This window comes from Mugil cephalus, chromosome 12 (assembly GCF_022458985.1).
Source record: "Mugil cephalus isolate CIBA_MC_2020 chromosome 12, CIBA_Mcephalus_1.1, whole genome shotgun sequence".
Taxonomy (NCBI): Eukaryota; Metazoa; Chordata; class Actinopteri; order Mugiliformes; family Mugilidae; genus Mugil; species Mugil cephalus.
In genome coordinates, this window is record NC_061781.1 from 19349714 (window position 1) to 19588442 (window position 238729).

General features: G+C 42.8%; 15 protein-coding genes and 1 long non-coding RNA gene across 37 annotated transcripts; 5 read left to right on the top strand and 11 right to left on the bottom strand.

Moving 5' to 3' along the window:
• Window positions 1–7923: 7923 nt before the first annotated feature.
• si:dkey-100n23.5 (cyclic AMP receptor-like protein A) lies at window positions 7924–64175 on the bottom strand. The gene is made up of 13 exons (XM_047601516.1): window positions 64008–64175; window positions 60275–60327; window positions 58901–58955; window positions 57856–57912; window positions 57662–57722; window positions 54635–54722; window positions 51884–51973; window positions 51324–51362; window positions 44954–45032; window positions 41637–41684; window positions 36687–36769; window positions 18722–18869; window positions 7924–8549 (listed from the first exon to the last, which is right to left on the bottom strand). Exons 1-13 carry the CDS (start codon window positions 64086–64088, stop codon window positions 8382–8384), a joined length of 1050 nt encoding a protein of 349 aa, XP_047457472.1. The 5' UTR covers window positions 64089–64175; the 3' UTR covers window positions 7924–8381.
• A 1352-nt stretch (window positions 64176–65527) lies between these two features.
• LOC125017857 (mid1-interacting protein 1-B-like) lies at window positions 65528–67167 on the bottom strand. Its single transcript, XM_047601377.1, has one exon. It carries the CDS (start codon window positions 66857–66859, stop codon window positions 66365–66367), a length of 495 nt encoding a protein of 164 aa, XP_047457333.1. The 5' UTR covers window positions 66860–67167; the 3' UTR covers window positions 65528–66364.
• Window positions 67168–76137: 8970 nt separating this feature from the next.
• tspan7b (tetraspanin 7b) lies at window positions 76138–88520 on the bottom strand. Its single transcript, XM_047600749.1, has 8 exons — window positions 88349–88520; window positions 81468–81656; window positions 81079–81153; window positions 80883–80978; window positions 79163–79318; window positions 78883–78966; window positions 78633–78718; window positions 76138–78523 (listed from the first exon to the last, which is right to left on the bottom strand). Exons 1-7 carry the CDS (start codon window positions 88412–88414, stop codon window positions 78650–78652), a joined length of 735 nt encoding a protein of 244 aa, XP_047456705.1. The 5' UTR covers window positions 88415–88520; the 3' UTR covers window positions 76138–78523; window positions 78633–78649.
• Window positions 88521–90611: 2091 nt separating this feature from the next.
• Window positions 90612–100771, bottom strand: katnal1 (katanin p60 subunit A-like 1). The gene is made up of 11 exons (XM_047600053.1): window positions 100468–100771; window positions 99872–100045; window positions 99156–99316; window positions 98307–98469; window positions 98097–98224; window positions 97884–97989; window positions 96193–96351; window positions 95926–96052; window positions 95616–95750; window positions 94799–94925; window positions 90612–92202 (listed from the first exon to the last, which is right to left on the bottom strand). Exons 1-11 carry the CDS (start codon window positions 100471–100473, stop codon window positions 92004–92006), a joined length of 1485 nt encoding a protein of 494 aa, XP_047456009.1. The 5' UTR covers window positions 100474–100771; the 3' UTR covers window positions 90612–92003.
• A 410-nt stretch (window positions 100772–101181) lies between these two features.
• zgc:101559 (Ras-related protein Rab-33B-like) lies at window positions 101182–103604 on the bottom strand. 2 transcript variants are annotated; one of them, XM_047601545.1, is made up of 2 exons: window positions 103202–103604; window positions 101182–102423 (listed from the first exon to the last, which is right to left on the bottom strand). In XM_047601545.1, exons 1-2 carry the CDS (start codon window positions 103457–103459, stop codon window positions 101977–101979), a joined length of 705 nt encoding a protein of 234 aa, XP_047457501.1. In that variant the 5' UTR covers window positions 103460–103604; the 3' UTR covers window positions 101182–101976. The 2 variants fall into 2 exon arrangements, with proteins under 2 accessions (XP_047457501.1, XP_047457502.1); XM_047601546.1 differs by having other exon boundaries at window positions 101182–102417; window positions 103202–103473.
• Window positions 103605–104330: 726 nt separating this feature from the next.
• kbtbd7 (kelch repeat and BTB (POZ) domain containing 7) lies at window positions 104331–108363 on the bottom strand. The gene has a single exon (XM_047601543.1). The coding sequence runs from the start codon at window positions 107791–107793 to the stop codon at window positions 105919–105921; it is 1875 nt and encodes a 624-aa protein (XP_047457499.1). The 5' UTR covers window positions 107794–108363; the 3' UTR covers window positions 104331–105918.
• A 455-nt stretch (window positions 108364–108818) lies between these two features.
• wu:fc50b12 (uncharacterized protein LOC103911624 homolog) lies at window positions 108819–109963 on the bottom strand. The gene is made up of 3 exons (XM_047601547.1): window positions 109807–109963; window positions 109533–109696; window positions 108819–109282 (listed from the first exon to the last, which is right to left on the bottom strand). The coding sequence occupies exons 1-3, from the start codon at window positions 109825–109827 to the stop codon at window positions 109048–109050; spliced, it is 420 nt and encodes a 139-aa protein (XP_047457503.1). The 5' UTR covers window positions 109828–109963; the 3' UTR covers window positions 108819–109047.
• A 725-nt stretch (window positions 109964–110688) lies between these two features.
• On the bottom strand, window positions 110689–119557 carry slain1a (SLAIN motif family, member 1a). 3 transcript variants are annotated; one of them, XM_047600092.1, is made up of 9 exons: window positions 118975–119556; window positions 117286–117422; window positions 115331–115447; window positions 114570–114680; window positions 114200–114349; window positions 112842–113171; window positions 112165–112353; window positions 111718–112051; window positions 110689–111583 (listed from the first exon to the last, which is right to left on the bottom strand). In XM_047600092.1, the coding sequence occupies exons 1-9, from the start codon at window positions 119418–119420 to the stop codon at window positions 111508–111510; spliced, it is 1890 nt and encodes a 629-aa protein (XP_047456048.1). In that variant the 5' UTR covers window positions 119421–119556; the 3' UTR covers window positions 110689–111507. The 3 variants fall into 3 exon arrangements, with proteins under 3 accessions (XP_047456048.1, XP_047456049.1, XP_047456050.1); XM_047600093.1 differs by lacking the exon at window positions 115331–115447 and having other exon boundaries at window positions 118975–119557; XM_047600094.1 differs by lacking the exon at window positions 112165–112353 and having other exon boundaries at window positions 118975–119557.
• A 1482-nt stretch (window positions 119558–121039) lies between these two features.
• scel (sciellin) lies at window positions 121040–129835 on the bottom strand. Its single transcript, XM_047602100.1, has 26 exons — window positions 129690–129835; window positions 128295–128341; window positions 127571–127679; window positions 127323–127385; window positions 127148–127219; window positions 127006–127038; window positions 126842–126883; window positions 126722–126757; window positions 126575–126619; window positions 126411–126485; window positions 126240–126308; window positions 125648–125728; window positions 125484–125552; window positions 125329–125394; window positions 124581–124622; window positions 124407–124475; window positions 124264–124317; window positions 123677–123730; window positions 123547–123588; window positions 123388–123456; window positions 122875–122946; window positions 122708–122761; window positions 122566–122628; window positions 121925–122033; window positions 121593–121695; window positions 121040–121456 (listed from the first exon to the last, which is right to left on the bottom strand). The coding sequence occupies exons 2-26, from the start codon at window positions 128317–128319 to the stop codon at window positions 121440–121442; spliced, it is 1533 nt and encodes a 510-aa protein (XP_047458056.1). The 5' UTR covers window positions 128320–128341; window positions 129690–129835; the 3' UTR covers window positions 121040–121439.
• A 228-nt stretch (window positions 129836–130063) lies between these two features.
• Window positions 130064–132589, top strand: LOC125018290. Its single transcript, XR_007113926.1, has 2 exons — window positions 130064–130215; window positions 132424–132589. It is a non-coding gene; the product is annotated as an uncharacterized LOC125018290 (long non-coding RNA).
• A 1048-nt stretch (window positions 132590–133637) lies between these two features.
• Window positions 133638–191198, top strand: mycbp2 (MYC binding protein 2). Of its 19 annotated transcripts, none has more exons than XM_047600596.1 (85): window positions 133638–134364; window positions 137557–137632; window positions 144132–144347; window positions 145559–145712; window positions 145911–146107; window positions 147131–147373; window positions 147548–147619; window positions 147869–147965; window positions 148078–148151; window positions 149640–149778; window positions 149946–150022; window positions 151083–151287; window positions 151386–151550; window positions 151692–151850; window positions 151949–152153; window positions 152331–152476; window positions 153830–153940; window positions 154304–154408; window positions 156217–156336; window positions 156434–156515; window positions 156740–156857; window positions 156964–157322; window positions 157502–157674; window positions 158050–158175; window positions 158627–158754; window positions 159361–159452; window positions 159534–159668; window positions 159776–159859; window positions 159969–160065; window positions 160157–160349; window positions 160623–160897; window positions 161595–161816; window positions 161923–162114; window positions 163121–163327; window positions 163425–163562; window positions 163682–163860; window positions 163939–164081; window positions 164188–164288; window positions 164386–164604; window positions 164687–164909; window positions 165392–165510; window positions 165641–165728; window positions 165840–165889; window positions 165983–166155; window positions 166264–166408; window positions 166499–166705; window positions 167026–167081; window positions 167203–167318; window positions 167455–167552; window positions 168447–168563; window positions 169200–169340; window positions 170538–170615; window positions 171537–171761; window positions 172745–172877; window positions 172967–173092; window positions 175084–175266; window positions 176744–176848; window positions 178153–179790; window positions 179903–180072; window positions 180174–180421; window positions 180520–180687; window positions 181792–181949; window positions 182046–182245; window positions 182333–182482; window positions 182925–183085; window positions 183190–183346; window positions 183423–183647; window positions 183800–183865; window positions 184058–184297; window positions 184422–184511; window positions 184605–184685; window positions 184779–185045; window positions 185494–185777; window positions 185863–185959; window positions 186069–186188; window positions 186281–186382; window positions 186471–186599; window positions 186714–186846; window positions 187300–187403; window positions 188269–188457; window positions 188553–188660; window positions 188913–189122; window positions 189206–189313; window positions 189463–189628; window positions 189759–191198. In XM_047600596.1, the coding sequence occupies exons 1-85, from the start codon at window positions 134093–134095 to the stop codon at window positions 189872–189874; spliced, it is 14364 nt and encodes a 4787-aa protein (XP_047456552.1). In that variant the 5' UTR covers window positions 133638–134092; the 3' UTR covers window positions 189875–191198. The 19 variants fall into 19 exon arrangements, with proteins under 19 accessions (XP_047456552.1, XP_047456553.1, XP_047456559.1 ...); XM_047600597.1 differs by having other exon boundaries at window positions 182049–182245; XM_047600603.1 differs by having other exon boundaries at window positions 171537–171653.
• Window positions 191199–192143: 945 nt separating this feature from the next.
• On the top strand, window positions 192144–198428 carry fbxl3a (F-box and leucine-rich repeat protein 3a). Its single transcript, XM_047600617.1, has 5 exons — window positions 192144–192440; window positions 193657–194032; window positions 194118–194240; window positions 195799–195970; window positions 196428–198428. Exons 2-5 carry the CDS (start codon window positions 193658–193660, stop codon window positions 197066–197068), a joined length of 1311 nt encoding a protein of 436 aa, XP_047456573.1. The 5' UTR covers window positions 192144–192440; window position 193657; the 3' UTR covers window positions 197069–198428.
• A 548-nt stretch (window positions 198429–198976) lies between these two features.
• cln5 (CLN5 intracellular trafficking protein) lies at window positions 198977–204701 on the bottom strand. Its single transcript, XM_047600618.1, has 4 exons — window positions 204495–204701; window positions 203544–203718; window positions 202872–203097; window positions 198977–201321 (listed from the first exon to the last, which is right to left on the bottom strand). The coding sequence occupies exons 1-4, from the start codon at window positions 204596–204598 to the stop codon at window positions 200834–200836; spliced, it is 993 nt and encodes a 330-aa protein (XP_047456574.1). The 5' UTR covers window positions 204599–204701; the 3' UTR covers window positions 198977–200833.
• A 1252-nt stretch (window positions 204702–205953) lies between these two features.
• Window positions 205954–211475, top strand: zgc:162944 (uncharacterized protein LOC569993 homolog). The gene is made up of 4 exons (XM_047601743.1): window positions 205954–206176; window positions 208591–208762; window positions 208864–209062; window positions 211029–211475. The coding sequence occupies exons 1-4, from the start codon at window positions 205982–205984 to the stop codon at window positions 211222–211224; spliced, it is 762 nt and encodes a 253-aa protein (XP_047457699.1). The 5' UTR covers window positions 205954–205981; the 3' UTR covers window positions 211225–211475.
• A 20-nt stretch (window positions 211476–211495) lies between these two features.
• Window positions 211496–214527, bottom strand: acod1 (aconitate decarboxylase 1). Its single transcript, XM_047601742.1, has 5 exons — window positions 214491–214527; window positions 214138–214299; window positions 213752–213841; window positions 213452–213651; window positions 211496–212562 (listed from the first exon to the last, which is right to left on the bottom strand). Exons 1-5 carry the CDS (start codon window positions 214500–214502, stop codon window positions 211602–211604), a joined length of 1425 nt encoding a protein of 474 aa, XP_047457698.1. The 5' UTR covers window positions 214503–214527; the 3' UTR covers window positions 211496–211601.
• A 2868-nt stretch (window positions 214528–217395) lies between these two features.
• On the top strand, window positions 217396–218903 carry kctd12.1 (potassium channel tetramerisation domain containing 12.1). Its single transcript, XM_047599973.1, has one exon. It carries the CDS (start codon window positions 217489–217491, stop codon window positions 218353–218355), a length of 867 nt encoding a protein of 288 aa, XP_047455929.1. The 5' UTR covers window positions 217396–217488; the 3' UTR covers window positions 218356–218903.
• The last annotated feature ends 19826 nt before the right edge of the window (window positions 218904–238729 follow it).

Here is a 238729-nt window from a genome sequence, read left to right on the forward strand (position 1 = left end):
CAATCCAAGACGCTGCTGCGTCTGCTGAAATAGTTGATGCTGGTTCTGATACAAAGGTACCATAGCGCGGTGTAGATGGGTGAGGGCGCCTGTGCTGGACCATGGAGAAGCGGGATGAACGTGGGCAGGTCTGACTCGTTACATTTTACTTTTGCATCCCCTTTTTAGTCTGTCAAATTTAGCAAGGGGGGAGTTCTTGATCACGAGAAAATAAGTAAACAGCTCCCTTCGGTGTGAACCATATCTTATGTGTTGTCACTGCTGGTGCCTGTGGTAACTTAATGTTTGTTTCGCCGCCTTCTGAGCACGTAAAGGTGCATCTATTTTTGCATATGCTAGAAGATCTGCCATGATTGCAGAGGGACTTCTTGTGTTCAGGGCTCCTGGAGGATTCCTTTTCGCCTCCCTGCACATCCACAAGTGTCTTTGGGTGGTTCATGAGCTTAATTGTACAAATCAGCCAGAGCAGGAGGTGTGGTTAAAAGGGGATGGATGGAAAGGCTCTAAAGCCGCGGACACACTGCACAACTTCCGCAGGCTTTACGGATTTTTGAAAAGACTAGGAGTGCTCACTAACAGACCGGCTCCAGCAGATTTTTTTTTTACACGAGAACCCTTAACAACTGCACCTGATGAGGAATCACAGACTGCACGATTTGTCAAACCGACTGGCGTCAACTGAACGCAGCACATTTTTATGCAAACTGTCGCTAGACCAACAGTTGTGGTATGCAAACATTACACAGGCACTCGCGCTCCTGCCACAACTTTTTCATCACTCTCCCAGTTCGTCTTCTGACGCCATTTCTCGTGTCTCTCTCTCTCTCTCTTTTCTTTTCCATTGACTGTTGGCAACACGTGTTTGCAGTTGGGTTGGTAATCAGTTCACACCACCTGATTGGGTCCAGACTTGGCTCGCAAAAAGGAGAAAAAAAAAAAAATCAAACAAGTTTGAATGACTCCGACTGAGGTCGGGTCGGGTCTGTCACCCTCACGCCACTTGCAGATTTCTGTGCCAACTACCCAAACCCCCAAGTAGTGCAGACCGGTGCAGGTTTTGCCCAACTGTGGGTAAAACCTGGTATCACTTTTTGCTGCACGAGCTCGTGAGATCTCAAAAAAAAAAAAAAAATCCCTCTTTGTCTGTCTTCGCTTTGTGCTGTGGGACTCAAGCCGGGTCGTGGCAACTGGCATGCAACAATGTGCCCTCATGCTACCAGCAAACTGTTGCTCTCCGCAACCAGCGCTTCTTTTGGTTCCCTTTTTTTTTCGTCTGCAAAAATATGCCAACCCTTACTGTATTTCCCCAGGTTGTATACCACCTTTAGCCTTGGCAGTGAGTCACGCTCAACCCCCATTGCACCATATGTCCCCTTTTACTGCTGCTGCCCAGATTTTAGCAGGTAGGATCCAACATGGCAACCCCGTTAGTCTCTCTTGAAACGATCTGTTTGCACTGTTAGAGTAAATGCTGGCCTATAAAGAGATTTCCTGTGCCACTTTTCAGAAGTGTCAGCGGGGAGGTTTTTAAATGCACCGCAGTCCAAATCAGATTTTTGTCTCCCGATGGCCCTGCTTTATTTAATACAGTCCCCAAGAAGACTCTTGGGGAGATAATTCTTAAATGCTGAAAATTACACACCAGGAGTTAAAACAGAATCATGCTGATATCACACGCACCTGTAATCAGGTCAGAGTGGTGTTGGAAACACAGAAGTCACAACACACACGCAGTCTTTCCTCATTTCCTCCCTCCAGCTCTGACTCAGAGGGCGTTGAAGGCAAGCGGCTCTCTCCATCACTCACTAGAAAACTGGATTAGGATGAATATTGCTCTGAGAAACCGCAGGGCAAACCAAATTTCTGGGAGCTCAACACAAAAACACACAGCCATGGCTTCGGAAAAAAAGGGAACACCTTTGCTGGGGAGTCTGAGGGAGAAAGACAAAAACAGGTCTGGAAAGCGAGTGCACGGCTTTTTATGGCTGCGTTTTTATGGCTGTGTGTGAACTTTGTGGTTCGAAAAGCCAGCCCGAGGAACAGCATGTGCCTTTGAGGGCGCTCAGACGGGATAACGGTGACGGGAAAACACGCACAAAACTGCGATCGCATCCGATTAGTGTCATTTTATGTCTCGTCAGGGATTCGCGCATAGGTGTGCGTCTCTTGTAAAAACCAAAACAGCGTGAACGCATACGCGCGCGCACGCGCGCACACACACACACACATAAACACACACACAGGGATGCATCCTGGGGTAGAAAGTGCCGCACCCTGGGAGGTCACAGCGATCCAGCCATCTGCTGCCGCAATCAGAAACTGAAGCAGCGCCCTGAGGAACACGCACACATTTGCACGGCGACTTCACAGCAACACGCGCACCTTCGGCGCATGTTTTTGTCACATATACACATGCCTCACTAGAGAGACACACGCATACAAAGCCGCACAGTCCTGACACACATATCCGAAAGGGCTGAATGCCAAACACACGAGTGAGCGCAACGCACACACACACACGCACACACACACTCAGTCGGCAGGCTCAGATTTCAGGAAGCTCTTTGCACGCAGCTCAGTCCACAGCAGCCGGTACTAATCAGCACAATCCACCTGCAGATCGTTATGGATCGCTTACTGCAACTCACACACAGAAACTTGCCTGAACACTTTCGAGCACACACAAGCTCGGGCATGTGCACGTGTACAGTCAATAGATCTATGCTTGCAACACACACAAACTCACACGCAAAAAAAAAAAGAAAGAAAGAAAGAAAAAAAAACTCAGCGCACACACATTTAACCTCCCTGATTATTGTTTGTTCACCTTAAAAACTAATGCGATCTCATTGTGTATTTATGATAATCAATGGTGACTTTCTGCGACTGTTTTAAATCAATTGTCTAATCTATAATCCAAAGCTCCGGTTCATGCAAGGACTTGAAATTGCACCGACACAGGCTACCGAAATAACAACACAGCACAACTCTCTCCCCGTCGCGCACGGTCCCACGCACACGCGCGCGAGCACGCGCCCACGCACGCGCCGCCTCCCCCTCCCCCCGCAACACCCCCCACCGGTGTTGTAGGGCTAACCGGTTCCCCACAGGCGCGCCACGCTGCGTTAGCGCGGCCTCACCGGGGATAATTACAGCCTGGCGCGGCAGGGCGAGCGTGGCTCCGAGCCAAACACTGCTGCTCGTAAGAGAGCGAGAGAGGGAGAGGGAGAATCCAATAATTGGAGCACTGAGAGACATGAACCTATAGATTAAGCCCTAATCAATAGGCAGCTAAATTCATCGATGCAATCAATCAGTCGGTGCGTGACATAAAATAACCAATGCGATCAGTCACACTTGTCTTATTCCGACCTTGGGGGATCACAAACGGCGGTGATCCCTTTCCAAACGCGCGGGCAGACGCGCTGAGCAGACGCGTCATTTTTTTTTTTTTTTTTTTTTTTTTTAAGAGAATAAAGATGAAAACCTTCAAACGAACCTTATCTGAGAGGAAGGAGAAGCGGTGGCGGCTCTCAGCGCAGCACAAGAAAGATCCCCCGCTCCCCCCTTCTCCTCCCCCCCTTCCCTCATCCTCCCCTCCTTCTCTCTCGTCTGTCGGCCTCTGTCGAGTTCCGCTCATAACCTCGCCACCCACCCTCCCAGTTCCCCGCCTCTCCCTGCTTTCCGCTGCTGGCGGGGAGCGCACACACATAGACGCGCAGGCTCTCGCTACGCTCTCTCTCTCACACACACACACACACAGACACACACACAGAGACGGACGCACACACTCGCTCTCTCTCTCACGCACCCACACATAGACACACGCGAGACACACAGAGGGAAACGCACACACACTTCTTTATAGCTCCGACACGCACCCACAAGCGCGCACAGCCTTGCGCACGCACAGACACACTGCGATGACACACACACACACAGGCAGGCAGCGTCAATAAAAAGCCCAGCGCTGTGAGAGGCCGCCGGCACTCCACTCCCCCCTCCTGCCACTGCGATTAGCGGAGGCTGGCTGGCTGGGGAGAGGCGCCCCTCTGTTATCTGGGGCGGTGGCAGCCTGTGTGTGTGTGTGTGTGTGTGTATGTGTGTGTGCTGAGCGAGAGAGAGAGAGAGCGCGAGGGTAGAGAAAGAGATTAATTTAACTCTTTCGGGGCTGGACCGCAGCGCTTGAAGCGCCGCTCGCTGTTGCTGCTGCTGCTGCTGCTCTCTGCTCAGGCAGCAGCAGCAGCAGCAGCCGAGCTGAAAGAGGCAGTGCGCCGGGAAATGGGGACATTTAACACACGATTCTCGCGTGATAGCTACAAATATAGACAGGGTCACAGCCAACGACGTCCTTAGTGACATTTCTGGAAATTAGTGGGGGTGGGGGGTGGGTTATTGCGCAATTACACACGTGTACACGTGTTGTTTTTTTCGCAGCTTATCCAGATATTTGCGCAGAATATTTGCAAAACACGACTCACACCGTAGGCTAATCAGAGCGGCGGCACATGGAAGGCGTGCGCACAGTAACCGGAGCGGGCTGGGATCGATTATTTAGCGAGGTGTTCCACGGCCTCACGCATGGTAAACGTTTTCAGGGAAGGCGGGGGAACGTCGGACCGCATACATTGGCCAACTGATTAGTAAGATAGCTTTGGGTAACCGTGACTGACCATGTCACCAGTTTGGCGTTTACTGAAAGGAAAGAATGAACACATGGAGATTCGTCATAGGGAAAAAAAACCTCAATGGTTAGACTGATGAACCAAAATAGAATGAGGAATTAGTTTATTTCTTTATTTGTTTAATTGTGTCAAGTTTGGTTGGTGGCTATTGTCAAAAATGAGCTTAGGTCGGCCAGGAGATTTGATCATTTCATTGTTTCTTAAATGATGAACCTGAATGGAAGTTAATGGCTGAATATCACATAAAATAACAAACATTTGTAGAGTATGTATAATAATTTGGGAACATGGACCGGGAGTCACATATGTGCCAGAATTGGTCCAAATTGGCAGATAGATTGGATAAGAATATGGCATCTGTGCATTTAGATGTTTAACAAGATTTGCTAATAGAACAACTACCACACATTATATGGCCTATGCATTATATATATGTTGAGCTGTGAAAACTTGAATTTTCTACAGACCCATGTTTGGTATTTACGGTGCATCGCTGACATCTGAGGGAGGTTTTTGACGAGGTAGCCCGGTTTACTGGTTTGGCTGCTTTTGCCTAGGTCTGATGTTTCCGTGGAGGGTCGCAGGTGGCTGGAGCCAATCCCGTCTCACGCTGGTAAAGAGGTTGGGTACGCGGTTTAACAGGTAACCAGTCCGTCACCTGTACCAAATGAATGGTTTGGTTCTGGAGTGGGGACTTCTGTTCAGTCAGCCTCCCCTGTTATCTTCAAAAGAAATGGGCCCCAAGAGAACCACAGAAGTAATTACAGGATATCTCTCGTGATAGCATATTCCGTGTTTTTGTTATGGTCAGAAAATCATAGGGTACGACCAGAACAAATATATCTAACAAACAAGTTTAGAGCTTCACCGTTGCCCAAAAGAAGGCGTCGGTTCAAGGGCAGTGGAGCATATGTTGAGGTAATCCTACACGGTTAGAGCCCTGCAGAAAATGTGCATTAATCTAAAAAAAATAAGTGTTATTACTCAAGTGTTTTTCAGGTTTCTTTTAGAAAATCTGATAATCACGTTTTGGTCCTATATAGCAAATTTGAAATTCTGATGTAAAGGGGGGGCTGAGCGGCAACTTTTCATTTTATTTTCAAGACGACAGCCTGGCAAGCTGTAATCGCCCCATTAACCTCCTCCAGCCTTATTTTTTTTCCCCCGTAAGCAGCGGGTGAGCTGGGTTTAGGAGGGGTTATACCCTAACCCCACACCCACGCCTGTAAATACAGCCGGGGCTCTAATAAACAGCAGACGGGGCTCCCGGTGGAAGCTGCGCAGAGAAGCGGAGGAGCAGCCACACAAACACCCATCAGGCCTCCCTCGCTCGCTCGCTCTCTCTCTCTCTCTCTTTCTCTCTCTCTCTCTTTCTCTCTCTTTCTCTCTGGCTCCGAGGTGACGGAGCTCCGGCTTGTTTTTCAGCGTCTGGCTGCTGCTGCTGCGCTGTCGCCTCTCCCCTCTCTCCACTTCTCCTCTCTCTCCGTTTCTGTGCGTCACAGCTAGGTCATGGCCGGACTCCAACAATGGCTCCAGTTTCTCGAGCCACATGCACACGCTCAGACACACACACACACACACACACACAGACACACACACACACACACACAAGCACCAGAGGCACACAAACACAGATCTGACAAATGATAGGGTGGCGAGGCGAGGCGAGGCGAGCTAATAGTAGGCAGTGCGCCTGCCGACATGCCCGTGGGCCGCGGGTGTTAAATTGTATCCAATTACGGCGCATGCGACGATATGAGGGGGGAATAATAATTCTTCTTGCGTGACAGCGAGATTCGCTTATTTCACGGGATCTTTATATGAAGGGGGTGCGGGGCTTGAAACGCTCAAGCGTCTGTGGGAGAGCTGTGTGTGTGCGTGTGTGTGTGTGTGCGGAGGAAGAAGTCTGGTTTTCTGGAGGACATGCCGCGCATATTCCATTAATCAAAATCCGGTTAACCATATTTGGAGACAGGCAGGGGGCTAGCAGGGTCCGACCAATAATTAATATCCATTATTTAAGCAGCTATGGTCTGAAGGATGTCTAAAGGCACATTCGTAAACACGCACACACACACACACATGCACATAAACCGGGAAACACTTCTCAGGAGCCAAGGCTCGACAAAGTCGAATGAGGGATGGCATCAATGTGAAAATGAAATAAACACGCCCAGTCTCAGCTTTGTTATGAAATGTCTCTTCTGCTCATTTATTTGATGGAGTGCACAGCCAAGTAAAACCAGCAACAGTGCCAAAAGAAGGTGCAAGGGGGTTGGGCGCACGGCGCGAGCGTGTCGCGTACTGTGGCGGGACTCTGTGAAGTGCAAACTGAAGTTGCACTCTGGTGTCACTGACGCTCAGGGAGGAAAGTTTAAAAAAAAAAAAAAAATAAAAAAACTAGAGGCTAGAAAAGGCCAAGTGTGGGTTCATTAGTTCAACCTGTCAGAGAGGAAGTCGACGGAGCACACCGACGACAATGACACCACATAGGTGTCGAAAAAAACTAAATGGACTCCAGCTGAAAATAAAGTGACTCCATTACCCTCACACACGCACGTCCCCTCACAGTGGACGACAAACAGCCGTGAGATTATGAACCGTCGACGTCTACACCGTGGGTGCCACGTGTGTAATACTTTCCGAGCAGCACTCAACAAGTCTGCGTGTGTGTGTGTGTTCGTCTAACTAGGAGCATCTTAGTTGTTCGCGAGGCTCTGTGGTGTGTTGAATGGGGCTGAGCCCGACTGTCACATGAGAGCAGCAGGTTTGGACCGAGGAGAAGCGTTTTCTTCACACTCCGGTCCAAGGCACGTACAAAAATAAAGTGTACACTTAAATATTTACAGTACATCGATCTGATATAAATACAGTATAGCAAACAAGTGTAGTATTTCATAAAAATTACAAAAACAAACCCTTTGAAGAATGTCACATGTAAAGAGACGGCCATAAAATAAATACTGTCTGAGGAAGGAGACACTGGTGCCTCGGGACTTATTTTCCCCACCGAGTCATCCCACCCTTTCTGTATTTCTACTGTACACCCACCCACCCCACCCCCACCCCCCGTTTATTGGCAGGAAAACTGTTTAGTACCGGGATCAATCTCGGGGTAGATCTAGATGCTTTTACATCTGACACACGGGGTGCTTTTAAAGGCCTGCTTTTCAACTCATCTCCTGCAGAGAAGTGAAAAGGTAATTGCTGCGAATGCTAAAGGCACACCTTGTTATGATTGCCTTTCAGCAGTCCTTTGTGTTTTTTTGTTTTTTTTTTTTTTTCTCTTTCCTCTTTCATATTTTTCCGGCGTGCCAACACGCTACAGAGCACAGGAACCAAGAAGATGGTGCGCGGAGAGGGAAATTGTTTCAAGACCTTTGGGATTCGGCTGGCTCCTAAGAGCGCTCCTTCTTTCTGATAGTAGTGTTGCAGGGAGCCGAAGCTCTGCTCAGTATGTGTGGAGTGTGTGTCTTTAGGATATTAAATAGTAAAGGATGGGGATTAATAATGGAACCTGACAGCTCATCTCCGGCTTCTATCTGCCTGACTGTCCCCCCAATCTTCCCTTCCATTCTCTCCCTACCTCTTTCTTCCTCCCCTTCTCAGTTTCTAATCCGTTTCTCTCTGGCTGCGACCCTCCTCCGTGCTCCTTCCTCCACCTCTTTTGTCTCCCTCCCTGTCTCCTGCTCCCTCTCAGGGCCCTCTGTCTTTCAGGGTCATGTCAGGGGAGTAGAAGAGCACGTTGGTGTCATCGTCGTCGTCATCGCTGAGGTCGACCAGGTCAGCCTGTGTGTAGCGCACCGCCCCGGGGTAGTACTCTCCGATCCGAGTCCTGTCACAAAGCCGCGACTGCAGAGCCAGCTAGAAAGCACACACACACACACACACACACACACACAGTTTTGGTATTAGAACACAACCTTTGTCATCATGTAGAAAGTAGACTAAACCAGTAAGGTTTGAAATGAAACCTCTTCTCCCCACTCGGGCCATTCATCTCTATACCGAGCTGGTGAGAAAACAGGTTGTTAAACCCCACATCGCGATGGCTGCCATTCATTGTGAAACGAGCACGACTAAACTAATTCCCCACGAAACCGCAGACGCTGAGAAATGTTTATGTCCTGAGATGAGGGAGCGGCAACCTGGATAGCACATATCATCAATGCTGGTTTTAATTCCCCTAAAACTGAACAACGGTTGATATCATTTTCCACTTAATTCAATTAAACAGAGCAGCGATACTTAAAGAGGGAATATTACGCAACTTTAACGAGCAACGGGACCACAAATGAGAAAATGTGCATCACCCGAACACCAACTGTTGAAAACAGAAGAAAATAACGGCCCGGTGGAAGTATGTAAATGACATGGTGAACACTCTCTCACAAGAGATAGGCGACCGTGGGTGGGTGATGTGCTTGTGGCGACTCTGTAGATGAGCATTAGCACATTGAACCAGAACAGGAAGCCAGGGGAAAGTGTTGAAAAGTGACGTGAGCTGTCTGCTGCCGCTTGAAGACCAGACACGGTAATGCTTATCGACTTTTGGCACAGGTTGGTTTATGTGTCACTACTATGTTAATGACTGTAGCTAGGCGACTAGGCACGCGGGAGGACGACATCCACATGAATGAACACATGCGCTAAAAGACAGGATGTGGTCCCACCACTCACCCTTGTGGCCACTGTGCTCCCGTGATATTACATCAAAACAATTCCCCTGCAATGACTTATAGCAGGGGTCTTTAACATTTTTCAGGCTAAGGATCCTCAAACTGATGGAGAGATTAAGTAGGGACCCACCTACCTACGATATGTGTTCTATGTTAAACTAGGCTTAGTGCTATTTATACATAGACGTTATTATTCTTATTTTGCATTAAATAGTAAGCTAATAATACATAGGCTCAAATTTCAAACAGTGCAACAGTAGGGTGGCCTTTGTAATGACCATGAACTTACATACCGCTACCTTTAAACAGAGCTAAATAAGAATCAGAATTACTTTATGTAGTAGGGGCAGTAAAATCACCAAAACATTTTGGCCTCAGTAGTTGGCTGATGGGAGCGCTAGCTTCACTGTTAGCTTCTCTTCTGCTAATATTGCAGCGTGTATCTGGGATTTCACCTGGGGACCAAATATAAGCTCTCGGCCAATTGCAGGGAACCTGACAGAGTCGGTGTGTAATACAGCATTGTGATTGGCTCAGCAGCGATGGGGGCGGGGCCTAATGTGTACGGGAGGTTTAGATCGACAGGTCTCGTGTGAAAGACGACCTCGATTTATCTCTTTACTCAAATGTGTTGGATTCGTGTTAATTTGCATTTAAATAAACTTCAAGTTTTGGGGAAAAAATAGATAAAAAATACCTAATCAACCAAAGACTTTGCGACCCCCTTACAGAACCCCCTAGGGGTCGCGGACCCCCTGTTGAAGTACTATGATCTATAACATGTATTAATCCAGAAAATCTGTAAACATTTGCTGAAACTCAGACAACAGCTTTTATCTGCTGTGCAGAACATAACAGCCAGAGCAACATTTACATGTGTTGAAACTGCATAAACTTTTTTTTTTTTTTACATAACTATAACTATAACTGTTGGCACAATTTATGTAAATATGTTTGAGTACATAGTCTCAGAAGAGGTAAGTGACTGTGACTGATGTGAATGTTGAACGGTAAACGGCTGGTGTTTTATGTAGACCTATCGGTCCCCAAAGCACTTTACAAATCACACATTCACATTTACTAACTTGTGCACACACACACACACGATCAAACAACAACTCGGTTCATGTGCTCTGTGGTGCTATGGATGGAGCCCATCCTGCCCCTACTGTGGCTGTGGCGACTCTGTAGGTGAGGATGAACCGGAGAGGGGGACATTGAACGGTGGAGCGGCGCTAGCTGGCTCTGACTGGCTGAAGGCCAGACGTGCTGCTGCATTTGGACCTTTTGCACAGGTTTTCATTGTGCATGCTGGCAGCCCTGCCAGAGGGGAATACTGTACAAAACACAGAATAAATGATCACAGAGAGGGCGGAGGGGTAGGGTTGGGCTGTGGTGGTGGTGGTGGTGGTGGTGGTGGTGGGGGTGGTGGGGGGGGAGGACTCAGCGGCGGTTTAACCAGCTGAGACTCAGCAGAGTAACAAGGCTTTGTCTGCCCCTCTCCTTAATACATGACAGCTGTGATGCACAGTTTCAATGGTTACTGGCCAAAATAGCAAAAAATGACCTGAAATGCTTGAACACAGACACGCGAGGCACACACATAAACACTCCTTTTTTAAATTAACTGGCTATGGGTTGAGATTGCAATGAAGCTGAGACATACAGGGATTTGGGGGCAGCTTTTTCCAGCGTGTGCGCTCCTTCGCATACATACGGCAGAAGAAGTGAGATGTGAGCTCATTGCAGAGCCAAAGGCGGTTCAGCTGTATGGCTAGAATGCAGATCAATATCAGGAAAAGGAGCGAGAGGAAGAGGAGGGGAGAGGGAACGGGAGAGTACACAGGTGGGAGAGAGACGCTACACAAAGGAGGGCAAAAAGAAATAATAATGTAAGAGAGATAAATGCCAGAAATGCTGTAACGGGGAACAAAGGAGACACATATGTAGAGTACAGATGGAGAGATAGAGACAGAGAAAGGAGGAAGAGGAGAGTCAGAGGCTGCAGAAAAAGGAAGAAAAAACAAGAACTACGTAAAGCAGGAGATGCAAGGACAGAAAGCGATAGTAAGTTTCTATGTAACAAATAACCAGGTTAACTGAAGTAACTTGGGTTACATAGGGAATCAAACAGGTGCCTGAAAATTAACAAGTTGCCTTGACTTTTTTTTTCACAAAGTTTAGAGGTTTTCTAATTGTCACCTTTTATTTTATTACAACACAGCGAGGTAACAGAGATCATTTTAATTCATCATGATTAACAAGTGATGGAATTCAAACACTAATGGTTCACAAATGGAGAGATCTGAACACCAGCCTCCACTGCGCTATTCTGCCCCAGTGGCCATTTGTGGTATTGCAATAAATGGATCATTTTGAGCATTGATTGTCTATACTATGAAAACCTATCGTGACGTCACCCACTGGATTCTGAACCTTGAAAATTGGATGTGCTTTACTTTGCCTACACTCAGATACTCCAAATATGGACATGGGGGGAGGTGGGCGGAGCTAAAGCAGCCTGGACGCTGAGGCTAACACTCAAAGCGAGAATGCCCTTAATTATGTAGAAAACAAATGAGTTAGAAACAAAAATCATTCCCCGTACAGTTGTCATGAATGGTGAAATAAACTACTGAGACCAAAATATTTTTTGTACCAGGCTGTAAACATGTTTAATAATGTTGTAAAGTTGGACTTTTTAACATAGAAGTCTATGGTGATTTGCTCCCCACTCGATGAACACTTCCTCATGGGCTTCATCGGTCAGACCTGGAGGTTTCCGCCTGATTTTAACCTGCATGGTTTATACTTCTGCATCAATTTGAAGCTATGGTCACAGCCTTGACCCTATTCAGACCTTACCCAGACGGTAATATAGTCTGAAGTGTACCTCCCCAGAAATGTTGCTACGTGTTGGTCCGCTTGGTGGTAGCGTATTTCCGCTTTAGTATTTCTGGCTGCTTCTCCATCTCCGCAATACCCTGAATCAAGCGGGCCGAGGCACTGTTGCCTCCGACACATACGTCATCACGTTGACACGCATGGCGTCATACTAAAATGACATAGTGCGATGAAGTGCAAGAAAATCACTGCAACTGTGTTGTTGGGTACAACACAGTTGTGAACCCTTAGCTGCTGCCATTGTTGTTGTGATGGGGGGATGTTTGCTTGCTATTGCGCGTTGCGTACTTAACAGTGACCAATCGTTCCATGTCAAAGTCCACCTCTTCAAATCGTGGGTTCGCTTGTGCTCCTACTAGCCATACAATCCAGACAAATCACAGCACGGTTGTCTAGTGTGAGTGCGCCCGTAGAATCAATACAATCTGGCTGAAATTCCACCCAACACAAGTTAAATAAATGCTTGTATCTCCAAACCTCCTCAGTTAACCTTAGCGATTCTTAATTGATCCAAAACAAGCAATTAGAAAACTGCAGAGATGGAGAAGCAGCTTGAAATACTGAAGCGGAAACATGTTACCACCAAACGGACCAATCGCAGCTCTTGTGCTCTGCATCGCTGCAGTGCGTTACTATATTTCTGGGGAGGTCAACTATTAAATGAGGGTCTGCGTTAACGCCAGAGCTTCTACGTCAATTAACAAACAAATTACAGGTTACACTGAGAGAGAGTCCCCCCCCATCATTCAGTGCGTTTACATACACTTGGAAAAAACTAATTATTCCCTTAATCAGACTCTAACTGGAGAACTTAAGTGCATGTAAACACGTTACTCCGACTAAAATCGGAGTTCTCCTAATCCGATTAAGACACCCAGATAATGCGATTGGAATTCAATTTTTTCTCCGGCATATATATATATATATATATATATATATATATATATATATATATATATATATATATATATATATATATATACGCTAATCGGACTACAACAGTACAACACGCGTGCGCATGCTCCACAACCGCAGCGCTGGCGCGTGACCCCGGAACAAAAACATCCAAGAAAGCAGGTCGCAGAAGAAGAATAAGGTAAAAAGAGCTGGTAGAAGAACCGTCTGAGGGATAGCGCCATCTTATCTGCACCAGAAGTATTGCGAAAATTACATACGAGATTAAAAAAGTGTAGCATTGTCCATCTGATTGGGGTTAGGGTTAGGCTTGAACGACTCTTTACCATATGGCGCAATAGGTCAACCGGAAATCAGGCCGTATTAACATGGTATTAACCCGCTGAAAAGACACATATCGCCACCTAGTGTCGCGGAGGAGAACATGTTACCGTCAGTTATTTGATTTTCTCCGTTGCATGTAAACTGGGACGAGGACCGCATTCAGAAAGTCACATTTCGAGCATAGCTTGATTAAGCTGTGCATGTAAATGCTCTGTTTCATCCAAAAGCACCCGATGCAGATGCGAAACAGGAACCTAGTAAAATTGGAGAACAATCTGAATCGAGTATCCAGTTAGTATAACGTACCAACCACACCTGTTAGTAAGAAGTCTGGAGCTACAGGTGCAGAATCTAAGTAGACCAACACCTCGGAAGGATTAACATAGCAAGGTCAGACTGTAACGTTAGCAACGGATCAATTTATTTTTGTCATCCGTACATTAATCAGAATCGTAGAGGATAGCGACCCCGATCTTTATGCAAATTGATTTTCTCCCCCGACTCATAAAAACAAGGGCCGGATCACTAGAGGTCCAATATGGAGATGAGGAATGATTGCAGCCACCAACAACTCTTTCCAAGTACATTTGGCATGTGAGTAGCGCAGGAAGAAGAAGGCTTCTAAAGTAAAAAAAAAAAAAAAAAAAAAAACTAAATAAATAAATAAAAAATCGGAGCCTACCCTTGAAATCATGCAAATGCACCGCAGGCAAACAGCAACACAGTCGGAACGGGAGACAGCCAACGAGAGAGAGCACGAGGAACCAGGGTTAGGAGGGCTGAGGGAGAGGAAGCGGCGGCGGTGGAGGGAGGGGAGGGGGGGGGTCTGTCTGGTGCGAAAGCACAGATTCGTCGCTTTGAGAGAGGAATGTTTTGACGCTGTTACAACCCCCCCCCCCCACACCCCACCTCCTTCTCTCCCTTACCCCTCCTCTCCCCCGCCAATCTCACACCTGATGTGTGGGGGCTGCTGGGAGCCACATGCCAAGATGAATAACAACCGGCTGTTAGTCACGATAGCGCACGAACACACACGCCGCCTGTCTCTCCCTCTCCCTCTCGCTCTCTCCCTCTCCGCCGTTTTCTTTCTCACCTTCTCCCTCTTTCTCTCCGACGCACACAAACAGCATTTTCCCTGTGATTTACGAACACATTGAGATTCCATTTCCCTCCTCTGTCTTTCTGTCTGTCTCTCCACTCACCGCAGTGCAACATTGACATTTGGGTTGAAGGTCATACCACACATTCCACTCTTCCACATTGTGCTCGTGACCCGTTATCAGTGTGGTTGGCGATACGGAGTAGGTGACAGTGTGTGTGTGTGTGTGTGTACGTGTGTGTTTGCGCACACACGAACCAGCGACCACAGAGAATCTTTTCGTGCGCTGTTCAATATCGGCTCTGGCTCGTATCTGCAGATACAGTCAATGTTTGCAGATTGAGACAAATCTGCGGAGAACTGTATTGATTGTGGTGTTTATTGGAATGCAACGAGGTTCGTGGTTAAAATGTACGGGTGTGGGGGGGGGATTTGAGCATGTTTTACAAGTGCTTGTAATTTCATTTACTTTTTTTTTTTTTCTCCTAATTTAATTATTTCCTAGGGGGGGTTATTGGGATTGGAGGGAGCCAACGGGTGGGTTTGGTGCTCACAAATGGGGGCAATCCAATGGGATATGCTCATGTATATTTATTTATTCAAAACTGAATATAATGCATAGGGCTGAAATAAAGAAAACTAAAATAAAGACCCGACAATTTTTTTTTTTTTTTTTAGGTATAGGTGACGTGAGCTGTGACAGAGATTGTGTGAGTCAATGTGGTTAAAGTGAACTGGAACATCAGTCATTTTTTTACTTACTGTTACAATATCAATAGTAATCGAAAAACAATCTCTGCATCTCATAATGTGCTTGACTTTGTTCAAATATGACTTAGGCAATTATGCTATTATTAGTGCCTAACCCTAACGATATACAAAAATGCACAAGCAATGCACTATAATTGTTTTACAAAACAAATCAGCGATATTCAATCACTTAGGAGAGTTTTTAACATTTATTTAAGGGATAAACGGACCAGCAGGATTACTACCAATAAATATTCCGTCAATCACGTTTGAAATTGTTGAACAGCCTCACCCATCTAATGGATCCACTTCAGTTTTAATGGATGAATGGATGAAGCTGTCCACATGAGCTGTGTAATGTATTTGGGTCTTGAAACTTGTATGAGTATGTGTTTAAGTATAATGATTATGTATTGGGCTGTGGCGTGAGGTCCGGAGGCGAATTATGGAAATGAAACTGAATGTGTGTTCTCGGGTTGAGGCGCCAGAAAAAGCTAAATCTAACCAAGTACAATAGAATGAGGCTATGAATCCAGTTTTTTATTTAAAACTGTGTGGTTAGACTGGGGAGACGGGTTGTCAGTGTAGTTTAAATCTGTTTTAAGTTGTGACTGTCACACTTTTGACAACATCGAACGCTCATTTTTTAAATAATAACATCCAGAATTAAACTTTTTTGAGCTTTTTTGGAAACTGAAGTAAAACAACGACTTGAGATGCGTTCATTGTCCTCATGTCTTAAAAACCAAAGGGCATAAATGCACAGCTGAACACAAACTGTAACTACAGTGCCCTGGCAGCCAGACTCGGTTCTTATCAGAATATGGAACTGGTAATGCACCATTTGTATTTCATTACGGGCCATGTTTCATCCAATACAGAGAAAACAAAATACAACTGAATGCAAATGGATGGTCGTACAATTAATCATAACCATTTGTTGGAAATAAAATCAACTCCACGGTGCTCAGATGATGCCTATGAACATGTCGCATCCCCTCTTTGGTCAATCCCTGGATAAAGCCTGGTTTAATTATTTGACTGGGCATAATCAGTTCCCAGGGGAAGGACTTCAGATCAATTCCCCAACAAACATTTTTTTTGGGGGGGGGGGTTTGGGCTGTTCTCCAGGCTGATAGTGCCCTACTTTTTTTTTTTTTTAAGAAATTGCTTTCTAGGCCAGTACCGAGCTGACTGTCGGCTGCATTGGCATTAATCGGACACCTGTTGGTGGCTTCTCCCTTCATATAGGTGAACTGCTTTCTGTGCCAACTTTGCAGGTTCCTGCAGACCAAGTCACAGCTAAGCAGAGAGTAAACTGGGCGTGCAGTTTAGGATCAGTGGTTAACTAACAATCAAGTCACACCTAGGAAAGTGTAGCTTTAACAAACACATCTTTAATCCTTGTCACTCAGTATTAAAATATAGTTCAGTAAGCTTTATTTAATCATTTCTACTGTCTTGTAAGAAAACAAGATGCCCACCTGCCATCTTGAGTAATTTTGGGTTCAATGGTTTGCCCACTGACATTGACCGTCGACCCTGCAATCAACAGACAACCCATTCCACCAGTTTTCTGCCATGAGTACTGTCAAGGGCCAGTGGAGGAAATTTGTGTTGAAGCTCAAGTGCTTGAAAAGTTTGGATAAGTTTGCATAATAGTAAAAAAAAAAAAAAAAAAAAGAAAAAATACTTAAGAGTACTTAACTAAACAAATCTAATCACTAATGTTTCGACCCTGAGCCATTATTTCCCTTCCAAAGGAGCCTGGGAAGGTTAAAAAGAAACAAATATCACTTTTTGCCCTGATTGGATGATACTGATGATTGTTAATAATTGTATATTTCATGTTTTTACAAGGCTACAGGCTAAAGGAAATGAAGCCAGTTTCCAAAAATCATCCCTCATATTATTTATATCAACACTGGTCATATATTGTTAATTATGGAGAAAAAGCCAAATTGCATTTTGTTGAGAGCCCCACAGGCTAGTTAATCAATCTCAATGGCTTGACAATTATTTTACCAGACACTGATATTGGCGACCTTGATATTTCTCCTTTTTGATTCACTTTGTCCTTACTGGTCAGTGTCCTCCTCTAAATATGCTTCAGCTGACAGCCAACACAATCGACGTCCTCTCCTTCACACAGCAGCCAAAGACATAAAATATTCTTGAGGATTTCAGGCATTCATAGACTGGAAAAATAAATCTGCCTTTCAGTCAAAGCACTGAGCTTTATTCACCTTCTGACCCCGAAAGGAGGTAGCAAAAGCACACTGCAGTGTTTTATAAAGCTTCTTTCATATGCAAAATCCATGACTGCATGTTATCTGCTGAAGTAATGGCTTTTTAACTGCGCTAGCCGGCAGAGGTGGGAAAAAATATCGACATGGCAACATATCGCAATATTTTTTTCTTTCCGACACAATATTGATTTTGAATGTCTTAATATAAGATAAAGTCATGTTGTGAACGACTTCCGCACCTCCACCAAAACTTTTTTTGTACAAGTGCAATGAATTGGAAACAGATCATTTGGATTGATATAGTTTTTTTTTGAGTCAATTTATCCAATTAATTATCTCTGTCATCTGATGCACATATAAAATGTGTATTTTAAGTTGCATTTAAAATTTCTTGGTGAACTATGTAGAATATTGCAATAATGTACCGTATCGTGACTCAAGTATCGTGATACGTATCGTATCGTATCGTCAAGTCTTTGCCAATATCTTCCCCTTACGAGCCAGCAACGCTGATCGATCACCTGGTCCATCACAGACTGAATGAAACTTTGATAAGCTGTTCCACATAACTCAACTTAAGCCCCTTTCATATTGCATGACTGCTGCACAGAGCTCAAAAACAGAGCAAAGTTTTGGTCTGCTCCCATAAGATCAGTCTTTCTGTTGGTCTCCCCGAGACAGATCTCTGAAGGGCAGAGATTTTTCTCCATATTTTCAATCAAACAAATCAAATGTGTCTTTACATGATTGTTGATGATTGAAGCGCATGGGTGAGTTAGCCCTACGTAATGTTTGGGAAATCCTGCATGTGCTACTGTGTTTTTATACAGCTTGTATAGCGATATGGCACACTTTTTTTTGACCATGGCAGAGCACAGACAAAACCGTGAGATCCAAGTCAGACCCAGTGTGAAAGAACACCAAGACGGGTCGAGCCAGGTCTGAAAATCCCATGTCAACCTGCTATTTTTGATGTGAAAGCGGTATTTGACTAGTGATGCTGTCAAAGAAGTGTCTCTTTGTGAGGAAGGATTACGGAACCAAGCGTGGAGATATTACCTTGACATTTACTCAATGGAGGGTATAGATGTGTGTGTAAGTTTTCGGTTTCTGTACCTTCATGCCAGTTGGGCTCACTAGGCTCCACCACTCCCTATCCAGGCCAAAGACGAAGGCGTTGGCCAGGCCGTGGAGCGGTGCCGACAGGACGTGCAGCAGGGTTAGGGAGAAGGACGGATCTTGAGGGTAGAAGGCATTATGGAGCCTGGTGGAGGAGATAGAGAGAGTCAGAGAAGTGTTGAGTTCGCCCATAAAAAAAAAAAAAAGAAAGAAAAAAAAAGCTGTAAATAAAGAGACAACCTGCAAGAGAGCGTCAGAGGCGCGGATGGAGTAATTGAAGGAGAAGTCGGAGAAAGACAGCAACAGGGGGAGAAAAGGAAGGGGGGGTGGAAGCGCAAGGTTGATAGAGAGAGTGAAAGAGAGGCAGAGGACAAATGAGTGACAGAGTGAGGGACAGGGTGAGAACGAGAGGTAATGAGAGCAAGTAGCAGAGGCAGAAGAAGAGGGAGGGAGAGAGAGAGAGAGGAAAAGGGGAGGGCGAAAGAGCGAGTGAGCTTTATATCAGCGTTTAAGAGCCCATTAGGCAGCGTGAGACGGCTGGGCTGACACATTCTTGGCTGCCGCTTCGACAGCACGCAGCACTTTACAAGGACAGGGAGATGTGTAGCGCTCAACTCCCTTCCTTCCCTTCTCACCATTTTTTTTTTTTTCCTCATCCGAGTTTCCTGCTTTCTCCTGACCACAATTTGGCCATGAAATCTTCTTTATTCCATGCACGTTCTTTTTATTCCCTACACGTGGCTCAGCCTCCCTCACACATCCCTCCCGTTTCTTTACATTCATCTACCTGGATATCTCATTTTCATCTCAACCCATGAGGGTGATCCTCTTTTCCTTTTCTTTCCAATTTCCCCTCCCCGTGCCCCGCAAACCTCGGGGCCTCGCTCGAAGAAGAGCCTGATATTGTACGGCGAAGCCGAGAACAAATGGCCGCCTCCGAGAATGACGCTGCCCAGCCATTAACCCCGGATTAACCCTGTATTAGCGCTGCTCGCTGGGTTAGCCTGCCGCTAATGTCTTTTATTGATCTATTAGAGAGAGAGAGAGAGAGAGAGAATTAAACCGCACACAGCTCATGGCATTTTCTGCATGTGCGTTGTTGTGTTGTTCCAGGGTTGAGCGAGCAATGTGAACTAAGTGGCCAAGGTGGTTGACCTCTGGGTCGGGTAAGTCACCCCCAGGCTGTCTGCGTCCCGCAGGGAAGGAAGATTTAAAAAAAAAAAAAAAAAAAAAAAAAACTATAACAAGCATTTGAGGAAAAAGAACCGGTGTTGTACTGGGGTTACAAGACGTTACGTGAGATAAGTCATTCATCTCTACTTGACTGACACTTTCTGAGGATTATATGTGTTTCTGTTTATTTAAAATGATAATGATTTGGTGAAATCTTTGGCAATAGCACAGCTACTGTTGGGTTTGAACCCTTTCCCATGTCAATCACTTCTCAACGGCATCGCCAATATTGTGACTCTTGCGCATGACCATGAAGAAAGAAAAGCTCACGCACAGACAATTATACTACGTTTTATTAAATCGAGCAAAAAGGCTCTTCAGTTTCAAGGCACACACACACACCACTGAACCCCTTAACATTGCAGCCTTTTTGCAGAAAAACACCAATTTAGGAAAAACCCAAAGTAAACTGAATGCTGTTCATGAAGAGTTTGGAGCTCATGCATGGTCGTGGTCTCTTTTGAAAGCTAAGACTCTAAAGTTTCTATCACAAAAGTCAGAATCACTCTAAGTGTTTTTTTTTCTTGAGAAATCAAAGTTAAAACAGAGTTAAAAATGAGAAGTTGTTGGGTTCGTCTGAAATTTTTTCGGTATCTTGTGACTTCAGAGGAAACTGAGGACAGAGTTCATCTGGATTACACAAGATTATCAGAGAATAAAGTCTTACCTACTTCCAGTTCAAACTGCATATAAAAATGACCAAAACTGAGTTTATTTTAACCCGTTTTTCTAAGTGTATAATCAGGCCTTTCCAAACTGTGCCATTTGGACACATGGCGAATAAACAATTCAACGTACAGTCATAATCTAGGGCTCCACTGAAAGGTGACACTAAAGAATTATATTTTATAACCATTAGAGTAACTGATATAGAGTTAGTGAAGTAAAATCACATTTTGCATTGTTTCTCATTTGAAATTACGCACAACCTTACAGCTCCAATACAAAGGAATTGGAGAGCCAGTGAACTACACTGTACCGTGGAAATGGCATATCGTTGTTTAGAGCAGTTGATTGGCTACATGAAACTCCAATCATCCACTGAGTTTGCTGCAATTGACTCAGTCTATGGATGAAAAAAGGGGGAAGGGGCTTCTTTCCAATGCTGACTCTCATTGGTCTGGTGAGCGGACATACTGGCTTGCGGATGGTGCATTCAGGTATCAATCAAAAGGCCAGACGTAAAAAAGAGGTGTCTTTTTTTTGATAAATACGAAGATTGCGACGTATCTCCTTCTTCGTTAAGGAAGTTGAAACAGCTCTTTGTGGATTTTTATGGAACTAAAAGTAGTTTTTGGACTGAAAATACGACTGAAATGGAAGTTTGGACCCTTGCAGACCTGGATTATATTATATTATAGATTTTTAGATCGATGTGAGGCTTTTCCGGTGAGTTCATGCTCATTTCTCGTTTTTATTGTTTTGAACAAAATGTGTTGGTTGTGTCGGCTGAATCCTATAGCGGCTTATATAAATTAAATCAGAAAAAAATTATCTTTACGACGACATACAGCATGTAGCATTTGCTCAAACACAACTCGTGGAACAGTGTTTTGTTCAAAAAACTACTGCCGTCCCATATACAACCCAGCGCAACGTTAAGGGGTCAACAACTGGCAACAAAGGCAGATTGTGATGTCGTTGCCTGTGTTTGGAGGAAATATTGCACTAGAACACACCACAACGACTACAACTAAGACTAGCTAGCACATATGAATAAAAACATAACACTTCATACCAGAAAGTGGAAGTTGTCTGTCCTGAATCGTGCTCATCATGGTTTGATCACACCATGGTGAAACTATTTGTGAATCTGAAAGATCAAATTAGATGAACATCAAAAATGAGAAAAGCCTTCTGTGTGTCCTTCTCACTTTCAATCTACTTCACTACAGTCACTTCAGCTTCTCTTCTGGTGAACTGGTTTGCTGAGCTCAACAGCCACTCAGAGAGATCTCTGTGACTGAATCACTCCACTGATGACTCAGTGTCCTGAATTGGTTGGAAAGCCACCAACAGGTGTTAAACTAGTGCCAATGGTGCAGATAAACTAGAAAAACTAGGGTGGTAAATGCCCGATGCTGGCAAGCAGCCAACAGTCAGCTTGGTGGGTTGTGGCCTTTTCAAGTAATTTCCAGAGAAAGCAGTAAACTATTAGTTGCAAAGCCAAACTTCATCACCACAGGTTTCATGTGGTGAAGGACAAAAGAATAAATCGTCATTTGAGCGCGTTGGAGTTGATGGTTATAAATGGTTGTATGACTTTCCAACTGTATGCAGAGGTATTTTTTCACTGTAACCAGACTCATATTCTGATAACAAGGAAGTCAGGACATGTCAGGTAAGGACACTGTAGTCACAGTTGGGAAATATCTTTGGTTGTGCAGTGATACACGTAGGTATTTAAGACACAAGGACAATGAATGCCTGTCCCAAAACAAGCTTCGCTAACAAGGCTTTAACTCCACAGGCACCACTGTAGAAGAAATCTTTAGGAGGTTTAGATCTTGTAATGGGATTTATTGGAATTAGGAGAAACATCAAACATATCTGCCGGATAACCCTGTAAGAGAGTTTCCTTAAATGATAGATAGTTAAAGTACTGGTTAAGTCAACGGATAAATCTAATTTGAACACATTTAAGGACGGTGTAAGAGAAGAAAAGCACCTAGGTGCCATTGACAGGCAAGTAGCAGCGCCGTTATTTCTCATGAGATGGAAGATAAATTTATAAGAATTGTGCTTTCAATTGGAAAAGAAAAAATAAATCCCACCGCTGAGATTACCCGAGATGAACGATCGTTTTAGTCAAGGCCCATTTCCGCAGCCAACTGCAAAATTTGAAGTCAATGAATGACACTGTATCTTTTTGATGTAACTCTTCATTCTCACAAGTTTAAAGAAAGTGTTAAACAAGTAATAAATAAGTAATGGCATATATAGACAATAGATGGCACACTGAGTCTGATTTCCATTAGAAAAGGTATAATGAAAATATTTCATGTTCACTATCAAAGCTGCAACAGTATTTAAATTAAACTTGATTTTGCCCTGTAACCTCATCTTTACTGAAGCCAAAGTGCACACACATGTCCAACACTGCATTTTTATCCCTGCACCAACTCTTCCAGATCTGGATCTAATGTCCAGCTGTAATTTCCCTAATTTCTCCATTAGAATTAAACTTCTGCTCACGACATATACCGTTAAACCTGGATTTAACTAGCACAGCAGATAGGTAGGAGCCTCCTATGGGATAATTACTGCATGGGTGATTATTTTTCAGCTGGCAACGAGTTATGTAACCCCAAATGATGCAATGAGTAGCTTCTTATTTCTTAAAAAACCATGTGGAGAGACACACTCCGTGGCCGTGGAAAAGATTTTAGTCCGTTTGAGAAGGGTCAAATCATTGGCATCTATCAAGATTGAAGCAGAAACTACTAAAATTGGGTTAAAAACTATCCCAAGACATTATTCAAAACTAACTATCCAAGACATTATTAAAAACTGGAAGGATAGTGTGGAAGAAACGCGGTTGGAAAATAAAATCCTGATTGATGGTGATCAGCAATCACTTAAATATTTGGTGAAATCAAATGGAAGAAAACAACAGTAGAACTATTGGCTACGTTTAATGGTGAAAGTAAGAGCATTTCCATGTGTAAAATGTGGAGGGAACTCAAGGGACTGAACAGCTGTGTAGCCTTAGGAAAACCGCTAATCAGTGAGGCTAACCGGGAAAAAAGGCTTCAATTTGCTAGGGAGCATAAAGATTGGACTCTGGAGCAATGGAGGTTTGATGAGTCCTGATTTACTCATCAGACCATGGCCTCAATCAGGGAAAAAAGAGAGGCAAATGAAGTCTGTGTGGGCAGTGCTATGATCTGGAGTTACTGCAGATGCTCAGGTCCAGGCATCATGTGTCCAAAGAATGAGGTCAGCTGACTACCTGAATATACTGGATGACCAGGTTGTTCCATCAATGTATTTTTTTCTTCCCTGATGGCACAGGCATATTCCAAGATGACAATACCAGGATTCATGGGGCTCAAATTGTGAAAGTGTGGTTCAGGGAGCATGAGACATAATTTTCACACATGGATTGGCCACCACAGAGTCCAGACCTGAACCCCACTGAGAATATCTGGGATGGGTTTGCAGAGTGGTCAGACTCTCCCATCATCAACACAAGATCTTCGTGAAGCATTAATGCAACCGAAAATAAATTTTGTTACATAGCAGAAGCTTTTTATCAAAACGACGTCACAGAATGTGTGCTGTAATCAAAGCTAAAGGTAGTCCACTGAAATATTACAGTTTCCAAATGTCGACTGATTGGATGTACTTTTGGAATATTAAGACGTAACGATAGATCTTCATCCAATAGATCACGTCGACAGCTCCTTCAAAAAACGACTTTTTCAATTGGCGAGCGCTGTAGGTGCTAAAATCAGAAACCAAAGGTAGTAATTAAATCTTTAAACGCGAAGACGCAGCAGTAGGAAATATTCTGTTTGCGTTAGCAGCAATCTTTGAGTCCGTCGGCCATCGTCTGGTGTCAGTTTGGTGCGGCGGAAAAGAAATGTTGGAGAAAGACAGCAGATACATTTTATATTGGCCTGCCATCAAGTTACTGGCAGAAATAACGTTAATTAGTGACAGCTTACATGACCTGCTGCCAGGAACTTCTGTCATTTCTACCTGCTAACGCGGCCGCCGAAGCTGGTTAAAAATAAGAAGCTGCTGGGTGAATTTTTTGATATCTTTGCTTAAAAAAAAAAAAGAAAAAAGAAAAAAAAAGAGGAGTGATAACATATTTTAACCTGCATTCGGTAAATTACCCATGCAACGATAGAATCCAAACAAAAGAAGAGGGATGTCATTAACAGTAAATAGAGGTTGTGATATGCTGGTGTGGTTTCATTTGAATTGAAGAGACGACACATGACAGCATATTCATAGAAATTAAATGAGCACAGGTATTGACAAGGTATTGCTGGATGTCTCCCAGAACCTACGCAACGAACGTGAAAATTGTTGCACATCTAAATTCCACGTTATAAAGACGCCTTGTCAAATTAAGCAGGTAGAGAAATAAGCAGTTTCCTCCCATAAAAACCCAGAGTGACTTGCAAGAGAACAGCACAGAAGATGATTATGGAGATTCGTCCACAAATCTGGTTATAATCCTCTCTTATCCTCTTTTGCAGGGTAAGGTTGCAAGGTTTATTTGCCATTAATCTGTCTCCATTCATCATCCAGCAACCATTTCAAAAGTTGTGACAGAAAGAAAACCACAAGTTGGGTTGGCTGGAGTTTGCAGATGAAGCTGTAATGAGAACCTAACAGCAGTCATTCTGGGTACGGGTGTCAACTAAATGTCTAAATGCAGCTTAAAATAAAACCAACAGTGCACCTAGTGGCGCGCAGAGTGGCGTGTCCTGGCGCTTGTCAGAATAAGGACCATTTCAGAGCGACGCTGCCTGTTTTCTGGGTTAGCCTACCGCGGTATCTCCGAGGACCAGACCAGCTGCTGCTCACATTCATTTCACTTCCCATTAAAGGTGAAATAAATCAGGAGTCCCCACACAACCTCCTGAGAGACGCAGGAAACACACACGCACACACGCGCGCGCGCGCAACATGCACACAGAGGAAGTCGGACACACGCGGACACACGTAAACACACATCACAGTCCGTGCATGCGTGAAAAGGTGTCTACATACGGTATAACCTAGGTCACATGCATTGAGGATGTCAGGAGGAGAGGAAATGAAGTGGATGTGTGTGTGTGTGCGTCTGCCTATGTGCGTGAGTGTGTGTGTGCGTGCGTGTGTGTGTGTGTGTGTGTTTCTCTGACAGCGCAGCGGTGAGAGTGAGTGGGTCTGTGTGAAGGGGGGCTATTTCTGGCGTCTCTTTTTTTTTTTTTTTTTTTTTTTTTTTCCTGCTGCCGCAAAGAAACGCGATCGGCGTCCGGGAAACGAGAGCTGGCAGCAAGCAATCATCTGCCTGCCACACACACACACACACACACACACACACACACATCCAGACACACACACACACACACATAAAGACACACACACACACACACAGACAGCACCTCGCAGCGCCGAGCAACACGCGCCATGGCAACGGAACAGCCGCAATTAGAGGCGAAGAGCCTTTCCCCTCCATCGAGGGAGAGACGGAGAGCAAAATGAAAGGAAGAAAGAGAGCAGGCGAGAGGGAGAGAAGGAGAGACAGGAAGGTGGAGGGGGGGAGGGGAGGGGGTGGGTGGAGAGGGGGGGTGAGCAGAGACGAGTGTCAGAGAAACAGCGCTGCACAGGAAGGAGAGAGGGAGAGTGGAAGGGGAAGGGAGAAGACGATAAAGAGGTGAAAATGTGAGGCTGCGGAGGGGAACGAGGGCCGAGAGCGATTGAGGAGGAGGAGGAGGAGGGGGAGGAGGAAGAGGAGGTGGAGGAGGGCAAAGAGGTGAAGGAGTGAGGCTGAACGAAAAAGACTAAAAAGCAGAGAAGGCAGAGGAGAGCCGGGGAGAGGAGGAGGAGGGAGGAGGAGAGACATCCGAAAAGACAGATTGCAAGACACGAGCGAGACAAACAAAAGAGATTACGTGCGAGAGAAGCCGAGATAAGACGGAGGGGGGGAAAAAGGGAAGGCGAGGAGGTTAGATAGAGAGAAGGGAGCTACGGAGAGACGGGTGGAGGCGTGCAGAGAAGGGGGGGGGGGGTCGTTGGTGGTAGGCTGTTTCTCCTGTGTGAGCCGGGCTAATGAAAGATGAATGAGGGAGGCAGTGGTGGGAAGGAGAGTGTGGCTGCGGGCGATGCCTGGCTGAGCCGCTGTGCGTGTGTGTCTGTGTGTGTGTGTGTGTGTGTGTGTGTGTGTGTGTGCGCGGTGTAGTCGAGCGAGTCTCACAACAGGGACGATATTGTGTATACAATATCAGGAGCAAATGGTCAGCAACAATAAACACACACACACGCGGGCCGCTCTCACGGACGGACGTACGTGGCTCCCGGTCTCAGTCTGCTGCCACCTGTAAGCGCGCAGTCAAATCATTAGCGCTCGCGCAACCGTCTCCGGGGGCCGCGCTCACTTATTCAGACCTTCCGTCTATCGCGCCGTCAGTCACTCTTTGAACCCGTCTCTCTCTATCCAGGTATCCCTCCTCCCGCCGCCTCTCCCCCATCTCTTCTAACATGACACTCTATACCGCTTTCCAGCCATCCATTTTCGTCCGCCTCTAATTGTTGTGCCGAAACACTCTGAGAGGTTTTGGCTGGAACGCACTTTAACAGCTCGGACGAGAAACTCCTTCCCGAGGAGCGGAGGAGGGCCAGACAGAGAAGTCATCCTGAACCCAATTGCACTTCCTCCTCTCTGTGACTGACTGCCTCACTTCTTCTTCATTTATTTCTTTTTTTTTTTTTTACCTCCTCCAGACAAATCACATGCTTCACAGTACCCAAACAAGGCCCTCACGCTGCCTGTGGTGTCACTGCTGACAACAAATCTAAACTTTCCTCTGACTAAAAGGGACTGCAGCTACGCCGCACAGCAGGAGGGGATTTGAATCCATAATTAGACACACACACATATATATATATAAATCATTTTAAAAATAATATGACCAGATCTGGTGATGCTCACTGTACAGGAAATTTTCGGGAAGCTTTTAGGTTTTATTTGAAAGCAACTAAAATTAAATTGAAGTCGAATTAGACAAACTCAATTTTAATAACAAAAAAAATAAAAAATAAAAAAAATTGAGGGACAGTCAGAGAGATACAGGAATTAGAAATAGCCCCATCTCATTTAATTATGCCTCATGATAATTTGGCCTTTTATTTAGTTCTGAATTAGTAGAATGCTAATCCTTCAGACATAATCAGATTTTTTTTGGTATTAATTCTCAACAAATTTAAACAAAGTTATGTAATGTATTATACTATAATTGTTTTAAGTACTTATTGCTGCTCGTTCAGTTTTTTATGACCTCCTAAACCTGGTGATTAATTTTCATTTAAGTCATTTAAATCCGACCCGTGGATGCGCTGCTTCGATGTTGGCCGACCCGAGACAGACTTTTCATTGTATGGTGAAAACATGTGATCAGTCATTCAAATGTGCACAGGGCTCTAATGTTTGTGAACTTTTTTTTTCTTCCTTCGTAGGAATGGGGTAACTCTATAAGTATGGACATGTGAATCTTCTTTCCAGTGTAACAGCACCTAAATAAATCATGGTCGTCATTGTGTATGAGTGCGCCTTCGTGCATGTGCACTACAATTGAAACTGGAACATAATCTGCTTTGATCATGAGGTCAACGTGGGGATAACTGCAAAGGGTATGACTCCCATTATACACTTACCCACACATGCATGGTGCAGAAAACACGCGTGCATTTTATTTTTTTTTTGTGTGTGTGTTTGTGTGTGCGCGCGCAAAAATGGGAATATTAGTGAATTTGCACTTAAACGGACGCACGCACACCTGCACGGGACGCGAAGAGGCACAAACACACAGACCCCGGGGGACTAAAGCGGCTAACGTTCACCAACAGAATAAAACCCAAACAAAGAGACATCCTGTTTCCTGGAACACAACACCGCTCAGCCCTCTGTGCTAGGAGCCAGTTAACACACACACACACACACACACACACACTCACACAGACGCGCGCGCATGAAATCTGTTCATCGCACATCGGCGCGTATGTGTTCCCCTGCGTCTGATTCATGTACCTGCATGTGTCTGTGCGTCCGCCGATGCCACTGGCTGCGCCTTGCGAGCGTTTGTGCACGTGCGTTTATCCTTGCGAGCGGCTGTGGCTAGAAATGTGTGCGTGCGTGTGTGTGTGTGCGTGCGTGCGTGCGTGCGTGTGTGTGTATGTGTGCGAGCGAGCCGGAGAGGGAAAGAGAGGAGGGAGGGAGAGCAGATGATAGAGTAGGCTTTAGCGATTCCCTGGAGTGTGAGGCAGCGTTTACGGCACTCTCAGAGCAGCCAGAGTGATGAATATTTAAAGACGTGCCTGAAAGAGCAGAGGGAGGGGGAACAGGGTGTGTGTTTGTGTGGGTGCGTGTGTGTGTGTGTGTTTGTGTTTGCAAGCGCCACTGAATGTGTGCATGCGTGCAAGGTTATCTGGTATCTCCTTTAGTGTTTCGGTGTGTGCGCGCACCATATGCATGCACATAAATGTATGAATCCACATATAAGTGCATGTATGTAGTTTGTGTGTCTGTGCAGGGATATATCCCTCTTTATGGCTTATATGTACAGTCTGTATATAAGGAACATATACAGGTCAACATATATTGTTTTGAATACTGAAACATTATTATTATTAGTATTATTTTATTTTATTTTATTTTTTCCCCGAGGGCTGCAGACGTGCATAAATCCCAGCTGACATCAAGCGAGAGGCTACACAAATCCTGGACCAGTCGCCAGTCCATCACGAGGCTGACACAAAAAGTCGAACAAGCACTCACGGTTACAATGCACAATTAAGAATCACCAATTAACCTAACATGCCGTGGGAGGGAGTTGGAACGGAGAGAAAACTCGCGCAGGGAGGACACGCAAACCGCACGCAGGCAGCCGACAGGTTCAAACGCCGAGCCTTTCTCGCTGTGTGGCATCAGAGGACCATCATGCTTTAATAAGTAATTCCCTTCTTTTTTCAGGGGACCAAAAGTAATTAGACAATTCACTCAGCAGCTGGAAAATCGCATTAGGAGACCATTACCGTGAATCTACAACATGCGGTCCAAGGACCTCTAAATGCAAATGAAAGAGCAGCCGAAGCAACAGTTTGGTACTTTCTGAGAAAACAACACACAGGTGAGTTTGGCCGCATGAAAAAAAAAAGAGGCCTGGATGTTGATGGAAGGCAGTGGCAGTGGATGACTGCAGGATCCCTTCCACGGTGAAGGAAAAAACCCTTTCAACATCCCGCCAGGGGAAGAACACTCTCCAGGAGGTAGGCATAACATTATCCATGTCTACCAAGAACAGAGGACTTTGCAAGAAGGCATATAAACAATCCACCAAAAGATGCAAACCAATTCGTAAGTCCCAATAATTAAAAGGTAGAATCTTAAAAATATCAGAGCATATCTGGAACCGCATCGTTGGTCAGATGAAACAGAGATCAACCGGTGGCAGAACATCGGAAAAAAATATGGAGAAGGCTCAGAATGGCTTTTGAGCCGAAGTATACAGCGTCATCTGTAAAACACAATGTGATGCCATGATCATCCATGTCTTCCAGCGGCCGTTGTAGAAGATTGAAAACTGATGATGTGACAGAATAATTAAGCCAAATTGAACAGCACATTAACAGTACACATGGACAATTACCCAAAACCTACTGTGAAAGAAGCCCAGGAGCTTTTGATGGTAAAGAAGCGGTAAATTGTGCAATGAACAAGTCAGTCGCCTGAACACGATCCGAGGCAGAAAGGGCGCCCACTACAGGCAACTGTAGCAAAGGTTCACAAAGCTTCAAAAAGGAGTAAACAAATTCTTTTGGTCACAGACTTCAGGAAGCCATTATCCTGCCCAAGTATTAAAAATTAACACATTACACTATACTGCGATTACCTTAATTTGCCCAATTGCAAATGGTAGCAACTGCTAATCATTTCATATTTTTGGGAATGAATGGACATGAACCTAGGGCTGGGTGGAATGACCAAAAATGTATATCACGCAATTTTATCACAAAATTCCGACAGTATCACGGCATTTTTATTTTTCCATACATGATCATATGTTCACACCATTTTCTAGTGGTTGAGAGAGGAATTACTGCAGGTGATTGACTAAGGTTGAGTAAATATTGTCACACTAGGTTTGTATGGCACCGCATTAGAACTGCGCTGATGGGGAAATCCGAGGACATTTACAGCGGTTTATATTTTTGCATATTTAAACTGCTATGTCTGTGATGTCAATAGCAGCATGACCGGCTACCGTAATAACTGTGGTCTGTTTTCTCATTCATAAAGTTAAAATTGGGGACGTTTCGTGGACAGCTATAGCTGAGGGACAAGTCATTCACAATGGGGACGTCTGGTCACCCTAAAAATAAAAAAAACAGAGAACAACCGACACTGCACCTTTTCTTGGCACAAGTCCCCTCATTCTGTGGCTTCATTTTTCTGACCTTTCCATTTTTCACCACACCTCACAGTGTGTAATTAGAAGAGCTACACTGAAAATGGTCCGGTCTGAAACAGTGTCTGGTGGCGCAACGTTTCGAATGCTGTGTAGTCAAATATGACGATATATTAAAAATTCATATTCGTAACGCCAAAAAATACCAGTATTCAGTATGAACTTTTATATCACCCTGCCCTACACAAACCCCCATTCTGTGTCAGTGAATGAGTAAGGAATTTACTGCAAATACACACGTTATTGTGTATAAAGACTGCATATCCACTATATTGCTTAATCTATAGTCTTGGTATGTGTTTCCATATCTGGCTTGCCCTATATGTGTACGTGCGTGTGTGTGTGCGCTCCTCACACAGCCCTGTAGGCCAGCTCTCTGTCGCGCTAAATGGGGATAAATAGTGGCGCATCACCGCTGCTCAATGGTAGACAAATGGCTGTGTGCCTCTCGGGTCCCCAGTTACACACCAATCACTGCCCAAGACCCGAAAGCACAAGCGTGCACACAAGCGGTCGGCATGGTCACACATCCACCAGATATCAACCTGGGCCACATGCGGCTGCACTATCGCGCTGGTAATCAGGGTATTCAAAGAGCACGACATCTGACACCGCGGACGTCTCAGATTCGCAAGGCTTTACATCATCTGTGAGTAAATAAGTCAAAAATAAAACGTCAAAACAACAGGAACGTCTAATCTTATGATCAGAGCAGCGATTCTAGGTGATTTCTAAATATCTCGTGTGTGAAATTACACTGAAACAGAACGAACCCTGAACGGTGGCAACCCCCTGGAGTCTGTCGTGCGCCTGCTACAAACGGCAGATCAAAGTGACACAAAAAGGAGGAGAATGGCAGATTTTTGCCTCTTAATCTGGGAAGAAAAATCAATATATATATCTGCAAGCTATCAAGTTCGAAATTTAGTTGAGCAAAGAAGTCGATGCCGCCATTCTCCCGCACGATAAATTGAATGCGAAAGCGATAGATAAATAAAGAAGGCTTGCAAACAAATAAAGATGAGTCTTGGAACCTTGCATGTTCAAGTAAACAAAATACACCACAAAAGATAGCTGGGGTATACAGTGCAAACCACACACCAGCCTACACGTAGACACACACACACACACGGACGCACACATCCATGAGCGCTGAATGCGAGATATTCCGAGACGCGAAGAGGCGAGAAACGGAAGGAAGGCAGTGCAGAAAGAGAGAAGGGGAGGAAGAGCGCATCCTGGGATGCAGAATGCCAAATACAGTGAGATAAGAGTTAATGTATCCCCCCACCCCTCCTCTATCCCTCCCGTTTGGCGCTCTCTCTCTTTCTTCCTCCCTCCATCCATCCCTCCCTCCCTCCCGCCTCCCTCCTCCTCCTCCTCCTCCTCCGCCTCCTCCCCGTTCTCTTTGAGGGATGAATAATAACTGCTGCTCTGAGATTTCCTCCCTCGTTTTTCAAAGCGCAGAACGGAGATGGGGAAGGTCTGCCTGGCCCGGGTTGTGCGTGTGCACACAAAAGCACGGGCGCGTACTGAAGCACACACAGATGCGTGCACACGCTGTCTTGTTCTCGCTGCTCGCCTGGAGCAGGGAAATCAGATCTCCTCTAGAGAAAGGCGGGGAGGGGAGGGGTGGGGAGGTGGTGGGTGGGTGGGTGTGGGGGTGGGGGGGGGGGGGGGAGTTTAGACGCTGTAGGGAGCCCATACAAAAAAAAATCCCCTGCAAGCAAGTATAGGCCTATACACACCACGAAACCCACACGCAGCATCGAGGGAAACCAAGAATAACTAGGAGGATGCGAGCTACCTCCTAAAGCGACAGGGTGAACTCAAGGGTACAGACGCATCGCCGGTTCAAGTCCTGCCGCCGGGGCCGATCTATCCGTGCTGAACGCTTAAAAAAAAAAAAAAGGGAGCGAGGGCATTTCGACAAAGCCTTAAAGGAAAAAAAAAAAAAAAAAAAGGGGGCGGGGGGGATTTGAACGGGTAGGCCGATTCCTCCACGCTTGGTATTTAAAGAGGAAACGGATGCGTGAGGAGAGCAATGAAGCCGCGGCAAAAGACGAGCAGGTCGTTCCGGGAGGAGCGCTCGCACGTCAAGCCGCGACGTGCCGCGGAAATCGGCAGCTAGGTTCCGAGGAGAGGGCTTATTTATGCAAACAAGCGTACAAGCGCGCACAGTAGGAATCTAGACGAGCCTTGTAAACAAACACACACCCACACCATAAAGCACACAGGGGAGGCGATGTGAGAAGCAGACTGTGAAAACTCTAGTCGTGCCCGGGCAGTGCTCACACACACACATGCACACATGCACACGAACACGCACACACACACACACACACACACAAAGCACCGAGAGAGACTGAAGTGGGAGAGGAGCGCGAGGAAGAGAAAGGAGAAAGGGGAGGAGAAGGAGGAGGAGGGATAAGTGCGAAGGTGTGAGTGTCTGGTGCTACTTTTGTGCAGCCAAATGAGGGCAAGTGAATGAGGGGAGTGCGAGAGATGTGTACGGCAAAATGATGGATAATGACTTGTCCATGCGTGTGTGTGCAAGCGCGGGCGAAGAAGAAAAGTAGGAGCGCTTTCCCATTTCAATTCGCAACAGCTGGTGTCGAATTAACACATTTACCAGTGTGCATTTGGAACAGATTAAAATTGCGTGTGGCGTGTGACTGTGCGTGTGTGCGTGTTTGTTGTGTGTGTGTGTGTGTGTGTGTGTGTGTGTGTGTGTGTGTGTGTGTGCGCGCCAGCATTCGTGCGTGTGTGTGCGTTTCCGTGGCGGCAGATGAGGGCCAAAACAAGAGCGTGTTTGTGTGTGGGAGTGTCTGTGTATTAACGCGATGGATCAGGGCAGGGAGAAATGGCACAGAGGGAGAGAGGGGGAGAGAGAGGGGGGAAAGAGAGAGGGAGAGAGGGAGAGAGGGAGAGAAAGAGAGAGCTCTACCCGACGGCTTTAGCTGCTGCCCTGGGCCGTCTCTCTAAGCCCTGTTTAGGAGGCTTTGGAGCTCAGATAGAAATAATCCCCCACTCAGACACACACACACACACACATGCACGCACGCTAGGCATGCACACGAAATAAAAACGCACACACACACACACGCATGCACGCGTGAGAGTGCTCATCGGCGGACGAACACGCACACACTCCAGCTGAGGCGGACAAACAAGAGCGTGCGCTGTGGCGACGAGCGGAGGCTGCACACTGACACAAAAACCAACCACCCACCTACACGCACATGCACGCACACACACACAACACACACACACAACACACACTAAGGCTGTCTGCTGCCGTGCGGAAGCAGAGCACAGCGACATCGGCACGGCACCGTGACAAACACTTTACACACTCCAGCACTCAGCAGAGGGGAGGGAAGGAAGGAGGGAGAGATGGAGAATGAAGGGAGGAGGATATGAGCGGGGGGGGGGGGGGGGGGGGTGGGGGGGGGTGAGTGAGTGAGTAGGGGGTGGGGAGGGGAGGGGAGGGGAGGGGGGAGGCTAACAAATTAATAGGAGCCGGAGATATATACAGCCAGCGCTGCTGAACGGGGGAGGAGGCGGAGGAGGGGGAGGAGGAGGTGGAGGACGACGACGACGAGAGAGCAATTCATTCCCGTTTTCTCCTCGTTCACTCTCTGGAGAAAGGCAGAGCGGAGCCGAGCGAAAGCGTATTTGCTCAAGAGAGGGGGGAGAGGGAGAGGGGGGAAGAGAGAGAGAGAGCGAGAGAGAGAGAGAGAGGGCTTTGTGTGGCTGACGAGAGGAAAAGTGGAGGAGGAAAATGTGGGGGGGAGGGATGGAGGGAGGGAGGGAGGGAGGGGGGGTGGAGGGGTGACATAAAAACACAGAAGCAGCGAGATGGAAAGCCTGAGCGAGGAAGAGTGAAAATAAGGGGGCAATAACAAAGACTTTCGGAGGGTAAGACGGAGAAAGAAAGACAAAATGACATTAAGGGATGGAAGGAAGGAAGAGAGGAGTGATGGGAGGGAGGGAGGGAGGGAAGGGGGAGAGGGGAGGGGAGAGGAGGGCCGTTTGGGGTTAGCACAGGATGCAGTTTGTCATCTTCATCAGCCGACAGCCGGGGCAGGGGAGGGAGGGAGGGAGGTGGGGAGGGGGAGGAGATGAGGGGAGGACGGGAATGGATGGAGAGGTGAACGGGGAGAAGGGAAGGGTAAGAGGGGGGGGACGCGAGGGGGGGTGGGGGATGGGCGGCGTTCGAGCGGAGCCTTTGAAAGACGTTGACCCTGTAATTGACCTGTGTCTCCGCCTACATCGCCGTGGCGACAAGCTGAGCCGCTGCAGCTAATCACTTAGTAACCCTGACCTGTCAATCACGCTGGTTTCGCGTGGTGGTGGAGAGGGGGTAAGGGGTGGAGGGGGGGAGGCAAATGAAAGGAGGAAGGAGACGGTGAGAGGGGGGAGGACGGGAAGGTAGCAATAACAGCGTCGAGGTTATCATTCACTGGACCACCCGCCTCCTCCCGCCAACCCTCAGCCAAAGAAGCCCCGGTTTGATAAAAGCCGGCGAAATGCTCCACAGTTCCATCACATCACACAATCTCCGTTAAAACCCTTTTCACACCGCATGAAAAAAAAAAAAAAAAAAAAAACACGCTGTCCCGGGTCGTCGCGGGTCTTTTCAGCAGTGTGAAAGGGTTGACCTGGCATTTCATCCCGGGTCAAATGACCCTTCAAGCGACCCAGGAATTTTGCGGAACGCGTCGCCCGCTAAATTACCCCCGATGACGTTAATGTACCTGGCTGTCAGGCTGTCATTGTAGAAGCTCCAGGGCTGCGAGAGCTGCTCACTCAGATCGCAAAAACAGAGCAAAGTTTATGGGCCCACTCCCATAAGATCAGTTTCTCTCTTGATCTCCCCAAGACTGAAATCTGATACTTTTCAATCAAACAAATCAAATGTGTAGCTACATGACCTTTAATGGTAGCACATGCGTGAATTAGCCCGACATCATGTGCGGGAAATCGCACCAATCGGGGAATCTTGATGTTTTTATACGCAGCTTGTAGAGATATGGCACACCTTCTTTATCGATCATGGCAGCACTCGGACATTTTCCAGCCTGGGTCGAGTTTGTACAATTTGCGAAAAGGACAAAACTGCAATGCACGAAACAACAATGCTAACATTCGACTTGATGTTGACGTTGCTGACGCAATGACGTATGAGATGGAGAGGGGGGGGAAAAAAATGGCACGTAGCCCTCGCAGTGGGAGGTCAGACCCTGGACTGGCGGCAGTCTGAAAGCCCATTAGCGCCCACCAAAGCGGGTCGATCCTGGTCAGGAAAATCCCACGGCAACGCGCTATTTTCGGTGTGAAAGCGGCATTAGCGTCCGCACGGCTGCAGAGAGAGCAAAGCTTTCCGAGAGTTCAGATAAGACAGAGCGAGAGAGAGAGAGAGAGGAGGACAGGTTGAGGCGGAGCACGCGGTGGTTGACAAGAGATAACATGCAAATGAATCAATTGAGCGTTACGTTTATGTGTCATACAGGTGTGTGTGTTATCCTCGCGTGCGTTACCTGTTGATGAGGGGAAAGATGGACACCAGCAGGTAGACGGAGGGGTACCACTTCAGCGGCTTGATCTCCTCGGCCAGGGAAACCTGCAGGACAGAAAAGCTGACTGCTGACCCGTGCAGGGAAACCGAACGCTCACATTAACACTCTTGCGCTCGTATCTCACACATTCAGAGTCAGCGTCTTAACTGGAGGATCAGAGCACTGAGGCAAACAACAAAGGCCAATTAAAACCTAATAAAATATTAACCTGCTGATAATACGCAATATCCACGCAGTTATGAGACGAAATGGGGATTCCAATTAAACTAGACGCTAATACTTTACAGTAATGTGAAGGGGGTGAATTCAATATCTTGTGGACGGGCAGACGGGCAGAAAGACACAGAGATGTAGCGGCGGCGGCAGCAGCAGCAGAAGCAGCTGAGAGTCGAGGAGGGGGAGAGCCTGGCGGTGGAGAGCTTTTACAAGCCGTTATCTAATTCCCGGGAGAGGAGGACTCTTGCGTCCGGAAGAGGCTGAGAAGCGCGGCCCCTGGATCGATTTTCTGCGCTGTGCTGTTTTTCCCCCCCTCCTCCTCCTCCTCCTCCTCCTCCTCCACCTCCTCCTCCTCCAGGCTAGGACGCAGCAGCCGAGCCAGCGCAAAGCTGCCCCCCCCCCCCACCCACCCCATCCACCCCACACCCCTCCGCTTTCTTTCCTTCCCTCACGCAGCACACACACATATAGTCGGAGCCAAGAGGCAGGCCCACGAGCTCTGGTCTCTACCCCCACATGCTGGAAATTAATTACTCACCAGAAAGACCCCGAGGCGTGCAAGCTCTAACGCAAGCATTTTAAACAATTCAAATGAAAATCCGGTGGTATTTTATCTTATGCATGTGTGTGTGTGTGTGTGTGTGTGTGTGTGTGCAGGAGGAAGAGGGAGGAGTGTGTGTGTGTGTGTGTGTGTGTGCGCACTGAAGAGCCATCGTTCCACCGTGTAACAAATGCTGGCTGCATGTGAGCAACAAAACAGAGGCCGGTCGTATTTCCACATCACTGTCTATAACAGCACAACCCACAGGCAAACACCGAGCTTAGCCCTATTAGCGTCTGTTATTATGGGAAGCTCTGACATCACCGGCCCCCGTCAAGATCTGCCTATTATCATCTCAAGAGTGTGTGTGTGTGTGTGTGTGTGTGTGTAATCGGAGGAATGTCGCGTTAGGAAAGCGGAAAAGACGAGCCCGTAGGATGCTACACGGAAAAAAGGCTTTAGAAAGACGGCACGGAGCCAAGTAATCTCAGATGAAATTTAGGTGAGTCGTAGAGGCAGGCATTTGAGGAATTTCCGTGCGCAAAAGACGGGACGCAGAATAGTGGAAGCGGAGGAGGGGGAGGAGGGAGAGGGGGAGGGGGGGGGGGGGGGTGGGTAAAGTGCCTCGTGTTTTTAATCACAGTCCTCCGGTGTCAGAGGCCCCTACGCTGCTCGGGAAGCAGAGGGGAATGAAACCGTAATTATGTGGAGCGGGCGCAGCAGTCCCAATGTTAATGACACGCGCTAGATTACAGACAGTTATCGGGAGCACGCCCACCCCCCCCCCCCCACCTCCTCCACCACCACCACCACCACCACCACCCACGGCACTCACCCTCGCTCGCGCTCGTCTCGGGAAAAAAGAAAAAAAAAAGCTTACTCTAAAAATAATGGCGTCGGATTTTTCTGAAGGCGCTTCGACGTCAAACCCAAGGACTTTTCAAGGACTTTCTGGGAGAGAAATTATGCATTTTAGACGGCATCTTTAAAGACCTATTCATCATTCACCGCGGCAGCATTAACACAAATATCCACGTGCCTGTCGACGGTCTTGAGACGGTTCACACTTTGGCTTCTTTTTTCTGTGTGCGATTTAGAATCAATCCACTGCGTAATTAATATGTTCATAAGACTTAAATAGCCCCAAGTGGGGGACAAGCTTCAAAAATACCTAATGCAACTCACATTTTTCCACAAAGAGCTCTGTAATATTACATACTAACAACTGAGTGCACCACTTTTCCAAGATTGACTCTCGGGAACCGTCTAGCACCGTCCCCATTGCTCCGAGGCTGTAAATCCGAATCCCAGCGTGGCCCCTTCAGAGCAACTATAAAAACTTCGGATTCCAACTCTGATCAGGCAATGAATTTTACAGATTGTTCTTTTCTAGCATGACCGTAAACTCCGCCGAACGCCCCTTTAAAGCTGAGCCACGCTAACTCCAAATTTATTTTCTCTTTGTTTCTGTTTCTATTTATAATGTTTACCCTCCCTTGTGCTCCTCCGTTCCTTGCAAATTAATTAAAGTTTAAACCCACTTGCACACGCACATTTTGTTTCATACTTTCGATCGCGGCTTTTAAGCCGACACGAGAAAGAGTTGGTGAAACAACTGCAAAATAACGGGCTAATTAGTCAAATACTTTCGCTGGCTAATTTAAAAATAAAAAGAAAGTTTTCAGGGAGAGCTGAGGCCCAGAAGTATCCTGTCACAAAGTACCGCTGAGGAGTACTGGACTGAGGGTTGATCCCGACGAAAGGAGGTAAATGTGCGTTGTCAAAACCACGTGTCCAAATTTTTCTCACAGCTTAGTCAAGTTCTTCTCATACGAAAACATATCCCATAAAACCTGATGAGCAGGGGGCAAGATGGAGCAACGAGCGGACATATCACACCATTGCTCCAAGCAAAGGCCGCGTGGATCGGTAAACAAACACCCTGAAAAGATAGCGGGGAAAAAAAGGCAGCCGACTTGTTTGCTCAGTCGGGTTTTGTTGCCACACGACGGGACCGGGATGTGCAGTTGTGCAAATGTGTTTAAAGGTCTGCACGAGGGACGACTTTAAAAAAAACTCTCTTCCAAATATCCTCTCGTTGACCTATCTTGCCGCAAGGCCAAAATGTGTGTATGTGTGCTCATGCATGGCCGCAAACAAATCGCTCAAGACACACACACACACACGCGCGCGCGCGCACACACTGATGGGTCATGTGACTTACGGCCGTGATAACTGCCAGCACTAGCTGCGCACGTCATCGCTCTAGCCAGATGCACAAACACACGCATACACACACATTCATTCACGGAGAGGGAGGGGGACGGACGGTGCCAGGCTGAGTCATTAAGATAAAAAAAGATCAAGGACTCCGGGAGCTACATACGTGAGCTCAAAACTTGAGGAGTGTGCGTGTGCGTGTGTGTGTGTGTGTGCGCGACACAGAGCGAACATGTGAGGCGCAGGAGGAGGCTGAGACGCGGCGGAGTCGACGGGAATCACCAGAGCCGGCGGTCTTCAGACACCCAGCAGGAATCGTTTTCTCTGGTTTACACCTGCTGCTGCTGCTGCTGCGCACTCGCAGACACACAACTCGCGCAACCGTGAACCAGAGCTCGCCCGGCTTGGCAAGCAAAATCTGGGAGGCTGTTGTTGTTGTTTTTAAAGCATCGCAGTGCGTGCATCAACTCTCATAAATATTCATGTCCATGAACCTGGCTTGCTGCTTTATTCGTGCTGGGTACGAGCACAAGAGTGAGAGAGACGGAGGGAGGGAGGGGGGGGGGGGGTGAGAAAGAGGGAGAAAGACAGGGAAAAGAGAGAGAAAAAAAACAGATGGAAATGAGGAGAGCGACTGGCGAAAGAGAAATGCGAGGAGGGAGAGTGTGATAAAAACCACTGCTGACTTATTTACACTCTGTGCTACACATAGCAATTAGCCCATATGAAGAGCGTCTGAGCCGCTGCCACACATTCATGCACGCACATGACAGTGGCGAGGGTTACGCCGGTTCATCGTGCAGTAATTATCTCTTCCACTTAGGGGCAGCATCTACATAACCTTAACCCTAACCTGCCCTTCCACACCTCACCCTGAGGGCTGGAGATACAAGGACGGAGCAGGGGAGGAGGAGGAGGAGGAGGAGGCAGGGGGGAGAAACAAGGACGAGCAGGGCTGCCGGGGATCGCCGCTATTCAGCAGGGATTTAAACTTTATTCATGCTAATTCACTGACCACCTTTGGGTGAAACGGCCTCTTTTTTAAACTTTGATTTAGTGTTTGAATGCACAGGAAGGTGAGGGTTTAAGAGAACAACTGAACGAGAAACCTCTGTAGCCAGTGAGGTCATATAAGAAATATTCTCTAGAAACAGCACAATCCACAAAACCACTGTGTAATTAATGTTTCTGAGTTTAAGATTTGAAAAAAGGATATTTAAAATAAAAGCAGCAGAGGCTCAGGTGGGGGGTAAAGCTCCTAACATGCTGGATCTTAATGCTACTCGCTTACTTGTTCACATCTCTCACTTGTTTCACCAACACTTCTGTGACATGTCATGTGAACAACTCAGTGAACAACACCACAAACACCAAATTTAACCCCAAATTTAATTTGTGCTGTTTCTCCCATTGCTCTGAGACGACTGGCTGTAAATCCATCTCCCACTGTGGCCCTTCAGAACAACTATAAAAACTCCTGATTCCAACTGCGATCGGACAATGAGTTTGGCAAATCTAGCATGACCCAACACTTATGTGAAAAATCTAGCTAAATGGTCCAGGGTAGTTTTCTGGCAAATTAACTTTCCCTTTCTCCATTTTTCTATTTCCCTACACATCATGTCGTCATTTGACGTCTCTTGGAGTAAAAATAATGTTTATCCTCTCTTGTGCTCTTTTTGTTCCTTGCCAATGAGTTTAAACACACTTAAAAGTGCACACACACACACACACAAATTTATGTAAACATGCACAAGCACACACACACACACACACACAGGAATATGGGCCGGGAGGTCAAATTGCTCCCTGCTGTGTTAGACACCTACCCAGCGTGACGGCGAGGGCTAATCTCGCAGACACTCTAATCCTCACGCTCCCGAGCGTATGCGTGTTTACGTGTGTGTTAAGAAATGCGACGGTCGGAGCATTACCTTACGTCTCTCCCTCTCTGGGTTGAAGGTTCCCAACCACGACTGCATCTGTGCAGAAAAGAGACACAATGGAAAAGAAGGGGTCAGGGGAGGGAAATGCTTGAGGAAAGAATCTGTGGTGATTTCATCACTTCAATCAGATTTTTTTTTTTTTTTTTTTTTTTTTTTCCTGTAGAGGAGTGCCGTCGTGTTTGGAGGTCAGCGCCTGTGCAACAAGCTGGAACAAATTTCACGTTGGCTATCACACCAATGCAAAACCCCTCTGCCTTCCCACCCAGCCCTGCCAAATTGGCCAATTCGCACCAGAGTGCAGAGCTTAGAGGCTGAGTGGAGCACTTAAACAGCTCCCGGCATCTCACAACAACTGATCGGCTTCAGCGCACGCAGTGTGTCGGAGGAGGAAGAAGAAAACAAGGCGAGGGGCCTGGAGAACGGGGGGAGAAAAAATTTTAAAAACAAAAAAAAAAAAAAAGAAGGAGGGAGGAAAAAAAAACATGGCAAATCTGAGATCTCCGGAAAGGACGTGGGAATACTTTTTTGCTCTTCCTCTGTGTACTCTCTCAGGGGAATGCGGGGAAAATGTCAACATACACGTGCCAGAAGACACACACACACACACACACACACACACACACACACACACACACACACACACACACACACACACACACACACAAATCCATGCACAAGAGTCATAATGGTGAGATAGGGAGGGATGGGGGGATGGAGGGCTTGGGTGGGGGGTTTGGGTGGAGGGGGGGATTGTCGGAAGCCAGAAGGTTTACGTAACCCAAGACATCAGACACAAATCTCTGGAGGCCCTATGTGAGCCTCGTGCACAAAAAGGCAGCGTGAACAATATGCACTAACAGCTCTTCTGTTCTGCTATTTATTAACTCAATGTTGCCATGGTTTCTCCGCGCTGACGTGACCGTCATTATAAATCTATGTGTGACCATCATGAGTTTTCCGCAGCCATTTGGTCATTAGGACGAGCTTGTTCCCCAGCAGTCCTGCGCCGTCCGGACGAGCGCCGCTATCCATCAAAATCAACAACACTGATAATAAGTGGCATTATCATTAGGCTTCGGCCAAGTCTCCGGTCTCCTTTTGTTGCAATCTCTTTTTGCCGCGCCACTGAAACGCGTCTAATTTAGCAAGTTAAGTGGTGAGGTGTGGGGCTCAGAGGGAAAGGAGTGGGCATGTACGAATCACATCCATAAAATAAACACACGACCACGCTCCTAGACCTCTCCGTGCAGCCCGAAATGACTCATTAGCTTTCAAATCCCTCTAGTTACGATGAGCTCACACACTCCGCGCTGCTCAAAATAAGCCTGGTGGAAATGGTCTGGGCTCGGTAAACCCACAATCCCCCCCCCAACTGTCCCCTATCCATCTCTGGAAAAAAAAAAAAAAAAAAAAACTTCTCCGTCCAGCTAACATCCCACCTCTCCTCACTCAGCCACTTCGTCTTTATCCTTTTCTCCGCTGCGTCGCCACCTACCCTGCTTTCAAAGCCTTTGAAATTCTTTCAAGTGAGACAGCCTGCAGCTGAAAAGAGATAAGGCTTGAGCTCTTCATAAATATGATAGAGAAAGCAAAACGGCACAGTGAAGACATGGAGGGAGAAAGGAAAAGAGCGGGAGAGAGAAAATGAGTGGGAATAGAGACAGACGTATGCAAAAAATAAAAAAAAGAAGAAGAAGAAAAAAAGAAATAGCTGAAAATAAGGAAGATTGGAAAACAGATACCGAAAGAAGGAGAGATAGCTGAAACTGTGCACTGAATAAGTTATGAGATGCAGGTTGAAAACCAGCTTTATTCATTCATTCTCTTTATCACAGTCATGATAAAGAGCCATGCAGCCTCTTTTCCTTTCTCTGCCCCTCAGCTACCTGCCGCCTGTCATTTTTTTTTTTTCCCTGCAGCCGGGCTATCCGCAAAATCTGCCTCTCTCCGCCGTTCAGTCCGCTGACCCCAAAACAAATGAAGAATTTTAACATTCACGATGACACTTCACAACTGAGTCTGACGCCGCTTCGGCCCCGGATCTTGCTCGCTCTGGTTTTGTACTCGACGGAGCACATCTGAAACAACACACTGTTACGACACCCATCTACCAGCACGTTCCAGCGGCACCACGGCTGCAGCGCTGGGTGTCGTCAAGTCAGGGGAACGGCAGCTATGTGAACTTCAAGGAATGCTGCCTCCGGGCTTCTACTGCACCCTTGCAATAAAAAGCCATGGTGCTAAATCAATTAATTGCCCGTTTACCGAGAACAGTTGATTGACTCGGGTATAAAATGTTAAAAAAAAAAAAGAAAAAAAAAGGGCGAAATATGCAGAGTTACACCCTTCAAACAAGTACAGAATGTCCATTTTGAGCTATGTTGCATAGTTAACAAAGTCCAAGGGAGAAATTTTTAATCACAAAAAAATGAGATGTAGAATACCTGATTCAAGTCAATGGTGGAAATTTTGCTAAATATTTACAGAATATATAAGAAAGTGAATTGGGATTTCTGGCTTTTGTACAAATCAATATATAACCCAAAATATATTTTAAATATTCTAAACTTTCGACTCATCAAAGTCACCTTTGTCTGTTTTAATATGTGAACAGACTTGTGACATTTTTTCTTTCTAAAATGGAAATCAAATATTTTTCAGTGAGTTCTTCCCAATCTTGTTGCAGAAGTTCCCAGAAATGTTTGGTACTTGTAGGTTGCTTTGCTTTCACCCTTTTGTAAAGTTCAACACAAACCAGCTCCACGGGGTTAAAGTCTAGAGACTGGGCCATGATCCACTCCATGTTTTCACGCTTTCCACCTTGTTTTTATCCTGAGGTAGTTCTAAACTTAAACTATTTGTTGTTGGTCCCATCAGAAACGGTTGAAAATATATAAACAGCCACATATCTCAGAAAATGGAAGGTACCGATCTAAGTGAGTGCAACATTGTAACTACAGACTAGGGATACCGCTATCAATCCGATAAAGATCTTTCAATATTCAGTACTCAGTATCGTCCAATCCGATCTTCGTGGAGGCGGTTTTGATTTTGGTTTATGGCAGACCTAAAATAAATAACTACAAAACATCAGAACGATCCCATCCGATCATTTAAAATAAGGCCTGGACCTGTCCAGATACCAACTGGGAAAACTACTGACAAAACAAAATTTCATATTATCGTAAGTTTCAGTCTTGCACATTTTTGTTTATTCTCTTGGCCGAGACCATCCATTCCTCCCCATGCATTTAGATTCCGCTTAGATGTCAATGTCCTCGGCTTAACGTATGCTGAGCACTCACTCTCTTATTGGCCACAAAGATGATCCTGGCGTAGCAGCAGATCATAAGGAAGATGAGGCTGAAAAGAGGCACGTACCATCTGCAAAACACAGACAAAAACCATTAACACAAAAACGCCAAATGAGCAACGTTATTAAAAGACAGTTTCTTTTGTTTTGTGTGTGGTGGTTGTGTCTTAGACGTTCTTGTTATTCTGTTTCTGGAACAAAGAGTTACGGGGTATGACTCTAGGCCAAGGAAAAAATATAGATATCACATGAAATGTATCCAATGAAGAAAATAAGCCCACAGGATTTAATTTAATTTCTAATTCACAAGCACAGTGTCACTTATCCTAACGGAATTCATAACATACTAGGATGTAATAGCATACTAGGTGTCCAATGTGTTGATATTAGGACCTTCCAAACATATTAGACAAAAGAACACAGACACTCATTTAATAAGATTCTCTCTGCAGGACTGTAATTTGAAAGGAGCATTGTAGTAGAATGCGATTTGGTGCAGACCTAGACACAAGACTGAGGTTCAGATTGCTCACACGGAGACTCTCAAAGTAAACTGCACATTTAAAGAATAATTGAAAGGGGTTAGTTGTCTTAATGAATCTGCAGCAAATCATCAAGTGTATGCTACACTTGATTTTTATGACTGGCTGCTCAGCAAACGGATGCACAAGAAGACGACGTGACAAAGACAAGGAAATGATGGACAAGCCAGACTCAACGTTCTATTTATATGCTGACGATGCTGTTGTTTATTGTTTTGCATTTTTTGCTTATCTTCAACATGCATTTGATACAATACAAGAACAATTCTGTGAACTGCAACTTGTACTGACTACGGATAAAACAAACCTTCCGTCTTCATCACTTCAAGTGTGATAAGATCAGCAGTGTCAGGGAACATTTTCACCGAAATGAGTTGGTGTCCACTTTTTAATACCTGGTATCTTTTACAGATGACCAGTTTAAAGTCCAGAATGTCTCAAAAATCAGATTTTATTGGGTTTTTATTATATAAACAAGATTTGTTTGTCTTTTAACCTGTATTTGATTATGGTGACGCGTTGTCAATGAACGCCTCTGCCCATTGTATTGACATGCTGGATAGCGTGTACTTAGTGTGTTTTTATTTACAAATACATTCTTGGCATGATTCCTACATATTTATCTTCTCTTTTAAACTTGAAATGTGGAAAAACCGTCTCTGCTCTAAGGATATAGTACAATTTGTGAGTCATATGGCACGAACTGGAGTGGGAAAGTCAGTTTTAAAGTATTCTGCTCCTACTTCATGGAACAACCAACAGTGTAACCTCAAACTTAAAAACTCTGTATCCTTGAACAAGTTTAGAAAGACGGGGAAATCTGTTGAGTCCAGACTAAATAAAAAATAAAGTTAGTCTTCATAGGTCACATTTTAAAGCGATGGTAGGCGAATACACACTACTGCTGCCTGTTGGTACGAGGAGTTATTTCCTCTCAGGCAGATGCAGAATGTATGTGATAGCTGGACGTTGGCTTTTGCCTTTGCGATGCAATCAAGTGCAACATTTTGTACAGGCAAAGTGAAGTTCCATCCCGTGAGCCTCCATTGATACTAGTTCTTTGATGTTGGTTTGGTGCATCTACACCTTTACAGAACTTTATAGCTCATCATTAAGTTGCCTGGTCAACAGCTTTAAAAATTTGTCTCAGTCTCACTGATCTTGTAGCTTAATTTAATTAAATTAAGTTGCATTGGGATGTTTTTTGCAAAAAAATGTTAGCCCAAAGGTACCAATATACACATTTTTATAAACAAGCTGGTAATATGAAGCAGGTTAAGTCAGATGCAGTATTTCTCTAGAGATGGAAGACACCAAAACAGAGCAACAGAGAGTAAATATTTCACCAGTTACTCTAATAAAAATGTTGCTCCACCGTGAATGAATTATAATCAAGCTGCTGTTTGATAGGATGTTGGCTACATCACCTTAAAATGTGATGATCTGTCAGTAGTCATACACCACTTGCTGAGGTGAGGCCATTTCGATCGCTGACACTGAACAACGTTATTATAAATGGCTGATTGTAGAGGACACTGCAATTACACAGAGTTACACACGGAGCACAGCGCAAAAAAAGACCTGACTGAGCACTTCCGGACGTTACAACGCAGAGTTTCAGTGGTAGACGGAGAACAACAGATAATGTCAGCAAAGTTAAAATACCGGAAACGTGCAGTGTTCCTACAGGATGAGGAGTTGCCAATCAAGGGAGGCGTGTGGGACAATAATATGTTGAGCGTTTCTCAGCGGATGAAAGAGAGCGAGGCGAGCGAGGAAAATGGGGTTGATGGATTTGCTGGAATGGCAGCCTTGTGTTATGCAACCTCTTGGGAGGTGATGTAAGCTCTGAGGAGTTTCAATCTTTCTCTGTAATCATGAAACAGGTCTTTGTCTCACTTTGATAGACAGGTTTCTGGCCACCACTTCTCTGTTCTGCCTCGGTAACTCTCAGCAGTCACAAGCGCGCCGCCGCGACACCCGAGGCCTCCTGAGCACCTGGCACTTGCAAAGTGTACCTACGTGACAAACATATTGGATAGTGTAGAGAGGAAGGCCACCGAGAGTAATTACAGCGCTAATCATGATCCGGGAGAAAAACGCTCAACTGACATTTAAAACAAAAAGGGAAGTCAGAACCTGTCTCTGACATATAAATACACAGACGCACACTTTCAAAAGAAAAACCGATAGAGAATAAATGGCCAACGTGGTGCCCGAAAAGTCCTTGGCATCTTATAGAAGTATCTCAGGAGGCAAATACTAGGTCCTTGGCCTAATTTAAGCTTGCCCAAGCTTGTCTTCCGTGCCTGAGGATTGGAAAAACCTCGCTGAGCATTATCAAATTAAACTTTTTATTGGCAGGGGAATTTGACACGATAGGCATTTATTATTTTTTTTTTTAAGTCCGGGGAAACAGTGAACGCTTTCTTTATCGTTCGTGTGGCTCCACGTCTCGGAGGGAACATCCACACACACAAAGGATGCTGCCTCCCTTTTGAACACGTGTGCGACTGTACTTGTGCGCCCAATCACGTTCGGTAATGCCGTGGGACAATGATGAAAGCGCTTGATGGGAGACCTGCGCGAGCGTCACCTCGGTGTGATTTAATAACCCGTTCTCCGGAATAAACAGCGACCAATTACGCCAGCGCACGTCCCGTTAATGATGGAAAGACGAGCTGGGGGGGGGGGGATGGGCCGGGTGGCGGGTAGGGGAAAGGAGGGGGGGTGGCCTTTTTAACGATAGTGTGGGGGGCTGCGTGGAGGAGAGAATGACGGGCGGCAGCTACAAAGTGCTCTAATTAGCATGATAATGATCTGCCATTAGAGTCCGCTGTGCTCTACAGCTGAGCACTACCCGGAGAGAGAGAGAGAGTGAGAGTGAGAGTGAGCGGCAAGAGGGAGACGGAAAGAGGGAGAGGTTGAAATCGAAGCGGAGAGAGAAGATTCAGAGTGGGCAGCGATGATAAAAGTGACGAGATGAATAGAGGTGAAGATGTAAGGTGGAGGGATGACGTCGGACCGCGGCTCGGGACCAGAAAGACGCTCCGGGTGATTAAAAGGAGGGGAGGGATAAGGTCACGGTGGGAATGAAAGGAACAGCAAAGAGGCTGCACCCAATAGATCGACGAAGGAGGGACGGCTAGAAAGACAGATAACCACGGAGGGGTTTAAGGAGGCAACAGCGAGGAAGAGTGCATAGCCTGAAAGTGGCAGAAAGACAGATCATCACAGACGTGTGCAAATTCAATCACCCTGCCTCAGCCTGGCCCCCCCTATAGCACCGCTCTGAACTGAAGAATGAGGCTTGGACATAAGGAGCCTTAATTGACGCCCTCGGTAGAATAAGAGAGCGTGGCAGGGAGTCATCTATGCAGGCTCGATTGGAGCTGTCAACTTTGACCCACAGGAGCCGGCTGCACGGTAAAAAGATCACGATCTACCTGCTCGACCACTTACCAAGTGACGGACAACCCTTACAGACAGACTGAGACACAAAGACGTGAAGGAGGAGCAGGGTGTGTGGGGTGAAGGTTGAGTCTCACCGGATGCACTAATGTGAAAGTCGAAAGGAATCGACAGCTTCTATAGTGGTTCTGTGAGGCTGTAGCCAGGCTCAACTGTGCTTTACGTTTAATGCCAACGTCAACGCACATTTAAAAAAAACAAATAACTATTGCCTTAATCCGACTTTAACTGGACAACTTAAGTGCATGTAAACACGTTACTCGGACTAAAATCTGAGTTCTCCTTATCAGATGAAGACATCCAGATAATGTGATTGGGAATCGATTTTCTCCGGCATGTATACGCTCAATCAGACTTTTAATTGGACAAGCGTGTGTTGGCGTATGACCCCAGAACAAAAACATCCAAGAAAGCCGGTCGTAGAGGAAGAAGGTAAACGGAGCCGGTAGAAGAACCACCTGAGGGATCGCGCGCAGCTTATTTGCAAATTACATTATGTACGAGATTAAAAAATCTGTACTATGATCCATCTTGTTGTTGTCTGAAATGCAGCATGAACAAGTCCTGTTTATTATATGACGTAACAGGTCAACGGGAAAGGGAGACATATTAACATGGTATTAACCTGCTGACAAGACACATATCGCCACCTAGTGTGGAGGAGGAGAACATGTTCCCGGCAGTTATCGGATTTTCTCCGTTGCATGTAAACTGGGACAAGGAGTGCATGTAAACTGTTCACACTGTTGGCAGGTATGTTTTCCATAATAAAACGTTGGTGGGATAATATTTGTTAATAAGCACTTCAGACACAGACAACTGAGACTGATGCTATTAATTTAGTAGCTATTGGCACATAATTAATTGGATAAATTCACCAACTTTATAACAATTCATTATGAAGAGAACATCAGCGTCTTAAGCTAATTTTATGGCAACGCATTAACGTATTGCAAAGACAGTTTGGTTAAAATCAAACATATACATCATGGGGAAACTGGAGGCAGAGTGAGAATATCGCCATAGGCTTCATCCTCTGGGAACCATGCGAGTTCCTTTACCAAGGAAAAGTTGACATATTTCATTCTTCGACTGATAACGCTGCCGTTCCATAAACGGAAATATCCTGTTATGAGTCCTCAGTTTTTCAACACTGCGTCTCAGCGGTAGGTCTGACTGGGGCCCGTGATACGCGCCGACGGGGACCTCTAAGAGCGGTGACTCAGCTAAGCTTGAGCGCTTCCAATTGCTGACTCAACCCCTGAAACTCTGCACCTCCATCACACAGCGCCGTCCTCTGCTTTTCATTCTCCTTCCTCTTTCATCCCCCTTCACACTCTCCTCCTCCTCCTCCTCCTCCGAACCTCCCCTTCCTCCCCTGTTCTGTCTGCGCGCTTCGCTGAACTCTGATGAAGACACACTACGGGGCGTGGGCAGAGATGAGGACAATCTATTTCTCCGGCTCCTCTCCCCTCCGTCTCGCACAGCTTTGCCGCTCTCCTCCTCCTGCTGAGTAAATCCCCGGCCCTCTAACTGTACCCCGTATGTCTCCCCTCCAACCTTTTCACCTCTAATGCCACAACCTCTGCCCTCCTAAAAGCCGTCGGCAGGCTGTGTATTTGAGCGTGTGTTTTTTTTTTTTTTATCCTTGACGTGCGCTGCCTTGGCCTCTAATCTCTCGCCTGGTTTGATGTAATTAGAGCTAATGAAGATTCCCTGATCCTCTGAGCGGCTCGTCCCCCTGGGCCACGACAGCGTGGAAAACTAGAAAGAGCCAGGGAGCAGAGACGCACTGATAAAAGAGACACGGGCTCGTTTAGCACAGCTGATAGCTATGTGTTGTTCTCCGTGTGTGTGTGTGTGTGTGTGTGTGTGTGTGTTTGTCGGTGTGTGTGCGTGTGCTTATTTGTTTAAAAAGATTGATTCCCTGCTGATGCTGCGAGCAGCAACACGATTACCTTGGCTCATAGCGAAGTGTTGTTGTGTGCATGTGCGTGTGTGTGTGTTTAAGTGTCTGCACCAGGGGATTGGCAGAGCCCTTGCAGACTTAGGGCCAGTTGCAGAAAGCAGTAGACAGGCATAATCCTTCATAGCCGTCCTAAACACTTAAATACACAGTGTAGCAACTCCCCTAAATCTGACAAGGCAGAGGCAGACACACACACACACACCGACGCAAACACACACACTTCTTGGCCTTGCACCAAGAGGGAAAAAACCCCGTAGGCTCCCCTGACATGCAACCCTTCACATTTCCCCGCAGAGACAGCCCTCCTCCTCCCTCCTCCTCCTCCCCATCTCCCCCAGTGGGGGGAAGCTTTGATGGCGGCGCTGAAAGGGTCTACTTACATCCCAAATCTCCAGGCTACGTGATCGTCTGTGATCCAGCTGGGGAAAGAGAGAGAGATAGAGAGAAAGAGAGTGATGAGAGGGTTACAAAGGAAAGGCAGATCGTGAGCGGAAGCGAGACTTGTGTGACTGCAGAGGGGAAGAGCTGTGCAGCTGTAGCTATTAATAAGCCGAGAGTGGAACGAGAGAGCTGAGCCTGGAGATTAAGGCTCTGTCCCAATTCTCATTCCGCTGCCTCCTCTCCTCGGTCTCTTCCCCTTTTCTTCACCCCTTTAACCATCCTCCGAATAAATGACGCCTTTTCTGCTCACCCCAAGAACCTGGAGAGCATGTGGAAGCGTTTTAGCGCGATCGGCTTTGCCGATAATTGCCTATTTTTAATCACACAAACTATTTTGAAGGCAGGACCCTGTCTGGAGCTGCAATGAGGCCAGCGCTGTGGCTTTTTTTTTATTTTTAAAGGAAAGACTTTTGGCAGAAAATACACTGTCACTGGCTGACAAAACAAGAAAAAAAAAAAAATAAATGACACTGCAGCTGGACGGCTTGGCTGTACTCACCACCAGGCTCCCGCGGGGCCGTAGTAACCCTTGAACAGCGGCAGAGAGGCCATGACCAAAGGCACCCCCCATGCCATCAGATGGTACAACCTGATAAAAGGCAGACATTTATTTCATTATAAGCACAGAGAGCGGGCAGCTCTGCCCCTGAGAAAAAAGCCTTATAAATAAATCAATTCTTTTCTTCTTCCCTCCATCCCTTTGTTGGCACTCGCATCGGGGTCATTTTTCAGGTGCAGACAAATGTCTATACAGCCAGACAGCCAATTACTCATGGTAATATCAACCATAATTACCCTAACTGCTGAGGAAAAAAAATGATATTCAGAGGAAAATATGTGCATCAAAACCACCAACAGGATGCAGGTTCTCACTTAGCAGGTCCTTGCGAAATGTAGAATTTGAGCGCGAACAAAATAAATAAATACATAAAATAAGCCGTCTTCTAAAGAGAGAACGTGAAGGAGGCTTGAGAGGAGCATACTGGCCATGTGTGAAAAATGATCCCATCGGTGAGTGCCTTCTGAGGTGTGTGTGTCAGACAGATGAGGTGTGTGCTTTAGTGTCTTGGGCGTCTGTGTGGGAGTCGATACTTTATAGAGCGTACAGCGTTGCCTGGTCAATAGAGTGGAAGTCCTGCCCTGACTTGTTCCAAGTACGGTCAATCGAGCAGCGGTGACACGCTTGACACACACTCGATCCCGCTCGAGCTGAGCACCCCGCACACGCATGCCCACTTTGTCACTCCATCGGGGCGCACTGTACATTCCCCCCCTCGTTCTCCGACTCCCCCCTGTGATAGACAGCGGCGAGGGACGCGGGGGAGAAGGACATGGCCGCTGGTTTAAATAGAAGAGAACAGTAGGTGGTAGAGTGGCGTAGTAAATGAATGGATCCGGGGAGAGTTTGGGTTTAATTCGAATATGGGAGGAGGACGTGTGAGAGTAAGAGGAAAACGAGGGAGGGAGAATAAAGAAAGAAGCAAAGAAGGGAAAGTCTGCGTGGTGGTGGTGGTGGTGGTGGTGGTGGTGGTGGGAAGAGGGAGGGAGGGAGGGAGGGAAACGGTGAAATCAGTGTTGCCGGAGAATGGCGTGACGACCGGTGCGCGGGGGTTGTCAGGAAATCAATGTCGAGAGCTCACAGACCCACAAACGCAGCAGAACGCGCGCTGCAGCGCACACTCGCGGGGCTTTGAGAGGGAGATGACGAGGTCCGGAGCTGCGCGCAACATGGGCTTAATGAGGCACAGCAGGACTGCTATGCGCTCTGCATTTCACACACCCGCATGCACATCCACACATGTGCAGACACGCAGACACACACACGCGCACGCAGACACGCACACATACACGCACACACATACACACGAGCCCGTATAGAAATCTCTCTCGAGGCTCAATCTCATTTCTCACCGCCTCACACTACTACTTTTTTTTCCATCCCCTCTGTCTTCGGGTTCATCACCATCTCTCCTCCCTCAGCGCAAAACAGATTCACTTTGCCAGAAATCTTCCTTCACAAAAACGTACGTGCACGCACGCACACACGCGACACGCGCGCGCGCTTCCTACCCTCTCTTGCATCCACTTCAATCATTCTTAGATCATCCAGCCTCCGTTCTCCATCTCCTATGGCGATTTGTTCATTCATAAACCATCACGCTGTGCCGTCACTGCGTGCGTGTGTGTGCGTGTGTGTGCGCTCGTGCAGGCGCAACACGAAAGGGTGGGTGGTAGGTTGGGTTCGGGGGCCGCGGGGTAATTGTGCATGCATGCAACGCCACACACCCGCCTGCCTAAACACATACAGCTTATCTACGTGAAGTCAATACACGACAGCCCCACACTTGTCTCTGCTTCGCTCTAACCTATTAAAGCGCTGTGTTTTTTTTCCACTCCCCTTGTGTGACCAGCCGAAAAAATACAGACGTATCCTCCTCCCGTTTTACTCCCTCTGGAGGTGTGCAGCTGACAAGGCTGTGAAGCAAGCTGATTTTGGCCTCCTAGCCCGGCCCGTCTCCGCACACATAAAGCCGTCTCCTTGTGAGTTACACCACCATTAAATTGTCTGGCTTATTGCTAATCAATGCAGGAAAACTCCCCATAGGGGGTGGGGGGTGGCGCACCTCCCTTAATGACCAAACCGCTCAAACGTGGGACGGCTTGTGCCCACCTAAACACATCCACGGGATACGACCGTGAACAATCGACTTGACGCGGCAAACACAGTTGCCTCTTATTTTTCCGCCTACAGAGCGCGTACATTTTGTTACACTGCGCGTTTCTATCACAACGCTCCGCGCTAGGCATTGAAAATGCAAAAAAGAATTACACACACACTCACACACGGCCAAATTCACACTTGTGCCGTGGAAGGTGCTCATGGGAGTTTGAGCGACAGAAACATAGAGCCACAAAGCGTGAAAATGGGTGTGCACGGGCACACGCAAACACACTCTTAACGGCTGACGCACACACACACACAGACACACACACACACAAGCACGCACTCCCTTTTCAATTAGAGTGTCGGCTGGCTGGAACAGAAAAGGAGGAGGAGGAGGGGCCTGTCACTGCTCTGTGGGGAGACACATGCTCGTGCAGACCAAACACATACACGCACACACCAAGTAAGAAGCGCCCGAAATAATAATAAAAAATAAATAAATAAAAAATAGATACCACGCCACAGCATAATTTCAAAGCAAGGCACAGAGGTGGATGAATAAACTGAAAACATTTTCATACTTACATCTCGTATCTCTTGGTGCTTACTTCCCTGACCAGGTTGAGATACAGGTTCAGTGTGATGAGGCAAACCCAAGCCAAGGCGCTCCAGTCTGCAGACACACACACACACACACACACACACATAAAAAAAAAACATCAAGGTCAAATTACAACACAGCTCTACCACACAGCAAGCACCTGCAAATGTGTGTCCAAGCATGCACGTATGCATGAGAGCGCGTGTGTGCGTGCATGCACGTGCTGCACTTTTTGATAAATGAAGGCCCATTCTGCAATAATATGAGGGAAACCTGTAGCTTAGGGTGATGGATGAGAGGTGGGAGCTCAAAGGGAGATAATGATGAACTGTGGAAAAGCGGAGGGAGATAACACACACGAGTGGGGGCCGTAGAGGAACGGGGAAAAAAATGGAGGAAAGCGAGGTGAAGGGGATGGAGAGGGTGGGAGGGTTTTTTTTTTTTTTTGTCGAGGAGCGGGCTGGAGAGGGTGTAAAGACAGTGAAAGGAAGAATAAAGAATGGGAAAGGAAGGCGCAGTCAGCAGAGTGGAAAAAATGAGCGTATATTACAGAGACGGGTATGAGTCTTGAAAGTTAACTTCCTCTTTTTCTGCCCCCATGTTCAACCCCTTTCCATTGTGTGTGTGTGTGTGTGTGTGTGTGTGTGTGTGTTGACTGGACAGGCAGGGCCGCTCATCATAATGATGGATTCCCATACTGGGCTTACAAACCACCCACACATGCATACACAAACACACCTCTCGCGTTTAAGGAACCTCGGGGAATAGCTAAGAAAGAAGACGGCCAGCTGTCATTATCACAATAAATCACTATTACTGTCACAGCGAAGCGCGTCTTACGCAACTACAAAGCGGCCGAGGCTTCGCCTTAGCTCGCCGACGCGCGCGCGGCCCGGGCTTCACCACCTGTCCCGCCGCGGCCCCCGCCGCCCTCTTCCCTCCGTTTCAAACGCATTTCATAAAATTTTATTGGTGGGAGTTAAAAGAAGAGCTGTGCGCTACGCTGCTCCCACCGGGGCCCCGGCGCTCTGCAACAGAACAAAGTGCCCGTTCAGCTGGTGTTTATGTACAGCCGTTTGTCCTCAGCGTGAGCATCCTCATGATAAACAGAGGTGACACGCACCAACACGGCAGCACTAACTCACTGCCCATTACCGTGTATCTGTCTGAGTGTGCATCTGTGTGTGTGTGTGTGTGTGTGTGTCTGCCAGCGAGACCAATAAAACGAGCCCGGCGAAGTGTCGTATTAGCAGACAGTCCTAACTAAGAATCCTTATGCTAATTAAGGCTAAAGGAGTTGTAATTGCCACCGATGCCAGCAACCACAATGCAAATACAAGCAAGCACGCACGCAGCCGCTTGATTCACACAGAAATCGTTCACTTCCACTTAAAGACGTAGATGTGCCCGATTATCCAAAATGAAAAGGTGGAAACCCTGCACTGTCATTGGAGGAAAACGATCTCCTTATACCGGAGACGGTGACGAGACGGTGAGGCATCTGGTTTGAGGGCGGTTCACTTGACAGGCGGCGGCTGGCCAATAGCTGCACAGGACGGCGCTCGACTTCTCATCATCGCTACGGGTGTGGTATTCTTAGTATGGGCGTGTGAATACTCCTAAAAAACTGAGCGAGTTTAACTGCTGCGATCCCAGCAAATATATCCTCCTCCTCCTCCATTCTTTTATTGAGAACACTCAGGGACAGGACGAACAGGATGGCAATGAATTTAATAAAATACAGGAAGATATGCGAAACAGTACCGACCCATTGTTTGGGAGAGACTAAACAAAGACTCAGTGTTCAAGGCAACACAATATGCGTTGTCATAAACATAACACACTCCCTTGCAAGTTCATTAGGTACGCTAGTGAAAAGTAAGGAACTAGATCTGCTTACTACAGGTCTGAGGTGCTGTTCAACTGAATTAAACACTAGTCAGGTTTACGTGGAGAGTTTTTTCTCGTTCCGACTGAAGGTTTCACGTCAACTGTTTACATGTGAGGTGATATATTCCCATCTGATGTTTACGCGCACCTCTACTTTTTATCGGAAAGGCCGTTTTACAGACGGGTGACATGCACAGATCTATGGAAACATCACGACTGATCAAAGATGCAGGTCTCTCCTCTGATCAGCAGTAGTTGCCATCGCTTTTACAGTTTTTCTATTAAAGCAAAGGCTTGATTTAGAAAGTTTTATGGGGTCATATCCACTTTTGCTATTGTATTGTTTAGCCTTACAGTAGCCGGCCTTCAAGGTTTTCCGGCAGTTACGAATTTGTTCCACGCTTCAGTCTATCCCGGATTCAATTAATTTTTGATGGACCTTTTTTAAACAGTTTGATATTTCTATTTTTTTTCTGCCGTCTAAGCTTGCGATAAAGCCCAGTTCTTTCAGAGTTGTTATTAAAAAGAAACTCTCCGTGGCGCCGCAGACCAGTCGAGGAAACGTCATTTGAACGTCACTTTGTCTTTACGTCAAGACAGATGCAGATGCTTCATTCAACGTTTACATGACTTTGGATCGGTTTGGGAAAAGAAATATTCTGCCCCCGTGAAACCGAATGAAATTTAATTCGGGTTGGGCCTGTTTATTCCGACTGAGGTGTTTATTTGGTTTTGGTTATTGCTAATCAAACCCATTGTAACCGTAATATTTGGCGTCTTGAGACAATTTGTATAGTTACTGACGCTACATAAATAAAGTTGAGTTGAAAATTGATTTGAACCCAGAGAGGTTTGGTAGCCGTTTGACCAATAGCAAAGATTTAAGAAGAAAAAACATCAGTTTAACATTGCAAAATCTCACTTTTTAGTCCATAACTCCTCTGGAAGCAGCTACCTTGGCGTCAACGCTCATTTCCTTCCCCAAAGCCAAAACAACAAAACGACAAAGAATTTTATTTTCAACAGTAATAGTCAAGCTCTTCATCAGATTTTCTTGGATCTCTGCTTTTCCTTTGTCTCTATTGTGCAAATTGCGCCAGTGAGCAATTAATTAGTCTTACCAAAGTACGTTAGCCACCAGGCTTGGAAGTCACAAAGAGATCCCTCCGGATGGGACTCACCCTGTCGAGGGAAAGAAAAGCGGCAAAGGAAGATTATTTTTTTTCCAGCCCATCCACACAAAAAAAAAATAAATAAATAAATAAAAACCCACTGTGTGCGTGTGTGTCTAATGAAACAGGCAAGGGTGACTCACCATGACATATGCTACGCTGTCGAAGAAGGCGGCTATAGTCAGGCTAAGAATCATCTTCTGTGCGGTGAAAATTTAAAAAAAAAAAAAAAAAAGGAGACATGAAGAAGGATTCTCTAACAAAACATCCCCAGTAAAAATGCCAGTGCATTTATATTCACTTAGAGAGAAGGGCAAATTACAGCTCAAATGATCAGTTCTGAGGCTGACAGCTTGGCATACGCCGTCCCTAGTGACAAGTCAGTGAAAATATCACAGAGGAAAGAAAGAGGCTCCTTATTTCCACTTTGTGCCGACTAAACTCACGGCGTTTTATATGAATTAATGCACTTTTTTTTTTTTTTTTTTTTTTTTTCTTAGAGGGAAGCTGTGATGCACACAAGCTAAACTTTGCCCTTTATCGTTTGGTGTCCAGCAGTGACCCTGCCCGGGCTACAGAGGAGGAGGATGAGGAGGAGGCAGCAAAAGAGAGCACAAGAGGGCCCTGAGTGCACTAAAGACTATTGACTGACAGATAACCTTTGTGAGTGGATGGACAGAAGGAGAGGGTTTATGTGGAGTAAGAGGAGGTGGAGGAAGAGGATGAGGAGGGGGAGGAAGAGCAGGAAGACGAGAGGTCGCTTTCGGCAACCCGGTCCAGAGGTAATAGGATCCATCAGAGCTCCATGTTAAGCTGTCATTTGCTTCAGATTAGGAGGATAAAGTGCAGCGCCGCTAAACCTGACAGACCTGCTGGACCGGCTTCAAAACCACAAAACCATTAACAAACTGCACACTCAGAAAAAAAAAGAAGAAGAAGAGGAGGAAATACAAGAAAGAAAGAAAAAAAATTAAATCCTTTTTAGATAAAAAGAGTGGAGGAAGTGGCTGCAATCGCTATCGCTGAATGACCATAAGTCAATTACCTCCACAATTCATTAATCTGTGCATTTTTAATTGGGTTCAATTATGTCTAAGATTTGCCACGGCTAAGTGAGCACATTTCCGGTGTCGACGAAGCGAACAGAAATGGAAAAGACTTGTACAGTGGAGCGTGGTGCAGATTTACCTGGGCTAAAGAGTGATACCTTCGAAGCAGCCAGATCAGAAATAGCATGAAGACGCTGAGGAGAGAAATGAAAAACAAAAAAACAGGGACATTTACTAATCGCAAGGGCAACAAGTCAGCATTACAGGCCAATAACTGCTTCTACACATCATCACGACTGGAGGTTCTGCACTCTATATATTCTTTAGCTTAGTGGTGGGATCATGAAAGCTTCAGTTTAGGTTTAAAATGAATTAAACCTACAAAAGTAAGACCGGCTCATAAAGCCGTTTAATTTATTTATTTTTTTGGTGCAAATCACAAGTCATATCATTCCAAGCATTTTATATTAACTAGTCTGTACTTCCTAAAGTGATACTTTAAGTGATACATGCAGGGTGTGGGCGAAAAAAAAACAAAATACCGCACCCTCAAAGATCAGACACATGAACAGTTTTATAGACAGTCTCATCACAGTGTTCCCACACAAGGTCAGATTAGATCGTAACGTTCATTTTCAAAATGTTGATAGAGAAAAGGATAATCAAAGTCGTCTAGGTGACGTCTTGTATTATCAGTCATACTCCGATATTACTGAATTTCTAATTACAGGCCGCACTTGTCCTCTTGTACATTGTCAAACAAAGGCTTCGGGGGTTTTATGTGTTTACATATCAGAAACATTGAATTTTGTATACTGCTGAATTTTGCAGCTGAAAAATCAAATGCCCCTACTTTGTTGCAAAAAGATCAATAGCTTTACTGCGTAATCCAGAGGCGGCCATTAAGTTGGCTTTAATAATTAATTCATTTTACTTGAGGATTATTTAACGTGCTGTTATCGAACTATCAAACAAGCTGGGATCAGAAATTTTTGGTTTGATGAATACTTTCTTGGCTGCAGTAAAATATGCTTTTAAAAGTTACTCTCCATTGATTATTCTTAAACTTCGGGTCCAACAAGGGACATCGCTAGAAGCAGATGACCAGATCTGAGGAAATCTTAGGTGAATTAAAAGTTCCTCTTAGTTCACTGAAACTCTTTGAGCTGGAATGGTTTTTAGAATTACTCATTAAACTAAACATCGCTATATTTAGGAGTTCTCCCTAGCTAGGCTAGTTAGTTATAGGATGTTTTGGGGATATTTTGTAGCCCCAAATCTCACTGAGTCCGTCTGGGATTCTGTGAATCGACAGAAATATTTGAAACAGCCTCAAGTCGCAGAAGAGGCTTGAATCAATCTGCCTATTACCCTAAAGAATCAGTTCAGCATTATTTGTAGCGCATGGACATTTGGCAAAATTTCGTATTGTAGTGACGAGTAATAAGAGAATTAAAGGAGAGTTCAGAGAAAGCATCATTTGAAGAAAGACAGAAAGCAAAGGAATATTCACCATCCTACTAAGGAGAAAGTTCCCGTGGCTCGTTTTACTGTTAAAATCACCACCTGTAAATTAGAAACAGTTCATTACACCAAGTTCCAGATCTATTAATCATAAAAATAACATATTATCGTGGTTAGCTGTGCTATGACTGCTCTATGTGTTGTATTTGTTATAGGTAAGGCACTGTGGATACAGGCTGACAACACAATACCGTGCTGTCATCATTGTAATCATAAGCTCCAAAACTACCGGGGTGAAGATACTGTCATTTGCTCAAGCATGTGTTCTGCAGGTTCCTGCACATGCATTTAACATTGTGTGAGAGTTGAAGTAAAGAACGGATAAAAATCCCTACCTGACGAGTACAAACATTTGCAATGCAGCGACAACTAGGACATGTACGACACTCATGAATGTCACAACCACATATATTCGAGCTATTTTAACAGGGCTGTTAAATGACAGCTGAGTGAAATGAAATGCAGGTAGATGCGTTAACAAGGCAGGAACCTGACACTCGACATATTTTGTTAAAACTTGCATGCAACCCGAAACTGATCTCAGGGGTCTCATGTAGAAACAAGAAAGGAAAGTAAAAGAGCGAAGGTATGAAGAGAATGTGTGAGTCGGTTCACGGAGCTTGAGGGAAAATGAAAGGGCCGGCAGTAGCCGTGCATGCAAAACAGAGACGGGCCTCACACTCCTGCGCACAATCAGAGCAGCACAACAACAAGCTTCGATCGGTCTGATGACCTATAGTCACCCCTGTGAAAACACTGCCACGCTAAGTGTTGCTCTACAAAGAAATGACACACATCCACTGCAAAAAGAACAAAACTAAAAAAAAAATAAAAAATTAACAATTCAATCCTTGAATGCACTGAAGGAAATCTGAAATTTTATAGACTTTAATTTATAAAAAGGGAAGGCTTATTCACTCCGAGGCATATCCTCTCTGAGGCCTTTTACATGTTTATTACTGTTTTAATCGCATTTACATTTTAATCATGGCTCCCAACATGGCGCTGCAGGAATGTTAAAAAGGCTCAGACTACGCACTGTGTTGCAAATTGCTTGCTTTTTTTTTTTTTTTGTACCCCTCAGGTTATTTGTGTAATTTTTTGCTTTGCAAAAAACAACCATGTGTGTCATGGTTATCAGTCAATATACAGTGTTATGATGAGTTGAATTCGACCTTACTGACGCCAGAGCATGAGCAGCTCCCGAAAAACTAGACATCACAATGATGCAACACCTCCATTCTTCCCCCAACTTAGTTGAGATGAGAAAATTGGGTCTGAAATACATGTACTTGTCCACGTCTCTCAGTGGCTGGACAAACCTTATTCTCCTTGTCCATTCAGAGATGTCTCTCTTTTCTGCACTGATATGATTTCAGTAAAAGTTCAGCATTTATTAACTCCAACTTGCAACCACACAACTCCACACAACTGATTAGTTGCAGAATGATGCCCACACAACCGCACATTGACAATTTTTCCACGTAGTCATCCCTTGCAGGATTATAAACCAAGTTAATTGGGGTAGAGTTGTTGGATATAAGATATTTTCTGCATACAGACTCTCTAAACAATTCTAGATTGATGAACATCGTGAATAAACACTGATGTTTAGCTGATAAAAAAAAAAAGTTGCATTGTGCATAAGCATTTTTGCAATCATCATTATGAAAACAGATAGTGGATGAATTAATGATAATTTTGTGATCAAAGTTTGACACAAAACTGATATAGCTGAGTAAGCTAAGGTTGTCGCTCTGCATCGAGGTCAGTCAGTCAGACAGGTTATGAAAGACTTTGATTTGTTACTTGCAGTTATGATAATTTGTCAGAAATAGAGCGAAACTGGAACTAGGCAAGACAGCATTACTGCAGCATTCTTCCTCCAACTTAAAAAAACGAAGACAACCTGGAGGCTGATGCTGCTGACACGCAACGATACTCACACTTACACGTTCACTGCACCACAAAACAGACCTGATACTGCCTCCGGTCTCTTATCTGCTCCGTACATGTCAACCTTGATTTAGCAACAAAGTGCAACCAGTCTAAATAGTCTCTAACTAGGTTACTCTGCAGATAATGTGAGTATTGAAAGGTTTATCAATCATCTTTTAAAGAGATAGAGAGGGTGACAATACAAGAGCCACCTGTTTGGCTCTTAGATTGCATTGTGCAAAGGGCTCCTGTTGCTGTGAACATGAACAGCAGCACGATTCAAGATTCTCAAGATTCATGATCCAAGAAGTTTATTGTCATATACACAGCAAATGTTACAATCAGCAATGAGATAAACTTTACTCTAAGCATAAAAATTAATAAATGAAATAAGAAGGGCTATGTACAAAAGTGTAGTCGGAATATAAGGCTCTGTTAGTTGCGCAATGCTGCCACTGTCGTAGGATATTTGGAATGTGCGTTGTACAAGTATAAAAAATTTAACATTGTCAGCAATACGTGCTGATGAATCAATGAGATAATTTGTGCGCATAGTGCAATCAAATGCAACACTGTAAATCATCACATTGGGCTCATGCTACTGTCCAGTAAGTTAACAGCTAAGACGTGGTTGGAGTAGTCTCAACTACAATTCACTACAGCAGAACCAGAGCAGAAATACGAAGGGAATTAGGATGTAAGAAGCAATAGTTTCTGAATAGCCGAGCACCAGAGCCTAAATCTGGATACAAGGAAGAACAGGGAGCGAGGGCAGGGAACAGAAGTGGAGTGATGTGGGGACATCTGAGTAGATTAAACATAGCGGGCATGCATGAGACAAGTACTAGTTTCAAACGAACGAGGTAATGCGCATCTCTGCCTTATATTTAATTAAATCTAAACCTTTGGATGTGTTTTAGGGGCACTATCTTTAACAGAATATGTGTTAATCCATTAAATTATCTGGGTAAAATCAGCAATACTAGCAAACTATAACACTGGGAACGCATGGAAACCTTCACTTAAATGGAAATATTGGCATGAAAGAAATGCAATTATACTACATTTAAATAATTAGTCTATGATATTATGTTGTACAAGATGGGATGTGTATCAACTGCTTTGCTTTAAAGAATAATAACCTGCAAAGGTACCGGTGATCATTGCTATTAAATAAATGTAGCATAAAAATTCATGTTATTTCCCTGAGAACTGCAGTGAAGCAATGGCATAAAAGTTACATGCAGTTACACACTTCATACAGGCTCTATCAACATTATCTTAGTCTCTTTTTTAACATCACAGCTAACATCAAAACTCTTTCCACACGCAGGCTCGAGGATCAACATTAAATTAACATTTAATATTGAGCGCACCTTGTTACATAAAAAATGAATAGGAATAGCTTAAAGACACGAGGCTGGTAATGGCCGTGCCACTTTGCGTTAATCAGCTTTTCAGATACAACAGAAAAACATTAGCTCACCATTAGAAAGTGAGCTCGTAAAGCTAGTTGTGTGAGCTGACGTAACATTAATGTGTGCCAATATAACGTTATTTACAGCTACCACAGCAAACATTTTAGACGACTGGCAACTGTGAGAGTTAAACATCAGTATCCAAACAATATCAGGGCCCCGTTCATCATCTAATCAATCGACAAATCAATAAACAGAAACCTAGTTGGGTACATAATCTATTACTGGCAGCAATAACAGTGTACCGTTATGTAGCTAATTAGCTAAAAGCTAAAACTTTAAATTACACTGACGTTAGCTACTTACGCATCGATAGTCTTCTGAGTGCGTATTAAAAAATACGCAGCGTGAATTGTTGCCAACTGATTCGGAATTGTGTGCTTCCATTTTCAGTGTCACGGCAATTACTACTATTTTTCTTTTCACACAATTTCGCTTCAACGTGTTTTTGTTTTGTTGTAGCTTTTCTTATACTTCCTGTTCCTACAGTGTGCGAAAAGGGACAAAAATGGTCACTCGCCCGACTGACTCGAAAGCCTTGACGTAAGGAAAGAGTTTCGGGGCGTTGCTTTTTAAAAATATGTCGACGAGTCCGTTGTTTATTTACTCAAGATACTAACATATTATATAATTACATAAGTTTAATTATATGTACATTTAATTCACTTCTCAAAAGCACAAAAAAGTCCCATATTTACATCTTTAACTGTAGGAATTTTTACACCCTTAAAACATATTACTATTTGTGCAAAATCCATTGCGAGGACTTGAAACTACACGTAAAGGTGTAAAAAGCAATACAGTTTAGTCAAAGCCTCTGGCATTCCTCCTCCTATGATAAGCTTGTCTTTACCTTTATTTAGAAACAAGGAAGCTCATTAGCTCATCAGTTAAGGGCAGGATGAGGACAGCATTTGCTACATTGCATGTAAACAGTCTGAATCAGAAAAAAGAAAGAATTTTCTAGGTGTGTCTGTTTAGATATGTCTGCAGACAACAGATCCCTTTGATAGATTTCATCTGCGTTTTCAAAAGTTTCACGTTTCTCTGAAAGAAGACAAACAATGTAAAATATTCTTTAAATACAATTAATTATGGTTATTTTAAACTAAAATGGAGCGCATATTTCTTGACTACGGGAATTAAACTTGAATTTCAAGTGGCCTATAGCTCAGCAAACTGTGGTTACACAAGTTAACTAAAATAAACAAGTAACTTGTTTCTGCATGGGTGTCTTCCCACTCAAGTGGAATTTTGACTTTGCTGATGAGGAGTTTGTGCAGGACTTTAGATCTCTGCCATTCTGCATGTTTGCATGAGAGAACAAAGGAGAAAATCAGAGTGGAAAGTGGGTGTGTTGCATTCTGTTGACCTATTGTAACACTGAAACCCCAGCTGTACTCGGTGGCCTTTGAGGCTGTCACTGTCAGTTACTCGGTGAACAATGAAGGGAATCTGTTATTTCTTATTTTCCTTTTTTTTTAACTTTACATGAAACAGCACATGCAGACAGAAGATATAGGACACCTTTGTGCTATCTTAACATAAATGTAAAAATATTCCAAGACGAACTTGTCTCCCCTATACTGCATAATAGGGTATTACTGTTACAAAACTGTACAAATGCAAGAGAAGCTGATTGCATTCCAGTCATAAGATTTCAGAATATATTGTTTATGTCCTAGTGTTTTCTTGTTCCTGGCCATTTTGTCAGTTTATATGGATAACTGACACTTTAAATCTCCAAATATTTTTTTTCCCCAACCACAATATAGAAATTCTGATATAAAACATATGTTATTCTCATGAATACACAACAAATGGAGTACATTTATAGAAAAGTTTATTTTACAAACACATGTTATCAGTATAAAAACGGTGCAGAAGGTGCACAAAAGCACTTGCTAAGTTTGACAGATGGACCTAAACAAAAATAATACCATGATGACAGAAAATGACAATGACAACAACAACAACAATGCATCTCATGGAAACTCTCATTATTCTTCGTGCGGAAGAATTATCAGTTGATTCCAGTTCATTGACCATGTAGGACATTAGGAGATCATAGGCAGCTACAGTAAGCATCTGCCTCCTTCCAGGCATTAGAAAACACAACAAGTGAATGGAGTAATGGTTCTACAGAGAAAGAGAAAAAAAATAACAATCATCCGAACTCACTAACATCATCAGCATCACAGGGGATGCGGAGTCTTTCGTCAGTATTCCCCCACATAGGGGCTGTTCGAATGACAGGTTGTGCCGGGGACATGGTCCACTTCTTTCTCAAGCTTTGAAATAACATTTGGCTCTCAAACATACAGTGTGAAGTAATAAATATGCATTAAATAACGGCTTAAATATGTTTCATTTATGTATCACGTGAGGCATAATGTGTGCAACACTTTGGAGTGCAAATAAAACCCTTAGTGAGTAAGTAGCACACAAATGCTTTCTTCAGGATCAACACATCTACAGTCAGTACCAAAGAGTAGACCAACACCATGTAGGTTTGTAGACAGAGGAGGCTGCCTTCTTCTCTACTATCAAAAAGTTTATCCATAAATGTCATCAGTTGAAAAGGAAACCAGGAACATGGCCTATTGAGAAAAGTCAGTTGAGCTACTGCAGTGAAAAAAAACTGTCTCTCAGTTTCTGTTGGTTTACTGGCCCCAGCCTCCGATGCCAATCTCCTTCTTGTAGCGCTTGGTGAGTGTGTTGGCCTGCTGAGTGAGCTTGGACAGAACATCTTGCAGTCCGGTCAGATGGTACTGGAACTGCTTCTCCAGGTCCTCGTCCTCTTCGTCGTCGTCCTCCTCGGACGACATCGACGCGGAGGAAGACACGGACATGGAGGAGTTTGTGCGTGTCATCTTCATGCCCTCCTTGCGCCTCTCGTCGGCCGCGGCGCACCTGACTCCCCACTCGATGTCCGTGCGGATGGACTTGAGCAGCTGGTAGTAGCTGTACATGTCCCCCTCGTCCACGTCCGACTTCATGGAGCTCATCTCGCTCTCCTCGCCCAGCGGGACGTCCCGCAGCAGGCTGGGCACCATGACGGTCTGGTCCATGTTGTTCACGGCGCCGATGAAGCGGTTCATCGCGTTGAACAGGGAGTTCTTCTGGTTGTTGCTTTCTGCCAGCTGCTGCATCATCATCTTGGCTGGAGATTTGTCAGAAAGCAAAGGAGAAAGATCCGAGTTTCTTGTCTGAGTTCCTCTTTTGTGAGAGTGCCCTGCTTTGTTTCCGGGCTGATCGGCTTAAAGAAGCGGCTGGCTTGTCTGTAAAGCTGGAGCGTGGATTGGCTGTCCGGTGAATCAGGCGAGTTGCGCTGGTGTGCCTGGGCTTTTGGGTGTTCCGGTTCAGCGTTTGAGCTCTTCTCGTTCTTTCCCAGGGAATCTGCGAAGGGGTTTATATAGCTTCTAATACAGGTGGTTTCGCACAACGAAGGCGGTCCTACAACCTGTTTGTCGAGTTCCTCCGAGTGTAACCAGAGACAAATGACCTGAAATAGCACCCAGAGCGGAGCGGGGAGGCATGGCACATTTTTTTTTTTTTCGGCAAGAGGAGTGGCATCAAGTTCGCAAGTTGGATAGCAACAACGAAACATGATGCAAACACACAAGAAAACATACAGGGGAGATACATGTCCCCTGCTCATGCGTTACTGACTGCTGGCAATGTTGTAGCGCACGTGTTTAGACACGGCAGTCTCATCCCAAACTGTATTTACCGTGCAACGTGCTGTCTATGTGATTCGATTTCCGCTCTAAGAAATCTCTCACATTACATCAGCATATCACACATTCTGTTCCGATGAGCAAGTCTGCCGGATACTCAAGGGTGAGGCGCCCGGTGCCGGTGTCATGAATATTCATGAGCTGAGCCATCAGCCCACTGCTCCGAGCTCCGCTGAGGCCAATAATCGTCAGGGTTTATGCGTTTCGGAGGCGGAACAAGTGGACGGTCACCAATGATAGGGCCGCCGGCGCGTCTGTCACACAGAGAAAACAGAAGCCACACGTGGTGTTGTTTCAAGCTTCGGCATAAGTTTTGATGTAAACCATAGACTGGAAGACCACTGGAGTCACTGGCAGTTGCTGTAAATCCCCCCTTAGATGCTCATGGATCTATTTACTGCCATCCTGCCTTTCCACATTATTCAATTAGATGGCCCATATGAAACGTGGCTATGAGCCCAAAGTAGACTCCCTGAAGAGTCCCTAACAATCAAAAGCAAAACAAAAAAAAAAAGTACCTGGGAATGTTTTATGTAATCTTTAACAGTGGATGAGTTGTCTCATAATATTTTCAGTTGAAATATCTTAATCTTAAAACTGTCAAATAACTGCTGCTGATTTAGCCACACCGTTTTTTTTTTTTCATTTTTTTCCCCCCTCATCTAAAAAGAAACTCAAAGCTTGATTTACTCTACGCTTCTGTTCCATTCATTTTTAGGAAACTTCCCAGGACGCCGGCAAGAATTCCGCAAAGTAACAAATGCCACATCAGTGAGTGTCTCCATAAACTATACCCTTGTGGCCACTGTCCAATCATAAGTCAATTATAGTGATAGAATATGTATTGAAAATCTAAAAGAGCAAGTTCACTCTTCATCACTTTCACAGTAGCTGAAATATAACATTGCCTGGTAATGTTCCCTTGGGATAACTTCACACGACTGACGGGATTTTCCGATTACACTTAAGACCAAACTGTTGCGCCAGCCAGTTTCCAGCAGTGCTGGTGGATAGCTGATTTTCCTGTACACTTCAGCTGCGGGGACTCCCTCACCCACCATTCCCCCCTGCAACAGAAATAGCCCTCCATTAGTTGTTCATGCATTAGGTGCACGGGTGGGATGACTCAGTCCGTAATCTGAGCTTTGGGTAAACACTTCTGGTCAAGGTGAATCTGTACAAACATGTTTTTCACTGTACGGCTATCGAAATACAATAAATTATGCCGTGTGCATTAAATTAAAATGTGTCCGAGGTGTCCCACACCAAAGTCTTAAAATAGATCAACTCTGCATTAAGCGGTAGACTCACAGCATATAAAAGAGGGCGGGAAGAGAGGGCTGGCATTGAAACGTGGCCTGACTGATACTACATGCCCAGGAAGAGACACGCAGTATGCGGGCACGGTCTGTTCTCGAAGTTAGCAAATGAATCAGCGCCAAAAAATTGTCGCTCAGCAAGAATGGGGAGGTTGTGAACACGTATGGTAAAACCTGCTGAATGAGTTTCTCTCTCTTTCTCTGCCCCATTCTACTCCTGAGTCTTCTCTTTGTATGTCTCTTGTCTATTTAAATTGTTTCGAACACTGGTGGTACCACAACTCCCTACCCCGAAGCCAGGGGTGGACGAAGTACCAGTATTGGGGTACAATAGCATAATGTGATGATACCCATTAACAGTAGCATGAAGTGATTGATATCAGTGAGAGAAGCAGAAGCAGTAGCCACAATGCTGAATGCAAACTTGCAGCTGGTTAAGGTGGAGCTGAGTCAGACTTCCTTATAGCCCTGGATATTGCAATCGAAAATATATAAAGTAAAAGTCTTATTTTATATAAATTTTCAATTATTGATACGAAAGTGACAAGCAATAAGTTAGCAGTTATAGAAAAGTACAACATCCATGCTAACCCCAGCCCAAACTAACACAAACTTGAAGTATTTACAAGCGGAAGAAACACTCAGGACGTTACCTTAAAAAGTTAAATTGAAATACCACCGTGTAAAAAAATACTCAACTTAAAGACCTCCATTTAAATGTCAAATTTGTCCGTTACGCTCCTTTGCGCATGCTATATAACGTATAAGCAGCATTTTAACATTGCAGACAGTCAAGTTGGAGCTTGTAATTTGCTTTAAATGCTTCTAGTTTTGTGAATGTCAACTCTTAAAGCCTGGACACATCAAACTGATAGACAAGAACTAAATAATAAATACCTCTGTGTACGAGCAGGTGCCAATCGTCCTCATCCAAAAAGAAAAAACAGGAAATCAAGAGTCTTTATTAGCAATGTGAGAACATAACAAAATTTACTCCTGGCTTAAAGGCACACACATAATACACAGACATTTCAATAAATTTTATGAAAAAACTTAGAAAAAAGAAAAATATGTAACAGAAATGTAAATAATGCAGTAATGTACACATCAACTCTGACCTGTTTTCAGATCCAGACTCAAAAACCCATCGGTTTAAAACCGCTTACTCACTCCACCACCCTAAACTCCAACACCGCCCTACCTCACCTTCTTCATTTCCAAAGTTTTAATCATACTGTTTTATTAAACACAGTACATTGTCTTTTCGTTAATGCTTGAATGTTGTTTATTGAATGTTTCTTGTATGTGTGACTGTAGATGCGTTGTATTGTTCTGTTCCTCTGTTCTTTTCTGTGAAGCGTCGTTGGGCGACTTGAAAGGCGCTTCCTAAATAAAATTTATTAATCATTATCATTATTATTAAAAGTGCAACATAGTGCAAGCCCAGAAGAGATTGTGGCCAGATAACTAGAAAGAGACGGAAAGCGCTAGAAGCCATCGTACAAAGATGACTTCATGCTGATCATATCCTACATTTTCTACATTCCAGATGATCATGTCATTGTGAAAATTGAAGTGAAGAACCTCTCTGAACATTAGTTCCTATTCTAGAGGAAAGCATACTAAACAAGTTAAACAGTGAATCAGAGGGACCTGCCCTTCCTCTGATCCAACACGTTAAATTTACTGAAACATTGAAGACACACCACAAAAACTAAGGAGGAGCAGGAGTTTAAAACGGTGCAAAAAAGAAATGCTACTCAGTTGTACTTCAAGTGACAGTTTGAGGATTTCCATTTTGTCGTCTCTGTCAGCACCTATGACAGCGGGCGGTAGTTTCGGGTGTGGTCGTGAACCTCGCTGTCAAAGATCCAAAGAGCGGCCTGTGTGACACGGTCAGTCAGTACAATGTCAACCCCGCCTTTTCTGGCAACAAGACGTCTGGGTGATGGCTTATGTGCCGCTGAATGTGGACGACTTGTCATGTTACATAAGAACGTCTCCACAGACACCTATTACTCAATCCTCTTAATGCAAAGACTTTTATATCATTTCAACAGAGGGTAATAGGCTCCACGATCACTTTGTTGGTTTGTTTTGCAACTGCGACAAACGGAAATCCTCAAGACAACCACTTAAAAAACAATACTGTACAACAACTAATCAGTTAATTTCCACCTCTGGTAGAGGTTTGGTTGCCGTCCTGCTGCTCCTCAATCTCAGATCTGCCTGAGATGCAAAGCTTCACAAACGCAAATTACCTAGTCCAGAGGTGTTCAACGTTTTTCAGGCCAAGGACCCTACATGTGTTCTATATTAAACTCGACCTAGAGCTATTTATAAATATACGTTATTATTCTCATTTTGCATTCAGTATTAAGCTATCCCGCACTCCTTTACTAAAATATGATGGATTCATGTTAATGTGTAGTTAAAGATTTAAATTTGTGGGGGGAAATTAAAAAAAATATATATATATGTGTATAAAAAGTGTCTAATCAACCAACGATTTTGCAACCCCCCCTGCAGTATCTCCGTGGACCCCCTAGGGGTCCCAGACCACCTTTTCAAGACCTACGGTTTAGATTGACTGGTCTAGTGTGGCGCTCTGTGTGAAGGTTCGCTGAATGAGTCAAGTGTGGACTGAAAGATAACCTCAATTTGTCTCTTTACTAAAAACATGTTGGGTTCGTGTTAACGTGCATTTAAACAAATTCAATTTCTTGGGGGGACATTAAAAACATATATACGAAAAATGTCTAATCAACCAAAGACCACGGACATCCGGCGGACCCCCGTTGAAGACCTATGACCTAGTCTTGACCCCACTCTGACGATTAGCCGAGCCCAGATACACTTAGAAGAAGGGGGGGGGAAAGCAGGTCAGCAGAGCAAACGCGCACCACTGCTGAGCAGAGATCAGATAGAAACAGGCGCTGGCTTTGCTTTCTCAACAGAGCTGTCAATCACGGGCCCCACCTCGCCGAGTTCCTCTATTCTCCTGTGAAAGGCCGCTCCACTTGTCAGAGGACGCACTGCGCCTGAATGCAACAACGAAACCCGGATCAGTTCGGGAGGGTTTCTCAATTGTGTGCCATGTCAGAAGCTGAGCATCCACCGATTACGGCGGGTGTCATCATCATCCCAGAGGCTTCAAAGGGTGAAGTAGAAAGTCGGGAGGGAGGGGAGATGGTGGTGGAGGGGGAGCGGTGGTGCACAGCCCTATAGGAACAGGCAGCTTGAGTGGGAAGTCTAGTACTTGTCATCACGACTGCATGTTGCCGAAAACGGAGAGTGAGGCAGGGGTGTGGGAGTTCATGGGGGAATTTGGAGGGTGAAGCGGCAACAGCAATTAGATCAACAACACCAGCGAGAGCAACAACAGCCCGCATCGTGAGCAGTCAGGTGGAGTGGGACAGGCCTGCTGCATGACTTTATAAGGTAGTAAATGAGGCGTCACAGCGGAGTGCAGGAGGGTGTGTGAAGGAAAGCCTAACTAACTCTGCAAGTTTTTTTTTTTTTTTTCAAATGAAATTCATAATAACATCACATTAAAGCAGTCAAAGTAATTCTTGTCATGGATTTAATAAGATTTTTTTAATCTGATTAAACTGTCATTTGAAAACATATTTCTTTTATAACTGAGCCTTGCGCGCCACTTAATGCTACGATTTGAAGCTGCTAATCTTCACTAAAACAAATTATTCTTGTGATGAGGACAACTCGACGAAGCAGACAACTACATACTTTGATAAACTTTGCATCGAAGGCAGATTTGGGAGTGGAGGGAGGCGGGGCAGCAACCAGTCTAGAGTCACAAGTAATAATGTCTGAGTTTAGATTGTTCTGGAAATTTGCACACGGTAGCTACTGCATTCAAAACACAAATCAGTGAATAAATAAACAAATTAACCGTTTAAGACCTGAACATCCGCCTGCACATAAAAAAAAGCTTGCGTATTTGAATTACCGTAAGTCACCGATTAACAGAATTTGAAGTGTGGCTGTACACCGGGAAATTGCGCTTTTTGGGAATATATTTGCCATTACGGTAATGATGACGTACCGCTGTTGTCGCCTGCAAGTTGGGGAGCGACTCAAGACCGGAGAGCCCCAGGAAGAGAGAGTTGTTTTTTGGAGGGATTTGTTGGTAAGAACCTTAAAGTAAAAGTTAGTTATACCCTTGAGGTGTCACGAAGGTCTCCTAGACAAAAGCACAACTTCCCAGTGTTCAGCCACACTTTGAATTTTGTCAACAGAGCAAACCCCTGTGAGTTACGGTTATTCAAATACCTCCTGCTTTAAGGCATCACCAGCAATACGTTCAGACTTTAAAGGGTTAAACAATTCAATTTCGCGATCAGGTTCGGTTCAGGTTTGTTGCAGCTTAAAGGTTAAATCTCTGCGCTGTAAAACATCTCACATACATTTTTGAAGAGTTAACTGATCATTTCTCATTATTTTCAAATTAAAACATCTGTTAGATTCATTAATTTCACGTTTTTAGATAAAGGATAAAGTTTGTCGTGTCAAATAAAGACCTGACTCCAGAGAGGAGCTTTCAAAGGAAGCGTCATTTGGTGGCCACTTTGTTGCAGATTCAATTTAATATTTTAGGTTTCTCAAGTGCAGTTTCTGAAACTCGCAAAGAAAACTAATTTGGAAATGACCCAAATTAAGTTCCCTCACATGTTTAAGGCCTCGCGAATTGACGCAGACCGTTTAGCTGATTATAACTTTAGCACATTTTGGTGGCATGCGAAGGGAAGTCTAAATATGGAGCTGGTGATTGCAATTATGATAAATAAAACAATCCTCATTCATAACAACAGCGCAGTACTTCCTGGTATTTCTTAATAGAAAGAGCACAGTTGTGCAGGTACAAATTCCCTTCCAGCTGCGTGTCTAAATGGAATTTAACAATGGAATTCAAGTCCGGCTGAGTTTAGCTGACATGACATATTTTATGTTTAAACACAATTATGTTTTATGTAACCGCACAAACAGGGTTGACGTTTGGTTGATCGGTTGTTTCTAAGTTTACAATTCTACAAGCAAATGAGAATTTACAACAACATTTTAGATTTAAATGTTGACTAAAAGTTCGAGGCTGTGATTTGTTTGTTTATTGGGTTACCCATCCAGCATTAATGCAGTCCACTATGTGTTTGAACTCTTAAGAGGTGTTGATTGGTTGTTTTGGAGGCCGCAGTCTGTGCTGCTGTTCGGAACTGTACGACAGTGACAGGTGTTTGTGTTTGTGCTTTCTACCGTGACACAAACAGGGTTTCAAGATGTTCAGATGTAGATGTTGAGGGAGATTGACCGACCTCGGTGTTTTTCCTTCAACTACACCCCTGAACCACCGTGCGCAAAAAATAAGGGGGTCAGGTTGCCGTCAACATTTTCAGGAAACACGCAAAGGCATTATATTTATTCTTCCGAGAAGTGAAACTGATAAATGGAAGTGGATTCGCCTTTCCGTGATTGGACTCGCTGCACACGAACGTGTCTGTGCGCTCCGCAGTCCGCTTTTGTGTGTCTGCGTGTGAGTAATAGCGCTTCCCCGGTGAATGCCTCCCTCTAGCCTATAAGCCATTATGTGCAGTCGGGAGGAGGCGGAGGCGAGGGCGAGGCGGTGCGCGGAAGCCAGCGGCACGCACGCTCCATTAGCGGACCCACTGCCGCGCCACTCTGCCGGTAATTTGCGTAACGAGATCGGAGCGAGATCCGTTGGCTGGCGCGGTCTGCCCGACTACAGTAGCTGCCTCTCTCAGCCGTCTTCACACCGCTTTTTCCGGCTTTGTTTCCGATGCAGCCCGCAGCAGCGGAGGAGGACAGGCGGACGGAAAGAGATAGAGGATGTGTGTGCGTTTTTGTGTGTATGTGTGTGCGTTTGGGAGTGTGCGTGCGTTTTTGTGTGTGTGCGTTCGTGTGCGCGCCTGTGTGTGCGTGCGTGCGCACCGCTCCCACAAATGCGGTTTCCCTACAGATTTTCTTTAAAAAAAAAAAAAAAAAAAAAAAAAAAATCGCTCCACAGTTCCGTTTTCCGTCGATACACAAGCGCCATCATGTGGAAGACGATGTAAAAGCACCTTTGTCGTAGAAAATCCCGTGTCTAGAGCAGTGGCATCGCGCTCATTTTAGTTCAGGGACCACGTATAGAACACGATGTTATGTGTATATGTGTTGTATACAAACCCAGTCATTTCTTAAATGTAATTTACGCACTTTGCAAGTTCATATCATATTAGACCTGCTGGTGGACCAGTTTTATTTACATTCTCTCCTTTTTTTTGGTCTACAATGATGTGACAAGCAAATAAATCCAGTTTTATAGGCTATGATTCTGTTTTATGAATATTAACTCTTGTTTTTCTAGTTTGTCATTTTAATGTTTACAAAATCTAACTTCATATGTTGCAGCGTATCATTCTCTTTCTTCCGGTTGCAAGGTTTTAAAATGTCAGTCTCTGCATGTCAGTGTCTAAAAAACAAAGCTAAACCACGGACAACTGGACTGGTTTTCCTGCTCTCAAGCAAGCACTCTGTTCTGAACCACTGGGGGGGTTGGATTTTTAATTGGGAACATCTGTGACTGGTGCACACTTGAAACTCACATGACTAGGGTCTGCTGGTGGGACAATACTCCACCTGCAGTTAGAGGATGCTACAGAGATCTGAAATAAGTCCAGTTTGTTTTTTATTTGTTTTAGATGTTTAGATGACCAAGAGTCTGCGCAGACATAGTCCGGGGCAGTATTTAGTTAATATGTTTCCATTGTATGATGCCTTGAAAACCCGAAACTTGGTCTGATTTATTCAGTTTTTGTTGATGACCTGTGTTGGATGTGAGGTCTGTGTTGAGCTTATATGATATTTTGACCACACTGAGTTTTGCAAAGTGGATCCTCAATCGTTTCTGTATCCTAATTAATTGTGCAGACTGCTTTAATTGAGTCCAATGCTGAGTTTAAAGATATTCCTATCAATAAATACATGTGTCCAGGACTCCACACTACTTACAAAAAGTGCACTGTTTTGCAGTTGGGCAAGTAGGTCTCTGTCTTTATAATCTAAAGAAAAGCTGAAGATCTCAAACACTTCCAGGGACCTTTGTTTTAATTTTGCTTGAGATATAAACCACTAAAGACTTTTACAATTTTATGTTCCTAAATGCGCTTTTCTGTATGATATGACCACTAATCTGATCAATTCTACCAATAATCCTGAAGCTAAATGCATAATTAGTCCCAATTTAAGACTTGTTCCACTCCCTGAAAGAAAAAAAAAAATGTAATTAAATAACAGAAAAGTGGTGATGTAGAAATACACCACCCACAGTTGTAGCTGAAATGAATAGCCTCCAGACAAAACTGTTATTCCATATATTTATTGATAATAAGACCACTGATGGTGACTTAGTCAACAGTAGACAGCATGGTGCAATTCTTCTTGAGTGTCTAGTGACCCCATGTGTAAGCTGGATGGTATTACAATTTAGTATTTACAGGACAATATCAGTTTAGAGAAAGTAAAATAAGCTTCAGAGTGCTGGAAAACATACATTCACTAAATAAATGTACAGCTTTAAAAAGCGATAAAGTTTTGAAAAGCCACAACTAAATACTGACCAAAACCGAACACAACGGGAAGCCTATACGCCGTCTCTCTCTCGCCGACACCCACTCAAGGTTACAGAGATAAAGAAACAAAATCACACACGCTCGCACACATTCTGAACGAGAGATAGAAAACCACTTTGGTTAAACAGTAAACTGAAAACCAAACTATAATAAATACACGGCTACATTTTTGCGTTACTCAACAAAACATTAGCCACAATTATTTATTTTTTTTATTCTTTCAGTCCGAGTTTACCATAAACTATTAAACAAATACAGATTAACAGCACAAAGTGTGGATTCAAAACGACATTTCTACTTGATTAGCATATTAGAATGAGAAACATCATATAAATTACATTTCCAATACATATCTACAGATGATTATGATGACGGTGATGGTGATGGCGGCAGGTTGATGCACTACACAGAACACTGTAAATACTACATGAACACAGTTTGAGTTCTGTCCTTGTAACGGGCCACTGGCACTATACTCCACCAGAAGGAAACGTGTTGAGGTGCTGCTTTGCTGTTAACCACTAGAGATCAGTAGAAGCAAGACTTTCAACTCGTCTTTTTAAACCTAAATTCGGACTTTTGCAATAAAACAAATTACTGGAGTGTCCGCATGCTTCAAATTAAATGCTTGACAGATAACTGTGCGGCATCCATAACTCTTCCCCTTGTCCGTGCATCATCCGGCCCTCTCATCCAACACTTGACGCTCGGATTCACCTGAACACGTTTAAATCTCTCCTTTCTTTTCTTCTGACGACCAGGTGCAACACCCTGCACAGTGTTTCTCAAATGTGGCGTTTCCAAACAGATCTCACGTCTGACGACACATCACAAGAATTTGAAGCATGCTTACCTTAAAGATGGTAGAGGCTTAGAGTTTGAAAAGTCACACCTGTATTTAAAACTGCAACTTTCTGACGGGAAATTACTTGATTTGGCCTCGATGGTGCTGACCTTTGAGGGAATGGACTCCAGGATGAATTGTTCAGCTTTGGGTGCTTGGTATGTGCTCTCAGTTAACTATCTTGCAGTAAATGTCTACACTGATCTTGTGGCCATTGCTGCATTTGGTGTTTCACCCTGCTATAACACGGTGACGGAGGCTCATCTGAGGTCATTTGGGCTGTAATTGTTTTTCATTGCATTTTGTAAGCAATTGAACTGATATGTTCGCTGTGGTTGAGAGCTGCTATATTTACCTCTCTTTGGTGCAACCGTGATCAGTCTAAGTTCAGTTCAGCCTCTTAGTGGTCTCCCTGGTCAGGTAGGGACTAAAGCTGCAGGCTGAATAGTTGTCGCAGACATGAAACTGTTTTGTTAACGGCTCTGTTAGCTTCTCAGCTAACACGCTGTGATGAGGCCTTCAGAGTCCACGAATGTCCTTGTTTGTTCCTTTTGCTCAAACTAATGCATGTAACTTCTCTACAGAAGTGACTGAAATGCACAACGTATAATATATAAGTGCATTTAGAGGCAGTAAATATGTTGACATTATTTTAATTCACAGGGTGTTTGAAAGAAGAGATTTACATCTGGTGTGTGTTCTTCTGGCTAGAGCTTCGTAACTTGTCACTTAAATGAAAAGGGAAAACCTGCAAAAGATACTCTACAACAACGCTCCCTTTTCTATCCTCGGTTTCCTTATTTTTCCTATGAACTTAAATTATCCTCCTTAGCATCAGTTCACAAAGCGATAGCAAAGTCAAATGCAAAACTAAACCGATCTATCAAAGTATTACTCTCAGGCATTAGTAATGTTGTTCTGTACAAAGATGTGCAGGGGTCTCCTGGCAGCGGTCGGCGGAGCATGCTGCAGCCAACAAAGAAGCCAAGTTCTCACCCATTCGAGACCAACACCGCTGTCAGCACCACTCTACCTGTGCGCTAATGAGCAACTTCTACATCAAGCAGCGATGGGATGTGTGGTATAGAAAGCTTTGATGCAACTGCGGCGAATCAAGGAATGGTGCTTTACAATAAGATACATTTAGATATTACATTAAGATCAACAGGCAGAGAGACGGAGGGAGGTAAATTCCGATTCGGGTGTTGTGATAGTGTTTTGGGGGAATTTACTCTGGTCGTGTGTATCTTTGTCTCTTCTTCTCTTCATCTCCCTAAAAAGACAAAAGAAGAAGTTTAGGGCGTGAGAACTGAATTTCAAAAAAAAAAAAAAAAAAGAACAACAACAACCTGTAACTAAGTTAGATTTAAGCATTCCTTTACCTGCCACGTCACATCAGCTAGACCATTTCATACTGATTGGCTGTGATGATCCTGGACAGACAGCAGGCCAGCAACATGCCAATCAGCTGGAAAACAGACAGGAAACCGAATATAAATGGTGTCTTTTGCTTTGTTTCTTGCTTGATTTAAGTAATTATGCCTCAATACATCAGCGTGTTCATGACTTATTCATGCAGTAAAATGCTTTTAATGCACGCCCCTGCAGGCAAAAACAGTTTTCACGCCTTACTTGTGAGAAGGCAATCCCAAACGTCACTCCCGCGATGATGGCCATGTTGGTTTCCATGAAAGAAGTGACCAGCTCGAAGCAGCCCTGAAACAGAGTGGTCAGGTTAGTCGGCAGATGGGTCGGGGACATGTTATATGCGCATATTAGGGGCAAGATGGGAATCTGGGAGAATATCTGAGGCAGTTGTTAGTGTACGGAGAAGGCAGGATATGTCAGATTCTGACTGGAGTCTCTCAGACAGGTGAGAAGCAGGAAACCGGAATGAAAGTGAAACACTGACCTGGTGGTAGACTTTGCTCGGGGCTAGAGTTGCATTGCGAAGGTCTTCTGGGTTGCAGTCGGAGGAGTTAAAGCAGCAGCTGGCAGGAATGCCGTTGGAGGGGTAATACACGCTGGCAAACCAACTGGTGTAGTTGTAAACCCCGCAGCAGCGCAGCTAAAGACAGACAGACGAAACGAGACGGAATTGAGAGCAGATCTGAATGCATGGATGCATTTTTGTGTCAGCGCCTTCCGCCTTGTTAGACCCAAGCCGGTCCAGCACTACGGATGATGCAAAACATAAAAGATGAGTCACAAATGCAGAGTTCCACTTGCAAAAAAATAAAAATAAAAAAATGCTCGGTAGTTTCCAGGGACATATGGGGACTGAAGTATTTTGTCCCTGCCTCCAGAGCAGTGTACAGCAGCATTGAGAACAATATTAATTCTATGGGAATATAGGTCTATGGAGTAAGATACGGTTTCAGAGTTTGGCTACACAGACAGTGGATTTATTTCTTGGTATTTTTTTAATTTTGTTTTTGGGGATTTATTGACAGTAATACAAACAGAATATTGGCAGCCTGTTAAAAACATTCACATCTTGAACATTCAGATTCTGATGTATATATCAGCCATTCAATCTAATGCTATTTATTTACGGTAAATCCTCTGTTTCTGTCTTTTGTTCCACATTTAAACAAATCAGCTTTTGCTATAACTCATCTGCGAGAATTTAGCAAACTTTCTTTTCTCTGCTGCCGTCATTTCAGCGATGTGATGATAGATGTGACCGTATTTCCTCTAATAGTAGCCAGTATTCGATTAGTAGTCGAGGCTCTTATAATGGCTGGGGAGTGTGGTTTACACAAACAAATAAAGGGCGGTCTCAAATACAGGCTGCATGCGCTCGTCAGCCAATTATACATGTAGTAACATAGCAGTAGCTACAACTGAAGAGTCACATGAAGCCAGATTTTCAACGAAAAACACTGACAAAACAACAGAGCTTCAGCAGCGTGACACAAAAAAAGAGACGTGCGCTTCAAGGAGAAGGTTTTGAAATATGCAGAGCAAAAAGGAAAAGAAGCTGCGAAACGCTTTAATATTGATCATAAAGTTGACAGAACATAAAGGGGCGCTTACCCTCTGGTACGCTATGGCCATTTTAAAATTTTCATGTGTGTGTGATAGAATTTTAAAACCTTGTCAATTTGCCCAATAAATGGAAACTGTTCATTTTTCTGAGGCCAACCGATACAAAGGTGTAATTTATTCGCTCGTCCGTTCTGACCATCCGTGACCAAGCGTTTATTAATCCTGCCCGGCTGCTGTTGCATGCATGGTGTACTTGCTGAAGTGGAAAAATAAATCAATAAAAACAGCAAGATTAAATTTTTTTTTAAAAAAATAGCAAATGGTAGGAAAACTTCTAAGGGGATGAATCTAAGGGAATTAGAAATAAAGGCTGCCTCCAAAAATTGCCAGATGTTCTGGGAAGCTGAGTAAAATAAAGGCCCCGGCCACTATTAGAGGAAATACGGTACATTGCAGTCATCCAGATCTTCAAAATTCTTCACCAGGATTTTCCCGTTATCGCTCATGGCATAACTACACCTTCAAAATGCTGATATCGCGATGCCATCTAATCACCAAAGACTCTTTCCTTTTCCTCACATCACATAAGCATTTCAAAGGAGCTCCCCTTGGCAGAACTCGACGCTGTGTCAGAGGCTCACCCTGTGCTGCAGGTTGTCAACGGCACGGCTCGCCTCGTCTTCGGCATTGTAGTTCAGGACCGCGTCGGTGTACGTTCTGCGAAAGTTCCCCTTTATCTGAAGAAAAAACGGACACGCACGCACATTATATAAAAATAATAATAATGCACATCGGCTTCACTGTGAGAAACCCTTGGGAACACACACGTTTACTGACCTCGTGGCGAAACACAAATCCAGAGATCCCTGCCACGAGCTCAGCGAGGAAGACGAGGGACAGGAACATGGCATACTGCAGAGAGGAGGGGCGGGAGAGGGAGATTTGCATAGTTTGCATGAAATCGCTCAGCCTCAGATTAATATCATTTACCTCTCATACTACAGTATGTGATACCACAGTATCACACACATACACTCAGATGCTCACTTGACCACCATTAACTGAGCAAAGTGCCCTACAGCTTCTGCTGGATATCTCATCCCTCTCCAAAGGATAGAGGTCATCCATTACTCTTTCTACAATGTGACCTGAGGCTAACTAAGGAGCACTATTCTCTCTCTCAGTGCAACATAACACCCCACCCTTCCTCTCCCCGGCCCTCTCACCAGCTTCAGCATCCATGGGCTTCCTCTGCAGGTGGCGAAGCATCCGAACAGGCCAAAAACAATGATGACGGTGCCGGTGCCAATGAGGACGTACGGGGCGTTGGTGGAGTTGTCTGCTATCAGAGAGATGTACGGGCCCAGCATCAACTTCCCCCATACTCCCACTGCCAGCAGAATGGCTCCTGTTATCTAAAGGGTGGGGGGGTTGGAGAGGAGGATGCAACAGAGAAGGAGAAAAGGAACAGAATGAAAGCAGAGAACGGGCCTTTATCTGCTGCGATAATACAATTGTTGTGTTTTAGGAGCGCGGCGAGGGGGGGGGGGGGGGGGGGAGGGGAGGAGAAACGGGATCAAGGTGGAACAAGAAAGGAGAGCAATTAGAGTAAGGAGGAGGAGACGGGAGACAGAAGACACAAATTTATCTGGAGTACGGGATGACGATCACCTGCTTTATGAATACGCTCACACACACGCACACAGAGAAAGAGACGGAGAGAAGAGGAAAGAGGACAAATCAAAGCGGCTCTTTGATCCGAGGCGAGACGCTTCCTCCTGTTGCGCCTCTCTTAGCATTTCAAATGAAGGCTACGGATAAAAGAACGTCTTGTACGAGGCAGCTGAAGCGGCGTGTGTCTCAGCTGGGTATGTCTTTCTGGCAGCGGAAAGGGAGCGGGGTGGGGAACGGCTGCTGATGATCTGACTCCAGCCAGGGCCAACTCATCATCCTAACCTTCCTTCCAAGAGGAGGCCGTTGGCGGGGCCGCTGCCAGGCCCTCTGAGTAAAGAGGGAGCCGTCTGTGCAAAATGTCCCTGTGCTCCTCTAAAACTGACGAGAGGGATGCGCTCAGCTATCGGCAGCCAGTCGCACGAAGCAAAAAAAAAAATGGAGTGAAACGGAAAGCATTAACAGGGGTATAAAGATGCTTTTGAATAAAGCGAGGCTGCCACGTGCCTGTAACTCATAAATACTCTCTGCAGGTTAATGACAGTGTTAACAACATATTACACTTTGCCCTGTTGCCAGGGTGTGCACATAATGGGGAGGACAAAGGTTTCGCACCGTGACAAATCACCCGCCTTGGGCCTGCCTGTCATTTGCCTGCTGCATTGTTTCCGAAGTATGTGTGCGCAGTTCTTAAACAAAGCTGGAAGGTTGCCTTTTAACCTGTGTTTGTGTGTGTGTGTGTGTGTGTGTGTTTTTAAAACTTCCAGTCGCTCATGCAAAACTCCCTGCATGAATTTTCATATTGACGTTACAGCGCACGCTGAGTTTCGGTAGAAAGAGGAAGCACAGTTCATGATGAGCCGTGTCTTGAAATGACCGGTTAAAGGCAATAACGTTTTTTATTAATGATTAATCTATTACAGATTAGTCAGAAGACAAAGGGCAACTCTGGGCCTGTCAAATTGTGTTGCTGATTTGCCAAAACAACGCTTTAAAACTCAAATATATGCAATTCATTATACTGGTTGGAGCTATTATGCACTTATATTTCCATTTAAAAAGCTACCAGTCAACTGCATTTTTGCCTTAAAGGTTTCCTAAATGAGATACATCTCATTTAAAAGATAGACAGACACACAGACAGACCATAAAATCAAAACAATGAGCTAAAAGGTGCTAAAATAACAAGAGACTTAGCGACTCCTTTCATCCTATAATAATTTGAACCATTGTAATCTAGTAATATTGATAAGTGCCACCTTATGACAGTGCTGCAATTGTTTCCACCTCCGCGTAATTTTCATGTATCTATTTGTACTTATATTGTTCACATAAAGAAGCAGCCTTTATGATCGTTTTCTGGCTATAAAACCTGAGAAAAGAGGCATTTATTGACCAAGTGTGGGCACTCAGATGCCGAGACGATAAAAAGCATTTTACTTACAGACCGATCACATAAAGATTTTTATTTACAAAAGTCTATCTGGATCTTTATCTTTGTTTAGCTCCTACTTGTTATAACTTTTTGGGTTTAATTCTCACCAGTTCTCGATTTGAATATGCATCAGTTTTGTGTGTCTGTCACCTGAAACCTGTAAGAAATATTTCAGCTGCTAAGCATAACGTGTTTGATTTGATTAAATGTTCTTTACATATTGTCACTTTGAAGTTGATGTGGCAGCATCATATTAGCACAAATGTCACTATTTAAAGCTCTAAGAAACATGGAAGATTAACAATGACTGGATGTCATGTTTCAGGCTACCTGATGAAATCTATATTCTATGTTTTTGGTCTCTTCCACCTATTTGTCGCTTTAGCTTGACCACTATATTTGTCTGACCCCATTTTGGTGGCACACAGAAAGTAGAAAATGATGATTCACGGATTTTGAGACAAAGGTGAGGAGATCAATGAGACAACATCGCAACAACCCACAAAATCAAAACTATGAGCTAAAAGTCTTTGCAGGGTTTGTCACTGCCAGTGACGCCTACAGTAATTTGACCTATTGTTGCTTATATATCAATATTATTTAGTGCAACGTTTGCCAAGAAATTAGGGCTATCAGAGCTACACTTAGATTTAAATAAATATTCTACAGTGAGATAAACAAATTACACCGGGCATATTATTTATTTTATGTTGCTTCGCAAATTCAGGAATAAGATAAAGATCATTCATTAATACAGCCAGATTTTTGTCAAGAATGGATGGACGTAGTCCGTGACTAATGCTTCATTCAACAAATAATGGAACTTCATCACTCCATTGATCCAAAAATCATTTTTTATAAAATTCAATACTGCCATAAAGCGGTTGAGACCGTCGATTAAGAAAATCGATCACGGCTGGCCAATACATAAAGAGCACATTTACGTTTTCAGACTTATATTTTCTGACATGTTTATGTATGAATTACTGGATTATAGCACAATTCAAATCTTGCAAGGTTACTGGTTAAGGTGGTCGGACAAAAAGCGTCACTGTGATGTCACGACGTTAGCTGGAGGCAAAACAGAGGGAACTCGAGGCTAACACTGTCACATCACTGTCAACCATGAAAATGTCGCCTTGTTATATTTTTGGGGGCCAAAACTGAAAAAGCAAAAACACTAACTTGAAGTTTTATCGATACCAGTAACTGCCAGTCGTAGACAACTTTGGTTGAATGGATTGGAGTGAGACAATCAACAACTCTCTGTTTGCAGTCACATTTGATATCCAGTAAGATTAATATCTAGTGCATCATCATTTTCAGCCTGGATAATGTTATGGGTTAGACTAAATAGTAACGGAAATAATGTTAAGTTATCTATTATTTGGAGGATTCTTGATACATGCTAATGCTAACTGCAAGCTAATGTAACGTTATCTGTATGTTTCAGGGGTGGTCAAGCAAAAGTTGCATTTACTCCGTTATGGTGGTTCCACTTTCTTCTTGTAATATCTTTGTTGAAGAGGCTTCACTTGATAAACACAGACCAGACTTTGTCCCCTCTGTGTCCTCCTTTGGCCAAATTGTCCATCCAGTGAGTGAGAGTGTAGGGGTCAGTGAACGTAGCCCCATCAGTCAGAGTCAACTTTTTAAAATAACACTCACGGTCTTGGGGAGTGAGTGTATTAGTATAATCTCTAAAATATGCGTTTATTAATATTCCTCGTCCATTCTTGCCAAAACAGTCCACTGAAATATGCTAACCTGCGTTTACAGGCTATAGTGTTTGAGATGTTTTGCCTCCAGCTAAGCCCCGCCCCTCAAAAAATGTCCCACTGTTTACAAACTGTGAAGGGATCTATAAACTGTATGGTAAAGTGTAATCTATTACTACATTCATACAACCCCTTCATGCAAGTGTCTTCCAAATGAATGTAATGCAGCTTAATGTATAAGATCCATTCTGCTCAGCCGAAGTGAAGGGCTGCAGGATGATGATTGGAATTGTCAGTAATGATATCTACTGTTGCTGTTAACCGCAGCTCTAACAACCACAGCAGACTGTCATTTCGCAGAGTACAGTCCTCCGGATGATGTACTCGCTGTTTATGGCCTACATCGTTAACAATAAAATGATTCCTCGCTCCTCCAACTCCCCAAAAGAGCTGCTTGCTGCTGCCGCATACAAATATCTCGTCATTGCTAAAGTGTTAATTTCAAAGCCAGCTGGGAAATCAAGTCCGAAGAGCAGGGGCGAACCACAGACTTGATGCCTGCTGTTGAATTCCAAACAGCTTCAGACGCTCTGTCCTCTCACCGCCGCCCACCCCCGCACGTTTTGTTTGAAATTCAATGCCCGGCCGACCACCCTGGTTCCAGCGCAGAGTTTAAAACAGGTCACCCCCTCTTCCCTCCTCCTCCTCCTCCTCCCCCTCCTCCTTCCCCTCCTCCTCCTCCTCCTACTCTGCCTAATAAAGAAACAGAAGGTGCGATGACAAAATATGCTGGCGAGGACGCTACGCAGACTCCACCACCTGCTCTACATTCCCCCGTCCCTCCTCTCTCTGTCTCCCTGTAAAGTATGGCAACACAGCCATTCACACTCAAGACATTATTTGCCACGACAAGCTGCTGACAGTGAAACCGAGGCCTGACACGGGAGGCAGCTCTCACACTTCCAAACCCAGAGCCAACGCCTCCTCTCCCAGCTTCACCCCCCCCCTCGCCCCAGGGGTCGAGGAGACCCGCCGAGCTGTGAGACACTTCTGCGCTCTGGACGCCTGAAACCTGACGCTGTAAATGCAAGGCAGAGCTAAAAGAGCACCCAATCCGGACTAAATATAAAAGTTCATACCCGTGACACTGGTTCATGTCTGCATTGCAGGAAGACACACAGCTCAGTTCTCCTTAGATCTGGGCTTCCTTCCCCAAAGTTCGAGGTAATTCAAGTTTAAGCCGAATTTAGGAAGTGCTCCTCAAGCCCTAAACACATTACGGATAGATATATCTCTTATGTGCTCTTATTAGATATTATTTCCCCTGAAATATAGCAGGCAGGAATGGGCCCACAAGATGCAATTATGATAAAAAAAAAAAAAAGAATATCGTAAAATTGCATTCAATTCAGTCACACAGTAATGTTTGCAGGCTCAGCTGGTATTCAAAGGGTAAACAAAGGTAAATCCCAACCTGTGAAAAACCAAACAGGGAATGAGAGATTTTATTTCACTGTGATAATCTCTAAGCAATATATCCCAAATTTTGGGCTGAGTAGCTAAGCTGATTCTTCGAGTGACGGCTGATTCAAATCCCAGGGACACTCATCACAAAGAGCATTAATTGCAATCGGGCAGAATCTAGTCTGGTAACGTTCGAGTGTTACTCTATAGCGTTGGCTTGGCATTGTTAACAGTTTTGCATTCATTCAAATCAGAGGGGGGGATTTGCAGCTTTCACTAGAGGTGTTTATTCCACTCTGGTAAAAAAAAATGCTGCGCTTTGATGGTGCTGCGGTGGTTTGTGCTATTCTTCTAAATTCTAATGTATTTGCACATTGGAGGAATGGTTGCATGCACACTTTAATATGTAAACTACTTCATGTTATGTGATATGCCATATACTCCTCATGTTACTTACTTTATGTTATCAGTCAAGGAAAAATGTTGATAATTCTCTCTAAAATGATAGAAAACTGGAATTATTTGAATTTTGAAGCATCATTTTTTGACATATTTCTGTATTTATTACTATTTTTAAGACTTAAATCATCAAATAATCTACTGCTTGGTGAAGAAACACTTTTCAGATTGAGAATAGTGAAACTATATGTCACAGATTCTTCCACCAACACAAACCGGAGCATCAGAGTGAAGACATAATTTCAGAAATAGTGCAATCTAGTCTTAACAGTCATTTAACATTTAGTATTTTCGAGCTGAATCCTCAGTTTGAGGAGTTGCTGCTATTGCGTGTCTTTTACATTATCGTAAAATGAAAGTGCCGCCAGTGCAGTCATATTTGACCACTGAGCGCTTCATGAAATGAGTTCAATTCCCACAAACTCCTCGATTTATCAAACATAAATGCCCGTAAAACTGTTTGGACTCTCTTGTCTTACATGGATGTCTGTTGAGTTTTGGAGCATCGGTGGCTCAAAACATGTCCAGTTTTCTGCATTTATGTTCTAACACCTTCCTCACGAACCGATCAGTTTACAGGCAAGAAATGTTATATCTTCCACTCATTAAAAAATAACACATTTATAAAGCCTATTTTATGTATAAAATTCTACGCTTACACACACTAACATCAATGATCACCTCATTTAACTTACAATTATTGCGTATTCTTTGACGGTGCATCATATGTTAATAGTTAATAGGCAGTTTTTAATCCAAACCCTCATTAATATAACAGGAGCTTTCCGATAAATATTGCAGCACTGCATTTTGGGATTTGGTGAGATAAGAAAATACTCAAGTAAAAATACCCCAGTATCTATATGTTGCTGGGGGCTATATGGCTACGAAGGGTGTAGGTCCCTTTAAGAATCTATAGCAACGACCCTAAAACGCACATTTATGTGGCCAGATAAAAAAAAATAAAAAAAATAAAGGGATGTAAAAGGGGCCACAATAAGCAGACTGGGCCCTCAGATTCAGATCACTGCGGTGATCTTAACATCCTCCACCTCGCTTACTGACAACAACCATGATGCTATATGTGTGATATGCGCACTGACGCCCAGCTGGCAAAATACGCGTAACCGTACCCTCAGTTACATAACGCCGACGATTCAAATCACACATAAAGATTAAAATCGGCGGCGTTCGTCCACATCTGTCGATCTTTGTCTAATTTAAACACCAGCACGAAATCCGTCGATGATGCTGGCACCGTCCACCCCTTCATCACGCACAATAAAAACACACTCACACACAGATGGACCGCCACGGCCCCCCGCGGGGTGGTTAGAAATGGATAGAGAAGGTTACGTACCCAAAACACGAAGGAGTACACGATGAGGAGGGTTTTAAGGCAGGTGATGACCGGTTTGGTCTCCATTGTGGACCTCCGTTAGAGCCGCTGTGGTGGTAGCGGAAAAAAACAGAAACGTCTCCACCGAGCTGTCGCGTTGCGCCCTGCGCTGATGCAGCCGCACGGCGTCACTAGAGCAGCCAGCAGGTTGCATTATGATCCGTGTAGTTTTTATTTAGCATCAAGTGAGATGATGAAACAATGTTATGACAATGGAAAAAAACTGATAGGAAGCTGCCTATTAGTGCCACGCTGTTAAAGGTCATTTATTACAATTGAAAGACCTGCATTTAAAATGTTATTTATGGACTAAAGAAACAATAATAAAGCAAACATTTTCTGTGACGGCGCATTAAAGTGCGTTTTACACAAAAATGCTGCAAAATGTTTATTTCAGTCATCGTGCATTAATGTTTTGACTGTTTCCTCGATCAAACCACTTATTGATTGGTTTGTAAAAGCCCAGAAAATGCTTAGAAATGTTACCGCACAGAGGCCATCATTATCACAGTGTAAACTGTGGAAAAGTCTGTGAAGGTCCCAGACTTATAGAGTTTTGAGAAAACCTTCTCAAAACTCTATAAATCTTATAATTTGAAGAGCAGTGAGACAAAGAGATGCTTTTTTTCTGATTCTTTGCCGAGTGTTTCAAAGACACACTGTTCGCTGTGTGGTTTCTGTAAGAAACTGTGTACGAATGTCTTAAGTATTCTGTAGCATAATTGTATGTCACGATTAGCATTTCTTGAGCTTTTAACACTATCACATAGACTCAATTGCCACTTTATTAGGTACACATGTTCAATTGCTTGTCAACACAAACATCTAATCAGCCAATCTCATAGCTGCAATTGAATGCATTTAGGCATGTAGAGGTGATCAAGACAACTTGCTGAAGTTCAAACCGAGCATCAGAATGAGGAGGAGAGGAAAGTGACTTTGAACGTGGTGTGGTTGTTGGTGCCAGACGGGCTGGTCTGAGTATTTCAGAAACTGCTGATTTACTGGGATTTTCACGTACAACCATCTCTAGGGTTTACAGAGAATGGTCCAAAAAAGAGGAAATATCCAGTGAGCAGCAGTTATGTGGATGTAAATACCTTGTTGATGTGAAAGGTCAGAGGAGAATGGGCAGACTGGTTGGAGATGATAGAAAGGCAACAGTAACTCAAATAACCACTGTTCACAACCAAGGAATGCAGAATACAATCTCTGAACAACACACCAACCTTGAAGAAGATGGGCTACAGCAGCAGAAGACCACACCGGGTGCCACTCATGTCGGCTAAGAACAGGAAACTGAGACTAAAGTTCACACAGGCTCAACAACACTGGACAATAGAAGACTGGAAAACTGTTGCCTGGTCTGACGAGTCTCGATTTCAGCTGTGACATTCAGATGACAGGGTCAGAATTTGGGGTAAACAACATGAAAGCATGGGTCCATCCTGCTTTGTATCAACGGTTCAGGTGGTCCAACCTTTTACTTGCAAGGTGTACCTAATGAAGTGGCCAGTGAGTGTAGTCTTCATGGAGATGCCATGAAAATCAATCTGTTGACATGCAGGCTTCATAGCTTATATTATGATGCTCTGAAGTTTGTTCTTAGCTCAAATGTCAACAGATTTATCTCTGGTAAGAAGAACGTGGACATTAAGGAAAAAGGGCTGTGTTTTGTTTTTACTGTTAAATTACAAATTTTAAGCATTCAATATCACTAAATATCACTGTGCTACCCTGTTTGGCACCCCAAGTTGATAGGGGTCTTAGGGTGGTGGTGTGTTTTGTTTACATGTTCTTCCTCTACCTGTGTTGGTTTTCATCCAGCTCCAACCTCCTTCCCCAGTCCAAAGCCATGCATCTAACTTATATTTAGATTAATTAGTGATTAAATATGTGGATGTGAGTGTGAATGGTTGTTTTTCGTCTCACACTCAATGCCAGAAGAGAGCTTTTCTTGGTTCTTCTTCAATTATTTGCCCTAAGAAGGATGCCTTAAAAGTTTAAGGCCTAAATAAAGTGTAAAAACAGTAATACATTATGTTTTATCAATATATTGAAATTATCACTCAAAGCATTTCCGTTCTCAGTGTGAGCGATCGGCCGGCCAACGATTTGAACACTTATGATCTTAATGTACATAAAATAAACAGGCCTTGTACGCTCCTTAAATGGGACACGACCTTAGTTTTCATAACAACAGGAAATATATGAGTAGACGAGGTTTCAGTGAGGATTATTCGTACCTTTTAATAAAAAAAAACATCCATGAGACCAGCGGCCACATCCTTTGAGGTTTACTACATTTGTTCTGTGTCAACAGAACTAAAATTGAAAATAAGACCAACAAGACAACACAGACACACAATCAGTCACTACAAAACACAGAGTCCATTTCAAGTGTGGTCAGTCAGTAGTAAATACATTGAAAGTGCTTAAAACTGAGTTCTTTAAGACAAAGGGCCTCATGCAAGAGCAGGTTTGTTCAGAAATGTGCGGAAGGTCTGAATTGTGATACTTTAATTTGAATGAATATGCAGTCGAATCATGTTTTCCAACTCGCCGCCATCTGGGATTACCATGCTACAACAGGTGAGGTCACATTAATGTTTTTTATATACCGGCATGGCGACAGCTTTCTGCTTAAAAGTATATAACTTTCGGTCTTATATCTTTCGACATATTTTGACTCACAGGAAGAGGCTAGCGGCAATGTGGCGACGAGATGAAGAGATTAAAACGATGGGAGAAAAACCTTAGTGTCAGTAACATATTTGAGGGGGTGATATGAAACATACAACTCGTTAATGTATGATGACGAGTTCCACAAACGCAAGGCAACACCGTCCATGACTTTGGTTCCCAGCACCAAATTCACCAGGCTGATAGTGGACTCGAATCTGCTGCATTTTCTTTTACGTATTTTCTTTTTTTGTGTGTGTGTGTGTGTGTGTGTGTGTGCTACCATCAAGTAGTATCTAGTACAGGTCTAAACGGGTGATTTATGTCTAAGTAACATCCACATGAATGCCAGGTCCAAACGTTTCCCAGCTAAACATCAAGTTGTGACAAGATGTTCAGTGTTATTCACTTCTCCTGTCTGTGGTTTTAATGTTGTGGCTGATCGATGTAAGTCTCACTAACTCTCCAGATTTTTAAAAAACTCTTCACATAAAAAAAATAATAAGGATAGTTTAAGGACACACAAAAATGTTCTTGCATGAGGCCAAATCTGTACATAAAACTAAGGTACATTCCCTATCTGTGTTTTTATTATGCTGCATTATACATTAAAAGTTCATGCCGGTCTTCCTCAAGTCTCTTGAGTCAGTCAGCAGCTGGATGATTGACATCTCTACGCTTACAGTCGGACCGGGGCAACAGCGAAGGGAAAAGGTGTGAAAGCACGGGAGCGCAGCAAAAGTTTTCATCGTTTTCTCCCTCAAAGGCACCGGTCTTCTGATGTGAACCCGAGCCCCCGTATAATCTCGATCCCTGACGCGCTGCCCGCTTCACACACTGGAGTTCTCACCTCTTCAAGGGTTTCGACAATTTTCAAAGCTGTCACTCCTCCTTTCAAGGCTCGGCTCCCTTTGGGTCTAATCACCGCTGTTCTCTACACCGAGCCGAACTCGGCCATCCAAGCCTCGTACTTTTCCAGGTCGGCGGCGGAGACGGACTTTGAGATCTTCTTGAGAGTCAGCGTGAAGTCCTCCATGGTCACGGGCATCTGCAGCTCGTCCTTGGACAGAGCTCGTATCTCCTCGGGGCTCAGGCCTTGGATTCGACGGCGCATCGCCATCATGGACGCGTCCCTGACGTGAGCGGAAAAGGCGCCAGAGAAGACAGATGCGCGGGAGAGAAAAGGCGGTTAGTAATGCAGGACTCAAATGAAATCCTGCGCGCTACAGTGTATACGTGGGTGATGCGCGCGTCCAAGGTCGATGAAACAACGTGAGGGAGATGAGCTGAGGCGACAACAAAAGATTACTGCCATTCTCAGCATAGCCGCAGTAAATATTAAATATTTTAAAGACCACTTTAACCTTCAGGCAAACTTAGGGACATTTTTGTCCATTTGGTTGCAAATTTTCTTCTTTTGGCTGTGTTAGTGTTTATGGCACAATTTTTTATAGCAAAGTCTATCTCTACTCAAGTTTTGAAATAAAAATAATAATAAGAAATAATTGTAATAGGTCAACAGAAAATTTGCACTTCAGCACTTTACAGAACTACTAAACATTCAATCATTTTGAGGATTTTAAACCTTTAAATGCCAGTTTTATTACTTAAAGTCACTGTTGTTTTTTACCAAAAAAAAAAAAAAAAACAAAAAAAGACAACATGGAAAAATAGCTATTTTCCATAAAACTAATGTTGGGATGTTGGGGCATTTAAAAAAAAAAATCAGCCTTGGATATGACCAAGATTATCCAAAATATTGACTTGATTGCAGTTTTTGTGTATCATCACATTTAAACTGTAAAAATGTCCCATTGACTTCCATTATAACTACTTTTTTTTCCAGCCATGACACAATAAAATCACTTATTTTGAAATATTAGGGTTTAATTTATGAGGAAAAAATGGTCAAATTAGTCATTTTTACTATTCAACATAGTCATTCAAAATTCAGCCATTCCCTCATTATAGAGCTTATGCATAAAATATTTGTTATTTCATTCGTTTTCGTGCTTGTGTTATTGAGCTTAGGGGCTATTTTAAGGTGCGACTTCAAGTAAACAAACTGGCATTTAAAAGTATAAAATACTCAAAATTTGGGGTAGTTTTATAAAGTGTTAATCAGTTAAGTTATCAGTTTTTATAATAGTTTTTGGACATGTCTGCTAAGGTTACAAGAGGGTAGTAAATTAAACAGATGCCTGAGGGTTAAATGTGTGTCTTATTATGTGTGAGTGAGTCAAGTCCACTCTTTATTCTTGTTATTTTTCTGCCCCTATGTACGCTGCTGCAAACTGCAATTTCCCCATTGTGGGACACATAAAGGTTTTCTAATTCGAATTCAAAACAAGAGTGTGCCTGGAGGGAGAAGATTGATGCGAACAGGACGAGAAAATTGCCTCGAATCAAATGATCACTCTGGCTGTAATTTCTCTTTAACTACGCGGCTATTTCTATGATTATTATATATTTGATGTTAGAGAAGGATTTAAATAACTCGCACTTGACCTGTCGCACACGCAGGCTGCGGTATTTTCATACGTGATCCCTAAAACCCAGCAGCAAGTGAGCAAAATGTGAACGCTGCACCATCATTGCTGCATTTAACGTATTAGGATACAGGCAGTTTCCCCGAGGCTGTGTATCCATGGCAACGGCACAGGAAAAAAAATAGTTTTCTATGACAAAAGTAATCGATCATTATCATTTTTTTTTTTTTTTACCCGAGTTGTCGCCTTTGGTTAACTAACTGCTAAATAATAAATAGATCTGTCACAATGGCTAAGATTTAGTCACTATGGACCTGATTTGCAAGAATGGTCATAATATTCTGCCATTAATTAGAATATGTAGTGTTGAATATACACAGTTCGCTTTAATTGTAGTTGAAAATACACCTCTAGTACAGGTTGGAACAAGTGAAATTTGAGACTTTTTAAGACCATTATGAGTTAAATTTAAGACGAAATACGAAAAACACAGAAAATCAGAGACCCAGAATCACATAACAGGCCGAGGCCAGAGGGGGGTGGACGTTAGGATTTAAAACTTAATTAAATGTAATTTAAGACCTACAATGCAAAATATGCTCGCATTCAACACTTTTTAAATTGGGATGATCAGATTTTTGACTGTTTAAGACTTTTTAGAGAAACCCTGTAGTATTTATGTACTAAAGGCTGCAAATCTACATTGTCAAAGGTCGCTTAAACTTGCGAATGCACCGGAAAACGGTTTCGCAATGGTAGCCATCTGCAGTACAGAGCTTTTGTTGAGTTCTTGTCTGAAGGACAGGACGATGACTCCCACTGAACACCAACCAAGAACCAGACAAATCTCACAACAGATTTACGTCGTAAAGCCCCTGAATCTTCTCCATATGTTGTGCTGCTGTGGTAGGCCGATTCATTTTCACAAAGCACGCGCCTGATTAGGTCCCTGTGTCAAGAATCCCCACTGTCCTGACAACAGGGATCAGGATATCATGGAGACATTTTCTTTTCCATTACGATTTGCAAGAGAATAAACATATCCTCCATATCTCTGAGCCTGATCAGGCATGGTGGAAATCATTTTAAACATGTCAGACATGGGTTTGTCATCCGTATTAGATTATACTGGACCGACAGTGACATGTTGTGACATGTTGTATTTTATGTCAAAGCAAACTGAAACTATTAAGTATAAAAGGGATGAAAGGATGACTCTGTCATTGTTTTTTTTACACACCTGCAGACGTTGGTGATGTCCGCTCCAGAGTAGCCCTCAATCTTTTCAGCGATGAGGTCCAGGTCCACGTCAGCCGCCACCTCCACCTCCCTCAGGTTGATCTTTAGCAGCTCTACACGACCCACGGCTACGCAAACGCACACCAGACAGCATCGATTACAAACCACTTATGACATCTTAACACAGGTCCACTAGATGCGCTTGGTGCATAAATAAAACACTATTAACTCGTACTCGAGTGAAGGTTCTTTGTTATCCAGGTCATGGTAATTCAAAAGGCGTTTAGAAAAAAGGCAACGCATCCGAGTGTAGAGTAGAACTGAAGAAGCCACTTGGCGAAACATCTTCAAGAAAATCTACATTTGCCAGTTGCCTTTTTTTTTTTCTTCTATCAACAGCAGATATAATTATCGTACTTCCCAGCTGCATCCATATACAATTATACACATTCAAGACTAAAATATGACTTAAAAAAAAAATCAAAAAACAAAGAATTAAAAGCAACGATAACAGCAAAAAGAAAGGGTCGGGGGGAAAAGCAGCAGCTTCACCGTATTAACAAAGGCATGACGGGGCTCCATCGTCTAACAAAAAGGCTCTTTGGAGCCTCAACGTGTATGCAATTTGCTCCATTTTGTAAAGACCCCATATTTTTTTGTAACCATACATTTTAAGTGGGTGGAACTGGTTTCAGCCATCCAATGGTTATACTTTTTAATGCAGCTGAAAGCAACATATTCAGTAAATATTTCTAATCCTTCAGGAATCAGTTGCCTTTTGGACAGAGTCAAGTCCAGTCTAGTGCCGTCAGTGTCACCTGTGGGCAGGGGGATGTAGATCCGCTTCTCCAGCCGCCGTCGCAGCGCCTCGTCGATGTCCCAGGGGAAGTTCGTGGCGGCGAGAACCATCACCATCTTAGAGGGGTCCTCGTTATCCAGGGCTCCTCCGACACCTGCTCACAAAGCCACAGTTAAACTAGAAAACTCACGTTGCTGCACCATCAGTGTTGGGTACAGGATAATACCTGGGATAAAGTTAAGACCTGTGATTGGTTTTGCTGTACAGACGTGCCAAATGGGACAAAATGCATTAATGCATCTCCCTACATTTCATGCTGTCCCACTAACCATCCATCTGAATCAGAAGTTCTGACTTGACCCTGCGGCTGGCTTCGTGTTCGTCCGATGTGCCTCTCCTGCCACAGATGGAGTCGATCTCGTCTATGAAGATGGTCGTCGGTGCATAAAATCGGGCCTAAGAAATAAAAAAGTTCGATACTGTGAATGGCTGCATTCGGCTTCATTAGAATTTCACACAAGCTGCAATGCACGGCTTCAGCGTTTTGCCCAAAGCCCCCAGTGCACCGCCACATACACATCTGCAAATACACTCACCATTTCAAACAGGAGGCGGACAAGTTTTTCAGACTCGCCCCTGTATTTGGAGGTGAGGGTCGAGGAGGACACGTTGAAGAAAGTCGTCCCACACTCCGTGGCCACGGCTTTGGCTAACATGGTCTTTCCTGTCCCCGGAGGGCCGACCATTAACACACCCTGAGACAAAATGTTACGTACACTGTTAGCGTATCACAATTTCCTGTACCCGTCTGCATTCTACAATATACAAACAGTCATCAGGGACACGATTATAAGAGCATGCGGCCCCGACGTTCGCCCTCCTTTAAGAGTTTCCTCTGATATTCAGGAAAATTGATTTAAAGGCTACTTTGTTAGAAGAGGAGATCGATACCACATTAAATATGAAGCTTGTGCAGCGAGGAGGGGAAGTCGAATGGGGCCAGGTGAAGATACCTTGGACGTCTGCTAGACAAGTTCCCTTAGGACTATCCAGGATTCACGGTAGAGCTTACATATCTCACCTGTCCGGAGAACGCCTTGGGGAACACCCCCCCAATGAGGAATGATTTTTTTTTTTTTTTTAAAAACGGACGCCAACAAAAACTGATAAAAATGGATGGACGGATGTAGCAGGACAGGAAACAGCTAGTCTATCTAACAATATTAGAGGAGCCAGAGGATACATATTTCTTTTATCTCTTGCGCAACCCTCATCACTGCCACTCTAACGTTCGTGTGTCTGGTTTGTGTCGTTGCTATGGAGACTGCAGGAACCGGGGAAAAAGGAAGGATCGAGATGAGCCACTGAATTTTTTTAAGAAACCGTTTTCCCTGAAGTCTCAGAATCTACATGTCGAATATATATATGCCGAAGGGTGGATCAGACAGATTTCCGATGTAGACTACTAATCACGTATTGATCAGAATCTCGGCAGGATCAGCTGGACTGCACAGAGCTCTAGGACGAAAAGATGAGCAATAACGAAAAACCTTATCTCCACCAAATAAAGCAATCACATATTTAAAATGCCCTTCTTCTAATTTATTAACGTCTGACGTCGCTACGCTTCAAGCCGTCTGAATGAATGTGTTCTGCATCTATTTAGAGCGAGCAATTACGCATGAAGATTACAGACAAATGAAAACCACTGTCCTGCTGTAAGAGAAAACGATTACGTATTGAACCTCATGGGGCTGGCCTGAAGGGATGAGACCTCACATGATGAAGCTCAACAGAGGCGGATTCTGAATACAAGTCCCTGGCTGCTCATTCAATACTCATTAAGACACCGAGAGGCACTATTTAGTCGTTGACTTTGGCTTAAAGGTTTATACCGTGGGAGAAGAGACTTATTAATTAGTAGGTAATGGACAAATATTTTTTTGTCTTACGGGAAGGCTTAAGTTCTAGTCATGAAACAGAGGAAGAGAAAGGAAAAATCATACTTTAAGTCTGCAGCCATGTTTACGCCATGTGATATTTTGCTGCTCAGCTACTACAGTAGATTACTGTAAGCACTGCTCATGAGCCAGATGATGCACGATAACGTCACTCGGTGTGTCAGCAGCAAGTTTTATGTGAAAATCTTCAGGTCACAATGAAGCCGTTAGATATGACTTGAACGTTCACGGTGGGGGGGGGGCTGTTACAAGGACATTCAAAAACTTCTCTGTCGAGTTTTAAAACACAGTCAGATTTAACACATGGAGATTCTGTAGCGTTGTACCTTCCAAGGGCGACGGATTCCCTTAAAGAAGTCAGGCATCCACATGGGCAACACCACCGCTTCTCTCAGCAGCTTCTTAGCATCTTCCAGATCGGCAATATCATCCCTGCAGTTCACCAAGAAAAGGAAAAATCAGTGAATGGCACAAAGAAAATCAGCCCAAGAGGCAGAACATATTAAAGAGCACGTAAGAATCGGCGCATGCCGCCGTACCAGTGTACGTTAGGGTTACGGGACACGATATCTCTCTCCAGCGACTCCACTAAGTCGCTGTCATATCCCGTGCTATCAAACTTCTTGTGTTCGACATCCCCCTGTGTATCAGGAACCCCTTTCTTTCCCTAATAGAGCCAAAAATGGGGAAAAATATTAATATGACCAAAAACTATTCCTATATTCCCGTTCACACATCGATTAACTGACCTTATCGTCTTTAGCCTTTGTGCCTCGTGCATCTCTGAATCCCGGCCGGTCAGGTTTAGGGTTGGCCGGACCGCGGCCTCCCGGCCCTCGATGCTGCAGGCCAGGCGAGTCCTTCCTCTGCTGCTTCACTCCGCTGTTGGGCCGCTTCACTGCAACTGGATTCCTGCAGAGACACACACACAGACAGGAACGAAGGTAAACAAATAGAGAACAGAAGAACACACCTGTTCACAGAAACACCAAAGATACTTCCAGATAGCGGTAATATCGCAGCGTGCTAAACGTTCCCACAGACGTTGGCATTCATCTTAAACCAGCTTTGCTAGTTCTCGGAGTAGATAAAGTTCAAAATGTGCACGGGAACAAACATGTAAAGTCACATTGTGGTGATAGAGATTAGACTGATTATGCAAAACACGTCTCTTTGTACTTTAAAAACTTCCTGCTTCATCCCACGTGTCAACAGTCATTACTGACAAACGCCAAACAACCTGCTATAGTCTTGTTTCCTGGCGATTAATTCAACATGAATAAAATATGATGTGGCAACCAGCTATCACTGTCATTTAGAGATTTGTTTTGTGTATTTTGTTGGAAGCTACTTTAAAATGTTGATGACTCATCCCGCACTCAGGGGTGTACAGTAATTTTCCATCCAATAAAACACTCCCTTGTAATTTCAGGCTACTCCCTCCCCTTGCATCTCTCTGATTGAACATGTTTGGGTCGTATGTGCTCAGGACACTGGAGCTGCCCAGTCAGAGAAGACCAGGTTACATGCTGAGGATTTACATAAAATACAGGAACTTCGGCTCCATGAACCTAAAGATTTCATTCATCCACACAGACCTGTGTTCTGCAGGCGTGGGAGGGGGCCAAACCGCTGGATCCTGAGGTCTCTCCTCCTGCTGAGGGGCGAGGATGTCAATCGGCTTCTCCACCTTGAAGCTCTCGAGCGTCCCCATGATGGCTTTGACTTGCTCATGCTCGTCGATCAGTTCCTGCCTGACCTGCAAACAGACGCACCAGCATCTTAAAAATGAACAATCGCAACAACTATACAAGTGCTGGCGGACTTTTATCTCGGATTGTTCCCAAAACGGTGTCTTTTGATGTTCGAGGAGTCAGTTTCCATAACCAAGGACCCTGTCTTAGTCTGCTGTCCGATCCACAATGCACCGAACCCTTCATGCTCCTCCCTGTGGGTGGTGGGCCCACAGGGAGGCGTCTCCAGTTCAAACTCATGATGTTATCCTTCACTGAGGATATTCTGAACTGTTCTTTGTCTCCTAGGACCAACCTGCCTTGGGCAAAATGCCCCGGACAGCGTAGCCTCTAGGGTCATTAGGGCACTCAAACTCCACCACCACCACGGTAAGGTGACGGTCCAAGGTGCAGCTTTACGTTTTCCTGTGAACTGCAGATTGCTGAGCTCTGAAAGGCGTCGAGTTGTTGATGAAAAGTGATTTTACCTCTAGGCATTACTTCTTCTCCAAAGAGAATCAATGCACCAGTATGATGAGGTAACAACAGGTGTCAGTGGTTTGGTGGGGGGGCAGACTCACCTGTTGCCACTTGACTTTTAGTGCAGGGTCTCTGAGGGACTGACAGTGCTTGTGGATCTGCTGAATGACGCCCTGGTAGTACACGATGGAGGAGTCGTAGTTCCCGAGCAAGGCATACTCACGGCCCTTCTTGGCGTTGTCACATATCTCTGCCAAATTCATGCTGAATAATAGCTTAAAAAAAACACCAAGTTAACGCATTAAGACACTAAAACAACAGTATGGTCATCCACATTTTAAATCGGATGGTGCAGCTCTTCAATGCTGGATGCGAATCTACTACTACATACACCCGGCGAAGCATGTTAGTAAAGCTAGCTGATGTCGGGACCGTGATTGCTTGTGGCTACGACGACAAGAAATCATTCTGATTATCTTAATCTACACCAGTGTTTGTCTCAACGTCGGTAGCTCTTCGCTAGCTTGGCTGCTAGGCCACGGACAGAAAACTAAACCAATCTTGTGTCAATAAATAAACGCTACTTAATCCCCGCGCAGCGTGCCTAAAAGAAATGCACATATAAACAAAGACGAGCGACCAAAGGAGCTGGACTACGTTTTAACTAACGCGTTCGAGTTGTAAATAGTTCACGTACCTGCATGAAAAGCGCTTGTTTGTGTGGTTCTTTTTGAATCAGAGGTCTAGCATTGAGGACGGTGTTACCATGGCCGCAGAGAGACGCCGTGTGAAGAATACAGACAGATCGGTTACCGTGCTGCTTTCACGGTCCAGTTGCAAGCTGGTAGATAAAACAATTCGAGCGAGCACTGTTGGAAAAATAACGTTATGCCAACACTGTTTCGCTACAGGATTAGTTTAATAGACACCGTAGAATATTTTAACTTAACCAAGGGAATTCATTTTTTAGCTTTTTTAAATATAAAACAGGTGTCGGCGCAAGCTTTTAAACGGAAACACCTGCTATTTTACGTGATTTGATAAATGCACCACCAGAGAAATTGCAATGCACACAATGTCCGCTAGTCGTCGCTGAAATGCGCCTAAAAATTGCCAACTCCACATTGATTCAGTCAATGTATGTTACTGTTTCAGAAGTCTCATCCAAAAAAAACTGCACTATACAGTATAAGATTAACACAATTCATTAAATATCATTATTTCAGTGTGACTTCAAATAACCATTACTAATACTTAATAACACATAATAATAATACATTCAAGCTAAGAAAAACTGATCAGATGAATCAAAAGAGTTGAATAAAAAACTTATTTCCCACTAAATTACAAAATATATAAGTAAATGCAGTATGTTAAATTATGTAATAGGAGCAACCACAGAGATGTTAAATTATGATATAGATACAAGTTTTTATTGGTTTACAGTGTTACATTGTCACACACCTTCATACTGTTGAAAAGAGTTTGCTTTTTTGCACACATGCAACGTGATTATATAATCATCAGTCAGCTGTGAATTCTTTATCTTGATTTCAAGGAACACTGAGTTTGTTTTCAGTCATGCTTATTCAAGAGAACAATGTGGATTTGCCTTTTTTGTCCCAAAAGCTTGTCGGTTAGGTTTTTGGTATTGACGAAGTCCCTCCACAAAACTATATATGCAAATGGGAGGACACAAAAACATCCAAATCCCTCACTGCTACATTCAAAACTAAAATATCCCTTCTTTAAAAAAAAAAAAAAAAGATTGCATTTTTTTCACAGCTTCAGTTTATCTTATTGGACCCTTTACACACACAGAAATTCTTTAATTTACTGCTTCTATTGTGTTCTGTAGATACGTTGTAGTGCTATGATGCTGCTGATTATTGCACGTCATTTATTTTGCTACTAAAGTGCATTCTGTAATGCTGTTGTTGTTTATGTGCAGTTTAAAATACTTGACATACCTCCATATCCATTCATGCATGAACACATTGGTTTAATACTGTGCAAACCTATAGGGCTACGATGTCAAAGCTGTGCCTCACATCACGCAGGGAAGTTTGTAAAATCATTGGAAGCTTCCGTCCTTCAGTCTCAGTGTTGAGAAGCTTCGTTCAACGGTGCTTTCCTCAGCACTACCCCTGAAGGCTTCAGCAGCCTTTGAACACACTCAGTACATCTACGTGGGATGTAGGTGACCTCAGCATTGACAAATTGACGCTTCCTCCTGTCTTTGGTTCCACAGATGCCTGATGTTGTTCTCGCTCGGCTGCTTTAGTCTCAGTGGCTTGTGGCTCTTCAGTCTGTAAGCTAAAGTGAGAAAGATTGCATCGACGTTTTCCTTCTCGCCGGGGTCCTTGGCCGACGTCTCGAACAGCGGGAAGTTGTAGCTGTCGGCGAGGCACTGGGCTGCGGACGTGGGCACCTCCCGGCGCTCCCTTAGGTCACACTTGTTTCCCACCATGATGCGGGGCACCAGGGGCCCCACGCAGTGTCGGCTGCACTCCTCAATCCACTCGGGGATGCTCTGGAAGGAGGTGAGGCTCGTGACGTCGTACACGAAGATGACGGCGTGAACGCTGCGGTAGTAGTGCTCCACCATGCTTTTTCTGAATCGCTCCTGACCTGCGGTGTCCCAGATCTGCAACTGGCACAGCAGAAACACAAGTTTACGTAACTAGATGCTGTTTACAGAATAAAACCAGCGTGTTTCTATGCTATTCGGATTGTCAGCCGATCACAACTGTGCTGCTCAGCTCCACATATTTCTTTTTTAAAAAGCCCAATTAATCAATATAAGTGTGGAGAATTAAAGAGTGCAATTTCTTATAGTGTGTCTTAGGCACAGGGTAAGACACAAGCATGTGTGCAGGTGAGAATATATTGGTGTTTTTGGGTACACAGACATACTAAATCATTGCATACATAATCATTGCGTATCAATTATTTGCGTTTCTTCGTATTTGTTGACAGTTACAAATATGGAGAATACAAAAGTCACAAGCAACAGATGCATATTTTAGTATCAGGTTACATTACTGCTTCCTGGTTATACTGTTTGTTTGTTTGTTTTTTACACTGGATGCTGTTTGAATGTTGTGCTGTGCAAAATAGTGCATCTTATTCATCTGTTTATTTTTACAGTGCACCCTTGCATGTCTTTTAGTGCTTTTATTCTTGTGTGTTTTTATTACACTTTTTAAATGGCACTTTAATGATGCTACTATAAAGTGCTTAGTGATAACTGTTAAGATGGTAGTAAATAAGTGGGCTAACAGCTGGTCAGTTTAAAAAGGTAGGCCAGTATTTCACCATCTGCACGTTCACAGTCTGGTGCCACTTCTGAACGCAGACGTCAGTGCACTTTGCAAGGGAAAATGGTTCATTAAAATATAATTACGTGCGTTTGCCGGAGCTCGCCTCACCTTGATGCTCTCTCCATCCAGCTCCACCGTCCTCTCTCTGAAATCCACCCCGATGGTCGCCTCCGGGTTTTTCAGGAAAGTGCCCCCGCAGAACCGGTAAGTCAAACACGTCTTCCCCACATTTGAATCCCCTATGACGATTATCTTGAAAATCCGAGCGTTCCCACGGTCATAGTCGTGATGAGAGGAAAGCTCCAGGGAGTCATTTAGACTGAAAACAGTGTCAAATTCCTCTCCAGGTTTGTTTTCTATTGCCATTTCTCATCTTCTCGCGGTCTGGAGGATATTACGGCGACGAACTATCGCGAGAATACGAAAACCGACCAGTAGATGTCACTGGACGGCGCTGTCTTTTTTTTTGTATGTATGTATATGTATTTTGAAAATTGACAAAATAACACATTCGTAACAGAGCAATAACATTGTTAACTGATCTTCTGTTTCTTTAACAGTTACATTCAATTTATATTGCACATTTATGTTTTTATCACATCAGGAGAATCAGATTGGCTGAGGACTTTGACTCCAGTCACTTTGCTCTTGTACAAAAACACAGAACTTAATTATATATATAAAAAAAGCGTAAAAATAAAACTGTACAGCATAAATTAGACCGAAGGAAATTAAAACTGAAAAATAAACGGCAAGAACATACAGTATGTGCTTATGTAGAGATTGATCATGTAAATGGTCATACCATATATGGTTATACCATATTTATTGCTTACAAAAAATTAAATGGACATATGCAACCTCAAAAAATACATGTACAAAACCTAAACTAAAAGGCTTATATTCGTAAATTTTAGTAATGTTGAAATAAAGATGTACTTTTTTCCAGTAACTGAATGTTATTTTTCTTTTTATTTAATAACTTGAAAGTATTCAAGCCTAAGCTGAATATTTAAAACCTCTATTGTGCTTTCAACCTTATTTAACACACTTTTGTAAAAAACGACACACGCACAGAATTGAAACTCTGCGGCAGACACAGAAGTTTATTTTGACACATACATCAAAACGGCTTTTTATAATCCACGACCAAAAACCCCTTCCACAAACACACACACACACACACACACACAACACTTCAACTATCCATCATACAGAAACACAAATCAGGACCACACTCATTTACCAGTTTATTAGGTACACCAAGAAAGATAATACTGCTTTATAGAACAACCCTGTAAGAAGAGAACCATTATGAAGGTTACACTTCCAAGTTGTTAGAGGCTCTAATATTTTGTCTACAATATTTGTGTCATTGAGTGAAAACGCACCACTAATAAACTGATAAGTGAGTGTAGGGGTTACTTGGTGAGGACAATGGCTTTATAACAGCTTTAAAACATGCAGACATATCACCCTCAGATACAATAAAAAAAAACAAACAGATTTTTTTAATTTAAACATAGTTAAAAAAAAAAAACAGATAAGAAAACACATACACACATTCAATATTTCCAAATAAATTTCCATAAAATGTATGATCAGTCACCAAAACAATCCAATCTTTACCACATCTAAAAAGAAAAGTCAATCATGGCAAACAGGCTTTCGCTGAAGCCTAAACCTGAGAGAGCGGACAGTACATTGGCTTCTAGATTTCAGACAGTAGTTTAACATCATCGTTTGGCTGCGAGGTCTCGATGCACGCGGACATAAAAAGGATTGTAGATCTTAAAGCCCTGTTTACGACCGGTTGTGTTTGAAGTCATAAACGTGAGGCACTTCAGCTGCCTGACATCAAATTCATGATTAACTCAACACATCGGCGTAATATTAAGCACTTATTCAAGCTAGATAACATTTATTTGCAAATAGTTCGGTCACAAACACAGACTGAGTAAAAAAAAATTCGATGTACGTACAGTTTATTAGCCACAGGGAGTAGTAGGTGGCAAGTGCAAACTGCTTTATGTACTGTTTGGTGTTAAATGTAGCTCTGGCGTGGCTTTGTCAATAAAAAAAAAAAAAAGATTTAACATTAAGAAGTAACATTAACCGAGTGTCTGAGCTTGGGTTTGGAGTGCACAAATTTTATTCAGTTAAAGTGGGAAGAGTATGTGTGTAAAAAGTAGGAAGCAACAGATGAAGACAGTGGTTCCCAAACCTTTTCTTCCAAGCTCCTCTTTTTTAGATATTACACTGCTAAGGAACAAAGCTCTCCTACTATACAGGTTGCAGAGTCAAGAGCAAGACAAAGGAACAGTTTGGGAACCACTGAATCATGGGAAGTGTAGGATTTAAAGTATTTTTGACCTAAGAGACAAACCAGGATACATTACTCAATGCTGTTGACCATTCTTTGCTAATGTGTCTCACACAATTTCTCCTCATACTCAAGTGTAATACTACATCTGTGTAGTATCCTCCTCTTAGCTGCCTTATCAATGTGGTACATGATGACGCATGACTCTCTCCTCTGTAGTGGAGCCCACTGCTATTTTTATTGCGCAAACAATAAATATACAGACATCAAATCGACCTTCATGTCGATGCCAACTGAAGAACGAAGCCTTTGCCTCCTGGCATCACTGAAAACCTGTAAGAGACCAGTAAAGCATGTAAAGACTTCCACTTCTGATCAGCTTGTGCTTTAGACGACTGCACTTACATTGAATTAATACTGTGGCCTCTCCAGGCGGACAAACCCACCCTGTAAATATCCATTAAATAAGTTAAACTTTCTTTTGACACACGTAGGCGTTTCGCTACCAGTTCTCATCTGAGAAAGAGCTGGAGCTGCCGGAGTCAGAGTCTGCGTCCGTGAGGCCGTCAAAGTCCCAGTCTGCACTGGAGCCGCTGTCGTCGTCTTCCTCTGTGGAGAAGCTGTGTGCGGAGCCCAGGCACGCTGGGTACACGCGTGTCGAAACGCACACGGGTCCCAGCGTGGACACGTACACCGCCATGATGTTCTTCCACGTGTCCCTCGCTGGGTCGTACTCATGGATCAGGACTCTGTTCTTGTTGTGCTGCAGCAAAGTCTGAGTGAGGAGGAGCAGCTTGCTGTTGTGCTGGATCACCTGGTAATTTAGGGCTCGACTGTCGATGGGAATGTCGCCCAACCTCTTCCATTCCCCCCTGGTGGGGCTGTAAGCTTTCACCACGGGGATGTCACACACACAGACTATCTGGTCCTGGAACACGCAGGCTTTGTGGAGCTTGTCTCTTCGGAGCGACCCGCAGTGGCGCCAGCGGTTCCTCTTGGGATCGTAGCAAAGCATTCTCCTTTTATTCACCACGTACAAGTGGTCATTTAGAGCCACCACCTGCATTTTACCCAAAGAGTGCGGCAGAGGAGCCACAAACGTCCACTGGTTCCTCTGCACACTGTAACACTCGACCTCCTTCAGTCTGGCATCTGTCACTGGATTCCTTCCACCCAGAAGGTACACGTGGCCGTTGAGATAGCCCATCCCCGAGTGTATCCTCCCCAGCGGCCTCTCCGCTAGCTCCTGCCAGCTGTTGAGGACAGGGTTGTACAGCCAGAAGTGTTTAGAGAGGTGGGAGGCTAGGTACAAGTTGTTTTCGGGGGTGGCGCAGGCGATTAGAGACTCCATGGTGGAGCGTTTGTAATCCTGACTGCTCAGGTCCTCCAGCGGAGGAGCCATGAAATACAGGTCCTCCGAATAAGGGTCGCAGCACATGATGTTATCGTTGGGAAGACCGAAAAAGAGGATCATTTCTTTCGCACTCACACCTATCCTGTGTTTTGGTACGTCTAGAGGTGCAGACATCCCACAGCTGTCCTCTGCAGACCTGTCGAAAAACGATGCCAAGTACTTCTCTATTAGAGGCCTCGTCATGAGGCTTTCCAAGTAACACTTGTCCTTCTCGGTAAACAGGTTCCAGCGCACGCACTTGAGCGCTTGCAAAGCGTCCTCCTTCTTCTGTGGCGCGTTGGTCTCTATCCACTGTAGGGCCGCCGAGCACACCTTCTTCTCGCAGTCAACGTCCAGGGTGTCCAGAGACAGCAGCTCCTTCAGCTGCACCAAGTCCAGCTCGCCGAGCTCCCCCCCGGTGCACACCTGGCTGAAGTTCCGGGCTATGAACGCCTGCGCGTTCTCCTTCAGCTCGGGATTGTCGTAGGTGTCCGCAAACTTCAGTATCCCCACGCAGTTGGAGAGGTCCAGCCTCCTGGTCATGAAACTGGAGCAAGCTTTCCTGATGTACTCCAGCTGAAGCATGTTTGCGGCCGCGTACAGCCTCTGCACGTTGCTCTCCGTGATGGTCACCCTGCCCGTGTAACAGTAATCGATGATGACAGACATGGATTCAGAGTCCACCCCACGGATGACCACTCTCTCCTGGACGCTCTCGTGCAGCCCCCCCGTGAACATGCTTTTGAAGTACGGGCTGGCGGCGGCGAGGACGTTGCGGCTGCACAGGAAAAGTTGGTCAATGTCACCCCTGGAGGAGTCTCCGCTGTCCTCCAGCGGCTCCTCCTCACGCCCGACCCCGATGGTGACGTCCCCGAGCAGCCGGGAGTCGTACAGGGACTTGAGCTCGGTCATCAAACCCCGAGCGTGGTTCACGTCCTCCAGCACCTCGGGACCACTGAAGCAGTGCAGCGCCGAAAAAGCCATTGCTGCAAACTCGAGAGAGAAATGTGCAATTTTTTTTTTTTTTTTTTACGTCGGCGAAGGTTGCAAATGACACGCTGTCATGCGGCGAGCATGGTCGGTAACGCCAAAGGGTCTGTGCGCCGACGGTGACACATCCGAAAATCAAACGTACCCTGTGGGTAAATACATTACCAAGCGACTCAACAGCTGAACGGACGCCTACGAGTCCGTTAAATGACCATGATGTCGCGTCAAAAAAACGGATACTCCGACAAACTACCCCCCTAGAGAATCGCTTTAAAAATAATGCTGATTTTCACAGATCTTTTTTTCTCGACATTTGCTCATCTCTGTTTTGAATGTAGCAAACGGACGGAGAAGCGTCTTTTTACTAAAACAAGAAACGTCAGTTTTGTCAGGATTGGAACTACAGATTCCGGCCGGATCTGCCAAAATAAAACTCTTCTTGATTTATAAGTGCATCCACTTTTTTGTCGTTTCGATTTATATCTGGTCTGGTGTATCCTCAAAGGATTTTAATGCAACATCCTTTCATGATTACGGCTTTTCACTACCCAAAAACATCTTTTCAACCTAAAAATAGGTGATACATGCTCTTAATTTGAACGCAACCTTGCCAAGCTTCCGCTCTGGCTCCTTGCACTCTCGTACAACCTTGCTAAGAAAGGATTGTCCTCAGTGATTGGTTTGTGAAACTGGGTCGACGATTGATGTTTGGTTGATCAGGTTCGATTCAGGGTTCCACTTCCACTGGCATAAAGTCCATATTACAATTACATAAATAAAAGGAAATGCTTTTCTCTAATTGATATCTCACATGATAATTATAGACACAATTCTTCCCTCTTCTCCCTTCTTCCCTTCCCAGAAACGTGTTACTCTTTACTAATATCAGACCAAGAGAGATAATGCGATTGGAAATTGATTTTCATCGGCATGTATACGCCTTAATCTGAGTTTAACTAGACAAGGCGTGTGCGCATGCTCCATAACCACTGCGCTGGCGTATGACCCCGGAACAAAGCATCCAACAAGGCTGGTCCCAGAAGAAGGTGAACACAGATGGTGTAGGTACCAGACCATCTCGGCTGAGTATGTAAAGATGTTATGGCATAAACTGAATTGCAAAACAAATGAGAGGATTTCAATTTAATCTTTATTGAAAACTACAACGTCTTACAAGACTGCAAGCCTTCTTCTTTGTACAATACTAGCCTATGTGCAGGTTGAACTACGGACACAGCCACAGCTGCTTTAAGTGAATTTTCGGTTGAGGTCGTTGATCCTACGTAGTGCGTCTTGGTTGTGGATGGTTTTGTGGACTGTAATGAGGAAGGGGAAGGCAGAGGGAAGCTCCACTCTTTTGCTCAGCTTCTGGTGACCCCAGTGGAGACAGCGCAGCCTCTCAGCCAGGTCACGTCTGCCTGCTCGCTCCAGTCCATCCTGGAGCAGCTTGGTCTTATTGGGCTTGTTCCATGACTTCTCATACCTGTCAATATAGGGAGAGATCCAAGAAATTTGAGACAGTAATGTGTGAACCCAGGAAACAATAATTATAAAAGAAAGTGGCAGGTTTTGGAGGGTCTATGAATTGGAGAAAACACTGCACGGATAAACTAGTAACATTAAAAAAAATCTGCAGTGGTGTTAATGCAAAAACACTACTAATGAATAATGGCTCTATAATACACAATAAATGCTGTTTGACACTGTATAAAACACGAGCACAAACTCTTTACCAGCTTTCCAACATGGACCTGGCCTGGACATTCTTCTCTGTAGATCTGGCGTGGAACCGCCCTATCTCAGTTCTGTTGAAGCCGAGCTCGTAGGCCAGAACCGACCACTCAAAACCAAGCTGACTGGAAATCTCCTGCAGAGTCTTTAGGTTGATAACAGCATCCTAAAAAAAACATGAAGTGCAACAACAACACAACAGTGATTTTATAATTATGTATTTGTTTCAAAAAAAGAACTTCAGTGATACACAACGTTAAAGCAGACCATTCATACCTCTTGGGCTTTGTTGGGCATTATCAGAAATTCCAATAGACCAGAAGAGCAGGTCAAAATTCACTTCCACTTTTTAGATTTTAAGGAAAAAATAAAAACAGTTATAGTCCAAATTTCCGAGCGGCAGATGGAGATTTTAGCCACTTACACTAAGGTGCATCATGTCACAAATGAGCGTGGTGTAAGTGTTACTGGGGAGATTCAACATCAACACACTATATCTTGTTAAACATTAGACACTTCAGCTCCACTTAACAGTTTAACGCTCCACCTCACTTTCACATAAACAAGTGGAGTGAATTTTGCAACATGTATTTTAGAGGAGCCAGGGTCACCCATGCATTTTGGAATGATTGAAAAAACATTGTAGTATCTGTATAGTCAGTAGTTTATTTTTTAGCCTTTTCCTACTTGTGGCATACAAAGTTGGGCTGAAATATGATAAAATAATAATAATTGCTATCAGTATATGGCTGAGGTAAAAACCTTCTGGTTTCGCTCTTGACAAAAAAGCTTGCGTATATTTCCCAAACTGTTTGACTATTTCTTTAAAAATCTGAAGTGACATTTAAAAACTAAATAAATGCAGCATCACTTACCTTTGCCTAAACAGTGATCCTAATATCCAACTAACAATGGTATGTTACATGCTATTATGGAAAAAGATCAGATTCAGAATATGCAAACCGAAAACTGAAAATGTTCACGTGGGGTATGTGTGTTAATTGCATCTTATCATTGACTTTGATACAGTCCTTAATATTACAAAGATTTCTTTTATGCATTTCTAATACAGTTATCAAGCAATTCTCCTCCCAAATTTACTAGGGGTCTTTACTTTAAGAAATTGACCATACTCAAGAAAATCAGGAACAATTTGGCTGTTTTGGAAATGCTTTTTATTCACTTTAAAAATTCACCTCCTCTTTAACATCTCATCACCCATAAAAAGCATCAGGGCTCTATGTGCAATATCACTGCAGCGTTCATGTTTATCAAAGGACGTTAAAAGTTGAATGTAAACCATAAAGGAAAAGAAACTAGGCAAAGATAAAAGTGTGCACAATGACATTAACTAATGTCATACGTTACTTAAGAATCAAAGCAGATAATTTATTTTATTGTGTTATAATTCTGGTCCAAAGTGCTGCGAGGTCCAGCCAATAAATATAACTAAGATGAATCACACTACAGGCACAGGAAGTAACAAACGAAATCAGGTTCACTTTCATATCTGACAGCACAGTTTGACATAAAACAAAAAGATAATATTCGCAAAATTAGTCGTATGAAATCATTAAAAGCATGTACAAAAGCATGGGCTATTTTTCTAAACTTCCAGCTGGAGAGAAATTTGAACTGTACTCAATGAAAGCATTAATTAAACATCCACAATGATAACCCCCCCTCCCCACCCCAACAAAACAAAAAAAACAAAAAAACAAAATCCATTTCACATTTAACAACAGATTATCAGAGTATTGCCTGGTAGTTTGTCAGTGTTTCAGCAGGCAGTAAGATCCAGCCGGCTGGACCCGTACTGTTCTCTGTCAATGAGGAATAGTGCTTTTTAGTCACGTTAACAGTCTCTCTTCATTTGTCCACAGCCCAAGTCTGGGACCTCCTGACAGCAATATTTTAAATCAGTTGGCTCCCATGCAGCTTTTCTTTGTGCACGTCCCAAACTTCTTTTGTTTGGCTTCAGTAGCAGCCATCTTTCCAGCTACCGTCCCTCAGGGCACTCAGAGCAGCCAGGCTCTTTGGAGGCGTCAGCAAACTGCAGACAGAAAGAAACGATTAAGCGTGTAAATCAATAAAACTAAATCAAAAATACACAAACTGGTTAGCTTCTCTTTCATACAGCACCAGTGAAGCTGTTTGAACTCACTGAGTCATCGCGTCTGCTTTTACCTGCGTGTGGGTTGGGTGATTTTACTTGGACGCGGGACTCCGCTCAATCCCACAAAGGAGGCCGGGCGAGGAAGGGAACTGCGGGGGGCGACTGACTGGTTGGTGCTGGCTTTTAGGGCCTGTGGTAGCAAGCTGCTGCTGGGTTTGAGGGGCTGAGGCAGCGCAGCACTGCTGGGAATGGAGTGTAGGCTGGTGGAGGTGGACAGAGGGGTGGAGGTGGGACCCTGCTGCACTGTGGGGCTGACGTAGGCGGTGGCTTTTATTGGGTGTCGTGGAGTCGTAGGAAAGTTCCCGACGCTCTGGACTCGCTGACTGAGCTGCCCCGGTGAGGGAACTAAAACACAGCAGTGTAACATCAGTGACTATTCTGCAGTTTCTCCATTAAAAAAAAATAAAAAATTATACAGAAATAAAGATTGATTTATTCATGCACGTGACGTGTCTTACTGGAGGACTGGAGACGTGCGAGCCCATTGGACGAGTCAAAGCTGTGGCTGGTCCGGAGGGAGGGCATCATTGGTAAGGAGGAGGGGCCGTGGGAGAGTGGGTTGACGGGGGAAGCCAAGCATGGAACACTGGGAACACTAGGCATGCTGGGAGCTCGGATCAGGTTGGGCATGCTTCTCCGTAGCTTGTCTGTGCAACAATACCAACAAACCAGGTCAAGTCTTGCAGGTGGTGGCTTCACACCGAGCTTTGGCCACATTTCAAGCTTTATAGGAAAAGTTGGAGATTTTAAAGGCTGATGCTTCTGGCCAAGAACTGATCATGCACATTGCACATTTAAAGAACCACAACCTTCCCTTTGCAGCAATATGTATCGTATTGACAAATGAATTTTGTGTGTCCTAGTTTTCAGATGTTTCACCATTGGTTAGGGACAGATTAGCTGTATTAGCTTTTGATGCTAAGTTGAGCATCTAGCTTCATATTTGCTGTACACATGTGTCCAAGGTTCCACTATTTCTTTAGGAACCCTGACTTTATCACATTTAAAACATATTTAAACTGTAAAAGTCCTAATAGGATATAAAAAAATCAAGTCAAGTGAAATCTGTCTTATTTTGGAGGATGCTTACTGATCCCAGAGGTGCAAGAGGGCAAGGAATTCATTACGCACTCACCTGTGCTATTCCTGTATGCCATATGTGTTTCTGCGATCAGGCTGGAGGGTCCAGAGTACTGGGAGAGTCCACTGAGAGAAAACTGAGGGGTGGCTGAGCTGCGTCTGCAGTCTCTGATACTGGAGAAGGTGTGAGAGTGCGGCAGGCCACCCCGCTGCATAGAACCTGTGCGGAAAAGACGAGGCTGGGGAGGCGGGAGCTGGTCGTACCCCTCGTCCTCCTCATCCTCCTCCTCCAGATCCATCTCACTGCGTCGGATGGAGTGCAAGGAGAAGCTGGAGCTGCGACGGCTGGCTGTAGCTGAGGTAGAGGCGTAGTCCTGCCGGAGACCTACAGGGTGATAGATCAATGCTTTTAACGGAAAGGCACGATACATGATACATTTCCTTCTGGAGGTGCCTCTCATCCATTACTTAGGTACAGAACTGCTGGACCAGACTGATACAGGGAAGTGTGTGTGAAATGTCCTGCATAATTTAACACATCAAATATGATGGTGCTTGCTCGAGTTAAACTGTTTGGAGGTCAAACATTTATCTGAGTTTAAGCCGTCCATCAGCAGTGTATTCCCTTTCAGTCTCTGCAGAATGCCACACATCAGCATTCAGCATTTTATAACATGACTGGATGGCAAACAAACACATCTAATATATTCAAACCTTTTGGAAAACGACTTAAAGAGTCAAGTAGCACCTCATCCACCACCGTCTGAGCAAACAATGAGGTTAAAGGACAGAAGGGAAGAGCTCCAGATCACGACAATGTAAAAGATTCTGCAGGAATTTAGCAAAATCACTGTATCTCCTCTACTTAATTAATTTCTGCTAAATTCAATATAAGATGTCTTATTTCTATTTTAAGACAAAATAAACATAAATAAAAGGTTGAGATTACATTGGATACATGTTCAATCAAGTTCTGGCAGTTACTTTTTTTACCACAATGAAAATGCTTCATGACAAATGATAAAAAAAAATAAAAAAAAGCAGCTGTGCTTCTCCGTATTATTTGAAATATGAAAGTTTTAAACTGAGAACATGTAAAAGGAAAGCATGAGATACTGAAAATAATTATTAGTTGTGTAGTTGATTAGTTCTCTAACAAAGCCTCACAAAGTGCATCGCCTTCTCTCATTCCTGTAGTCAGTGCCCTATGGGATATGGTATGTTGCTCATGGTTGCTTTCATGTGTTATTAGCAGGAATAAAACCACCAACCCTACGATTACTTCCTCAAAAAATATATTTAAGACTCGCACAGTGTAATTACCACAGCAAACTCAAAAATATAAGCTATTCTGACCCATATTTCTAGCACTGTTAGGAACTCTTTCTATGTTTTCTATGATAGGTGACTCACTCTCCTCCTGAAGTCGTGCCATGACCTCCACATCGGTCATGTCTTGCAGTTTGTAGCTCATAGAGATGGAGTCATCCTCCAGCTCTGCCACACCCGCCTCGCTGTCCAGGGAAGACTGTGGGGTGATTGCTGCACGACGTTGACCCGCACCTGAAACCGCACGGCAGTGTGACACATTAATCTCTATTTCACTTTCCAGAGTCAAGACACATTGCACACAATGTACTGTTCTGCATGAGAGAAGACATTTCCATAACAGCTGTAACGTTTGTGTATATATAATCACGGCAGATGGATGGTGATTCACACCTGGTGAAACTGCAGAAATTAATGACAGAGAAGAGAAGACATGTTGTCTGTGTGGTCTTACTGTGGAGAGTGGGATTTGACAAGAAGGTGGGCGCTCTGTCGCTGAGGGTGCAGCTGGCCCTGAGAGGGAGAGACGGCTGGAGGAAAGACTGGCCGGATGATGGCAATGGGGCTTCAAAGGAGTAAAATGAAAGAGAAGATTCAAACATGGTCCGACATACTAATCAGCGTTAATACAAAATATGGACGAACAAGCAGAAGGAGCTTTGCTCTGGCGGTGGAGTTTAAGATGGTACTCGTCTCCATCTGTCTGAGGGTAAGACCTTATAATCTCTTCCTTGCAAACCTGCTGTAATCTGTAAACTGCAAGCAGCAAGTTGTCAAAGAAGCTGGGTTATGTTTATGGGTTAACAGATGCTTTTGGCCATATTTTTGCACTATTCTGGATGTGAAATACAGCAACGACTGTGAGGTTAGAGGAAAGTCTTAGTTTTATCTGGGGATCTTAAGATTTTGAGGCCAAAATACTTAAACATTAGGCCCAAATGGGAGCTAATTAGTCTCCATTTGCACACATCCATTTGTGAAATATGCTATTTTCTTATGTCATTAGGTTTTGGGGTGAGGTTGAAGATCAATAAAGGTCATATATAAGAAGTGACTGTATGATACAAATAAAAAGCATCCCATGAATGGTGACGCAAATTAATGGCAATCCAACAGGATATCAAGGTATTACCTCACAAACAATAATGTTTCTGGACACCAAGATGCCTTTTTTCTTGTGGTTATTTGTGGATATCATGCATATGTCTGTGTTACCTGGGGACTCGGTTAGTGCAGCAGGTTTAGTGTAAGGCAGGACGGGGCAGCTGAGGGTGGAGAGCCCCTCAATGCAGCTGTACGGACGGACGGAGGAGACTCCTCGCCACCGCTTGGCTGGAGACAAGATCGACATGTTAGTCAGTTTGACCATGTAACACAAACACGCAAATGCAGTCCATCGACCGACATGTTTGAACACGCTCCAAATGTTAATCTGCTTCCTACAGATCAGTATTGATGTTATAAATGATTGGGCCATGGCTCGGGCAGAAGGGGGCTGATATGGCAAGACGAGGTTTAGCTTACCACCGCGGCTTATTGGGCTAAACCAGATTTTTTTTTTTTTTTTCTAGAGAGATCTTAGGATAAGCGGGGATTGTGCATGTAGGTTGCACCCCATTCCCAAAATTGGAATTAGATTTTCTATGGTCTACTTTGGTGTTTGGAGGTTGCATGTACTGTTTACCACTTCCATTTGAATTTCTCTGTGAAATTCATTGCATTTCATAATATATACTCATTGAAATATTATTATTGGATTTAATAATGTAAATCACTGGTATGGAAGGCTGGATAAACCATTGATTGTGGACTTTTACTGCCATCTGTACTTCTTATTGAATGGTACCCATTTAAAAGTAATAAAGCCCTGACAAATGTGTGTATGTTTTAGCTAATTAAATAAATTAGCTAAAACATACACACTCATTAGAAGGTTAAACTATTATTTGTCACTAATGAATGTTGGCTAGCACTGAGTAAATAAGACTCCGTTGCATAATGTGTGTCCAATGCGTAAACACTGATTGGTAGTCAGAGAGGCGCACACCTGTCAGAGTGGAGCGTTTGGCATTCCCAACACAATTAGGCTCAACCACTTTGGGATAAAACTAGCATTCACGGCAAGTTACACGAATAACGGCTGCTGGATCTCAGACACAAGGGCGTATTCATGACCCAGAGGAGGAGAGCCAGCCTTCAGTGAATACAGCTTTAGAGAAAGGAGGGGACCTTGAACCATGCACGCATGCAAACACAAAACAAATGTGCATTAATGGCTCAGGAAAATATCCGATTGCAGGTAAATTCTTTGGGACTTTCGGAGCGCTTGCCTGCACAGGGTAACCCAATTTGTGCAAAAGCTTTGATGCTGTATTGAAAAGGCTGCCGGAGCAGTGAGTGGTGGGAAAATTGGCCTAAAAAGCTCAGTTAATGTAAGCATGGTTTCTATGGTAACCATATTCCCATGCATGTAGCAGCAGAGTAGAAGCTGTAAAGCACCAGATCTAAAGCTGGGTCCTGCAGCTCATGTAATGTAGTAGCACGGAAGAATTGCAATGTTAATTTCTTGTAGCATCAGCAGTGAATATAAATATATGATATTTTCTGAGACCTCAATAAACTCTTGTCCTAGTTTTTGGGTATATGCTGAGAATATTGTGGCATGCAAACATCTTTTCTGTTTCTGTCATAAGTGCGCCCAAGTTGGTACTGACATCAGTAATGCAGTGACTCTCATCTTGACCGCTATGACTAGAAGCTACTGCATATCTTATGGACTGGTAATTACAGCAGAGCACGGCCAGCAGAGACCACATTTGGTTCAGCGTGGACTGTTAAAGTGACTTAGCTGGCACAGTAGCGACAGATTTGTTGGCTGAGGATGAGTCAAATCCAACTCGGCTACCACAGAAATAATCGCTCTGCGGGGAAAGTTGTGTGACGTACCCACGCATTTAACAAGAACAACTTAAATAGAGTCAAGTATCTGAAGCGGACGCACTGAAAAGCTCCCACGGTTCAGAAATCGCAGCAGAAATCCTGTTTGCACGTGGATACGTGTCGTGTGAAGTGTGTCGCAGCTTAAGATCACATGTCAGAAGCCGGAGCGATAGATGTCCAGATGCGGCTGCAAATGAATGCTGTTAATCCGAGTGGTAAACACACGATACCTTGGTCCAGTCTGTGAAAGAGGTTCATTTTAGCCAGCTCCACCTCCGGCCCTGGGTGGTCCAGTACCTGCCTGCACCACTGGAGAGGGCTGAGGATGCTTTCGCCTTTCAGCATAGCTCTGGGACTCACGTACAGCCTTAAACACACAACCAAGAGAACAGTTAGGTCCCGAGAGCTTATAAGTAGAACAATCTCGGCACACATAAGCAGCAGTTTAAGGTTTAATGTTTCACAAGTGCAATATCTGTATCACAGCTGAGTTAGCCAGAGAAGTGAGGCCAATTAGCAACTTTGCAATTTTTCCAAAAATCCAAATGCAAGTATAAACTAAAAAAAAAATGCCTGAAACTGTGTGAAATTCAGCGAGTTTCTTCTTCTGATTCACAGGAAGAGAGTTTGTGATATTCTTTCTTCTCACGGTGGGTGGTGGATACTTAGAGAGCTGGAGCAAATTAACAAATTAGATAATCAACACAAGCTTTAACAGTTAATAGGAAGATTTCTTATTGAAAAATCCCCAAATAATCTGTTAGCAGGTTCTGAAAATGTGGGTTACTTCGTTTAATTCTAATATATTAAATAGGAAAACTTACTGCTGGCTGTTATTAACACAGCATTTATAGATATCACCTTAGAAAATGTTGAATGGCACACATTGTGTACACCAAATGATGAAAAAAAAGTATATTCGTGAATCTACTAAATAGTTTGTTGCACCACTAGACAGAAATGCAGTTTATCACCCCTTGTAAATGGACTTTGCTGCACTCATGTTCCACTAATATCAGGAGAGTCGATTAATAAAGAGGGAGGAGAAAGATTTCTTGTTTCTAATCATGTTTATAATGACTTATATAGACATATGTGTGTGTGTGTGTGACTATGATACACTGGAGTGACAGATTCCAAACAAGTAAATGACACACTACTGCTTGATTGCAATAGATTTCTGTGCCACCTCCGCCTTCAAGTAAAATAATAGTAACTGGCCTTATATTGACATCTAGGCCACGGTGTCAGGACTGACTTGAGGGTCAATTGGTGCTGCTCAATGGCCTAGGAATATACCAGCGGCACGGCGGAGGAAGGCTGTATCTAATTTCAGCTGCGTTTGACTGTGTGCTACATTTTCCACATCATCACGCCAGATACATAAAGCTGGAGACGGTTCAGTAGACAGCATGTCAGTGTGTGAGCTACCTAAGTCAGCAGCTAGCACGCTTCAAAGTAGTTCAGCCTGGGGCTCTAACTCTACACACAAAAGCCGAGCTGTTTGAACATAGACTGAAGGGGGTCATTGTTTCTAATTTCATCTCAGTGCTGCCTCACTCCGAACAGATACCTATGCTGCATGCACAGTGCATGCTGGGATGCTTGTGTCAAATCTGCTTTTGTTCTTTTTTTTTTTACCTCCTATAGGGAACATTCTGTGTGCAAGAGTCTGCAAGTGTACTCCACCAGGCGAGGAGTCAATAATACAATCAATAAGCAGATCCATGGCAGGGTAGCATTACACACCTACTATATAGATATTATGGCTCAATGTCTGTCCTCTAGTTCTGTTGTGGCCTGATAAGCTTCTAGGAGGGACAGAAAAACACAAGAGACACTGATTTATCATGTTAAAATCCTATTCCTGGACAGATTCATATGTAGTAAAGTTGGTGACATAAAACAAGAGTAGTTACCAGCTATCAGGCTCTCTAACGGGGAGCACGGTGTTGAGGTCCAAAATATCAACCTCATCCAAAACAGTTGTGCGTCCTCCGGCGGCGCCGCTGTCCTCCACGGCGGCATCAGGAGACGCCGAGCTCGGCTGAAAATAGGCGAACGGCTCCTCCGCTGGTCCCCGGGGTGAGGGGAGACACTCTGTCGGGCTGGAAATGTCATATTTGCTGAAGAAATTATCCCCCGGACGCGTCGTACCTCCGTGCAGACAGGACAACGAGGTCTGGAGATGGGGGCCGATGGAGCAATTGTTTACAGCGTTCGCTCGTGTCCGCAATTGTTCGTTTTGCTTCTCCAATTTTCGGACCAATTCCTGCAGCTTTAACACCTCCAGCTCCGCGTTCGTGATTTTATTGTTGCCATTCACGTCTGCCATCATCTGGGGGTTCAACACCTCTGCTTCCATTTGGTAAAAAGCACATTGAGAGCGGCTGAAAACACGGCCTGCCTGCAGAGGGTCCTATTCAATTTCAGAGAGGGTGTCCAGATTCCCCCGTTTAAAGCTACCGCACACACACACACACGCTCACACAAATGTGCACACACTGATGCTGCTGCTTCTGCTGCTGGGATGACTGCACAGCCTCCGTCTGATTGGTCAGCAGCTTGGAGTTCAACTCCCATCACACCACTGCTGAGGAAGTATTCATTATACACGCTTTCTTCACACATGATAAAACAAACAACCAAACAATTACAGAAGACACTAAGACGTATTTCTAAATAAATGGTGCAATTTTGATAACTTAAAAAAATCGAGCAAACCCCGAGGAAATTTACAACGTTATATGCAATTTGGATTAGAAATAAATGGATAAAAATGGATAATAAACTGGAGTATGGTTTATTCTTCCAATAACAAAACCAACTGGAGTAAGGGAGTTTATAATACAATATGTTGATATGGGCTGAAGTCATGCTAATTTACCATTATTATAATTGGGAATTTACTCAAATATAAATTTCTGCACACATTTTAACAGCTTAGGTGTTACTAGTTAAATATTCCATAGCTAACCGAGCTAATGCTAGTGGACATAGCACTATCTAATTGTCTAGCTAAACAAATTTTGCCATATTACTCAACACCTGTAGGCTATGACTTAGCAATGCTGTAATATTTTAGGGCCAAATTCCAACAAATAGAACAGGCTGCAGCACACGTTTCTATACACAGAGATTAGTCGTTGCTAACTAAATGTTTGTAAACCATTAATTAGCTGTTACGTAGCTAACAGCTAATTGAAGACTAAACTAAAAGTAGATACAGTTTAGCTAAACAAATTTTTGTTTTTAAGTTCCGTATTATTTTACACATCCACTTAACCGTGTTGATATTTTTAGTGGAATTTATTCAAATAAAATAGGTGTTTGCTTATTTAGCATGTGTTGCATTGAGTTGCAAGATTAGAATTAACCCAACACAGTGTATGGGTAAAAATAGTTATGGTGAAACATTGACAAAATACTCGCTAAAATGTTGCATTACTCTTTTGAATATCTTTCCATACAAATTATATTTAGTTTTTCTGAATTGCAGTTAAAACTCTAGCTCCATTACATCTTTATAAACTGATATTTAGCTTCTTATAATGGTTTTATATAATGAAAAATGGTATTTACTCAAACAGATTGCACCACAAAACTTATGACATTTTAGATGTTTAGATGTATCGATTATGCTAGTCTATTATTTGCTAACTGTTACATAGCTAGCTGAGGTAATTAACCAATACCTAAGGTATTGCTAAGCTACCTACTAGCAAATGTAGTATGTAATATGATGAAAGATGTGGATAAAGCTTGCAGCACACAACCTGTTTCATGCAGTAGAGATTTGTTGTGACTTAATATTTATATATCACTGAAAAATACTTATCTAGCACGTTGTATGCCAAAGTTTAGCTAGCTGTTGCAAACTAATAAAAAACCAAATGAAATTTTGATATTCTGACATTATTACGAATACATTTTTGTGAAATCCGTTCTTCAAACATAATAAAGAAATCATTGAAAAATGTGACATTTCTGTTTATTTTTTTTTATTTTTTATTTTATTTTTTTTAGATAAAGTAACATATATTGCATTTATTGCACAAAGAAAAAGCCCCCGGCCCTCAACATTGTACTTCTCTTATCATTTTACATACACAAGAGTCATCTATGAGCTGCAAACTTAAGAGAAAAAAAGAACAGGTATGTTGTTTAGCGTTTGAAACAGAGACAGGAGTACTGATACGACACAGCTAAAACAAATTGTAATTTATTATGAGCACTGAATATTGGATGCTATTAAAATAAAGTAACTGTCATTTATCAAAACACCCAAATAATGATCTTTCAGTTTGTCATAATCCAAGTTCATTGGAACCCGTGTCACCCAAAACACACAGATAACGATAATCCATTTGATCTTTATGATGGCTCAGCGCCGCCATTTATCTGTAGGGGGGGGAAAGGATGATACTAGTGTTATTCAAATATTCATGCAGCAAAATAAACCAATGCACATTAATGTTTATATTCATGTTCAGGACCATTAAGAACTATACAGTATACAAATATTTTTTTCTTTTACCTCTGGTGATCTCAAAGCAGTTCTCACAGTGCACCATGCTTTTGTAGATCCACATGCTGTCGCCAGCTCTCAGATTGCCCAGATTACAGTTACACACGTGACACTGCCAAAGCACAAACATCCACATTAGGAAAAAAGATAAACACGCTGGCCACTCAGCTGCACAGACGACAATCAACAGCATCTGGTTACCAACGGCTAAATGAAATTTAATGTTGCTTCTAATTCTCTGTGTTCCAGAGGAAACATGCGACACATACAGAACATTTTCGACCACTCTCTGTTGTTGTCTAATCGAAATAAGAGGCACATCTTAAAACTAATATGCTCACTTTAAAGCAGTTGGCGTGGCAGTTGATCTTCATGTCGTCCAGGACCATCTTGGCATCTCCAGTGAACGGCTTATGGCAGTAGGTGCACAGGTCTTTCTCAAGCACTGCCCTGTATCATAAAATAACTTATTATTAAGTGTCTTAAAGTACATTATTATAGAAATTGTATAAAATAAGTTTATTTTTGAAACGTAATTTTATAATTGTCTTAGTTGAGTCTTCCTAGTCTATGTGGATTTAAAAAAAATAAAAAATGGAGTGGACTTTATGGCTTGGTCAATTATATCTCAACTTTTTGAGCAGATTTTTATATGAGAGGAATGAGAGGAATCAATGACTGGTTATGAAAGCATTGCAAAGAGCTTTGCAATCCTTTGTGCTTGACTTTTCTTCAAGGACCAATAGCAAGTTTGCAACTTTTAGTAAAATATCCTGACTATTGTGGGAGCTGGCTCAAAATTTGGTGCAGACACTCATAGGTCCAAGATGAGAAATCCTAAAGACTTTGTTGGTTGTCAGGTTTTACCTCCAGTGCTTCCAATAGTTTACTGATGTTCTGACAGGATTAACTGTCAGAATAGCATCAAATCTGCTGTAGACTGAATCTTGTCATGTTTGCATGTATATGTTTTATTTAATACCTTTTGGTGGTGTAAGAAGACGGACTGTACACGGTGGGACTGGTGATACTGGTGTACTCGTAACTGTAATGAGACAAAAAAAAACCTTTAGAATAGTTCTTATTTACTGCATGATAAGGCCTTAATTTGCTTTGCTTCATACCTGGAGTCCGGTTTTGAGTAGGAGTAACTCTTACGGTCACTGCTGTAGGTGTCACTGTGTGTGCAAAAGCAAATTAGATTAGGGACGTTGGAAAGACTGTAGACGCTTTATTCCAGTTGCATATTCAGAAACATTGGTGCAGTGAGAAAGACGCTTGAAATGGTTACCTTGGCTTGGTGCTGATGCTGTAGGAGGTGGTGCGGGTGGTGGGACTGTCAGTGTCAGTGTACGACCTGTAGCTGTGGATCAATAAACTAATGAATTAGATACTGTATGGTAACTGAACAAACAGACACATATACTGAATGCATTCTCATCTTGTCTTATTGATTGAACTGTGGTATCATTTTGGAGATTGTGGTTTGTTTTACTATTTAATTGTATTGTGTTGTACCGACACATGTTTTTATTATTTTGACGACCTCATTTTTAGTCAGTGGACTGGGGTAAATTTAATACAGTTTAACAGCACCACCAACTACATTGTCCTACAGTTTAAATATCACCTTTCTTACACTGTTACAGTACAGACTGAACATTTTAACATAAACTAATGTTTAGTGCAAGATTTCTACATTCGAATTAGTCTGTTTTCAGTAGGAATTGGCAAACGTGTGTATATGGTACATGCAAAAGGCCCTGTCTTTGCGATGCAACGCTGACTAAGAAATTCATTTCACCTGACAGGAGAAGACAGGTCCGATGTAATGGATTTAGGCAGGAGGGTGCCGTACAGATCATCCTCAGTCCTGGAAAGACAACCACAACAACATTGGGCTGCAATTCTTAGGTTTTCTGAGTATATTTGGAAGAGAAATTGTTGAAGAGGTTTGTCTTACGTAGAGTGGTTTCTGGTATTGGTTGTAGTTGTAATGTTGTCTCTGAAAGAGCAAAAGAAGAAGAAGAAATAGGCTACTTTAATCTGACTGTCTGGTTATATCAGCGACACATTCTGTGGCAGCAACTCACCCATTGTTGGTGCTTTTCACTGTCACAGTCTCAGTGCTGGTCACAGTTGTTTTGCTGTAATAAAGAGAATATGACACATCATGAATATTTAAAGTGATGCAGTACACCTCTTTATTTCAAGTCCCTTCCATGTATACTGATAAATGGAAGAGTTATAGCTGTTAACAAACACGTCTCTCAGTAACTATAACATTTGAAGCATTTATTAAAGGTTGCAGAGGTTAAAACTCTATTTTACTTAAGGTTAAACTTTTTTTTTTTTTCAGTTTTTAACTAATGTGTGCACTGTCTATGCCATCATTTTGGATGCTATTGGGAATGATTTTGAAATAATTTCAACAAAGGATAAATTAGGAGATAATAATCAATGCACCATGCAAAAAGAGACCCAGGATAATGATACTTATCTTCAGCTGTGTTCACGTTTATGACATCACCAGTGAAATATTTAAACACATGGAAAAAATTAAACTGCCCCGAGTAAGATATAGCAGAAAAAAAAGAAATCCCAGAAGCAAGGGTGATTTTTATTGCTTATGACTTCATTTCTTTCATTCCGGTATCGAAGTGGAATTGATGATGTTTACCTGGGCTTGGTGTAGGAGGTGGTGCTGGAGGTGGAGGTGTAATCAGAGTGCGAGCTGCAGCATCAAAGGAAGGCGTTAGATATGCACAGCCACTGAACTTTGCCTTTCGTTATCTAGAAACATTATTCACTGAGACATTTCACCTGTCAGGAGAGGACACGCCGGATGTGATGGATGTAGGCAGGAGGCTGCTGTACAGGTCGTCCTCAGCCCTGTGGAGACAACAATATAACACAGACTATGAGCGCGACCCTTATTATTTGAGAGTATATTTTATTTTTATTTTTTTTTAAATGACTGCTGAAAGTTTATCTCACGTAGAGGAGGTCCTTGTTGTGGTTGTAGTTGTAATGCCATTTCTGAAAAGGCAAAAGAAGATTTGATGTGACAGTGCATTTTTCTTTGCCTTTTTAAATTAAGTTCTGCTATTCGTTCAAATGCAACATTGTCTTCTGTTTTTTTTTTTAGTGGAAAAATCCATTCAAAAGATGCAGTGCAGGCGTCTTATTCTTATTCTTTATTTGAATGCTTTGTCCATTGTTATTCTGGCTCTGCGACTGCGCAGCACAGAAACACCCTGAACAAAGCAGCAGGCGTCGCAAAGACCACGCTGTACGCTCACACATCACATCCACAGACCATCTGGGACTTAAGATGAGATCAAAACGCATTATATAAGAATCTGCACTGGTGGCATTACTGTATAAAATGTATATCCCTGTTGTGCGGTTTGCGCAGCTGCCATTTGCATATATTATGTACAGTCTATATTTACTACATATAGATAGACATTCTTTTTTCTCTACTTTTTTTTTCTTTAGCATTTTGCTGTAACAGTTTTTAGAGATGAGGCTGGTGACCAAAGACCAAAACCAGGATCTGTATGTTAGTACTTGATGACTCCAGTAAAATTAAAAAAAATAAATTAAATATAGTTTAATTCAGCTGTGTAAAGGGAAGTAGTGTATTTGTTTGGGACTATTTTCAGAAGTGGATAAAAACACATCTTGGGTATTTACAGCAGCAGGATCTGGAAGTATTAATAGCATTACAGCCACAACTCACTCTGTGTCAGGGCTGCTTTTTACAGTCACCGTCTCAGTGCCGAAGACAGTAGTAGTAACAGTTTTACTGCAAAAAAAGAAAATAAATAATTACTTATTTCCAGGTGTCAAGATCAGCATTATTCATGTTCACTGCTTCGTGAATGTAAATCTTACTTGTCTGTAGTTGGCACATCGTCCTTGACGGGCGGCGGGAGGAGTTTGTCGTAAAGTTTGTCCTCAGCGCTGCAGGGAAAATGCATTTAAAATGTGTGTTAAATCGGAGGCGGCCCACAGCTGTGAATTCCACTTTAATTTTCACAGTCGTGTCAGTTTCTTACTCTTTGGGGCTGTCAGCATTTGTTGTTGTTGTTGTTGTCACCTTAGTTGTTTTGGTAGGAGTGTAGGTCGAGTACTGCGACCTGCGGGAAAAGATGTGAAAACTCAGAGACCCAAAGAGGTAAAATGATCCAATATGTCACACAAACTAAAAAAATAAAATAATAAAAATAAAACACTGTAAGCCTGAATGGAGATGAAATAGTTAAAACCAGCTCCACCTGTAGACTTGTTGCCATAGCAACGTGCTACTCGTGACTCAACAGGTTTATATATATATATTCTAAAACATTCAGTGGCATCTCAATGTGTTACCTTTAAGTGTTTACTGAGGTGAATAGACAAAAGCATTATTAAAAAGACACTATAAAAAGAATGCCTGCTATATTATTTTATTATTGGATCATTATTATTGAAACGTTGCGCATGAGCAGACGGTAAATGATGTTCTTGAAGTGGAGTGTGTATAATTACCATCACAATGAAACTAACTGCATGTACTGTCAGCTGAGTTCAAATTAAAACAGTAAAACAATAAATCTACTCTACATCATTCAAGAAACAACAGCAATAAACTGTTTTTTTTTTCTTTACCCTTTGCTTGAAGACTTGACCCGCTCAGTGAACGTCTCAGTCTTGGTTGGTGTTTTAGTCACAGGAGATCTGTTTAAAAAAAACAAAACAAAACAGCGAATAAAAACCATTGCCATCCAATGGATACACACTTGATGTGCAGTAATGTGATGTATATTAATTGATCTTTACTTGACACTCTGGGTGGTGGTGGTGGTTGTCTCGGTGGTTTTGCCATCCTGTGTGACTGTAGTGGTTTTGGTGGTGCTGAGTGAGAAAATAATTAATTTAATGAATGCTCCTTTGTAATATATATATATATATTTGCTGGTTTGCTGCGAGTATTTGTTGCGTACCTTGTCTTTGGCTCCACTTTGACAGTAGTTTTGGTTGTGGTGGTCCTGTAGTGACATTAGAAAATTATTAATTAAAAAATTACAGTATATTTAAAATTACTCACTTGATTGTACACAATCTGTGTAACAGAGTGAAGCGTGACATACGTGGTGGGAGAATCTGATTTCACGCTGGAATATGAGCTGCAAGAAAGAGCCAGAATATTTAGAAGATTTGCCACAAACTAAATAAAACAACACATATTACATATTAAATAGAAAATGCACCTTTTGGTGTAGGAGGATGAAGTTTTGCTTGTAGGGACGGGGCTGCAATTAGAAAAGAGGTTTAATATTTTGGGTTTTAAAGCACTTTAACTTGCAAAACTGCCATAATTCAAACTGTTTTTTTGCAGAAGAAAAAACTAAAAGACTATATATACGGTACCAACCTTGTTTTCAGATCATCCTGACTTCCACTGAACCTGCAGGGAGACAGAAATCACGTATATTTACGCTTCTTGTTACAATTTACTTGCACATATATAAACATATAAACATATAAAGATGACAGCATGTTCACTGGTGCGGTACCTCTTGCTGAGAGCCTGCACAGTTGACGACGTGCTTACACGTTTGGTGGTTTTTACATCTTCAGGCTCCGGACTATGAGAAAAAGTCACATTACATTTACATAAGCTGCTAGTTTTCCATCAATCTGTTTTGAATTTGAGGATTGATTATTTATTTATTTATTTATTTATTTTACCTTGTGAGAGTTTCTTTGGATCTGTATCGGCTCAGAACACTTCTACCAAAGTTTGGGTCTCGGCTGCAATAGAAGAAAAAAAACTAAATAAAAATTTATACATGATGAGTCACATCGTGTGACTCAACACGGTGGTTTGGAAAAGGAATGTAGATGGGCGTTTTTTTTTTTTAGGTAAACTGAAACACCCAACAGTTCTGCCAATCCCATGTGCAGCAGAGTATCTGTATTGTGTTCATGGTACTTACTCGACAGGTTCATCCTCCTCTTCGTCTTTCTTGATCCAGCTGTTGTCTTTCAGAAGAGACGTCTTCCTCTTGCTCTCTTCGATAGCCAGACTGGGGCTGTTGCTCTTGGCTGAAAACGCAGGAAAAATACATGTTTATCGTCAACTAAGTCACACATTTTAACACGTATATTCTTCTGTTTATATTGAGCCAATTAAACATTGGAAAATAGCATAGCTCTGAATGGTTATGATTAAATGCTTGTTTTACCTTTGTTGCCTAATGCACATCAGTACATTTACACTTTACAAAATTAATTAACAAATTAACAAATATAATAATTCAACATTTCTTTTTTTCTAATTCTTATTTTTGCTCTTATTCTAATCTTTATTACTTATTTTACAAAACCGTGTCAGACACGGCGTAAAGTTTAAGTTGTTGAAAAATCTCAAAGTTATATACAATATTATAGTAACAATAGAGATATACAGTATAATGCGATATAGATCACGAGTCAAGATTTTATTGATCCCCACAGGGAAATAATTTTGTCACAAAATAAAAAAAACATATATGAACAAGACATAGAAATAAGAATAAAAATAAAAAGGTGGAAGTAAAATTTACAATATATATATAATATTGATAGATATAACTACTACATAGAATTATTATTATTATTATTATTATTATTATTATTATTATTATTATTATTATTATTATTATAACCTCCAATACTTACGGGTTTGTGTCGGGTACCTGCTCATTTTCTATCTTCACCTGTAGAGTCTGAAAAAACAAGAGAGCGTCACAACATGACCCTACAACACATTAGCCACTGGGTGGCGTTGTAGGCTGTTAAACCTGAGATCAGTGTTGACCTAAGCTCCGCAGAAGAAGCTTGTGAGGTCGTGCTTTTTTTTTTTTTTTTTGTATCTGCTGTGTATTTCCATCATTCTGCGTCTCATGGCCGTTTCACCACCAGGTAGATGTTGTGTCATGTCGGGTTTGTCACTGTGCCTGCAGCGCGACAAGGTTCTGCTCAACCCCAGACTCAGCGATTAAGCCCGAAACTGGTTTGTCTTGATCCTGCACCCTCATGAGGACACACCCACCCTTCGCAGCACACCTTCTCTAAACACACCTTTGTCAGCAAAACAGAGGGGCGTACCACTAACATGCCATGAGCTATTGATTAGAAGGATTGTGTCCTTTCAACTACATAACTACATTCTCCAGTACATACACTTCCGCGTCAGAAAGTTTACACCAGATATCTAGACCTGCAAGAGACACTTTTACTCTAAATGCAATATTAGTCTTATAATCAGTCAGACAATCTGCCAAGTGCTGTTAGACCTTTATCATGTGTTTAGGACTGGGTGTGTGTGTGTGTGTGTGTAACGAACCTTAAGCCTTGAGCGAAACACCTAGAACTAGGTTAATACTACGTGTCTTAGTATTAAGGCAAATTAGGAGCAATAATGTGCTGTCCAGCAACACATTGTTTTCTGTCGCACTTGTCAAATAAATGTTTTGGTAATATCATATAATTGACGAGATCCGATCAGAGGTTTAGCAGCTTGGACAGGAAACGAGCTCTAAGCATAATGTGGTGTTTCTTAAATAAAACACACACGCATCTAAATGTTTGCAGCACTCTACAGCGACATTCACTACAATTCAAATTGAAGATTCAAGCAATCTCAGACAAGTGAACTATGTGTGTCATGTTGTGTATTTGTAAAGTGTATTTGTTCAGACTTGTTAAATTCTATTTATATTCCACCTTTAACAATGAAAATTGTTTAAGTATCGCAATCCAGAGTGTGTCCGCAGTGAATGTTAAACTGCCAGAGGCAAGTAAAACCCTCTGTTAACAAGAAGATGCCTTGATGTTAGTGTATCTGTAAGGCAAGCTTTAAAATAGTAATTTAGCGCATTATGAAAGTAACATACTGTAGCAATATCATCGTGAAATCCCCAGATATGACACGATTCTGTAAATATGTTTCAGGGTTCGGTTCAAACAATGTTGTCTCAAAAAACTCATTACTCATCTGATATGTTTGTACACGTATATTTTCTAAAATGTATAATTACATAGAAATATTAATAAGAGGGATTTGGTACATACCTTGAAAGAAACCTCTGGAAACTGTCACTGTAGTCCAGGTCTGGAGACTTGTCCGTCAGACTGCGACGCACAATCACACCCTTATCATTCCTTCTGCTTTTAACCTTAAGGGAGGAGATCCAAGGCCACCCAAGGGTGTGGCTTCACAGAACAATCAAAGAATACCTTTCTTCACTCCCTTTCACTCTGCGTGTTTCCATCTCCGTCATCACCATTTAAAGCACCATTAGTTGCTCTGCATTCTGCTTGTAGGCAGACAGAATGGAATTGGGTGGAGAGCCTGCGGTTCAACTTGAGCGTCGAGGAAGCAGGCCTTCCGAGTGGGTGTGGGATTGCCCGTCGACTACACACTGTCATTAACGAAATAAAATTTAACGGAGACGCCAAAGAAATATTAAAACGAGTGTCACATACTGTGTGTGAACATGGCACACGGTCCTGCTACATGACTGTTCATTCTTACCCTGGTAACTCTTTAACACAGTACGACTCCCTTTATGCCGGACTTTGCACCTGTTCGTTGAAGGTAGGTTCGTTTCACCTTTTAGGAAATTAATCGTCACTATTGAGAGCTGATGAATGTCACAACACGCAAAACAGACGGAAACTTTAGTAGGTTTCACCACAGGCCTAAACTTTTTGACTGAAACCTCTTGTAAATAACATTTTAATATTATGTATTGTTATAATGGTTTTGGCTTATATGAAGATTAACTGGTTCTAGGTCTAACTCATCAGGAGTCCACGTAAAAGTGAAAATCAGACTTGGAACTATAAATTCCATGTCGTCTGTGGCTTCGAGCTTTATTATTGGGAGTGTCATGTTCTGAGTGATCACAGGTATGAACGGTGCATAGCATGACAGGGTGTGACAACATGATTGTGAACCCCTCCTAGTTACTATGCTGGCATGAAAGGAATGTAGTGACCCAGGGTGCTTAGGGTGAGCATCAATCGGCTAAAGCAAACTACACAGAAAGGCATTTTTTTTGTATGAGATTGACTGTATTTTGAAGAGTGAACCATGCATTCAGCTAGGTAAGTGACCAACAACAGGTGGCAAAGGAGCTATGACTATAAACTATTGTAAAAACGGTTACACAGCTTAATGAGTTTAGATTAGATAGATACTCTATTTATCCAGTGGGAAATTCGATGACCAGTGAGTTTAATCGCATATAAACGGATATGAAAGATATTTGAGTCATAAAATAATATGAATACACAATGCTGTGTAAAAAATAGTGGCGGCAATGATTACAGGCATTGTGTGCTACGTTGTACGGCCTTATGGCCTTTGGCACAAACGACCTCCTCAACCTGGCCGTGAAGCAGTCTTTATGATGGAGATGAGTCAGAGGAGCAGAAATAAGCATAACCTGTTCTACTGCGATGATTGAATAAAACAGCAGTGAGAGAAAAACTCAGCACATAGAGCAGTGACAAACAGATAGTAGGCAGCGAGGCAAACCCAACCAAAAAATGTCAGGCCATATGAGAAAAAACGTTAATGTATACCCTTCAATATACCCTAAGACCTTTGAATAAATAAATTATACAACAGTGACTGTTGCCCTGTTGTGAACAGACTATTTACCCAGAACAGGTTTGCGTCAACATCGGTTCTTTCATAGTTTCATTCAACCATCAGTGGGGCAGGGCGCTCCTACTACTGTACTGCATGTGTGGATAACCTATTAAAGTCATTTTATTTGCCATTAGGCACATAGACACAGATTTATAAAACTACACCTGGTGCCCATGGTTGAAACTAAATATTGTCTTCTAGAAAAGAGATTTACGTTTATATATATATATATATATCATTCCTAGTGGAAAATTCAGGGCGACTCAGTTCTGGCCATAGATTGTTGGTTGAATGATCTTGAACTAAAACATACAAACATAGAGTGTTTCAGGTCAGGAGAAGCAATGGCTCTGACAGACTATAATACACAGAGATCAGCACATAATAATAATTTATTATGTGCACTGTTGCATTCATGGAACATGAAAAAGGGTCCTCGGGGTCACAGCTGCCCACAATATTTCCTGATTTATTCAGTATTTGTTAAAAATCTGATGGATCTGAATTTGACGGAGAGTGAGGACACACTGTTGATAGGTGGTATTTTATGGAAAATACAATTTGAAGTACATTTCATGTATTGTTTGATGCATTGATGACCCATTTCCTTTCATTTGATATGTACAATTATTTATTAGTAGTAGTTTTAAACATTTTTTTTGGTAGTTTGACACTGTGACCTCCCGCTGAGGATAGGCTTAAATTGTGCATTTCCTGGGTACAGCCCCAGAGTTTTAACAAGTTCTGCTGAAAAAATAAATTTAAATAAAATATGAGAGCAGTATCATGCACAGACAAAACTAATTTACATGTAACTTTTTAACTAGTTACAGGACAGGTTTTGTCCCTTATCTGAAGAGTCAGCGAAACAACATATTTACACATTTAAGAGCAGCCCCTGGTTGCTTTGAATGTGAGTGTGGTTAATCTCTGATGATGTTTGTTGCCTGACCTGTGGCTTTATCTTGGCCTAGATACCCCGCCCCTCCTCCCTCGATTCACTGGACAGAGCTTAGAACAACGAGGGGGTTAAACCAGCGGGCTCAGGAGGATTCAATGTCAAATCAATGTCTTTTTTTTGTAACCTTCGACTTGAGCACCGCCACTGCAATACAGCTGCTTTGAACTTGTTGTTGTTTTTTTTAGAGCCAGTTTTGTCATCACCGGTACCTGCTGGCACTCTGACACTGCGCACGATAATCTGTGAAAGCTTCCTGGGTTGCTATGAGAAGAGACTGTGGACCTACCCCTCTCTTGTCATTGGGCCACTGTAATACCTTGCAGCCAATAAAGCACCACTAGGGCCTGTGTACATCTCTGCATCTTTCTCTCTCTTTTTCAATAAATGAAAAATGCACGTCCACGGTACATATATTTATACCACTTTTTTTTTTCTTTTTTTAAAGGATGACATATCTTTAGATTTCTTTTTGATTGCAGGAAGAGGCAATCCTGATGTGTACACCTCCACACCAGTCAAACATAACAGCGCAGCCTAAGTGTTACAATATGCACATTTGTGTGAAATATGTACTGCACGCACTTCTTTTTACTGTCCACCTTTTCACTGCAGAGTATTTTGGCCCTTGCTGCCATTTTGATGACTGATGTTACCCAACACAGACCCCACACCCCCCCCTGCAGCATCCATACTCATCCTGCACCCTCATCTTGCCCCTGTCAGACAGTGAAAATGCAAACACTACCACCATCATTATCTGCACTTTGCATTCCTGAGGCCCTTCAGTATTCACATGCAATACATTTATTTATTTATTTTTTACATTCACTAAGGTGTACATATGTAAGTGAAAACAAAAAACACAACAGCAGCACTTTGATGATTAGCAAACAAATAAAAGGATGAAGCATCCCTTGTGCAACTAAGGAGTAGTTAAAGAAGGTCTAAGTGCAAAGGGCAGGTTTCACAATTACTCTTAACTTAGTCACTGAAAAATACCTCCAACGCACAGCACTAAATTGATTGATTGATAATGTTGCACATAAATAAAATCTGCTTAATATTATGCATCCAGGAGGTTGTATTTTGTGTGCAACTAAGCTTTAACAGGAATCACTGTGTGCCAATTTTAGATCAAGCAGGGAGGGGCCCTTGCTGGATGGACTTCTGCAAATTAAATGTCCAGATTCCAACTGTGCACATCGTGCAAAACAACCTCTGCGTGTTTATCTCATCTCTATCCCGTCCCCCTTTTGCTGATATAAATGTAAATATGTGGTTATAAAAAGTGAACGACGGAGCGGATTGATTGTACACAGCGAGGCATTTGATCAGATAAATCGATGACAGCATCGCTCAGTCGTATGAAAATATCCCGGCATGCTAGCGACGCAAGACTGAGCCAGGGAGGGGAGGGATGATGGAGCTAAGATGGCAGCCCAACTGAGGGTGCTGCCTCTCCGGGGTCAAGAAACAATCAAGGAACGAATAAATCAGAAATGCGACGCGGCGATTTTTGGAAATGAATGGTGTCTGCTCGGCTGCTCTACAGCAGATTGTGTTATGGCTTGAGAAGATAAATCCTCTGGAGACGTGCACCGTGTTGACGCCGTGGCCGTGGATCGGAAGAACCAGACGTTTTAGCTGCACCACCGAATAGGCTACAATTTGCGCTTCTCGTAATAACCGGGGGACCGTGGATGCTAATTGTGGGTACCGCGTTTCTGCTGCTCGGAGCGGACAAATGATGTGACATTTAGGTGGATTTTTAATGACAAATGGATTGCGCCTGATGGCTAGATATCATCTAGCTGCGATATCTTTTGTGTGATATATGCATTGTTCTGCAAAACGATGATGTGTGCTGCTGCGGCAGCGGCCGCCGGTGGAGGGATCTTGCCCTCTTTATCGCCGTCGATGGGGCTTGGTGTCCGGGTCGTTTCTGGAGCAGGAGCCGACCTCTCCACCCTCGGTTCGGGTATGGGTTCTTGCCCGACAACCGGAGCCCAGTCGGATTGTCGGACTCGGTACCAGCTTTTACTCTCAGGACGAGCTCTGGCGGAGAGATACAGACGGATTTATACTACCGCCATCAATGATAAAGAGCAAGGGATAAATCAAGGAAGGTGAGTGGCTAAATGTGAGAAATATAAGATATAAGAGGCTGGTCTAGGCTAACGACCCTAAGCTAACATTAACCCTTACTCAGCGGTACGTCACTGAACACAACACACGCCCAAATGTTTTAATATAAATATAGTTTATAAACTAGTCTGGCTAGTTTGTCATACAAGCCAGTGTTTTTACCTACACGCATTTCACCAGAAACTCCTCAATTTAAGTTCGCCCTCTGCGGAGTCAGCTTTCTAGGTAGCAATTTTGGCTCTGACTTCCTTAGCATTTAGTAGCCATGTAAACTATATTCACGCTTGTCCAGCCTTTTGATTTTTAGCCCGGGTGCTCTGGGCAATGCGTTTTTAGCTAAACACTGTCACAAATTCACCAATAATAAAATCACTTCCCACTTGTCACAACGAATAATATCTATTTTATGTAATTTTCTATTCAAAACACGGCAGCTAGGTGGCTAGCTACCTGTCATGACAGTTATTTGTCAACTGTTTCGACTTATAGCTGCTGAACGTAAGCAAACACATTGATTGTGTAGTACATTTATTTTTTTTACTAAACATTTTAAACCTACGTTGCTTGTGTTGTCACAGTTTTTTAACTCTATTTTGTCCAGTGAGTGTATTTAGGCCCAATGGCGTCACTGTTAGCCAGCTAACTAAGGAGCATCAACCCTTCCCCTGGTTTTCTGTGACCGAGAAACGTGTAGTTGATAACGAGCAGCTAGCACACTAAAGCATGCCATAAACATACACATTTACACCAAATAGCTTGAAACGTGTGGCGTGTTTTGGCCCGAGACGTGTTGTTAGGAGGTGGATGAAATCATTTGCTTTTCTAGCATAAGCGGGTAATGCAGTTACGTCATTGTAGTCAGTCAGTGTTGTGGACTGAGTAGCTGGATCATTGCTGCATCCTTCCTGACTAACTCAATTGTTATTCTCAACCCCCATGCATGTACTATCATTGCTTTAAAAATGGAAAATTGTCAGCTGATAGAAATCACCAAACCACCCAGCTTTCCAAGTCTATGTCATTTTGAACTTCCATCTTGTCTCACACCAGTTTGTATTTGTTTATCAGGAAAAAAAGCTTCAGAAAACTGATATTGAAAAGCCAGTTGGTGAAGTTGCGTCCTACTGTGTTGATTTTTCTACCAAACTACCACTGTAAAATTTAGAGACAGACATCTGTGTGGCTTCCTCTGGTGGCTGAGACTCACCCAATTTATTTACATGCCTAAAGGGCAAGCAAATTTTGCAGCACAACTACAAGATATTTAAAATCCAGTGAGTTGTATTTTTATTTCAGTCCCACACAATACACATTGTGCAGTGGTAAAACCTATATTATGTAATCATTTTAATTTGACTGAGCGAAATCAAACAGCCAATCAACAGTAAATTTAAGTGAAAAACAAATGCGTGATAATGTCCTTATATTTTGCATGGAAATTCATGTATATATACATGGACGGTATTGATCTGTTATTGTAAGGGTTTAGAATTGATTTTACCACACATTGAACGCATTATTTTGACGCACAACTTTCTGTGCTGTGACCCTCATCCTGTGACCTTTAGTAGGAAATCAAGCAAAGATTCATCAGTAATGAAACGTAAACAAACTCCCTTGAGCAGAAATAGTTAAAGAGAAGGGTTTTTGGATGACAAGTTCCGCTTCAAAGCTCTGCCAGATGGTTCTCTCGGCAAGACCATTTGCATTTACTGTTGATGTGATGAGTTCCCACCGAGTTGAGTCTCTAATGCTACCTGCTGGCCAAGCTCACAGCTGATGCAGAGAGCCCCCCCTCAACAAAAACAACCACGCTGCAAAGTTAGCTGTATAGACGCAGCGTAGTTTGTGAGTGTGCAGATCATTTGAGGTTATTCTGGCGAATGGTCTGGACAGGATATGTCATGGTTTGGTATCAGTGCAGTAAAACAGCTTGCATTTCCATTACCAAGCATGCTTGTCCATTTCTTCCTGATAAGATTAAAAAAAGCAACTTGCAGCTAATTTGTAAGTAATTGTAATTATTCCACACAATTCAAGTTTATTGCCAAACATGTTATGGCAATACTCAGTATTCTGCAACATGTTTCAGGTTGTAATGATATTCTGTGATAACCTAAGTAAAATGGGTCTTTGGTGAATACAGCCCCAAGTATTTAGTAGTGAGTAATAATAATTATTAAGCCACTAGCTTTGTGTTTTTAGTAGTAATGCTGGTTGTGGTTCTTAAGATTGAAATCTGTAAGTGAAACTGACCATTGAGAGTTGAAGGGGCTTTCTGCAGAACTGAATAGAATGACCCTGACGAAAAATGCAGGCACTTAAAAAGGCTTGTACTTTCCAGCAGCTTCATATACTGATTCCACAAGAATGAAAAGAAAACTGAAACAATTAAAGACGTGGGAAAGGGACTCAAGGTTTTCACCCCTAAATTCTGTGGTTTTCACATCATTATAAGTTGTTGTGTTAAGACGCTTTACGTCACATTCTCCGCACATTATGATATTTGAAAATAAGAACTTGTGATAAGATAACTTATCTTGACTGCTCTAATATTGACTGTGCTTTAGCTGTTTATTTAAAAGTTTGAGTTTATGCTGATAATTTTGGTTGATATATAGGTTCTCATCATGAGGTGGGGGTGATGTCTTTCTGTCTGTTCCACTGCCCCAAATAACTGTGACATTTTTTCCAAAATGTTGTAAAAAAAACAAACAAAAAAAAATCTTACCCATTTCTCCAATAGATATAAATATAGAGTAGTAACTGCAGAAGCAAAAATAATTTAAAAATGTGGTTGCTGTTTTCAAGCTGATCAGCAAAATCCGTAATCAGGTAGGTTATAATTTAGTGATGGAAAAATGCTGTTATTACTCCCTGCTTTGAGTATTCTTTGTGTGATACAAAACAAAAAAACACGCTATCTATATTATAAATCTATCTATAAATCTATATCACGCAAAATGTATTCTGTGAGTTTTCTGGAACTTTTTAACAAAACCTTAAGGTCTGTGGTTGGGGCGTAATATAACGGGCATGTAATGTTAATGCTAATCCATTGTGTTTATTGTATCCCGTTAGTGCTACATTATGCAGAACATATACCATCTGCCTAATGTAGCATAACTGAAGCATATGTTTCGCAAAGCTGATTGATCACGGTTTGCTTCCAGGGGAAAGAAGGCTTTGAGTAAGAAGAAACTGAAAAGGCGACAGAAGGTCAAGTCAAAAGTCAAATCAAGAACAAAGGTAAGAGATGTCTTAATATAGTGCTACTCTTGCTGTTTTACATTTGTCTGACATTAAACCATACTTTGTCAGTTCTTAGTTCTTCTGAAAACAAATGTGTGAGTAGCAAACATATCCTAATATAACAGCCGCGCACACAATCTTATCTCCATGAAGATTATGGCGTTCAACATTTGTTTAAAATAACTGAGAGAGCTGTTTCATTCAACTGTGTTTTCATTTTAGAGGCTGTGGTTTGTATTAGTATTTTATTATTGTATTGTATTTTGTTGCATGGACACACACTTCTATTGTTTTATTTTATTTGACAACCTATTACAGTCACTGGGCTAGGCAAAATACTTAGTACATTAAATACCACAAACTGTGTCCTCCTAAATGATCATGCAGTTAAATAACCACCTCTTTAATGCTGTTTAAACATAAACCAAACATTATAACAGTTTTGAAACTAAGATTTAGAGCGGGACTGTTATTGTGAATGAATTATAATATATTAGTCTTAACTTGCGTACCTCAATTGTGAGAATACTTACATTTGTTGGATTAAAGCTGCACTTTACAGGGGCTGTTTTTAAACCTTTACAACTATCCAAATGCCTTAATAAATACACACAACATATAACACCTTGTTAATCCTTGTAGGGTTAAATCACAAGTAAAACCAATATTTATAAATGAGACATAATCCCAACTAATGATCTCGATGCTTCTAATATAATTTGACAAAACATAACTCAAACATAACAAAATATGCACATGAGGTATTTTTTCTTCCACATAATAATGGAGGGAAAAAAAAAACAACAACAAAAAAACGACTGACAGTTTTAATTTGCAACTGTCCCAAATTATCATGTACAGCTGGTTTGACTTGCGTTAAACAGATGGAGGATGTGATTAAGGTTTGATTCTCGGCAAGGTTGGCGGTGTTTGGCAGAAACATTGTTTTCTTTGGTGGGGCTGGGCAGGTGCCAGTAAGCCCATCCACACACATGAAGCTGGAGAGTGGGATTGGCAGAGTGACACACACACACACACACACACACAGGAGTGGCTCTGACTTGTGCATGATGGCCTGTTGCCGAGCGACCTAATGTGTTCCACATCTCCACGGCAACAGTTGCCTGCCTCCATCTCCTTCATCCAGAGAGGGAACCTTGCCTGCATCAGAGGATGTGATTTTGTTTTTCTCTCTGATGTAGAAATTTCATTGCCAACGTGGCTGAAGTAGTTGATTCCTCAACTTCCTGAGCCCTGACATTATACTGACGTGTTTGTTTTCTGTTTCAGTTTTAAGAGCGAGACTGTAGTCTCCTCTCTTTCACAGTCTGTGTTTGGATTTAACTTTATTATGCAGACATTTCCAGCAGCTTGCGGGCATTGGCAATATGATAAGAGGCTCTATTCTGTCATCCCTCAAAACTGTTCCACACTCAATAAAGAGCGGACTAGTCAGTTAAGTTCTCTTCCGGTTGACATGCTCTGCCTGTGAGTTCATGCCCTGCAACGTTATTAGATTGTCTTTAGACACGGAGGACTAAGTGGTAGGTAAGGCTGGCAGGCAAGTGGGCATGATAACGTGGGTAGTTGCACGGGCAGTCATGCTGTATTTGTATGTGTTGTGCTCTTGCTCTGTCACGCCTCCGACTCCGGGTTAGTCAGACAATAGTGTGGCTTGAAAGCCCTTCTCTCCCTTTTTGTCTGCTTCTGTGCTTATAAACGTGAAAGTGGAGTGAAGACAGAGCGTAAACGCTTATCACTCTCGTGGAGAGGGTGACGTCTTGTGTGCTGACGGATGCGTAGTCTTTATATTATTGTAATAAGATCTAACGGTGCAAAAGACGAACATAATCAAGATTTTGTGCGTCTTGAGAGATGTGGTAGCTACAGTAATAAAAGACACAGCAGCACAGTTATCATCAAGAAACAAAATGATCACAGCTTCATTATTGTACAAAACAAGGAAAAATTTGAAACAATCGATGATGTGTAACACGTGAATTGTCACAGAGATGCAGTATGTAGAATGTATACAACACCTGGTGTTTGTATACATAAAGACAATTGAACAATATCTGTATGTTTGTGCAGTATCAGTGGGAAGACCGTTTTACTGTTAGTGTTGTACGTTTAAGTCACAGTCAGTGGAGACTAGAGGTACTGGGTGATGTGGCATCGTGGAGTCTGATGACTGTTGGCAAGAAAGAGCACGTGGCTGAATGAGTCTGTGGCTGTTTCCCCCTACGCTGCCTAGGGATGGGTATCGTTAAGGTTTTATCCGATGCCGGTGCCAAACCTGTGCTTTTGAAATGGTATCAGTGCTTAAAAGGTGCCCCAATCGGTGCCTTTTTATTTTTAAGGCATTTTGTGACGTGCAAGTGGAATATTAATTCAAATAATATAAATACAACTAAAACTTAGAAATAAATTAGCCAATCTAAAATTACATTCACAATAAACTGTCATAGTTATCATAATAAGTATCAGAGTGGTCAAAACCACCGGCGAAACAGAACATACAGAACATACAGAACATACAGAACATACAGAACATAGAGAACATGCCAAAAAAAATTTGAATTTGAACTTTGAATTTTTAAGTGTTTCAGAAACACCTGGCAATTTTAAACTTTCAGCAGTTGTTCTGCAAAAAGATGAACATGTTAGCCTTTTTTGGTGATATCGCTCTTGGCTGATAGCATGATGCTGCTGACTCCACTAGTGGCAACAGATGTGCTTGCTGTGGGGTCTTGCATGCTCTCAAAAATGGTACATTTCTAAGCTTTTAAAACAATGCTATGTGCCGTCAAATGTTTAATCAAATTTGAGGTGTTGCCTAGCACTTGTCTGCATCTTTTGAGGTGATGCACAGCCAAATGTTTGACTGTTTGGCTGTTTTGAAGGTTCAGTTCCATCCACGCAGGTGAAAAACTGTCGAAAAACTCACATGTAGCGTCGGCACAGCAATAGAGCTAAGAGGGCGCTAATTAAAAATTCTGTGGCATGAAAATGAAACACCGAAATGTTTTGCTTTTCGGTCTGGTTACCATTGTTTGCATCAGCACAGGTGCCACTATGGTACAGAGTATCGGTACCCGTCCCTGGCACTGCCTCAGCTCAGCATATAGAGGAAGAGTGATGTTGTCCATGATAGCTTTCAGCATCCGTCTTTCCTACCTCCCGTTCCATCCCTGCCATAGAGCAGGATTTTACCCAGCTTTTTGGCTCCCTAACTCCTGATGCAAACTCCCAACACAGCATGGAAGATACAACCTTAAACCACCAACTTGTAGAAGATCAACAGCAACCTAGCGCAGCTGTTGAAGAGCCTAAGTCCGTTCCTGTAGAGGCCCTCAGTGTTTGCTGTCTGCTCTTAACTTGCATCCTTTTGAAACTAGGAAGTGTCCACCATCTCCACTCCCTGCACTGTCATGGTGAACGAGTCATGGGGTGGCTCTCACTTTGCTTAAAGTCCACCACAAGGCCTTGGTTTCTAGCCCAGGTTCACGCCTCTTCCTTATCATCGCTGACGACCTATACTTGGCATGTTCTCAAATTGAAGCGAGTGTTGTATAGGGTGAACAAAAATGTTGACAGTACAGTTTCTTGTGCTGTACCAGCGCCGCTCTTCACCTCCTCTTTTACAAGCAGCTCTGCAGCTTGACATACTGCAACCTTTTTTTTTTCCACAAAGCTTTTAGCTGCCGGGCCATTAAATCATCAGTGAAGTACAGTCAGAAACACAGAAAAGAAACCACCGCATGAGCAGCATGTTTAGGTCTTGAGTTGATGCTATTAGAAAGAAAGAAGGAAGCCACAAAACATCAGCAGGTCAATGGGCTTTGAACACGTGGGTCTTTGGCTCTGAGCATCACCACTTAGCTTTAGGTGTCACCTTCAATGCCTGTATCAGCTTTACTGAAACCTGTCGGATATAGTTTTAAATCTCTACTGGCCAGAAATATTTAAGGATCAGTTTCAAAATGCAGGACTTTGGTCTTCACCCCACCCCTTTGTTTTGCTTTCATCTCTCAAGAAATCAATTTTTCCCTCCCTTGCTGCATGGGTTTAGGTTATTAGAGTGTCTCCATGTTGCAAATGGTTTTAAGTGCTCTTTCCAGCCATTGTGCTCCGTCGTGAATGTTATACAACCACTTGGTCACAATAGCTGCTCTAGTGGCAAGGCAGGAGAGCGGCAGACATCGCTGTTAGATGAGATGGACGCTGATATCCTCCCCGCTGGTTTGAGCTCAGAATGAATGACCTCTCTCCTCAAATAGATGACATCACCCCCCCGTGATTGCGATGCCAAAAGCGCAACACTGCAAGAGAGAGAGGCACGATCGATCATTGTGATCCTCCAGAGGTTGCCTCAGGACTGTAGTTAAAAATGGCTCGCTTGTTGGGGGGGTTGAGAAAGCTTATCAATTAGTTAGTTTATCAAGTTTCCCCGTGTGCACTAGTTGATCAAATCGTAATGATTATTTGGATTTAAGTGTTTAGTGCTTGCTGCAATCATTAATTGTAAGTTCTCCCTGTTGGGTCGTTCACCTCATTTATATCAATGAGGGTAGATTCAGTATTGCAAATACAAATCGGTGCCACTGCAAACATATCCAGCAGGTCCAATCAACACTTCTTTAAATTTTTACAAAAACAAGGGAGAGTTCATGTTGAATTAGTCTTAATTTGTTGAATTTACAAGAAGTGTTACATCTGGTCACTGACTTGAAGTGAACTAATCACTTCTCTAAAATCTTTTGACACTAGTTCCACGACATATTGGGAAATCCAAGTTGTTTTAAGCTGGTCTTGAAGGAAGGACCTTAACTGTGTGTAGACATGTAAGTGTTCTTTAGTAGTGAGTCCAAAACAAAATGAGCAGAATCAAAGGTAACAATACAAAGACTGTAGTCTACAGAAGTTTTATAGGGCTTGAAAGTGTGACGTAGCAGAGGGCAAAAACCGCAATGCATTGTGGGCTTAGGGGGCAATTGGAAAGTCTGTTGCGCGACGCTGCACTTGTGTTTTGTCGTTGTCCTTTTAGCGTGTTAACATTAATGTTTGCGATGTAAAATGGTGCAGCGAGTCTGAAGGAGCCGCTCTTCTCTTCGGCTCAGACAGCAAACAGCTGCATTCAACGATATTTCACTTTTTAACGGTTGTAGACTTCAGCCGACACAAATAACGCTCTCTTCTTTGCCATGGGGTGGTGACTCCAGGAGACCGGTCGGTAAAATGACACCAAAAAAACGGACATACCGAGACATACCTGCCTTCCTCTAAAGAGAAGTGGCAGATTGTTGCCTGGTGTACCAATGTAAACAAACAATCTTTGACCCTAAAAATGGCGCCTGTGAGCCGCGGTGCTTTGCGTGATCACATGGCCTTTCGAGCCTTATAGTCATATAATTTAATTTCACTTGAAATGTAACTGAAACCATGTGTAGTAGTCGTAGAGGTATTTTTACTCAGCCACAGTACAATAAATACAGATAGTATAAACATGTAAATTACAGTGACTGAACATGCTCAGGCAGGAGCAAAGAATGCTCATAAGTGCCTACACTCAATTTAAGCTACTCTGGGAATAATTTTGCTCTAAACAGTATTTGCATTATTTTATAATAGAATAAATCATTCCATTTCATAACATGAATTGGAAACAATGAATTTGTGTGAGCATAGTAATCTGTTTTATTGATGGCTCTCTTTTACAGTAGGACTATGGAATTTATAATTGTTTAATAGGTTGATTCCTGCAACTCTAAGCAGTATGACACGTGAGGTAGTATTAGCGAACAATAAATTTAATATAACGCCTTATCATTCAGAATAAGAATCAGCGTTATTGGCCAGGTATGTGAACACAAACAAGGAATTTGACTCCGGTCACTTTCCTCAGTGGTACAAGGAAATAAAAAAACAAACAACACTTGAATAAGCAATAAGAGTAAAAAATAGAAATAAAAAATAGAAATACTGTACGATATAAATAGACCTTCAGAATAAAAAAATAGTATTCTAATTCTAAATCTAAAGCTACTTAGGTTTATATTTGTGTTATTTGTGATGTGTTCCTATGAGTACATTCTCAGTTGTGACTTTCCTCACGATAAATTTGTTGTGGTCATCTGGCGTGTACTTTGGTTTGTGGCTGTTATTGCTGGGTGACGCCCTCCTTGTTATCTAACAGCATGACAGCCATCAAATCTTATTATTGTTATTACTGTCTTCTGCACATTCTTGGCCATTATCCTAACAGGTCCATTAAAAGACAAAAAAAAAAAAAGCTTAAAATTGCTTATTAATTTTTCATATTAGACAAAGGAAATCAAATCTTACCAAAGAACAGAAATTGCTGTTTATAAATCACTGTCGTACCGTAAATAGCTTATCGATCGCCACTAATTATATCAAACCAAAAAAAAAGGTTTTGCTGATAATTCACATTTCTCTGTTTTTTTTTTTTTTGTTTTTTTTTTCCCCCAAACAGGCCGATAGTCTAGATGGAGCCCTCTGTGTGCCGGACATCAAGCTGCACAGCAACCCATCTGCGTTCAATGTCTACTGCAACGTGCGGCACTGTGTGCTGGACTGGCAGCAGAGAGAGGCCTCCCTGGCGCTGGCCTCCAGGAGCTCTGTGCAGAGCGGCGACTCAGACAGCGAGGAGGAGGAGGAGTATCGCGAGCCACCCGTGAAGCTGCCAAAGGTGTGAGAAGGGAGTAGCATCGGTTGCTTATGTGGCGGTTGCAGCGAAAATTTGCGAAACCTCAGCTGTCATAATCCGCATCGCCGCAACGTGTAGTTAACGTTTCTGGGGGAACTGCATGTTTTCTTAACTCCCTCATCTTCTCTGTGTGCCATCTTTTTTTATTAAAAAATGTCGACTGCAGCTGGGAACACAATTAAAATTGGGTGTTTTATAGGCTTTTGTAATTCTGTATTGAAAGTTTTTTAATTAAAAATGGACTTTCATCCGTTACAGGCCTTGTAATTTATCTCAGTTGGCTCTTGTCGTGAAAAGCAGGGTGATTATTTAGGACTTGAAGCCATACATGGATTGTGCGATCACGGCTTAACCTTAAGGGTGCCCGCTGACCTTGCAAAAGCCGACTACCGCTGCCTCGTGGTATCACAATAAAAAATCACCTGCTTGCCATCAAAGTGTGGCAGTAGAGGGAAGTGTCTGGGAGGGATGGGTTTAATTTGTGGGACTCATTATGGTTTATCTTCTTCCAGACAAATTAAATAAGCTACCGATGATTAAAATATTTTTTGGGGAATTTAGTTTCAATTACAGCTCAATTACAGTCGCTAACAAGGAGCCATATGTTGAGGTTCTTTGTTGTATGTGTGTGTCTCACATCAGTAATGTAATCGCTGATGTAATTGTGTCTGTTACGTTAAAGAAGTGAACATTTATTATATTTATATACATAATCTGTTGCTCCTCAGGTTTTGTGGTATTTTTCCCATAAAGCTTCTAATTTACCGCCTATTTTTATTGACCTTTTTTTATTAGTTCCTCTGATGCTAAGCTTTCACCTTTGCAAACAAATCTTACTCTGAGATAGGAAACGAGAGAGAATGACATCCTTTTCTAGGCCAAACTCCTTCGTCTCCCTCCCTTCGCCACACAGCCAAGTGGGTCTCTCATTATACAGAATGCTAATAGTGGACAGTCAGCCGTAGTTACTGTATTTACTGTGGCCCTATAACCATATGTTGGTTGTGTCACTGCTAGCAGGCCATGCTATTAAAAGTAAACATCCACTCCAAACCATTAAGCCTCTTTTTTTATTATTATTTCTAGATTTAATTTATATATGTTCTACATAAAAGGGCTGCAGGTGTAGTATCTTCATGCGTTGTCGTCTTCAGTTGCTCATAAAAAAAATGTGCTTCTGTTTGTGTCTGCAGATCATTGGCATCGGCCTGTGTGGGGTTTTTGAGCTGATAAAAGAGACCCGGTTCTCTCACCCCTTACTGTGCCTGCGTAGCTTACAGGCCTTGTTGGACATGCTGCAGGGACAACAGCCCGAGGGCTTCCAGACTGAGCCTCCTGATGTCCTAGGTAAAGCCAGAACATGTATATACCTCAAAGTTTATTGAGTGTACTGTCCGATTCAACCAGTCTCTGTGTTTCTGAGGCTTAAAATATATATATTTTTTTATTGATTCTGTCAGAGACATGTAGTTTATTTATTTTGAGACAGGAGTCTCTCTTGTTTACTTTTCTGTAACGTCCACACTTTCTCGTTTGCCTTGCCAGAGTCTCTTTTCCAGCTGCTGTTGGAGACCACGGTCTGGAGCACGGGGCCCAATGACCCGACGGGGCAGGCCATCACCGCCCTGTCCTGCGCCTGCCTCTTCAGTCTGGTGGTGGCGTGGGGAGACACGGGCAAAATCCTGCAGGCCGTCTCTGCCATCCTCACCAACAATGGCAGCCATGCCTGTCAGACGATACAGGTAACATTTTTTTTTTGTTATTTTTTTCATCTCTGGTATATATATGCAAAACAAAACTGACTATTTTGTGCTCATCACCTGCTCAGATCTTTATCTAAACAGTGAAGTAAATGTCAGTTGTCTCGGAAGTGGACGTGATCATCGTCATTCTTGTATCTTAGAGAATAGCTACAATGATAATATATTTTTATCTCATTTGAATGTCATTTGTTTTGGTTTCTAAACTGCCTCCTCCAGGAAATTTGTGCCACTTTTTATCTATTCAAATTTTTGTCTCCTGATTCGGAAGAATACTTTTGATTGGGGTGAATGAAGAAACCCCCTGTGTTTTCTGTGCATTTCCTTTGTGTATAGAGACTCAGGGGGCAGAGTCTGGACAGCACAAATTGAGTTTTGGAAAATGTCAAGCTGCTCTGATCCTCCTCTTTGATTATGTTACCCTGACTGCATTCTTCTGCCAATTATCTGTTCCCCTGTTTGCTTCCATCTCTACTTTGTCCTTGCCCTCCTCCCTTTACCTCCCCTTTATCGTTCTCTTTTTTTTTTATTATTATTATTTCTTCTTCTTTTTTTCAAAACTTGCAAAGACTTGATAACTTAAGTATTTAGTACATTTTATCTCTCATTGGTTTGTATTTTGCTCCTGACAACTCAACTTTTAGGCATTGACTGAGTTGTGAACCATCCAAATCGCTTGTAGGCTGCGGAGAAGTGTCACCTTTCATGCTGTGCATGCCTGTATGTCTTTTGTTTGTGTTTGCCTTTGTGTGAAATATGATCACTGATATGTGTAATGGAAATGATGGGAGTGTGTGTGAAAATGTATTCAGGCAGAATGAAATGATGTCAAACATCCCGGCGTTTACAGTTGCAAGCGCTGATGTGAATCCGACTAAATCGAGACCAAAAAAACTCCCCCGACGAGTTCCCACTTAGTGCATACGTACTCTGCTTTACAAATGCATCCTGTTAACGTCTGATTTGACTTTTTTTCCCCCCCTTTGTCTTCCTAACTCTCACCAGGTTCCCACCATACTGAACGCACTACAGAGAAGCGTACAGGCTGTTCTGGTGGGAAAGATCCAAATCCAGGATTGGTTTGGAAATGGCATCAAACGCGCAGCCCTGATGAACAAGTGGGTCCTAAAAGAGGTGTCCATCGATGATGATGAGCGCTGTCTCCTGCAGACTGACGGCTCCTTCTTGTACTTGCTCTGCAAAGACGGACTCTACAAAGTGGGGTCTGGATACAGTGGTACCGTCAGGGTATGTGGCCCTCCGTGTTGCATGTCATCCTACCTTAGATCTCCACATTATCTTTGCAGATTGAATGATTAAAAAGCCCATGTTATCACTCCAAAAAGTCCCAAATGAAAGTTGTTTTAATTGAGGCTTGTCAGTGTTTGTTATTGTCTGCTCACGTACATTCATCCTCCACAGGGCCATGTGTACAACTCCACGTCTCGAATCAGGAATCGAAAGGAGAAAAGATCATGGCTGGGCTTTGCTCAGGTAAGTAGTAATGCTTCCAATCAGATATATTTCATTTTACGTTTGATGATGTAGAGGGTTTGAAAAGGCACGATGGAAGTTATAGTGGATGTCTTTAACTTATTAATTAATTCTGGAGATGTGTACTTCTGAAGGAGAATTGTGGGCATCAAATGTCAGGAGTATTGATCAGCCTGATGTAGCAAATACATTTGAGGTAGTCCTTTAATGATTGTAGATCATCAGTAGTGACTGTGTTGTGGTTTTCAGGGCTACCTGTTGTATCGGGACACGAGTAACCACAGTATGTCGGCCATCAAGATCAACCCTGAGACTCTGGAGCACGAGGGGGCGGTTACCATGCCAGGTACTGAGGAAACGCGTTCATTCATTTCGTGTGACAAACACCTCATGGGAGTTTTGTCATCAGTATTTTAGCCGAGAAAATATTAGATATATTCATTGATCTCTGTTTGCAGGTCAACATTCAGATGGGCAGAACATCATCTTCACAGATGGAGAGTACATCAACCAGATTGCAGCCTGCAAAGATGTAAGTTTAATGTTCCTGCCAAGCTCCTCATCATCATGATATTAATGCCGTGTCTCAGCTTTCTTAGGCTTTTTAAAAAGAGAACGATTTAAACTTTAAAACAGAAATAGTGTGAGTGGGGGAAGCCCTCGTGCCCTCAGTGGTTCTCCTTAATGTTTAACGGATCCCAGAATAAAACTCAGCTGCACATGTCTGCTGCAAATATAATATAATGGAGAAAGCAGGACTTACTATTAAGTGACGTGATTTTACAGTCCACATAGATGTAGTTAGTGATTTGTTAATGATTTAGTCACTTCTTATTTTAGTTTTGAGACATTTTAGTCTCAGTCCTTCACCTCATATAAAACTTTTCTCTGAAGCGACAGTGGGCGTTTTTGTTTCAAATCATGTTGAATGAAAATTGGCATTAGCTCTACTTGGTACCTGCCCTCGTTGCTTTTATAAAGGTCATTGCTACGACTGATTTGGAACAGATTCAGACTCTTGTTATCCTCTTCATGTTGCTTTGTGCTGTTTGTACACACACACACACTAATGCAGCCAAATCCTCTCCTTTGGTTCGTGTTTACCGTGTTTGCTCTCCTTTATTATGTGTTATTTCCACACTTTTGTTAGTCAAAAGGAGAGGATCTTGAAGCATCCGTCACTCCCTCATTCAAAGAGTGATCCTCAGCTGATCGCCAGCTGAGCCACAGAGGGAGGCGTAACCATGTCTGTACAGAATATATAAATGGTGTGTGTTAATATGTGGGTGTAGCAGTCAGGGCAGTGTCACCACATGTGGGTTTTCCTCCCGAGAGCTTAACCTCGCATGCAGTTATCTGCATAAGCCCTCTGATGTGAGTGGGGGAGGGTGATATGTGAAATCCATATATCTGCCGTTGCAGTTAGGCTGTTTCCAGGCTGATCAAGGGGGGCGGAGTACTGTAATGGGCCAAGGATGGGGGGAGGTGGGTCCTCCTAACAACGCATTTTTTACTGAGCAGCCAAGATATGCAGCCACTGCACGGACCACACGCTGCAGGAATGAAAGCCCTATAGATGAGCCTGTCATCGTTACCACTCAGTGAAAACCAGACTATCCTCCTATGCTCCATTTCCTCTTTCTGCCTCATTCCTTCCTTCTAAATTGGCCCTTTCAGCCCCATTTGCTTGCAGGTATATCATCTCTTGTACTATTAAGGGCTTTAGGTTGCCATAGCCACTAATATTAAAAAAAAAATGTATGCAAACATTTTGTAATACCAGGTCACATCACATTCTTTTGTCAAACATATTTCCCCTCCAGATAATAGACTTTTCATGGCTTCAGTTAAGCCGTAATTGCAGCGATAATGCAACACATTAGTTATAAGTGAACGAGAGGCTCTTTAGTAACAAATGAAACAGCAATATGTTTTTAATAAACTCTATATACAATACTGTGAAAATGTTGTCTTGTGAAACTAAACAGTTTTTTCCTCCTGCTGGTCCCGATTCCCGCAGGATGGTTTTGTGGTGCGGATCTATACTATGAGTTCAGACCCGGCCCTGCAGCAGGAACTGCAGCTGAAGCTGGCAAGGAAGTGTCTGCACGCCTGCGGCATCTCTCTCTTTGACCTCGAGAAGGATCTGCACATCATCAGTGAGTGAATGAGTGAATGAGCCATATGCTCCTACACACCTACAATGGGCACCTCAAAATGTGTCAAAAACTGTTCAAAACACAGAGGACTGAAAATCTGTGCACTTTCCAAACTTGTGTCCTTGGCCCTTTTGTGTTTGGCTCTAAATAGCATGTTTTTCTCTCAGGCACCGGCTTTGATGAAGAGGCAGCATTACTTGGAGCAGGGAGGGAGTTCGCTCTGATGAAAACTGCCTCAGGAAAGGTGAGAGCGGTGGTGTTCGACAAAAATGAAACGACTTAAGAGGGTTTTGTTTCGATAATGACAAACTTTATGCTTTAGATGGTGAATCTGTGGGGAGGGCTCAGAATAAATTTACGTGGGACTGCAACGTTGAGCCCCTCGTCCAACTTTCTCTTTGTTTCTAACCTCTATATGTCAGATTTTCCGAGATCACGTCTTTATGTTTGGGGATATAATCGGTGGCCCTCTTAAATAACTTTATTTCTCTTCCTTATTAATATTTAAATAAATGCTGAGCTTAAATAAGCAGAGTCATCAGAAAAATTCATTGAGATACGAAGCTTTGGCTCCAGCCTCCAGTACAATGTCAGCTTCCCGAAAATCACAACTAGGAGAGAAGCTTCCTAGATATTAAACTTATATAAGAGTGAAATTTTAAACAAGAAACTACGGGGCTACGGGAATCGACTTCGCTGTTGAGATCCGGTGCGCACTTAAAAAAAAATATTTCACATTTTTCACATTCAGTTTATCTTCTAACGTGGATTGTTTGAAGGGTGTGGCTGTCTGCGTCTTTGCTCTAGGTGTGGCGCGCTGTGTTTCTTTTATAGATAGCAGTCGAGATCAGTTGCCCATTTCTGTGTCTGTGTAGGGGCCTTATCTCGCAACGCAGTTTATCTGCAGATTACTCTAACCCAGACCAGCTGGATGGGTAAAAATAGGAGCAGTTGACCTGTGTCTTAGCACAAAGTCCACTTAGCACTACGACTAGACGTTGTGCCAGGCACGTGCTTCTTTCTCAGGCTCTGGTTCTGTGTTGCTTTGCAGCAGTATTTGCGCATGTGTCACCACAAGCTTATGACAATAAATCAAAAATGCCGCTACCTCATTAATGTCGTTAAGTGCGTTGTTTTAGCATAAAGTGTATATTTGGTTAAACTAAATCCATGAGCTAATACACACAGTAGGTCCTCACCCGTTATTAATGACCTCTATTTCAGCTATTCTTCAACACCGAGGCTGTTCTCTCTATTTTTCCTTTAGTAAATGTTTCAATTTCACCCTTGTGTCTTTCTCTCAGATCTATTACACAGGAAAATACCAGAGCCTGGGTATTAAACAGGGAGGCCCATCAGCAGGAAAGTGGGTGGAACTGCCCGTCACAAAGTCTCCCAAGATTGTCCAGTTCTCGGTCGGACATGACGGTTCCCACGCGCTGCTAGTAGCTGAAGATGGGAGCGTGTTCTTTACCGGGTCTGCCAGCAAAGGAGAAGACGGAGAATCCAGTAAGATCAACTCACTGTATTCAACCTTTGTCTAAACATTGAATGAAAATCTGACCAGCTGTAAATCTGATGGTGATGTCTGCTGTTTTGCTTTGCAGCTAAAAGTCGCAGGCAGCCCAAACCGTACAAGCCCAAGAAGATGATCAAATTAGAGACCAAGACGGCTGTGTATACTGCATGCAACAATGGCAGCAGCAGCATTGTCACCAAGGATGGAGAGCTCTACATGTTTGGCAAAGATGCAATTTACAGTGACAGCACTTGTGAGTTGACGAATTCTCTGAGATGTTTTTGTCTTCAACCATTGGCTGCATAAAATAGAACTATGTATTTCTCTATAAACATTACTCTTTTTGAACACTTACTGCTGTCTTTGATCGGAATCACTGCATTTCTCTTCACAGGCCAAGTGACAGACCTCAAAGGTCACTTTGTAACTCAGGTTGCCATGGGTAAGGCTCACACTTGTGTCCTGACCAAGAACGGTGAAGTGTGGACATTCGGGGTGAATAACAAGGGCCAGTGTGGTAGAGACACTGGATCCATGAGCCAGGCAGGGAAAGGTGAGCACACAGACAAACAAATACACATAATAACTATATCTATACACACGCAAAGAGCCTGTACCGAGCCTTTCTGCCCGTGTGCGTATCTGTTGTAGCGTTTGGTGTGGAGAACATGGCCACGGCCATGGACGAGGACCTGGAGGACGAGCTAGAGGAGAAGGAAGAGAAGAGCATGATGTGCCAGCCAGGCATGCACAAGTGGAAGTTGGACCAGTGCATGGTTTGCACGGTGTGCGGAGACTGCACCGGTTACGGTGCCAGTTGTGTCAGCAGTGGACGGCCTGACAGAGTACCAGGAGGGTAAGAGGCAACAACAGGGGGGTGTGGAGGTTGTCATTATAGTAGCTGTACAAAATTTGTGTGAAAACGACCGTCCAACCGTACTCTGGACTTTTAACTGAATTCTGGCTAAATTGTCTAATGAATGCTTTTAAAAAAAAAATGTGTGAAATATATGTGTATTTATCTTTCCACCAGTATCTGTGGTTGTGGGTCTGGAGAGTCTGGCTGCTCGGCGTGTGGCTGTTGTAAGGCTTGTGCCAGGGAGCTTGATGGTCAGGAGGCCAGACAGAGAGGCATCTTTGATGCTGTGAAGGAGATGATTCCATTGGACCTGCTGCTAGGTATGCTAGTTGACATCTTATATGACTTCAGGCTCAATTTTAAGTGTGTGTGAACAACGACAAATGCAAGTAGGCTCTGGGCAAACTGTCTGTGGGTGACTCTAAGTGCGCATGCTCTTTTGGTTTATGTTTGTGTAACAATGGAAAGTAGAAAAGGGGTAAGGAAAGTGAAATGTAGATCAGAGGGTGTAAAGATATTTTAGTTACAGTGACAACTGAAGAAGCTGTGTTGTCTGGATGGTGCAAAGCTGCACAACTTGCTTACACATTTGCAACTAATAGCAGATGCTCCTGGTTTTTATATGATTTGTAAATTAAAGTTTGTCATCATAAATGTCCAGGAAGCTGTTGCTCTTCCAGTTTTAACTCTGATTTATACTACTACTACTAATAATAATAAATAGTCACATAATACCAGAACAGTTTGACACAGTAGCTCTTGCGTTGTTAAGCATGTAAAGAATAAAACGTGGAACTCCATGCCCACACTAAAAACTTATCGCTGAGGCAGTGACACGCATGATTGATGATCCGCTATCTCCCATATAAGTAACAGAATACCAAGAAATAATGACCCCTCTGATGAGGGTGGAGTTACATGTCATTATTCTGCAGCAACCTGGCATCATTTACAGGTGATTTAATCAAGTTAAACACATTGGATGGCTGCGTCTGTCAGTTTTCATACTGTACAAACTAGTTATTGATGACATGCTGTAAGACATCCTCATTAAAAATGACAAGTCGCTGTTATTCTTGACAGAGGCCTCTCTTAAAATAGTTTTTACTTTATATTCATTAGCTCTAAATATTTCATTTCTTTTGTGGAGTGGTACTTGCATCGGTCACTGTGCCTTCATGACGATTCATTCCATCCTTTTTTTGCTCTGTCATTCATGTAATATATCACTTTCAGCTGAATCCCCACTCACATTGTTTACATTTCACTTAAAACCTTAAGCGACGCATGCTAAAATGTCTGCATATCCAGTAATTTATTGGGTTCTCTGGAACCGATCAGAGTAAACGACTGTCTTGACCAGGGATGTGTGCGAGCATCATATCCTTCCGAGCTGTGCCAGCACATTGCTTTTGCCGCACATTTCACACTTGTCTGTTGCATTCGCTTGAACATGGTATTTTGCGCACTTGACGTCCGCTCGTGCTTCGTTAAAATCCTTGTTGCTGTGCGGAGTCATTGCTTCTCCATCACGTCTTGCCATCACTCATTGATGTGTGTCTTGTTTTGTTCTGCTCTGCTTCGTCGTCCCTCCACCTCCTCCTCCTCCTCCTCCTCTTCTCCTCCTGCATCCTGTCTGGGCTGCCTGTACCTGCGGCCTTATGTGTTTTCAGCTGTGCCTGTCCCTCCCCCTCCAGGAGTGAACATCGAGGAGCACATTCAGATCCGTCAGGAGGAGAAACGGCAGAGGATCAACCGCCGGCATAGGTTGGAGGAGGGAAGAGGTATGGATAAGAGCTAGATGGAAGGGTACTATGTACAGGGAGGACTTGTGTTTTTGTGGGGGGGATGGGGTTGTTAAGATTGCTATGGTAGAGCAAAAATAGACATGGGGAGACTTGGGCGACTGGCCTGACTGTAATGAGTAGACTAAAACTTCAGACAGTATGTCCATCCCCTTTAGCTTCAGGCTACTTTCAGGTGCTTTTGTGAGCTTGGGTGTTGTGCCTTGGTGACTTCCCCCTTGCTTGTGTCTGTATAATTTTTTTCAGTGCGTGTATGTGTATTGTTGTGGTGCAGTATTATCATGTGTTCTTTCCCATTTTGTGAGCATTGTGCATGCATGTGAAAGTTTCTTTCTCCCCCAGGCCCCCTTGTTTTTCCCGGTCCCATTTTTATGAACCAGCGTGAGCAGGCCCTAGCCAGAATAAGACCCCTTCAGGCACTAAGGCATAAACGGGACAAGCACAAAGGTACTGCGGTCTTCACTAACTCAACGGGTGCAGAGACACCCCTTTTAACTCATTTCCCAATCTGGCTGTCCCGCCCACCTCCTCTCTCACTCTCTGAAGGCAGGACTCTCGTGTCTTCACCAGGTCTCATTGTTATAAACAATGGAGCCTGATGGCAAGAACGACTCACTGACTCATGGGATAAATGACTGCGAACGGCTTTAGACCAGGTTAAACATCACTCCCGACAGGGTGGTTACCTGTCTTTAACATAGCAAATGTACACAATCCATTTTCTGGTTTAGTTGGTCCTATTTCTCTGAATCCCTTTGTCTGACTGGATTTACCATCACTCCCATAGAAACCAACTGGATGCATCATCATAGATACAAATGAACAGTCGAAACAGGGAATACTGGGAGGACAAGCTTGCATGGTTTAACAAGTATAGAAATCTGACACAGAAGTAAAGAAGAAGATATGTTCATTTGTGGCTTGTAAACGGCCAACGTAGAAATCACTGAACTTGGCATAACAAGCTTTTCAGGCGCTTGTCCTTGAGTGAGGTTTGCTTGTGTAGAGAAATAGTCACTTTTCTGAAGCCAAGATTCACAACCCATTGACTGCTGCTGAAGTGATTTTGAAGAAACACATTTCTTCCCTTTTTGAAGAAACCATGATAATTCTGGAGGAGAACGAACACACCATAGCTTCACTAGGTGTAGCGCTCCGTGTGAACCGTTTTTGATGCCTATTAAATGACATCATGCTGCATGTCTGGAACATGCCTTCCTCAATGCAACTTCCTTGTTGCAAGTAAATTGTTTGTTCTGGCAACAAACCACACTGTAATATATTCCAGAACAGTAGCTGTTTCCTCCTTCATGTCATTCAAAAGGACTGAAGCTGTTTGATGAATAACCGTGTCCATGGCTGCGGTGCATTGAGCATCTAACCCCCGAATCACTCCCCAGGCACAGTCCTTAAAGGCTGCTGCCCGCTGCTCTAAATGCGCACACTACTGTGTGAAAGAATGGATGGGTAGAACAATTAAGGGTTAAAATTTATTTTATTTATTTATTTCTTTTTGGAACCTGTCATTGTGGGTTTTGCGTACTAGTAAGAACAGGTGATTTAGTGTAGTGTCTACATGTCCCCTGAGCATTCTTATTTATGGTTTTACACTCGTGAATGAATGCTTCAAATCTTCCCACTGTCTACTTTTCTGTGTTGTAATTCAAGAGCACTTCTCTGTACTGATCAAAATAGCGTTGTGTCTAAACTTTTAACCCTATCCTGTGATCTTTTTGGGCCACGAGCGACTCAATTGTTATTTCTACATTTGCTGGGAAGATTGAAAATTTAATGCTGTTATCTCGTTTGACTGGTAACGGAGGTAAACCATACGGAGCTGGTTCCTGGTCCAAAAAAGTACTGCCGGTCATTATATTTACTGTAATGCATGGTGTTGTTTCCGACCGCATCCTCTCACACACCGCGACTGTGACCTATTGCAGGGCTCAAGATAAACCAGACTTCCTCTTCCTCATTAGGTACAGACAGATGTTCTCAAGTTCTCTGCACCGCAGTCTGTCCATCTATAATAGGACTGGTTGTCAAAAGCCACTCTGTTATAGAGGTGTTAGTCCCTCCTTCTTATTTCAGCATGCTTTCCACCTTTCTCCATGTTTCCCTTTGAGTCCTCTTTCTCCTCCAGCTCTGTTTTCCAGGAGTCCGCAGAGACATCCACCTCGGCGGTCTAAAGCTTCTACTAAACTTCACTCTATGTTCTCCACTCAAATGCGCTGACTGCAGTGTTTTCATTGTAGATGGTAGCAGCGAACGTGGAGAGAAGGACGCCAGCAAAATCACCACCTATCCTCCAGGGGCGGTGAGGTTTGACTGCGAGCTAAGAGCTGTGCAGGTCAGCTGCGGGTTTCACCACTCAGGTAGGTTGTTTTCCCTAATGGCTGCTTCTGGAGTGTCACCAAAGACGCAGTGGTTTCACTACTACTGCAACATTTCAGTCATTATGTTGGTTTACAGTGGTGCTGATGGAGAATGGAGATGTCTATACGTTTGGTTATGGCCAACACGGGCAGCTTGGACATGGAGATGTCAACTCCAGGTACTTATGTTGTTAAACTGAAGGATATTTTTATTGTTACATGCATATAATATAAAACAGTTATTGGGAACAAAAATGTAGAATTTTATGAATGAAAAATATCAAATAACCGGCAGAAAGAATTGATAAGTCAAGACTATTACCGTTGAGAAAAACTAGCCATTTGTTACGGTTGTTAAAATGTCAACCTTAGCTGTTCTTACAGTTAATTTTCTACCTACTAGGGGCTCTCCAACTCTGGTGCAGGCCCTTCCAGGTCCGAGTGTCCAGGTGACAGCAGGCAGTAACCACACAGCTGTTCTCCTCGTGGATGGGCAGGTCTTCACATTCGGTAGCTTCTCGGTGAGAAAAACATTTTTGTGATGTGATCTGTTAAAATGTTCAAAGGTTTTGTCATGCACTCGTTTAGCCTAGAGCTTTAATTTGAGTATTTCTCCTTGATTTCCAGAAAGGACAGCTGGGCAGGCCCATCCTCGACATGCCCTACTGGAATGCCAAGCCATCTCCCATGCCCAATATTGGTGCCAAATATGGACGAAAGGCTACCTGGATCGGGGCCAGCGGCGACCAGACGTTCCTGCGGATCGACGAGGCTCTTATCAACTCCCATGTCCTCTCCACTTCAGAGATCTTTGCCAGCAAACACATCATTGGCCTTGTGCCCTCCTCTGTGTCTGAGCCACCTCCATTTAAATGCTTGCTAATCAACAAAATGGATGGAAGCTGCAGAACCTTCAATGACTCTGAGCAGGAGGACCTGCAGGGATTTGGCCTGTGTCTGGACCCTGTGTATGATGTCGTATGGAGGTTAGTCCAAGGATTAAATGGCGTAGATAACTGGTAACCATATGCACGTATATTGTAAATGTATTGCTATTTAATAAGGGGGAATATTGCCAGCATTCATCCATATTTTTAAATATTTAGCGAAGCCTTTCTGCTCTAAGGCTTGTTATTCTCAACCATGACTCCCTGTGTGTTTCTAGGTTCTTGCCGGCCTCAAGAGAGATGTGGTGCTACAATGCAGTGATAGCTGATGCCAGGATGCCCTCTGCAACAGATCTGCAGGCTCGTTGTAGCATCCTCAGTCCAGAGCTTGCATTGCCATCAGGATCGCATGCGACCACCACTCGCTCTCATGGAGCCCTGCACATCCTTGGTAATTGTGGATGCTAGTTATTTATCAAAGGGCTTATGTGCCTCAGATATTCTTGTTCTTATACAAGCATGATCACAACTGTTGATATGCAATCTTTCAAAGAGTGAAACCAGAAATCAGTGGTCTTACGCGCTGTCTAATTCATTGCCTTTTATCCTCTGTATGATTTCAGATGTTTCTTCATAAAGCTCCACATACAACCTCTAATCTAATCTAAATAGCGAAAGTTATTTCATTTTGTGTGTTGTTGTTTATGTCTGCTGCACTTCTCTTAGAAACTATATTTGATCATAAATGGACATAAAGCACCATGCATTTGCAAAAACATTGTTAAATATTGTTGGTGCTAAAAAGAAGCATGCTATCTCCACTCAGGTTGCCTCGATACGTTAGCAGCCATGCAGGAGCTGAAGATGGGTGTAGCCAGTTCAGAAGAAGAAACCCAGGCAGTGATGAAGGTCTATTCCAAAGAGGACTACAGTGTGGTGAACCGCTTTGAGAGTGAGTGAACTTGTACACAATAAATTTTGCCTTTATGTGCTTTAACTGGACGACACAATCGTGTGGTGGTTGGCACTGACGCCTCACAGCAAGAAGGTTCTGGGTTCGGATCTGTCTTTCTGTTTGGAGTTTGCATGTCCTCCCTGTGTCTGCGTGGCTTAATTGGTGATTCGAAATTTCCCTACGTGTGAGTGTGAATGGTTGTCCTCTGTGTTAGCCCCACGATAGACTGGAGACCTGTCCAGGGTGAACCCCGCCTCTTGCCCGATGTCAGCCCCCTCCAGAGGACAAGCGGTCACAGAAAATGAATAAATGAATGCTTTAACTGATATTATGACAATGTCAAGCTCTTTCTTAATGAAAGTTTGGTGCCACAACGGGAAAACTTCCAAACTTCTTTGCCCCCCCACCCCCCTGCAGAGTCTTATTTATCCCATGTGTGATGTTCTAGGTCACGGTGGTGGTTGGGGTTACTCAGCCCACTCTGTGGAGGCCATCCGGTTCTGTGCGGATGCGGACATCCTGCTGGGTGGGCTGGGCCTGTTCGGAGGACGAGGGGAGTACACTGCCAAGATCAAGGTGAACATTGCGGTTTCATCCAAAATCATACATAGTCATATTCAACATATCTGTTGTTTTTCAAGTTTTCAATACAGTGTGTTGCTTATAGGGACATGATAACAATTATGAACAAAGGAGACGGAGACGATAATGACAGGAAGAAAAAAAGGAAATAAAAGAAAATAAGATAATACAAGAGAATAGGAATAAAAATAATTATCAGATTGATAATATAGATTGGATTTATTTCATATGGGTTCCTCACTATAACAGTATAGCCATGGCAGGGCTCCACCTTCTAGTGAATATATATTTGTGAAGTCACAGGGAGTATGTTATTTGTTCCATTTGATATATTTCATTTTTTTTTTTTCCATTTTATCAGTAATTCCTTTTGCACTGCGATTGGCATTTAATCCACGGCATGTGCTGCTGTAAATTATTTGTGCAGGAATCTTAGAATATGACAGTTTCTCCTACATGCTCAGAGAAACGTTGTATAACCATAATTTAAAAACTCCTTAAGTTTTCATTGTAACGGAACCAGGGGGTGTTTCAGACAAAATAGATTAAGCAAGTGCTTCTCTAATTACACCACAATTATCCCGTACTGTTGTTGTGCAGCTTTTTGAGCTGGGACCTGATGGGGGCGACCATGAGACTGACGGTGATTTGCTGGCTGAGACTGATGTATTGGCTTATGACTGTGCTGCCAGGTACATTGTGTTTAAAAAAAAAAAATATATTACTGATCTCCATTTCCAAACGCTGTGATTGATGACGCTTTTTATTTTTAGGGAGAAATATGCCATGATGTTTGATGAGCCAGTGCTGCTGCAGCTCGGCTGGTGGTATGTGGCGTGGGCCCGAGTGTCTGGTCCCAGCAGTGACTGTGGCTCCCATGGACAGGCTACCATCACTACTGATGATGGGTAAAATTGATTTATCATCTGGATAATACATCATAACATCTTATATTTTCCAATTATTCCTCAGCACTAATCATGTACTAATCACAATGCCGTTTCTCCCTATTTAGTGTTGTCTTTCAGTTCAAAAGCTCCAAGAAGTCAAACAATGGTACAGATGTTAATGCGGGTCAAATACCTCAGCTGCTTTACAGGCAAGTAAAATGCTTTTCTTAAAACTGGCTTGTGTCTTATATCATATATTGTGTCTAATAGGCTTGACAAGTAAATAATCTGGATATTTAATTTGTGTTTTAACACCAGGCTCCCGTCAAATGATGGCAATGCATCTAAAGGGAAGCAGCAGACCAGTGAACCAGTCCATATTCTCAAACGCTCATTTGCTCGTACGGTCTCAGTGGTGAGTTTAGTTTCTAAAAAAGTGTTTTGTTTACACCAGTGTTGTTGTTTTTTTGTTTGTTTTTTTTACAACTCTGACTGTCTGGTCGTAGGAGTGTTTTGAGTCTCTGCTGAGTATCCTACACTGGAGCTGGACCACCTTGGTTTTGGGTGTGGAGGAGCTGCGAGGCCTGAAGGGTTTCCAGTACACAGCCACACTGCTGGACCTGGAGAGACTGCGCTTCGTTGGCACGTGTTGCCTCCGCCTGCTCAGGGTCTACATCTGTGAGATCTTCCCCATCGCTGGTAAGAACAGTGAACGTAAAGCAGATTTATTGGTGAGATTATATTGGTGCATTCATGCAACAAGAAACTGCAAATTATTATTTATATAACACCGAATAAAGTCATATTCACTATGAAACCTATAAATAAGCAATGACCCTTTTTTTCTATTCATTTAGTCAGGAAAACTTCAGGAAAAGTTTATTTCAGAAAGTACGGGTCGATTTCACTTGACTGCTGAAGCTTCTGATCCTGTTTCAAATTCTTTTTTTCGATCCGTTGTCTGATTTCCAGCCAGCACCAAAGCTGTGGTGGAGGAGTCGAGCAAGCTGGCGGAGTGCGTGGGAAAGACACGCAGCCTGCTGAAGAAGATCCTGTCGGAAGGAATGGACAACTGCCTGACGAAGCTGGACAATGATCCCCAGGGCTACCTGTCCCAGCCCCTTACCCTCCTGGAAGCTGTCCTGCAGGAATGCCACAACACCTTCACCGCCTGCTTCCACTCCTTCTACCCAACTCCTGCACTGCAGTGGGCTTGCCTCTGTGATCTGCTCAACTGCCTCGACCAGGTATGATCATCACAGTCTGCTTGTTAACATATTCCAGTCTTTTTTGAATATCTTATTTTCACTTTTTAACTGAAATAAAGAAAAAAAACAAAACAAGATCCAATATGGGTTTATAGCATCTGACTTGAAGTAATGGAAATAATATGGAGAAAGACAGAGGGTGTATGAGGATATACACAACAATCAAAGTAGGTACGTGCCTTCTGTCTCACGTCTCATGATACTGTCAAGGGTTTGGATAAAAAAAAAAGACAAAACAAAACCAAGACAGGAAAGATAAAAAGGAGACTCCTGAGAGGAGGTTTAAAAAACCTTGGTTAGTACAGAAAAAAATGCCAATATCACATAGTAGCCTGATTCATACATTCTTCCGGCCTACAAACATAAAACATTGCGTTGAGCCACATTTTAAAGCCATATATTTTCTTAAGATGTCTTTATCAGTTAATTTCATGTCAATAAAATTTTCATGAACCCTTCAGTTTTAAATATATAAAATGCTCAAAACAAAAGCAAACCTCCTTCTGTCTCTTGACTGTAGATGTTTGTATAATACTCTTTTCCAGAATTATCCACCAAAGTTTGTGAACCACTTATCCCCCCAGCAGCAATACTGCTGATTAGACGAGAAAAGTTTCACTAATAGAGAAAAAAAAAAAAAAATCTGACATTCATTCTTGTTCTCTTTGCATTTCAGGACATTGCTGAAGCCAATTTTCGCACATCCAGCAGCCGTCTCCTGGCAGCTGTAATGTCAGCACTGTGTAACACCTCAGTCAAGTTGACGTCCATCCTGCCCATTGCATACGACGGGGAAGTGCTGCTGCGTTCTCTGGTCAAACAAGTCAGCACCGAGAACGATTCTGCCCTCGCTCACCGCTTCCCCCTGCTGGTGGCACACATGGAGAAACTAAGCCATGTGAGTTCTTGGTGCTGTGCCTCCCGTCAACACTGACAAATCAAAAATGTTTGATAGATGGTGAATATGGTGCCATTATCATATCAAATGTGTCTTGTCGCTTTAGACGGAGGAGAACCTGATGGGGATGACGAGTTTCCGAGAAGTGCTGGAGAAGATGCTGGTGATCGTGGTGCTGCCTGTGAGGAAGAGTTTGAGGAAGGAGGTGGAGCTGTTCTCTCCTCACCTCGTGTCCAATACCTGCGGCCTGTTGGCCTCCATCGTCTCTGAGCTCACTGCTTCTGCCCTGGGCTCTGAGGTAACTTTCCACTTATGCTGACCACCACAGATAAACACACACACACCGAAGGCCTCTGTGAAATATAACGAGGCTCGGGCTTCGGCAAACAATCATCACGAGCTCTTGTTAAAAAAAAAAAAAAAAAGCTCTGCAACATAAGCAGAAGTGTCATCTGTCGTTTTCATTAACCTCTGTCGTCCCTACTCTAGGCTTTCACTTTGTAATCATTTCTGTCTGTCAGATTTGTTGGAACACAACTGCCTCCACTCCCATTTCTGCCAAACTCAGCATTGTCACAATCCCGCTTTATAAGTTTAATGCATGATCTGTCACTCAAGCCGTGTCTTTCATCAGTCCGTCTCTTTCCTCCTCCCTGGAGCCATCCCCCGTCCTGTTACTTAAATCTCTATTGTTGTTGAAGTGACAGACATGTTGTCGTTACTGGTGTCATAAAACAGTAACACATGGGCAGACGCTGCGTTTTATGCATTGTCACTATGGTATGCCGAGTCATTAAGTGGGAGTGGCAGATGTCTGTCACCCTCCCTCTGACACTCTTCTATATCAGTTATCACCCATCTCTCTTTTGGTGCACATACACATGCACCGCAGTCGTTCTGTTGTTGCTATAGTAACGTCACTTGACAGCAGCCAGCGACGACCCTGTTTTCTATCCTGTCTGTTGTCAGGGTAACAACTCCTCCTCCTCCTCCTCCAGAGTACCTGGATTGGGTCCCTCTGCAGCTCTGTCTGGCTCTCTGTAGTCTGTAGATATAAATAGAAATAGTTTCTATATTATCTGTTCTATTTTTTTAAGTTCATTTTGTTATTTCACAACTTAAATATATATTTCTGGCAGCATTTGCAGTTTATTATTCTCTTTGCATAAAAACGACATAGATGGCTATTTTAAGTGGAGGTAATCATCTTCAAATGTGTTCATTTGTGGTGAGACCCTGTGGTCTTACGTAATAAATCTGCTGTGTTCGGTCACATTTCTTACTGTGTCATTGCCTATTATTAGGTCGATGGCCTAAACTCGCTCCACTCTGTGAAAGCATCTCCCAACCGCTTCACCAAAACGAGCCAGGGCCGCAGCTGGAACACGGGCAACGGCTCTCCGGACGCCATCTGTCTGACAGTGGACAAGCCAGGCGTTGTGCTGGTGGGCGTCTGCGTCTACGGGGGAGGGGGCATCCATGAGTATGAACTAGAGGTGCTGGCTGATGATGTAAGTGATTTATTTATTTATGTTTTGGGTTGTTTGCTTGACTAGTTTTCTGTCAGTTATTGTTTTTTTCTATAACTTTGGTTCTTCCATACTTCAGGCACAGACGGAGCACCCAGGAGACTCCGCCCATTCGCACAGATGGACGTCTCTGGAGCTGGTGAAGGGCACCTACAGCACCGATGATTCTCCAAGTGATATTGCTGAGATTCGCTTGGACAAGGCTGTGCCACTCAAGGTACACAAACGCAACAGAGACTAAAATGCATCGACTAACTCTACTCTGATTTATAAAAGTCTCTTGTTTGTTCTGGTTAAATGCATATACTTTATGAATAAATACATTGCTTTTTGCAGGAAGGGGTTAAGTATGCAGTGCGACTACGAAATTATGGCAGCCGGACAGCTAACGGTGATGGAGGTATGACCACAGTGCAGTGCTCTGATGGTGTATCCTTCACCTTCAGCACCTGCAGCTTAAGTAGCAACGGAACAAACCAGACCAGAGGACAGATCCCGCAGATTCTCTACTACAGGTGAGCGCAAAACCAGCGTTTTCCGTCATCTCGCACGAGTGAATTTTCTTTACTGACTTGAGTTTGTCTCTGCTGAAGGAGCGAGTATGATGGGGATCTCCAGTCTCAGCTGCTGAGCAAAGCCAATGAGGAGGACAAAAACTGTAGCAGAGCTCTGTCTGTGGTGAGCGCTGTGGTCAGAGCTGCAAAGGACCTCCTTCACAGGGCATTTGCTGTTGACGGTAAGCACAACGAGCTTGTAAATGTGTTACAAAAGCTTCGGTAATTGCTTTAGAGGCGCTCAGAGCTGGATCTGTTTGTTTTAATTATGCACTTTCTTGTCTTCAGTGGATGATATCCCAGAGCTGCTAAGTTCGTCCAGCCTGTTCTCCATGCTCCTGCCCCTTATCCTGGCTTACATTGGCCCCGTGGCTGCATCTGTACCAAAGGTGAGTGTTCAAACCAGGGCTGTGATCTGTTCTCGTTTCACAATAAAGATTCTCAATGATGTGACACTGGTGAAATGTCCTTCTCTTCCTCACTAAGGCTGCTGTTGAGGTTTTTGGACTCGTTCAAGAGTTGCTACCTGCTGTCTCCGCCCTCAACCAAAAATACGCCCCGCCCACATTCAACCCCAACCAGTCAACAGACAGCACCACTGGAAACCAGCCTGAGCAGGGCCTGTCAGCCTGTACCACCTCAAACCACTACTCAGTGATTGAGAGTGACCACCCGTACAAACAAGCTGGCGTCACTCAGTACAGGGTAAGGTGTCCTCTGGCTCACTCGCTTATTTACTTAATTTATATCATGTAACTCATCTAATTCTGACACCCCCTCTCCTCAGGTATCTTTCCCAGACTGCGTCCGATGGACCACGATCGAGTTTGATCCACAGTGTGGCACTGCACAGCCAGAGGACGCGCTTCGCCTGCTCATCCCCAGCCGGACGCTCCACCTGTCCAACCTGGGAGGCAAGCCCTTAATTCACGACACCATCAACACCTGGACTGAGCTCAAGAAGTTCTCTGGATCCACAGGATGGCCAACCACTGTCCTTGTGCTGCCAGGTATGAAAGACACACCAATTTTTTTTTTAATTATTATTTATTTAAGATACTGCTTCAATCATTGTGACAGTAGCTGCGTTTCCATTACATTTTTTCGCAACTCGTCTCGCAATATCCCATGATTCTCTTAAATTATGGACTTCAAAGGAACTGGTCACGTGATCCCCTGCGTCATCTCCGGTGACGACGGGTGTTTCCATTGCTCTTTTGCACTAAACTGTTATATTAATACGTCTTAACCACCTCATTAGAGCGTAAAAGTGTTTTAGCTTTAGATATTTGAGACTTTTTTTCGAAATGCAGGTGTTTCTATTACCTGTTTTTTTTATTGCAATATTTGGGTTTTGCACATTTCTAGGGGTAATAGAAACACAGCAAGTGTTATTAAATCTATGTTGTAAATGGTCCAAGATGATGCTGCACATTTTTATCAGGGAAACTTTGGGGGGGAAAGAAAATGACTCATCTTTTACTCTCTACAGGAAACGAAGTTCTGTTTTCCCTGGAAACAGCGTCAGATTATGTTAAAGACGAGAAAGCCTGCTTCTACGGCTTTAAGTGCGTGGCTGTGGGATATGAATTCAACCCTGGTCCCGATGAGGTATAGACTCTCTCTCTTGTGAAAGTACCTCTGGGTAATAGTCAGTTGTGTGTGGGTGTCCAGATCTCATGGATTTGTTGTCACCAAAAAGGGAAAAAATGTTTTGACAAATCATTCTTGCACTTTTCAGGGCATCATCCAGTTAGAGAAAGAGTTGGCCTACCTGGGTAGTGTGTGTGCTGCAGCGCTGATGAAGAAAGACCTGGCCCTCCCTATAGGTATAGAAAACAGTGCATGAGGGAATTTGTTGCACCTGTATCCAATAACAGAGTTTCATATGTGTTTGAGGAGATCATTCACACGTCATTCTGGTCTTTTTCTCATTCCAGGCAATGAATTGGAGGAAGATCTTGAAATTCTTGAGGAAGCCTCTCTTCAGGTATTCTAAATTAATCTCTAAGTATCAAATAAAAAAAAAGATTTCTTCGTCACTCAACCTCCTTTGATTTTTATGTTATTTTCCCACTTGCAGGTGTGTAAAGCCCACTCGGGGATCCTGGGGAAGGGTCTGGCCTTGTCTCACTCTCCCACCATCCTGGAGGCTCTTGAGGGGAATCTGCCCCTACACCTCCAAACCAATGAGCACTCTTTCCTTGAGGACTTCATCACCTGTGTGCAGAACTCAAGCGGAGGACGTTTGGCCAGGTTTGTTTCTGTGCTCGGATCCGCACAGCAGAGCTCTGGTTAATTTGACAACTGTATCAACGTTCCCCTCGGCTCATTCGTTGTCTTTTTATTGTTTGTTACTTCCAGGTGGCTGCAGCCCGACTCTTACGCAGATCCCCAGAACACCTCTCTGATCTTGAACAAAGATGACATACGCTGTGGGTGGCCAGCCACTGTGGTCGTGCAAACCAAAGACCAGTACGGAGATGTTGTGCACGTCCCTAACATGAAAGTAAGAATAGTTTCTGTGGTGTTAAAATACAACGAGCAATGCACAATATTGAAGACCTTTCTGAATCGGTTTATTCTCTTTCATGTCTAGGTGGAGGTGAAGGCTGTACCTGTTTCACAGAAGAAGTCGATGCAACCAGAGAATGTGAAGAAGCTGCAGAGGCTGCCGGGAAGCTCCTCCCCTTCTTCCTCTGGCCCCGACCTCACCTTTGGAGGTCTGCCGATGCCCAAGCTGGAGGCCACATATGAGCCCATGATTGTGAAAGAAGCTCGATACATTGCCATTACAATGATGAAGGTCAGCCTCCTTTTTACTCACTCTCACTCCCTGGTTTAGGATTTTTAAGGTGCCAGACGCTCCACAAGGGGGAGCAGCTTGGTCATTGTCGGATCAATTGATGCACAAAACAAATCTTAGTGTGCCACCTATTGGACAGGACAGTGGTAGTGCACATTTAGACTTCTCAGTATTGTCAGCTGTGCACTATATATTTTTAAAGAATGCTGTTTGTTGTGTGTAAAATTAAATACAAATTAACATATATTAGCAGAACATTAACGAGGCAACACACTCGAAAATAAACTCAGCTTGTTACTCACTGTCTGTGTCTGTTTTAGGCGTATGAAAACTACTCCTTCGAAGAGCTGCGCTTTGCATCCCCAACCCCAAAGAGGTAAGTGAGATACAAGAGATGTTTTCCAGCGAGATACAATCTCCTTGACTGCACAGCACTTTAGTCATCCGTTGCTTTATAAATATATTTGACTTGGACTGTTTATTGATTACACTAACAGACCCAGTGAGAACATGCTGATCCGTGCCAACACTGATGGAACCTACAGTGCCAACTGGACTCCAGGCGCTGTCGGCCTCTATACAATCCATGTCACCATCGATGGCATTGAAATAGGTACGTTAATGTACTTTAATGAAGAAAAAAAAGGGCCACCATGAGATGTAACACAAGTCCTGCAGTTACTACTGACAAACACGGATTTACATTTTGAAAACATAACAGTGATGGATATTTTTTTTTTTCCTTTCAGATGCTGGTTTAGAGGTGGAAGTCAAAGACCCTCCAAAAGGCATGATACCACCAGGGACTCAGATGGTCAAACCAAAGGCTGAACCTCAGCCAAGCAAGGTGAGTCTGTCTTTGAGCTTTGACCAACGAGTGCATGAACATGCACACGACACGAACACCCTTTATAAAATGCATGTATCCTTGCAGGCACATATTAAACGTAACTCAGCAGAGACTGGAAACCCCTTGTTTATGGTTGTAGCTATTAAAACTGACTGGATTATGTATGAGTACTGAAACATGAACTCTCTGTGGGGGTTGTGAAAGTGTGACATCATATTTATTTATTTTTTTTTGCAACTCTGGGGCAGCTGTTTACATGTCATCGTTTTGGTTCGCTGATAAAGAAAAGATTTACTATTCCAAAGGAAGAAAGAAGAACATAAAAACATGAAACATAACTGGATGAGTCTTGACACTTGAGTCTGGTTGTTCACTCTACTGTCTGGTTATAGTGTGCATGACCTTTATTCAAGCAGCAGCGATTGACTAATTCTAAATGCTCTAATAAAAACTGTTAGACATAGGAAATTGTTAGAAATGGCTTCAGAAGTGAAAAAAAGGCACCTCTGGTCATCATCATTTTGGGAAATATTTCCTTAACGGGGAAACAAGCAACAATCTGTGCATCCAGTTAGTTTTACTTCTCTGGAACAAGTTTTCCATGCACCCGTTTATACGTACATGAAGAAAGCAAGATTAAAGCAACCTTCATCCAACTGGTGCAACTGAAAATTGAGCTCCTTGAGTTTCCTCTTCTTTTGCTGTGTGTGTGTGTGTGTGTGCACTTAGGAGCAGGCATTTTGTGGGTTAATGCATGCAGTCCCCCATCAACTTGTACTGCTTCCTCTTATTTCTCCTCCTCCTCCTCCTGCACTTCTTGACATTTTTATTTTCTTTCTATTCTTTTCTCCTGCCGCTCACCATCTCCAATCTCCCTTCTGCTTCTCTCAGGTCCGCAAATTTGTGTCCAAGGACAGCGCAGGCCTGCGTGTGCGTAGTCACCCCTCCCTGCAGAGTGAACAGATAGGCATAGTGCATGTCAATGGCACCATCACTTTCATTGACGAGGTAATTAACTCTAGATCAGGCGGACGATACAATTTACACCATATGGAACTCTAGCATCCCTGATATATATTTAGCATCCCTTTTTATTCTATTTCTGGCTCTCTTCTTTAAATAAATACATAAATATTAAACTATACTATAGTTTTTATTTAGTTTAAAAGCTTCAAGTAATCAGAACCTCATGTATTATTATATATAATATTACAGTATTCTTACCACTTTAAATAATGATTACTACTTTATGAATTTGTTTCTCTTACTTTATGCTGCTTCATACTCTTGCAAGGCACTCTGAGGCTACACTAAAGGCTTTTTATGCCTTTTCAATGATTCCAAAGGATGTGATGGATTTGAATCTTAAAATGAAATCGGTGCACTCTTAGTGATTGCACTGTAAAGCCACACAAATTGTGTTTATTTGCCTGCTCTCTCATCCTTTGGCAATATCTTATTTATCATATCTTTTTTACAAACATCCTTTTGTAACCTTAATATAAAACCAAAAACTTTCCTGCAGCCTCAGAGATGTCAGGTGTGTTGGTGCGCGCGCGTGTGTGTTAGAGGGTGCTTCCCTCCTGTTTCCGTAGTAACAGGACAGCATGGCTGTGCTCTGCTCTGTTGCTTGTTTTCCCTTAGATCCACAATGATGATGGTGTGTGGCTCAGGCTCAATGATGAAACAGTAAAGAAGTATGTTCCCAGCATGAATGGGTACACTGAAGCCTGGTGCCTCTCATTTAACCAGCACCTGGGCAGGAGCCTACTGGTCCCAGCTGACGTAAGTAGAAGAAGGCCTGCTGAGTTGTCTGACTCGGTTTAATAACGAGAGGCTCCTGCACTGCTCATTTGGGGAGGAGCTTGTCTGTGTTGTTTAATGATAATAGGTTTTCGAGGACTTACTTGTGTTTTGGCACCCACTCCCCAAATGTCCTTGGAGCATGGAAAACCATCAGAGTATATCATCAGAGTATAACTGTGGGGGCTTTGTCTTGCATGAAATATATCTTAGCAACACTGAGTGTGGAACTTTTACTAACACTGCAAAAGACACCGCAGCTGGGAGTGTTGCATGCGTTATCTTACCTACCGCTAGAAGTGTACTGTAACATGACCATCACATGTTAAGCTGGACAAATGCTCACACGGTTAGGCAGTATATGTTTAGTGCATTAAAGTGAACCCCAATGCAGGGATTGAAAGACAATTTAAACATGTTGTGAAGGGGTGTGGTGAAGCTGGTCTGCACTGTCGAGTCTTCAGTTCCTCATTGCCTCTCACAGTCCATAAAAAGTTGCACACTGCAGCATGTGATGCCAAGGAGTTCTCCCACTTTTTGCTCCATGGCATGAAAACCACCAGAATACTGAACACTAATTGTGTATGGAAATTGCATTGATGGAAAAGGTCAAGCTGAGACAGTGGTTTTCTGTCATGGACCAATAGCTGGACCACAAAAAAAAAAAAAAAATCGCTACTGCTCTACAACTACACCTCTGCATTGGGATGCTTTAGGTGCTAGGGCGCTCCCATGTAAGGTCTCTGTCTGAACAGCATGACACACTACATCATTCAAGTGGGGAATTTTTTTGGAAGTTTCTTCTATATATGTTTGTATTTATTTTTTATTTCTTGAAGACTTGTGGTCATTGATTTGGAAATAAGGACCCTAAGGTTTTTTTTTTTGTTTTTTTTTGGGACTGCAGCAGAGTTTTCGAATTTTTAAAGCTTTGCCCAAATTTGTTCCTTATGGGCCCTTTTTGTCAATGCTCCACAACTAACCGGCCTATCTGAGTCAGAATCTCTCCTCTCTTTGCCAGTTTCTCAAATAACTTCGTATACCCTGGAAAATCCAGAAGAGCCGAGCCAATTTTTATTTTCTTCCAAAAAAATACACGAACACCTTCCCACCTTCCCGTTTTCTCTCCTCTCTCAAGTCATCTACTGTTTCATGACTGTCTTAAAATTTGTTGCTCAGAATGTCTTTAATGCTAGCCAAGGAGTCAGGGATATCGGCTTTTTGTCGTGGACCCCCTTAACTATATTCCCGTCACAGGTGAGTTGTATGAAGGAGGGATAAATAGTTTGACTGCCCCGTACGTAGATAACTGTGTCTGTTACTATACTTGTCTTCTTGAACCCCTTGTGACTTTGATTTTTATTTTTAAACAGTGTTAAATTTGCAGGCGTAAGAGGTCAAACTCTAGTTGCATGGTTGTCTGTACAGTGATAACGCAGGTCCTTCAAAATACTAAAGTGATACTTAAGCAATTACTCATTGCATGGGGTTGAAGATACTAATGTCCACTCTGTTGCATGAGGTCTTGTTTGAAAGGCTTGTCAAATATAGTCTTGTATCCATTGTGTGTCATAGCATGCTTCCCTTTAGACTGCAAGAAAACACGCGAGCAGACTATTTAAGTCGAGTAGGTCCTTTGTCTGTTGATTGTTAAACTGCATCACCGCAATGTTGAATGGACTGTTGATTTCTTATGTTGTGTGTACGGAGAGTGCTTACTGACCTATCAATAAATGTACGTACAGGAAATGCAAGTTGAATATCTGGAAGCTAAAATGTGGTTTTGGTTTATCACGTGGTGTTGATGAGGGTACTTGCTTTCTAGTGTTTGTGCTAAGCTAAGGCTGCTAACTGTAGCCTTATATTTAGTGGCATCAATCCTCTCGTCCAACTCTTTGGACGGAAGCAAAGGAAACTATTGCTTGCAGATCTTAAAGACCACAAAGCACATGTCTAGATGCTTTTTGCTTCCCTGCTATTACCCGAGCGTAATGTGTGTAAAATGTAGCCTTTATATGGAAAAAACTGGCTGGGCTACATGCTTCTTTTTATTTTTTATTTTTTGGCTTCTCATCCGGGCTTAGTAGTCCGAGCCCTTGCTCCAGCCTTCTACATTTTAGGAGCCTGCTTTGCTGTTTGTTGCACTCTGACTCTAATCCGTGCTCTTAACTCTTACAGGAGGTCAGGGGCCAGTCGGAGGAGAACGTTAAGGAGGTGAGCAGCTGCCCTTCCCACGAGGCCCCCATTCGGGTGCAGAGCAGGGCAGGGCAGGGCGGCGGCCCGGGGCTTTATAAGGTAGTGAAGACCGGCCCCTCTGGTCACAACATCAGAAGCTGCCCAAACCTTAGGGGTATCCCCATTGGAATGTTAGTTCTTGGCAACAAGGTCAAGGCCATAGGCGAGGTACGCACTCACCCCAAATAATGCATTTTGTTTTTTTTGTTTTTTTTTTATTTTTGTGGCTGGAGCTGAATAATCAGTCTGTTTAAATTATGATTTTAGTAGATTTTTGGCCTTCAAATGTAATCTCTCTTTTCAAAGGGGAATATAACAGCTGCTTCTGGGTGTGGGTGTGTGTTCTCTATATCCTTCCACTTGCGGAGGTCTTACCAACTCTTGTGGCTGCGAGCAGTTTTTTTTGCGTGCTTCTTGACTAAACTAATTTCAGTTTGTCTATAAATCCATTGCAGTTTCAGGGCGTCTCGTTCAGCTGCCTCACCACTTTCTCAGTGGAAGTCTGATCACAAATGCTGGAGCCTTTCTGTGCCTTGACTATGCCTTTCACCTTGCACTTATAACAAATCTGTCAAAAATACTTTGAACAATGAAGTGGTCTTTGGCCTTGGGATGTGGAGCCTTCCCCCTCTTTTGGTTATTACCTGTCATTGGCTGCTATGGTGTGTCATGCTGTTCAGTAGTTTTCTCGAGCCTGTACTAGAATGCCCTGTGTGGATCCGGGAGTTGCAGCCTGCACGTACTAACACTTCCATCTGTGTCTGTTTTTCCACAATGATAATGTTTCAGGGAGTTGAGAAAACACAACTTCATGCATTTACCTTTCAATAAGCTACCCCTTTCTTAGAGTAAGTTTTTTTGATTTTAAAATTTCAGCTACGTCCGTTTTGTCCAGCAGTGTCCACTGATACACAAAATCAATTCCATGTGATCTGCTGCTGTGTACTTTTATATGTGTGTTAATCAGACGAAGAGTCGAATGCTTGCATGTCAGTGATCTTCTGTTGAAGACTTTGTGTCATGGTTTTGTATGTGCAGTAATAAGCTGGATGTAGACGGTTGGGGGGGGGCGTACGGAAAATGTCTGACTGGTTTTGACAGCCTGTGCATGTGTTTGTGAGTGTGGATAAAGAGTGTTGTTTGTGCATCAGGTGGTCAACTCAGAGGGGACCTGGGTACAGCTGGATAAGAATAGTGTAGTGGAGTTCTGTGAGAGTGATGAAGGGGAGGCCTGGTCACTGGCCAGAGACCGCGGTGGAAACCAGTACCTCCGCCACGATGACGGTAAGTTACAGCCTGGTCGGACCGTTTAGTAGCCGATAACCTGGCTTTAACCCTTAAAAGTGATGACGTCATCTAATTTGCGCTCACAGAACAAGTCTTGGTTGAACACGGGAACCAGACCCCACCACCGAGCCCTTTCTCTGTGCAAGCCTTCAACAGAGCCACTACTTCGAATGGAGCACAGGGCTTCGACTATGGCATCTCCAACAACAAAGGTGAGGTCAACCTGGAGTTTATTTCAACAATTCAAGAATATACATAATCTGCATATCACTTTCTTTTCATGTCCACTTTGACATTTCGAGTTCTCAGACTCCTTGATTGTCATTTTACCATTATTTCATCTTTTAACTTCACTCTGTCCTCTTGCCTTGATTACTCCCTTCTTTACTGTACTAAATGACTGTTCCGCATTGGTTTGACTACAACCTTTCACATAACTGTATAAACCCACGGTAGGGCCATTTTTGTGCTTACATATTAAATAGTTAACTCAACTTTTGTTATGAGTACATATTGCAATTGTAATTTCTGAGTCAAACCTAAAGGTGCCATCTGTTGCTGACCTGTCATCGCTTTTTCTTTACGCATGCTTCTTTATAGTGTGTCTACTGTTGGTACTTCATGCCTAACATCTCTGCAAAATGTCAGGCATATTGTCCGCATGCATGAGCCCGTCGGCGTGCTTCTGTTCATTGGGACTTTAATTGGCGTTTTTCGTTTTTGGGTACACAGACTCCACATCTGAACATCTTCACATTCTAGTACCCAATGATATTTGACCATTTTACATAATTGCATTGAACTTCAAAATAGAGTTGAGTACTCCAAAACATCACCTGTCCATAAGTTTTACCATCAATGAATGGTTTCCAAAGGTGTATTTGTGCCTTTCTGCAGGAATATCATGTTGACTTTTTTTTTTTTTAGGCCAAACACAAATCTGATTCTCTCTAGCTTTTATCATGCAAATCTGTGAAAGCGTTTCTCTAGTCCAACTGGTAATAGAAATGCACCTGCTTTGCAGAACTGAAGCACCTTATCAGGGCTGCTCTCTGTTTAAATTTGCTGACTAATTCCAGTGTCCGTTTGTGTGGCACTAATAAAGGCAAAACCACTGCAGCCAATGGCTGCTTGTGTATATGGTTGGCAGTTACACTTGGGAGAAGATAAAACATCCTTCCAAATATAGTTTGAGCAAGCAGGTAGAAATGCTTCTTGAACACTACGTGTCCATCCAATCTACCCAATATATGTTTTGATTTTGGGCCATGAACGTAATACAGAATATGCCAAAGAACTTAAACTTTTGGAACGTGCCAGTACGTGTAGCACGAATAGGAACCCCTACACGAGTCTTTCCAACTCTTGATCACGGGGAGAGCCTGGACCACCTGAACCATCAAGCGTCATCCCAGCTTCAACAAGCTCTACCCTAAAGTCTGACGAAGTGGGGATGTAAAACTGAACCCTTCAAAACGTCTCCGGAGATAGCCTCGTTGCTAACTCTGAATGTTTTCTCAAGACTGTGATCAAGAAACCTGTATTGACTGGAGTATTTCTCTGCTTGGGCAGTTCAGCAGGTCACTGTTGAAAAATTCTGCCAAGAGAATTGTCGTGAAAATCATGACCAACTTCTCATGAGGACAACCAAGATTTTTTTTTGGAAGAGTGAAATTAACTCATAGGAATGGACAGCCCCCCTCTGCTCTTCCGTCAATATCTCTTTTCCACTAATAGAGTTGCAAAATGGGAAGAGACTCTACTGAATGGTGCAAATATAGAAAACGTTGTTGACAATGGGAACAAGCTACCGATCCAAAAGTAAAGCGGTGCAGTTTATACTTTAGCTTTGGTTAAGTATGTAATAGCTGTGTGTGCAACAGAATTTTAGGGGTTTTTTAGGCATTTATTTATCTTTTCTTTTAACAAAATGCTCCACAGTTGAGCTTATCACACCAGAACCTTTTGTGCTCCAGGAGAGTTTCAAGCTCATCTAAGCCTTCATCTCTCTGTGAACTTCTGAGACCTTGGATGCCCATAATTTCTCGTCCCATTCTGCACATCTATTGGGTTGTGGGAGATGACTCGATGCTTGATAAAAGAAAAAAAAAATGAACTGAATGACCTTCATCCCCCCTCTGGAATCCTCAAACCATAGCATAAGCTGTAGTTTTTCCCCCTTCCTCTGTCTCCATGTTTGCAGGTGACCGGTTGAGCGCCATACTGAATTCCATTCAGTCTGGGCCCTTCCCCTCAGCAGCTCCCTCCTCCTCCTCCGTATTTGAGCAAGCTGCCCAACCTCCCTCCTCCTCTTCCCTTGTCCACAGCCCATTTGTGTTTGGACAATCCCCCTCCCAACTGTCTCAGCCACAACCACAGCTTCTGAGTAAGTCTGTCCTGCTTTCTGACAGCGCTTGCTTGCACAGGTGTTGATCCTCTTCCTCATAACTTTTTGTTTTCTGTTCATTTTTATTTTGTGGATTTTGTGGAGAGGGTGGGAGGCGATGTGTGACACATAATGGTGCAGTTGTGTTCTGTTGTGCAGAAATATCCCCAGCAAGCAAACATGTCGACTGTACAGTGTTTAAATCTTGTTGGTATAAAAAACCAAGGTGACACTGCCTTTAAAATGTATGCATCCGCATGCATAGTCACTTGTTTTGCAAAACAAGATTTCAAACTTACACTAGACTTTAATGTCTAGGATATTTTTGCCATGCGTTCAAGTAATAGGCCTAGCTTTTACATGTTCTGCTTGCTCTGCTTGCTGTTTTGTTTAGTGTGCCTTTTGCCCTCTTCTTCATCTTATTCATTGCTGCTTTAACTTTAGGTCTGCATCTCCCATCTATGATTAACACCTTGTTTCATTTTCCACCTCAGCCAGCCCAAGGCTTTACTGCAAATATAAACAACAGTGGTCTGAATAGTTGCCTGTTTAAGGTGATAAATAACAGTTTATGTCCAGAATAACCTGACAAAGCATTACTGTTTCACATCAGTCATTAACTAATGGTACCACATACAGTATAACTTAAATGGCAAGTTTCAACTTCAACTGGATAATTCCAATAATAATAATAATAATTAAAAAAAAAACGCAGGATCCAAAATATAACTTATTTGTGACTCTTTGAGGCTGTGTAGCCCTCTTTCTCCCTGTGTCTTTCCTTCTGCATTGCTAGTTTCTGTCCACTTTTTTTTTTTTTTTTTTACCCGAATATCCTTTTCTAATGGAGCCCTGAAAGTGTCATGGAAAGAGGGAAAAAAAAAGAAAACATTTACTATATTGCTAAACTTTCTTCATCATCTGTCTTGTCTTAATTAGATCTGAATATTAATTGATATTGATATATTTGTTCTTGGAGATGTGCAGAGCTTTGGCTGTTGAACAGAACTTTGGATTATGTTTGAAATCCCCTAAATCTGTTTTACGTGGTAGCAGACTAAATGGTAGTAGATTTCCTGATGATGCTCATGATGTTCATTAAAGTCAACCTCAGCTTCTGCACCACATAATAAATATTTTTTTATGTTTTATATTTATATTGAGCCAAAGCAAACGGTTGCTGTTCTCTACAAGGACGTCGGAATTACCAAAATGTTTCTCCATGACTCTTACAAGACTTCAGTAACATTTCTTCTTCTTCTATAAGTGTTTTCTTTCTTCATGTTTGTCAGTCTCACTATCAGTCTTTTTAACGTGTTCATTTTCCTATTTCACCTTCTTGACTTTTTGAGCCCACTGCTTCTGTGTGCTTTCTTTCTTTCTTCCTTCCTTCCTTCCTTCCTTCCTTTCTCTCTGTGATGGCCTCCTTGCATTCCATGTCTCGTTTGTTTACCTGCTTCACTGTTTTCCGCTGTAGATGGTTCATCACGCAGCCTTGCTTCTCGCGAGCGTGTGCACAAAAGCAGTGTGTCCGTGGCTGGGCATGGTACTGCTCTCTCATCTCTCGCTCTGAGGCAAAAGGGTGGGTAATTATTACAGCATGCATGCCTCCCTCAGACTGAACAGAGGGTGGGTAGGAACTCACAGTCCTCTCTGGAGTGACTTAAAGGCCTTTGTTTGGAAAAAGCAACTTGTGCTAGTGCTAACTTTCAAAACTGTCCGTAATTATATGTTTAAGTAAAATTATTACGTTGAAAAGAAAACGCTGCATATGCCTGCATATAGAGGTTGTGCACGTGACGTCACAGCAAGCGGACGTTTCCGTGGTTACAGCCACTGAGTGGCAAAAAGCGACAGTTGATCATGGAGATTAGCAGCATTTGTTTGAATCATAGGCTTTAATACAGTCTATATTATAAAATTAAATAGACTGTACCAACATATTTAAAAATCAGGCACAGATATACTTTTATAGATATCTCTGACTGAAAGTAAATGGATCTGCATTAGAAAAAAACAACTGGAATCCAGGCACAAGAACCTGGTGTCGTGGTTCACATGTAGTGTCAGGTAATATTAATTTATTCTGTATTATTTTTGATGAAGTCATACCTTAAGTTACTTCTTAAGTTACGTTCTGGAGATAAGTTTATGGATGTTGTTGTTATGGCGTAGTTGCGGCCGACAGTAACTATTTAAGTTCCAACAATAAATGACAATAAAACAATAAACTGAATATTTACGATCACTCCTCGTCATCCTTTTAACGTCCGGTCGGATGCTACAGTGTTGTAAAGCTAACTGAAACTGAGGCTAATCTACTTATTGAGGCCAGTTGTCCTTAATTTGACCTGATGATCCACAGATCATCTGATTTTTCCCGGTCTCGCTTTATTTACTGCTACATTTCACCATGTTTTTGCCACTCAGGGGAGTGTGCCCCCAGGCAGCAGTGACGTCAATACATACCCTCTATTGGTTTGTCACATAGGATTTTAAATTTTGTTAGCTGCTACATTATTTGCCTGGTTTCTGGTCAGTGTCAAGGCAGCTAGTATTTGTAGGATTTGTCTCAGGACTGGGCTGGAATCCATTTTTCACCAACACTTCCATGTCCATTAGCTTTTCTCACCCATATCAAAGTTCAACCCCTAGTGAAACACCTAGCTCTCCAAGTAAAAGAAAAGATTTCACTCACTGTTGTTGTTTGCTTTACACCAGGTATATCGTTCACCTTTGGCACTTTAATTGTCTTTCTGCCCTTCATTTCATTTTACTGTATCTTCTTTCTTACATCACATTTTTGCTTTAGAGTTAGAGCGAGTCTCTTACCGCTGATGATGCCTCGTCTTGTGGTGTAACTGTGTCTGACTTACCAATGTCCAGGTGAACGAGGGAACCTGATGTCCGGTGCGCGGCCTATGTCCCCAGGCTCCAAACACCGCCAAGAGAACCGTTCGCCCAAACAGGAGAGCCGGGGAAGCCGCTCTTCTGAACAGAGCAGGGCCAAGACGGGTGAGGGCGGACTGTCGGCGAGCGAAGCCCTCATCCTGCGCTCGGACACGGCCAAGCTGAGGTCCGACTCTCACAGCCGCTCCCACTCGCCCAATCACAACACTCTGCAGGCTCTAAAGGCAGACGGTAGAACCTCAGGAAATCGGGCTGAGTCCCCAAACCCTGGCTCTCGCTCCTCCTCCCCCAAACAAAAAGGCGTGTCCTCCTCGGGTAGGTCTAGTCCATCTAGCACCTCTTCGCAGAACTCCTCCTCAGCCCACCATGACAAGAACCTCCCACCTAAAGTTAGCCCTTCCTCCAAAGCCCGGCTGGATCCTCCCAGAGAGAGATCCAAATCAGACTCATACACTCTGGATCCAGACACGCTCAGAAAGAAGAAAGTTCCCCTTACAGAACCACTAAGGGGCAGATCTACCTCCCCTAAACCTAAACTTTCTCCTAAAGATCCAAATAAGGAAGTGACGAGTAACGCAGAGAACCGCGTTCCTTCTCCGCACGTGACCCAAGAGAACCTCCACAGTGAAGTGGTGGAAGTCTGCACCTCCAGTGCTCTCCTCTCCAACGATGAAGTCAACGATGAGAATGCGGAAGCCCAAAACGCTGAAGAGGGCTCGTGTAAGGTGCACTTCAGCATCGGCAAGGCCCCGGTCAAAGAGGAGCTGGAGAGCCGCTCTTCGCCCAAAGTCAGCCGCAAGGCGTCCAGTCGACACACGCGTCCCAAGAAGGACAAATCTGGGCCTCTCTTTAAAGGGGAGAGCACATCGAGGGTCACGGAGCCTGCGAAACAGGCCATGTCGCCCTCCGTGGCTGAATGCGCCCGTTCGGTCTTCGCAGCATTCCTGTGGCATGAGGGCATTGTCCACGATGCCATGGCCTGCTCCTCCTTCCTCAAGTTCAACCCGGACTTAACCAAAGAACACGCTCCCATTCGCAACTCCCTGGGAGGACAAGGTGCTGAGGAGAAGGAGAGCAAGTTGAAAAACCGCCATTCCTTAGAGATTTCCTCCGCGCTTAACATGTTTAACATTGCTCCGCACGGCCCGGACATCTCCAAAATGGGCAGCATCAACAAAAACAAGGTGTTATCTATGCTGAAGGAGCCTCCACTCCCGGAGAAGTGTGAGGATGGAAAGGGAGAGGCCGTTTCCTATGAGATGACCTCTCATCCCACCATGAGAGCGAAGTCAATCCTGCCCTTGACATTACAGCATCTGGTAGCATTCTGGGAGGACATTTCAATGGCCACTATCAAGGCGGCCACTCAGAACATGATCTTCCCCAGTCCGGGGTCGAGCGCCATCTTGAAGAAGAAAGAGCACGAGAAAGACAGTAAAAAGGCAAAGAAGGAGAAGAAGAAAAGGGACAAGGCAGAGGTGCGCCCAAGAGGGAATCTGTTTGGAGAGATGGCACAACTTGCCATGGGCGGACCGGAGAAAGACACGATCTGTGAGCTGTGTGGAGAATCTCACCCTTACCCAGTCACCTACCACATGAGACAGGCTCACCCGGGTAGGAACACAGAACTCTTTTATTAAGCTTTACACAGTGTCTTTTAAAATGACATGCTGCGAACCTGCTTTTGTTTCCTAATCATCCCTCCTTCCCTCTATTTCCACGGCAGGCTGTGGTCGCTATGCAGGGGGCCAAGGCTACAACAGTATCGGACACTTCTGTGGTGGTTGGGCTGGAAATTGCGGTGATGGGGGCATAGGAGGCAGCACCTGGTACCTGGTGTGTGATCGTTGCCGGGAAAAATACCTAAGAGAGAAACAGACAGCTGCCAGGGAAAAGGTTCAGTATTTAAATATTTGTCCCACTTCTACTGAAGAGCAGCTTCTCACGTCATAGATTAATTGAAGCAAACTTGTTTTTTTTTTGTTTTTTTTTACCAGGTGAAGCAATCGAGAAAGAAGCCTCTGCAGGTGAAGACCCCGAGGGCTCTGCCCACTATGGAGGCCCACCAGGTGATCCGGGCAAACGCGTTATTCCTACTGTCACTCAGCAGCGCAGCTGAGCCCAGCATGCTGTGCCACCACCCTCCCAGGCCTCTTCACTCCCAGCTGCTCCCCAGCCTAAAGGAGGGCGTGTCGGAAGAACTCCCCAATAAAATGGGCTGCCTCTACCTGCAGACCCTGGCTAGGTACTTACGAGCTCAGTTAATAATAGGTCGGCTTTAGTAGAGAAAATGTTTTTATCGTGATTTGAATCTCTAATTTTTCCATTCATCCCTTTCATCAGGCAACACACTGAGAACTTTGGCTCCTACCAAGATGAAAACCTCTTCCAAGACGAGATGAGGTACTTGCGCTCAACATCTGTCCCGGCGCCGTACATCTCGGTCACACCTGACGCCTGCCCCAATGTGTTTGAGGAACCAGAGAGCAACATGAAATCAATGCCTCCGAGGTAAACACGTCCTCTTCTTTCCCGTCAGTGTATTTCCAAAAGACGTCAGGACCGCATTTTATTTTAGCATCATCCTTCGCAATGCAAACATTACACGGACATCACTGTATCTTTATAGGGAAATTCTTTTTCCAGTTTCTTTTTTATATGTTGCCACAAAAAGGTTCATAGCAGACCATCATGTGGATGTGCACGCTCCAGTTGCTTTTATAGAGCTTATTAGGTTGCTTTTGTTTAGCGGGATGAAGGTAACCATTTAAATGCTGTTTGGAAATGAAACATCTGTTTGCATCAAATGCATATTTTCTTGTTTTTATACACACACACACACATATATATATATTTTTTATTTTTACACATACACAAAGCAAATGAGGGCTAGGAGAGTATTCGCAGAAATAAACAATGTGAAACGACATCAAGAGTACACATAACAATCCCATTTTTCCCAGTATTCATCCTTTTAGAGCCACAGGGTAAAGGTCATTTTCTCCGTACCACGGATAGAGTTCACAATATTCATAAAATGCCTCATGGAAGGACAGTTTCTCTGGAGTCAACATTTAGTTATTGCTTTTTTTACTAGGTACCATGAAAATCTTTAAGAGGTAAATGTCCTTCTGGAATTTTTCCGAGATGTAGGTAAATGAATGCGTATTCAAAAGTTACTTTCAGTGTCTCAGGAGTAACTTGCCCCACATCTTTTCAGAAAGATAAGGTATGAAGATATGATAAAAAATATGAACATAGCCCGCAGAAACCACACCACACTCCACTGAATTTGAACTTCTGCTTCAGTGTAACAAAAGAAAGCAAAAACAGATGAGGTTCTTCCAACAGAAATCACACCAAAAAGGAGAATTTGTAGAAGTGGATTGATTTTTTTCCAAATTTGGAGCCATGTTTCTCTTCCTATTCAGTAAAATAAAGTTTGAATTGTAAGCATCCGAAAATATTTGCATTATTCTTGAGGGTTCCTCTAAAGCAAAAGTCAAACTCACAGTTTCAAAAGGAAAACACACTTAACACTGTAATATACTGAACACATTATCATTTCTTCAACACTGCTTTTAACCGAAGGGTATATTTGTTTCTGTCTTTCAGTCTTGAGACCAGCCCAATCACAGACAGTGACACCGCCAAGCGGACAGTGTTTCAGAGGTCGTACTCAGTCGTAGCATCTGAGTACGACAAGCAGCACTCGCCCTCTCCGGCCCGGATCAAAGCTGTGCCCAGACGCAGGGTTCATAGCGGTGATGCAGGTAATTGCGCATAATCGGTTTCTATTAATTAGTGGTACTTCCGGAAAAAAGTTACTGCAAAATTTGTAGCATTAATCGGCTTTGCCTTCCATATAGAAGTTGGCTCTTCGCTGTTACGCCACCCGTCTCCTGAGCTGTCTCGACTGATCTCAGCCCACGGCTCCCTCAGCAAGGGGGAGAGAAACTTCCAGTGGCCCGTCCTGGCTTTTGTCATCCAGCACCATGACCTTGAGGGCCTGGAGGTTGCCATGAAGCATGCACTGAGGAAGTCCGCCTGCAGGGTGTTTGCCATGGAGGTACAGCTGTTTTGTTTTTAAAAATGACCAGTTCTGGAGCAGTGTATCGCTTCGTGAGGTAAAACTTGTGTATTATGTCCTCATCAGGCGTTCAACTGGCTGCTGTGCAATGTGATCCAGACCACCTCTCTGCATGACATTCTGTGGCACTTTGTAGCATCTCTCACCCCATCACCGTTTGAACCTGAGGATGAAGAAGAGGATGAAAACAAGGGGAATAAAGAAATGGTAGAACAGGTAATGAGTGGTTATCATTTACGCAGCATTAGGGGCAGATATTGGCAAGAACAAGAACTTCACGATACGATACATTATTGCGATATATTGCAATATTCTACATATTCACTGAGAAATTTTAAATGCAGCTTAAAATACAAGTTGTATATATGTACATCAGATGACAATAATAACTCATTAGACAAATTGAGTCAACAAACAACATTAATCCAAATGATCCGTTTCCAATTTATTGCACTTGTACAGAAAAAGTGGAGGTGGTGCAGAAGTTGTTCAAGATCGGCCCAAAACATTAAAACTTTTTCTTTTAAAATCGATATCAGGACATTCAAAGTCGATATTGTATCAGAAGAAAAAGTATTGCGATATATTGCCTTATCTATATTTGCTTATTTTTCTCTTGGCTGTGTTTTCTAATTATGAACGTATCCTCTCCACACAGGAAAGAGACCTCGGCGTTTGTGAACACCCTCTGTCTGACATTGTTATCGCCGGTGAGGCGGCGCATCCTCTCCCCCACACCTTCCACCGTCTCCTTCAGACCATCTCGGACCTCATGATGTCACTCCCCAGTGGCAGCTCACTACAGCAGATGGCACTGAGGTACAGTTTCTAATAGTTATCAACTATCAACAGATAGTTAATGCTTCATCTTTCTAACTGTCTATCTATTATGCATAATTCATGAACGTGACTCGTGCTTTTAGGTGCTGGAGTCTCAAGTTCAAGCAGTCTGACCACCAGTTCCTCCACCAGAGCAACGTTTTCCATCACATCAACAACATCTTGTCCAAGTCGGATGACGGCGACAGTGAGGAGAGCTTCAACATCAGTGTGCAGTCTGGCTACGAAGCAATGAGCCAGGCAAGATTTAACTTTATTCACCGGGTCTGACCTCTGTTAGTCAGCACAGGAGCTCACACTCATCTTTCTTTTGTAGGATCTCTGCCTGGTTACCTGCCTGAAGGACCTGACCAGCGTGGTGGACATGAAGACGTCCAGTCGTCCTGCCATGATCGGCAGCCTGACAGATGGCTCCACGGAGACCTTCTGGGAATCTGGAGACGAGGACAAGAACAAAACCAAGAGCATCACCATCAGCTGTGTGAAAGGCATAAACGCCACCAAAGTGTCTGTACACGTGGACAACTCCAGAGACATCGGGGTAAGAAGAGAGTGGCAGATGAATGTTAGTTGTTACAATATTAATGTCAAAATATATGTAAGAAAAATAACATTAGAGTGGAATATGGTGATGGTAGAGAAGGGTATATGTTTTTTCTGATGAATTTATTTTTATCTTTATCATTCGTACAGAACAAAGTTACATCAGTGACATTCCTCTGCGGAAAGGCAATAGATGATCTCTGCAGAATCAAACAGGTTTGGTTCATTAAATTATCTTCAAAATGAATGAATGTCACTTTTAAATGCAAACCAGATTGTCTCTGTAGTGTCAGTTTTCTGCTGACTGCATATACTCATTGTTTACTTTGTCTTCTAAATGATCTCAACTCATTTTGAAACAAGTCATATAGAAAGAAAAAGTTAAATCTATCTATCTTTCCATCACAGGTTGACCTCGACTCGCGTCACATGGGCTGGGTGACGAGTGAGCTTCCCGGAGGGGACCATCATGTGATCAAGGTGGAGCTGAAAGGTCCTGAAAACACCCTGAGGGTGCGTCAGGTGAAGGTTCTCGGTTGGAAAGAGGGCGAGAGCATCAAGATACCTGGACAAATTTCAGCCAGCATGGCCCAGCAGAAGAACTGTGAAGCCGAGACTCTGAGGGTTTTCCGTCTGATCACGTCACAGGTCTGTCCAACAACCTGATTCACGTGCCTTACTATGACCCTTTATTTTGCTGCATATTTTTTTGCATTTGTGCCCAAAATAGCTTGAGTTTCTTTGTTGTTAATACTTTTCTGTGTACATTTAGGTCTTTGGAAAACTAATTTGTGGAGATGCGGAGCCAACTCCGGAACAAGAGGAGAAAAACCTGCTTTCATCCCCAGAGGGAGAAGACAAGGTCTGCACGCTAATGTTTTTCTCTAACTGGATCCTGTGTAGTGATCTTGAACCTGTTGCTTTAAACATTTTCTTTTTGCACATCTGTGATTAGGCACCATCTGATGCAGACCTTAAAGAGCACATGGTGGGGATCATTTTCAGTCGGAGCAAACTGACCAATCTGCAGAAACAGGTAAATACCCCCCGTTCGAACCTTCCAAACATCAGTTCAGATCAACCTACTATATGTCTGGTATCAATCCTAATGGGTGTATTCCATTCGCAGGTGTGCGCACACATCGTCCAGGCCATCCGCATGGAAGCCACACGTGTGAGGGAGGAGTGGGAACATGCGATCTCCAGCAAAGAGAATGCCAACTCTCAGCCCAGCGACGATGATGCCTCCTCAGACGCCTACTGCTTCGAGCTCCTCTCCATGGTCCTGGCTCTGAGCGGCTCCAACGTCGGCCGCCAGTACCTCGCGCAGCAGCTCACGCTCATGCAAGACCTGTTTTCTCTGCTGCACACGGCTTCCCCTCGAGTACAGAGACAGGTGGGAGAACACACCAGTTTAAAGTTTGGCCCTCTGGAGCTTTCCCATCCCCGCTAATTGCATTTCCATTATCATTACTTAGTCACTATATCTGAATTTTTTGTACATTTTCTGGTCCGTTGCTATATTTCTTGCTGTATTCCCTCCACCAACAGGCAGTCGGGGTAATAGCATGTGCATCATGTGGCACAAAAAAGGAAATGAAAGCCCATTTATTTGGGCGCTCAAAGCATGCTGTGCTACTCTAATTTTATCTTTGAGTTACACTTAAGGGGAAGTCATAAGTTAATACTGACCTGCTTCCTTATTAAAGACACAGGAAGAATGATGATGAATCTCTAAATTAATTTATGCTTTAGAATTTTTTTGTATGTGTTTTTCTGTGTGTCCAATAAATAACTTCTGGGACTATATAATTAAAAAAAAACCTTATGTAAACTCTTCTCAGGTGACGTCATTGCTGAGACGAGTCCTACCAGAGGTGACGCCTGTGCGTCTGGCCAGCATCATTGGGGTGAAAGCTCTGCCACCAGCAGACATCAGTGACATCATTCACTCCACGGAGAAGGGCGACTGGAACAAGCTCGGCATACTCGACATGTTCCTGGGCTGCATCGCCAAAGCCCTCACCGTGCAGCTGAAAGCCAAAGGCACCACCATCTCCGGCACGGCAGGCATGGCTGCAGGCAAAGGGGTCACCACGGTTACACTGCCCATGATCTTCAACTCCAGGTCAGTTAGTTTCGAAAATTGAAGATTGCATTAAAAAAAAATAAAAAATTGCATGTTATTTTATGCACCTTCCTTTTGTTCTCAGCTACATCCGCAGAGGAGAGAGCCACTGGTGGATGAAAGGCTCCACTCCTCCACAGATTGCAGAGATCATCATAAAGCTGGTTAAAGATATGGCAGCTGTGAGTTTGTGGTGTTTTTTTTTTAGCAGTTCCTCCCTTCCACATTCGTCATCACGGTCAAATATGCGCAGAGAAAAGTGCCTCTAACAGAATTACCTGCTGTCTTTAGGGTCATCTCTCAGATGCTTGGTCCCGAGTCACCAAAAACGCAATAGCTGAGACCATCATAGCCCTTACCAAAATGGAGGAGGAGCATCGGTCTCCTGTACGCTGTATCGCAACAACAAGGGTATGAAAAAACTGTTGGCATGATCATGAATACCGCATACAGGTCTAGAAATAATGTACTTATTGCAATATATTATTTCCTTTGTCTCTTAGCTGTGGCTGGCCTTGGCGTCGCTGTGTGTGCTGGACCAGGATCACGTAGACAGGCTGTCGTCTGGTCGCTGGATGGGCAAAGACGGGCAGCAGAAGCAGATGGTGAGAATTAACCGAATCTCTGTAAGAGCTGTTAGGTGTGAAACTGACGAACAGACCATCGATGTAATAATTCCGCTTGTATTCACAGCCCATGTGTGACAACCACGACGATGGCGAGACGGCAGCCATCATCTTGTGTAACATGTGTGGGAACCTTTGCACCGACTGTGATCGCTTCCTCCACCTGCACCGACGCACACGCTCTCACCAGAGACAGGTTCGTTAAGGGCTTTTACTTACACCTAGTAACATGGACAAGAATGAGCCGATGTTTAATCTTATTGAAGCCCATACATCAATGTGTTAATTCTGGTTTTCATCCTGTCTTCAGGTGTTCAAGGAGGAAGAGGAGGCTATAAAGGTGGATCTCCATGAAGGCTGTGGTAGGACCAAGCTGTTCTGGCTCATGGCTCTGGCTGACTCAAAGACTATGAAGGCCATGGTGGAGTTCAGAGAGCACACAGGTAACATAGCAAAGATTAGATAGATTTGTTTAGCGGCATTGCTCATTGTCATAAGTGATACGGTGACTACAGACCAAGGAATGTTAATGATATTCAGCGAGATGTCGGCTTACTCAACATTTAACACAGTCACAGATTTCCAAAGGCGTTTACGACAAGGAAACACATTCTACAACTTTGGTTCCTTTCTTCACATTCATCATGGTGAGAGATACTTGAAGTGTAGGCAGCGTTGATGGCAAGAAGATCTTTAGGTGGATGCAAACATATAGAGAGGGATATATACAAGAGACTTATGTAGAGAACCAGAGCCTGAAACATCCAGTAATGTCCAGCTGTGAGCTGCAAAGCCACGGCCAGCATGCAAATAGCTTTATCTGTGGATGATGTGGGTTAAGTTTGTATTCCTCCCTCCCATGTATCCGTGTTCTAATGAGCCTAATATTTGTGCAGGCAAACCAGCGTCCAGCAGCTCGGACGCCTGCAGGTTCTGTGGTACAAGGAATGGGACTGAGCTGTCTGCAGTGGGTAGCGTCTGCTCAGACCCAGACTGTCAGGTATGGAGCAGCATGCACAAGGAAAAGTAACCTGAACCAGTTTTATGAATTTTCCTTGAGAGTGGAAAGATTGTAGAATATTTAAATTTAAATGAGATGAGTCTATCATAATTAGAATTGGAAAACCTTTATTTGTCCGACAATGGAGAAATTGAAATTTGCAACATACATAGGAGCAGAAAAATAACTAAAGAGTGAAACTGTATGAAATAGGCGTCTTCAACGTTTTTCAGGCCAAGGACCCTCAAAGAGAGATTAAGTAGGGACCCCCGACCTATTATATCTACAATTATATGTGTTCTATATTAAACTCAGCCTAATGCTATTTAGAAATATACATTATTATGATTTTGCTTTTAGTATTAAGCTATCCCTTATCCGTTTAATAAAATATGTTGGATTCGGGTTAATGTTTATTTAAAGAAACTTAAATTTATGGGAGAAAATTTAGAAAATATATGAAAAATCTTTAATCAGCCAAAGATTTTGCAACCCCCCTGGAACCCCCTGTTGAAGACCTATGGCATAAAAGATAAATAATGAGATAAAATAGAATAGAATAAGTATTGGCATGTATACAAACTATTGAATTACACAGATAATGATTCTCGGATATTGCACAGGCTTGTACACAGTACAGAGTAAGTAGTGAATGGTGAATGTGTTGGACCTTGAGGAGTAATACTATCGCACATATTAAGAATGTTCACTGTGGAGCCTGACAGCAGCAGGAAGGAAAGACAGAACATAAACTTCCTTCTCTGTCTCAAAAAAATAAAAAACACTTCAGAGAGCTACATAAATACCCACAGAGGAACAACATTGCATACTCGGCAATGAAGGTTTTGTTCACGTTGTTTCTCAGGAATATGCTAAACTGGCCTGCAGTAAGACCCATCCCTGTGGACACCCCTGTGGAGGAGTCAAGAATGAGGACTCCTGCCTCCCGTGTCTGCACGGCTGCGACAAGAACACCGGCTGTCTGAAACAAGACGCAGATGACATGTGCATGATCTGCTTCACAGAAGCCCTCTCTGCTGCTCCTGCAGTACAGGTAGCCCCGGATGTTCGTCAAAAAAAAAAGGTCACTTCTGGATTTAAACGTGTTCTCCCGTCATGCTTCAACTGCTTTGATCTTTTTTTTTCCAGCTGGACTGCACTCATGTGTTCCACCTTCAGTGCACTCGCCGTGTTCTTGAGAATCGCTGGCTCGGCCCCCGGATAACATTTGGGTTCATGTTGTGTCCTATTTGCAAGGTACGGTGTTACTTGAGCCTCACTGATCCAAAGACTAAAGCCAGTGACAAAGATGCTAAAAACTGTTCCTACCGTGCCTCAAAGGTGGTTGAGTCGGTTTGTGTAAACACTTTGCTGAGCTCTTGTGCACCGCCCTGCTTTGCTGGATTTCAGTGATTGCTTTGTTCATTGTTATCTCTGCCACACATACTGCAACTTCAACAGAAATAACTGTGTGAACACGGGCTGGTGTGTTTGTTTCACTGTTTGCAGAACAAAATCAATCACTCTGTGATCAAGGACCTACTTGACCCCATTAAGGAGCTCTATGAGGATGTGAGGAGGAAGGCTCTGATGAGGCTGGAGTATGAGGGGCTGCACAAGAGTGAGGCAATAACCACACCAGGAGCACGCTTTCACAATGATCCTGCAGGCTTTGCCATGAACAGATATGCATACTATGTCTGCTACAAGTGCAAGAAGGTAGATTAAACACCAAAGACATTTTTTTTTTTTTTCAAATGTTCGGTAGGCTAGAAAAAAACGATCAATGTTCCTGTTTGCAGGCCTATTTCGGGGGAGAGGCTCGCTGCGACGCAGAGGCTGGACAGGGAGATGACTACGACCCCAGCGAGCTGATCTGTGGAGCATGCTCAGATGTTTCCAGGGCTCAGGTCTGTAGATGATACCTGTGAGGATGCTGGAAACCAAGTTTCAAACAAGTTGCATATGAGAATGTTCCCCCAAAAATATCACACTCTTCCTTTAAAATGGAAAAACTCTTGAATGTAATCTCATACATCAAATTATGTTCTTTAATCAGATGTGCTCCAAGCACGGCACGGACTTCCTTGAGTATAAATGCCGGTACTGCTGCTCCGTTGCCGTGTTCTTCTGCTTTGGAACGACACACTTCTGTAACGCCTGCCATGATGACTTCCAGAGGATGACAAGTGTCCCCAAAGAGGAGCTGCCCCACTGTCCCGCAGGTGCTTAGTAGTATGATAGTAGTATGATATGAAAAACCAAAGCTTATTTCTGTCTCTGTGCTTTGCAGAAATTTCTACTTCACAGACTAAGGAGAATTAATGGTTATGTATGTTCTCTTTTCTGTCAAAGGACCCAAAGGCAAGCAGCTGGAAGGCACTGAATGCCCCTTGCATGTGGTCCACCCACCAACAGGGGAAGAGTTCGCTCTGGGCTGCGGCGTGTGCAGGAACGCCCACACCTTCTAATCGACACGAGACTTTTAACTGAAAAACCAGTTTGTCTACTGTGATTTCTGGCGGCTGCTGCTGAATCTCAGCCGTGAAGCGCTTGGCTCTGGCTTTGTCAAGTCTCCTGGATGCAGGACGGGCTTCACGCCAAAAGTCCTCAGGTCCGTTCTTTTACCAACATCAGTATCCAGGCTCCGCTGCGACCATTGAGCCGTGGCTCGTTCCGGATTCAGAGTAACCTGAATGGAGAAAAAAAAAAGAACAATTTAAAAAAGAAAAAGAAAAAAAAAATCCCCAAAAAAAAGAAGAAGAAGAAGAAAAAAATAAAATATCTTGTGACGTGTTTGCATGCGGCCGTTTTATTCCCTCGGCTTCTATAGACGTTGCACACCTCCCGATCACTGAAGTGTACAAGATTAAAAATTGAGTATGAAATAAATTTGCTTAAAGACGAGTGTGGATAAGCGTGGGTTAAAAAAATAAAAAATAAAGAGAGAAGAAGAAACAGAACAGGCCGTATTTCCAGCTTCCTAATATAAATTTAAAATATTGTTGTATGTAAACTTTTTTCGTAATCTTGTACAGTATTCTCCACTGTCAAGTGCATCATGGGTTGACGGACAAAAAAAAAACAAAACAACAAAAAGATGGGCTGGTGGATAAGACTGTTAAGAATATTACGTTTGGGAGGAAAATAGTGTACGATTTATCTAATCTTGTATATAATGATACTATTCAAAATAGCTGTATTCCGAAGTTGCTACTCTTCACTTCAGTTTTGTTTGATATTCTGGGTTATGTTTTGAGCCAGAACTTTTAATGAAGTGCAATACTGGGTGTGCCTCCTATTTTGCAGCTGTTTAACCTATGGAATGTATGTCAATAAACCACTGTACATTTTTATACAGTAGACAGTCGTAATTCCCCCCTCTTCCAAATGTCAGCTGTCCTCTGTTGTCTGGAAATGAGAAGGAGGAGGAGCCTGGCGCCTGCAGTTAATGACGGTGGATGTAAATCCTGTTTGCAGCTCGGTTCAAATAAAAGCACCAAATCCTACAGTGATACAAAATGAACAATACACCTCACAATGAGACCGAATACAGCTGAACGATTCAGGGGGCCAGTCTTCACACCAAATAAAAATTGTGCACCTGTAATGCTTTTCCCTAGTAGGAGGCAAAGGGGAGGGTGGGATTGAGGGGTGGGGGTTCAGTGAAACAGAGTGTGGAAAAAAAGCAGCTGCTGTTAAATAAAAAAGCTTAATACTTGTGAATCTGCTCTGTAATATCTGTGGTGGATGGAGTTGAATGGTAATAAACCGGGTTCTCTGTTTCGCAAAGTATACACCGTGTCATCCCTTCATGAGTGGTGATATTAAGGTTAGATCGTTTTTTTTTTAGAGATATGCTTTAATTCTGGAAATACTGGAATTAAATGATGGATAAAAATAAAATCTTGTGAGGGCCAGCAAAGAGGGAAAAAATACAAAGATGCGTTACTCTGCCTGTTTTACAGCTGCAGTGAAGTTGACAGCACTTTTTTTGTGTTTTAATAATATGTAGAAATTCAATTTATTACAGGAGAGTTACCACAAAAAAAAACATCAGTATTCTACTAAAATTTTACATTTTCAAGTTATAGTTGCATGCTCAGCCATTAATGCCTACTTTGCATCAATGCATATTTATTGCTTTACTCACAAGGATCATGTAAACTCAAGGAATAATGCAGCTTCTTGCAGGTGGAAAAGGTAAACACATTTACAGAAACTTGAGTGTAAAGTAAGTAACAGGTAAGACTGTTTTTTTCTAATATTTGGTTAATGTAAGTCAGAGTTTTGAGAAGATGTTCGAAAGGAGATTTCAGATAATATATATTATTATTTTTAGTATATGTGAAATTGAGTGACCAGACGGTGGTGGGTGACCTGTCCCCGAAAATGTCCCCGATTTTAGCTTTTTATGAATGAGAAAAAAATGTGCGCAGACCAACACATCGGTTATTACGGTAGCCGGATTGGAAGCGCCATTGCGCATGTTGCGCACAGACTACAGCTATTACGATAGCCGGAATTTTAAATATATTTAAATATGAATGCATATCAAAAGAAATTAAAACCGTAATTGTACACGTCCCTTCATTTCATCCCGATAACATGTAATTGCCCCTAGATTTAATTTCAGAAAACTGGTCACCTTAATCCGGAAACTGTTTTTGACTCGTGAGTAACAGTTCAGTCAACACTCAAATATAGACGATCTTTACCAACAGCCATTTCGCATTACGTTTCCCATGATGCACCGCTGCTGTCAAAACAACGCTTCGCCATTTCAGGTCTACAGGGGCAATAACTCCGGCAAAACCAGGAATTAGGTCAACTGAGCTCTGGTAGTTTCTTCATTGGTAACGTTTTTAACAAGTTCTCTATCTTCTGCTGGTTATTTCTGTTCCCGATGCGTGTTATCTGGTTGGTGCGAATGAGTTTTTCCAGCGCGGGCCCGGGCTGAAGCGTCAAGTATTTTTTTTTTCTCCCGGATTTTCTTGCTAACAGCTACGAAGCTACCAGCGTGTAAACAGCCACCAGGTACTATTCATGTTTTCTCCCTATGAATGACTTCAAAACCACATTTTTTAGATGTTCTGGGATAACATACGCGGCAAATTATCTCAAGTTAACCCGTCTTATTTTGTTCAGTCCCAGCTACACGAGTAACCTTGGATTTTTATCATTTTATTCGCTTCCCTATCTTCTCTTTTATTGTTTTATTTTGTTGTTTATTATTGCAGTTTTTAAAATTGCGCTATTTTTTTTAATTAATCTCGTTAAAGTTTTTATGTATTTATTAAGGGTACCTATGATTATTTTGAACCTTTGGTTATTCGACGTTGTTTGTTGACATGTGCGGCAGATTCGTAGCTAAATAGCTCATTTAGTTTGGAAGAAAGCTTTACTCTGCTAAAACCAGCTAATGGTTCCCATTATGGACGCTGTCAATGCATGTTGCACAGCTACAGGATGCAATGTTGAATTAATGCAATGCGTGCTATTTCAATAACCTTTAATATAGACTTGTAGCATAGAAGAAAAACGTGTTTTTAATCGTCTAACCTTAACTTATGGATGCAATTGATAAAAATCTATAATAGATTGTTTCATTAGGCGTCTTAATCATTTTTAGAATGAACTTGACAATAATGAAAAAGGAAAAATTGTAATAAAAGCAGAACAACGTTGTGATACAGCTGCAGTGGATTTGTTCCTCACATTCATAACCGCAATAGCTGTAAGGAGCTTGAAATTGATGAAGCAGCACAAAAAAGAAAATATATGCATGCACATTTAAACCTGTACTGCAAACACATCAACACAACAGTTCTTCTTTTTTCTTTTTTTTTGTTCATTTTTAGCTTTTCAGCTGCACAAAAGAGAAATCAAACATGTGTAATGCGCTTGTTGTATTATCTACAGCCATTTGTTGTGCAACAGGCACCTTGGGACAAGTAAAAACATCAAACATTTTTATAGCCAAACGGACCCTTTTCCACAATTTACTATAATTTAAGTGCTTAAAACAATGTTGCAAATTAATGAATGGTTGCAAACTCTAAACACGGGTTATTTGCATAGTGATCGACTTCAAGGATGGCATCAATAAAAACTACTTGACTTGGTGCCAGGACAGTTCGTAAGTCTGTTGCAGGGCTAATGCAGAGAGACACCTACAAGAACCTAACGAGCAACTGTAACCAGAGAGATATATGATATAATGGTGGACTATAAAAGCCTGTCTATTTTTTAGGATGAAGCGGATGAAAGGAGGAGAGGAGGGCAGCAACGGCTCCTCCAGTAACAGTCCACCGGAGGCGTGCAAAAAGGTGCGGAAGCAGATGAGCGAGGAGTCAGATGTTGCCAGTGAGTCACCAGACAGCGACTGGGCACGTCTGCCTCAGGAGCTCCTGCTGCATGTTTTCCAGTACCTTCCGCTGCTCGACCGGGCTTACGCCTCCCAGGTGTGCCGCGGGTGGAACCAAGCTTTCCACATGCCGGAGCTGTGGAGATGCTTCGAGTTTGAGCTTAATCAGCCGGCCAGCTCTTACCTGAAAGCCACACATCCGGACCTCATCAAGCAGATCATAAAGAGGCATTCCAACCATCTGCAGTATGTGAGCTTCAAGGTGAGAAGGGGGAAAGCTGTAGTGTCTGCGTCGGCATGTGCATCCTGGTTTTTCAGAAAGGTTAATCGATCTTTGTGTTTTCCAGGTGGACAGCAGTACGGAGTCTGCAGAGGCAGCGTGTGACATACTCTCACAGCTGGTGAATTGTTCGCTGAAGACCTTGGGGCTCATATCTACAGCCAGGCCCAGCTTCATGGAGGTTCCAAAGGTATAATTAACATCAACACAAGGCGCTGGAGAGCTTAGTTTCATGTGGTTCAGATTTGTAAGGAAAAGCAAAGGCATTCTTTGAGCGTTTCCACTGTGGAATTCTTATGATGGAGTTTTTACAGGCAGAATAGTTTTTTGTGTTTTCATCTTATCTGTGACTAGAACTGAAAAGCAATTTCTGTCCTCATGCATAAAGAAGGACATGTTTGTTATTACGTCTGCAGCCTCAGGACACCGGATGTACCGGATACATTATATGGCACATGGAATAAGATTATGTGCTGTTTTTTTTTTTTCATCAGTCCGTCTTTAAATTACAGTAATAACGCAGACTAGTGAGAAATAGCATTAGCCTGTGTAGTTCATCTACAATAATATTAAACACGATGCTGTTGAGACGTGCAATTTTGTGGGCAAATGTATATGAGATGAGATGAAGTATCAGCCAATAAATCTAATTTAAATTAAACAGTTGATTTTCAATCTAACTTTGCCAGCTAGCTCATGTTAATGTTACGTCTGGAGTGATTTCCTTCGGGTTTTGCCCAATTCTCTTATGATAATTTTAAATCTCAATGGTCTAAAAGTGACACATTCGGGTTTTTAAAAAATAATGTATATTTGTATGAGTGAACGACACAAATGGCTTCGTGTGGAGGGTCTGGGGACATGAGGCTTTGGGAAGGAGAGATGCTTTCAGGAGCAAACAAACAGATATGTTTCCAGTTTGGAAAATTAGACCCTGACTGGCCTCCATAGTATAAACATTGTATGAGAAGCCCTGAGGTACTAGTGCAGTTTACCAGGGCTGAAGCACATTTCAGTCATTAATCCAGTTAGTAGCGGTTTCCCTGGTAGAGACCTGGACAGACCTGTCATACTAAACAATTCCTGAATTGTTCGACACATAATATGCAAATAATTTGAAAATGGTTGCAGTAGCTCATGTGTCATCTGGGGCGCGTGCTAAGGGTAAAGGCTAGCTGAGTAGTTTTAGTAGTTGGTACGTGGTTCAGTCCTTTTATAAGACCATTTAGTAGATTAATTTTGTGTTTGCGGGTCGTGGTTTATTCTTCAATTTATTGATTACGCAGTGAAAAGGGCTAAGCTAAGTCCTCGGTGGTTGAAAGTTGTGCGGTGGCAGCGTGGAGGGGGGTGACTCCAGGACGCTGGAACTCACTGTTAAACCTTCTTGATGTGCAGTGGGCCTAACGTAACAAAACATCTGTGCCCCCTTAAAAACCCCCCAATGATGTGCTGCATGCTGCCTACTGCCGTTGGCTAGGCTAGTTAGCTGGTGTCGTCTTGTTGGCGGCTGGCCGCTAGCCTGCTGGTCTGTTTGCAGTTGGACTTGGCTTCCAAACGTGTTTTTGTCTGGGATTTTGGCACGAGGGATCTTTTCCTGTGTAATAACCAACGTGCACAGGCTCCGCCAAAGTGACACGTGGGTCAATATTCCAAATATTTAAACAGGCGTATAAAGATAAAAGCTGTTGTCTTGGTAACCACTGATAAGAAAAAAAAAAAAAAAAACGGTTGTGTTCCTCCTTCCACAGTCTCACTTCATCTCCGCTCTCACTGTGGTGTTCGTCAACTCCAAGTCTCTGTCTTCGCTGAAGATTGACGACACTCCGGTGGACGATCCGTCCCTGAAGGTGCTGGTGGCAAACAACAGCGACACGCTGAAGCTGCTGAAGATGAGCAGCTGCCCTCACGTCTCCCCTGCAGGTACGACGAGTTTCACGCAGACGTTTCTTTAGTGCTTAAAATGAGCAGATTTATTTTTTTTTTTTTCGCATTCATGCTTTTCTTTTCATTTCCATCGGTGCAGTTTCTAGTTAATATTCAAAGCAACATAATACCCACATATTATTTTCAGTTTCCAACACTGAGTCACAAGATTACGTTTTCCTTTCACGGTCTTATTTATAGACTGTCATTTTCTTGTCTGGCCTCGCACATTGTTGTCATTTCATATGCTGGATTATATTATGACTGTGCTGTGCGGTTTCTTCCTCTTACATATATTTTCCTGGAACCGTTTAGTTCCCATTTAATGGCTACTGATTCGAGTACAGGCTCTTTTTTTTTTCCTTTTTATATTTTGTGACATATTTTCAGCCATTAAAAATAAACTGAAAAATAATTCGCTGCGTTAAAAGAAACAATCTGTCCGTGGTTTCAGGGATCCTGTGTGTGGCCGACCAGTGTCATGGGCTGAGGGAGCTAGCGCTGAACTACCACCTCCTGAGCGACGAGCTCCTCCTCGCCCTCTCCTCGGAAAAACACGTCCACCTGGAACACTTGCGTATCGACGTGGTGAGCGAGAACCCCGGGCAGCACTTCCACACCATCAAGAAGAGCAGCTGGGACGCCATGGTGCGGCACTCGCCCAAATTCAACCTGGTCATGTACTTCTTCCTCTACGAAGACGAGTTCGGACCTTTCTTTAACGACGAGATCCCCGTCACGCACCTCTACTTCGGCCGCTCCGTCAGCAAAGAGGTCTTGGGCCGCGTCGGCCTCCACTGCCCCCGTCTGGTGGAGCTGGTCGTGTGCGCCAACGGCCTGCGCCCCCTGGATGAGGAGCTGATCCGCATCGCCAAGCACTGCACTCAGCTGTCGGCCATCGGCCTCGGAGAGTGCGAGGTGTCCTGCAGCGCGTTCGTGGAGTTTGTCAAAATGTGCGGCCGGAGGCTGTCCCAGCTGTCAATCATGGAGGAGGTGCTGATTCCAGATCACAAATATTCCCTGGATGAGATCCACTGGGAGGTGTCGAAGCACTTGGGCCGGGTCTGGTTCCCGGACATGATGCCGACCTGGTAGAGTAGAAGCCAGCCCGGTTCAGAGTTTCTGGTGTGGAACATTTGCATGTCCTCTGTGTTAGCGTTGGAAAGCATTTAAATGCTCAGCTTTACTGGAATGTATCGGTGGAGGGCATGGAGGGCATGGAGGGCATGGATGCAACACAGCACCCCCGAATGCTTCACGGTGTTATCATGTCATGCAAACACTACAAGAATCTCTGCCTGTCGGCGTCATCACGGACTGTGGAAACCTGCTTTGCTTAATCTGTAGACAGACCTTCGCAAGGTGGCTCCTACCCACATTAGTGCAGGTGTAAACGTGTGACAGGAAATCTACAACTGTTTTATAACGATAAATTGAGTTATATGGACATTATAGCTCGATGTAATGAAAGATGTCAGTGTGCGTGTGTGCGCGTGCGTGTGTAAGTATGTGTGCATGAGTGCGTGTGAGTAAACAATTAGGTGCACAATTGCATGTTGTTACACTACCACTTGGCCTACTTAAATCCAATCCGAGATAGCAGCTCTGCACTTTGCAACGCAATACATCATTGAACGTTTCCCACAATGTAATTTTATATATATACGAAGAGATAGAAGAGGTTTTGTCAGGTGCAGCTGACGGGGGGAGGAGGAGGAGGAGGAGGGGAGGAAACGTTTCGTTCACCATCTTTAACGAATATAAACGCAATTTTCCTCCTTGCCCCCAAAGGTCACATCACAAAACACGATTGTTGGAAACAGAAAAATGTGTGTAAATAGGTCTCGATATTTGTTGATGTGAAGGTGTTGATGTCTGATTTATATTTTCTCTCCGTCACGCATGAATTGGCTCGACAATTGAGTATCTCAGAAGGGTTCTGTACAGATTCGCTAAGCACCTTAACGTGAATACCAAATGATAATCAGGACGAACCTTTACGGAGACTTTGCGGCCAAATGAAAGCGTCGCTATTTGTACTGTGCTGAGGTTCTGCTGAATCAAACACCGAGGGCAGTATATTGAAGTAATAAAACTGTAATTATTGAGAAAATACATAAAATAATTCTATGTATATATACACACCGATCAGGCGACATTATGACCACTGACAGGTGATAAACCATTAGTGGGTGGGATATAATAAACAGTAAGTGAACATGTTGTCCTCAGAGTTGATTTGTTAGGATTTGAGCGACAATGAACCTAATTGTGATGGTGAGACGACTGAGTCAGAGCTTCTACAAAACTGCAGCTCTTGTTGGGTGTCATAGGAATCGTTTAACAACGAGTTTGAGGCGTTAACTCGGCCTCTGAATTTCTCAAACCCTGAGCAAACGGGGGGGGGAAACCAGCGCAATATTAGGAAGGGGGGTCATAATGTTACGCCTGATCGGTGTAGTGGTTTGTGGAGTCTCATGCTCAGATTGCTTTGTAATCATTCGACCATAGACTAGTCGCCGCTGCTTAAACGATGCACACTGGGAATGCAAAACCTTTGTTATTCACGGGTGCATTCATATATTATGTTTCCTGTATAGGTTTCATTTGCAACTTGTGCTGTTTGCCTGTTCAAAGCTCTAAATCCCGGTGAATAGTCTTGGGTGTAAAACCTGCCCCCGTATTAGTCACATGCAGCAGAGGGAGCAGCTTTCATCCTCTCATTATTATCGCCCTCTTAGCAGGTTTCATTACCCCCCTCCTTTCCCAAACATTCATCCATTTCAGTTGAAAGAGATTTGGCAAGTCAGATGAGTGGAACAATGTTTTTTTTTTCCTTTAAGAAGGAAGTCAAATGCATCTGTATATAAAAACGCTGTGTGTTTGATTATTATTATTATGAATTTATGAATAGAAATGTGCGCATTTCTTTATTTCGCCCTCTGTCAGGGTTTGAAGTTTCTTTACCTGGCGGCTCGTGTCTTTTTGCAAAACCAGTTTTTCTTTTACTAGATGGATTTTTTTCATACTACATAGTCAGAATAGAGAAGCTGTGTAATTTATTGATGGCTTTTTGTAATGGACTTTTTGTGTTTTTCACCTGAAGAAAAAGGAAGTAACAGCAGCAGTGAGAGTTTTCTTTCTCCTTTTTTTTTTTTTTGGTTTTGTTTTGTTTTGTTTTGACACTCCCACCTTTTGTCACCGTGGGTTTGTTGCATGCAGGTGGGTCAAAAAGTCCACTACCACCAACTTTTAATGGAAAATCCTAAAATATATAAAGTTATTGGTAGTGGAGAAGCAGCCCTGTATGTCAATACGTTGTGTATAAAACTGATTTTTATTTCTGCCGCACTTCATTCCTCTTATCAAAGTTTGGTGTAGACGGACACAGTTATTGCAGGAGGTGCAAAAAGCTTCTTAGCATCAGTGGATTGAACTGACATAGTTTATTATTGATTAGTATTGGTCTCTTATCACTGAAGTAGATACCTGTGCTGATTGTTTGTGCTCATGTACATTAGCATACAGTTGACATATCTCCTGGTTGTTTTCCAGAAATTGTGTAGTGGCTCTACATTTTTTTTTTTTTTTTGTTCTTCCCACAGAGACAGAGACTCGGTGTATCGCTACTGGTTGTAATCACTTTCCTGTTGGCTTTGATTGACTTAAAATTTAAAAAAAGAAAAAGAAAAAAATTCAACTAGATCAGTAAAATTGGGTCGAGACAAGGAGATTATTTATCTTTCATCATAAATATACTTCTTGTCAATAACTGCTATTTTAACCTCTTTTATTTAGAGAGTTCATACTCCAGTGTGTTTGTTAGGAGTAAACTGGTGTTGACAGTGCTGTCCCTATTTTTTTTTTTTATTATTATTATTTTGTTTTTATTTTTTTAGTTTTGCTTCTGTACAGCAAATGTCTACTTTGCTTTACTGGTCATCTTGTCTTGAAAGTTATTGTTTTGGACATGTGATCTTATACCGTAATAAAACAATTGTGAATGTACCCTCTGTCATTTTATTCTTACACAATTAAAGAGACAACCCAAGTTTGCCACATAAAATATTGTTTTTTTTTTTAATAATTAAATACATTAAAAAACAAACATTGGTGAAACTTTGCGATATTGGACTTAACATCTGAGTATCTATTCAGAAATGATGTAGAAATTTGAAATTAACCACACCTCACAAAATTAAATTATAGTAGATAGGGAAAGGAAAATGTTACTTTTTTAATTTTTTTATCAGTAGTATAAAATATAAACGGAATTTCCAGGTGATATTATTACAGATAATCTCACCATGAGGTTCATTAAGTAGCTCTTCTGTATCTTTCAACTATAGAACATGATCTTCTTTTAGGCATGAGTTTGTCCAGTTGTTCAACTTTTTGTTTTTCTGAGCATTTTAAGGCAAAAACACAGCAACGGGTTCATCATTCATGTTTCAAGCTTGAGTGAACTTTAGTCTGATATTTTAATATTATATATGTAATTCATTTTTGTAAGTAATCTTCATGGTGACGTCTATTAGTTAAAAACTTTACCCTATTCATCTGTAGTATCCCGCCTTTGGTTTTCCTAGCTCATGAATTTGAACCTTGCAACATTCGTGGTTCAAATGCAACTAATAAAGAGAAGACGTTTGAGAGTTAATGTAAAAAATTTAAAGGCGAAACAAGGTTTAGGAGGTAGGAAATGCATTTAAAGTTTGTCATGTGTTTATATACTGAAAGATAATTTTTTTGAGAGGTCCAGAGTAGCCAACCTTACCCTCTCAATTGTTTCCAAGAAAATACAAACACTGTGAATTATTGCCAAAATCAAAAATAAAAGAGACAGATTAAAGGTGACTTTTAAGGCAAAGGCACTTCTTCGTATGTAATATGCATATATGGAGGTTTCATGGGCAGAAGCCAGTACTCAAAGTTGTAGTAGAGGTAAAAGTTTTTATCCACCACAACTTTCGTAAAAACCTCCAGCAGACTGACGACGGCGTCTTTAAACGACTGATGGGGCCTGAATGCGTGGTAGAATTCACGGATGTCCAGCGCCAGATTTTTCAGAGCGGGCTGTCCGAATATGGCGCTGTCATTGCCGAGGTAGGCCGGCTCTCCGCTGTACAGGTAGATCTTGGTGTAGTTGGTCTGCGATCGGCTGGAAAGTTTGGCTCCCAGCTCTGTCAGCTTCCTGTACGTGCGGTGAACGAACTGCGAACAGTCGTAAGACTCGAACCACAGCGTGGCGTTGGGGCCGGGGTCCGAGCGAACCGTCCACGTCTCGTAGTAGATCCCAGTCCGGTTGTCCTTCTGCATCCACTCGGCCATATCGTTAAACTGGTTCCCTGCGAAAGAAATTCAAATTAAATTCACAATAAAGCTGAAGCAGGAAGTGCAAGGAAGGGAAACTGGTTCGTGGAGAGAGTGAGTCGACTGAAACTGTGACAAAGAAGTCCGTTTTCTCAGTCATTTATTCCTCGATGAAGTGGAACGTTGTATCTGTACCAAGAATGTACTGGGAAACACGCCTGAAAGTCACAAACCAGTTACTGGTCACAAGACAAGAGAGGTCTGTTCAGGCATTTAGAAGCGATTTGCAGCCTACAAATCCTAAATGCTTGGAAACTATCAGGTCTCCCGAAGTCTTTTTTTACATGATCAGTACTTTCAATATAGGTGTATGAATGGCAAACTAAAACTGGAAATAATAAATAAGTAATCAATACATAAATGGAGCCATAATGTCCCCTGCATTGATAAATGGCATAGATGGAAATAGTTGTAATATTGTATAAAACCTCCGAGTGCAGCGGCTTTTCTCCAATGTCACGTAGTGTACAAGTCTTGCTAAAAGAGATGAAAGACTATCACTTTATCTTGTGGCTTCTCCTGAAATTGCTGTAAAAAGGCGCCTGATAAGGTTTAATCTAATTTTGGACAAAACCACAACAAGCATGACCTGCATCGATTACACAAAAGGTCCAGATGAGGGTTAAGTTTGTTAAGTTTTATTTTAGACCAGTGAGTCATCCAAGAGTTTCATCTCCAAGTCGTCCCCCTACTGACTCTTTAACAAGGTCATGGATCACAAGTTAACTAGCCTCAGCAATGAGTAACTCACTCTAATATACTTCTTGGTGCAGCGATCGAGTTTAGAATGGAGTCTAACAGAACTGCAAAGTAATTTTTATAAAATTCCGATATGAAAAGCTGCTATTAAACAGTCTGTACAATTATTAAGATTCTAAAAGAGGCTGTGATGCAAGAGAAGAACGATTCAAACAGACGAAAACATCGTCTGCATACAAAGAAATTTCTGATCCTGGCTCCATGGTTACGGCCACTGAGTGGCAGAAGGTGACAGCTGAGCGTGGAGATTAGCAGCAATAGTTTGAACTGCAGGCTTTAATAGTGTCTAAATTGTAAAAGTAATTTTTAAAAAGGTGAAGAGCTGTTGTGCGAGTGACTCTGTACCAACAGAGTTGAAAAGCAGTCGGAGATATATTTTTACAGATACCTCCGGCTGCCAAAGGATAGAGAAGTAAATGGATCGCTGCATTACGAAGAAACAACTGGAATCCAGGCAACAAAACCTGGTGTTGTGGTTCACATTTTGTGTAAGGTAATCATAGTAACTATAGTATATAGACACTAAATAAAAACAGTATAGATGTAAATAAAAAGAGTATAGATAAGAATAAAAGACAAATAAAGTGGAAATATAAATAAAAACGGCAACAAAGCAGCATGAATTTGTGCAAGTAAAATAAAGTGTACTGTGCTTTACGAGAGCATGCACCAGTAACAGGTTTATGAGCATAAATAAAACCAGAATGTGGGAGTCAGTCTTTTCTATTTGCTTCTGTGAGAGAAGATACAATAGTTGAACTTTTACCACTGATTTCTCCTATTTTCTCCAACGTGCCATTCTGCGACCAGTGCAAGTCATCGATGCCTTCGTAGAAACAAGCAGCTCCCTGGTTGCACCAGAAAGGTGCGGACACCTCCGGCCTGAGGTGAGGAAAGGTGCAGTTCCCCAGCTGAAACAACTCGTACCACTCGGCGGTGTAGTTGGTCCCAGTCTCTGCACTGCTGAAGCCGACAGCATCGTGCATGATGTGCTGTAAAAAAAAAAAGAAAAAAAAAGAAACATGAATGTAACACTGACATGCACAGCTGTGTATCCTTAAATAAAGTCATGCAGTTGCACTTCTATCTTAACCTGCTATATTTAATTACTGGCAGCTCAGTGGTTTCTTCATTTTTAATAATAACAGAAAAAAGAATTCTGCCCAGATGCTAATGGATATTTATCCACTTGACTACATTTGATTTTAAAACATATTTTAACCTTTTCCTTTTCTTTAGATTTTTGGGGGTTAATCAAAAAGACCAATATAATTGTGCGCAAAATATTTAAACACTGATTGCAAAATGTAGTAGAGGGTTTTCCTGGTTCTAAATCAGTGTAATTAGGTCGTTTGATGCGCTTCAACAGACACTAGGAACAGAAAAAGACGCACTAGTGACACATTTTCACTGCGCACAAAAAGATTACTGCACTCACCACTTTCCCTAGCAGATCCCCGTACTTGAATTCCCACACCGGCGTCTGCAGCCGGTAAACCGAGATGACATCGCTGTCTCTCAAGTAAGGAATCCGTCCATCCCGGTCTCCGGTTGGACAGAACGGGTAGAGAGCTTCACAGTACGGGTCCACGGGAGGGCGACGATCGAACCGCCTGTTGGTGACACGAGAAAGAAGAGGTGGTTGCTCAGCATTATATCACTGCAGGGCTCTTAATCAGTCCAACCTGAAGCACTTTATTTAAATGTATATATAAATTTCTTCATCTGTAGGTGCTATTTCTGCTGTATATTTTACAGCTGTTGCAAGAAATATATCAGAAACTTGCACGTATTTTGGATATACATATTTTTTTTTCTGATGGAATGACTTAAAACAAGATCTCCACAATATATATCTATATATATATAGATATATATCATCATTTATTATCATACTGCTATTAAGACAACAAAACAGGAAATAGAAAACGTTTCTATCCGTATGTTTTAAAACTACGAACAAAACTTTAGTGCTGTTGGTTCACATAATGACCCCAGATGTTTTACGAGACTCCAGATGCTCTTAAGTCCAACGATCTAAGCCACGTGAACCCAAGTTGCACATTTCAGCAACTTGGCTGCATTTTTGAACAATTAATGTATGTAACAACGTACAAACTGAAACTGGAAACACGCAATCGCATGAGGAACAGGTAACGTAAAAAATAAAAATAAAAAAAATATGTGACTCATCGGAAGAAAAGGTACGTTAAAAGTTTGGACGCCTACATGCCACCAACATTATTATATTTTAAGACTAGATCTAATAAGTTCAAGAATTTTCCAGAACTTACAAAACTTTCTGTAGAAAGAAAACTTCACAACCTCTCATCACATGATTGAACGCAATAAGGCAGAATGAGCATGAATGGACACACTGTCCTCATACCTGTAGGGAACGGGCCACTGCTGCTCCCCATTGATCCTGAACTCAGCCAAAACGCCAAGAAACAGGAGCAGGTTTAAACACAGAACAACCTCCGCGCGAGACATGTTGACGATTCAAACACACACGCACGAAAAAGAAGCAGAAGTTACAGTGACTGCGTTCCCATGTTTCCGCCTGTGGCTCCAACTACTTCCTCATCACTGGTCACATGGTTTTGTTGACGATTTGAAATCACATGACGACACCAGGCATGAGGAAATGAGCTCAGAAATGAATTTCAATTTAAATAAATATATCAAATTCACGAGCCTTGAAATTAATAGGAATTTAGGGAAATAGTATCGATAAATATATGAGAATAATAAATACCGAAAAATATACATTTTGACGCTTATTTTCAGAAATATGTTTTCAAATCGTATTTTATTAAATTATGTGTTATTTGTAGTCAACGATGGTGATAATGAAATATTTATATACAAATATATATTTACAATGTATATCATTTATAACAACATAAATGGCTATTTGTATTATACATTATTGAATAATTGATTAATAATAATAATAACAAGAACAACATCATTAGTATTAACACTAATTTGGCATCAATCATTTTGCCAAAATTTAAATTTTAAGTCTTAACTATCAATAGTTTAATGGTAACATTTATCAATAATAATATCACCCTTCATCCTTTACACAAACGTGTCGCAAAAGCAGGGAAGACCTATTTACTTATAGGATTTACTTATGAGACCTTTTAGCTCGCGTGAGTACAAATCAAAATAAGTTCAGCATAAGTTCACTAAAAGTTCACGATAAGTGTGACATAACGTTACGTTTTCTATTTGCAGACGTTTACTGTCTTGCTTCACTTCGCCACACTTCCTCCTGACCGCATCACCTCCTCCCCCATATTTTTTTTTTAAATCCATGTTTATGGCAACTGCACGACTACCCTACTGCTGCACGTTTGAAATAAAAAAAAAATTAACATTTGAACCTGTGTATTATTTGAATAGCTTAATACTAAATGCAAAATGATGATAATAATAATGTATATCCATAAAAAGCAATAGGCTAAGATTAATATAGAGCACATTTAGTAAGTAAAGGGGTCCCTGCTTAATCTCTGCATTGGGGTTCCTTGGCCTGAAAAAAGCTTTGGAGGCCGTTCAACGCTGGTTTAAGGGACAAGTAGTTAAAAATTGAATAAAAGTGTCTAGAAATAACCGGTAAAAGTATAAAACAAACCTTACGGCGATAATGGTAAATAAAATAAGAAAATATATTTCTTAAATAAAATAAATGCATATATATATTATAATGCAGAATCTATAATAAATAAATAATCTAAATGATTTTCCTCTCGCTTTAGAAACATGAACCGGTCCCCACTGGATGGCGCTAAGGCACCGGTCAACGTGCGGCTTTAAGAAGGCCCAGAAGCAGAAGAAGAAGTATTACCATAATTTAAGTCCGCCATGCTCACCCTTCTCCACCACTGTGGACGCACCCTCCTGACAGCCAGGACTCTTCAGACCGTGCATCAAAGTCATTATTCTGCCCAGATGGCTAAACGCGTGGCCGTGGTGCTGGCGGGATGTGGAGTTTATGATGGAACTGAGATCCACGAGGCCTCCGCAGTTTTGGTGCATCTGAGCAGAGGAGGCGCAGCCGTAAGAAGACAGTTTCTAATCTGTCAAGTGTGCCAAATTGTGTTATGTGTGTGAGGCTGGTGAAAGTCTGTGTAAAAACCCAGTATGAGACGCGTTATAATAGGCTGACATTGTGGCCGTGGATTGCAGCAGGTCTGGTGGTTTTTCTGCAATAGAAAGTTGTCAAATATGTGTGACCTCTGCAAGGGACTTTAAAGTGCAAGTGCAAAGGGTGCGAGTGTGCAACTAAACATTAAACGCACAAACTGATGCAATGGACCCACGTATCCTGCTTGTGTTTTAGTTTCATTTTTAAGAAGCTGACGCAACAAATCTGTGCTTCACATTGTGACAACATAGGACTCTAGAAATTTCTCTAGAAAGAAATTTGGATGATACTGCGACAGGGCAAGACAAAGTTAAATTAAAAATAGAAATAGAAAAAAATAAACAGAAATTATTCTCTAATTTAAATGACAGAATGTATTACAGGAACAGTGGAACAAGACAAATGGTAGAAGTTGTGAAGGATGAAACATTACTTCAAAACTACTTTGGACACATTGGAAAAATCAAACAATTATTATTGCGCAGAATGACATGAGTAATATTATGAGATACTGATTCTGATATTGATGAAGGTGGAACAAATGGTTTTGGACTTGCACTTTAATTTAGTCAGACATAGACGTTGTGTTTTTCTCGTAATGTGTTCGCTATGTTGAAAAAAATGCAAATAATTATGTGAGCATTTAAGGATATTTTGATATCCTATATTAATCATATACACTACAGGTCAAAGGTTTGAAAGCAAGATCAGATTTGTACAAAAAAGAAATCATAATTTCATTGGTATACTTGGTATAAACATGATTATTACATATAGATTATTTGAGTTTTTCTTGCTTATACTTTGCTTTCTTCAAAGTAACCTCCTCTGGCCTTAACAACAACACGGCATATATGAGGTATTTGTTCCACAAGCTTTTTAAGGTATGCACCATGAATTCCTTTATTAAGTTGATCAAGAGGAGGCTGCTGATTTGTGGGATGCACTTTTCTGACGGATCTATCCAATTCATCCTACACAAGCTCAACTGGAGAGAAGTCTGGAGACTGAGTGGGCCAAACCATCTTTTGAAGAACACCTTCCTCTTCTTCTTCTTCTTCTTCTTCTTTTTTTTTTTTTTTTGGCTTACCGTCTTTTTTTTTGCTGTAAAACAAACTTTAGACCCACGAGTCTTAGCCCAGATGGAACTGCATGATGCTGGGGGGTGGAGTGGCACTGTTTCTTCTTCAAGATACCCTTTGCTTCAAACAAATCTCCTACTCTGTCACCTGCAACACATTCCCATACCATGGCACCACCACTTCCTTGTTTTACTGTGGGTTTTGAACCAAATAGTTCAAACTTACTTTCATCAGAGGACTTGTTTCCAGTCAGCATAGGTCCAATTTTTGTGAGCTTTTGCTCACTCATATCTCCTTTTCTTGTTCTGTGTGTGAAGCAGTGTTTTGTTTTATGTAGACACACACTCTCCGTCAGACCAGTCATTCTAAAACTTCCTTTCACAGTTGTCAGAGATATGGGTTTTGACCTTGTCATGTTGATTCCTTTCCTTTTTTTTGTGGGGCTGTTTACTGGTGACAGTATGAATATCCTCTGCTTTTGTAGTAACCCCCTTCGTCCAGGCCTTTTTCTATCATCATAACTTCCAGTTTATTCTAGTCCATTCAGAGTGCAGTGAACTCCTTTGTTGGACACCATTAGGCATTTTGCAATTTCTCTTTCAGTGTATCCTTCTTTCCTCAATGTTCTCTTGCGTCGTTACTCAGTTGCTTCTTTGTAGCCACGGTAGTTTGTCAGAGATTTGAACACAGTTGAGCTTTATTGGGATATTTGTACGCAGACTCTGAAAAGCCAAAGCGTTTAAGTGAATAATACAAACTGGGATTTGTTGTTTTTGCTTTTGCAGTGGGTTGTGACTCTTGCAAATCCTCTGGAATCCAAAACTAAGCCCTTCTCTTCTTTTGTTGACATTTATTTGGCAATGGTCTGGTAACACCAACGCATACCTAAAGGTAAACTTAGGAAAATCAACGACAGCTAAGCCTGATCATGCACTAAATACATCCTAAAACACGTATAACTCATGGTTTTTAAGACAGGCATTGTGAACAGAACCTTGAAGTTGCTTCCAAATGTTTGACCTGTAGTGGATATGCTGGTGTTTTGAATGAATGAAATGTGTTCTGTCAAAAAAAAAAAAAAAGGGATTCGTCGAGCGTGTGAGGGTTATTTCTGCTAATGACTGATTAATTAATCACTAAACGAGATCAACGGCTGCCACTAATTATTACTTGGTGTCATTATGTTGTGTTTATTGTGCTTTAAAAAAGAATCCTCACCTCACCGCCGGCTTCATCACCTGCAGGTGAACATGTTTGCCCCCAACGTCGACCAGATGCACGTGGTGAATCATATGACAGGCGAACCGGCTCAGGACAAGAGAAATGTGTTGGTGGAGAGCGCGAGGGTGGCCCGTGGAAAAATCCAGGATCTGTCTAAACTCAGCGTCAAAGACCACGATGCTGTCATATTCCCAGGTTTGACCATTCGCTGCTCTGCTCTAAAGCAGAGGCTGGTGATGTTAAACGTTCCAAGTCCTGAAGACATTATGTAAACACATGTTTTTGATGATTCGCAGGAGGTTTCGGTGCAGCGAAGAACCTCTGCTCCTGGGCAGTGCAGGGGAAGGACTGCTCTGTTAATGACATGGTCAAGGACACTCTGCAGGCCTTCCACAAAGAGGGTAAACCCATCGGCCTCTGCTGCATCTCACCCGTCCTGGCTGCCAAGGTGATTCCTGGGTGCGAGGTCACCGTCGGAATCGAAGCGGACGGCAAGTGAGTCTGACTTGTCTTGACTTACTTCTGTCTTGTCTTATATTTATAAATAGAATAAAACGTGACTACAGCTCTATTGAAAAATCTGAGAAGTGACCGACGAGAGCAAATGTAATCACATGTCACTTTAGACACCGACTTCCTGGAAGTTTGATGTCTGTGCTCACTAAAGTTAAAAGTTCTAATCTTGCCACATTTCGGTTGCACCTACTCTCAGTTCTTCTTAAAATGCAGAAGGTTTTGGATAAGGACAGACACAGCCAACATGTCTTTCATGTCTTTCTGTGAGTTTTGTTAAGCATATGCAATTTTATTTGAGCATATAGACATCTTACAGAAAGCATACGAAGAAACCACACGGCTAAACTTCCTCAATTACAGTTACCTCAGGTACTTCCAGTGCAAGTTTCATTTCCTTCCAGACACAACAATCACTCATTTATACCACGATTTTCAGTCTTGCCGTCTTGATGCATCAGTGGTGGATTTGCTGTCAAACTAAAATGACAACAAACTCAAATGGTCCCTCAAATTTTACTTAATAATACTTGGAAATTTTAAAGTCCAACCCCAGTGTTAGGACATAAGATGTTTTTTTTATTATTATGTGGTAAAACTAAGTCCAAGACATGCATGTATAAGAAATACAAGAAAAACACATAGAAGGTGGAAAAAAACATGTATTTTATGCCATTAAAACACAACTTTTTGAACATTAGAACATAAGTGCTAATACAGATACTCATTACAATAATGTACAAATATAGACATCAGGCCACTGCTAATGAAGCAGTTACGCTCAGCGTTCATGTAGAGATGGACACTGCAGATCACATTTGACCTGATAATGTTGCATGAACCTCTCAGATGAAACCAGTTTAGATTAGTTTTAATGTTATTGCTGTGGCAGCGTTAAAAGCTTAATTTTCCGATTTCAGAAAAACAAGGAAGTGGATGCGTTCTGGGTCTCTGCTGATTGGTCAAATGCTATAATGACGTATTTGTACAGTGATCTTTTCTGATTCGGTGGGTGAAAACACATGGTTCTTGTGAGAGACACGGCGTCATTTGCGATGCATGCAGAAGTGACCATACATTCTCCTGAGTCCCGAGCTTTTATTTGGTTTGCATTCTTAATTTCTCCAAGGTATTTGTGATCTCAGTAGGAAACTAAGATATATAAAAACTAAACATCATCTTTGAACAGGAAGTACTAGTTTTTGACAAAAGATGTCCTCATATGTGGACACTGGGATTATTTCATTATTAATATTATAATTAAGTCACCAATATGTCTATATATACGTACAAAACATGAAACTGTTTGTTTTAATACCTGAACATGGCTGAGCAAAGACAGAACAATGAAGTCCCAACATCCTCAAACGAGTACTTGCTAATTAGCGATGTGGTAGCTCGTTGCTTTTGATAAAATTTGTTACATTTGTGCATCATATCAAACTAGAAATGTTAATAAGCATAAATAAATACGTTTAGCCTTTCGTACCGCTAGATGGCAGACCAAAGGGTTCACTCATGAGGACAATGGGTTTAAATGAAGCAGAATAAGCTGCAATAAAACCTAAAACTTAACGTCCCCGTATGAGGACGCAGGGTCTCAGGAGGACATGGAAACTTGATAAAGGGTAACTGGACTGATGTATAGTCCCTTTTCTTCGACGAGGCAACAAACAAGTCTGAGTAAAAGAGGAGGATATATTTACTGACAAACTTTTGGCTAAAATCTAGACAGAAATTTAAAAGTTTGCGCTAGGCTGAATAATTTCTGCGGTAAAGAAAACGGAGAGATTCATTTTAATTAATTTGAAGACGAATTCATTTAAAAAAAAAAAATAAATCAGCATGTCCCAGTTAATCCAACTCATACTTATTTTTTTCCTACAGTGTTATTTTAGCCAAAACCTGAAGTTTATTTGTTGTGTCCTTTTTCCTTTTTCTTTCTCAGGTATCCAAACACCGCTGACACGGCGGCGGCCATCAACCAGCTGGGCTGCAAACACGTGAGCAAGAGCGTCGGCGAGAGCCACGTGGACGAGAAGAACAAGCTGGTCACCACCTCTGCCTTTATGTGCGACGCTCCCATCCACGAGATATTTGACGGGATCGGCACGATGGTGCGGGATGTCCTGAAACTCGCTTGATCTGACTGAGACTCAAGGCAGCGGAGACGTGGAAATCAGGATGCAGTGGACGTGATCGTTTTGAATAGGGTAGCAACAAAAGCACTTCCAGATTCTCTTGAATTAGTCGTAGTAATTTTTCATCTATTCACTGGATTATATTCTGATGCAGTGGCTTCAGTCTTGCGACATCAGTGTTGTGATCATTTTAGAGAATCAACAGCACGTGGTGGCATTGTACACAAAAAAAATGCAATAAAACGTAAAAAGTTCTCTTTTTCAGTTGGTTTTATTTCATGCACCACAGAAGAAATTTTACAAAACATTTACATAATGATTATCTCACAGTTTAAAAATATTACAAAGATTCACACAAATCCACCGTTTTCGTCATCCGATCACAAACTCGCTGTGCTGTGTAACTGCTCGTGTGGTTCACTTGTCATTCTCAGGTATGAACCTAAGACCGAGCACTCCCTCAGCTTCTCCATGTTTCCTATCATGTCTATCACCCCCTCCACCCCCTCCATGCTCAGCACAGACGAAGCATTAATGCAGAACTTCTCCACCAGGCTCTTGTGACTCAGCGGCTTCCTCCAGTGGCCGTAGAAGGTATCGCATCTTGCCGTGTAACTCAGCCCCTGGTCGGTTTCTATCTCAACCTCGCAGTACATCTTGTCAAAGCTGGGTTTGTTGTCTTGAGGCGTCTCCAGCTTCACCTTGGACAGGAGCTCCCTCAGAGCGGGCCGGCTGATCTGAGCCTCGTCAAAGGAGGTCACCGTCACTTTGTTGTCCAGTAAGGCGGAGCCGGCGTTGAACTGAAACGAGTGCCTGGCTTGGTGCTCTGTGGCTGGCAAGGGGCAGTTGATGTACTTGGATGGAGGCACCCGGAGCGTGACGCGCCGGATCTGCCTGGCGTCAAAGAACGTCTGCGTGTTCTGAATCTTTGCGCGAGCTGCCAGAGCTGCATCCACGACCCAGTGCATCCCCAGATGAGCGGGGAAGCGCTTGAACGCCACGTCCTGGCCTTCCAGGATCCATTTAAAGGCCCCGGAGGCAGAACCTTCAATTGCTGAGGGAGTGTAGTCTTTATAGTAAACCCCGAACCCAAAGTCTATGTCCAAAATGGCAGGGTTTCCCTCTAGTCCCATCTGAGCCAGCTGAGCGGCCTCCAGGCCCCTTCGAGCAGCGTTTCCTATGTGCAGAGGTTTGGTTTGTGTGGCCGCGTTGGCTAGAGGAGCCCCGGCAGAGGAGGCTGCGATGGCCAGAGCGTGACTGCACTGTGCAGGGGACAGACCAAGGAGCTTAGCTGAGGCTGCAGCGCTGCCCATCACCCCAACGACACTGGGAGGGTGGAACCTGTGACGTGGAACAGAAAGAGTAGTAGAAACAAGACGGAAACGTGAGGATTCATTCATTTTATATCCACTGCTCCTAGCTCATCAAATGTGATTGTTCCTCTTCCTTGACTTACAGTAATCTGAATACCTTTGAGGTTTGGGAAGTTGGTGAACGAACAAGCAAGTGGGAGACTTCGTTATTAAGTGAAACTTCTTCACAGACCACGTAATCAATTCAAAAGAGAAAGGGAAAATTATGAAGTCTTGGGCGTGATCTTAAGATGAAAATTCACGAGACTTGACCTGTCCTTGAGCCTCTGTGGTCAGCATGGTGTATTTTTATTGCTCCACTATCTACATCACTTCCCCTTTCCCACACTTCATTCTCAATTTCAAAATCACTTCCATCGCCCAATTATCAGTTCGCCTGCTTTTCCCAAAGCCAATTAGGCCCAAGTTCTTTATATTTCACTGCAACTACGCTCTCACATCTGCACCTCATCCGAGTTGCCCGGGGGGTCCTAACTGATCTGCTCCACCACCACCAGGGTTCAGACTCAATTTTTCTTTCATCTCAGAAAAACTCTGAAGCAGCTTGTTTTTTTTTTCTAATAATTTTTCTAATGTAATCCACGCACGTTGCTGTAACCATTTTTATGACTGTAAAGTAGTAACTGCACCAAAACCAAGGGGTGAGAACATTTTTAAATGTTATGCATCACAAATTCTAATCCACTTCTCGCTCTTAGACCTAAAGGAGAACCAGCACTATCTTTGTGGCTTGATACCACTAGAGGTAGATGTTGTACTTTTTGTAACTTGAATGAATGTGAACGTTAACTCTCGTTTCCATTACGATTCATCTCACGAGAGAACCGCACACATTCACTTTGCTAATGCTTTCTCACCTTTCAGGGATGTTGTAGGCCTCCCTGGAGAACCTCATCAGTCTGCCCTGCACCTCGATGCCGATGTTAAAGGCCAGCAGCAGGTCTAGACCGGAGGGCCGGCTGGGCAGCGTCTCTGCCAGGGCCAGCAGAGCAGGGAGCACGGCTCCAGAAGGGTGAGTGGCGGGGTGCCAGGTGTCGTCAAAGTCCATGGAGTGGACCTGGTATTGGACAGTTGCGACAGCCGGTGATTAAGAATCCAAGCAGAGATAAATTATGTGCACATTTGCAATATAAACTTTTTTATTTGAGCAAACTTACGGCAATGCCGTTGACGAATGCAGCGTAATGAGAAGGGAGAGTTATATGCGATTGGCCCCAAACGCTGCTCCTCTCGTCAGACGAGAACGACTGCAATGAGACGAATTAATATGAGTGCAGGATGTAAGCAACATCTGCAACTATCATAAAATAATCTGCGTATTAATGCATAGAGAACAGTAATGACGCAGCATTAAGGACAAATATAGATTTAATTACAATCACAAACTGATTTAAAAGAAACAAATGCTTTGGTCACTATTTCTAATAAGAATTTAATAAACATTTTCGAGGTAATGATGCTTTGCTTTCAACTAAATTCAATGTAATACAATAAAGGAGGATTTAGTTGTGTGGTGTGCCGTGATTTTGTAGCTTCACTGCACCTTGCTGTACTTTAGAGCCTTGTTGAAGACAGCTGTCCTGGTTCCCAACAGCCCGACTCCCAGGGTGTCCAGCATCATCCTTTTGCTCCTGTTAATCACACCATCTGTCAGCTGAGCGCTGCTGAGGGCATGGATCGCAGCTCCGAAGCTCTCTGTAATACCCTGGAAAGGTAAAATGGAGCATGTCAGTCCAAAACTCTACGAGGCGAAGACATAAAAATGAGTTTAAAATGTCTTTAAGCTGAAAAGCCGCTACGTAAAAGACGCCATATGCATTATTATCATTTTAAAGAATTTCTGACAAGATATGAATCTTATAAAATATGTAAGCAAAAAAAAAAAAAAAAAAACACCTTGCGCAGCATTGTTCTGCGTTACCAGGCTGTTCAAGTGACAAGCCATCCAACTTCAGAAAGCTTTTATACTTAAGCCATACCAGAGGGTTGGTCTACCAAATTTCCAAAGTGGCTAAAAGCCACCATGATGAGAAGTGGTTACTTTCACAATGATTCGATGACATCTTGTTTCTTCTACAGATTATGTATTGAGAAATCTAGTAAACCTTCAGTTTGAATCACAGCATGCTGCAGCACATCTAACACAGACATGACCGAATGTAAATATTTTATGAGTGTTGACACAGGAATGTTTAAATGAAACCAAGATCCGTGTGTTGGCAAAAGAAAAGGGAACTCGAATGGCATAAGCTTGGCTGAAAATGGGATAATAAAAGAGGTACTTGACCTTTTTTATCTGTCTTTCACAACCTGTTTCTTTTTGAAATGACAGACAACGGGAACTCTGCGAAGGGGAAGTCTTGAACATGGGCATGGCGTACAGCTTAATCAGCTCACTGGCAATCACATGACAACGATTTCCATCGTCTGAGACAGCTGCAAACCTACATCTGCGTTCGGTCTAGTCCACGTATTTACAATCACACTTATGGGTTCCACACTGTTTGTCTGATGATTAATGCAAATTAGAGGCTCCACTAAATATTTTCATGGCGTGCTTCATTTCCAGCTGAATTTATGTTGATTTTAAACGGCACATTAATCACGTCGATATCACTGTCTTTATTTTCCATCTGTGTACGAGCAGCGCTTCTACTTTTTAACCAACTGAACATGAACATACTTTAAGAGTTGGCAGTTGCCTTGAAGTTTTAAGACATGTCATGTGACCTAGTGGAATATTATCTCCTTTCTACAGTTTAACAAGTACATATTTATATGGATATATTTAATCAAATATACAAAAGGATAAAGTGTGCGAAAAAGGGCTTGAATTCTGAAGTGGCTGCAGCATATACAGTATGTATCAGAATACTTTATTAATCTGTCCAGGAAATTGTTTTTATTGCTGTTGTTCCCATAAAGTAACAGTTCCAAGTTGACAAATGCAAATAGGATAAAGAAATATAAGAACAAATATATAAAGAATTAAAACCTATATTACACAAGTGATCGTAGTATCACAGAGGTAAATGGTTACATAAATAACGAGGTCTGAGGTTTGAAGAGTTATGAACGCTCAGCAGGAAAAAAGCTTTCATGATAAGATTTAAACCTCTGCGGTCAGTCTGGTATATTTCTGCTGCTCCACCCTCTTCATAAACTTCCGCTTTCCCACACTTTCTCCCACATTCTCGATTTCAATATCACCACTCCAATAATCAATTCGTCTGCTTTTCCAGAGCCAATTAGGCCAAAGTTCCTTATATTTCACTGCAACTACGCTCTCACATCCCTGCGCTCTACGTGTCGCTCTAAAACCGAAAGAGAACCTACACTACACTACGTGGCTCAATACCACTAGAAGTTGTACTTTTTGTACTTTGAATGAATCTGACCATTAATTCATAATTCCATTATACTTCCACTTACAAGAGAGCACTCAGCGGGAGGAGTTAGAAAGTTTGATGGGCACAGGCAGGAATGACCGCCTGTGGTTTTCTGTGGTGCATTTGGGTAGAATGAGTTTGTTACTGAAAGTACTCTTCAGACTGGTCAGTGTGTTGTCGAGTGGGTGGGAGGAGTTGTCCAGGGTGGTCTGACGCTGTGTTCAAAGAGTCTGACGCCACCCATGCAACATCGCTGGCCTTGCAGATCAGTTTGTTGAGTGTGTTTGCCGCTCTCAGCCTGCAGCCCCAGCATGCAACGGCGTACAGGAGCGCACCGGCCACCTCGGTCTCCTCGGGGAATAGATTTGCTGTAATTTTAGTTTTTTATAGGTTTGGAGGTCTTGAATATCCAGGTTTTCTCCAGATACCCAGTGAAGATGATACAAAATTAAAGTATGTGTAAGGTCACATGCGCAAGAATAAAGTATGTTACGTTAGTCCCCAAGGAATCGCTGTGTGCTTCCGATCTGCAGAGCTCCATAGTTATCCAATCCTACACGAATGCATGATTTTCCAACCTGCCTATAATACCTCTTATATTCACTCCTTATAGCAGCTGTGTTTCAGCTGCTATTGTCACGTAGTTTGACTTACATCCAGTAATCTCTTACGTAACGTGTATCAGCTATTGTATCACGATTAGATTCTACGCATTTATCTCTTTCTTTCCTGCTGCTTCCTCTCTCTTTTTCCTGCCTCAGCCAGATGGGTCCCCTTGTGTCAGCTGTGTTCTGCAAGTTTTACTGAGGTGCTTGCTCTTGGGGTCTCAGGCCTAGTTTTTTAAAGCGTCTTGAGTTTATTAGTGTGGTTACTGATGCTACATACACTGATCAGCCATAACATTAACAATGTCCTGTTACCAGACACCACAGGGCACCCTCAGAAGGCCCGTGTCCAGTCTCTGATGAGACACAACCGTTGTCAGTTCGGTTTGTCTTCTGTCTGTCTTTCACTCTCGCTCTCGCTCTCTCAGAGTTAGTTAGATCCCGGCTGCATTTCCATCTGACTTGCTATGGGTGTCACTCTTTCCACATTTTCCAACCAAAGGATAACTTCTGGGGTGGGATGCATGGCCCTTGGTTGTTTGCGTTTCAGTTGGATTTGAATGAAAATCAACTGATCTGATTTGCTGACTAATTAAATAACCAAGAGAGGATATTCAACGCAGAAATTTATGGCACGCAGGCCTGAAAAAAGCAAGCGACAAATGTGGGTAGTTTCCTGGGAGATTAATCCCCCGCCTCTCTCTCCCCCTCTCTCCCTCTCAGCACTCCGTCAAGACTGTCAAGACAGCCATTTAATAGTTAAATTATAATTTAACAGGCACCTTCCGTTACGCACGCGCAAAAACGCGCGCAGTAAGCCCATGCTTCATAAGCAAGCCGCCGCCACTCGGTCTCTCAGCGCCTCCACTGATCCCTAGTCAGTGCAGCTGGTCAGAGAAGATGGCACTGGCCGACACAGAGCGCGGAGTGTCCGCCTGCGGGGACTCCGTCGCCCCGTTCTCAGAGATCATTGAGCTGAACGTCGGCGGACAGGTTTATGTCACCAGACACAAAACTCTGATCGCCGTCCCAGACTCGCTCCTGTGGAACATGTTCAGCAAGAAGTCGCCCAAGGAGTTGGCGAGGGACAGCAAAGGGCGCTTCTTTCTGGACAGGGACGGCTTCTTGTTCCGCTACATTCTTGACTATCTCCGAGATCTGAACTTGGTCCTCCCGGACTACTTCCCCGAGAAGAGTCGGCTGCAGAGGGAGGCAGACTTTTTCCAGCTGCGGGACCTCGCGAAACGGCTCAGCCCCCGGATGAGTAAGGACAATTCAATCAGCGAGGAGATCAGCCAGAGCGACACGGAGGAGGGCGCGCAGCAGTGCGGCTCGTCCTCTGGCATCGAGGCTTTACGCACCATGTCAGTCAGCGGGGCCATGCGCTCCCCGTCTCTGGACTCCAGAAAGTCGGGCTATATCACGATAGGATACCGCGGCTCGTACACTATTGGCAGAGACATCCAAACCGATGCCAAATTCAGGAGAGTGGCGCGCATCACGGTTTGCGGGAAGACGTCTCTGGCCAAAGAAGTGTTTGGGGACACGCTGAATGAGAGCAGAGACCCGGACAGGCCCCCGGAGAGATACACGTCCCGGTACTATCTGAAGTACAATTTCCTAGAGCAGGCGTTTGACAAGCTGACAGAAGTGGGCTTTCACATGGTGGCCTGTAGCTCCACGGGCACCTGCGCCTACACCAGCAATGATCCAAACGAGGACAAAATTTGGACAAGCTACACTGAATATGTATTCTGCCGGGAATAACCACCAGTATTCATGCCACATCGATGTAAATATACATTTCACAATGTATAGAGGAATGTCTTTAAATTAAGTATTACATTTGCTGTGGTAAATAGCTTGGTAAAGGACGAGCAACTCCTAAATATTGCTCTGTTATTGATTGACTATTAGACGCAAAATGCCCCCAAAATAGATTATAAACACGACAATTGGACAAAAACAAGTTTATGCAATCTGCAGGTTCAAAGTGACCAAAGTATGGTTTGAGTTGGACGCCCTGTTCCAACGAAAATTCTCTCCACCTCATAGAGCTGCATGTCAATGTCTCTGTCATATCTGACTCAGTGCTGTGTGAATTGAGTGGCATCCAGGAACAGACAAGCAGCGATTAGTATTCAGTGTCATTGTTACTTCTAGGCTTGCTTGAGCACTTGTTTGGCCGAGTTTTGTATTATCCAGTAGGCTTTTAGAGCAGTTCTATCACTGACATGATTGTAAGTGTATGTAGAGTGTTGTATTTGTTATAAACTTGTTCAGACTAAATAAAATCTTCTACTCTGTTATTCTCAGCCCTTTGCCAGTGATCGTATCTTCCTCTTAACATCCCGCACGAGGTGCACAGAATATTTTTTCTCCGACCTTTGCCTCACTGGGGAATCAAAGCGTCAGCCTCAAAGAGACATGCCCTACCCAGAAATCTCACCCCGTCATGGCACCGAAGCTGCCAGCTCAACAAAAACTTTCACACTGTTTTAACCCAGAAGAAACTGCCTGTTCTTGTCAGTGTCCTCACCGACTCTGAACTTTCCTTGCTTCTGACTTTAATGCTTGTTAACTGCCAACTCAAAGCACTGTGTCCGTCTTCCATCCCCGCCGTTAAGCAGAAATCCTTCACATTTGAATATAGTTGGCATGTAAATATTGGATCTGCTTCCACCTATCCATTTTGTCACACAAATCCAGCTGCACGCAGCGTGGATGCAAATAGTGCAGCTGTGCACACATGATGTCATTATCATTTCAAGTGTAAATAATGAAAGGGTCCAGCTGCACACAAATAGGAGGGTGGAGCCTGCCGGGGGGCTGTGGATGAATGGGAAGTCGATTGGTGTACCTCTGCAGCAGAATTATTTGACTGGTCGGTGTGCAGCCAGTCTTGGATTATGCATCTGATTCAAAACAACCATAAAAAGGCCTTTTGGTTCAAAGCCATGGGTGGGATTATAGGACATCAGGGGCTTACAGTGTCTGTAGGGGTTCTGGGACATCCTCCCTGAGGGAACATCTACAAGCTTGGTTAGACAGGCTAAAAAAAAATTTGGAATAAATGTGTTTGGACAGGACCGAAAATCATCTTTGGGACATGACATCTCTTTGGACTGAGGTGGTTGAAAATAAGTGTCACGTAACTGGTAATTATCCAAATAAGGCTCTTGCATCTCAACAATTTTGACAAGTCACAGCAGGAAGAGAACAGGTGATAAAAAAAAAAAAAAAAACAATGGCTGAATTATATTTAGCTGCTTCGGTTACAGGCTCCTGCAGGCTGCCGTCAAATGGAACTTGTGAGCTCGTGATTAATGCTGGTGTCTTCTGATGGGGTCGTGTTCGACACGTGAACGCCCCCGCTCGTTGTATTCGCAAACCTTGAAAGTGGAAATTTTCTGACAACGCACGTTCATGTGTTGACTTGACATTTTCATAAATGACAGAGGTCACTAAAGTTCACGTTTAGCTGGATATACGGGTGTCTTAGTAGATTCTCAGTACTGATCAGCGTCTGGTATGACTCCATTTGGATTTCGTTATGTGTTCTAACCGATAGGAACAAAAACCCCTCTGCATGCACCTGAGCAGTCCTAAAACAAATTATGTGATTTATGTTTACTGACAAATGCCTTAATTGCTGTTAACTGTTTGTCCCTTTGCACACCGCATGACTTTTACAGTCTGTACAGATATTGAATTTGTCTGGCTTCAGCAGATTTTCGTATGATCGCTGAAAGCAGTGATAGCTGCGCTGAGCCCATAACCCAGAGGTGGATGGATCGAAACCACCTTCTGCTATGTCTGCAATTTCCCCATTGTGGGACAAATAAAGGTTTTTCTTTATTCTAAGACACACGTAACAAATGATGTAGGATCTACATGCTTTGCTACACCAACTAAAGTCAACTGAACCTCGCACTGCAACAAATATCATATAGGTTTCAGGAAACATTTTGCTGTAAACAAAATCAACTAAATGGCGCCCAGACAATGTGGATGACCATTCCACCACCATGTAAAGCCCACCCAGACGATTTAATTGCCCCAGAAGATCTTGAACTTTCAACATTACTACTTCAGACCAAAATTCCCCCACAAAACCAAAGAACTTTGGTGTGGCTTCCAGGACAGGGAATTGTCACAGAGTCTCTTTGTAACTGCCTGACACATCTGAGGAAAATGTCGTTTTCCCCGTCATCGTTATCCTTTAATTATATGCCTTCGCAATTCCTACAATAAGTTATGCTCTCATTAGTTTGCTAAAATGTTGGCATCTAAAGCTCCTGCACACTGACAGTTACCTAGCAGCAGCGTTCTCACAACTTAACATGACTATGCTACCACTTGTATGTCTCCTTTCATGGAGAAAAGAAGAGTTCATGGGCTACATTTCACTTTGTGAGAACATTGTTGCTAGGAAATTCTCGCCGTGCAGTGGTCACCCAGGCAAACAGTAGACTTGTTCACGGAAGACACTTAGGCTTCGCACAGGTGGGATCAATGGTTGCACAGTTCCTTTAAATAATATATCGATTGCAGCCATCATTTATACACCCGTGCTTTCCCTGCTGTGGACAAGGTCTATTAGCAAGCTAATGAGTTAAGAACTTTATGTAGGAAATGCAAAAGTACAATGAAAAGATGAGTCTGTTGGGAAAATCAACAGTTCTCCTTAGACATACTGAACTATTAAATTACAGCATAAACCTAGACGGCAATATGTTAACATACCATTCTATATTGCGTCTGCATTTCTGAAATTGTCTGCAAACAGGTGATCTCATGAGCTCTGAGCCTTTCAGAACATTTCAAAGTTTGAGGTTGTGAATGTGCAGCAAAAAAAGCGTGGATGCGTTTAGACGTCAGCACGGCAGATGTAACTCCATTTATGGGCACCAGCTGTCACAGCTCACTAATAGCTAACCGTTTTATTATTGACACCTGAGCTTTTCCTTACGATGTCAAATCACGCACATTAATAGGAGGCTAATGAGTAGGATGAGAACGAACATATGAGCCTCCCCCCGCGGTCTAAAAATACAACTATTACAAAGCGACGCCTCATTTAGGCCTGAATAAAGCTGAATAAAACCACCAAATGAATTAATGGAGAAGAAATGGATCCACATATTCGTTGTATTGTATTGTGGTTGCTTTACTAGTTTATCGGTCTCTATAACAGAAGAATAGGTAAGAACGAGGACTTTTTCTTGAAATGCTAACCCGGTCTTATTCTTTCTTTGTTCGAGCGCTTCCAGTAAGTTTAAAACATGTTGGTCTCTTTAATGTGGACGAAAAGACATGCAGCAGCCTAAATGACAGGTTTACTGTATATACTGTATAATTTAGCAGCTGGGAGGTAACAGCTGCAGTTAACTGAGGTGATTCGGCAACTCAGTAGTATAACCCACATAATGGCTGTAGATTTATAGTTATTCCTCATATTTTAATGTTCACTTGCAAGAGGCTGACACTGTGTGTTGAAATAAATGTTCTGCATTCTGCAAAACACGGTGAAAGAATCAGGACGGGCACAAAGCGTCTCATGGAATCCTATTTTAAAAGATAAACCTTGTTGGAATTTGAATTTGAATCGCACTCATGCCAAATATTGCGTGGTCCAGTTCTCCCTAATAATGAAATCTGGAGAAAAAAAAGGCTTCTTTCTCCTGAAGAGCTTATATTAAATTTGTTTGATGTGTCTTTTTGTTAGTACAGAAACCCATCAGACACAAATAATTACTCTGCTGTTGTCTGAAGCTGCTTGCAGCGCGGGGAAACACCCTGGATGGGTCGCGGAGCAGCTCATAGAAAATGACTGACGCACACCCACATTTACACATGGTGCAATAGGAGCAATTTAGAGACACCACAACACTTGGGTGTCTGTGGCTGGAAACCCACTCAAACGTGGACAGTATCGGCTCATTGCAGAACAAATTGTTAGAGCCGCAACACATCCACATTTAATCCCATTGTGCATATTAATTTTTTTTTTTTTTTTTTTGGCCAGAGAGCATCATTTTAAACCCCTGTAGAGCTGCCTATTAGCTGTAGTTTGAATTAAAAGATAAAAAAGCACAAATGAGATTCTTTTCCCACAGCAATGTTTTTGTGGAAGTAGCTTTATATTCTGGTAAAGCTTCTTTCAAACTAGACTCCAGTTATACTTTTAGTTCTAAGCTACACATACACCAATCGGGCATAACATTATGACCACCTTGCTGATATTGTGCAGGTTTCCCTTGTGCCTCCATAACAGTTGTGTCTCGTCAGAGAGTGGACATGGGCCTTCTGAGAGTGTCCTGTGGTGTCTGGTAACAGGATGTTTTTAGTGGGAGACTTTAAGCCCTATGGGTTAAGAGGAGGGGCAGATACTTGATCAGTTTGGGATCTAGTGAATTTGGAGGCCGGGTCAACACCTTGTGCTGTTCCTCGTGTTTTTTGAGTTTGTGCGTGTCTGCGTCAGGCTGCATCCTGCGTCATTGCTATGGGGTGGGGCTGCCTGGTCTGGCCTAGATGAGTGGCACAAGTAACATCATCCAGGTCCAAACATCCAAGCCAGGTCCAAAAGTTACCAAGCGAAACACTGAATTGTCACAAGATGGATTTATTTCTCATGTCAGTGGTTTTAATGTTGTGGCTGATCAGTGTATATAGCGAAAAATCCAAGTTTCCCAGCAGAATGCTGAATTGTAACAGGATAGTCAGTGTTACTGCTCATGTCAGTGGTTATAATGTGATGGTTGATTCTAATTATAAAGGTATTGTTGTGATTTAACATTACTTACTGAATCCAAGAAAGAAAGGATAAAATGAAAACCAAAGAACAGAATGAATTATGCGACGAAATAAAGTAATGAGAAGAACAACATAATGTGGTAAACCTGGATCAAAGTAACTCAAGTCTCATGTCTGGCTATCTTTGACTTGAAATGGAAATAAAATAAATGGGCTCCTTTGTCTGCCTGGGAACAAAGAAGGAAGCGAGACAAACCGTGTAGGAGGAAATAAGAGAAGAATGACTTCTGATTGTGGACCGGTGTTTGTATTGTTCCCATTCTCATATTCTTCTTCTATCTGTAACATTTGCGCTTCTCTCTTTGCTTTGTGTCCAGCTCCCTGACATGAAAACCTCAGCAGATCAGGACGGCCTGAATTCCACGTATGGGTCCGGGAAGCTTCTCCAGTTATTTCAGATCAAAGTCAGAACCATTAGCATATCACAACGGCATCTCTGGACCAAAGCCTTCATTATTCTAATTAAATTCTGAGTCAGAAATACATTTTTATCTTGGCTTCACAACAGGGGATATGTAGCAAGCCGGTGTTCATAAGAGAGTTATGTAAAAGTACAACATTCTAGTTTTTCCGTTTGAACGCTTTGGCGGCGTTAACGGAGCCCAAGAGCAACAAAATCCATCAGCGAGCTCAGTATAAGATAATCTATCAAAAACACTATAGATCCACCGTCCTTTTCTACCCCTAAGAGCTTTTAAGGTGAAACACTTTTCTTTCTGTAATGAAAAAGAAGCAGGGTGGCGGCTCGTTATAAGAAAGCTCAAACATTTCATTCGTTCTCTTTAATGCGACAGAAACCGAAGCTTGAAAATTTGAATATCCATTTGCACTGTCTGCGCTTCATATGTTTTCGGTTTGCATGCAGATTCACACTCGAGCTGCGTTATTGCGTCCACTGGGCAGCCGAGCAGAGACAGAAAGGAAACGCGGTCGAGGGGGAGGAGATGCGACCTGTAACAGTGCTCTCTGATGAGATCTAACATGTTATTGTGGTGGTATTATTGACCGGAGCACCTGATGCCCTGAAAATACTGGTCACACTGGAGGAAGAAAAAACTTAATACTGCTCTGGGGTGCTATATCTGCAAAAAAATATTTGCATATGAATATACAGGATCTGTATATCTGCAGGGGATGAAATCTTGGTACAGGATGTTTCTGCTTGGAGTATGAATGTTGTTGTGTCTCAAGTTTCTGGTTGGACAGTAAGAAATGAGATACGGGCCGATGATATCTCCATATCTACACCAGAAGGCCTAACACATTGCCCGTATTAATTCCGCTTGCAATAACCCACTCGCTGCTTTTCAGAATAACGGCAAAGCAATTTAAAACAGGATTAATAAATAATGGGTCTGCAAATATGTGGCAGTCGGGGTTGTTATCAGGTCAGAATAGATGCTCGTGTTGTTGCATTTTATCATAACAGACGAATAAAGAAGACATTTAATCTGTACTTCTGCTTTTAACCTTGTAATTCTTCATTATCAGGATGTTAGTGAGACTCAGAACCATGTTTATTCCATATTAGTTTCTCTGTTCTGTCTCCCTGCGAAACCCTGAATAGAATTCAAAGTCCTTCTCCTTACATGCTCTTAAAGGCTTCGCTCCCCCCCAGACGCAGAGTGGAATAGGTTGTTGTGAGACCTCCCATGATGCACTGATCAGCTGCATGGTCTGTATGCTGCTGCTGCTGCTGCATGTCATTAACTCTGTGTTGTCAGCATGTTGTCTCTATTTTCTGCCTTTTCCTGCCTTTTCAGCGCAACATGTTCCAGACCCGCAGGTATTAGTGATTTGTGGATCGATGCTGAAATATATCGATACTTCCGATACCAGGTCTTTAAAATGCTCTAAAATCGATTCTCAAATCAAAATATCGATACTTTCGACACTTCAGTCATTCGAGGTAATGTGGGAACACAGTGGAAAGTGACTAAACTGCTGAGTTGTGCCTCTTGCCTGATGCCCCCAGACTGTCTTTAAACAGCCCTGTAGATTTTCATTAAATCTTACACTATAAATAATACGGGTGCGTTTCAAATTACATTTGGCACAAGCCGCTGCACTTACATCATACTCAACACTATGTCGATAACTAATGGTAGAATATAGTAAAGAACATATTTCCTAATTAGGTCTACGTTTAATAATTCTTGAAATGGTAACTTCATTCATGGACTTAAAACTGTAACTGCAGAGAGAAAATGTTTAAATCAAATGGACAATAATGAGCACATTAATCAGAAGAATAATCCATGCATTGTAGTGGCCTTATTTAAGGAGGACTAAGTATTTCTTGGTTGCTCTCTGTGCCATATGAAATAAATACAACTGAACTGACTTCACCCTTTTGATTCAGAGCAAATAAAGAGGGGAAAAGTTTTCTTTATGTATCTTATATTCCGGAAGGAATGAACGGTGACCCAGAGGATAATAGCATCTGATTGCTTGTTAGCAGGAACCAATAATGGCGATAATGATATTGTTATTTATAATTACCGAGAGAAATATGGATTATTGACTTGGGAAATGTGCGCATGTGCCTGCTGTCTTCGCCATGAGAAAGGAAAAGATCATGTCCTGCTGAGTCTGAACTTATGTGACAGCCACCGAAGCTACAGTTGATGCTGTTATAACACCAGCGACACCACCCTAAGCACATCACACATACGGCAGATGATGTCTGCGAGGGTGCGGCGTGTGGAAAAAATCGATTTCTCGCGTGCGCCGTGGTCTTAGTTTTGACCTCTTTTCTCACAGACTATTGCAAAAGCCGTCGTTTCTCGCCGACAGACTAATGTGTCCGGCTCACCTGAACTGAGATGTCTTTCGCTAGATCATTAAGCCTCCCACCTTTCATGGCAGTCAAGTTCTTTTGAAAATTACAGTCATCAAATAGAAAATGCTCTTTCACAGCTGCTGTACACTTCTATATATATATATATATGTACTTGTCTCACATGCCTCGGTCTTGCTTCTGAGTTTTCTGTGCATTCCACATCCACAAATCAAATGCCCTTTTAAACAACCGCGGTGCTTATCTGCTTGGTGCTATGTGCGGTTTTAATTCATGGGAGGCTATACCTGACTGCAGATACCCTTTCAGCTTTTTATATTCGATCGCTGCACCAAAGACCTTTGTGTGCCCCCGAGCCAAAGAACAGCCATGGCTCAAGGTATCACGTCTTCTCGTTGTTTATCCGTCTGCCACATTCTGGCGTATGTAATAACTCGGGAACAGAAAAGTTCTTTTGATTTGGCACCAATGTGCAGTTGTACTCAAAGAGGAGATGTTTTGAATTTGGTGGTCGGGTCATTGTGATTTCAGAAAACACAAACTTCCCAGTAACATCATAATTTTCTCCGCTGACTGCACACTAATCAGCCGCAACATTAAAACCACTGACGGGAGAACTAAATAACACTCACCATCTTAAGACAAATCAATGTTCTGCTGGGAAACTTTTGGACCTGGCATTCGCGTGGATGTCACTCAGACATGGACAAACTCTCCAAAACATCCTCCAAAACAGGAGCTGAGGGGGTGGGTGAAGCCCGGGCACACAGCTAGCAAAGATTTTCTGTATCAGGCTGTAAACATGTTTTTTTCTGCTGAAAAGTTGGACACTGGCTCACATTTGGCCAAACTGCTGCATCATATTATATTATATTATATTATATTATATTATATTATATTATATTATATTATATTATAAGGTCTTCCGTAGTGCAGCAAGTACACCATCTCTTTGTTTAAGGTAAAAGTGAAAAAAAAACCCACTGCTATGGCTTATTTTCAAAAATGTATATACCATAAAATCTTCTTATTTTCTCACTGAGTCTGGGAGTCTGTTTAAAATCGTTCGAGCCACCCTGCGAGACTAGAGCTGGTCCACAATGAGAGGGCTACGTCTGCACGAATGTGGTTCCCATTCCGGTGGTATTCACATGAATTCGGGGGATTGGTTTGGCCTAGTTTTCCACATCTGGCGAGATTTTGCGAGGAAGCAATTTTGTGCACAGGAGACGGAATTACAGGGTGCAGAAGCATAAATAATAACTCTAAAGTTTCAAGTCAGATGCTTACGTCTCTGTTTGGAAATAGCCCGATTAATGGATAGAAGTTCACGGCGCAGCAGTGCAAGGCACACTGAGGCATCATTATGGGAGCAACAGCTCTGTATGCACTGATATAGTACAATGATTGGTAATTGCTGCTCTACTTGGAAAACACAGTCCATTCGAGAAAGATAATTTTTCACCTCAGAAAGACCCGCGTTTCCAAGAACTTTGGGTAAAGACTAGCTAACTAGTGTTACATTACGGCAGGAACACTTTAAATTGCAGGCTTCTACAGGAACCACAGCATCTTGTGTTTCTTTCATAGTCTTCTCTTAGTTGTTGACTTTGACTTGCTCATGTAAGTGGCCTATTATCTGTCTAGTTGAAGGTGTAATGACAAAATCAATGCCATCAATCCATTTGCACTGTAAGTATGAAGCTGGGAGGAAGCAGTTGGTTGGCTTAGCTAGCTGTGGGGTACTTCAGAAAATTAATTAAACATAAAGATATTAATCACTCAATTTAGAGGAGTTTCAGGGTAGATATTTTAGGTACTTATTTTAAACCAAACATGGTGAGCTCTTACTTTTGGATACGACATAGTGTTTTTGCAGAATTAAATCAAAGAACCTTATATATATAAGGACATGCAGATGAAAATACTGTGCATAAAAACATACCCACTGTAACATAATCTCTGATATTATGTGGGGCAGATTCCAGGTTATCCTTCTGGCACTGATTGGAAATATTTCAGTCATCCCATGCAGCCAAACTCTCCCTATTTCCTCGAAACCTACTTTCACAAGCTCGGTTTGGTTTTCACAGAAAGGAAGAACAGTATCATTATTATATGATTAAAGGCGGGGATTTTGTTTGAGTTTGCACATTTCTGTCGGGTTTCTGAAGACAGAACTTTCCGCAAAAGCCGACGGATGTAAACCGATGGCGGTCTGAAATGCAGTCCAACAATAAGCTGGTTGAAAATGAGGTCAGGACAATAGTTTTGGGCAAACACGGTCCACCTTTACCTAAGAAAAGCAGCAAAAGCTGAAATGTCAGCAGATGTGAGTCAGACATAAGCCTCCATCTGTACCACAGAGGTTATAAGGATTGTCCTTCTGCTTTTTTTTTTTCCTGGGAATTTCCACCATGTTTTGATTCATGGAGTTATCATTCATTTTCATTGTTAAACCATACAAAGCTATAAGATACGGCTCATTTCTTCCTCTCAAGCCTTTTATTTCTGTGCACAAAGGCAAAAACAAACTGTCCTTTGTTCTTAGTGAATGCCCATTCTTCACTGTATTTCCACACGAACCCAAAAACATCAATTTCTCTCCCTTAACTTCCTGTGTCCTCGATCAGAATTCATGTGGGTTAAGATTCAGAACAAAAACGCACGAGTAGCGGCTGTGATTGCACAGTGCGATAGATAAAAAACGAGGAAATATTAAGAGAATATGAGTCTCAAGGCTGCAAACCACAGCAGCATTGTCAGGAGCTGATACAACCACACAGAGACAGCTGTGGTGTTCAGATAAAAGGGAATAAATGTCTGAATCCGTCATATCAGATCCGAAGCGAGGACTGGTGGAAATAAAAAAATAATAATAATAATAATAAAAAAAAAAACATTTCACAGGTGATTTCATCCGGCTAGCTCTGAGCTGTGCTGCATTGCTCATCTGTACACTGGCTGTCTGACAGCCCTCTATTTGCAGCAGGAGAATAAACACTGGAGGAGTTGATGGAAGCCCCTACAGATATTATGTAACGCACGCTAAATCAATATATGCCAACAGGGGCGCAATACATGCTTCTTTATCTTTAATTTTTTTTTTTTGCGCTGGTGCCAAGTTAAGAACACGTCCGACACTCCGAAAGACAGGCCAGACGCATCCGTCGACACGTTTAAATAAGGAGCTGTTTTCAGCAGCACGGAGCTGAAGCATGACCCATGCTGGAAGTCCGTGGTGTTATGCGTGTGATCACAGCTACGACTGTTTCCACGCTCAGGAACGAGCGCAAGGAAGTGACGAGGCACGAGTTCGAGAGCTACAGAAACGCCGGCTTAGAAAACTGCAAACATCTGCTTGACTTCGCGCCGACAGATGTCCGCCTCCTCTCCAGGACTTGTTTACAGGTTACAGCTTGATTAGACAACTAGGTCGGAGAGACTTCCCCTCGCAGCAGACAGATTCTAATTTTCAAATTTGTCATACATGCAGATGCTGCCATGGCACATCTTTTGTTCCTTTTCAGATTTACATATATGACACGGCTTGCGCTGGTTACCAAGGATACGGGCGGAATGTAAAAAGCCTGTCATCTGTGCCTTAAAATGTCGTTCTTGAGCGAGAGCACAAACGGGATCAGCTCATCAACGTTTCCGTTTCACACACAATCAAATGTTCCGAGCGTCTTCCTTGAGGCAGAGCTTAGAGTGCCGGTTCTGGCAAGCGCCAGTGGAGTTATTTTGATGTTTTCCAGTGCGCCACACCGGAGAACTTTTTGTATTTTTAAACATATGTGGATGGGATGTCACATACTGTATAGCTGCTGCCGCAACAGTGAAAATAACCGCACACAGAAACGCATCTCCCTCCTCTCAGCTTCAACTAAACATCCAGTAATCTTGCTGTTCTTAAAAAGAGTCGTTGAGGGGTTTAAAGAGTTGAGTGACACATGCCCAGGCTTGTGAATAAGCCCGTGAATACCTCTGAATGGCAAATATAAGAGATTTCCCCGTGCAGTTCATGTGACATTCACATCCTCTAAGAGTCTAAGAATAGAGGCAATTTTCTTTCACCATCTGATTCACAGAGATCCCAAAGGAGTCATCCTCATCACACCGTAGCTGCGTTTACACGGACGCTAATGTTCCACTAACAATCAGAATAATGGCCCCGGTTCAAATGAAAATGCCTCGCGTGGCCACCTCGGCCTGAGTGGCAGAAAGATCGGATCAAGACTGAGCGCTGGTGTAAGCCTTTAAAATCTGTTAACTTATTGTGATCGTTTCTCTCTGGTTAGAATCACGATTTTAATTCCACAAAACACATTTAAGTGCACATTGGATCCACAGGTGACAGAAACGTGAAGCATGTAGCATTTGTCTGTGGGTGACACAGTGTTTTGGTTGAAGATCTGATAAGAATGAATGGTTGAAAAAAGCAGTTCTTTTAAAAGATGAACCTAACCAGGACTGATGTGAGTGGGAAAAAATGTCTCATCTTCTTCTACTGAATTAATTCCACATTTTCAATAAAGCTTAGAACAACTTCTTTTGTTATAGTTCTGGCTGATTTGGTCGTTTGCCGTGAGCAGAACCACTATGTGCCTCTCAAATGAAGGTAATGTTTTGTGCATGTACACACGCATATAGTATATGTTATTACATTATTATCTATTTTAGCATCTATGTAAAGAGTTGGAATCTATGTTCAGAATAATTTCAATCGGTTTTAATAAATATTGTCCATGTAAAGTACTCAGTGATTCGGAAAAAAAAACATCTTTATGCATAATCCAGTGGCAGTTGTTGTGCCATTTGCTGTTTAATAAAGCAAAAATTCAACGCACGTACTTCAGCAAGTTCAATCCACCATGTGAAGATGGACTCACATCACGGCCGTGCATGAAGTGCTTGAATGAGCAATGAACACAAGAGGTGTCACCCATTTATGCATACTACAAGGTCAAAGCAGGAAGGAGGTTTTCATTCTCCTCTTGTCTCCGTCATCTCAGCACAATGGACCAAAAAAAAAGAAGAGTATAATAGTACAGTCATAATAATTATTCAAATAACTGTGTAGACAAGCCCTCATGTTGCAAATTGTTGTACTTGGCACTGCAGTTTATTTTGAGTCGATCCAACATACACTGTCCTCCTACTGTAAATTCTCCATTGCGCAAAATTTGTGTCTTAATCTGGAATTGAAAAAAAGTCCCTGATAAATGGACTTCTCACTGAGTAAGTTCCTGAAAAATCTCCAGTGACCAGCTGCTCTTATTCCTGAAATTAAATTATATATTTGTGATCAGATTTACATTTTAACTGAATATAAGGAGGCAAATGTTTGGTCTTTAGTCTTAGTTGGTGCTTTGGTCTTAGTTTTGGTATTTTTAAGGCTTTTAGTGAAAAAATATAGAACACAACAACATCCTTATTTTTTAATAATGTCTTATTAGAAGTGATAAATTATTATACATTGTTGTTTATGATAATAAAAAAAAGTTTGGCTTAATCATATTCTGTGAGTTTCTGTGAAGATATGTAAATATAAAGTCATGCTAAATAGAAACTGTATTTAATTAAGTTTAATCAAGTATATTATGGGGAAGCTGCATGTTTTTTTTCTTATTTGTTTTGTTAATTGGGACACTGTGACTTATTGTATATGGTCCCTAATTATGATTATAGGAAACATTCATTATTCATTAAATAATGAATACAAAAATAGAGAAAACCAAGGAGATTGAACCATTTTGGTTTTATCCTTGACATCTTTTTTAATTAAAAGGTAAAATTACACTGATTATTATTATACTGACTGAAAATAACTACAGTGGAAAGTGTTGAATTGAAAAGTTCTGCGTATTGTAGTGGAAGAATTCTCAGTCAGGACTTGAGAGTGGTTTGATGAGTCACCCAGCAGACGTCATGGCGCTTGTTATTGTCGCGGTGCTGACCCGACTCTCACAGAGAAAACTTTTAACTGTGTGTCAATCCCGGCCCTTAATGTGGAGAGCTCAGCGGTCTATAGTCAAACAGCACTCATGTATCGACTCTGAAGCTGTATTTTCTCCTGTTTACAAGAGCCTCTGAGTTGGATCTTCCACGGTGCAGCTGAAAAGCAACTTGGCTCTGTCAGATAGCTGCATGGATGTCAGGGAAATCATTGAACTGTCTGTCTGTGTCTACGATAAGGTGCTGTTACACCACTGATCACACAATAAAAAAACCTCGCTGAAGACGACGCATTATGTCTCACAGCAGCCATAACTTTAATCTTATATGAGATTGTCGCGCAGAAAAACGACTTGGTGGAAGTGGCAGGATGTTTAGACGGTTGAGTGTGATAAGGAAGAGTCTCCTTCATCATTTCAACTGGCTCAAATTCAAGTGGTGGATTAGGTGAGATGGTGGGAAGTGAAAGATTTAAGAGCCCCGTGAAAACAGTTTGGATTTCACTCTTTACTTGAATGGCCGCTGCTTTAATTTAATAATGTGCCTGCCGTGACTTCACCTGGTTTGGAATTCATTAACTTAGACCCAGGTTCAGTATCTCAAGCTTTAGGTTACATCCAAAGACGTTGCCAAGCTGTAAATAATCGCTGTGCATCGATGCATCCTTCTGTGGCTTGGTGACGACAGCGAGGCAGGTGGTCTGCAGGGTTCCACTCGGTACGTTCCTTTTTTACCACGAAAAACAGACATCTCACCGAGACAGGTGACATTTAAATGACACCGGAGTGGAGTGGATTTTTCTGGAAGTGTAAAGGTCACATGATGCCAGGGTGGAAGAAAATACTAATCATATGGCAGTTGGCTGTTTTTTCCAGTGATAACCTGACGTTTTTGTTTAGTTTTTTTCTGTTTTTTTCTTGGAAATATGGTTTGAGATTGAACGATTCTTTTGTCACTGTCAGTCATCCCGGTAATTAAAATAAGACTGAAAATGGTGATAGCTAACCTTGATGCATGTGCATAAGAGTATAAGTCTTAGTTCTTCATTTTTTAAATTTTTTTATGACTGTAAAACATAAGTAAAAAAGTAAACCAATGCAAGATATACTAAAAAGGGCAGTTCCTCTAAGGACCACTTGAGGTTGTAACCATAAACCTACTCCATCCCCAAACAGCTCGATGTTAAAAGCCCAACTATACAGCAGAAATAAACAGTTTTTGTCTCTATAACTTATCTCTGAAAATTTTTCATTTTTACGTAACTCGGCCCATGCATAATTAAAGGCATGGCACGTGGATGCCCTAAAAAAAAAAAAATGACTCGCTGTCTGCATCAGCATCACCCACTCACCTCAGCTCCACTCGCACATGACCTCTTTGCTCATTTTTTAATTAGGGAATCAAACACTACCAAGGTGACAAAGCTGGAGCCAACACACTTTTGGCTTCAAAGCCTCTCTTAACCTCCTGAGACCCAAAGTTTTGTTTGCAGCACATTATTAATTCCTCCAAGATGTTTAGGATTACTAGAACCTAAGTATAAAACCTGAGCATCATCTTTAAATGGGAGGTACTTTTGTGGAAAAAAAAAGTCCTCATATGTGGATACAGGTTATTTATTTATTTTTGTGTAACACAATGGAATCACCAGTGTGCATCAAATGAATAAAACTATTTCAGTACCTGAACATTGCTGTGGAAGCAATGAAGTCCCAATGTCCTCAAACGAGTACTTGCTAATTGGCAACGTTGAAGCTAATTACTATTTTATTGAATTTGTTATATCAAACTAGAAAAGTTAAAGAGCATAAACAAACAAGTTTCAATCGTAAAACATGATGAGCTTTTGTACCTGGTCCACTTTTGTGCTCTGATCAGCTATAAAATAAATGAACGTATTGACCCTTTGCTCACTATATTTCAGACAAAAGCGTCCATTTATGAGGACAACGGGCCTGAATGATGCAGAATAAGCTGCCAAAAACCTAAAAGTTTATTTGTCCCCGTATGAGGACGCAGGGTCTCAGGAGGTTAAGGAAATCAGATGAAGATGTCACAGAGGGCTTGTAGGGAAACTTCTGGTTTTAAAAAGAGAGACTCGCATCTACTTTTTATAAAACAGGGCAAACAATAACAAAGTTAGCAAGCGTCAGTGTCACCCTGCAGGCTCATAAGCATTAGCTGCTGTGACAGGGGTCATGATGGTGTCATCTTAGCAGGACACAGTGTATACAATAGACGATTACCATTACATTATATCTAATTGAAAACAGTGGTGCACAATATAACAACTAATATAATAACTGCAGATGGTGTATGCATGGAGTGAATTATGCTGTGAAGGGAAAACTGCAGACTCACTTTGGAGGAAAAGAAATAAGAATACTTTTTTAAATGTTGTTTTTTTTTTCTCTCTATTTGAATAATTTCTGATGTATATAGTCAGTATTTCTTGATGATCTGTTATTGTCACCTGTCAGCTGCAAGGCTTCAACATGAAAAAAAAAAAAAAAAACTAAAATGAGAGGCCATAAACGTACACAGCTTCACTTAGAGGAGTCACATGCCCCTCTGCTCTCTGCTTCTTTACCTCCTTTTAGGAATCAGTTATGTCAGCTGACACTGTTCAGGTTCGTTAGGACAAAAGAACAACCAAGCCAGACAAAGGTTTACATTCATCGGCAAACAGACAATTACGACTGAGTCACTGACCACGTCTTCCTCATCATCACATACTCTACATACATCTGGAGCTCTGTTCGTGCCTTGAATGTTCTCTACTCGCCCAAATGAGCTCTGAAGGGTGTGATCAAAAGCGCCAGTCAAGCACACAGACACGAATGTCCGCTGACTTCTTTGAACCAGTCCAGCAGCTCACAGAGAAAACCATCTCTGTGGTCCTGTGGGTTAGATGCAGACACATTTTATAATCAGTTTGCATCGTCAGCAAGCACAGCACAGCATAGCGGTACATTATATCCGTCATGACAAACAGCGCACAACTTTGTTGCTGAAGTTGTGTGAGGCACAAAACCTCAAGTGAATTTTAAAGCGTCGACACATTGTGTCTGTTTTCCTATAAAGGTCATCTCACATAAAATCACAAGGACGTCATTTAATTGAATCTCCCTGTGAATGTTTTTGCCCACGCAGTTTCTTCTGACTGACTACAGGATGTTTCAAGATCGTTTACAGTAAATTACCGTTACTGTACATGAATACAAATGTCTTTTAGTACTTGTGCTTTACAGTATACAGTATGAGAAGCCGTGTTGCAGTATTTACCTACTGGACTGTCATACCAATAAAGACTAAAGTCAGTGAATGAAGTCATCGATTGACATAAAAATAATTTGGGGGTAAAAGTTATATCTCATGTAAAAACTTTGAAAGCTCTGGAAAAATTTGAATTTAGTTTCCTTTTCATTATTTTATTTTGTTTTTAATTTGAGACTTAACCAAACTATTGATCGATTAATCAAAAACAAATTGTTTGGAAATTAGTCCATGAGGAATTTAAAATAGGACCTCTTTCTACATTGACTACTTTTATTTCTAATACTTTAAACATACACACAAGTATTTATTACAAGATTAACTATTTCATTTCACAACTTTTTCTTGTAACACAGTATTTTTGTTGCGGTATTGTATTAATGACTAAAGAAAGTCAGAAGTAGCCTAAGTCAGATCCTTCTTATTAATTTTAACTCCATTAAACCTGAACACAGACATTAGATTAGATTTACATTCAGATACTCTTAATCTTTCTGATTCCATCATTATATTCTTCTTATTATTATTACCTTTATACAGCCTCAGAACAATCATGTTTAAATATTCTTTAGTGTTGAAGTAACACTGTGATATTTATCTGGACAGATGTGGCTTCATTACAAAAAGGCACAACTAATAACTAATTCGGCATACAACTACTGGTACCTAAATATACGGTATACAACAGTGTAACTGTACATAACCCCAAGACATTATGGGGTGCAGCGTCCACCCAAGAAAACCTCAAACAGCGACAAACTAATTCAAGTGCAACACGTACTAGACAAATAATGCAATATAAAAATAATAAAAGAGAAGATTTTCCAAATTTAAACTACTTTAGCTAGCTGCTAGCACAAACAATACATTATCATTATTTACTAGTTTTGGCTATCTGCACATAAACTTATTAAAGGAATAAATAAAAAGCTGGCTTATTTTATACAAATTTGTATAGATACCGGAAAGATTAAACAATCTGGTTGTGTCAAGACTTTTTATGCTACTTCCTGTCTTTATGCTGAGCTGAGCTAATTTCTTTCTTCTTGTTTTTCGTATTTGGCCTATTTCCATGATGACATATTTGTTTAAGGAATATCTGAAACAAATATAAATGTGAATGTTGTCATGAGTGGCCCTTTCTTGTGACATAAAATAATTCTTGTGGCACCCTGTAATGTAATAATTTCCTGAAAACGTTATACGAGACCCTGAACGTGTTCTCCCTTGAAGGCCCTCTAGTGGCCAGGATGCCGGCGTCTGAGATCGCTCCTCAGAAGCTTATCTGAGCTGGAATTCTGGTCTAGTCCGTCACCCACTCGGTAGGACCAGGATGTAGTTGCATGTCCCTGAGTATTTGCACATATGCACATGGCTGCATGGTACTCAAGGTCTGCAATTAACCCAATAGTCATTCTGTTGTTTTAAATCCAGTGTATATAATAATAAAAATATATATATATATATATATAAAAAAAACTCCTGAAATTTAATCAATTCCCAATAATGTAATAACGTATTACCATATCAGTCAAAATGCTATTACAATATCAATCAGAATATTTTATTACATTATTGGTGAAGTTATTACATTATTGGGTTTTATTGCATTTTCTATCGAGTTAAGTGCAAATTTGATTAAATTTTCAGCCGTTATTACATTTTCAGGAAATAATGCCATTATAGGGTGCCACACTCCCTATTTTTATTGCATTTATGCTATTGCATTTCTGTGCATGTTCCGTACCCAGCAGTGTTTTCTAGCCTTACACTCTAGGGTCCATCTCTTTTGTTGTTGTGTGTTTGGCAATGGGATGCGTATGAAGCCCTTGCAGGAACAGTGGTCCTTTGTTTGAACCCCGGCACTGTTTCAATGCTGAAAACAGCCCAGCCAGAGGAGACATTTGGTGGTTCGGCCTAAATGAATATCCACTTCTGAGTGACCCATGTGATGTGCAGTTCAAACCCTGCAATTAATGCTTGCCTTAACTGGTGAGGAAGTCAATTGAATTTACAGAGATCTAATTACCGGCCTCTGTTTCCTACACAGTTCTCCAAGAGTGTTGTAGATAATCATGTTATATAATTTCCTTTTCTTTTTTTTTTCTTTTTTAAGTCTCAAAATACTTATCTTTTGAATTTCTTCTTTTGTATTTCTTTTTTTTCCTTTCTTATAAAACAGTAAAAGAACCGCAAAAGCCAGCTTATGAAAATGTAAATCTGCAGGCATGATGAGGGCAAAACATTCACTTTCTTCTGATTGCAGCCATCTCCCAACACATGTTACACGGAATCGTTTCAACTGGAGGAAGTCTTGATCTTTCATACATTTAGCCATGAAATATGGATTAGGAATGGTGGGGTGATAAATCCAAGATGTGACGTTGAAAAAGCAGAGGTGGGCTAAGATTCAGTGAGTCATCCAGGACCAAATCCCGCTGCAGCAACATGATTATCAGCAATGTGCAATGGCATTGTGTACTCTGGAGCCGATCTCTTCATTGGATCGAGATGAGATACTAATGCTGATTTAAATTACAGGTATAATCAGAGCTGACTGATATTCGACAGTCAGCTTGGCTCCTTCTCCTGTAAGGCCATTATGGAACAAGGACAATTATGTAATAAAGAAATTAAGTAATGGCCTAATAGAAAGTAATTGACACTCTCATCAGAGCAGTTGTAGTTCAATTTGGTTCATACTGGATATTGTGTACAGATTTCCACAGTTTGCTTTGAACATGATTTAACATGATATTGGTGCACTTTCCCAGGCGGCAGAACCGTTTTGAAGATGAAAGACAACATTTCAGAAAAAAAAAGAAAAAAAGAAAAATCATGCCACTTAAAGATGCAGCTGGAAGACTTCCCACTCGTGCGTAAAAGAAGATGGATTCTGTATTTTTGAGTATTTTGTTCTCTATTTTCTCTTTCTTACCAAAGAGCAGATGCGTCTGTACTTTCACTTCCCAGCTGTGCTCTGATCTTCAAGCGTGGCAGGTTTTCCCGTACAGGACTGAAGCAAGCAACCAACTTCACCCAGGGTGAATCTTCGGCTTCATCCTGCTCACTTAGCGGACTAATCCCCCCCCCACCTGGGCAGCCATTGACCTAATCTGAGACGTTCTGTGGGCAGGATGAGGCCTGATGGGACAGCATATTAGCGGTATTGATTCCATATTGGATTGGAGAGGGTTTGTCAGGAAGACAGAAGGTGGTGTTTTGTAGGAAATCCAGCCTACAGCAGCTGTGATCCAGCTGGTAAATCAGCAGATAGCTGCATTGGCATGA

Coding starts and splice junctions, on each gene's coding strand:
- acod1 (XM_047601742.1), bottom strand. Junction 213,842..214,137: donor AGGCTCTAAAGTACAGCAAG/GTGCAGTGAAGC, acceptor GTCTCATTGCAG/TCGTTCTCGTCTGACGAGAG. Junction 212,563..213,451: donor GCCTACAACATCCCTGAAAG/GTGAGAAAGCAT, acceptor TCCACGTCACAG/GTTCCACCCTCCCAGTGTCG.
- fbxl3a (XM_047600617.1), top strand. CDS start 193,658: ATGAAGCGGATGAAAGGAGGAGAGGAGGGCAGCAACGGCTCCTCCAGT. Junction 194,033..194,117: donor TGCAGTATGTGAGCTTCAAG/GTGAGAAGGGGG, acceptor TGTGTTTTCCAG/GTGGACAGCAGTACGGAGTC. Junction 195,971..196,427: donor CCCTCACGTCTCCCCTGCAG/GTACGACGAGTT, acceptor CCGTGGTTTCAG/GGATCCTGTGTGTGGCCGAC.
- mycbp2 (XM_047600596.1), top strand. CDS start 134,093: ATGATGTGTGCTGCTGCGGCAGCGGCCGCCGGTGGAGGGATCTTGCCC. Junction 163,563..163,681: donor ACAAGGCTGTGCCACTCAAG/GTACACAAACGC, acceptor TGCTTTTTGCAG/GAAGGGGTTAAGTATGCAGT. Junction 164,910..165,391: donor CACTGTCCTTGTGCTGCCAG/GTATGAAAGACA, acceptor TACTCTCTACAG/GAAACGAAGTTCTGTTTTCC.
- tspan7b (XM_047600749.1), bottom strand. CDS start 88,414: ATGGAGACCAAACCGGTCATCACCTGCCTTAAAACCCTCCTCATCGTG. Junction 79,319..80,882: donor TTGACAACCTGCAGCACAGG/GTGAGCCTCTGA, acceptor GTCTGTCTTTAG/CTGCGCTGCTGCGGGGTTTA. Junction 78,719..78,882: donor TTGGGATTGCCTTCTCACAA/GTAAGGCGTGAA, acceptor TCTGTTTTCCAG/CTGATTGGCATGTTGCTGGC.
- zgc:101559 (XM_047601545.1), bottom strand. CDS start 103,459: ATGGCAATAGAAAACAAACCTGGAGAGGAATTTGACACTGTTTTCAGT. Junction 102,424..103,201: donor TGGATGGAGAGAGCATCAAG/GTGAGGCGAGCT, acceptor CTGCTGTGCCAG/TTGCAGATCTGGGACACCGC.
- kbtbd7 (XM_047601543.1), bottom strand. CDS start 107,793: ATGGCTTTTTCGGCGCTGCACTGCTTCAGTGGTCCCGAGGTGCTGGAG.
- katnal1 (XM_047600053.1), bottom strand. Junction 98,225..98,306: donor CAAAGGCTAAAGACGATAAG/GTCAGTTAATCG, acceptor TGGCTCTATTAG/GGAAAGAAAGGGGTTCCTGA. Junction 94,926..95,615: donor CTACATCCCCCTGCCCACAG/GTGACACTGACG, acceptor GCGTTTGCGTAG/CCGTGGGTCGTGTAGAGCTG.
- zgc:162944 (XM_047601743.1), top strand. CDS start 205,982: ATGCTCACCCTTCTCCACCACTGTGGACGCACCCTCCTGACAGCCAGG. Junction 208,763..208,863: donor CGATGCTGTCATATTCCCAG/GTTTGACCATTC, acceptor GATGATTCGCAG/GAGGTTTCGGTGCAGCGAAG. Junction 209,063..211,028: donor GGAATCGAAGCGGACGGCAA/GTGAGTCTGACT, acceptor TTTCTTTCTCAG/GTATCCAAACACCGCTGACA.
- LOC125017857 (XM_047601377.1), bottom strand. CDS start 66,859: ATGATGATGCAGCAGCTGGCAGAAAGCAACAACCAGAAGAACTCCCTG.
- kctd12.1 (XM_047599973.1), top strand. CDS start 217,489: ATGGCACTGGCCGACACAGAGCGCGGAGTGTCCGCCTGCGGGGACTCC.
- si:dkey-100n23.5 (XM_047601516.1), bottom strand. CDS start 64,088: ATGGAAGCACACAATTCCGAATCAGTTGGCAACAATTCACGCTGCGTA. Junction 51,974..54,634: donor AGCACCAAGAGATACGAGAT/GTAAGTATGAAA, acceptor GCCTTTTATCAG/GTTGTACCATCTGATGGCAT. Junction 45,033..51,323: donor GTAGCCTGGAGATTTGGGAT/GTAAGTAGACCC, acceptor TGTGTTTTGCAG/ATGGTACGTGCCTCTTTTCA.
- scel (XM_047602100.1), bottom strand. CDS start 128,319: ATGAGCAGGTACCCGACACAAACCC. Junction 124,318..124,406: donor GGCGTGTCCTCTCCTGACAG/GTGAAATGTCTC, acceptor TTGATGCTGCAG/CTCGCACTCTGATTACACCT. Junction 123,731..124,263: donor ACCTCCTACACCAAGCCCAG/GTAAACATCATC, acceptor TCTTTATTACAG/CAAAACAACTGTGACCAGCA.
- cln5 (XM_047600618.1), bottom strand. CDS start 204,598: ATGTCTCGCGCGGAGGTTGTTCTGTGTTTAAACCTGCTCCTGTTTCTT. Junction 203,719..204,494: donor CAGTGGCCCGTTCCCTACAG/GTATGAGGACAG, acceptor TGTCACCAACAG/GCGGTTCGATCGTCGCCCTC. Junction 203,098..203,543: donor GGGATCTGCTAGGGAAAGTG/GTGAGTGCAGTA, acceptor TTTTTTTTACAG/CACATCATGCACGATGCTGT.
- slain1a (XM_047600092.1), bottom strand. CDS start 119,420: ATGGAAGCAGAGGTGTTGAACCCCCAGATGATGGCAGACGTGAATGGC. Junction 114,350..114,569: donor GTCAAATCCCACTCTCCACA/GTAAGACCACAC, acceptor GTGCGGTTTCAG/GTGCGGGTCAACGTCGTGCA. Junction 111,584..111,717: donor ATCACCCAACCCACACGCAG/GTAAAAGCAGAC, acceptor TTCTGTCTGCAG/TTTGCTGACGCCTCCAAAGA.
- wu:fc50b12 (XM_047601547.1), bottom strand. CDS start 109,827: ATGCCCAACAAAGCCCAAGAG. Junction 109,697..109,806: donor TGCCCAACAAAGCCCAAGAG/GTATGAATGGTC, acceptor TGTTTTTTTTAG/GATGCTGTTATCAACCTAAA. Junction 109,283..109,532: donor AGGTCCATGTTGGAAAGCTG/GTAAAGAGTTTG, acceptor CTATATTGACAG/GTATGAGAAGTCATGGAACA.